Source organism: Pan troglodytes, chromosome 1 (genome assembly GCF_028858775.2).
Source record: "Pan troglodytes isolate AG18354 chromosome 1, NHGRI_mPanTro3-v2.0_pri, whole genome shotgun sequence".
In the NCBI taxonomy this organism is placed as follows: Eukaryota; Metazoa; Chordata; class Mammalia; order Primates; family Hominidae; genus Pan; species Pan troglodytes.
In genome coordinates, this window is record NC_072398.2 from 47921818 (window position 1) to 48203759 (window position 281942).

At 50.9% G+C, this 281942-nt stretch overlaps 6 protein-coding genes, 1 long non-coding RNA gene and 1 other non-coding gene across 30 annotated transcripts; 5 read left to right on the forward strand and 3 right to left on the reverse strand.

Moving 5' to 3' along the window:
- Positions 1 to 978: 978 nt before the first annotated feature.
- Positions 979 to 37776, forward strand: TMEM9 (transmembrane protein 9). 9 transcript variants are annotated; one of them, XM_054657423.1, is made up of 7 exons: positions 979 to 1054; positions 1980 to 2092; positions 18598 to 18699; positions 20709 to 20800; positions 25712 to 25820; positions 28618 to 28749; positions 36730 to 37776. In XM_054657423.1, exons 3-7 carry the CDS (start codon positions 18634 to 18636, stop codon positions 36880 to 36882), a joined length of 552 nt encoding a protein of 183 aa, XP_054513398.1. In that variant the 5' UTR covers positions 979 to 1054; positions 1980 to 2092; positions 18598 to 18633; the 3' UTR covers positions 36883 to 37776. The 9 variants fall into 9 exon arrangements, with proteins under 9 accessions (XP_054513398.1, XP_016791000.1, XP_054513400.1 ...); XM_054657425.2 differs by lacking the exon at positions 979 to 1054 and adding an exon at positions 1099 to 1192; XM_016935511.3 differs by lacking the exon at positions 1980 to 2092 and having other exon boundaries at positions 985 to 1054.
- An 18830-nt stretch (positions 37777 to 56606) lies between these two features.
- On the forward strand, positions 56607 to 58540 carry ASCL5 (achaete-scute family bHLH transcription factor 5). The gene has a single exon (XM_016935481.4). It carries the CDS (start codon positions 57112 to 57114, stop codon positions 57730 to 57732), a length of 621 nt encoding a protein of 206 aa, XP_016790970.2. The 5' UTR covers positions 56607 to 57111; the 3' UTR covers positions 57733 to 58540.
- Positions 58541 to 59986: 1446 nt separating this feature from the next.
- CACNA1S (calcium voltage-gated channel subunit alpha1 S) lies at positions 59987 to 133062 on the forward strand. Its single transcript, XM_016935467.4, has 44 exons — positions 59987 to 60282; positions 62298 to 62403; positions 78560 to 78699; positions 80488 to 80630; positions 80810 to 80962; positions 83138 to 83343; positions 84671 to 84774; positions 87023 to 87168; positions 87573 to 87654; positions 89290 to 89450; positions 94503 to 94728; positions 95480 to 95687; positions 96992 to 97112; positions 97985 to 98099; positions 98963 to 99056; positions 99778 to 99847; positions 102198 to 102330; positions 103000 to 103129; positions 103405 to 103464; positions 105600 to 105706; positions 106277 to 106364; positions 106648 to 106755; positions 110096 to 110148; positions 110520 to 110666; positions 111142 to 111343; positions 111794 to 111952; positions 113311 to 113421; positions 114119 to 114202; positions 118051 to 118107; positions 119025 to 119153; positions 119343 to 119408; positions 119969 to 120060; positions 121475 to 121634; positions 122101 to 122228; positions 123517 to 123613; positions 123932 to 124034; positions 124989 to 125090; positions 125376 to 125500; positions 128119 to 128247; positions 129044 to 129294; positions 130985 to 131070; positions 131861 to 131952; positions 132200 to 132343; positions 132492 to 133062. Exons 1-44 carry the CDS (start codon positions 60131 to 60133, stop codon positions 132741 to 132743), a joined length of 5622 nt encoding a protein of 1873 aa, XP_016790956.2. The 5' UTR covers positions 59987 to 60130; the 3' UTR covers positions 132744 to 133062.
- LOC100612864 (uncharacterized) lies at positions 129454 to 148834 on the reverse strand. Of its 7 annotated transcripts, none has more exons than XR_010151296.1 (7): positions 148482 to 148834; positions 146557 to 147134; positions 141204 to 141972; positions 137431 to 137502; positions 136102 to 136283; positions 130641 to 130719; positions 129454 to 129720 (listed from the first exon to the last, which is right to left on the reverse strand). It is a non-coding gene; the product is annotated as an uncharacterized LOC100612864 (long non-coding RNA). The 7 variants fall into 7 exon arrangements; XR_010151295.1 differs by having other exon boundaries at positions 141185 to 141972; XR_001711666.3 differs by lacking the exons at positions 129454 to 129720; positions 130641 to 130719 and having other exon boundaries at positions 135895 to 136283.
- Positions 148835 to 148842: 8 nt separating this feature from the next.
- KIF21B (kinesin family member 21B) lies at positions 148843 to 203070 on the forward strand. Of its 4 annotated transcripts, none has more exons than XM_016935407.3 (35): positions 148843 to 149215; positions 163082 to 163304; positions 163624 to 163806; positions 166859 to 167008; positions 167111 to 167245; positions 167620 to 167787; positions 168098 to 168213; positions 168772 to 168967; positions 170202 to 170391; positions 171768 to 171831; positions 171940 to 172158; positions 172584 to 172665; positions 173082 to 173199; positions 173975 to 174166; positions 176154 to 176353; positions 180089 to 180196; positions 180753 to 180821; positions 181330 to 181562; positions 181756 to 181903; positions 182147 to 182341; positions 182436 to 182537; positions 183548 to 183713; positions 183935 to 183986; positions 184126 to 184183; positions 185285 to 185490; positions 185568 to 185642; positions 187518 to 187631; positions 189394 to 189432; positions 191376 to 191512; positions 192757 to 192937; positions 195096 to 195260; positions 195579 to 195696; positions 196803 to 196973; positions 197559 to 197758; positions 198885 to 203070. In XM_016935407.3, the coding sequence occupies exons 1-35, from the start codon at positions 149175 to 149177 to the stop codon at positions 198940 to 198942; spliced, it is 4872 nt and encodes a 1623-aa protein (XP_016790896.1). In that variant the 5' UTR covers positions 148843 to 149174; the 3' UTR covers positions 198943 to 203070. The 4 variants fall into 4 exon arrangements, with proteins under 4 accessions (XP_016790896.1, XP_016790883.1, XP_016790899.1 ...); XM_016935394.4 differs by lacking the exon at positions 198885 to 203070 and adding an exon at positions 198274 to 198878; XM_016935410.3 differs by lacking the exon at positions 189394 to 189432.
- Positions 203071 to 214311: 11241 nt separating this feature from the next.
- On the reverse strand, positions 214312 to 256082 carry LOC469634 (uncharacterized). Of its 2 annotated transcripts, XM_016935431.4 has the most exons (13): positions 249177 to 256082; positions 243528 to 243635; positions 242885 to 243020; positions 241971 to 242059; positions 239530 to 239679; positions 234614 to 234765; positions 224225 to 224369; positions 223589 to 223764; positions 222799 to 222936; positions 222587 to 222701; positions 214985 to 215125; positions 214596 to 214715; positions 214312 to 214399 (listed from the first exon to the last, which is right to left on the reverse strand). In XM_016935431.4, exons 1-13 carry the CDS (start codon positions 249411 to 249413, stop codon positions 214385 to 214387), a joined length of 1722 nt encoding a protein of 573 aa, XP_016790920.2. In that variant the 5' UTR covers positions 249414 to 256082; the 3' UTR covers positions 214312 to 214384. The 2 variants fall into 2 exon arrangements, with proteins under 2 accessions (XP_016790920.2, XP_016790908.2); XM_016935419.4 differs by having other exon boundaries at positions 214326 to 214715.
- On the forward strand, positions 238500 to 238602 carry LOC112206997 (U6 spliceosomal RNA). The gene has a single exon (XR_002941476.1). It is a non-coding gene; the product is annotated as a U6 spliceosomal RNA (small nuclear RNA).
- An 87-nt stretch (positions 256083 to 256169) lies between the features above and the next one.
- INAVA (innate immunity activator) lies at positions 256170 to 280820 on the reverse strand. 5 transcript variants are annotated; one of them, XR_001711651.3, is made up of 11 exons: positions 280142 to 280340; positions 273384 to 273532; positions 272242 to 272366; positions 271619 to 271735; positions 270680 to 270902; positions 263929 to 263982; positions 262884 to 263094; positions 262427 to 262600; positions 259716 to 260400; positions 257720 to 258316; positions 256170 to 256832 (listed from the first exon to the last, which is right to left on the reverse strand). XR_001711651.3 is itself a non-coding variant. In XM_016935377.4 (10 exons), the coding sequence occupies exons 2-10, from the start codon at positions 273436 to 273438 to the stop codon at positions 258224 to 258226; spliced, it is 1737 nt and encodes a 578-aa protein (XP_016790866.3). In that variant the 5' UTR covers positions 273439 to 273447; positions 280347 to 280820; the 3' UTR covers positions 256170 to 258223. The 5 variants fall into 5 exon arrangements, 4 of the variants coding, with proteins under 4 accessions (XP_016790866.3, XP_016790848.3, XP_016790859.3 ...); XM_016935377.4 differs by lacking the exon at positions 280142 to 280340 and adding an exon at positions 280347 to 280820 and having other exon boundaries at positions 256170 to 258316; positions 273384 to 273447; XM_016935359.3 differs by having other exon boundaries at positions 256170 to 258316.
- Positions 280821 to 281942: the final 1122 nt, after the last annotated feature.

Here is a 281942-nt window from a genome sequence, read left to right on the forward strand (position 1 = left end):
GTTGGCTGTGATTAATGGCCTCTATTAAGAGCAAGTTGTAAACTGATAAAGTACACAGTGCCCATGAAAATCTCCCCTCTGCTAAATTCCACACCAGTGAGTACTCATTCCTTAACCCCCGAAACCTCCTGCCTTGCCTCGTTTGAGAGACATAGTGACAGAGAGTACCTTTAACCAGAGGAATTCAAAATGCCTTGGAAGCAGGAAACAACTCCATGAATTCTTTGGGGGAAAAGCCCAAATCCTAAAACCTGGTTTCACATGGAGTGGAGCCTAGGCGAGATGAAATTAAAGTCCAGGTCAAGGAAGGTAGTTTCAATCAGCCTCAAAGAAATCCCAGAGCCAACTGGCCAACAGCTGCGTGCCCTTGGGTAAGTCACTTTCTCCTATCTGGGCCTCGGTTTCATTATTTGTTAAATGAGAGGTTTGGTTCAAAATGATTCCTAGTCTCCTACTCTACTCGCTAGACTTAAGAGCGGTTCTGAATACAGGAATCTTTACAAAAAAAAAGAAAAAAAAAAAAGAAAAAAAAAATCACACTCCAGGCCTTAGTTCCATTCCTTCTTTCCCTGAGAGAATCTTTGCAAAGCAGCAGCCCTCTTCCACCTGGTCATCCCCTGCCTCTCTACACTCATCCAGCCAAGTAATTAGCTTGGTTTCCTTCAAGTCAATTATCACCATTAAAAAAACAAAAAACAATGAAATTGGCATTCCTTGGTGAGCAAACGTCCAGGCCAGACAGGGATGTGAGATCCACAATTCAAAGAAACCCTTGCACACTCCTGACGTGTTCTTTCCGAACACTCTTCGGAGTCTCAGTTTTATCCTTAAAAGGCAGAGATGCGCAGGTTTTAGCTTAACCCACTGCGCAGGTGAGAAAACTGAGGTCCAGGGAGACGCCATGATCTAGGGCGAGCGGCAGGTGGGAGATTAGAACCCGAGAGGCTGCCGCGACCTCTGCTCCCTCCCTGCTAGGCTCTGTCCCACAATGCACCCGAGAGCAGGAGCTGAAAGCCTCTAACACCCACAGATCCCTCTATGACTGCAATGTGAGGTACGTAATCTCTCTCGTGTGAAGTGTTTATGTGTAAAAACAGCGGATTAGTGTCTCCGTGCGGCTATGTCTTCTGGGATCAGAAGGACCCAGCCTCCTGCCCCGCCCTGGGACGCGGAGCGGTGACCTCCAGGCGCGGTAAATCGCCGCGGCGCCTGGGACCCAGCGGCCAGTGCACCCCCGCGGTGGGTCCCCGCGGGCTTTCCACGACCTTCGCCTCACGCTTTTAGCCCGCCGTCCGGCAGGGGGCCTGGGAAGTCCTCCCAGCCAGGATCCATTTCAAACTCTCCCACCTCCACCCGCCGCACCGCCCCCCGCAATCCTTCCAGGCTCGGCTCCCGGGTGGGGAAGGACGGAGCGAGCGGGCGGCTGGCTGGAGGCCCGAGTCTCGGGGATTGGTTACATTTTTCCCCGGGTTAATTACCACGGGGAGGGAATCTGAGCTGTGCCTGTCTCGGGCACAACAAGCCTTGTCGCCTGGTGAGAGAATCTCAATCTTACTCAGGTAACACCTGCTGGCCCGGGACAGAAATATTCTCATTCTGCGGGACGCCACCTCCCACAGAGGACTGCAAACGCCCCAGGCGGCCTGGACCCGGAGTGGAGCCTCCCGGGGTGGAGACTGGACGGGGTGGTGACGGGATTGGACGGCTGGAGTGTGCGGTCACTAGGGGGTGGGGCTAGGGCGGGCCACGTTTGGGCTGCGAGGCCCGGGCCTGAAAGGAATCCCTCCTTGGCAGGCGCCACCCTGTTTAACCCTGATGCAATACACTTGCCCTTTGCGTTTACCTGGGGCAAATATTTAACCTTTCCATTTTTTGCACTGACTTAATGAGCCTCGGTGTCTACCACAGGGCTTGACACATAGCAGACATCCGATATCTGTTTGTGAATGCTCAAGCCCATCAGCGTGTCTGTCTCCTAGGGGAATCGTGTTCTCAGACTTGTCAGCATTTCAGCACCCAGTTATGACATGTCATGTGGGCTACTACTGGTAAAAATTGAGCATCCAGATGAGTGCATTTTTCACTTTTAAAGGTAAGTTGAAATAGATTGAAGATTATTTCCATTATGCTGCTGCTCACTGTCTTGAGTCTGATATGCTGTCATAAATGGAAGAGAAAAGGGTGGAGGTTGTAGGGGACATGTTATTTGGATCTTGTTCTAGTAATAGCTTTTGATTTCATCTTGGGGGATGACATTGGGCTGATAATCAAGGTGTCCTGACCTTCCTGCCAAGGAGCAGGCTTGAGGCCAACTTAGGTCCAAGGGACTGACTCTGTCATCTGGACTTTGAATGCTGAATAGTGACCTGAGAATAAGGGAAAAATCCATCACAGCCAGTGCACCCCCATGGCATGCCAGGGGAGGAAGCTCTAGTTTCTGCCTTCTTCAAGTCTTGTTCTTCAGTCGTTTCATAGATTATATGAATTTCCCACTTCTTTCCAACAAACTCTTTTTTTTCCTTAAACGGTCAGTTTCTGTTGCTTAAGACCAAAGCACCTTAACTGCAGGAGTCACAGCTGAAGATTGGGAATATGTAGCACCACCTAGCTTCTCTGGGAAGCAATTCAGTAGATTGTGTTCAGCACTAAAGAATCCTTAGTCTACCTATTATTTTAAAGATGAAGAACTAAGGTTCCAAGAAGTTCAGTGACCAAGTCAAGGTCACATAGCCAGATTCACAGGATCTCAGAGTTAAAAGAGAACTCAGAGTCATTCATCAAACTTTTCATCTGATATTTAATCTCCCTCTGAAATAGCTTCAGCAAGTGCTCATCCAAAAAAATATGTGTGAACACCCTCACTGATAGCAAGAAATTTCTCTGGGCAACTCATTTCTCTTCCACATGACATCCCCTCAGAGAGCCAAAGACTGCTATCACCACCAAGATTTTTCTTTTCCAGGACAATGTTCCATTTCCTACAGCTGTTCCTCATGTGGCAGGGTTTGAGGCCTTCACCATACTGGCCACTGTCCTCTAAATGCATTCTGGTCTGTGTTCCTTGGAGCATGTGTCCCTAACATGGAACAGAGCACCCAGCTGTAGGCTACTAGTGCAGAGTGGGTGGATCACCACTACCCCTATTCCAGAGAAAATGAGTTCTTAGGTCTTAAGTTCCTCTAATTCAGCCTGAGGTCAAATTAGCTTGTTTGTTCTTGTCAGTCACGTTACACTTGTACTATTCACTAAGCTATCCTCAGTTACTTTTACCTGTCCCTCTCATATTTGTGTAAGTGGGAAACTTAGATTCAGCCTTCATTTCAACCTTACAGTATCTTTTTGCATCCTGATATTCCCTGCTCCTGTACCCTCCTCCCCAACCCACTTCTATACCTACACACAGCTTTGCAGTTTCCGCAATTTTCTAAGCATGTGCTCTCTCCTCATCTAAGTTCTTTACACAAATGTGTGCATTCTAAAACCCTCCCTCTAATCGCTTTAGCCCAGGAGTTCAGACCAGCCCAGGCAACGTAGTGAGACCCCATCTCTACAAAAAAAAAAAAAAAAGTAATATAATTAGCTGGGCATTATGGCACAAGCTTGGAGTCCCAGCTACTTGGGAGACTAAGGTGGGAGGATCACTTGAGCCCAAGAGGTCAAGGCTGCAGTGAGCCATGATAGCACCTCTGTACTCCAGCCTGGGTGACACAGTGAAACCTTGTCTAGAAAATAAATAAGTAAATAAAAATAAAAATAATGCCCCCTGCCCCAGGATTGTTTACCAGGACACTAAAACCCTTTTATTTTATTTTATTTTATTTTATTTTTTGAGACAGAATCTCACTTTGCTGCCCAGACTAAAGTACAGTGGTGCAATATCAACTGACTGCAAACTCTGCCTCCTAGGTTCAAGCGAGTCTCCTGCCTCAGCCTCCCGAGTAGCTGGGATTACAGGCATGCGCCACCACACCCAGCTAATTTTTGCATTTTTGGTAGAAACGGGGTTTCACCATGTTGGCCAGGCTGATCTTGAACTCCTGACCTCAAGTGATCCACCTGTATCAGCCTCCCAAAGTGCTGAGATTATAGGCGTGAGCCACCATGCCTGGCCTAAAAACCTTTTAAAATTAGAAAATCCCTGTAAGAATCTGGAAAAGTTTAAGATCATCTTTATTCCCCTCCCGTAAAATACACCTGTGTATATTCATACAAGATTCATACAAGATTGTGTATGATGATAACACTGAGTATCCTATTTCTCAGCAATTCTACTCCTAGGTATATACCCCAGAGAGATGAATGCACATGTCCACCAAAAGACATTTACAATAGTAGTAGCTTTGTTCACAATAGCCAAAGAAAACAACGCAAATGTCCAGCTGCAATAGAATGGATAAGTGAATTGTGGTATATTCATACAATGGAATATTATTTAGCAATGCAAATGAATGAACTGCTACATAGAACAATATGGATAATTTTCACAAACATAATGATGACCCAGAAGAGCAAGGCACAGATGAAGAGTGGTTACTGTATGATTTAATTACAGGAAGTTCAAAACAGGCAAAAACCAATCTATGTTGAAAAAACTCAGAATACTAGTTACCTTCACAGTGAAGGTAGTAACTAGGGCACAAAGAGCTTTCTGGGGGAACTGGGAATGATTTATATCTATATTTACACAAGTTTATGCAAAGGTAATCCCATACTTGCAAAAATTATATCAGTAAGAAACTTATGGCAGTAGGGGAGATCTGATCTAGCTAAACTTCATCTTGCCTTTGGCCTTCAAGCTGCCCTTAATTTTTCCTAGGCTTAGGCCAAACTAACTTTGGGAGACATTTAGTTTATAGTTTAAAGGATAATAGCCTATTCCCCAAACTCAACCACCTTTGCAAAGCTAATGAGAGACCACCAGGCTAGCAGGATAGAGAAGCCTGAATTCAGCTAAGGTGTAGACATAAATGATCGCCAGTCATTATTCTGGAAGTCACAAGATATGCAACTTCCCCAGTGACTCCTGCAGATAACGTCACTGTTGTAGAACCCAAGAACAGCTTTTTCAGGTTTTTTCCATGTCTACCACCATGCTCCACCTGGACTCGCCGGCCGCCCCTGTGGCCCCATGGAGAAGCAACTCAGCCCAAGAGGACAGCTTTGACTCCCTATAATTTTATCTCCGACCCAACCAATCAGCATTCCCCATGCCCTAGCCCCCTGCCCACCAAACTACCTTTGAAGAACTTCTAACCTCTGAGCCTTCAGAGAGACTGATTTGAGTAATAACTCTGTCACCCGCGTGGCGTGGCTGGCCCCGCATCAATTAAACTCTTTGTGTACTGCAGTGCCACGGTCTTCAGGAATTTTGTTTGTACAGCTGGAAGGAAAAACCCATCAGGCGGTTATAGTAACAATTCATTGAACCCTTCAATTAAGATTTGTATACTTTATCCTATACAAATTGTAACTCAATATGAAGGTTTAAAAAATAAAAAAAATACATCTCTATCAAAATAAAATCTCCCCCAAATACACTTAGAATCAACCTGCATACACATAGCACACTTTGTAAAATAATGGTCTTGTTTAGTGCTCTCACTTTACAGTTAGGGAAACAAATTCAGGAGGAAAGAGCTGCCCTGCTCAGAATCACACAGAGATTTAACAGCAGAGCTGCAGCAGAACCAGGGTTCCTGGCTCCTAGACCTGAGTTTTCCAATGTAAAAATTCATGCAGCTGTACACTGGGGCTTATATACTTTATGGTAGATCTGTTATACCTCCATTTTAAAAAATTAAAAAACAAAACATATGACGGGACTAGGGTTCATTTTCTCCCTTTTGACCACTGGTAGAAGAGTCTTTAATAAAACTATAAAAAGTCAGGCTGGGCATGGTGGCTCACACCTATAATCCCAGCACTTTGAGAGACTAACGCAGGCGGGTCACTTGAGGCCAGGAGTTCAAGACCAGCCTGGGCAACATGACAAAACCCCGTCTCTACTAAAAACACAAAAATTAGCCGGGCATGGTGGCAGGTGCCTGCAGTTTCAGCTACTTGGGAGGCTGAGGCACAAGAATTGCTTGAACCCAGGAGGCAGAGGGTGCAGTGAGCTGAGATCATGCCACTGCATTTCTAGCCTGGGTGACAGAGTGAGACTCTGTATCAAAAAAAAAAAAAAAAATCATAGTCTTTTTTTTTTCTAAGTCCAATACTAGATGGACTTGGAAAAAGATTGTGAAGCTCATACACAGTATCGTGGGTAGTGACTAACTAACTGGGGCCAGTGGTGTGGGTGGTAAAAGGAATATACCAAGACAGTCATAAGAAAGAAAGGCGGATTTATTAGAGAAAGTAGAAAAACACATTGCAAGAAAGCAACGGACAAATTAGCAAGAGAGGAGCTGACTGCAAGGAGACAAAGGTTTGCTGGGGATTTTATAGGATGGCGCCTGGGCTGTGTGCTGGAGGGGGCTACATGCAGTACTGATAATGTCAAGGTTGCAGTGAGCTAACTTGCATTTTTCTATCAGCTGAGGGTCTGGTGATAAGTCGGTCACAGAAAGATTGTGAGATATTTGCACGGGAGGGCTCTATGTCCTGGACCACGAAGAAAGGCAGACTTATAGCGTATCTGCTTTTTCTTTTTGCTTTCCCCTGCTCCTGACAGTCTAACTTCTTTTCCCTAATTAGGACTCCATGCATAAGTGATCAGGGGACATGAGTGGAGAACAATTGCTTACAATCAAGGCCTCCATTTCAGTCTGCCATTTGGCTAAGCAAGGTCCCACCCTTTAAAATTAAAAGACAATTAATTGGCCAGGTGTGGTGGCTCACGCCTATAATCCCAGCACTTTGGGAGGCTGAGGTGGGAGGATCACAAGGTCAGGAGTTCAAGACCAGCCTGGCCAACATGGTGAAACCCCATCTCTACTAAAAATACAAAAATTAGCTGGGTGTGGTGGCGCACACCTGTAATCCTAGCTACTCAGGAGGCTGAGGCAGGAGGATCCCTTGAACCAGGGAGTCAGAGGTTGTAGCGAGTCAAGATCGCGCCATTGCACTCCAGCCCGGCGACAGAGCAAGACTCTGTCTCAAAAAAAAAAAAAGAAAGAAAAAGAAAATTAAAAGACAATTCTCTTCAGCAGAAACCATAGACATAAAACATTATCTGCATTTCTGTTCTCTTTTTTCTGTATTCACCATAAGCATTACAACCTTGGCTCCAGGTAGCAAACCTATACCTTCTTCTATCTCTAAGTTACTAATATAACTTTATAAAAGAGCCCTTTCTGAGTATTCTTAGAATTTTTGGCAGACTTCAGCTCATCGTGAACTTTTATCACTCCTAAATATTACCCTCATGATAATGAATATATATATATATATATATATAATTTTCTCTTAAAAAGTGATAAAATGTGATGCGTCCTCATTAAAGAAAAATTTTACTGGAAAAGTAAAATAAAAAACAAGTTACCCATTGTCCTTTCCTTATCCATTCCTGTGAAAAACAAGCAAACAATCTGTTTTTTCCCTGCTTAGCATCCAATTGGGCCTGACATGAGTTAATTACGGTATCTCACCCTCCCTAGGGAGACTGCCAATCAGAGTTATTCATCAACCTGGCCACAATAATCGGTTAATGGATCAACTTGTGACGCAAGCAAAGACAATTAGAGTCTTCCCTGAGACTGGCCACATGGACGCTATGATAAAGAGGGTCACTTTTTCTTTGATGTTCATAAGCCACAACAATGCGGGGCTGAGGTCATTGGCAGCATCTTTCCAACTATGTGAAATGATCCTGTCTGAGAATAAAGCAAGTTCCCAGAGGAAAGCCGAGCCAAGAAATGGAGACAGTGATAGAGCCCTCAGGATACCATTTCTCTATTGGATCCCACTGTGCCTGAAGCTGGTTCTACACATTAATTTCCCAGTTATGTGTGCTAATGCATTACTATTTATTATTTTTATTAGGTTGAACCATATGAAACCACCATTTTTGTAAGTCAAAAGCAGTCAAATACTGGCAATTTTATATGACTCAGCTTAATAATCAAAGCAAAATTGAGTTAGATTGCAAGTTAGCATCTTGACTAATTCAGGTAGGCTTTTACTTTTGAGACAGTCGTAGATTTGCAGGAAGTTATAAGAAATAATATACAAAGATCACTTATAACATCTTATTAAATGATAGTACAGTATTAAAACCAGGTTATTAACGTTTCCATAATCAAGATACAAAACATTTCCATCACTACAAGGATCCCTTACTTTGCCTTTTATAGTCATATCCACCTCCACCCCCTCATTAACACCTGCTAATGTGTTTTCCATTTCTACAATTTTGCCATTTCAAGAATTTATATAAATGGAATCATACAGTATGCAAACTTTTGGGATTGGTATTTTTACTCAACATAATTCTCTGGAGATTCATCAAAGTTGTTGCATATATCAATAGTTGATTCCTTTTTTGTTTGTTTTTGGCTGAGTTCTATTTCACGGTACAGACGTACTGAAGTTTGTTTAACTGTTCACCCATCATAGGACATCTGAGTTGTTTCCAGTTTCGGGCTATTTTAAATAAAGTTGCTACAAGCATTCATGCACACGTTTTTGTGCGAACATAAGTCTTCTTTTTTCTAGGCTAAATGCCCAGGAGTGCAATTGCCTAGAGTCGTGTGGTAGTTCCAGGTTTAGTTCTAAAGAAACTGCCAAACTGTTTTCCAAAGAGGCTGTGCCGTTTTCTATCCCCACCAGCAATGTATGAGTGAGCCAATCCCTTCACATCCTCACCAGCATTTGGAATTGTCACTATTTTTTTTTATTTTAGCCATTCTGGTAGATACATAGTTAGCCATTCTGATAGATATGTAGTGGTAGCTCATTATTTTTATTTCTAAAATATTTTTTATTTGTTATTTATTTACTTCTATTTTTTGAGACGTAATCTCACTCTGTCACCCAGGTTGGAGTGCAGTGGCGTGATCTTGGCTCACTGCACCCTCTGCCTCCTGGGTTCAAGCAATTCTCATGTCTCAGCCTCTCAAGTAGCTGGGACTACAGGCACACGCCACCATGCCCTGCTAATTTTTGTATCTTTAGTAGAGACGGGGTTTTGCCATGTTGACCAGGCTGGTTTCAAACTCCTGACCTCAGGTGATCTGCCCGCCTCAGCCTCCCAAAGTGTTGGGATTATAGGTGTGAGCCACCGTGCCCGGCCTTGTTTTTTATTTTTTTATTTGACATAGGGTCTCACTGTGTCGCCCAGGCTGGAGTACAGTGGCATGACCATGGTTCACTGCAGCTTCAACTTCCCAGGCTCAGGTGATCGTCCCACCTCAGCCTCCTGAGTAGCTGGTACTACAGGCGTGCACCATCACACCCAGCTGATTCTTTGTATTTCTGGTAGAGACAGGGTTTCGCCATATTGCTCAGGCTGGTCTCTAGCTCCTGGGCTCAAGCAATCTGCCTGCCTCAGCCTCCCAAAGTGCTAAGATTACAGGCATGAGCCACCACACTCTGCCTTCATTATTTTAATTTGCATTTCCCTAATGGCTGTGACGTTGAATATCTTTTCATGTACTTATTTGCCATATGTATATCCTCTTTAGTGAAATGTCTCTGTCTTTTGCTTACTTTCTAATTGTATTTTTTTTTTACTGTTGAGTTGTAAAAGTTCTTCATATATATTACATACCAGTCCTTCATTAGATATGTCATGTGCAAATATTTTCTTTCTCGTCTCTTAACAGGGTCTTTCACAGAGCAAAAGTTTTTAATTTTAATGAAGTCCAATTAACCATTTTTTTCTTTTGTGGATTGTGCTTTTGGTGTTAAGAACTCTTTGCCTAGCCCTAGATTCCAATAATTTTCTCTTATGATTTTTTTCTAAGTATTTTTAAAGTTTTCAGTTTTACATTTAAGTCTATGATTCTTTTTGAGTTATATTTTTTACAAGGTATGAGACTTCAGTCAGGGTTGTTTTTTTTTTTTTCCCTATGTATGTCCAGTTGTTCCAGCACCATTCATTGAAAGGCTATCTTTCCTCCGCTTCGTTGCTTATACACTTTTGTCAAAAATCAATGGGGCATAAGGCGAGGCACAGTGGTTCATGCCTGGAATCCCAGCACTTTGGGAGGCCGAGGTGGGAGGATTGCTTGAACCCAGGAGTTCAAGATCAACCTGGGCAATAGAGCAAGACTCTGTCTCCACAAAAAATAAAAATAAAAAAATTAGCCTGGCATGGTAGCACATGCTTATAGTCCCAGCTACTCAAGAGCCTGGAGGTCAAGGCTGCAGTGAGCCATGATTGTGCCTGGGTCACAGAGACCCTGTCTCAGGAAAAAAAAAAAAATCAATTGGGCATATTTGTTTAGATCTTTGCCTGGGTTCTCTGTTCTATATGTCTATACCTCCACTAATACCACACACTCTTGATCACTCATATGTATTAAAAGGTTCCTGGCATGTAGTAGATGCTCCATACATGGAATTATTATTCAATCACCCTATAAATATATACTACTATTCACATAGTTACTAATATTCTTTAATTTTCAGCAAAAATGCCCCTTATCTATTTAAGTAACTTGAAATTCTCTTAGCCTTAGAAATGGCTATCATAAAGTCTCTGCATTAAAAGAACCAAAAAGTGCATAAGTAGAATTTTATTTAGAGGAAAATTGCTTCCAAATGATAGAACCTGATCTGTTAATACTCAGGGAAAGGATCTAGAAGTCACTGGAGCAGCACTTCCCAAAGTGTGTTCCTTGGTACTCTAGCCTTGAAGGCTGCTCTTCGAAAAAGAGTTTGTGGTCAAAACTGTGGGGAAACACTACACACAATAATGTATTGTAAGGGATTCACAACATGTTTTATCACATCAAAGCATCTGAAAAGTCCTGAAGTAAAATGTGCCTATTTCATTTACTTTAAGGCTCCCCGAACTAATTTATTCATAGAAACCACATTTTCCCCACATACAGTTTGCATCCCACATACAATAACATCCTATGATACTGTTCCTGGGAGCATATTCCCTGAAGCGTATTTTGAAAAATGCTACCATAGAGTATTATCAGAAACACTTCAGAGTATCAGATCTGGTAGGAAACTTAGGGCCTTCTAAACCAGCCATTTTTGAAGTATGGTCTGAGGACTCTGTGGGTCTCCAAGGCTCTTTTAGGGAAACAAGTTCTAACTATTTTCCTAGAAATACTAAGATGTTATTTGCTTTTTTCACTCATTCTCCTACAAGCATATAGTGGGGTTTTCGGAAGGTTAGATGACGTGTGATATTGCAACTGACTGAAGGCAGAACCAGATGTGAAAATGCACCTGTTTTCTATTCAACCAGATGGTAAGGGGATTTACAAAAAAAAAATTAATGCCACTCTTCGTGCTAAATTTTATCTTTTGGAAAATATAGGGGTTTTTTTGACCAAAAGATGCTTATGCATACAATGAATTTATTGTTATTTCAAAACAAATAAATATGTTTAAATTTTCTGTTTTAGTTTTAATACTGCAAATATTGATAGGACCCAGATAAACAAAATTCTTTAGGGTCCTCAATATATTTTTTTTTTTTTTGGAGACAGAGTCTCACTCTGTCCCCCAGGCTGGAGTGCAGTGGCATGATCTCGGCTCACTGCAAGCTCCGCCTCCCGGGTTCACGCCATTCTCCTGCCTCAGCCTCCGCAGTAGCTGGGACTACAGGCACCTGCGACCACGCCCGGCTCATTTTTTGTATTTTTAGTAGAGATGGGGTTTCACCGTGTTAGCCAGGATGTTCTCGATCTCCTGACTTCGTGATCTGCTCACCTCAGCCTCCCAAAGTGCTGGGATTACAGGCCTGAGCCACTGCGCCCGGCCCTAGGGTCCTTGATTTAAAAAAAAAAAAAAATTTCCCCAGTATAACCTCAATATTTTTTTTTTGAGACAGATTTTCACTCTTGTTGCCTAGGCTGAAGTGCAATGGCGCGATCTCGGCTCACCGCAACCTCTGCCTCCTGGGTTCAAGCGATTCTCTTGCCTCAGCCTCCTGAGTACCTGGGATTACAGGCATGTGCCACCATGCCTGGCTAATTTTGTATTTTTAGTAGAGACAGGGTTTCTCCATATTGGTCAGGCTGGTCTTGAACTCCCGACCTCAGGTGATCCGCCTGCCTCAGCCTCCCAAAGTGCTGGGATTACAGGCGTGAGCCACCATGCCTGGCCTAATCTCAATAATTTTTAAGAATGTAAAAGGACACAAGACCTGAAAGTTTAAAAACTGCTCTTCTAAACAAATCTTTTCAGGGGGAAACTGAGGCCCAATGGACTAGTGCTTTGACAGGAGTAAGTTCAAACTAGAAGCCAGAACTTATGATTTCTGGCCCCAGGGCCTTACCATAACCCTACCCTGCCTCCTACTCACTACTGCGAGCTGAAAAACAAAAACCCAAGATATTTGATGAAGTTAAGAACACTGAAACCAAAAAGTTAGCTGTTATCCTCTATTTATGCAGTGCCATGAGGTCTACACCCAAAAGAGCACATGCAGCGGTGGGAGCTGAACCAGGAAAAATACAACAGAGGGAGCAGAACATGTAGCACCCAGGACTGTACACATCAGGGTACCTAATGGGCAACTGCTGGTAGAATGCCTGACATAAACTGGGTCTAGTATATCAATTTAAATATGTGTGTGCATATTACATCTGTGTGTGCATTTATATAGAAAAAAATAGTAAACCAGGTAGAGTTTGTCATTTATTAAGCTTTAGGTAGAATAATGCTTTTATTCTAAGTTTTGTTCAATTAAAATGTAATTCAGACAGGCGTACAGGCTTATGCCTATAATCCCAACACTGGGAGGTCAAAGCAGAAGGATCGCTTGAGGTCAAGAGTGTGAGACCAGCTTGGGCAACACAGCAAAACCCTCATCTCTTTAAAAAAAAAAAAAAAAAAAAAGGTGTAATTGCCATTTGCTTAAGTGTTGCTTTAGTCAAGTGGTGTTGAGAGAGCTCTGTGTGTGTGTGTGTGTGTGTGTGTGTGTGTGTGTGTGTATAAAAAGGCAAATGTGGGGACCCCAGCCAAAAACAGCATGCTTGTCCAGGGCCTTGCCAAGCTAGAAAAGGGTACGACACGGCAGGGCGCTCTCTGCCCTTAGCTTAGTGCCCCCATTTCCCTGATGCCTGAGAAATCCTGCTGTGGCCAGACAGGTAAGAGGTACTCAGGTATCTGAGGATGGTGCCCATACTATTTTAAGGACATCATCAGGCACCTGACCTGCCATCTGTGGCTAGAGGGCAATGTCCTATAAGAGGTGGGTCAAGCGCTCCTTTGTACCCCCACATTACTGCCCCTTTGAGAGTGTTAACACATATCTGTATTCTATCACTTGAGCTTTGTTCTCTGTTTAGGTTGGATGATCTTTTAGTGTGTCTAAGACATGGTTGCTAATGCAAAAATTAGGAAGTCAATCATCTCATAGGAGCTTGAGGTTATGAGACACTGGACAGATAAGCTTCAGTGGGGATTAGAGGAAAAGCAGGGGCATATAGTTGATGCCAAGGAGAGTGGACACCATTTGGGAGTGATGACAGCGCTCATCCCCTATCCAGGAGCACCAATGGTAGGGACAGGGAGTAAGGAAGAACCCAGACCCACAGCTGTGGCACGGATGCCAAGACCTCGCGTCATAAAGTCAAACTGATTTTAGGGTTGTTGGATAAAAGCAGGTATGAACTAGAGGGTATGGGTTTTGGCCTGAGTTCTAGAGCTCCAAACTTGGAGGCAGGATGAAGGCTAAGTCCTGAGAGGAAGCAGTAGAAGGCTCCAGAGCTTCCTTAGGCCTCCTCTGCTGGGGAGAGTGCATTGCTGATGTTACCTGGTCTCCACCCTCTCACTGAGCCCCGAGCCAGGGGCTCCCTGCTCCCTCCTGGCTCACATTCTGACTCTGATGTCACTGAGCTCCCTGCCTTCCTTTCCCATTCTCTTGTCCTGGGATCAAGACAAACTGAACTGTTGACTCTTTCTCTACATGTCTCTCCCTGAACTTCCCCAGTCCCATCTCTTTGCTCTCCCTACACTGCCCCTGCCCCCGCCCCCACCCCCCACCCCCCACCAGAATGCCCTCCTCACCATCACCCTGCTCTTGAATTGTGCCTCAAATTTTGCCCACCCTTCCTGGCAGTATTTGTTTCCCACGGCTGCTGTCACAAATTACCATAAACCTGGTGGCTTCAAACAGCACAAATGTATTATCTGACAGCTCTGTAGGCCATAAGTCTGACAGAGGTGTTCTCTTGAACTAAAATCAGGGTGTCTACAGGGCTGCATTCCTTCTAGAAGCTCTAGGGAAGAATGCATTGGCTGGCCTTGACCAGCTTCTGCAGCACCCACAGTCCTTGCCTGGTGGCCCCCTGCCTGCATCTTCGAAGCCAGCAGCATAGCATCTCTCTGACCCTACTTCCATGTCCATCTCCTTCTCTAACCACAGCCAGAAAAGGTTCCTCTGTTAAGGAGCCATCTAATTAGATTGGGCCCACCTGAATAATCCAAGCCACTCTCCCCAACCAAGGGCCTTAATTTAATTATATTTGCAAAGTGCCTTTTACTGTGTAAGACAGTATTCACAAGTTCCAGGGATTAGGATGTGGACATTTGGGGGTGCGACATTGTTCTGCCCACCACTCTGGCCCAGCCCAAGTAGCCCTCACTGCCCTCAAAGCCCCCTCTCCACCATTCTGGGCTCCTCTGGCCCTTGGTCTAGGTTTCCCAAGTGCCTCTGCAGCCTTCCCCCAGCACAGCTCTTACCACCCTGAATTGTCATTGCTTGTTGATTTGTGGTTTTTTTGCAATAAACTTCAAGTTCTGTGGGAACAGGGACAGGGTTTGTCTTGTTTACTGAGATATCCCCAGCACCTAGCACAGTGCTCAAAAAATTTTTGAAGGGAAAAAGCATTTCTGATACAGGAGATAGAAATTATTTAGGCAGATAGCAAGGACAAAAAAGTCCTTGGCAGAACTTCCCTTCTAATAAGAAGCAGCCCTAGAAATCATTTCTTTTCTAACACAGAGCAGCCTGAAAGATTGGGCTGCAAACATATATAAGGAAGCTGGAAGCTTGCACGGGGGAATGCTGGCAGCTGCACTCATAGAAAAGGGCTACCGGGGGGCCAGGCATGTTCACCATGGGACTCCACCTTCCCTTTTTTGCTAGCACATGTACAGTAAGAAAGAACTGGGCAACATGGAGAAGCTCAGGCAGAGAAACCACCTGCATAATAAAGATTGGGCTGGGAGCTGCCAGAGATTTGTGCCCTATGCAGATGGCACACCTGGTGCTAACTTTTTTTGAGATGCCCTGTATAGATGAGATACTGCCTCCCCACTAGCTCATCTATAAAACCCCCTGCATTTCACCTCAAATCGGCAACTCATTTTTCCAGGACCCCTCTCTGTAGCAGAGAGCTATTCTCTTTCTTTCACCTATTAAATTTCCACTCTTAACCTCACTCTTTGTGTGTCTACCTCCTTGATCTTCATGGCCAGGAGACAACAAACCTCGAGTGTCACCACAGACAACAAGGCTGCTTCACTTCTACAACACATCACTTTCTATGTTACATTCTGACCATGTGATTGGTCTGCTATTAGGTTGTGCATTACTTGAAAGCAGAGTTGCATGTGATTTGTCTGTTGTATCCCTGGGGTACCTAGCATCTGTGAGCCCTGGAGTTTGGCTCACAGATAGTGCTTGGCACATGTTTATGGAATTAAATTTAATGAATAGGTTCAGACTCACTTCACTGGCATGGCTCATAAACACAGGGCACATGGAGGATGTATGGGAATGTGGTGCCCTGGGTCAGGTAGGACTATTTGGGAAAAGCTTCTGCAAGGCAAACGCTTGGGCAAAGATTTGAATAAGATGAAAGATAACAACTGGCAGTGCTGGGGGTGATAATGTCCTATGGAGGACTGCAATGAGCCAAGTCAAATGTAGGGACAGCCGGTTGGGGGAGTAACCAGTGATGAGATGGGGTGGGGAAGTGCAGAAATGGTAACCACTTGGCTTGGTTGCCAAGTGGAGGGGTCTGAATTGGATGCAACAGGGTGCTTGCTACCAGGGATTGAGCAATGAGCGATGTGCTGAAAACAGAATTGGAGGAAGACAGGATGGACCTAGGAGCACACAGGAAGGGAGTGCATTTCAGGGAGCAGAATGCTAGCCGAGGAAAGATACAGGCAGGGCGATGATAGCTACCTCCTGGGGACACCTGGATAGACAAGATGTGGAAATATGAGAGGGGAGTCAAAGATAGTTTGATGCCACAATCTAGGACCTGCAGAAATGCGGAATGACAGTGGAAGGCCTCCCTTCTGTTTGATGAGGAAAATGGTGAGCTCAGCATTGGGTATCTTTAGTGTTGTGTGTCAGAGGGTCATCCATTGGAGGTGACAGACTCAGCCCCATGCTTTTGTCCCCATGAAAGTCCCACCTTCATATGGAATGTATATGGGGGGAAGAAGTGTCTTTTTCCAGTACTTGAACTATCCCTTCTGCCCCCACGAGGTAGGCATTCTGTCTCTGCCTGAGCTTGCTCACCAAAGCAGCCATTCTGACCTCCACAATGAGCTAACATTGCCATTTATAGAGCCTCCCTCTTTGTGTCAGATGCTGTTCTAGGTGCTTTGCATATGTAAACTCATTATATCCCGACAACCACCTTGAAAATTTGGTAATATTAATCCCATTTTATGGGCATGGAAACCGAGACTTCTGAAAGGATTCCAAAGACTTCCAAAGATCCAAAGGCGGTGTCCTAAAGGAAACCACCCAAATTCACACAACTAGGAAGGGAGGAACCAGGATTCCTGCCCTGGTCACTCTAGCTCCAAAGCCCCTGACCTTTGCATCACACTGCAGGCCTCCTGCCCCTGCCCCCTGGCAACTAGATTTAATTTAATTCTGTAGAATTCAGTTTAGCAAACACTTCCTGAGCACATACCAAGCACAGGTCACTCTGCCAGGTGGCAAGGATATAAAGAGGAATAAGACATAAGCATAGGAGAGAGGAACACAAACTCAGTGGCCTCCAGGTAAGTGCCCACCTCAGTTCACAGGGCCTGCGAGGGGCTTGATTCCACCTGGACCCAGCCCCTATACTAATCCAGCCACCAACCTCAAGTTTGGGCCATATTGATACCCCTCCCACCCACCCCTAAGGAATCCCAACATATCAAAGCTGAAGGGGATCTTAGAATCCAACCAAGTCATTTTACAGATAAGGGAAGTAAGGGAAGCTGAGGCCCAGAGAAGGGAGGTATCTTTTCCAGGCTAACACAGCTGCTTAGGGGGAGCGCCAGGGCCAAAGCCCCGGTGTCCTCACTCCGGGTCTGGTGCCCTGAATTCATATGACTCCCCTTTCCTTCACAGCTGGCAAGAAGTTCACATCTGCCACATAGCAGCCAGGGACCCCCACCCCTGCATCCTGGCCATGCACACTTTGCCCCATTTTGCCAGGCCTAGCACCAGCATGGGGTAGGGGGATCAGGCTGAGGACGCTGTTGTGCACACTCTTCACAGGCCCAGCCCACACCACCCATCGCCAACCCTAGATTTCTCCTTCTCAGAGGTGTGTGTAGGGGTAGAGACGTTGCCGCGCAGAAAGTCTTCTGCAGCAAAGACGTGGATCCCTAAATAACATTTCCAGATTTGGAATGAGGACAAAGCCCTTCAATCTCGTATCGTTTTTGTTGACGTTACTAGCTTACAGTGTATAAAGCGCTTTCTTTCTAAAACAGCAAGATGAAACAAGCTGAGTTTTATAATACAAGGAAGGGAGAAGCACTGCAGTGGGAGTTCTCAGGCCACACAAAGGCAAGACCCTTCCCCAGGAGTTTGGAAGGCTGACGTTCCCTTTTCTGGTTTGGTCGGGTTTGAGAAATGCCCGCCTCTCCCTTGCGCAAGAGTCTCCCCGCCCAAGTGAAGGCGGGTCTTGTTGCCATGGCGACAGCGCGGTTGGGTTAAGGGGCTGCTCTGGCAACCAATAGAAGCTAGGAGAGGGCGGGGACAACTGGGTCTTTTGCGGCTGCGGCGGGCTTGTAGGTTCGTGGACGCGGCATTGGGGGAGGGGACGGGGGTCGCGGGGCTATTGGGGGTCCCAGTCCGGCTTGAGACCTCTGGGCGTGGTGGGCACCGGCCTTCGCCGTCGGAGCAGGGGTCCCAGACTCGCACCCAAAAGTTCCCGTCGGGCCCGAGCGGGGAGGAGCTGCGGGGCGGGCAGAGGCGGAGATGGCGGAGGGCGGTGGGACGTGATGCGCGGGTCAGAGCCGGGCCTTGAGAAGGAACTGGAGGCCCCTGGCAGCGGTGTCCCCTCGAGGACCCCTCTGCCGGGCCCACCAGGTGGCCGGCGGAGAGCCGGAGAGTTGGGCGGGAGGGAAGCAGGGTTTGGCGACCAGGTTTAGCAGGCCTTGGAATCCTGGAGCCCAGCCCCCAACCCCATTCCCACTTGGCCGGATGGTTAAGGGCCTAGCGTGCTGGCTGCGGTATGGCCACCTTCCCCTTCTCCGACTCCGTATCTCTTTTTCCAGGTGTCTGGCTTTGCTGGCCCAGCAAGCCTGATAAGCATGAAGCTCTTATCTTTGGTGGCTGTGGTCGGGTGTTTGCTGGTGCCCCCAGCTGAAGCCAACAAGGTGAGGGAGGTGAGCCTGCAGCACCTGGTCACGACCACCGTGCACGGCCACCCTGTCTACAGGGCTGACTCAGAGGTAGCTAGCTGCTCCTTAAGCCTGCCTCTCACTCACCTATGGGCCGTACTTCTTTTAGTGGTCTTCCTTCAGGTTCAAGGCTGCTGGCCTCCCTAAGGATAGTGCGGGGGAGGAGTGAGGAAGGGTGGGGCATAGAGCACTGGCTCACTCTGATCAGACAGATCAGTGGTGGACTTCCAGCAAGGAAGTTTGGAGAAGTTATCTAAGTTCTCCATACCTTCCTTTGCTTTGGACCAGAAGTATGTTTTGTTTCAGATATTTTTGGATTTGGGAGTATTTGCACATACAAAATGAGCTATCTTGGGGAGGGGACCTAAGTCTAAACCTGAAGTTCGTTTATGTTTCATATATGCTGTATATACATAGCGTGAAGGTAATTTTATACAATATTTTCAATAATTGTGTGCATGAAACAAAGTTTATCTACACTGAACCATCAGAAAGCAAAGGCGTCACTATCTCAGGCACCCATGTGGATAGTCTGGTTGGTTGGCATCACCACCATTCCTGACAGTGAATTTATATGCTACCGATAAATATTTTCTTACGTTACACATAAGTTCTTAACGGTAAAAAAATATGATGTACTATTAACACAGGGAAAATAAATGATGTGTTCAGGGTAACTAAGCACAGTAGCATCACCAGAATACCTGTATCAGCTGTTAGACACAGCAACATAAGGCTTTCTGTCTCCTGCTGTGATGCTGTGTTTTGATTAAAGGTTACTGTGCACAGTATTTTTTTAGGTGAGAAGTAGTATCTGAAGCAGTAGAGGGACCAGAAAGTGGGTCCTCTAGAGATGAGGAGGCATTCTGCCAGATGGCTTTTAAAAATGTTTTTGCCAGTCACCTGATTCATTAACAAGCTTTTGTCTTAGAAGTCTCTTTGATTTTATAGACTGACACGATTTCTTGTCCTGTTATGAATGCGCTCTGCTCTCGTCTTTCAAGAAGCCCGTCACTCATTTTTACCATGTCTGTAGGTGCTTTTCTGCGGTGTTAACATCATCTTTGTGGTCATGTCTGTGCTTAACAAGTTTTAGATTGGGAGCATTTCGAATTTTTGTTTTAGGGATGCTAGTACTACCACCTGTAGTAGCAGTTGTATCTATTACTCTGCTTAGGGAGAATCAAATTACATAACAATGTAAAAATGCCCTGTAAGTGTAAAGTCCTATACAGTTTGAAGTTTCCATTATTAAGGGTGACCCACCTAAGTTCTGGGACTCCTGAGATAACTTCCATTCTTTATTGCTACATTCCTATGGAGCTGTTTGGGTAGATCTATGGAACTAAAGATCATCCAGACTTGGAAGTAAGGTTAAGGCTGAGAGTTTGCTTCCATTCTCTCCTCAGAAATCCTAATTAGTAAAGACATTTATGGTGGTATCTCTTACTCATTCCAGAAGGGAAGAACTTTCAAAGGGGTTGCTTGAGTATTCCCACAGAAATGATCCACTTTTTCTTATTCACCCTCGCCCTTTATGTTTCCCCAGTCCTACCTAAGAAGTTGGAGAAGGAATGTGGGGAAGAGGGTGGCTGCCAAGTCCACTGGACAGAGGTGCACACACAAGTGTGGGGTCTGGGGTAGAGGACACACACACACACACACACACACCCATTTCCCCTCATCCCTCTCCCCGCATTCCTCTCCCCGCATTCCTCTAAGTACCTGCTTTGGGACTGGCAGGCCTAGACAACTTTCTGTGAGTCTCATTTGCCATCTGGACATTTTTCTATCTTTAGGACCCGGTGCTGCAGCTTGCTTCCTACAGTGGCAGTCCTTGCTGGATTTGAACTTGGGGATGGAGAAAGCTCAAGAGCATAGATATGGTTCACCTAACAGGATGGGGAACAGAAAGTTGACAACCTTGCTAGAGCCTGAACCCCAGGCAGGGTCTCTGCATACTTGACATGTGCTTTCTTTTCCAGAGTTCTGAAGATATCCGGTGCAAATGCATCTGTCCACCTTATAGAAACATCAGTGGGCACATTTACAACCAGAATGTATCCCAGAAGGACTGGTAAGGCATTACACGCAGGCCCCTGGCTGCTATACCCAGTTGAAGTTATGGGTGTTTACTAGAGTTCTTGGACCCTGGAGGATAAGCATGCTCTCCCATTCCTATGGAGAGCCTTTCAAAGGAGTAATTATTCATGTCACAGAACCAATTTCATAGTTGTCAACTGTCTGTGGAAACAGGATCCAGGTGTCTGAATTCCAGCTGAGTAGTCCCTGGCTAGAGGAGTGGATTTTGTTGTTTTGCTTTGAATATTGGTCTTTAGTGATGCATACAGAATAGTAGTAGAGAAGTTGGCAAAGGTAGGTATTCTGACCACATACTGTAGGATACCTAATGCTTTTGCAAAGCTGTGTTACATGTGTTATTCTGTGCCAGTCTTATAGCATCCTTGTAAAGTAGGTGGGATGGATTTTGCTCCCATTTTATGATAGCAGAGACAGAGGCCCAAAGAAATAATTTAGAATTCATTTCTGGGTACCTCACTTTTAAAAAGAGAAGAATAACCCAGAATTCATTCAGAGAAAGGAGACTAGTGCGGTGAAGGGAAGTTTCAGCACATTGTCCTGGAAGGAATGGTTTAAGGAAGCAGGGAAAGCCTAAAGAGGAGAGGACTTGGGGACACACGATGATTGATTGAAAGCTGGCATGTTATGGGAGGTGGGACATGTGGGAGCAGGTACTGGTGTGGATCAGTTATGTTCAGTGGGGTTTCTTGGTGTAGAGTTGGGGCCAAGGATAAAAGCTTCAGGGAAACCGACTTAAGCATGAGTTGAGGGAGCATTTCTAATCTAGGCAGTTTTGGGAGCCAGGAAGCTCCGTCCTTGGAGGTCCCCGAGCACAGATGGGCTGAGGTCACTGTAGAAGAGATCAACATCAGATGAGAGGTCCGGGTCAGTGCTGCCTCTCCTGCTTTCTCAAAGCAGATGAGCTTTGAGAAAATACACATTTCCAGTACCACCACCACTGCTCGATTTTGATTCTTCAAATACGGAGTGAGGGTGAGGGGAGGCAGTAACCTTTCTTTCCTTTGGTGCTTAGGATGCAGTTGATCCAGAGCAACACTCGAGAATTTTGAAACTAGTTGAATTTCCAACTCTGAGACTGTCGGTGATTTTCTGAGAGGCAGTCTAGTTAGATAGACAGACTCTGTGTTCCACCTTCCTGACTTCAAATTTAGCTTAGCTGCTTGTTAATTGTGTGACAAATTACTTAATCTCCACTGCACTTTGATTTCCTTATCTATAAATAGTGGCAGTATTTTCTGTGTTAAGTATGTACGTGTTTGTGTGTGTGTTGTGCGTGTGTGTGCACAGGTCAGTAACTATAGCACTTAGAACAATACCTGGCACACAGTAAATGCTTATATAAATGTTAGCTGATATTAATGTATATTATCATGCCTTACTGGTGGCCACATAGATAGTCATGGTCAAACTTACACCACAGACTGAGAAAATGGGCTCCTCCTGAAGCACTAACCTTCTACTTAGGAGAATTCCAAGTAACCCCCTTGTATCTTGTGGTTATAGTTCAAATAGCATCAGTAAAAACTTTGATGGGCTGTCTTAGCCCTTCACCAGATAACAAGGCTATATCCCAAACTCCTTATGCAGGCGGACACTTGCAAATTTAGGAACACTCTCTCTGTCCTGGAGCTATAGATGGCCTGAAAACCCAAGGTTGGATGCCTGCAGAGGACGGAGTCCTGTCTAGACCTCTCAGGCTGTAGTTTATCTCCTTCTTCCCCTCAGAAGTCAGAATTAAGGGGCTGCTTGATGAATAGCCTTACATCAGGAACCTCAGGGCAGCTCCATTAAGGGTGGTGGGTGTAAACTGAGGCTGGAGGAAAGACTCCAGGATTCTAGGACCCAGTGACACTGACCTTGACTGGGAGTCATCCTGTGCTTGCCTGGAGCCCCTTAAGGGTAGGGTGGGGCCTTGACATTGATCTGAGTACCTCAGTGCTAGGGTTAGAGGAGGCCAGTTTGAGTGGGTCTTCTGGTCTCTGCCACACTTTCACTTTGCTGTCACGTTGGTCCATGCTAAAGAACACTTGCACCCTTCTCCTTGGTTGTGCAGAGTAAAGCCAGAATCATCTGACATGCGGTCCTCAGGTTTAATAGCCAAGCCATGTATGTTCCTGTGTTTACAGGTATCCTGCCACCTAGTGTTGAGAGTTTATAACCATATGTGCATAAAAAGGCAAAAACCCCAGCTTTGCCCCATTGGTGGGTCTGGCATGGAGATGTGTTATTAGAGACACTCCCAGAGCAGAAAGCACTGAATAAGTTGGTTAGTTCCTTGCCTTTCAAACTTGTTAAAATAGAACTTCTCTGCAAACAAAATCCGTTTTGGAAACAAAATCTATAAAACATAAAGTCGGAATTGCTCTGCCTGAGAGGGAACTGTCCCTCAGCCCCTCCCTGACTACCACCCCACCGTACAGTGGTTCCTGTGGGTCCCAAAAGAGTACAGTTTGAAAGACACTAACCAAGTTCAGTCTCCATTTATAAATGAGGGAACCGAGGCCTGGAGAAGTTAAATAAATTGCCCCCAATCACAGGAGAGTTGGAGACAGCAGAACTATTTCAGCTCCTTATTGCTGTTCCCCTGGGTAGCAAGATCCCACATTGAAGAACTCAGGTCGCCCTTCCAAACTGCCCCTGACACCTTGGCCTTGTGAGAAATCCATAGATTCCACTGCAATGCTGGTATGACCTTCTAGACCCAGGACCCAGTGTAGCTCAGGTAAGGGAGGAATCTGGAGGCTTGTAGAGACTTCCTGGAGAAGGGAAGATGGCATTGCCTCTGGACAGGAATGGTAACCAAGTGCCCTGGGTGACCCTGGCCTTGCCCCTTAACCCCTCCCTCCCAGAGGAAGCAGCGTGCAAGGCCTGAAAGCAGTACTTTCAGTTACAACAGGGGAGACCTGCTCAGAGCAGGGAATAACATGTTGGACACAGAGGTGGAACTGGATCATGAAAGGTTTAGATAAACTCATGTATGCCACATATGGCTTTTTGGGAGAACAGAGTCTTTTAGAGCACATCCCATTCTTATTCCAACACATGATCTTTATATCACACACCCTTGATGCTTCTGCCAGAAACCCAGCCCTGTAGCTCAGAAGGGAGCTGTGCTTGACTCTTGCAGGACTCCTGTCGGAGCTGGAAGGGCCTTTTAAAGATTATCTGGTGCAACCGCTTTATCTCAAAGAGAAGAGAACGGGCCCAGGCTATAGACACTTGGTGGCAGAGCCAGGACAGAGCCCAGGTGCATTGCAGCATGACACCTGCTTCACCTCTGCACACCTCCAAGGGGTTTGGATTTTTCCATTGGTAGTAATGAAGGTGTATTCTGTAGAGTTTTTGCTTTGTCAGTGTGGTCCCTGAACCAAACGGGTTGGAACCATGCTGATCTGAGGAAGGCTGGGAATGAGAGGCCTGAGACAAGCCAGGTACCAGCCCAGGCCCCACTGAGGCTGAGTCAGAAGTAAAGACCTGTGGCTGAGGGTCTAGATTTGGGTTCTGGCCTCACTACCACTATGGAGATGCCACTTTGCCTCCTAAGCCTCTTTCCCTGTTTTTAGATGTGGAACCTATGATCTTTATCCCACCTTACGCAAGAATGCTGTTAGATGAAAGTGGGTCTACTCTTCCTTTGGGAATCATGTAGTTACTAAGCCTGCTCTGGCCAGCACCCAGCTAGGTACTGGGAATATGGAGATGTATAAGACATAACCCTGTGTTCAAGGAACGTACATCTCCTGGGGAGACAGCACGAATAAAGATTGGATTACAATGCAGTGCATTGGCGGGGGGTTGGGGGGAGCTGGCTATTGGGCACAGGCGGCTAAGCTGAGAGTTAAAAGATGAGGTGGCAAAGCCATGCCCTCCTGGTGAGAGTGTGGGTGTGGCTCCTTCGGAGAGCAGCCTGGCAGATCCATGTGGCTGGAGGTTGGGAAAGTGGGTGAGGGAGGCGTAGCAAGAGATGGAACTGGAGTGAGGTGGGTTGGGACCCCTGGCAGAGCAATTGAGTTAGCATTGGCCCTAGGGGCTCTGTGGAGGCACTGACCGGGCCTAAGCTGGGGAATGACATGACCAGAGTTGCATTCTGGAAAACCACTTGGCTGCCGTGGGAAGGTAGTATGTGTTAGAAAGGCCAAACCAGAGGCAGGAGGGCAGCGCGGAGGCTGGTGCGGTTGTCCGAGGAAGACAGGATGAGGGCCTCAGCTAAGACACAGCAGTGGGAGAGAATAAAGGAGATGGATTCTAGGAATTTTTAGGGAAGTAAAATCACTGGCCTTTGGTGATTTTACTTAGATGAGAGGAAGGTAGTGTCAAAGATGATTTCCAGGGTTTGACCCGGACAGTGAAGTGGACGGTAGAGGTGTTCTCTCTGCCATTGCAAATGGGGAGCCAGTTTGCAGGAGTAGGGAGTTGAGGGCAAAGGGTGTGCAGGGGCGGGTGTAGAGTTCATGGTCTCTATGGGACATGCAAATAGTGACTCCTGTAGCTCATAGAGGAGAGCGGCCCTGGCTGGAGATTCTGATATAAGATCCGTCAGCTTCTGAGTTGAACCTTTGGGACAAATGAGCACATGCAGGGAGAACATAGCGTGAGATGAGGAAGGCGGCTGGGGGTAGAACTCTGGGAACGTTGATGGTTTTGGAGCCAGCACTGTAGGCAGTTTGGAGAGCTGGTTTTGATGTGTAAGGGCATGGGCTGTGAGGCTGTGGGTTAGGAAGGGGTTCTGCCAGCCTAATCCTTTATAAGCCCTTGGCCCTCTCTGGGAGCACCCTTCACCTTTGCCTAGCCCCTACCTCTCAGCTCCCCTGGCTACCTTCTTCTCTGGTCTTGAGGCTCTAAGACCTGGTGGCCCTGCCTCAACAGCCCTGTCTCTCTGTTGTAGCAACTGCCTGCACGTGGTGGAGCCCATGCCAGTGCCTGGCCATGATGTGGAGGCCTACTGCCTGCTGTGCGAGTGCAGGTACGAGGAGCGCAGCACCACCACCATCAAGGTAACGCCAGGGTCTCAGGAAGCCGGTGGGATTCCCACACGCCATTCTCCAATCGCAGACTGGCCTACACCCACAGTTTTTCACTTTATTCTGGAATGTTCCAATGGCTGTGAGACTGGCTTCTAGGCTGGCCTAGTGCAGACACTGGGACCCACATCCCACACCTTCCTGGAGCCAGCTCCCTTCTCTGCTCTCTTTCCAGTAGTTACCATTACAGTGAGAGGGGAGAGCCCTGGGAGAGCTGCTGGAGACTCCTTTTTCCCTGCATTCTTTACAGTTTATTTTGTTCCTCTCCCTTCTTGTATTCATCCAGTAAATCTCTTTTCGGTGCCTGCTATATTCTGGGCAAGATGCTGCCAATGGGGAGGTTGGGCTGCCCTCCTGGAGCTTAGTCTAATTAAGCTTCCAAAGTGACAAAGCTCCTCTAAAAAGCATCAGAGCTGTGGACTAGGGCTGGGTGTTGGGTGCTGGGAGAACTTCAGATTGGTTCTTTTGTGTTTTCCTGAACCTTCTTCTCATTGATCATTTGGGTGAATTCAGGAAAGAGATGATAGACACAGTCATCACCATAGACGTCACGAGGTGTCTGTTCATTCCTGCACCAGGCAGAACTTCCCGTGTCTTCTAGAGGCTGTGAAGCCGCCCTAGCAGAGACCCTCATGACCCCCAGCCTCCCAGTGCGGCTTCCTAGTCCAGGTTCTAACAATCCTGGGCCAGGCACCTGGCACACACAGTACTCACTGATTACATAGCCATTTCTTTTTTTGTTTGTTTTTTAGAGACTGGGTCTGACTCTGTTGCCTATGCTGTAGTCCAGTGGCACGATCACAGCTCACTGCAGCTCTGACCTCCCAGGCCCATGCAACCCTCCCACCTCAGCCTCCTGGTTAGCTAGGACCACAGGTGCACATCACCACACCCAGCTAATTTTTAAAATTTTTGGTAGAGACAGGGTCTCACTGTCTTGCCCAGGCTGGTCTCGAACTCCTGGCCTCAAGCAGTGCTCCAGCCTTGGCTTCCCGAAGTGCTGGGGTTGTAGGTGTGAGCTCCATGCCTGGCCTAATGTAGCCCTTTCTGTTCCAGTTTGTAGCATTCTTCTGCTTGTCCTTTGAAGAGTCTATAAATAGCATTGGAAAATAATTCTCATATTTAAAGGCACTGCTGGGTCCTCCATCAGGTTTCTCCTTTCGAGGCACATTTAGGGGGCGGTGGTCTTCACTGCTGTCCTTCCTGCCTATTCCAGGGAGCCCTGTGCTGTAGCTCCTCTGTGTTCTCACCACTCAGGGAAAAAGCAGCTGTCTGTCCTCCACCACTCCCAGCCAGTGCCCTGTGCAGACCCAACTCCTTTCATCCTCCCACCTGAGGCAGCCCCTCCTGCAACTGTCTTTCTCCTTCTCTGAACTTGCTCCAGTGGGCCTCACCCTCCAGGGACCAGATGCCTGAGACCTGAAATTCAGAGCCACATGTCACCGCTGCTCCCTGTTTGGCCGGGAGGGAACTTCCTGGCACGGGGACCTCATCAGATACAACTTCCTAATCCCTCCCATTTCCCCCAGTCCTCCTACCTAGGAGGCTCCCCTCAACTTCAGCCTATTGAAGACCCAGCCTCTGTTCTCCTTCCGCCTTCCTGGGGTACAGGTGAGGTCTGATTATTTGCCCTGTTTAAACAGGCGTGAACACGGTGCCCCAATCAGGTGGGACATTGGTCCAGTGGAACTTGGCTATTGGCTGAGCTGGGCACCCAGCTTGAAAGTCCTGAGGTTCTTTTTTTCACTCTTCTTCACAGTCTAGGTAGGGCAGGGCTGAGATCAGAAGCCGGCAATGGCCAGGCATTGTGGAATTAGGAAAAGCATTTGAGAGGGAGTCAGCAAGTCTGGGTTTGAGTCACACCTCCACCATCTGGTAGCCTTGGGATCACAGGTGATCTAGCCCAGCAGTTCTCAATCAGATGATTACAGCCCCCCCAGGGGGCATTTAGAGGTGGGTGAAGGTGCTTTTGTGGTCCCAATAACAGGTGTATTACCAACACCGTTACAGGGACCATGGATGCTAAATGTCCCACCCAAAATCCCAGAGCACCCACATTGAGAAACATTGAATTTGCCTCATTAAATCTGTCTTTTCTGTAAAAACAAAATGACTCCAGCTTGTGAAGCACTGTGTATGTAAGAGACTCGTGGAGTTGTTGTTCTACCCTTGGCTTTCCCCTCCCTGCAGAGGGGCTGATGGGAGGGCAGGCGTGACCTTCACCCCCAGCACACACCTTCTTACCAGCCCTAGCCACTCTGCTCAGGGGCATGCTATGAGTGGGCCAGCGCGCCCCATCCGTCCTGCTCTCCACAGGAGCAATGAGCCCACCAGCCCAGGTTTACTTTTCCTGGCCCCAGCTTTCCAGCCTCTCCACAGCCTGTTCTTCCTTACTGTTAGTTTCTGATTGCTTTCCACCCTTCATCATGAACTCTTCTACAGCCAGGGAGGCCCTTGTGTTCCCATCTCTGCCCCGGGAGCCTCTCAGGGCATCAGGCTCCAGACTTCTTCCTCTGTCATCTGCCTGCTCTCCTGATGCCTGCTGTGCAGACTCCCTCAAGTTAGGACAGAGTGCTTCCTCTGTGGAGTAGGACCCTCCCTTTCCTTTCTGGGCATGCTTTTCCTCTGAGCCCACGTTGCCTCCAAGTCCTTTCTTAGTGCACCACTGGAGGAGTCACTGCCAGCCAGACACAGATGGCCCAAGACTAGCAACGGATTTCTAGCCCTGGCCCCAGATAATGGTTCATAGGCACGCTGGTCTCTTCCTCAGGTCATCATTGTCATCTACCTGTCCGTGGTGGGTGCCCTGTTGCTCTACATGGCCTTCCTGATGCTGGTGGACCCTCTGATCCGAAAGCCGGATGCATACACTGAGCAATTGCACAATGAGGAGGAGAATGAGGTAAGAGGGCTTTGAGTGCCCAGGCCCTGGGTCCCTGCATGTGCATCCGTCCCCAGGGCAAAACCCAGAGGAGCGTCACCTAGGTCCAGGTCCCACCTCCCCAAAATGCTTCAAGTTGCTCTTCTGGTCAGTGTCGTACACATCACCCAGACTCAGCAGGGACCTGCCCTTTGCCCTTCCAGATGAAGCAGGACACCAGGCATCAAGCAGTCTCCATGTACAAGCCGGGGGAGCCATGTCATCCTGCTGCACTGTGCTTCCAGGCAGAGGGGGCGCAGCCAGCCAGAGCCAGTCACACATGGATACACATGATATCCCCCGCGTGCTCAGACATTGGTGACAAGCTGCTGGTGGACTGGACGGCAGCAGGTTAATTTGTTTGTCCAGTGATTCCACAAACATCTGTTGAACACTTGCTCAATGCAAACCAGAGCTCCAGGGTCTGGGGAGAAATGTAGGATTTCAAGAGCGGAAGAGGAATGAGACAGTGGTGCCGGGCAGGGGACATTGCCAAGTATGTGTGAGGAATTTTGAGCGTTGCAAGGATAGGGTAGGGATGTTTGAATAGTGGCAAAGAGAGCTGGCCAGTAGATTTAGGTCACATTATTAAAAGTCCCAAATGTCAAGCTAAGGGAGTTTGGCTTTATCTGACAAGGAAAGTGGGGAACCACTGACCCCAGACAGCCTGCAAGGCCTCCAGGAGTTCATGCAATGGTGGGGAGCTGGCAGGGCTTGGACCAGGCCCAGCGCAGTTAACAAGCGCTGTCACCGTCTTCCCATTCATCCTCATACTAAAAAGTTGTGGACACCATGGCGAGGAAACCCGGGGGGACAGGAGGGCTCAGGTGAAGGGCTCTTCGTGGGAGTGAGATGTGGTGTACCTCCATGCTGAGCAGAGTTGTGATGAGCCCTGCACTCCCCAGGTGGTCTAGGGGAATCTTGCCTGAGTGAGGACTGCACAGCCCCGTGTGCCTCGGGCTCCCCCTTTATGCGCTCATGTACCAGCTAGCTGGGTGCACGAGACAGCAGAGCTGGCTGCTTAGAGGTGTGGAGCCAAGGCAGGCGGGGTTGGCTGCTGCTTCCACTCTGAGCTCTGTCCCCAGGGCCTTGCTGCTGGAAGATACTCCTGTTTATTGACTGATGGAGGGATGCCCTGAGTGAACTCATGCGTATGCATAAGGAATATCTAGTGGGGAAGCGCCTCAGCTAGGCCTCAGAGAGTTAGTTGAAGAAACTGAGAGTCATTTAGCTTAAAGGAAAAGAAAAACAACTAAAGGAGACGCATGATAGCTGCCTTCAGAAGTTTGTAGGAGACAGCTTGGCTTCATCCAGGGACAGAGAGATTTAACACAATATGAGGAGGAGGCTGGGAGTCTTCCTGTAGACAGCGTGGTCTAACTGTGGGGTAGGTGGGCTGGGCTCCCTTGCAAGACCATGAGCCAGTTCCTCACCAAAAAGAGGACCCAGGGGCTCAAGTCTAAGTGTGAAGCTGCCTGGGTGATGTGGGTCTGGGCCAGCATGAACAGCGAAGAGAAGGGCAGGTCAGGGAGGGAGCCTGGCTGCTCTCGAGGGCTGTGTTGCCCCACCCTGCGCACATGCCTGGACTGCTCCCAGTTTGCCCCCAGCCTCCTGCTGACATGAGTTTGGCCGAAGGTGGAGCAGAGGGGATGAGCCTCGCCCCATTGAAGCTGGGGCCTGGGAGGTGGTGGCACTGGCAGTTGGGTGGTCTGTGTTCAAGAGGAAACCTCGTGTGCCTACCTGGTTATTAATGTAGAGTAATAGCAGCTCTGATAGGGGAGGAGCATCGCTAATAAACACTCAGCGATTAGGGGTAATGTGGTAATTGCAGTCCTGGCTGGGGTAGTAATTGAGAGATGCAGCCCAATGATTTCCGTGGAATGCATGGCTCTGGGGCATGGCCTTGTTATGTCTCCTGCCATCCTAGCCAGGGAGCCAGAGGGAGGGCAGCTTGGGGAGAGCAGCTTGCTGTCCCTGGGTATGAACCCAGGTCTCTCTTACCCCCAGGAGACCTGGAGTGCTCCTCATTTGAAGCCTGTTTGTATGAGGGGGCCTTGGGAGGAAGAAGGGCTAGATTTGGTAACCTGTGGCAGGACTGCCTGGGAGGACAGTAGGCTGTGATAGGCTGCAGCACATAGAAGCTGGCGAGCCATGCTCCCTCCTGTAGGGGAAGTTGCGGCCCTGGGATGGACAGGATGACACGCCCTCACCTCTCACCTGAGGTTCTAAAAGCTCATAAAAAGTTGTGTTTAATCTCTTTGATACCCTGACCTAGGGTGCAGCCAACTCTCGCTGGTTGTGGCCTGGGGCAGGTAGATCTCATTGGGTGCCCTTGGCTGGGTAAGGAAGTGCCCCCAGTCCCGTTCTTTGGCATCATCTCTCTATCCCCTCACCTTCTGTGATTCTGTGTGGTCTCCAGGTCACAGATGTCTGTGGTTCAGCAACTCTGCTTTTCTCAGTGTATTCAGAAAACCTGCAGGTGGCACAGTGTTGAGATTTGCACAGACCTTATGTCTGCCCTCGGGGGTTTAAGCCCCAAGACGGCCAAAAGCAGGTGAACCAGCAGGAAACGTAAAGGCTGGCAGTAAGATCTGGCTTCATAAGACGGGTGGTCAGCTGAAAAGTCAGGTGCCTTGGGAGGCCCCTCTTTACTAGACAAGGGGTCGGAAAGTTACCCTTCTCTTTGTGTTAGTCTGGGAAGGAAGGCTTCCTGGCAGAGGGGGATTTTCAGTGCCCGCTCAGGGTGGTTGGGAGAGTGACCGCTGAACTGCAGGGAGGATGAACAGGGCATTGGGGCTGGACAGAACCCAAGGAGCTTGTCTTTACAGAGACTGGGGGCCCTAGTCCTGGACGACGAGGGATAATCTACTGCCCCTCTCAGTGCACAGAGGAAAGGGATGTGGGGAAACATGGGGCTGGGGGGCAGGCACTCAGCTGAGCGGCAGCAGCACCTAGGCTGTAGCCATGTCTCTGGGTTTCACCCCAAGAGGAACAAAGTCAGGACATGGCCTCTTGGGTTCCTTGAAAGTTTGCCTAGGCCTGTACAACTCGATGACTTTAGAAGGAAAATTCTGTCTAGGCTCCAGGAGCTTTCAGGCCCTATGCCCCAGGAGTCTGGGACCCAGTTAGGGGTGAGATCTGGAGGTCAGGGCATTTTTTCAGGGTTAGGGACCCCTTGGTTCCTTCTCCCCAATTCCTGTGACCAGGAGCTCTCCTGCCCAGGGGGTAAAGAACTGGAAGAGGAAGAGGAGGCCTCCCCCTCAGCCTCAGCCCCGTTCATGGAGGGAGATGAAAGCTTGTCATGTTCCCTTTGAAAGCGCTGGCAGAGCCTCAGTAGGCCCTGATTGCTGGGCGCTGCCTCCCCTGGGATTCCAGCAGCATTAGGCGTAATCCCTGGGCTCAGACGTCCTTTGAAAGGAGGAAGCAAGCATGTTTGCTGGGGCAGAAACGGCAAACAGAGCTGTTTTAGATGTGCAGGTTGGGCCCTCTTTGAAGAGAGACACATGGTTTCTCTGAGGCTGGGGATGTCGCTGCTCACAGCATGGGCCCAAGCTCTGAAGAGGTCTTCAAAGTGCTCACCCTGCTGGGGCAGTGGGTAGCGTTCTGGGCCCCCTTTGGGAGAGAGTATACAGGGAAATCAAGGAAAGGTGATGATGATGATGGGAACTGGAACATGCAGGCCCTGGGGAGAAGACTCGGGCCACTGAGGAGCAGTCTCCCCTCCTGTCTGCACATGGGTGGCAGCTGTGTTCTGAGGACCCCAGCCCTGGGAAGCTGACAGTGAAACACAGAACAGACACACTGATGAGGGCAATCCAGTCGGCCTCCTCCCCTGAGGGCAGAATAGAAAGATGTGCGGTTCAACAGACGCTTCTAGAGCCTCCAGTGGGGCAGCACAGCATTGTGGTTAATCACAGTCCTGGGAGGGGCCGAGCCCTGCCATTTACTATCCTTGGTGCTAACCTCCTGGTTTAGTTTTCTAAGTCTGGAATACACATAATCATTTTTACCTCAGCATAACTGTTGTGATCGTGTGTATGGAAGCTTTACAAGTGTTTGCTCGTCCTTAAGAATGCGCTATTTCAATCAGGTGTTAATACTTAAGTAGCATCATGATTGCTGGAGGGAAGCCTGAGGGGCAGCGTGCACAAGGGCCTGAGTGAGGATCACCGCAGGTAGACAGAGGACGCATGGACCAGTGTGGCCAGAGGCTGGGCTGGGGGGTCAGGGGGGAGGTGAGGCTGGGAGTGCCCTTGAATGTCAGGCCCAGGAGGGTTTTATTTGTGAGCAGGTGTGTCCCAGCTGGGGTTTTTGGGCAGGGAAACAGCATGAGTTGGTGTGTCATAGGAAGGTGGCCCTAGCCGCAGCGTTCAGGGGTCAGGGAGAGCCTCGCAGCAGAGGTGCAGTGGGACTCAGCAACAGCAGCAAGGATTTGGGGCAAACATGGAAAACTCAGAGAGGCTGTATAGTCCTCTTGCTAAAGGGCTTTGCACTAGGACCATGCTTTGCTGAGTGGCTGGTAAGTGACGAGACCGCCTGGTCATGCTCCTGTGCCTGGAATTGGGGAGGAGGGAGGAGGAGCAGCCAGAGAGAGGAGAGCCGCCTGAGGTGGGGTTCTCACTCTCCCTGTCTCCTTGTCATCAGGCTTTGGCCAAGTCCAGTGCCAGCTCAGAACCAGTGCTTCTGGGCAGACTGAAGAGGGTTTCATCTGGGACGGCCTGAAGGGCTCAGGGCTAGTTTGATCAGCTGGGGCTTATCCACACAGTTACTTGGGTCCTCCCAGTGCTGGAGAGGAGGGCCTCGCTTGATGTCCTGAGCATTGGTTCCTTTAGAGGTGCTTTGTTCTTGCTCTAGCTGTGGGGAAATATACCAGCCTGTCTCTTTGGTTGTCCATGCTGGCTCCCTCTTAGGAGAAACCAGCCAAAGAAGGATCCAGCTGGGTCCTAGGATAAGAGATATACGTACATGGGTTCAAATTCCGACTTGGCCACTAAACAGCCATGCAGCCTTGGGCAGCAAGATGATTCATCTTTCAGAGCCTCAGTTTCTGCAGCTACAATAGGGGATGGTTTTACCCATTTGCCAGTGTTGTAAGCCTGGGAATAATCTGTGTAAAGTGCCTAGCAGAGCGCCTGGCACATAGTGGCACTTGTCATAGTCACACTGGTCTGGTCCCCCCGGGGACCTCCTGGGAATCCATCCATGTCCAAGCTCTTTTTCTGATTGGGAGGGGCTCCACCCGCCTCCCCTCCTAACTGCCCTTCTGCTCCCGAGTTAACCGGAGGCCCAGCCTCAGAGGGAGAGGGGAGGAACTGGTGGCATTTCTCCCACTTCCACCCACCATACTTGCTGCAGAGCAAGCAAGGATGAGGCCCCACTCTGGGCTGTCTCTGAAACAGATGTGGAGTCTTTAATACCTTTTAATCAGACTATTAGCGATGGAAACTCAGCCTCTCAGTGGCAGCTTTCCCCCACTTAGGAGCTGTTTGTTAAGACTTTACATGAAGGGAAAACAAATGATACTGTGGTAATGTGGTGAATTTCAGCATGTTCCCTTAATGCTCTGCTCTGGGCTCTCCCTGGCTTCCCCTTCTCAAGACGCTCCCCTGAGATGCAGAGCAGTGGAAGGAGGGCAGGGCTAAAGCTGCCCCACCCTTCCAAGCCTAGCACCCCACTCCACACACACACGAGCCCTGTCATGAGAAAGACGGTCCCAGAAGGGATGAGATTGGGAATGGAAAGAAGAAGAGAAGGCAATCCAGCCCCCAGAGCCAAGTCCCGGTGGGCCAATAGCTTCCCAGATGGGTCTTTAGTGCCCACCTCATGTAGATGGCCACACTGAGGCAGGACTGGGTGGAGGCTTGGTCTTAGCACTGTGGCCAGCTCAGTCAGCACAGTGAACAGGGAAGGCATGGAACTGGAAGGAGGGGCAGCAGCCATGGCAGTTTTCACAGGCTTTCTCCTGGCAGCCGGCCGCCAGCCTTACTGCCTAGTGGCTTCCAGAGCTAGGCTCTGATATTAGTCATCGCTCCTAGGGAAGAAAGAAACCAAACATTTCTTGAGCCCTAGCTCTGTGACAGCCAGGATAGTAAGTGCTTTATATGTGTGTTATTTAACTTTGCCATACCCATCTACTAATCTTAAACCAGTGTATTTCAAGCAAGCCATTAGGTCATGAAATGAATTTTGTGAGTCATGACCAGGATTTTTAAAAAAATGGAATGGAACAGAGCAAAGAATATCAGAATGCATTACACTAAGTATTGTTTTATGAAACTTCTTTTCACTCTGTGTGTGTGTGTGTGTGTGTTAGATAATTTGGTAACTAATTCCTAATGACCGTATAGCAGAAAAAAGTCTCAATGACTACATTTACTACATTAAATTGAAGCTTGGAGAAATAAAGTAACTTGTTCAGGGACACAGCCTCAGAAGTGACTGAGGCCATGTCTCCTTCCCAGACCCCGCTGTGGATCTGTAGTTCCACCTGGGACGCGAGCCTAGGGGAGTCTGAGGCTGGAAGGGGCAGGTGGTCCCCAGCCCAGGAACAGAACCCAGGGGTCCTAATTCCAAGCTCAGTATGCCCCCTGCCTGACACGGCCACACCTGCCTTTCAGGCGTTGCCTGAGCCTCACCTAGCCTGGCACAGGAAGCCTTCCTCAGGACCTGGGCGGGAGGCTCCCAGAAGGCAGTGTCCATCTCTAACGCAGCTTAGAGAGGAGCACTCACAAGATGAAGTCCTCAGAGCTCTGAGAGGACGATGATGAACCCTCTCCCAGCCTCCTCACTGCCAGCTTGTTCTCTGTCCACCCTACCCTCACCTCACCACCCCCCTTCGCCCCAGCGTAGCAGCTGCATGGTGACAGAAGCCGTGCCAGCTTGGGGCATTAGAAGCAAAGTTGCATTTACTGGGCGGCTCTGGGCTTAGAGAAGTGCACTAATCCCTTAAGAGATGTGTGGCAGGAGATGAGAGGCAGGGAAAGCTAGGGAGGAAATCCCCACGGGGGTGTGGGCCTGGCCCTCAGCTCTAATTCTCTCCAAAGATCAGGTTCAGGTCCTGCAGGAAATGCAGAGGCTCCGGAGCTTCAGAGGCAGAGAAGTGGTAATTAGGGGAGGATGCTTTTGACGGCAGCAACAGTTCTGAAAGCAAAGGGGAAGGGGATCAGCAGAGTCAGATAGGGAGGAAGCTGAGCTGTCCTCAGCTATCAAAGGAGGGAATGGGCCAGAGAGGGCTCTGCAAAGGGAATGCTGGGGCGGCTCTGAATTTCCATCCCTGTCAGACTCCCTGAGTGATGTCACATCCCTCTTTCCCAGGGAAACTAAGATCCCATGGATCTGGATCTATGCAGACTCCTCAGTAGGCCCCCTCTCATCTGGAGCAGATGTGCTGCCATCTCAGGGTAGCCAGACCCTAGCCCCTGGGCCTTCTTCCCGTCCCCTGGGCAATGGCGTGGAGGGCAGGGGAGTTCTCTAGCCTAGTACTAGCCCTGGGGGCACCTCGGTGCATTGCTGAAACAACAGATGTCATCAAGTCCTCTGCCTAAGTGAGGTCTTGAAGCCTATACTTAGCATCCTTCTTGAGAGTTAGAAATAGTGGAATGGGGCATGGTGAGGGGTGGGTTCAGGCTGGGAACCTCACTTGAGCTAGCTGTGTGGCAGTAACTGGAGCCCCAGCAGAACCTACTCTTCCTGGAGTGCTTCCTTTCCCAGGCCCCAGGGAGGGGCAGGGGCCCCATCCTGCAGATGCTACAGACACTAAGGCCTCCAGCAGACCTGGCACACTGTGTTCAGCTCTGCAGATGACAAGGCAAGGTCCTCAGCCCGCAGCACTTGGGGAGGCCCAGCCTCCCAGTCTGGGGAAGGTAAGGCTTTGGGGTTCGTTCTTTCCATGTCAGACTTTCAGGATCCAAGACCCTTCTGGCTTACCGTGCCGGATCTTCTCTTTTTTTCTTCCCACTACAGGATGCTCGCTCTATGGCAGCAGCTGCTGCATCCCTCGGGGGACCCCGAGCAAACACAGTCCTGGAGCGTGTGGAAGGTGCCCAGCAGCGGTGGAAGCTGCAGGTGCAGGAGCAGCGGAAGACAGTCTTCGATCGGCACAAGATGCTCAGCTAGATGGGCTGGTGTGGTTGGGTCAAGGCCCCAACACCATGGCTGCCAGCTTCCAGGCTGGAGAAAGCAGGGGGCTACTTCTCCCTTCCCTCGGTTCCAGTCTTCCCTTTAAAAGCCTGTGGCATTTTTCCTCCTTCTCCCTAACTTTAGAAATGTTGTACTTGGCTATTTTGATTAGGGAAGAGGGATGCGGTCTCTGATCTCTGTTGTCTTCTTGGGTCTTTGGGGTTGAAGGGAGGGGGAAGGCAGGCCAGAAGGGAATGGAGACATTCGAGGCAGCCTCAGGAGTGGATGCGACCTGTCTCTCCTGGCTCCACTCTTGCTGCCTTCCAGCTCTGAGTCTTAGGAATGTTGTTACCCTTGGAAGATAAAGCTGGGTCTTCAGGAACTCAGTGTCTGGGAGGAAAGCATGGCCCAGCATTCAGCATGTGTTCCTTTCTGCAGTGGTTCTTATCACCACCTCCCTCCCAGCCCCAGCGCCTCAGCCCCAGCCCCAGCTCCAGCCCTGAGGACAGCTCTGATGGGAGAGCTGGGCCCCCTGAGCCCACTGGGTCTTCAGGGTGCACTGGAAGCTGGTGTTCGCTGTCCCCTGTGCACTTCTCGCACTGGGGCATGGAGTGCCCATGCATACTCTGCTGCCAGTCCCCTCACCTGCACTTGAGGGGTCTGGGCAGTCCCTCCTCTCCCCAGGGTCCACAGTCACTGAGCCAGACGGTTGGTTGGAACGTGAGACTCGAGGCTGAGCGTGGATCTGAACACCACAGCCCCTGTACTTGGGTTGCCTCTTGTCCCTGAACTTCGTTGTACCAATGCATGGAGAGAAAATTTTGTCCTTCTCTTGTCTTAGAGTTGTGTGTAAATCAAGGAAGCCATCATTAAATTGTTTTATTCCTCTCACTTTCTGGTTTTTAAGAGATTTAGGGAACTAGGAATTTTTCACAAGTGACCTGGTAAATGTAGTATCCCAGAGGGGACAGAGAGCATTGCGTTTTGCTAGGTCCAGACAGGCAGAGCCTTGGGAAGTCCAGGTGGCCGTGGCAGAGCCAGCCACAGTGCAATCAGGCCAAGGCCACGGCTTGCTGGAAGTCCTCTTCACCTGATTAGGAAAGAGGTGGGTAGGCTGGGGCAAGGAGCACAGGGTGAACTGGCCCTTGGGAGTTATCCTGAGATTTTACTTCATGTTTATGGGCAGTTCCTCTGAAACGGAACAGTGCGTGATTCATCCTAATATCCTACAGACACAGTAAATAGCGCTCCCTGCAAAACCTGTAAGTATCCCCAAATGAAAACCAACAGGTATTAGGAGAGGGGTGGGTGGGGGCAGCTAGAAAACGAGCTGCCCCATATGGAAGGAAGTGCCAGCAGCTTCAACAGGGACATCCAGGGGAGCCCGGCACTGCGTCAGCTCCAGTATGGATGTGCGGTGCAGGGCATGTCCAAGACCCAGGCAGAGGCAAGGCATCTAGAGGGACCGAGCTGATCTGGTGTCTTCAGGGTTGTCCAAATAAACATGGATTAAGAACCTTTGTGGGCTGGGCGCGGTGGCTCAAGCCTGTAATCCCAGCACATTGGGAGGCCAAGGCGGGCGGATCACGAGGTCAGGAGATCAAGACCATCCTGGCTAACACGGTGAAACCCCATCTCTACTAAAAAAAATACAAAAAATTTGCTGGGCATGGTGGCGAGCACCTGTAGTCCCAGCTACTCGGGAGGCTGAGGCAGGAGAATGGCGTGAACCCGGCAAGCGGAGCTTGCAGTGAGCCGAGATCGCGCCACTGCACTCCAGCCTGGGGGACAAAGCAAGACTCCGTCTCAAAAAAAAAAAAAAACCTTTGTGTGGGCCCCCATGCTGGGTTCTTGGAGAGGTGTGGGAGGCAAGAGAACGACGTGAGATGGGGGGTCAGTTTGCAACAGTTTGCCAAAGTTCCGAGACAGAAGCGTAAAGGGGATGGGACTGGGGTGACCTGCAGATGGGGCTCCCAGGAGGAGCAGAGACTCTGGTTGGCATTGGAAACAAGGGACACAGCTGAGGGGACCAAGTGGGTTGTGGGGTCCTGAGCAAGTGCACTTAGGAAGTTTGTGGTAGGGCTAGCAAGCGATAGATGTGCCCCCAGATGCAAGGCTGGGACAGAGGAGTTGGTACTGACAACATTTCTACTGGGTCATTTACTAGACAGCTGCTCAGTGCCTACCAGGGTCAAGTACTGCTGTGGAAGCTACAGTTGGCTATTTTATTCTTTCAGGATGGGGATGCTCTTATTTCAAGAGGCACACAAAAGCAGCACTTTCCAAAGGTGGGCAGGTGGGTGTATTAACTTAGCAAGAATAACCAGGCCAGAAATTGGTGCCTAACATTGCCAGGTCTCCCCTGTAAAACCACATGCCCTGGGGGAAACATTGAGTGCTATATTTCTCTGAGGCTTGGGTAAGTCCTGCAGATGATCCAAACTGGCTTTGGTGGTTTTCGGGACAACTGTTGTTAACTATAAATAAGCCAAACTATAAGTCCAGTATATGAACATTTATAAAAGATTAGGAGTGACTGTTCACTTTACTAAGGATTCAACTAGTAACCAAACGTCTCAATGTGTCCCAACTTCACACACACAAAACCCGATTTTCAGACGATGGCAGAGTACACTTCATCTTTCTGCGAATATGAAGGGGCGGAGATCCCCAGCAAAGGGGTGAGCGCACTGCTTGGCTGGTATCTGGAACAGAGATGAAGACCCCTGCAGCCAATGACGGAAAAGATCAGAAATGACATTCTTCACCCTGTCTCGTATGATGTAAAAGGAACAGAACTTGACTGGGCGTGGTGGCTCACACCTGTAATCCCAGCACTTTGGGAGGCCAAGGCGGGCGGCATCACGAGGTCAAGAGATCGAGACCATCCTGGCTAACATGGTGAAACCCTGTCTACAAAAAATACAGAAATTAGCTGGGTGTGGTGGTGCCTGCCTGTAATCCCAGCTACTCGGGAGGCTGGGGCAGGAGGCTCGCTTGAACCAGGGAGGTGGAGCTTGCAGTGAGCTGAGATCGTGCCACTGTGCTCCAGCCTGGCAACAGAGCAAGACTCTGTCTCCAAAAAAAAAAAGGAACAGAACTTGGTGCTGTTGTGTTCAGAATCCTGTCTTCCCTCAAACCCACCACCCATGCTGTTCTGTAATAGATTGGTCCCACCTGGAAAAACAACTGGTTGGGGTTGGCCCTGGGAACCTGAGCCTTAAGAATTGGTCTCCACGGTTAGAGACCAGCACTTATCCCTCGTGTGGCTCACAGGGAGGCCGATGGAGAGGCCAGCCTGCTTCCTCGTGGCCTTTCCTTCATTTCTCACCTAGCCCGACTTGGTCCTCCTCCTCCTCTCATTTCCTGGCATCCATTGTTACGCATCTGCCAGCAAAACCCCAATCCCACCCAGTCTGACTTCCCTGCTCCTCCCTGGGCAGCCCAGTGCTGCCACAGAGGCTGAGGGTGCCCTGGCAGGTGCATGGCCTCCACCCCCTCCCTTCCCCCATGAGGGCCAATAATCCTCCCGTGAGGCTCACTCTTGAGGCCACTAGACAACCTTCCTGTCTCCCCATCTCCCTTCCCTAGAAAATCTTGCTTATGACTTCAAGAAAATGGAGTGATTTCTTAACTCAGCCCCATTGTTAAATCATTCTTCATTCATACTCATCCTGACTGCCTTTGCTACAGTCTTGGGGATAGTGTGTTCCTGTTCAAAGCCAACCGCCCACCCCATACTGCATGGTATTTCCATCATTTCTCCAACCCCCAATACTGTCTGGGACCTCCATTTCTCCAATCCCCCTTGCCCAATACTGCCTGGGACCACCATCATTTCTCCAACCTTACCCTATTTACTGGCACTTCTCCTGAGCCTGGTAACATGCTCAAGTCTTTGTCCTGAGAACCTTCCAGGGGCTCCAGGTCCACCCCTGGCTACAGTGGAGTCTCCTCCCTGTCTCTGTGCACTCGGTCATTCACCCCCTGCCAACTGACCTTGCCCTCCACGCTCCTCTGAAACTGCGCTCAGCAAGGTCACAGCTGGCTCTGGGAGCGCCAGGCCCAGAGGGTGTCTTTGGTTCTTGTCCTTCTGGCCCTCTCTGCTATATTTGGTGGTGTTGATCCTCCCTCCATAACACTCTTCACTTGGCTTCTGGGACCTGACCTCTTGGGCCTTTCTGACTGTCCCTTCCTGTCCCCATGAATGTTGGTTTCCCAGGCTTCCATGCTCAGCCTACTTGGCTCGATCTAAAATTTAATTTCTAAGTACTCTCTTTGGAAGTTTATTCTGTTTTGCAGTTTCATGGTGTTTATTCATCTCTATCTCTAGCCCGGCCCTAACCAGCCCCTGAGCTGAGCCCTAACCAGCCCCCAAGCTGCATAGTTGGACTGTGCCCCTGAGCACCCCAAGACCAAGATTAAACTCATCTTTGTCCTGAAATTGGCTTATTTTATATATAATATATATTTATATATTGTATCTATACATAATATAGATATGTATATAGATACAATATATAAATTATAATTTTATTATATATAGTACATATAATGTTTAATATATATTTAATATATAAAATATGTAATTATATGTAAATATATAATATATGTGTACATGACATATTTATATATAATATTTAATATATACATGTGTAATATATATTTATATATAAAATAAGCCAATTATATATTATAAAATAATATAGATGTTATATATAATATTTATAATATACATTATATATAATATAAAATAATATATATTATATATATATTTTTTGAGACAGAGTCTGGCTGTGTTGCCCAGGCTGGAGTGCAATGACACGATCTTGGTTCATTGCAACCTCCACCTCCCAGGTTCAAGTGATTCCCTGCCTTAGCCTCCGGAGTAACTGGGACTACAGGCACGTGCCACCACACCTGGCTAATTTTTGTATTTTTAGTAGAGACAGGGTCTCACCATGTTGGCCAGGCTGGTCTTAAACTCCTGATCTCAAGTGATCCGCCTGCCTCAGCCTCCCAAAGTGCCGGGATTACAGCTGTGAGCCACCACGCCTGGTGGCTTCTTTTATATTCTTAACTGGTGGTACCACCACCCACCAAGTTGTTCAGGCCAGAAACCTGAAGGTCATCAATTCTTGATTCTTCTCTTGTACGATCACTCACAACGTCCCACCAACTTTACCTCCAAATAGTCCTCAAATCTGTCCCCTCCCCTCAGCCCCTGTTACCACTGTCCCAGTCCTCCCCATTTCTCACCAGATACTGCGGTTCTTGTCAGGAGTGCCAGAGAGTATGCTTTTAATCAGACCAGGTCACTTCCCTCCTTCAGAGCCATCAGGGGCTCCCCATTTCCTAAGGCGTGAGTTCTTTATTGAGACCTGTAGGGCCTCGAGGCCGTGTCTGCTCCTCTGGCCTTTAGCCTCAGAACCAATTGGCAGGAGTCTTGGAAGTGAGGGAGTTGGAAAGACCCTCCAGATGTGTGCACACCTAGGTGGGTGCGGGGTCTTGAGTACCAGGCAGGTAGTGAATCCCAGGCTGCCCCATGAGGCTCTGTGTCCTTGGTAGGAGCTGCCTCATCTCCCCACCGGCTCCCACAGCTCAGGCCCTGCCCTAGGGGATAAGGCGGGAGCTGAGCTTGAAGAAGTGATGGAAGCGGTAAAGGGGGGATGCCCCAAGCCTACATTTACTGTCTAACACTGGAGCATGTGTTTCCTACTGCACAGGCAGTACCTGTGTGGCTGCAGGGAGTCAGTAGGTGCCGTGGACAGAGTGTGGTCCGAAAGCCGGAAGCCACCTGGGTTCTCAACCCAGCTCTGCCCCTTGGCAATGCCTGAACCCCTTTTGAGCCAGTTTCCTCATCTCTAATAATACCAGGCCTCAGGGCCTAGCCTGTAGTAAATCCTCAACAAATGAGGTGCTGGGGCCTAAAGCTCCCTAAATGACCAATCTTCCACCGAGTAGAGTAAGTGGCGTAGCTAAGAGCACGAACACTGAGCCCAGTACCCTGGGCATAAATCCTAACTGCCACTTACTAGCTAGGCAGCTTAGAGTAAATATTCAAAGTCTTTATGCCTCTGTTTCCTCACTGCAAAATGAGGCTACAACTACTGACTGTGTTGGGTTGTCGGAGGGAGTGCATTGTGAATGTGTATAAAGCACTTAGAAGAGTTCTGCAGTGTAAGCGCTCAGCAAGTGTCGGCTGTTCTTGGTCACGTCACTATTATTACTATCACCACATAACCTCCAGCCATCAAGTCAAGGTTCTGCAGATTCAACAGGGACTTCCTACTCAGTGTTACCAGGGGCCCTTTAGGCTCCAGAAAACCCTGACCCCTCAGCTAGATCCCACCCTTGTTGAGGTCCAACTCCACACTTCCAGGTGGGGCGACTTCTCCTCCAGCTCCCCTGCCCCGAGGCGTGGAACTGAGCATGGAGCCAAGGCTGCAGGCAGTGCTGGCTCTGAGGGCGCCTGAGCTCTTGAAGGTTTGGGGGCTCCTCTGATTCCTGCCTCCAGGTGGACACGGAGGCCAAAGCTCCAGGCTGGGAGTCGGGACCCCTGACCCTGGCTCCGCTGCTATTCGCTGTGTGACCTTGGGCAGGGCAGGCCTCCTCTCTGAGCCTCAGCCTCTCCAGATATCCTCTCCGGATAGAGCACATTAAACTAGCCCGTGGTCTCGCAAAGCACGGTGTACACACGCGAGGCGATTTTAGGTGGTACCCAGAAGTACACTTTTTACTGTAGTAGTTATGTAATTACGTTAATGTGTATTAGAAAAAAACATAATTGGCACATACACCTCACAATTTTGTGGATATTAATGCTAAGGACAAGTAAGGGGCCGGGGAGTGAGCATATATAAAGAAAATCATTAGGAAAACAGCGAGTACAAATGATGCTATAAATGGCAGAAACCATGGAAGCAGCTGTGTGCTGACGATGCCAGTTTGGGCGCCCTGAACCAATCGCTCTCTAAGGGACCTTCAGATCTTGCATCTGTACACTACAGAATCTCTAGATGTCACTCTGCGTGTTGACCAACTGGGGCTGAAAAGCGTGAAGAGAGGGTTTGCCCAAGGCTCTGCTGCTGCAGTGGTGAGAGGGCAGCTCAGACCAGGTCCTGAATGGATCCACAACGGGAAAGACACTGTGGTGCAGCGGCCGGGAGTGTCGGCCGGGAGGCTAGACCGCAAGGGTTCATTCCCAGCCCTGACTTTTCCTAACTGTGTGACCTTGAGCAAATCAATCTGTCTCCATTTCCCCAACTAAAACATGAGAATAGTAACTTCTCTCATGGGGTGTGACGAGGGATAAGTGTGTGTGTGAGTGTGTAGGGAGCAGGGCCTGGCATGTAGTGAGTGCTGAGTGGCTGTGGTTTTCTGTCATTCCTAATACGTGACTGTGTGGCGGAAAGGAGGGCCTCCCCACAGCTACCGAGAGAGGTCCCTGTTGGCACCTCAGCCTAGTCCCTAGGCTTTTTCTGTCTGCAGAGAAACAATGTGAGGGTGGGAGGGTGGGGAAGCAGAAGCTAGAACGCAGGTCTCCCAGCTCCCAGCACAGGCCTCCTCCCTAGAGCCGCAGGCCTCACCACACAGAGCTGGGCCTTCGCCTTGCCAGAGGCTCATCTAGTGGGCCACGTATCCCTGGGCACACCTCTTTCCTCTCTGGGTGCCACTTTCCTCAGCTGGCCACTGGGGAGGATGGCCTTGGTGACCACCACGGGCCCCTCCAGCTCTGGCTTCAGGCAGCTTTGTGCATGTGCGGTGCAGCTCCCCTGCAGTCCCTGGCAGAGGCTGGCTGCGCGAGTGCCCCCCAGCCCTGCACTGTGTCCCTGGAGAGCCACTGCAGCCCTCCTAGTCCCCGGTTCAACCCCTGGAGTGCCCAGTGATCACCTGACAGTCCCCACCCCCAAACTGGTATCATGAAAGCCACTCCAGAGAGAGTGTTGTCTTCTGACCATAAGGACCTCCCCCATAAAAAGAGACTCCCTGCGTGTTCCTGGTCTCTCGCCCTTCACGCTCACGACGCATTTCCTACGCGCTAATTCAAGTCCCTCCTGCTGTATGGACTTCCATCCAGAGGCTATCTGAGGCTCCCTGCCAGCTGGGCCAGATGTGTCCCCCTCCCTTGGCTCTCAGCAGGGCAGCGCCCTAGAGGACAGCATCCCCACTCCTCCTAGGCTCCAGCCCAGAGCTGCATGTCGCTTGCCCAGACTCAGGGCAGCCAATCACAGGAGGCCAGGAGTGGCCCTCTCTCCTCCTTGGGAGCTGATCCCAGATCAGAGGAGCCCCCACCCCCTGCCGCCCCTCCTCCCTCCCCTTCTGGGTGTGTTGCCGTTTGAAGCTGAATCAGGTAAAGTGTACCTGGCTCCCGGTGCTGTGGCAGGAAAGCCCGGCCAGAGGCTGCTGAAGGTGCTGCTGGGCAGGCGGGCAGCCCCGGAGATTCCGCAGTCCCCCCAGGAGGTTCAAGAGCCACTGATCAGGATAAGCGCTGCCGGAGGAACAAACCCAGAGAGGTAACCGTGTGAAGGTGGTGGCTGAGGGATGTGCCCGAGTTTGATCCTGAAATAGTGATGGCCCCACCCGGCCTGGAGGAGGGAGGCCAGGAACACTGTTTACTCAGGGCTTAGTCACCCCTGATGGCTTTCCTACCCAAAGGAAAGGAAAACAGAGCCAAGCCACCTGCTGGCTGGGGTTACGGCACCCACCAGTGCTGGGAGAAGGCGAGATCAGCTGTGCTGCCAAGGACATTGCCACTGAGCGGGCATTTTCCCATGGACTTGCTCGACGTGAAGGGTCTAGGCAGGAGGAGAGCTGGGCCTGGGTCTGAACTTGGGAGCAGGCTCAGGAGGTGCAGAGCAGTGGTGAGGGGCCTGGCCACGGGAGAGATGGCCCGGACTCACACCCTAGCTCCATTACTTAATTGTTATGGGACCACAGGCCATTTGCATATCTAGGTCTCTGTCCCTTCACTTGTTAAGTGGGTTAATAATAGTATATGGCTCACAGCACTGTGTGAGAATCAAATGGGTAAAGTGCTTAGACTAGTACTTGGCATAGAATAAATGTTAGATAAATATTTTTGTTGTTTTTAATCGTGCTATTTACTAAAAATATGATCCCCCTTAAACTCACTTAAGCTTGCTGAGCCTCAGTTTCCCCATCTGTAAAATGGGAATAGAAAGTGATTTAAGGGAGGGCGGGACACAGTGGCTCATGCCTGTAATCTCAGCCACTCAGCAGGCTGAGGCGGGAGGATCACTTGAAGCCAGAAGTTCGAGATTCTGTCTCTACAAAAAAATTTTTAACAACCCAGCATGGTGGTGTGTAGCTATAATCAGGAGGCTGAGGCAGGAGGATTACTTGAACCCAGGAGTTCAAGTTTACAGTGAGCTATGATCGTCCCACTGCTCTCCAGCCCGCATGACAAGGTGAGATCCTGTTACTTAAAAAAAAAAAAAAATTAACTTTAAAAGAGCTAAGGGAACTTGAAGAGATTAAATAAGTAAATTGCTAGCACATGGTAAGGTGCCTAGTAAATAACAGTCTCCTTCCCTACAGTGTGAGCCAAGATTCTGTCCCCGTTAGAACACAGCATTTCCTCCCACTCAGTGCCTGTGCTTTTTATCCTGCTCCCAGAGGAGGCAGTTTGGATGGATAAGTTTTGTATTTTCAGGCTCAGACCTCTGCATCGCTGCTCTACCACAGACATTAAAGGAAGGTGACACGGCTCGTGAGACCACCTGCTTTGCTATAACAGTCATGGACTGGTGACACTCACCTGTGCCCATTCAATTGCCATTCATCCAGCAGCAATTCAATTACCCCTCCACATCAGGCTACTTCTTGGACACCTCCTATGTGTCAGGGGCAGGGCTGGGCCCGCAGGATACAGAGGGAGCATGAGGTTCCTGCCCTTCAAGGAACTCCTGCTCCTTGAAAGAGCAAGACACAAATGCACAGCAAGGTGAACAGCAAGGCGAGGGCACGCCAATGAACTATGACCACTGAGAGCAACGCACCAAGGCTTTAGGATTCAGGGAGAAGGAGAAAGAGCAGAAACAGGAGAGGGTAGTAAAGCTCTGTGGACAAAGAAAGACCCAAACAGCTTCCAGAAGTAGGAGTTGGATGAGTGGAAAGGCAAGGGGCTAATTCTCCCGGAAAGGAGCAACTCTGTGAACATGGGCTAGAGGGGAGAACGCAGAGGCTGCTTGAGAGAAGAGAGTTATGTTCACGCTGAAGCTGAGGGCTGATTTGGGGACATGGGGGAGAAGAAGGTTGGAGAGAAGGATGGCAGACTGCTGGGAACCTAGATGCCAGGCCTGGGAGTGTGAACAGCTGTTGATTACTGAGCACTTCCCAGCCACGAAGCATGCCAGCGTGTTTTCATGCACGATCTCCTTGAACTTCACAGAAACCTTAGGAAGTGAGTGCTGTTACTCTCCCCAGCCTACAGAAGAGGAAATGGAATAGGCCTGCTCAAAGTCATATAGCTGGGAAGTGGCAAAGCCAGGATTCTCAGACGCATCTGGCTGGCTCCAGAGTCCCTGGTCATAAGCCAACGTATGACAAGTTCAGAGAGCCCCAGTTCCCTCTAAAATACAGGTAACCGCATGCATGAGACAGGTTGGAGAATCCCAGTGACAGCCTGCACACAGAGGGAGCTGCGAGGGCCTCAGCCACCAGGAGGGGAAACTGGGGTGGGGGCAGTGGAGAACCAGGGCCATGGTCTACCCTGGCCACAGGTCCAGGCTCTCCTGGCCTCGGTCCCTCCTGTGGAGTGGGGGCTGCGGACACCCACTTCACAAGGACACCCTGAGGCTCGAATGAGATCCAGAGTGTGAAGCATCACAAGCGCTGAACAATGTTGGTTCATGAATCTCCTTCCCTCATTACGGGCACCGTCTCCCCTCCAGCCCTGCAGCTGCAGTCACTTCCCACCTACAAATTCTCTGGATCTATTAATATGATCTGCAGAGGCCACCAGACCCATCTTCCTTGGGAACCCTCAAACTTTTGTTCTGTGGCCCCTAAGGGCTTTTTTCCCCCATGAAATAGCCGTCACCTACAAGGGATACTCCTTTTTGTAGAGAAGGGAGTGAGAATCCTTTTTCCTCTGTTCCCCTGAGTTGGCAATAATATGGGCCCCAGGGCATGACTCTGCTTGAGCTTGGCACTGGAGCCTAGGGCAGTAGGGCCAGGGAGGAGACAACAGTGACGATGGGTGTGCGGCTCAGAGGGCAGAGGCTGGCAGGCAGCACCCTTGGGGGCAGCTTCCATGGTACCCACCCCTCAACCCCAGCCTCCCTGGCTTCCTAGCCTGTGAACCCAGCTCTGAGGCTGACTGTTCCTCATCAAGGGAGGCTCAGGCACAGCTTGAATTTCCGGGGTTCAAACTGATTTCATCTGCAGAACCGCCTGGTTCATTCTGACCATGACTTCACTGTGTCTATAGGATGATTTTCCTTCCTCTTTGTCTTCTTTGAAATTAACATTGATTAATCATAAGCATTCAGAAACACTCTTGAGCACCTATGTGTGTAACCAATGATGAGAACAGGAATTGAAGTAACTTGCATTTGCACAGCAGTGTGAGTCACTTCAGCCAGAGAGAGCAAGTTAAATACTGGGTTCCCAGTCACAATTTTAGCCAGGGTCTCACCTTTCCCTTCTGCAACCCCAAAACCCACCCCCAATGAGGTTGTTGGACTCCTCAGAAGGTATTTCTACTCCCCGAAAGGCAAAGTACGGAGCAGTTTTATCTGATGGTAAGATTTGTGAAGAGTCACATTAGCACTTATTGGTGGCTTTGGGACAAGAGTCCAGGTGTCGGGCTCCTGAGCCATAGACTCTTCCTCCTCCCCTTGGGTGGGGTGGGGTAGTAGGAGTAATGTAGGGAATGGACTTTCTTCTGAATCTGAGTCTTATTCTTCTGGGCTAAGAAAGACTCATTCCTGGACAAGATGATGATGCCCCAGTCCCAGAGTGTAGAAAGGATCCCTTGAATCCCAGGTCAACATTTATCAGCTGTGTGACCTGTGGCAATTTGCTTAACCACTCTGTGCCTTGTTCTTCTCATCTGTAAGTTGGGGATACCATCAGTCCTGACATCATAAGTTTGTAATGAGAGTTTTGTAGCACACTTAGAACAGCGGCTGGCATATAGGTAAGTGCTAGGTATGTGTGGGCACTAAGATGCAGTCCTTTTCTCTTCTACTAAACTGAGGGCAGCAGTTGAGGTTGTCCTCTGCTGGGTCCTCAGCCCACAGAAGGATTCCTTGAAGGAGTTCAGGAGATGTTATTTGGTAGGTGGATTGACAGGCGATAGAACACATGGTTGAATAAATTCAATTTATTAGAATTATTTGAATTCAGTTACCCTTTTCATTCAAAGATTTGAGGGGAAAAATCGGACATTTAATGCATAGAATTTTCCTTTTAGACTCAGGACAGATGTGACTGTGGGAAGCTACTGGGTGTAAGCATTGGTGGAACAATATTGGTGGGGCACCTGCCGTCCTGGGCTTCTCTTAGCCACATCCAAGGGTCCTAGAGCTTCTGGGAGCTTTTCTGAAGGTCACCCGTCCCTTAACGGCAATAAGAGCTACCATTAATTCAATTGCTTTTAGGTGCCACGTGGCTCACATACATTACCTTTGTCTTTACAGTAACCTCTAAGGTAGGTATTATTACCTTCACTTTTCAGATGAGGAAACAGGCTTATAGAAGTCAGTAACTGGCCTAAAGCTACTTAGCCAGTAAGAGCAGCGCCAGGATTCATCTCGGCCAGTTTAATCTAAAGCCCGTGCTCAGAGTTTAGGAGTGGGGTGGTTGCCTCTGGGAACATCTTCCCATGACTCCACGCATTGCAAATGCCTGGTTATATTCAGGGAACTGGGAAGGACTAAATTCCTCACCCAGCTCCACCCCCAGGAGATCCTGTAACAATCATTACTCATAAAAAAGGTGGGGACCCCTTCCCGGCCAAGAAAGTCCTCATATCAACCCCATGAGACCCTGGTAAATTCAATCGGCTGTGTGACCCTGAGCAGCTCTCTTAGCCTCTCTGAGCCTGTTTCCTCTTTTGTAAACAGGAACAGTAATACCTTCTCTCAGGTGTGAGGATAGCATGGGATAAGGAAAGCAGAGCACGCCGCAAAGCACCAAGCATCAGAGGGCACCTAATCCACGCGAGCCCGTCCTTCTCCACCGTTTCTCTTCTTTAAGACTCTCAGCAAAGTGATGCCACATTGAGGACTTGGCTTGGTCAGCCCATGTCAAAGCTCTGTGAGCTTTTCTCTTTGTGAAACTGGATGCAGCCAGGTTGCTGGGGAGCAACAGAGGTTTCCAAACCTGAGGCAGGGAGGATGGCGTGGAGGGCAGCGTGAGGGGCTAAGCAGGCTCTGGGGCCCATGGACAGTACTTCCTCATTCAGTGCAGGCTAAGGGGGCAAGTGGGGCTGGAATCCCGCCTGCACAACACCCACCCAGAGCATGAAGCATCATTTTCTAACCCAGCAAGGTGCCATGTGGGCTCATGGTCACAGGGCCTGGCTGCCCCTTCTCCCATCAATGTTGAAACTATACCCGTCAAGATTCTGAAAGGATTGCTTATGTTGAATATGTGGTCTGGAGTGTTCACTATGTATACGGTGGGGGTGGTGAGGTTATCCTTCTAGAAATATTTACAGGTTATGTGACAGACCCCCCAAGGGAGATTGTAAGATTTCCTATTTGGTCTTTTGTTGTTGTTTTGGGGTTTTTTTTTGAGACAGGGTCTGAGTCTGTCACCCAGCTGGGTGCAGTGCCGCAATCACAGCTCACTGCAGCCTCCACCTCCTGAGCTCAACTGATCCTCCCACCTCAGCCTCCTGAGTAGCCGGGACTACAGGCATTCATCACCATATCCAGTTAATCGTTTTTATTTTTAGTAGAGATAGGGTCTCTACTAAAGTATGCAGAACCTAATGAAAGATGAATACGATATTTAATGAGAGATTTTTTTCAAGTTAGTGATAAAAAGATGGCCTGCTTAATGAATGCTAAATAAATCGACACTGCTAATTATTGGTCTACAAAATTAAAACAGAACCCTATTGGAAACCATACACAAAACTGAATTCCTAAAGGAAAAGGTAGCGGTGAGTAAGACTTAAACAAGACTAGAAGCACAAAGTTCCCAAGCTGGTCACAAATTCCTGGGCTCAAGCGATCCTCCCACCTCGGCCTCCGAAAGTGCTGGGATTACAGGTGTGAGCCACACACCAACCCCTATTTGTTTCTTAAAAAAATATATTTATCCTGGAGATTTAAAGGCAGAATTTCCTGAAGTGTATTCTATTTGATGTTAGTGGGCTTAAGACCATTTTTTAAGTGTTCTGTGGTTCCATTGGGAATTTGCGGGTTAAATACAAACAGGTTTCTTTACCTGCAGGGCTTCCCAGGGCCTCTGATGCTAACGTGCCCTCCAAGGGCTGATGCTAATGTGGGTATCCAAGGAGGGAAATGCGGGGAGCTGCATTTCTCAAATTATGGAGCCCTTAGGGGAAAGGTTTTAGCAACCACCTTGCCTGGAGGCAGGGGAATGAGTGAGGATTCCACAAAGCTAATGAGTTCTGTCATTCTGAGTCCTTGGGGCTTCCTTACAAATGTTCCCAGTTTTTGGCGGCAGTGGGTAGAGGGGAGGCTATGGAAGCAGTCTCCCTGTTGCTGCCCAAAAGCAGCATTATGGACTGGTCAACTCTCAGAAATCTCTCAGAGTGGTAGGAGAAGAAGAAGACTATGGAATCACTTTCCCCAATACTTCCTTCAGAGCCATGGGTTCCCTGTTGAAAGAGACATGTTCAGCCAATTCCTGACCTCAGACCCCCAACTCTGGTTCCAGTCCTGCTAAAGACAATGAGGAAAGCCTGAAAGGTAGAATTATGTTGTCTGCTTCTTCAAAGTTCACATCTGCCTTTGCCTCCCCAGGGCTTCCCACCAGTGTCAATCAACAAACACTTAACTGAGCATGTACTGTGTGTCTCAAAGAAGGATAAGACCAGAGTTCTTGGGCTCAGAGTTTACAGCCTGGGTTGGGGGCAGTGACAGGAAGAGCCCTGGGGAGAGGGCCCTCAGGTTGCCTGTTGCCCATGCAGAGTATAAGGCTGAGGAGGGTGGGGAGACAGGGCCCTGGTGAACATTGAGCACCAGGGAGAGGCCTGGGAGAGATGGGCAGGGGATGAGTATGAAACCATTAACAGCAAGTTATGATAATGTGCCATCCCCAGGGGTGTGGACAGTGAGATCCTCTGGCAATAGGGACAACAAGGGGCTAATATTGGTGGGGCAAACACTAATGCTACACAATTAGAATCGGCAAGGTATTGCAAACGAGGCCCGAGAGACCCCCGCTGGCAATGCGCCCTCTCTGGTGCAAGTCAGATTTGAGGATTAGAAAGTTCTTTGCACAACAATTGATGATAGCTGGCCCTAAACAAACTAACTGTACATGGTACATCTGAGCGCAGACTGCAGGCATAACAGCTCAGTGTAGCTTGCACCACGAAGAAAGCTCTGGGGAGGAACAGCAGTTACTTCCTGCCAAGCACATCTGCTCGGCTGCTTCCCAGGGCAAAGTAAACTAGAGTACAGCTGGTAATGAATGGGGTTGCTGAGGGCAAGGAGTGGCTCTGGTCCCAGAGAGGAACCAGGGCCCCTTAAAAAGGTGGACAGCATTGCCTGCAACTAATAGTCTGTGCCTACTCAATGCAATCAATGGGTTCACTCAACTAGCTCTTTCAGCAGTCACCATGGGGGCTAAGAGTAGAGGAAAAGCTCTTCCACTGTTTCAGAGCCACATTTTTATCTAGTAAGTTGCCTAATGCTGATACAACTGCTATTTTTAATTCAAAACAACAAAATACATCTAATTGTATTAATACATATTTTATGTATGTGTACATAGTGAAAGTTTAAGTGATACGAATTGCTTCACAAACACAGGGAGAAAATTAGTAGATGTTGACAGAAAACTCAGGAGCTTTTCCTAAGGGGTCTTCTCTTACCCTGAATTTTCCAGGAGACCTAGGGACCCACAGTCCCCAAAGGGAGCTGTCACAGGAAGTGATGACTTCGACACCCGTGGGGTCGGGATGCGAATTTCATCAACCTGTTGCCGCCATTGCGTCTCACCACCACACCGTGGCGCTATTGATAGCTGGTTCTGCCCAGTCCCATGAACTTAGCCGATGAGTAGGTTCCCTGCTACTGATAGATCCTCCTGGGGCCTTTGCTCAGGTTTTCTAAGCTCAGGCAAGGGGGCTCCTGCTGCTTGACTCAGTCTGATGATACTCCAGTCTGTATCTTCCCAGCAGCAGAACTCCATGGGCCACCCTCCAAACACATCTTCAAGGGGGTGCTACCCTCCCAAAAGATGACCGGGGTGACCTTTAGTTCTTCTCTTAGCAGAAGCTAAATAACAGCATTATAATTGGAATCTTCAGCGGGACATCCCCTCCAGGAATTATCATTATAATTGTAATTCCTCTCCAGCAGGAATAATTTACTAAGATCCTTTTGTTAGGTCAGTGTAAACCTCTCTGTTCCTTTGATCAGATGAGAAGTCACTAGTAGAAATACTGAGGGAAGAGGTGGGAAACTGAGGTGGTGGATTAACCTTTATTAGTTCATGAATTCCTAACAGTGGGCCTTTAAAAAGTGACTTACCCTTCATGTGCCTCAAGTTTCTCACCCGTGAAACCAGACAATATTAGCACCTACCTCTCAAGGATGGCGTGAGAATTAAATGAGATGATTCACATCAGGCTCTTAGCACGGCGTCTTGCACATCATGAATAATAAGTGTAGCTATGATTATCATTATTATTATTATTTCACTACAATGTTTGTTTGCTGTTCTATCCTAGTACCTAGAGCAGTCCCAGGATATCCAGGACCCTCTGTACATATTTACTGAATGAAAATCATGCCGCTTAATGGTCATATGCTACACTGTGTTCCTCAGCTTCTGGTATTCAGTGATAGATGCAGAACACAATTCCTTTGCAGCTGTGTACCCCCTTATGCTATCTTGCAGATAGGTTATGAGTTCTCTCTTTTTTTTTTTTTTTTTGAGACAGAGTCTTGCTCTGTTGCCCAGGCTGGAGTGCAGTGGTGCAGCCTCAGCTCACTGCAACATCTGCCTCCTGGGCTTAAGCCATCCTCCCCTACTCAGCCTCCCCCTGAGTAGCTGAGACCACAGGCACATGCCACCAAACCCTGCTAATTTTTTAAATTTTTTGTAGAGACAGGGTTTTGCCATGTTGCTCAGGCTGGTCTCAAACTCCTGGGCTCAAGTGATCCTCCCTCCTTGGCCTCACAAAGTGCCGGGATTACAGGCATGAGCCACCTCGCCTGGCCTATCAGTTCTTTTCTAACAGTAAAGACAGAATTGGCTTAAGAAATACATAGTCCAGCTGTGAAGTTTCTTGTTTGAATCACCTTTCTGAATTGTTGTATGAAAAAAGGTAAATAGTATATGAGGAAAATAAATAAGTTATGAATATTAAATCAACATGAACAAATAGTAAGTTGTACTTGTTAAAATTGTCATAAACTTCTGACCCCTATCAAATTAAATTTAAATAATTAAGTCAAATATGAATAGACAGGGATCATATGGGAGAGTGTAGTCTGGATCCCAAATTTGTACAATAAAAGAGAACCGCTAGAAAATCATTTTGAGCAAGGGACTGATAGGTGTTACCTGAGAAATAAAAGCCCTAGCCCCTGCCTTCCGACTGCTTACATTCTGGTTGAAGACATAGAATGCACAACCTTAAAAAGAATGTGCCATCTTAGAATGCACAACCCATGTTGGAAGCCGGAGAGCTCAGGCAGTCAGGATGGGCAGGAGCTGGAATCAAGGATGGCAGGACTCTGGGTAAAGCAGAGAGATGTAGAGAGGGCCCCCAGGACCGGAGCCAGCACAAGCCAAGTGTGAGATCCGGAGAGCAAAGAGTTCCAGAGAAGACTGACCCGAGAGATCTGAGGGTCTGTTTAGGAGACATTTTCTAGAACCTTCTCTTGAAAGCAATGGGGAGGCTTTGAAGGCCATTGAGAAGGGGAGGGATATGTGAATTTGTCCTGAATTCTCAGACATTTGGTTTCACTCTTTTTTTTTTTTTTAATGGAGTCTTGCTCTGTCGTCCAGGCTGGAATGCAGTGGCATGATCTTGGTTCACTGCAACCTCCACCTCCCAGGTTCAGGCGATTCTTCTGTCTCAGCCTCCCAATTAGCTGGGATTACAGGCACCCACCATCCCACCCAGCTAGTTTTTGTATTTTTAGTAGAGACAGGGTTTCATCATGTTGGCCAGGCTGGTCTCGAACTCCTGTCCTCAAGTGATCTGCCCACCTCAGCCTCCCAAAGTGCTGGGACTACAGGCGTGAGCCACCATGCCCGGCCTGGTTTCACTTTTGAGAGCATATCTAAGTCTCCATGACGCTTAGAATCATTGTTGATTTTTCTTGGTCCTCATTTAGTGTGGAGGACAAAGCTAGCTGGAAACAGACTCAGGGCCTGCAAAAAGGACAGAGGTGAGAGGGTGCAGAAGGAGACATTCTCAGGAATCTGAGTTTGCCACCACCTCCTCCTGTCAGGGAGAGAGCTAGCTCCTTTCTGTCTCTTGGAGAGGCCGTGCCCAGTGGCCAAGGTGTCATGCTGCCCATCACTCACTCACTTGCTAAGTCCTGATCATCTTTTATGAAGAGGGAAAAAATAATAGAGTAGTGTGATAAGTGCTAAGATGGCGCTTATGGAACACTGTAGACACACACAAGAGGGCGGAGTGCGATCAGAGAGTTTTCCTAGACAAAATGGCACCTAACTTGGATCTGATAACCACATGCAATGAAACTTGGTGGCACCTAAACTCAACACACACCAATTATTTCTGAAATAACAACTTCCTAAAGCCTATGAAAGGCTACGTGTAATCAGTCCCACCCTGACAAACCCAGCTTTCTGCCTAATCCTCTCTCTGTTATTCCACATGTATTTGTGGAGCATCTAATACTCAACAGGGGCTGGGCTAGGCTCAGGGCATACAGGTGAAAGATAGACACCTCCATTAGGTGCCATGGAGAAACCCAGGGTGGGGTGAGAGGGTGTATCCCAGACCATAGGGACTGGGGCAGGGAAGGCTTTGATGACTGTCTCTGCCAGACAGAGGGCTTTGAATGGACCAGCAACACCTACCTTGTTATCAAAGAGGCATTCCTTTCCATAAAGAGTTGGCTTCCCTCATTGGCTGATGGCTGCTGCTGCTAATCCAATAAGCAGTCTCAGACCCTCTTCTAGATGTAAGACCCCGGAAGGGATCAGTGATGAGACTTAATCCTCACTCTCAAGGGACATGACAAAACTGGGCATTTTTATAAGCTATGCCCTTTAGGAGGTGTTTTTTGCATATATTTTTTCACATTTGATTCTCATATCTTATTAATTTCCTGTCAAGGATGTTTCCCTTGCCCTTCCGTTATGGAAACCACGACTCAAAGTGGTCACCCGACTATTAAGGAGTGGGCACAAGATTTTAACCCAGATCTGTGCCCCTTCAGTAGCCAACCGCCTCTCCTCATGAGGCTTACAATCCCGTTTGCGGGTGGGGATGATACAAAGAAGCCCATAATACAGGTCTTTCCTAACTGATATGTTCACTCTCCTCTCCTCTTCTTTAGAAATGTTCCCGGGGACTCCCTCCACTGAGCTGGCGCACTCCTAACAGCAGCCATCAGTTTGGGGACCCCGGACAGCCCGGGGATCCCGAAGGCCGTGAGGACCAAGGACCAGGCGCTGGGGTGGGTGTGGAGGACATGGAGCCCGTGGTTTAGGCCTGAGGTGCCCATGTTGGGTGGCAGCAAGAGGCAGGGCGCGCGGGTCTGTGGCCATGCCCATGGGTGCTGCAGAACGGGGTGCGGGCCCTCAGAGTTCCGCGGCGCCATGGGCTGGCTCTGAGAAGGCGTGCACCGACCTCCTGAGAGGGGCCACACTTGTCTAGGGCGATGGCCCTTGTTAGGGAGTCATTGGAAGCCACCCTAAAGGGCGAAAAGAGGCCCTAGCAAGTCCTGGTACCCAAGAGCTGCTGCTAGCGATGTGACTTGCCCCACTGGTGGAGACGGTGCAGACCCCAAGCCGGGGCCATTCGGTGGAGGCCTCGCTCTGGGTCCAGCTCCACGCGGCACCATGAACAATAACTTCTGCCGGGCTCTGGTGGACCGGAGGCCTCTGGGGCCCCCCAGCTGCATGCAGCTGGGCGTCGTGCCCCCTCCCCGGCAGGCGCCCCTGCCCCCCGCCGAGCCCCTGGGCAACGTGCCCTTCCTGCTGTACCCGGGCCCAGCAGAGCCGCCCTACTACGACGCCTATGCGGGGGTGTTCCCCTACGTGCCCTTCCCCAGCGCCTTCGGGGTCTACGAATACCCCTTCGAGCCAGCCTTCATCCAGAAGCGCAACGAGCGCGAGAGGCAGCGAGTCAAGTGCGTCAACGAGGGCTACGCGCGCCTCCGCGGCCACCTCCCCGGCGCCCTGGCTGAGAAGCGACTCAGCAAGGTGGAGACGCTGCGCGCCGCCATCCGCTACATAAAGTACCTGCAAGAGCTGCTGAGCTCGGCCCCCGACGGCTCGACGCCCCCCGCTTCCCGCGGCCTCCCGGGCACCGGGCCCTGCCCCGCGCCGCCCGCCGCCCCCCGTCCCGACCGCCCTGGCGACGGCGAGGCCCGGGCGCCCTCCTCCCTGGTGCCGGAGTCATCCGAGTCCTCCTGCTTCTCCCGGTCGCCTTTCTTGGAGTCGGAGGAATCCTGCCATTGATCGGGCCTGTGGCCGCCCCCGGCTTGGAGGATGATCCGCCGGCCCCGTCCCACTTTCGGGAGCAGCGGGAGGCTGTTGGGTCACCCGCGATGCGCCGCAGGACGGTGACCGTAGGAGGTCCGCGGCGCTCCCGTGTCTGCGACACCCTCCCTCCTCCACCAGCTTGGGGCGGAAGTGCAGGGCAGCGGGTACGATGGGCACGATAGAGACCTAGGAGCTCCGTGGGTGAAGCGAGGGACAGGGCCTGGGACTGCTTCGGGCGTCCTGCGTCCCCTCCGGGGTGCAGAGGGGCTCCCCAGGACGGTCATCCCTGGGTCTGGCTCCCGCTCGGCCTCAGGTGGCTCTGCTCCGTCCTTCCTTGCCGCAGGCGCAGCCCAGTCTCTGCGAGTCCCCGGGATGCGAGCCCGACTTTGAGCCCTCGGTTACCATGCTACTGCTCTCCACCAGATGGCCTCAAATACTAGCGACTTCTTTGGGAGCACGCTTACTCCTCGAGAAAGGAACCCAGAGGAAGGGATGGGAGGCCAGATTGCTGCCGGCGCTCAGCCCAGACCGAACCTACAGACTCAGCAGAGGCGACCTGTGTGCCCTGGTGGCGTTCTCTGGCTTCCTGGCTTGGGAGGAGGGGTTACTCCCTCCCCGCATCCCCCCCATGAGGTCGTCTAGTTTTGTCCCAGGTTGGGTGGGGACTGTGGTTTTTTTCCCTCAGACTGTAAGCCTTGGGGGAGGGGGTGTGCATATAGGTACATAGGCACTGTGTTGGCACCAAAGAGCTAAATAAAAGGATTATTGAATTTTCTCATTCCTAGATCATTGTCTACCCTCACCCTTCCTGGTGCCCCTTTCTTATTCCCACTCCCAGCCCAGAGTACTTGCTGGGAGGGTATGTGGGGTTCGCTGTTAGCTCAGCACATTTAAGATTCAGTGTTGTTAGCTCAGGCGTTCAATGAATTTTTTTTTTTTTTTTTTTTTTGAGACAGGTTTTGCTCTGTTGCCCAGACTGGAGTGCAGTGATTCAATCCCTGCTCACTGCAACCTCCTTCTCCTGGGTTTGAGCAATTCTCCTGCCTCAGCCTCCAGAGTAGCTGGGATTATAGGTGCACACCACCACGCCCGCTAATCTTTGGTATTTTTAGTAGAATGCAGGTTTCACCATGTTGGCCATGCTGGTCTCGAATTCCTCACCTCAAGTTATCTACCTACCTTGGTTTCCCAAAGTGCTGGGATTACCGTGGCTATCCTCAATGAACTTTTCTTTTTGAGACAAGGTCTCACTCTGTCATCCAGGCTGGAGTGCAGTGGCCAGATCTTGGCTCATTGCAGCCTCAACCTCCCAGGTTCAACTGATCCTCCCACCTTGGCCCCCCTAGTAGCTGGGACTACAAACACACACCACCATACCCTGCTAATTTTTGTATTTTTTGTAGAGACAGAGTTTCACCACGTTGCCCCGACTGGTCTTGAAGTCCTGAGCTCAAGCCATTCTCCCACCTCAGCCTCCCAAAGTGTTGGGATTACAGGCGTGAGCCACCATGCTTGGCCTCAGTGAACATTTACAGGGAGCATAGTACATAGGGGGACTGTGCAGAGAAGGGGCCAGAGTCCCAGAGATAATGCACACAACCTTTGCACCTGTAGGGATGGGAGGAGGTGGGGAAGAAAGATACACAGCAGATGCTCCACAGTGAGGCAGGTGCTATGCCAGAGGTGTGCACACTCAGGGTTGTTCTGGGAGCCTTCTAGCCCACTGGAGAGGGGTTTACTGTTTCTCTGACATAGGATTGCTTGTGGGGGTGGGTTGAGGGTATGCTTGGGGAGTTTTGGCTGATGGTGCAGATACTGAGATGGGTAGGGGCTGCTGTGGAGCTGTCCTGACTTAGGCTGCCCAGTGCCTTCTCCAGACAATGTCATGGGGCTGAGGAGGGGTAAGCCTAATTTTGGCATGAGGGGGCCACTCTGCAGTTTGAGGTTCCATATCCAAGGCTACCTATTCCTGACCTCTGTTGCCCCAGGCTTGAAACCTTCCATCCTGTCTCCCTCTCCCACTGCCCCTGCTCCAACCCAGGCCTGTGTGTAAGTTCTTCCCCCCACCCACCCCACCCTCCTCAGGGGACAGATTGGGAAGTCACTGGCTGGGCTGGGTGGAATGACAGCTGCCTGGCCTCAGGAGCTCAGGCCCGGCAGCGGGGAGCCGAGTGGAGGCTAATTTTACTTGCTGGGAGCGAGGAGAGTAATCCTCCTGCCCCCACTCCTGCCCCCGCCCCCTGGCTGGCTCAGCAGGGCAGGCTCAGCCGACAGCCTCAGCCAGCCTAGTCCCCAAGGCGGGGGCATTGGGGACACAGGGAAGGGAAACCACTGGGGTGGGGGAGCAGGAGAAAGCCAGATTCCCAGGGAAGCCATGGAGCCATCCTCACCCCAGGATGAAGGCCTGAGGAAGAAACAGCCCAAGAAGCCGGTTCCTGAGATTCTGCCAAGGCCACCCCGGGCCTTGTTCTGCCTGACCCTGGAGAACCCCCTGAGGAAGGCCTGCATCAGCATCGTAGAATGGAAGTATCCTTCAGGGCCCAGGCCGTGGGGGGAGTGTGCGTCATGAGGGAGGGATTCAGGGGTGATCACAGAGCACAAACTTCCTACAGGAGGGCCAGGGAGGCCTGGCACTTAGACATGGGGTGAACTCACAGAATTGAGTGAGGAGCTGGGGGAAGGAGCCCTCAGCTAAGCAGGAGAGGAGGAGGAGGAAGAGGAAGAAGAGGAGGAGGGTGGGGGAGGCGGAGGAAGAGGAGGAAGAGGAGGAGGGTGGGGGAGGAGGAGGAAGAGGAGGAAGAGGAGGAGGGTGGGGGAGGAGGAGGAAGAGGAGGAGGGTGGGGGAGGAGGAGGAAGAGGAGGAGGGTGGGGGAGGAGGAGGAAGAGAAGGAGGACTTGGTGGGGCTTCCTGGGCCTGAGTGGGCCACCCAAGTCCTGGATGACAACCAGAGATGCCTACTGACCACCTATGGGTGGGGCCTGTTTCATGGGGACTGTTCCCATGTGTGCCCAAATCCACATTATCATGGGGTGCCACTAGGTTTTTGAAGCACCAGCCTCATTTTAGAATAGGATAGGGACCAAAAAAAGATGCGATGGCCTCTTTGAGAAAACTCTCCCTTGTTTGGGTTGGGTGGGGGGTGACAGTGGACAGAGGTGAGCTGAAGGAAGGCTTCCTCTGGGGGCAGGTCCCAGCTGAGGACAGAGCCAAGGGGAGAAATGGATCTGAAAGACACCTGGTCTCAGTGGCTCCAAGACACAGGCCAAACAAGCCTGGTTGTTCTAGCTCAGACGTGCCACCCTGGGGACAGGGACTTTGAAACTCATGCTATGTTTGCATTTGCTCTAGCGGGGAGAATGATGAAAATATCTGGGTTATTTGGGGAAGGGAGGAAGGAGTGACAGAGAGAAGGGGAGGGCTGTGTCAAGTGGGTTCTGAGAGCGAGGGTGGGGCATATTTGAAATATTTCTGAAGAGTTCTGGAAGGCTGGGCTCCTACCAGCTGTTCCCTAGAAGGAAGGAGAATGAGGGATAACTGGAAGGACAAGAGAAACGTGGGGCAAGTAGAGATAGTTTGGGGTCAGGGTCAGCCCTGTTCCCCTGACCCGCTCTCGGCCAGGCGGTGGATCGCCCACATCAAACCCTCCTAGGCCCTCCCTCCTTGCCTCTCTTCTGCAATCAGGTTTACTCTGTGGGTTCTCCCTCTCCTCCATCCTCTGCTCCTCTGCGCCTTCCCCTCTCGTAGCCCCCTGCCCCTGTGGCCCTCCTCTTTTCTCAAATACTGGAGGTTACTGGGAAGAGAATGGGATTTTTCTGTCAAGCCCAACTACATAATATGCCTTCCCATCCACCCCAAAAACTCCCTCGCTTCCTCCCTTGCTTTCTCTAGCTCTTTCCAGACTTGCTGCCTAATGGGCCAGAAAGTCAAGAAAGCCATGGGCCTGGGGTACCCTCTGGAAATGGCTGTGGCGGGATGGGTGTGTCTGGGAGGGGTGAGGTGTGACGGGTGTGAGCACGTGCACACCAGCATGCGCACATGGCTCTGGAAATTCAGCATTCATCTCTCCATCTCTCGTTCCCAGTCCTACTCAGTGAGTTCTCAACCTTACCCTGCATCAACCCTTACCCTCCCATGCCATTTATCTGGGTAAGCCTCTGTGGATTGGCCAGAATCTGCCAAAGTCATGGCTCCTTGGGAGCAGGCAAGGGCATGGACAGGCACTGAGAGTGGAGCGGTGTGAAGACCCCCTAGGCCTTAAAGCTGAGGAGCCCTCGGCCAGGGACCAGACCTTTGCCATTCCAAGGAGTCTACATGAAAGTGACTTGTTCCTGAGGAGAGGGAGCCAGATGTCAAGGCAGGAACCTGGTCCTCACTGTACCCTGCAGGGGCTCAGGGAAGGAGCAGCGTGGGCGAGCGTCCATGAGCCTGTCCAGCAGCCTGGCATCAGAGTCACAGTCCAGACTGACCCTCAGCGCCCTCTTCCCCTTAACCCTGTAAGTCCTTTGCCTCACTCGAGGGCTCTCCTTAACCCTGGCTCCAGGCCCTTCGAGACGATCATCTTGCTCACCATCTTTGCCAATTGTGTGGCCCTGGCCGTGTACCTGCCCATGCCAGAAGATGACAACAACTCTCTGAACCTCGGCCTGGTAAGATTGGCCCTTCCATCTCCCTTCCTGCGAGCCTGCAGCCCCAGGCTTGGGGAGGCCCCCTTGGTGGACTCTGTTCTGGGGGATGGTGCTGGTGGTTCAACTCCCTGACGATGCAGGCCCTGCATCCCCAGCCACCTGCAGGGCTGGCTGAGTGGCTCAATGGGTTTCCAGGGTCAACCTGCTTATTCCAGATTCTGTGATATTGTCAGCCAGCACTGAGCACGCACTCATTGGTCCCAGGCACTGTGCTAATACCTGATGAGAGTAAACTCATTTAATCCTCACAACCAACTCATAAAGTGGTTCCATTTGACAGATGTGGAAACTGAGGCTTAGTAAGGTCAGCTAGTGAGCCACAGAGGTTGAATGCTAATTTCTCTTCCCCAGATGTAATTCATAAGAAACTTGTGTCCACTAAGTTTGCCTTCATGGGAGAGTTTTATCCAGGAATCTGAAGCAAGGACATGTTTTAGAGTTCTATAATACCACTATCTCTTCACCCCTTCATCAGTAACACATACCTGGAACCATAAAATGCCAGGGCTGGAAGGGATATTCAAAAATTAAGCTGTCCTACCTCCTCCCCACCTCATTCTGTTTTATGGATGAGAAAACTGAGACCTAGAGAGGTTCAGGGACTTACTTACTCAATAGCTAATTAATAATAAAAATGGCTAGCATTTAGTAAGTGCTTATTAAATGCCAGGATTTGTGCTAAATATTTTACATTATTGTATTATTTAATCCCTATAACTACTCCTGTGGGGTAAGTAACATTATTAGACCCATTTAAAAGACAAAGGAGACTGATATTCAGAGAGTTTAGGTACATTACCCAGGGTCACCCACATCTAAATCTTATGGTAGGGCCTCCAGCTTGGTCTCTCTGATTTTAGAACCTCTTTTTTTTTTTTTTCTTGAGACAGAGTCTCACTCTGTTGCCCAGGCTGTGTGATCTCAGCTCTCGGCTCACTGCAACCTCCACCTCCTGGGTTCAAGTGATGCTCCTGCCTCAGCCTCCCAAGTAGCTGGGATTACAGGCTCCCGCCACCATGCCCAGATAATTTTCATATTTTTAGTTGAGATGGGGTTTCGCCATGTTGGCCAGGCTGGCCTCGAACTCCTGACCTCAGGTGATCCACCAGTCTCAGCCTTCCAAAGTGCTGTGATTATAGGTGTGAGCCACCACACCTAGCCAGCACCTGCTCTTGTACAGGCTGTGTTGCCAAGGTGATGGGTGACGGCAGAAAGACTTCTAGGGGAAGCCCTCTTAGAAACAGTGGTCTCAGGCTCCCTAGGGGACAGTACAATGGAACCACCTTTTCAACAGGGCTTTTTTCCTGCACTGAACCTGCAGGGCCCGGGAGGGAGGAGGCATATTTGCATGTGTCCAGGGCCTGACACGTCTCTGCCTTTCCTTTATGCTGGTTTCCATGGGAATCTATCTTGAGCTGATGGGAAGCTGGGATTCTAAATGTGTGCTTGCTATGAGGGGAAAACACTCTGAGCTCCCGAGTGTGGAAGGAGAGTGGGATTAAATGTTGGCAGGGCCAATGCCACCTTTGCCGGCAAGGAAGGCATTTCTTAAAGTCTGGGCATTCTACACCATAGGGTTAGTCTCCACGTCCCTGAATGCAGGGAGAGCTCTGGGTCTACCCCACCCTTCAGGATTTCATATTTTTGAGCCTCAGTTCCTTGTGACATTGACTACTTTTGCAAAAAACTCTGCCCCACCTTGGAGGATATTAAATTATACCTCTGCTGGATGCAGTGACTCATGCCTGTAATCCCAGCACTTTGAGAGGCTGAGACGTGAAGATCACTTGCATCCAAGAGTTCAAGACCAGCCTGGGCAACATAGAGAGACTCCCGTCTCTACAAAAATTGAATTAGTGGGGCCTGGTGGTGCATGCCTCTCGTTCCATCTACTTGGGAGGCTGAAGTGGGAGGATTGCTTGAGCCTGGGAGGTCGAGGCTGCAGTGAGCCAAGATCATGCCACTGCACTCCAGCCCGAGTGACACAGTGAGACCCTGTCTCAAAAAAAAAAAAAAATTACATCCTAATGGTTATGTCATCTTCCATCCTGAAACAAAATTGGCTCCCTTAACTGTTTCACGTGGTCCTGTGTATGTTTTTCTTTAGTTTGTGGGCTGGAGTTACAAAACCTTGGGTTAGGCCTAGAGTTCATAAAGACAGTATTATGAGTTCCCTGCAAGTCGGAAACCTAATCAGAAATGTTTCCAAAGCAGCAAATGCCACCTGGCATGTCAGAGCTCTATGGGAAATGAATGCTCAGTGAGGACTCCTAACCTGACCCCTTAATTGTGAAGCCCAGAGAAAGTCGGTGATACCCAAGGTTGCTCAGCCAGCTTCAAGCTCAGGGGTCCTCACTGTTCATGTCCACAAAACCCAGCAAGAGGGAGATGAGAGGAGTCAGAGTAGAAAGGGGCAGTAGGCACTCTCTCTCTTGCCCTATTGGCTGCTTTGTAGGTAGCAGAGAAGGGTTGGGGTCTTTCCAGTCATCCAGAATAACCCATAGCTTTCAAGAAAGGAGGCCTAAGGTTTAATTATTCATGACCTTTCTCATTCATTTAACGAATGCATCTTTAGTGTCTATCACATCCCTGGCACATACTGGGGATATCACTGTGAACCAAATAGACACAGTTCCCATCTTCACAGAGCTTCATTACATGGATTAAACAAGTAAATATAATAAAACCAATTAAACAGGTAGTTAAAATGAAATGGGAAAGGTTCAAGATTTGGGGACATTATGGTAGCATATTGACAGAGAACCTAAGCTAGTCTTGAGATCAGGAAGGCTTCCCCAAGGATGAGATGTTTAACCTGAGACCTAAAGGTTGAGGACAGGGACAGCTCACACAAGTGCCACCTATGCAGTCCCAGAGGACTCCCACTCAGAAGGGCCCCACATTTGGGGTTGAATGCTCTGTGGTCAAAGTATTGAGATTTTAATTAATTTTATCTTTGAATTTATGATTTGTAAGTGAAGTCCATTGGGACAATGGCACATGCACCTCAAGCTTGGAACCTTGGCTCACAAAAGGTCCTGACTTCTGCCATCTCCCTGCCTCTAAGGAGGGGCTCTCAGCTTGATGTTTTGCCCTCTGGGGTCCTGGGCCACTTGGCAGAGGCCTGAGTGGGAGAATGGGAAGGGCCGTGTCTCAGGGAAGGACATGGCTCTTGTTGTCTCTACCCTGGGCTGACATTGCTGCAGTCCATTCAGTAAATGACCTATGAGGTTGAGCCTCCAAGGCCCTCCCTGATTCTGGGTACTTATTGTTTCCCAGGAAGCAGAGATTGCAACACCCTTGGGTGCCGGATGTCCACTATGGGTTGAGGTGGTGGGTCTGAGTGAAGGGGAGATGCCTGGCTCCACACCTCCACCTCTGGCCAGGGCACAGGATGTCGGGCTGTGGGATGGTGAGGGTGGAGGGGGAAGATTAGGAGGAGGTGCTTGTGGCGGTCTGCACTTGCCCTGCACAACACTGAGCAGCAATCAAAAGACACCACAGTAGGCTGAGAAAGGGGCTGAAAGAAAGGGAAAAGCTTTATATTTAGTACCTTCATCAGCACTCATTTCCTACTGTTTGAACATGGGGGCCCACATTTTCACTTGTACTGGGCCCCCCATTATGTAGCCTGGCTGTGAAGGAGCGCATTGTAGAAGGCCAAGCGGGAGAAGGGATTCTGGGCAGAGGAAGCCACGTGGGCAAAGGGCTGGAGGCAAGAGACAGAGAGGTCAGGGGGGGATTTAGAAAAATCTCTCAGGCCCCATGTGGAGCATGGATTGGGGTGACGTGGGGTGGGATGGGAAGCAGGGAAGGGGGCAGGGAGCCCAGGGAAGTCATCCAGGCAGGAAACAGGGGAGGCTGGGCCAAGGCACTGGCGATGGTAAAGATGGCTGTGAGGTGGCCTTAAGAAAGACCTGCCAGGTGGAATCCATGGTGAGGACTGGAGGTGGGGATGGAGGTGTGGGGGAGGGGGAGGATGACACTTGGGGGTCAGAAGTGGACAGAGCAGATGGCAGTATCACTTACCAAGACTGCAGGTGGGGGTACGGAGGAGGAAGGTGGTGAGTTCAACTTCAGATGTGTGGAGATACAGGTGCCTGTGTCCACTGATGGGTAATTGGATTTGCAGGTCCAAGCATTTTATGACAGAGGTTTCCTCACTTTGGCACATGCCAAACTGGCTGGGTGGGGCAGGGGCGGGGATGGTTGTGGGCAAGAAGGGCTTCCCTCAGTTGCCGTGTGTGCGAGCAGGGTCGGGGATGTGACTGCTGTCTGTGGGAATAGGCTCCCTTGGCAGTGTCCCTCTATATCCCTTCTGCCAGCGTTGGCTGAGGGTAATAGACTTGGGGCCCGGGTTTCCTGGGGCTAGAGGTACACCTCTGACTCTGCCTGCTCTGTGTCAGTGGGAAATCCCAGGATCTTCCCTGAATAGAAGAGGAAACTGAGGCCCAGAGAGAGCAAGGAGTCCTGGGAATGAATATGCAGCAGATCAGAGGGTGGCAAGAGGAGGATCCAGGATGCTGACATCCTGGCCAACTGTGGGATGTCACAGTGGCACGGGCCTCTGAAATCAGCCCATTATGGCATGGTGGTTATAAAAATAGGTTCTGGAGCTAGAATCTGCTTTTGAGCCCAGGCCCACTCACCTACTAGCTGTGTGATCTTAGACAAGTTATGTAACCTTTCTGTTCCCTCAGTTTCCTCCTTTATAAAATGGGGATGATATTGTATACTTGAGAGAGGTAACTGGATGAGTGAAGACCTTCTAAGTTGTAGTGCTTTATCTATCAACAGAAGGAACTTTGATCATGCAGGCCCCACAGAGCAGGCTCACCAGCCAAAATGCCTATAGTCACAGAGACCCCCAGGTTGTTCTAGATTCAAAGGGTCTAACCCCCAACAGTTATGCCAAAGGATTATTTCAGGTAAAGAATTCCTCTTCACCCTGCCCATCGTTTGTCCCTGATTTCTCTTTAACTCTGTGTCTTCTCTCCTTGAAACCCCTAACTTTTCTTAATGGCTTTCCTGATCACCCCTCCCCAGTCCTCCAGCAAATCAGCAGCAGCAGCAGCAACAATGACATTCAATATTTATCGATTACTTGCATATTGTCAGTCACTGTTCTAATGCCTTATATGTGTTATCACACTGAATGCCCATGAGGCAGGTACTTTTATTTTTCTCATTTGTACAGAGGAGTAAACCACAGCGCAGAGAGGTTAGATCACTGCACATGCCCAGGTGGCTCTGTGGGCAGGCCTACATCCTTTATTGGGCAGGGTTACCATTCCAGCCTAGGCCAGGCTGAGGTGACCAATGTGGAAAAGCAAAAACAATTATCAGACTTCCTAATTGTTGGGCAGACATGATAAACTGATTGCTTTTGCTACATTATCTCATTTCACCCTCAAAGCAATCCTATGTCAAAGTATGATGTTCAAAAAGTGAAAACACAACTGTAAGTAAAATATCCAAGGAACACATATCAAAGATTAGTTCAACTCAAAAGAGAACAAGCAGGCGTGTGAAGCTGAGTTAAAGGGAATTAGAGGAGCAGAAGTTATGACACCGGAGAGAGAATGATGGAATAGGATTGCTAGGTTAGATACCAAGCTGGTTAATGTCCTACAGGGCAATAAAACTCTAACCATTGGGGTTATCTTCCTATCAGGCAGAATTCATTTGCATCTCTAGAGGACAGAATAGTGAGAGCTAAACAAAGTTACATTCCCTCCTAGGTCAGTGGTTTTCAAGGGACTGGGGAGGGGAAGTAGTTCTGCCCCAGAGGACATTTGGCAACAACTGGAATTGTGAGGGGGAGGGGCAGGGGCGGAGATGTGTCCTACTAGCATCTAGTGGAGTAGAGGCAGGGGCCCTGCAATGCACAGGACAGGCCCCCTCCCACCAACAAAGAAGTATCCAGACCAAAATATCATTAGGGCTGAGGTTGAGAAACCCTGACCTGGATAATTAGATAATCCTTGGCCAGGCCTGTTATAAAATGCTCCAACATGATATTACAAAGATATGGCATCCTTTCTTTGCTTTATTTCCAAGTTCTGAATAATTTAGATTTTTCTTAAGTAGATGGTGCCTGCTCTCCTCGAGGGCAGGGCAGGGCAGGGCCTGACAAGCTCTGCAAGATGGCTGCCCATTTGGCCCCTCCTGGGCTGCAGGGTGGCTTCCCACCCCTCAGGCATCAGCAGGCTCCACCAGGCCCCTGTCGCATTCCTGGGGTTCAAGTTGCTGCAGCGTCCTCCACGAGGCTGGAGCCTAAGCCTCTGGCAGCCAGGGTGTTTGTCTTTTTATAGGGTCTGGAATGCGCTCGCCAACTCTTGTGGCCAGCAGCCCATTCCCCTCGCCATCTGGGGAGGCTGGGGCCTCAGAAGGACTGCAGCTCTGGCCTCACCCCTTAGAGATCCAGGACCTGCAGAGCACAGGGTGGTTTGAGCCTGGGCCACTGTACAGAGAAGTGATGGTGCTCCAAAAGGGTCTGTGGAAATGAATGAAAGCCTGGATTTTAGACCCACCTGGGAGCCTGCCCTCCCACCACTGCAAGAACTCAGGTCCCCTTTCAGGGCACTTAGCTTCTCCCCCACCCATCCCAACCCATGCCCCTTCACACCAGGCACAGGGGCTGCAGACACTGTAATAGCTGAACAACAGAAGCCTTGGAGGAAAGCCTTGGAGGAAAGCCTTTGCCCAAGCTGTGCTAGCTCCCCGGGGAGTCGCAGGAAAGGACGGGCTCTCAAGTCAAACCAAGCTGCCTCCAATCTAGACTCTGGTTGGCAGCTTCCTAAACTCTCTGAACCTCCATCACCTCATCTGTGAACAGAGGACCAAAATATCTTTCTTTCTTTTTTTTTTTTTTTTGAGACCAAGTCTCACTCTGTCGCCCAGACTGGAGTGCAGTGGCACGACTTCACCTCACTACAACCTCCACTTCCCAGGTTCAAGCAATTCTCCTATCTCAGCCTCCCGCATAGCTGGAACTACAGGCACACGTCACCACACCTGGCTAATTTTTTTTGTTTTTAGTAGAGACGGGGTTTCACCATGTTGGTCAGGCTGGTCCACAATATCTTTCTTTTCAAGACTGTTATATCCATGAGTGCAACAACCTCGTGTCTGACTTGGCACACAAGAGTTGCTCAATAAATGTTCATTCCCTTCCTTCTCTGACCTCCCAGCACTAACAGCCCACAGCTGAAGTCACACTGAACCCAAGCCTCGGGGGGCAAAGACAGACCTGGGGTGGATTGAGGGCGGGATCTGACAAATGTACCCAGGTGTCCCAGGCATACTGTATCTTTCTCTCCCCTCTGCCTGGCATAGTGGTTGAGACCATGGAGTCTGGAATCAAACTGTCTATACATATCATGGCTCTGCCTCTTGGTAGCTATGTGATCCTGGAGAAATTAATCCCTCTGTGCTTTGGCTTCCTCATCTGTAAAACGGGATAAGAGTACCTACCTTAGTCGGCTGTCGTCCGAAGCTAGGGAGGATGATGATGGACCGCCCCGCACAGACTGGGATGCGTGTTGGGTATGGGTATGACTGTATGTCCACTCTCAGTGGGAGCTGGGCAACACGGAGGAGTTGGTGGTCCTGTTGCTTGCTGATGGAAATATGTTGGGCCTTCCTTTTCAACTGGTTCCTCTATTGAGCCCAAGGGTTGGGAGTAGGAGACAGTATCCCAGGCTGACGAGGGCCTGCCTCTTACCTTGGCACCTCGTTGTTTCCGGCCTGTACCCTTCCCTACCTTTTCCCTCCCAGTGGTTGTATGTGGGAAGCCCGTCTCAGTTCCTGTGACCTATTCACCTTGAACCAAGGAAGAGTGTCTGGCCTCTGCTGTGACACTGGGATCCGAGGCCTTTCCCTGCCCAGTCTGGAGCCTGCCCCACACTTCACCAGGCACTGGACTCCAGGACCCCCTCCTCCCCCTTTCTTGTCTTCAGGTCACGCCACCCTGTGCTGTATCCAGCACCACAGAAACCTCAGTGTTCGTCCTCCACTGGGCTCGGAGGCACAAGGAAGCCTTGGGGTGTGGTGAAAGACTGTTCTTATCTAGAGTTTACTCCCAGGCCAGGGGACTACCGTCTTCTTCACACACATCCTTGAAAGAGAAAGCCCCTTTGGGGCAGAGAGATGAGGGCTTCATCTCAACATAGGCTGGTGGAGGAGGGGGGATGCTTTTTCTTTTCTTCTTGTACTTTTTTTTTTTTTGGACTTGTTAGGAGTTAATGTTGCAAAGAGAAGTTTACATCTTCACTTTCTGAAGACACTTGAATTGAGGACCAATGTAGCTGTCATGGCAAGGGCCATCGGGGCTGGCCACCTCACACCCACCATCCTCCCATGGGGCTCCAAGACCTGAGACACAAGGCAGCAGCCTGCCCAGATCCCCCTGTTCATCCTGCATGCTCCCAAGGTTGGTCCATGCCAGCACAAACTTTGGGCATCAGACACCAGAAGGTGTGTGTGCCTCAGCCCTGAAAGGTGCGAGTCTCTCTCACCCTCTCCTGCACCTGGGAGCAGATGCATTGCCAGTAGAGGAGGGCCACCCGGCCCTGCCCCAGCCAGGACCCCTGCAGCTCAGGTAGAGGTGCCGAGCCCGTGTGTCAAAGTTGCTAAACGTTTTACTTTTGTTCCATCCTAGCTCTTTTTTCCTCTTCCCTGATTGTTGATTTTATGAAAGATACATCTCAGAAGGCCCTGGAAGTGAGAAGGAGGGGCAAGGAAGATGACTAGTTATGGAGGGTGAGGGTTGTTTTTTGTCAAAAGCCTGAGTAGAGTGATCTGGGTTATGTGACACCCTCCGGGATGGAACCCCAGAGAACCTCCTGTGTGGAAAGGTCCCTGGATTTTCCCCAGCCTGCAGCCTCTCCACCTTCAGCCATGTTCATTCATGGCAGAGAAGATAAGAATTTTTAAGAACTTATTATAGCCCATTTCTCACTAGAGAGGAAAACTTATCTGGCTTTGTGGAGAAATTTCTATCTTACACTCATAGTACATGATCTTTACTACATGCTAGGACATCACATTTAAAAGGACATTAAAAAAAAGAAATGTAAAACGCTTGGATGAGCTTGTATTATGACATTAATACTATTGAGAGTATCCGCTTTCTAGGCTAAAGAGATTCATTCATTCTTCTATTACTGCGTTAGCCCTTTGTAATCTGTGATGATTATTTTTCTTTTTAATACAAAAATGTATACAAATAAAAACTTGAAAAGGCAAAAAAAAAAAAAAAAGTACTTACTTTATAAAGTTTCAGTGAGGATTAAATGTATGCATGTGGCCAGAATAGGGCCGGGCTCATAAGCGGGTGCTTACTAAAGCTTAGCTATTATTATCCTCATTACCCAAGACAGCACTGGTCTCCCTTTCTCTCCCAGCCCCCTTCACCCTGAGCATGCAGAGCCCTACTGGGACCCTCAGCCCCATTGTCCCTCTGCCTAGTCAGCCCTGGTGTGTCTGGCCCACCCAGACCTGAGGGAGCTTGGTTCCCTGGTAAGGGAAGTGCTGTACAGGGAGGGGAAGAGGGAACTGGAAGAGGGAAATGAGACCCCTGAGACAGAGGTAGGATGGCAAGGGATACCCATTCCAGTTACGTCTATTTGGGTGAGTGTTCGTTGGGCTAAACATAGCCACTTCCCTCACTCCTCAGCAGGTCATCTTCCAAACCTGGAGGCTGAGGTGTTTGTGGAGACGCCAGGGCCCTGGACACCCAGTGTGCGGCTTGGCCATAGAGGCCAGCACATCAGGCCGGCCTACCAGAAACGCTGTTGCTTCAGTCACAGCAGGCAACGCCTCCTTGCCTTTAGCAGACACCTCATTCCCCTCTAAGTCTCACTTCCAACCTCTGTGAAACAGGAAAAACAGCACAGCTGGAGCAAACCTCCGTCCACAACTGAGGTGTGCAAGAAATGACTTATTTTTTCCTGTGAACCAACTTTCCATGGATCCTGAGCACATATCCCTCTGGGATGGAGAGGGATCACTGCAGCTATTCTGGTGCTTTCAGTTATCCCGCCTGCCTGGGGAATGTGCCCAGGCCTTGGGTCTCAGGCAGTGTGCAGGTGACAGGGTTATAGGTCCTCTGCACCCTTCTTAAGGCAGGAATCGAGGCTGGGTCCTGCTTTCTTGGGGGTCCCAGGGCCTCCTCCCAGATCCTGCCACACCTTCAAACTGTGAGCTCTACCCCTGAGACTTCCCAAAGCTGCAGTGATTCTCAGGCTTTGAAAAACAAAAGCCTGGGGCCCTGCCACAAACCCATCCTGAGGCAAGGGGGCCCAGTCCGGCTGTCAGCTTAAGGGAACAAGAAAGTGAGGGAATCCGGGAGGAAAGCAATCAGGAATATTGTAAAACTGTCTTCTAATAGTAGCACCTGCCAAGCCTGTGTGGAGAGCTTCCTGTAAGGTTCCTAAGAGGGAGGGGACATTTGAGGACGTCTGTCCTCCACCCCAGCCTGAGCTCCCTGCAAGCACCCTGGGCTTCCTCCTCCTCAGCCAAATCCACCTTGCCTCCATGCAGCACACGTGCCTTAAAGAGTTAACAACGAATATGAGTCCAGTGCCTCCCTGTCCCAGTGAGATTTATGCCTGAGCAGGTCACCATGCCTTGAACCTAAAGAAGGAGATTTTCAGGCCCAGGTGACAGGCAGTCATGTGGTGGCAGTGCACATTCCCAGGGAGCCCTTCAACTGCAGCCACTTTGCTGCCTCTGCCAGCCCCTTCCCAGGCCAGCCCAGTAAGGTCCTTTCAGTGAGCTCTGTAGATCCCAGAACCCTCCAGCGGGGCACATGGGGAGCCTGGGAGCCTGGAGTCCTGACCAGGCCACTGTGCTAGGGGTAGGATTGCAGGGGAAGAAGGTGTGGTAGCTGCTGCCTCTGTGGTCCCAGATAGGGAGACTAGAGGTGGGCAGATCCCTTTGGAGGAAAGCCCAACCAGCTCTCACCATCTTCCCACAAAGCCCCATGCGGGCCAGGGGAGGAGAAGTATTCAGGACTGGCTGACCCTTGGAGATAGCAGACTCAGCCTGAAAATAGAGGCAGTGGGAGGGTGAGGGGATGTGCGGTCCCAGCCCTGCTTTTTTCAACCCAAGACTCTGGAAGTACCTGGCTTCAATGCCCCAGGGAGCAGGTGCAAGGCCGGTGCATCAGGGGTCACACACCACGCCAACCTCCAGCTAAGTGTGGCCCCAGGGAGCACCAGTTAGAGGAAGGATGAGAATTTCCTTGAAGGGGACATTTAATAATAAAGGCCCTTGTTGGGGGCTGAGGTAAGGGAGCTCTCACCTCACAAAGTTGGACGGGCTCACTGTCCTCCCCTGAGCTCAGAGATCAGGGGGTCAGGGACAGCCACTGCCCTCCTGCTCTGGGGTCAGGGCCTGAGGTCCAGTGTCTCTTCTTAGGAATGCAGATCCCAAGGCTGCACCTGGTTCGAAGGTGAGCAGAAATTGTGACTTTCCATTGTTCATTTATTCAACAAACATAGCCTGAGAGCCTCCTGTGTGCTGGGCAGGATGACGCATTCTATAGCAGAGCTTCTCAGATGATCTGTAGGGAAAGACCACAGTTCGTCGTTTTTAATTTCTACTCCATCATGGCCTGATACATGGTCCTACTGCATGGGTGTACTGCATTGATGACACTGTTCTCTTCGTGTGTGTGTGCCAGCTGGGATTCGCCATGTGACTTTGACAAACCCAGAATGGTCTATAGTCCACCCACATGCATGGAAGTGGCTGCAGATTGCCATAGAATTTTCCAAATGCTTACTCAATGCCTACACTGACCTCATCCCAGAGTGATAGCGACGGTGTGCAGCCGCACCTGCCCACAGCCTGCACCTCTAGCAGCAGTGCCCCGGGACACTGGTTCATTTATTCCATCACAGACTTTCAGGCACTGTTCTAGATGCAGTTGACACAGCAGTGAACAGAGCTAAGTCCCTGCTCTCAATGATGTTATATTCAGGTCAGGAGAGATGGGTCAAATAAATTAACAAATATATAGCGAGTCAAGTTTTGACAACAGCTAAAAACAAAAACAAATCAGGCTAAGAAGATAGACAGTTGGGGGGTGAGAGCCAGGAAGGTCTCAGTGATAAAGTGACCTTCAAGTTGGGCCCTGAAAGAAAGAAAAAAGTGAGTCATGAGGATATCTGGGGAAGAACATTGCAGGCAGAGAGAACAGCAAGGGCAGAAGCCCTGAGCCCAAAATATTTTCATCTGTGTCGGGGGACCATATGCCACTGAGGGAAGGGCATCAGAATCACCAGTTGGCGGTGCCTTCTCAAGCCATAAAACCTCCCCTCACCCACCACCAGCAGCAACTCCGAGAGGGCTTCTTTGGAGAGTGACCCTGGCCCCCAAGCCCAAATGCTATTACTGATGAGGGAATGTCACCTGTTCTTGGGGCAGAGAAACCATGGAGAATCCCCACAGTTAGAAACACATGTGAGGATGATGTGGCCTCAAGGAAGCTGCGGTCTGTCAGGAGGCAGCAAAGAGAAGCACAGGGTTATAGGGGACAGTGAGGACACAGAGCTGGTGCTCCCTGTGGGGGGTCAGAGGGTTGTAAGAGGCAAGAGGTCTACTTGGACAGTGGGCCTCAGGGACACTCTGGGCAGAGGGGCCGGGATGAGCAAAGGTGGAGGCTGGGGCAGCTAGAGAGCTAGGGGACCTGAAAGTCATTCCACATGATTGACGGGGTGGCCAGCAGGCTGGTGACGAGGCCAGAGGGATCAGCAAGGGTCTTGTTATGGAGGATCTTGCATGCCACGGAAGCGCATTTGGATTTTTCTGGTAGGTGTTGTGGAGCCATGGCAGACTTGCAAGCAAGGCAGTAGCCGGGTCTGTATGGAGAAGGGCTCAGGGGAGGAGACGTGGGTGGCGGTGGACCACTGCAGGCAGGGGAGAGCAATCAATGGCAGGGGCAGTCGAAGAGGAGGAGCTGGATGCAGGAGACGGTAGGGGTGGAATGGCCCGGACCTGCTGGACACTGGGACCCGGGGAGAGCAAGAGGGAGGAGGAGTCCAGAAAGACCCTGGAGGTTTCTGGCTTGGGCCACTGAGTGCCTTTGGCTGAGACAGGGACACATGAGAAAGAGCAGGTTTATCAGGAGAAGGAGTTCCGTTTCAAACATATTGAGTGTGAGGTGGGTCGAAGCCAAGCCCTGGTGACCACCCACAGACATTACATCAAACAACAGCTCTGTGAAAACCAATAGAACATAATGGAAACCAATAGAACACAGTGTAGGCAGAAAACAGACCTTCACCAAGGGCCCAGGTGTCTCATAAGAATAGCTGTGATGTATTCAGCATTTGGTGCATGCCAGGCAGGGGTAGACACTTACTCACAAGGTGCCATTTAATCCTCACCATGACTCTTCAAGGTAGCTCTCATTATTTCAGATTTACAAATGAGGAAACTGAGGTTCACAGAAGCTTAGGAACTTGCCCAAAGCAGCAGAGCTGGTGAGAACCATCACACCATACATCTTCTGCCTCCCACCTGCCCACGATGGATGCTTGGGGGTGTCACAGGAAATTAGGATGTTTTAGGAAGGTTGATGACTTTGATCTTGGGGAGACAGCCAGGTCTTACCCAGGGCATCCAGTCCAGAGCTTAATAAATATCTGTGGAATGACTATCCCTCATTTTTCCATGGAAGACTGAGCCCAGGCTGCAGAGGCTGTCAGCCAACCCAGTGTGACATTGATGACACTGTTCCTATGATGCAAGAGTGGACACATCCCTTTTCCCTCTCCTCCGGAACGAGGGCTCACGCTGTGTGCACACACAGGGATTGTATGGTACTGAGTTTTAATTCCAGGCACTCCAGGGTTGGGCTGGAGGGAGTATGGTGGAAAGAGGCAGGCCTTGGAGCTAACAGGCTGAGGAAACTGAGTGACCTCATCTGAAGCCCACAGCCCCTGACAAGCTCTCTCTGAGCCAGGCTGCAGCCAGACAGGCAGTGGCAGGTGCAGGCAGTTCTCCGGTGTTCATGGCTGGTCGCCCAGCCTGTGAGCACTGAAACTATTTCAGGTCCTGTTTTTCCTTGCCTCAACCCCACTTCTGTCTATCCCCCTGGGGTTGCAGCAACCTGAAATTGTAAATGCTGCCTTGACTTCACTCTCCTCCCTTACACTTTTTCCTTAATGGTGTACCTGACTCCCAGGAAACCTGTCCTACAGAGGAGGGGAGACCACTCACCCAATTCCAGGGAGATCCCTCCATAGTTGCTCCAGCCCACTCCTCTTGCCAGGGAGGGTGCCAAGACCTCCCTTTGCAGCTCTCCTCCTTGGAGCGGCTGCCCCACGATTCCCCAAGAGTGCCAAGCACAGTCTCCATCAACAGGCCCTTTCACAGAATGGCATGGCTTTGCATTTTAATCATCATATTACCATTTTCTGGAAGAAGGGGAAAGCTTTGGGATCACAAATTAATAGAAGGAACAAAGGGCAAAATTAAGAAAAGCAAGTCTAGTCCTTGTATGTTGCAGTTTTCCCTTCTATCTGGAAGGGGAAAATCATGCTTTCAGGAAAATTCTCTGAATGACAAGTTTGGAGGTTTCTGGAGCCATATCCACAATAGTGAGCCATTTGGGGACCTCTTCCCTTGCCTCCCATACCTACTCACTTGGAAGTAAAAATAAATTATCTTCCATATCATTAATGGAGTGCCCAGTTCCCCAGTCTGGCTCCGCAGCTAAGGAACTGTGAATATGAATGACGCCTCCGCAGTGTGCTGATGGGGTGGGCCCCTGGTCCCAGGAGATGCTTCCATGGGTGTGAGTATTGCAGACTAATGGTGATGGGGCTGGGTTGTGGGGGTACAGAACCCCTTGTGTAACTCCAGAGAGCACCAATCAGGATAGATCTGTATGTGTGTGTATATATATACACACATACATATATATGTGTATATATATACACACATACATATGTATGTGTGTATATATATATATGTATATATATGTATACACACACACACACACACACACACACACACACCTCCTGGAGCTGTGCCGTGCTGCAGGCTGGCCTAGACTGCAGGCTGGGTCAGCACCCCCTCGGGAGGCTGTGCTTATCTGGGAAGGCCTGGAGGCCAGAGCTCTTAGAAGCTGCCAAGCCAGGGTTCAGATGGCTGCAAGGAGAGCAGTTTCAGCCTGGAGTCCTGACAAGAGAGACTTGCTTCCTCAGTTAGAAATAGCTCTCACCTGGGCCCAGAAGAGGGGGAAAGGTGATGGGGCCAAGGATAGGGTAACCCAGAGGATCAGGCTACGGGGACAGGGCCTGGAGTGTCGGCCGGGCCTTCTGCAGGGTGGGGCTGAGCTGAAACCTCAGCCTCTTACCTGTGTTCCCCACACACAGTGTACCCCACACTCCACTCACCCTGCGTAATAGTGTCACGGCCTTTAAGGGGCTGCCTAAAGGAAGCCAATGTGAGGGCAGGTGGGACGGGCAGGGGACCCTAAAGGAAAATGAATTAAAGAGCAACACTGCCCAGCAAGGGAAGGCATCTGGAGTTCTGAGTAATCCACCCCCATCTCCTACCATCCATCCCCTGCATGGTGAGAGAATAAAGGTGCCAAAGCCAGAAACCACCTGGGGACTTTCATTTTGGGTACCTCAGATCCCATTCTAATATCTGGAAGTCGAGTAATGAAAAAAAAATGGACAAAAATCCCCATGCTTCATGGAGTTTATATTCTAGTGGAGAAGATAGATAATGAACAAGATTTTGTATGTATAATATATATATAGATATGGTATTTAAGCTAAGGATAAGTGCTAAGAAGACCAAATTAAGCAGAGGAGAGGAACATGAAATGCTGGAGATGGCTCGCATTACACTTAGTGGCCAGAAAAGGCCTCAGTGAAGGAATTTGGAGTAAAGACCTGTGGAAAGTGAGGGAGTGGCAGTGTGGGGGCATGTAGATGTGGAGTGGGGGGGTGGGCATTCCATCAGCAAGTGCAAACGTCCTGAGGTGGGCGTACCTGAGCAACAGCAGGGAACCCAGCACGGCTGCAGGGAAGAGAGCAAGGGTGCACTCAGAGAGCACAGAGGCATGCTGTGACCACGTTTGCTCCCACAGGAGAAGCTGGAGTATTTCTTCCTCATTGTCTTCTCGATTGAAGCCGCCATGAAGATCATTGCCTACGGCTTCTTATTCCACCAGGACGCTTACCTGCGCAGTGGCTGGAATGTGCTGGACTTCACCATTGTCTTCCTGGGGTGAGAGCTGGGTGTGGGGAGACTGAAGGTCAGACCCTCACTGAGGACTGTGTGCCCACTGCCACCACCATCAGCATCTTAGAGGTGGGGTGGGATTCCAGCATTGTGCTAACCACTGCATGGAGCAGCCTCTGTTAGAGGCCGGCCCAGCAAGGGAGCTGTCCATGTTGGTGGAGAGTGGATCATTGCCCCCGACCCTGCCCGCAGGTCAAATCTCCTTCCCCTGCTAGATGCTATAAATTCCATTATCCTCCTCACATCACACAAATTTGGAAATGATATGGATGTTTCCACTGGCCAGCAGTTTCTGGATGTTCATAAGTTTCTCAGCCTCTGTCATGTATTAGTTTATTCCACAGACCTGTATTGAGTACCTGTTATTTGGGTTCACAAAAACGGACATTTATTAACCTGTATTAGTTTGCTAGGGCTGCCATAATAACATTCCACAGATTGGGAAGCTGAAACAATAGGAATCTATTTCTCACAGTTCTGGAGTCTGGAAATTCAAGGTCAAGATGCTGGCAGGTTTGGGTTCACACAGTCTCTCCTCTGTGCCTGTGCATCCTTGGTGTCTCTTTGTGTGTCCAGAGTTCCTCTTCTTATAAGGACACCAGTCAAATTGGATGAGGGCCCACCCTAACAACTTCGTTTCATCTTAACCACCTCTTTAAAGACCCTGTCTCCAAATACAACCACATTCTGAGGTGCTAGGGGTTAGGGCTTCAGCATATGAATTTAGAAGGAACATATCTCTACCCATAGCATTACCATGAGTAACTACCACATAATGATAACAATAGCATTTATCAAGCACTTAATATGTGCTTACATGTACCCTCTCATTTAATTCTTGCCACAATCCTGTTTTCCCTCATTTTATAAATAAGTAAGCTAAAGAACAGAAAAGTCAAGCAACTTGCCCAAGGTCACACAGCTAGCTGGTGGCAGTGCTGGGATTCAAGCCAAAGCAGTCTCGGCTCCAGAGGCTGCATGCTCAACCAGTATGCTGTCCTTCAGTTCCATAAGGATGGTGTTGGTTACCTGCTAACCATCCAGTGCTACTTTTGGCTCAGTAGAGAAAATAGAAGAATTCTGTGAATCTGCCTCTGCCTTTTACAAACTGCCCTGGTTGGAAGCCAAGACAAATGCGTACAGAATAATAGAGTGCAGAAAGCAGTACCTCACAGCGCGTTGTTGTTTCATACGCAATGTGTCCCAGGGAGTTCTGCCGTTAGAAGTATTTGGAGGCGAAGGAATTTGAGGTAGACTTCAAAGGATAATGGAAATTTGAGTAAATTAAGAGAGGAAGAGGAGGCCAGTAGGAAAAGGCCTCCTACTTTTTGATAATGAAAATAAAGGGCATTATCAAAAAGTGCAGCCAGGAGGAAAAGCACTGAGGGAGAACTTGCTGTGGAGTTTCTTCTCTGGGTCACCACTGACTATGTACAGGTAACCTCCAGCCCGTGTTGGGGGTACTCAGCCCCAGGGCCAGGGACTGTCCCTGTGGCACACATACCTCACCCCCGTTCAGCACCCAAAGTAGACCTCACAAGTGGAGCACCATACTCTTTTCACTGAGTATGAACTTGATGTCAGAATCCTTTTAAGTGAAATTCCCCAGATAAGCATGATCAGATCATTTGTTAGTTGATGAACCGTATTTGCCGTCTCTCCCCTAGGCCTTTCCACAGGTGCTCAAGCATGGACAGGACACAGGGCCTCAGACCACTGGGGCAGTGGCTTTTCCAACCCCTGGACCCCCTCTCTCCCTCTTCTCCATTCTAGGGTCTTCACCGTGATTCTGGAACAGATTAACGTCATCCAAAGCCACACAGCCCCAATGAGCAGCAAAGGAGCCGGCTTGGATGTCAAGGCCCTCAGAGCCTTCCGAGTGCTCAGACCCCTCCGGCTGGTGTCGGGGGTGCCTAGTGGGTGGCAGTGTCCCTGCAGACCCCTTTCTCCTCTCCCTTCCTGTTCCCTTGTCCCCCAGTTCTGGGTCTCCTTCCTACCTTGACATCTCAGGGGCTTCCCAGGATTTATAGGGAGGGAGGGCCATGAGACCAAACAGAGGTGACTCCTCTTTTCCCTTCCCTGCCTGCCTCTGCAGGCCTGCAGGTGGTCCTGAACTCCATCTTCAAGGCCATGCTCCCCCTCTTCCACATCGCCCTGCTTGTCCTCTTTATGGTCATCATCTATGCCATCATCGGGCTGGAGCTCTTCAAGGGCAAGATGCACAAGACCTGCTACTTCACTGGCACAGGTGAGCTCCCAGGGAAAGTGGGGCTGTGGGGCAGGGCCTAGGATGGCTCAGAAGGGGGAGCCACCCTACCTGGTGAAGGAGCCCGGAGCTCAGCCATTGCCGCCCACATCTGTTGACCTTGAGAATGGGTTTCCCCTGGATAAGGGGGACTTGGAGGAAGGACAGCTCTACTGGGGTCAGTGAGCCAAGAAAGTGAGCAGGGGCCTGGGCCAGGGCTGGTTCTGAAACACCGTCACCCCCTACCCCACATACAATGTGGTATGTTCCAGGCTCTCTGGACCTGTGGCAGATGGAGACACAGGCATGGGATAAGCCTGAATTTCTATGTGTACATTTCCTGTCGCATAGTTTTAGCTTTAGTCTGAGCTGATCCTCAGAGCAGGCACCCAGAATAGGGTCTGAATGGGACCTCAGAAAAAACACCCAAGAGCCAAATGGAGTCATTTGTTGAGTTTCCAGAAATAACCTACATTGAAGCCCAGATATATTTGAGCTGAAGCAGCAGTTCTCAAACTTTTTGGCCTCAGGACCCCTTTTCTCTCATATAAATTACTGAGGACCTCAGAGAGCTTTTGTTTATATAGGTTTTGATCTGTTGATATTCATGGTATGAGAAATGAAAACCGAGGAACATGTCACAATATTAATTTATTAATTCACTTTTAAAGAACAGTAAGAAACCCATGACATGAGAACATAAATAGTATATTTCTAATAAAAAATAACTAGATTTTTCCAAAACCAGTAATATTTGGTGAGAAGAGTGGTGACGCTATTTTACACTTTTTGTAAATCTCTTCACTGCCTGGCTTGATAGAGGCTGCTGGACTCTCACATCAACTTCTGTGTGTGTGTGCTGCCAAATCACAACTCATGTAGCCTCTGGAAAATTCCAGTCTACATTGTTGAGAGAATGAGAGACAGATGGGCAACTAACGTCTTAGCAGTATTGTGAAAATCATTTTGGTCAGGCCAACACCCTGAAAGAATCTCGGGTCCCACTCTGAGACTGGCTGCTCTACCCTGCCAGCAGCTCACTGGGACTTAGCCTCCTCCATAAGCCCTGGCATTGAACTCACCAGAATAACTGTTCTAGGCCTTCAGTGTCTCAGAAGACTCTACTCACCTCCTCATGACCACTGACAACAAAGGGACAGTCAACACCAGTCCTAAACCCAACTCACAAGAGTAAACTCTGGTCCAGCTTTCAGGGATTATATTCCTAGACCCCTCCCATTTCAGCCTCCTCCCATCACCACCACAATCTACATCCTATCATAAGCATTATCAGGATGGATAGGAGGTGACCTTTGATCACACCTTCAACCCAAATTTGGAGGTCTCACTGGTGTTCTCATGAGATCTTGAGGAATGCTGAGCAGCAGTGCTCAAAAGCCCCTCTCGGATTGGGGCTTCTGACTTCATGGGGTCAGGGCCCCCACAGACCCATCAATGTCCTCTCCTTTCCATCTTCAGAGCATTGAGCCTACACCGTAAATAGATAAATATGGGTAAGGCAGGGTGTTCCAGTTCTGGTGAGCCAATCTAATCTCTGAACACAAAAGGAGACTGTAAAACATCCTAAGATAAAAGGAGATGCAGGATGTCATCAGAAGTACAGGATTTTAGAGACAAGAAAGCATCATCCAGGGGAACAAAGGAGAGTGCAGGCTCGGGCCTGGCGGGAACTTCCCCTAAGTGCAGACCCCTGCCCCGTCAGCTGGGTATCTTGTAAAGCTTTGCCCAGTGCTTTTGGAGCTTCTCCAATTTCACCTCCCAGACAGAACTCTCAAGTCAGAACATGTGAGCCCTCCACCTCCAGCCCTGCTCCAGCCAGGCAGCTGCCTTCTTTTTTAAAGTTCTGTAGGGACAAATGACACTCAGATTACTCCTCTTTCACGGGTTGCACTGCTTAGGACAATTAATCCTAGAAGCCGACCCTGCCATGAGGCCCAGGGGCCCAAGACATAGTTCCCGCTGCCTGTAGCCATCCTCAGCCCAAGGCATTCCTCTTCACTGTCACCGTCTGCTCCATGTGAAGCTGTCTTTTGCATTTTCGGCAGAGTGTCTTTAGACTTACTGCTCAATTCTCTTAAACTGCTCTTATACACCTTTCCTCCTGTCGTTGTCCACCTACTACTGTTGTCTGATGTTCCCTTTGCCTTCTGCCTCCAGATATCGTGGCCACGGTGGAGAATGAAGAGCCATCGCCCTGCGCCAGGACGGGCTCAGGGCGCCGGTGCACCATCAATGGCAGTGAGTGCCGGGGCGGCTGGCCAGGGCCCAACCACGGCATCACCCACTTTGACAACTTCGGCTTCTCCATGCTCACCGTGTACCAGTGCATTACCATGGAGGGATGGACTGACGTCCTTTACTGGGTGGGTCTGGGCCCGTGCCTGCAGAACCATCTCCCTTCATCCACAGGCTTGCAAGGGAGTGGGGAGAGAGGGCTTGCCAGTCCACACAGGAGGCCAGTCTGTGACTTGAGTGACCACAGCTCCCTCTTGCTCCTCCCTGGGGAATCTATACAGGATGTGTGTCCCTTTCTGGTTCCCAGGTATGTGCCCCAGCATCCTATGGGGAAATCCCCATGATACAATATGTCTGTGCAGGATCCAAGGGGCGGGTGAAGAATGGAAACCAGGAAAAACCTGGCTGTGAGTGACTCAATTCTGATGGCTTAGAATTTCAGACTTTTTGAGGAACGAAGGGCCCTTTGAGTCTTTTTCCTTGCCTCTGCAAGACTGCTTTCCCATATAACTATTATTAGATATTAGTTTCCTCACCTATAAAATAAGGATAATAATACTGTCTATATCAGAGTTAGTGGGAGAATTACAACAGTGCTCGGCACACAGTCAACACTCCATAAGAGTTTCTTTGTTGGAGTATATTATTTATTTGGTGTTTGTTAAGAGCTAGATTTCTTATTTCATCCTTCAATGATGGAAGGCATTGCTCCCATTTTACAGATAAAGAAACTGAGGCTCAGAGAGATTAAAGTAACTTGCCCATGGTTAAGAACTTAGTGAACAACAGAGCCAAGAATCGAACTCTGATCCCCCTGGCTCCAATCCAGAATTAACCACAATATGACTCCGCCTATTGTGGGGGTGGGGGGATTGTAAAACTGTCAAATGCTTTGCAAATACAAAGGATTAGTACAAATATTTATTGTAAGTGTGCATTAGGAGAGCAAATTATTTAAAATGTCAAAGGACTGTCACATGTATGATTTCACCTCTGTATCAAGCCTGTGAGGAGAGATAGCCCATGTCATTATCGCCATTAGATGGTTGGGAATAATGCTCAGAGATGTTAGGTGACTTGTCCGGGGTCACAGACGTTGTTCATTTGAAAAATCTTGGCTTTAAATAAATCAACTGGAGATAGAGTCTATGAGGGAGATCAAGTGAGGGAGGCAGATAGGAGACACTCTTGGTTGGAGGGAAATTAGGTCAGTCTTGCCCGGGCCAGGTAGGCAGTCAGCAAGGTCTCCCTAGGGAGATCCTTCCAGACCAGCTCCTAGTCCTCAGGCTGGAAAAGTCCTTCCAGACTAGTCCTCAGGTTAGGAAAAATGTCCCCTCAATATCCCAGGGTGGCTTCTCTCCTTGTCCCCCAGGGTTGGGTGGAGTCTTAATGAGCAGACTTGGGGAAGAGGAACCAAGCCCTCAACTCAGAGGATCACACTTCTGTCCTGACCAGGTCAATGATGCCATCGGGAATGAGTGGCCCTGGATCTATTTTGTCACCCTCATTCTGCTGGGATCCTTCTTCATCCTCAACCTGGTGCTGGGTGTCCTGAGTGGGTAAGAAATTCAAAGGTAGCCAGGGGAGAAAAGAGAAAGAGGAGGAGGGGAGAAGGAGGAGGAAGGAAAAGGAACGGAGGGAAAAGAAACAGGAGGGGTGGGGGGCGGGTGGAGAGGAGGAGGAGAGAAGGGAGGAGGAGGAAGGAGTGGAGCAGGGCAGGGGGCTGTGAGTCAGGCCCTCGGCTCATCCCTGGGTTCCCTGTCATCTCAGTTGGGCCAAGAGCGCTTCCTTCCTGGTGAGCAGGAAGAGAGGAGAGGCACACAGGAGCCCTTCAATTTTTAATTTGCCTTTTTCCTCCTCCTCAAGTCTTCCCCCATTCTCACCCCTCCCGTCCCTCTGTTTTGACACTCCTCAGTGAAGCCCCTGAAACTCCAGCCTCCTGGCCCCGGGGGTGCCTAAGTGGAGCCTCAGCACTAAGAGGCGGTGGGGCTTTCGGTTAAGCACACAGACTCTGGAGCTAGAATGCCCACATTTAAATCCCTGCACTACTGCTTGGTGGCTGCGTGACCTTTACCTAATTACCTAACTTCTCTGTGCCTTAATTTCCACATCTGCCACCTAAGAATTATTTCAGTATCTATCTCATAGGGTTGTTGTCAGGATTAAATAAGTTAATACATATAAAGTACTTAGAACAGAGTCCAGCACAAAATAAGCACTAAATACTAATGGTCATTATTAATGAGAGCTGTTCTCTTTGAGACAGTCCCGCTGTCATCCCTCCACCCACCCAAGCACAGCAGAGAGGCTAGAAGTCACCATCAGCCTTCTTCCCCATTGGTATCATCCCATTCCAGAAGCTTCCTTCCAGGCAGTCTATAGATAGAATTCTGGGAGTCTGTAAACTTGCATGGGAAACATTTATCTTTATTTTTCACAACTGTAACTGAAATTTAGTGTTTCCTTTAGTAATGAACATAGGCAACAAACCACAGTGCTATTAGCAGGGCCTACGACTTGTCCTAATAGAAATCATGTCACATTACAGTTGTTGCAAATAGTATTTACACTAACTACTCCATACTTTGAAATTATGGTAGATATCAAACCTGCAGCTAGATCTTGCTAATGAGTTAATGAAAAAGCAAATGTATTACTTGATCACAATTTTTTTGCATTTTGATAACTATATTTTAACATACAGTCATGTGCTGCATGATGACATTTCAGTCAATGACGGGCTGCATCCACAACAGTGGTGGGCTAAGATTGTATCTTTACTGTACCTTTTCTATGTTTAGCTATGTTTAGATCCACAGATACAATCACCTACAGTATGCAGTATGGTAACATGCTGTCCAGGTTTGTAGGCTAGGAGCAATAGGCTATGCCATGTAGCCTAGATGTGTAGTCGGCTCTCCCATCTAGGTTTGTGCAAGTATGCTCTTGATGTCTGCACAGAGATGAAGTCACCTAACAATGCCTTTCTCAGAACGCATCCCAGTCATTAAGTGAAGCCTAACTGTAACTGGCTTCTTTGTCATGCTACGGTTTTATTTTGTGCATTTCACATTATTCTGAAGAGAGATCCATAGGCTTCACTGGACTTTCAAAGGGTCCATGGCACAAAATGGTCAAGAGCCCCTCCCTGGACCCCACCTGACCAGGGCAACTCGACCTGCCCTGTGGGCCAACCCCTCCTGGCTGCCAGGCGCAGCTCCTCAGAGCCTACGCCTGTGCTGTCTTCTTCCTCCTGCCCCACAGGGCAGGTGGCCATAGCCCAGGGCTGCCCTCTGCTGGCCTGAAGATCCCTCACGGAGCCTTGGGTCCTTTTCTTCCAGCCATGCCAACTGGTTCCTTGGAGTCCAAGGAGAATTTTCCCCAGGCCTTTGGTCTGTACAAAACTAAATTTCTAAGGTAGTTTGAAGGGTTGGGGCAGTATGGCCAATTTGAGGCTCCGTGGCTGATTCAGTTAGGCAATGGACTGCCTCGTCATTAACCTCTAATGTGCAAGGGGAACCCCAAAACAAGGCAGGAGACAATGAGATGGATGAGAAGAAAGAAATGAGGAAGGGGTAAGGAGTGCTCCAGGATGTTCCTGGAGGGTGGGGACGGGTGAGCGGGAAGTGAGAGGGGCTGTCTCTCAGCCACCTTGAGGGGCACCTGGACACCAGGCAACACCCTGGGGCCAGAAAAAGGAGCGCTCCAGTCACAGAAGTCCAGGCTTGTCTGTCCTCAGGAAGCTCAGTCTTTCCTTGACACTGTTCCCTCTTCTCCTGCTCTCCTGGTTCCCCCATCTCATTTCAGGGAATTCACCAAGGAGCGGGAGAAGGCCAAGTCCAGGGGAACCTTCCAGAAGCTCCGGGAGAAGCAGCAACTAGATGAGGACCTTCGGGGCTACATGAGCTGGATCACGCAGGGCGAGGTCATGGACGTTGAGGACTTCAGAGAAGGTTTGGGCCCAAAGGCTGTGGTCAGCACTCACCCCACTCTCTCACTCCCACCTCTGAGTCATACCTTGCAATCAGGCCCACTGAGCAAGTCCAACATTAGTCCTTTGAGGGTGAGTGACTTGCCTAAAGCAAAATGGCTCAAAATGGTAGGATCCAGGTGTGACCAGAGCTCTTCCCAAAGGTACTTGCTGCCCATCCTCACAGCCCCTCCCCTGCAGATAAAGTGGGCTCTTTAGCTCTTGGAACTCTCAGTCTCTGGAAAGCACGAAGCAATCCAGGCCTACCTAGGACCCATTGTCGCAGATATCTCTGGTCAATGGGCCCTTGTCTTGGGTGCCCAGCCTAGGTGTGTCCAGCCCAGAGGGTCCCCGAAGGTTGGCTGACTCTTTCTCTCCTGTCTCCAGGAAAACTGTCTTTGGATGAAGGTGGCTCTGACACAGAGAGCCTGTATGAAATTGCAGGCTTGAACAAAATCATCCAGTTCATGTGAGTATCTGCCCACCGCCCCAGGAACCCCCAACCCCCAGCTCCCTGAGACATGAGGGTAGAGTCCAGTTACTTCCCCTCAGTGGTTTCAGAGTCACTTGTCTAATCCTTTAGAAAGGCCGCCTTTTTAAGAAAATAGGGCCAGTTCCTGCTCTGAGGGACTCCGCAGGGACCAGACCTTCGGGGAATGTGCAATCAGAGGGGTCCTGAGCAGATGACCTATTTATATAGCACATAAGAAGGACACTGGGAGCCTCCGGGAGCAGTGAGCATGCTTGCTGCTGCTTCACCCTGATCAGGGCAGAGCTCGGTGAGGTCATTCGTGTTGGAAACCTCTGTGAGGGAAGAGGGAAAGTGTACACAGCAGAGGCTGCACAAACCGGGAGCCCCTCAGGAAGGAGGCTGGAGGCAAGAGCACACTCCATGCTCTCTCGCCATTGTCTTAAGAGGAGGGTTTGTTTATTTGGTTGGCTGTTTCCTTTTACAAATTCATACTTAATTATGATTTTGAAAGATCAAACAATAGAGCTATACATCAAAGAAAAGATGAAGGTCTCCAGTGCCCTTCAAAGAGGTAACCATGGTAACAGATGTGCAGCCTCTAAGATCTTTTCTGTGCTTTCATCCGTCTTGCACACACACACACACACACACGTGCCAGGATTTTTTTGTTTTTGTTTTGATTTTTTACATAATGGGGTTGTTTATGTTAACTACTGTCACCACAGGGACTAGAAGAGTGCCTAGCACATATGAGGTGTTGCCAAATATTTGTCAAATAAATGAATATAATACACACTAAAGGATAATCCAATAAAGGATTATCTAGTTACTTACCTTTTTTTACTTAAAATTATCTATTGAGAGCAATTTTCAGAGCAGATTCACTTTCCCTCTTGTATCTTTGGATGTAAAACATTCCACAGGATGAATATGCCATAATGTAGTTAATTTTTCCCCTCTTTGGCGATACAAACAGTGCTGCAGGGAACAGTTGTGGATGAGTATGACCACTTCTGCCAAAGGAACTCTAGAAATAGACTTGCTGGGTCAAAGGGTATAGCTACTCCCAGCTCCTCGGAAGTCTGAGGTGGGAGGGTCACTTGAGCACAAGAGTTCAAGTCCAGTCTGGGCAACCTAGCAAGACCTGTCTAAATAAATAAATAATAAAACATTAATAAACAGAGCATATAGACTTTAAATTTTGGTAAGTGCTGCCAATTCATCCCAAAAAGATTGTACTGTCAAAGCTCATTTCCCCTCACCCTCCCCAGATATTATTAATTTGTTGAAGAGTGGCCTTTGATAAGGGGCAAAACGTGGCATCTCAGAGTTGCTTTAATTAAAATTAAACCACACGGAGCGTGTGCTCCTTGCCAGGCACTTGTGCTAAGCATTTTGCGTGCATCCTCTCATTCCATTGCCTTGGAGGTTTACGTCATTATCACTCTTCGGTGAAAGATGGAGGATTTTACTCAGTCTGGCTCCCCAGCTCATGCCCTGAGCTTCTCTCATGTGGCTGGAGGAAGTGGGGTGGTCAGGCTACGCATGGCTGGAGTTTGTCTGAAGGTAGCTTGGACAGGTGGGGCGTAGAACAGCACAGCACTGTAGGCCATCCTCTGTCCCCTCCCTCAGCCGACACTGGAGGCAGTGGAACCGCATCTTTCGCTGGAAGTGCCATGACATCGTGAAGTCCAAGGTCTTCTATTGGCTGGTGATTCTCATCGTTGCCCTCAACACCCTGTCTATCGCCTCAGAGCACCACAACCAGCCTCTCTGGCTGACCCGTTTGCAAGGTGAGGTGGAACGGAGTGAAGCCGGGAGGAGGGCACATGTGGCTGTGGCTTGATGTCAAAATCAGCCAATGGCACCACAGGTTGTGCAGAAGAGGTCAATTAGATATTGACATCATTTTCTAAAAATTATGGACCATAAGTGCTGGATTATATGACCTAATCAGCTCCTTTCACGGGGGTAAAACGGAGACCTCAAGTGGCAAAGCCACATACCCAATTTTCCTCTTCATGGCTTTGTTACTTACCAAGGTCAGTAAAAGCAATAGGCTGGGACAGGTGCTTGCCCAGGTGTCCGGGCAGATTATTCCAATCACAGATCACTGGACATAAAATTGCTAGTAATTTGGAACTCTAAGCACCCAAGTTCAAATTCTACAAAAACAACAATCTTTCACCAACTATGTATTGAGTGCATCCTACATGTAAGGCACAGGAAAAGAACTCAGGATACAGAGAACACTAATACACCACTCCTGGCTTCAAGGAGCTTACTTAGCCAGAGGGGAAGACTGATCTTAATAAATAATTCCAAGTCAATAGAAGGAGGGCAATGATAGAGGTAAATACAAGGTAGCAGCAAGAGGAGAATCACAGAAGAGATGCTGAAACTCTGTGGATCTTAAAGGATAGGTAAACAAGCCCTAGGAAGTCAAAGGGAGGAGGGGATCCTGCAGAAGGAACAGTGTGTGCAAAGATATGAAGACGTAAAACAGTTTAGTAAATTCAGGAAGCCGTAAGAACTTTGCATGTGACTAAGAGAGTGGCAACACATGTGTTTGCTCATGGGGGCCTTGTGTTAGGCCATTCTTGTGTTGCTATAAAAAAATACCTGAGGCCGGGCACGGTGGCTCACGCCTGTAATCCCAGCACTTTGGGAGGCTGAGGTGGGTGGATCACAAGGTCAAGAGATCGAGACCATCCTGGCCAACATGGTGAAACCCCATCTCTACTAAAAATACAAAAATTAGCTGGGCGTGGTGGCATGCACCCATAGTCCCAGCTACTCAGGAGGCTGAGGCAGGAGAATCGCTTGAACCTGGAAGGTGGAGATTGCAGTGAGCCGAGATTGCACCACTGCACTCCAGCCTGGTGACAGAGCGAGACTCTGTCTCAAAAAAAAAAAAAAAAATGCACCTGAGACTGGGTAATTTATAAAGAAAAGAGGTTTGGTTGGCTCACAGTTCTGCAGCCTTTACAGAAAACATGGGCTGGCATCTGCTCAGCTTCTGAGGAGGTCTTGGAAAGCCTACAATCATGATGGAAGGCAAAGGGAGGGCAGGCATGTCACATGGCGAAAGCAGGAGCAAGAGAGAGAAAGAGTGGGAGGGGAGGTGCCACACACTTTTAAATGACAGGTTTTGTGGTGAACTCAGAGTGAGCTGACTTAACACCAAAGAAATGGCCCAAGCCATTCATGAGGAATCTGTCCCCACAATCCAAACACCCCCCACCAGGCCCCAGCTCCAGCATTGGGAATTACATTTCCACATGAGATTTGGGCAGGGCTGTCTATCCAAACGATATCAGGCCTTATATGTGAATAAAGTGTTGGACTTTACACTTTAGGCAATGGAAAGCCAGTGAGAAGTTAAAAGCAGGAATATAATGTGATCAGACTTGAGTCTTGGAAAGATCAGTCTTGGTGGAAGGTCAGTGAGTCGGCCTCGTCCACATGGTAGATGTTCACCTGGGTGTGAAGCTCTGGACCGTGAGATGAGTAGGATACGAGAAAAGACTGACCAGTTCCAACAACACGGTGGACAAACTCAGTGCCCTTCCCACTACAAACAAGTAACACTGCTGCATAAGGCATAAGAATGATGTTTCCTGGAATGAAAAGGAAGTCTTTTAGTGGCAGAAACAAAGAAGTGACCCAAAGCCAGAGCAGCGAGCTTGTGAGCTGACTTCCAAGGACATTTTAGACCTAGGCCTAAACCCTAATGGGTAGCAGCTGGGTTCCTAAGGCCTGTGCAGGGCTGGAGACAGGGCCCTGGGCCTGCATGAGGTGGGAACTGGCACTGTCATACCTACATAGAGCCAGGGCCCTGGAAAGGCTGCCCCCATGGAAGGGAAGCCAAAATCTCACTGGGCCAGGAAATGAGCTTGGAAGTTTATTCCTGCTAGAGGCCCTGGGAGAAAGGAAAAATGTCTCAAGTGAAAAATCAAAATCCTATCAGTGCCTTATATAGGTATGGGGTCCAATATACACTACCTCTCATGGTCCAAGGATTCTAAACTAAGATAGTAACATAAAAATCAAGTTGCAAACAAGTAAAATCCCTGGGGTACTCAACAGAAGCAAACATAAACCATTCTTTAAGGATGCTTCTTAATCTAAGGCATAAAGAATTTCTGAAGGGAAAAGTGTTTCCTGAAGATGAGATCACAATTAAAAAAACAAACAAACAAACAACAACAACAAAAAACTGCAAACCAAATAAGGAACAGAGCCACCCTGAGAAAGAGTCATCAGGTACAATCAATGGAAGCTGGCAGCCCCAAAAACCTGAGATGATAGAACAGTACAAAGGAGACTGTTTAAAATGATGAAAGAGGTAAAAGAAGGAAAATAAATAGAAAACAAGATTATCTTTTTCTATGGGAATGAAATAGGAAACAAAGCTAGTTTTAAATTACTAGCTACAGGTCAGATGAATTCATTCATTCATTCATCTCAACCAATCTTCTCGAGAGCACCGTCAATGTGCCAGTCATTGTCAAAACACTGTCAATGACCAAATGTGGAGATGATGTGAACAGTGCCCACCAAGAGGAGTCAGGGGTGATTTTGAGGTTTGTGGCCTATGCAGATAAATGGCTAGTAGTGCCACCTACTGAGAAAATGGTTAATGACCAAGTATTTGGGGTAGTGGGGGAGGATGAGCAGTATCCCTGAGCTTTGTCTTGGGCATGGTGAGTTTGATGTGCCTTTGAGACATCCCAATGGATATGTCAAGGAAGCAGACGGAAAAATAGGTCTGGAACTCAGCAGAGCAGTCTCAGCTGAAGAACTAAATCTGGGACGCATTGGAGGGGATGGTCTGAAGCTGTGGTCTTAGATAACACCAGATCTCCAGGGGAGAGTGTATACTCAAGGGTATCACTCAAATCAAGCATTCAATGACTCGCTGTTTCATCCTGCTGAACCTTCAGCTGGAATTGCCCCAAAAGCTGTGGTAGGGGAATTCTCACAAAGGACTACCCCAAACAGTCTTGAGATAGGGTTGGTTGCGATTCCAAAGAAAGAAGCACTAAATGCCAGGGATCAGTCCAAAGCTTTTGTTGGGGAAACTTACTATACAGAATGTTGCAGCAATTCTCATGATGGACAGCAAGAGAAAAGGGGTGTTCTACCCAGACTTATCCACAGCAATGGGGTCAGGGCATGGACTTTAGATAAGGGTTTAAGGATTCTGGCTCAGGGCTGTGGCCAGTTCCTTTCAATGTTTGGGGCAACACCTATTACCTTTATTAGTGCCTAGGAATGTTCAAGGCCCCAGTTTGAGGTCAAGCCTGCTGAGGAAAACCTGTAGCTGCGGGTCCCAGAGCAGTCAAAGTGCTCTGCGATTTTCAGTCAGGACACAGAAAGAAAGTGGCAGGGTGGGGGTGGGGAGAACTGGAAGACCCTATACTTGCTGATGTAAAGAATACATCTGCAGAGGAGGCTTAGGAAAATACAGAGAAGTAGAGGAAACCCAGAAGGATGTGGCACCACAGAAACCAAGGACAGAATGCTTGAAAAAGCAAGAGAATGGTCAACAGTGCCCAGTGCTGCTGGGAGGTCAGGAGCAGGAGGGTTAGATTAGCATTGGATGTGGCAGATCGATGCCCCTGGAGAGAGTAGTGTTGGTGAAGTAGTGAGGGTGCATCCAGGTAGGGATGAGGTGAAGAGCAAATGTGGCAGGGCAGGGGGTGAAGAAGTGAAGAGAGCAATATAGACAACTTTCGGGAGTTTGACGGTGACAGGGAGGAGAGAGCTAGGACAGAAGATAGAGGCAAAATGGGAGAGTCTTGGGTTTTTTGGTTTTGTTTTTTTTTTTTTTTGAGATGGAGTCTCACTCTGTCACCAGGCCAGAGTGCAGTGGCTTGATCTCGGCTCACTGCAACCTCCGCCTCCCAGGTTCAAGCGATTCTCTTGCCTCAGCCTCCCGAGTAGCTGGGACTACAGGCGCATGCCACCACACCCAGCTACTTTTTGTATTTTTAGTAGAGACGGGGTTTTACCATGTTGGTCAGGCTGGTCTCGATCTCTTGACCTTGTGATCCACCTGCCTCGACCTCCCAAAGTGCTGGGATTACAGGTGTGAGTCACTGCGCTCGGCCTAGACTTTGGCTTTAAGAATGGCAAAGGGAGGGTCCATTTGAAAGAAAGAAGTTAAATATATAGGAAAGAAAAAGAATCACGGACAGGGAGCTTCCCGAAAAGGGGGAGGGGGCAAAGCGTGGGAGGATGGATTGGCTTCAGGTAGGTGGCAGGACCCTTCTCTACCAGGAGGGAGGTGTATAGGAATGAGAGAGTAGCAGACTTAATGAACTTCAGTAGAATTAAGAGTAATAAAATCCTCTTCCTGTTAAATATGATATGAGTTAGCTTGCAAGAAATCAATGGGCAAAATTTACCGGGGGTTTTTTTTTTTTTGAAGCTAATTTAAAAATTCGCTGGGCATAGTGGCTCACACCTGTAATCCCAGCATTTTGGGAGGCTGAGGCCAGTGGATTGCTTGAGCCCAGGAGTTCAAGACCAGCCTGGGCAACATGACGAAACCCTGTCTCTATTAAAAATACAAAAAACTAGCTGGATGTGGTGGTGCATGCCGGTAGTGGGGAGGATCACTTGATCCTGGGAAGTCGAGGCTGCAGTGTGCCATAATTGTGCCACTTCACTCCAGTCTGGGCAGAGTGAGGCCCTGCCCCCTGCACCCCCAAAAAACATCCATGGTGCCTTGGAAACAAGGGAAGGGGCGTCCTGGGTTGAGGCCCAGCCACGGCCAAGGCTGGGAGTCAGGAGAAGGGAAGGAGAGTGATGCCGGGGCTGTGCCACCAACCCTACAGACATTGCCAACCGGGTGCTGCTGTCCCTCTTCACCGTTGAGATGCTGATGAAGATGTACGGGCTGGGCCTGCGCCAGTACTTCATGTCTATCTTCAACCGCTTCGACTGCTTCGTGGTGTGCAGCGGTATCCTGGAGATCCTGCTGGTGGAGTCGGGCGCCATGACACCCCTGGGCATCTCCGTGCTCCGCTGCATCCGCCTCCTGAGGATCTTCAAGATCACCAAGTGAGTGCCGGGGTCGGCTGGCACTCCCAGGTCCCCGGCCGGCACCACGGGCTAGTCTGGTCTACACCCATCTCATTTCCTGGGGTCTGGGATCTGTGCAGGTTCACCACTGGCCCCTTGCCCAGACTTCCCTCCCTCCTTGAAATAACCTCCTTCTGTGAAAAAAGAATCACTTCCCCACTTTGAACTCATTTCTCTGTTTTTTTTCTTACCATAGTCTATGGCAGGGCAGGGAGTGGGGGTGGTGGAAAAGAGAAAGGAAGAAAAGAAAAGGAAAGATGGGAAGAGGGAAGGAGGACAGGAAGAGCTGTAGGGAAAGGGGTGGAAATAAGAAAGAAGGAGGAACACAGACAATCAGGGTCTTTGTGAGGTGGTGAGGGAAGTGGAGAGGGGTTCATCTGCTGGCACTATTTATCCGTCACTTGCATGAGCTGGGTACTGTGCTAAGCACAGGGCGTCGAGGGTGCACAGGAGAAAAGCTGTCCTTATTCTCACGGGGTTTCTTGTCCAGTGATGGGACCTAAAGTTAATCAATAGTCATATTAACCAGTGTGAAATTACAAACAGACAAGTGCTCTGCAGGAAGGAGAGAGTGGGCATGCAGCCATGAATCCAGGGCCTTCCAGCCCTGAAGCAGCCCCCTCCCTCTGTGTCACATCAGTCCTGAGTCTTTCCCCCAAGCCTGTCCACACCTCGTGGGCCCCAGTGAGAGGGTCTGTCTCCTCCCACCTTGTGCCTCCTCCTCCTTCAGATATTGGACGTCGCTGAGCAACCTGGTGGCATCCCTGCTCAATTCCATCCGCTCCATCGCCTCCCTGCTGCTGCTGCTCTTCCTCTTCATCGTCATCTTCGCCCTCCTGGGCATGCAGCTCTTTGGGGGGAGGTATGACTTTGAAGACACAGAAGTACGGCGCAGCAACTTCGACAACTTTCCCCAAGCCCTCATCAGCGTCTTCCAGGTAGGCTCTCCCTCTGCGTGTCCCTCCTTCTGCACGGTTGCTGAATCCTGCTTCTTGTCCTTCAAGATCAAGGTGGGCATCACCTTCTCCAGGAAGCCTTGTCTGATCTGCTGGTTGAGTGCAATGTCCTTCTCTGGGCTCCCCTATCACCTGTGCTTCTCTCCATTGTAACACTTGCTTATGGGTCTCCTTCACTGCAGCTGCACCTACTTTGTCTGATTAGTCTTTGTTTCTGGTGCCCAGCACAGTGCTGGCCTACTGCAGGATAATATGACTGGGTTAGGGATGGCCTGGGAGTCCGGATGCATGCTTTCATGTGCCACTCGGGTCTCAGGGCAAAGTCAGATAAGGGGAGCTTTTTCTCCCGAAGGCTGAGAAAGCCCCAGAGAAATGGAAACCATTTCTCACTCTGCAGGGGCGGCACAGCCGATTCACTATCAGCCACCCAAGGGAGCATGGCTGTGGCCCAGTGAGAAGCTTTCAGGGTCCCTGGCCTCCTGGAGGAGTTTTCTTAGTGTAGACGTGGAAACATTCCTCTCTGGAGTGGCCCATATTTCATGAGTGACACCTCCGTTTTGTACCAGTGAGAAAGGCAGTGTGTGATCGTCCGTCGATCCTCTCTTTCTTCCATTAGCCCCACTGGCTGTTCAGGCCTCTGGCCTTTCAAGAGACTCGACATTTCACAGGACTTCTAAGGCCAGAATAACAGGAGGCCTGGGTGGGTGAAGCACAGTGAAGCCCGGGGGTTAGGAAGAGAACAGGGAAATGGTGAGCCCACAGTCCAATTTCTTGTCCATAGAGAGCAGCAATAAGCTTCTAGAACATTGGAATAGGGGTTTTGTTTTGTTTTTTGAGATGGAGTCTCGCTCTGTCACCCAGACTGGAATGCAGTGGCACAATCTCAGCTCACTGCAACCTCCACCTCCTGGGTTCAAGCAATTCTCCTACCTCAGCCTCCCAAATAGCTGGGATTACAGGTGCCCACCACCATGCCTGGCTAATTTTTGCATTTTTAGTAGTGATGGGGTCTCACCATGTTGGCCAAGCTGGTCTCGAATTCCTGACCTCGAATGATCCACCCATCTCGGCCTCCCAAAGTGATAAGTAACAGGCGTGAGCCACTATGCCCCAGCTGGAATAGGGGTTTTGGGGACAGCAGGGGCTGGCCACCCAGACTGTGGAATGAAAAGAGGGAAGGTCTGAGAGAACCACAGAGTTGGAGGAGAACTTCGGTCAATGCGGTCCCAACAGAAGACTCTCAGGCCCCTCTGTGTTCCCGAGCCCTCTATCCTCCCTCCACACAGGTCCTGACAGGTGAAGACTGGACCTCAATGATGTACAATGGGATCATGGCCTACGGCGGGCCGTCCTACCCTGGCATGCTTGTGTGCATTTACTTCATCATCCTTTTCGTCTGTGGCAACTGTATCCTCTCGGGAGCAGGGTGCAGAAAAGAGCTTAGGGAGGGGGTGGGGGAAAGGGCTTAAAATGGGGGTCAAGGGTGTCCAGTTTCTAGGTAGCCAGGCCCTCTGGCTGGAGGGGAGCTCCCAGGCCCATGCAGTAGGGGGTAGGACATAGCAAATGCAGGTATAGCTGTAGGATAATTCTTTCTGCCAAAAAGATTAGAGACTCACAGGGGTGTTTGGCTACAGCTGGGAGGAATTAAAAGCCCAGTAAGGTCAGTGAGCCTAGAGCAGTGGGGAGGAAGGACAGAGCTTTGCTGAAGAGCATGAAGATGGTGGGACAGCCTTCTCCAAAGGTTCAGAGGCAGGCAGGGAGCCACCAGGACCCTGTGGCCGGGATGATCAGTCTGAGCGCTGGGACCAGAAGGACGGAGCCAGAACAGGCTGAGAGATTAGAGGAGCAGATATGAGGGTAAGGTGGATGGGGCCGGAGAGTTACTGGCAGTGCCTGAGCCATCCTGGTGCCTGCACCTTGGAATGTGATACTGTGGGGAGTGGGGAGGAAGGGCACCGTTGTTCCCCAACTCATGTGTGCCTCGCATGGATCTCACTTGTTTTGCCTCACTGGCTCTCCACGCAGCTCAGTGTGGGAGCTGGGACCAGTCTGGACAGGAAACGGATGGGATTCAAGGCCACAGGATTCAGGCTCCTTCCTGGGTACTCTCAGCAGGCAGGCTTCCCTGAGGGCCTTCCACTATGTCCCTGGATCCACACCTTCCCATGGGTAGCTCTGGGAGTGGGGTTAGGTCCTGCCCACATGCAGGCAGACAGAACTCCTGCCCTGCAGGCTCCCTTCCACCTACAACCAAAGGCTCCTTAGCTAAACCCGCTCAGACATCCTGCTCAATGTCTTCCTGGCCATTGCCGTGGACAACCTGGCCGAGGCGGAGAGCCTGACTTCTGCCCAGAAGGCCAAGGCTGAGGAGAAAAAACGCAGGAAGATGTCCAAGTGAGTGCTTCCTTAGCAGGAAGGGACCTGGAATGCTCAGTCGTGGCCATGGCCTTCCGGCTCTGGACAGGGCCTCCCTGTAACCCAATGATCAGGGTCCCTGACATGGTGACACCCACCTCAGTGGGCAAACTTCTGTAACCTGCACATGGGGGTGGCTGAGATCCTTCCCTGGGGGCAAGAACAGAGACAAGTTGGCCTTCTGGACAGACAGGCCTCAGGATGTAGAATGCCAGAGCCTCAGAGCCTGGCCAGTTGGGCAGGGCTCCCCTGCGGAGGGATCCTGGGAATTCCCCTCCCAACCCTGTCACTGAGTCGCTATGCCTCTGGGCGGGGTTGGAGTTCTACATCGAACAGGCTCCCTGATGGTGCCCATGCTGCTGGTTGGAGGATTATGCTTCAAGTACCTAGGTTCTAGACAGAGTTCTGCTTCTTCCAATGCCCATGCCTACAGGAATGGGACACCCGTTCCTGTGGAGGCAAGATGGAACAAGAGGGACCAGCAATGGAGTTCAGACATTTCTAAAGAGTTGGAGCCATCTTGGGCAAACCATGCTTCCACTCTATGAATCTTGTATAAACCCAGTACAAAGCCACACTCCACCCATTCACTATCAACCAACATTAAACATGGCTGACCAGTGAGCCACCGGTAGCCATGGGCCCATGCTGTGTGTCGGGCCCTCTCACCACAGAGAAGGGACTTGCCTGAGCCCACTGCCCTTCCCATTTGGGGGCTGATGCCACTCCTCCTACAGATCCCCTGGAGCCCTTGGTGTGGGATCCTCCTGAAGGTGTTGTCAGGTTCAGCAGATCCCTGAGAACTTTCTGGTTTGGCTTCCACTTTGGGTTTTCTAACTCAGGGGTCTCCCAGACAAGTCAGAAGAGGAGAAGTCAACGATGGCCAAGAAGCTGGAGCAGAAACCCAAGGGTGAGGGCATCCCCACCACTGCCAAGGTGAGCACCTCAGGTGGGGATGTTAGAGGCAGGCTGGGGGCTCTTCCAATCCATGGTTCCCTTCATACCACAGGGTACAGGTGGGGTAGGGTGGGGAGGTAGGAGAGTTATCAGCCAGGTGAGGGCATCTCCCTGCGTACGACTGGAGGGAGAGCCAGCGAATCCATCTCCAGGGACTCCTGCACTGAGAGGCACAGACCTCCCAATCTGGGAACCAGACTTCTCCAGCGTAGCAGCTTCCCACTCCAGACCAAGGAGGTATTTCCTCTCCCTGACACCCGCTGTTCCACTGAGAGGCCCAGATCGGCTTCCACCATTGCTAGCCCTGCCCTGCTCATTCCCATCTGGCTCTGCTCACCATTCCTGAAAACTGAGGAAGTGGAATTAAAAAAGTCAGGGAACTGGGCACAGAGGGGCTCGAGGTCCTGGCCTGGGGAAGCTCAACTCCCTTCTGGAGAACCAAGCAGTGGGTGTGTGAAGATAGAGTCAGACAGGCTAGGGCGGGCTCAGGCCTTGCCCCGTGGAAGCTTTTGCAAGTTGTCTGGCCTTGCTGGGCCTGGCCTCTCATTTGTAAAATGGGGATGATCATAATATTCCCTGTTCCTTAGGCTGTAGGGATGATTAAGTGAGCTGAACGCTAACAGGCTCTCCAGTATATGCTCATTGAGGGGAAATTGCAACTTCTTTTTCATTGTTATAGTCATTGTGTTCCTTCCTACAGCTGAAAATCGATGAGTTTGAATCTAATGTCAATGAGGTGAAGGATCCCTACCCCTCAGCCGACTTCCCAGGTGAGGATGCTGGAGACTGGACTGGAGCAGGGTGCTGGGGTGAAGTAGGGGTGTGCCAGTCCTGAATTCTCCCCATGGGCGGTCTCTTGTGTGTCCCTACCTGTACCCCTCCATGTGGAGATCAGAACACCGGAGACATCCCTTCTGTGCAAATAAGCCATCTGCCAGCTTGTCTCTCTCAACAATGCACACAACAGAAAAACCCATACATTTTACTTTCATGTAACTCAGCAAGTATTTGTTGAGTGCCAGCTATGTGCCTCACTGCCAAGGACTCAGTTTTCAAGAAGCACAGGGACACGTGGGTATACAAGTCTTCCCTGCCAGTCATGCAGAATGGATCATAAATGAGGACACGCCCATATATGTCGTGATGAGGCAGATTACTCACTATCCAGGGTCCGGTAGGGCTGGGGGCCGGAAGGATACAGGGATGGATAGAACCATGGCAGGCAATGTGGGAAAGTCCAAGAGGAGGAAACAATGGTGGGGTAGGGGGAGCATGGATAAGAAACAACCGTGGATAAACCACAAACATCTCATAAATGCAAATAGCCAGTGACTGCTGCAGAAATCCCATTTATCTGGACCAAGAAGAGGACAAGCAGAACCAGGCTGAATTAATCTTACCAGGCCACCTGGCAGAGCCCTGGGGCCCAAGAACTCTCTGAGTCCTGGGTCCTTCGGAGCACCGGGTCAGTGGGGCAATTTTAGATCTCCTTGTCCCATCAGCTGATCAGCTACTTGTATGTCTACTTATGGAATCAGCTGATTAGCATCTGTTTGCCCCAGTGACTCTAAGCTCCAGGGGGACTTTTGTGTTCCACACAGCACAGTGTTTGGCTCAGAGGAGGCACTCAATAAATTGAATGAATGAATGCATGAAAGAATTTTGCAAAGTGAAGTATGGGGAGAATGGAGCTGGTACAAATAAGAATAATGAAATTTCTTCAAATATCTACCAGCAATGAATATTTGTGTTTTAGAATAACTCATTTTGAGTTGTTTCATCTAACAGTTATCACCTCTTAGATGGCAGTGACTTGTGTGCAGGTGAGATGGTGGCTGACAGGAAATCTGAGGTCAGGGACAAGGAAGGGGCTGGAAAGAAGTAAGGAGAGGAGGGGTAGAGGGGGTGTGGGCTGGACAGCAGGAAGAGAGTCTTACCAAGGGGACTGAATATGTTTATATCCTGCTTCTTTCTAAAAATAGTTTGAAATGGCTTACAGCAAAAGATATGTGCAACGAAATTAACAAACTGGGCATAGGTGAAGGAAGTAAGAAGGCGGGGGAAAGATGCAAATATGCTAACTCGAAGAATTAATGGTCTCTGCGATTAAGCGTGAAATGTGTCTCTGGGGTCTGTGGCAGGCTGGGCAAGACAGAAAGTGTCACGTTAGGACACTCATTCCAAGGAATAAGAGTTCTAGCTTCTCGGGGGAACAGAAAAATTGGAATGTGACTTGGTGGATTTGAGAACCCCTACAGGTGGCCATGATGGAGACAGTAGAATCCAGTAGCTCTTGGCTTCCCTCAAGGCCTCTGCCAGGGGCCAGGAGGGTTAGGGAGGAGGTAGCTGTCAGGGGAGGGAACCAAGAGAAACCCCAGCTTTGAATAGTGCCCCCACCGTCTGATCACGGGATTCTCCCACGCTGGGAGCTGAGGATTTTGGGTACTCAGCTTCCTCTTGAGGTCATGAGACCCAGTGAATGTGCTTGGAATGTCTGTCTCTTCATCCCCTATCCCCTGCCTGCATCCTGGGGACTGGGTGAAGCTCAAGAAATTCTGATTGCTTTTTTCCATGCTGGAAGAAGCTTCTCTGTGAAGTTACTATTTTTAAAATCCTAGCCCAGGAGAGGATCACAGAGCCCTTTTATTTCAACAACCCTCCTGCCCCTTGTCGGTTTCACAAATTGGAAACTGACGCTAAGGAAGGGCACAGACCTTCCCAGCACTGCACAGCAAGTTAGACGCAGACCTGGGACTAGGACCCAGGTCTCCTCTTCTGAAGCAGGGTTTCCCACTCCATCCCCCAGCCTATGGATATTTGAGGCTGTGTGGATTGAGCCTTGAGACACAACATGCAGCCACAAAGTTACTTGGGCTTGCTCCTTGCCCCACTTCTGGAAGGTTGTGGGCTTCCCTTACCTACCCTTGACGCTCAAATCTGCTCACTGTGAAGAGAAGGAGATGCCCGGGCTGGACTCTGCCAAAGCCCTAGGGTCCCAAGTCAGCCTGGTACCACCTTGCTTACTGGCTGCAGGGGCTCCTAGAAGGGCTCTGAGCACAGAAGCCACGGGCATAGCAAAGCATGGGAAGACACCCCTAATTCCTCCCTCTCTCCCCACAGGGGATGACGAGGAAGATGAGCCTGAGATCCCGCTGAGCCCCCGACCACGTCCCCTGGCTGAGCTGCAGCTGAAAGAGAAGGCCGTGCCCATTCCAGAAGCCAGCTCCTTCTTCATCTTCAGCCCCACCAATAAGTGGGTGCCCCTTGGCTGCTGTGGGGGTGATTGATGTGGCTCTCATCTGCTTCCCTGCCCTAGAAAAAACCCTGTCTGACTCTCCATGCCTACAATTATACTATGAGAAACTCAGTGTTTTAGCTTAAGATCTTGTGCCCTGTTTAAAATGCTAGTATATCTGGGAAAAGTAATGCTTTAAACCCAATCAGTTATTTACACCTAAGAGGGACCTGTTTATTGATTCCTTTCTGAGAGAAGAGCTTTAGACAGGTCAAGGGGGAGAGAGCAAGGGAAGCTATAGTTTTTATCAGGTTCATAATTTTACACCTTTAAACTATACACAGGCCATAGTCTCTGTGGAGTTTCATCTGTCTGCCTCATGGATAGAGACCAGCCTGTCCCATTTTCATTTGATGGGAAACCTCAGGGTGGTGCCATAATTGCAGGAAGGGGCAGGTGGTGGGAGGGGCTTGGCTGGGAGGAGGAACTAAGGCTTTAGAAACAGAGTGAGAGGTCAGGGCGCCCTGTGTGTCCAGCCAGAGGACCCTACAGGTGCAGGGCTGCACTTCTCTGCTGGCCAGGGAGGAGCAGGAGGTGTATTCCATGTTCGTCCGCAGGATGGAGCTGATGAGGCCTGAGCCTCCAGCAGCTCACAGCTCCCCTGCCCTCCCTACCTCGCCCCACCAGGATCCGTGTCCTGTGTCACCGCATCGTCAATGCCACCTGGTTCACCAACTTCATCCTGCTCTTCATCCTGCTCAGCAGCGCTGCACTGGCTGCGGAAGACCCCATCCGGGCTGATTCCATGAGAAATCAGGTGACGGGCCTCACCCTCTCTGCCACTCAGCACCCTTGCCCCCTCCAGCCTCAGTCTGGTGCCCAGGGTTCAGCTGTATCCTCTATGTGGCTACAAGCATCAGAGTTTCTTAGAATTCAGTTCCTCAGGGATAGGACTGCCCACTCCACTCCTTCTGAACGGCACAGGCTGGGGCACAGAATGGCTCTGACTGCCTGCTTTATGCTGCTGCTGCTGCTGATACTGTTGCCCCCTCCTCCTCTCACTGGCTGCTCCCGCCCCTGCCCTGTCCCCAGATCCTTAAACACTTTGACATCGGGTTCACCTCTGTCTTCACTGTGGAGATTGTCCTCAAGGTGAGTGAAGGCTGTGGGGCAGCCCTGGGGAGGGAGTTTACCTGATGTGGCTCCAGCTTACACACACTGAACTCAGGGGCTGGAGAGAAGCAGAAAAGAGGTGGAGACTGGCAGGAAAGACTCATGGGACCCAGCACACCGGCAGGCCCACAAGTGTCTGGATGGAGGGCTGGAAAGTAAAGCCCAGCCAGCCTGTGGCTCCCCCATCCACAGAGTACAGCCCATGTCTTGAAGCCTCAGGCATTTTTCTTTTTATTTTTTCTTTTTAGATGTCGTCTCACTCTGTCACCAGGCTGGAGTGCAGTGGCACTGTCTCAGCTCACTGCAACCTCCACCTCCCAGGTTCAAGCGATTCTCCTGCCTCAGCCTCTCAAGTAGCTGGGATTACAGGCGCCTGCCACCACACCCAGCTAATTTTTTGTATTTTTAACAGAGACGGGGTTTCACCATGTTGGCTGGGATGGTCTTGATATCCTGACCTTGTGATCCGCCCACCTCAGCCTCCCAAAGTGCTGGGATTACAGGCATGAGCCACCTCGCCCAGCGAACTCTGGCATTTTTCTTCCATACAGTTAGCTTAAGAGCAGACCTGGTGGCCGGGCGCAGTGGCTCACGCCTGTAATCCCGGCACTTTGGGAGGCCGAGGCGGGCGGATCACCTGAGGTCAAGAGTTTCAGACCAGCCTGGCCAACATGGCGAAACCCCGTCTCTACTAAAAGTACAAAAATTAGCCAGGCATGGTGGCAGGCACCTGTAATCCCAACTACTCGGGAGGCTGAGACAGGAGAATTGCTTGAACCTGGGAGGCAGAGGTTGCAGTGAGCTGAGATCATGCCACTGCACTCCAGCCTGGGTGACAAGAGAGAGACTCCATCTCAAAAAAAAAAAAAAAAAAAAGAGCAGAGCCGGGGAGCTGTGTGATTTGTCGTCCCTAGACCTCTCTTAACAGCGACTGGAAAGGCCTTTTCCTCCAAGAGTCCCCAGAGAAGTGACTGCTGCCCTGAGCTGGGTTCCTGGCAGCTCTGCCCTATCACACCTTTTCCACACCTTATCCACAGCACGTCACTGCTCACCCATTCCCAACACAGATGCACGGGGTTCCAGCCATCCTGGGGGTGGTGGGCTCTGGGGGCAGAGGGAGGACCCATCTATAACTGAAACCCAGTAGCCCCAGTGTGCACATTCACGAACTAAGAGAGGAGAAGCTAGCCAAGCCCCAGGAACAGGCTCAGAGCAGGCTGTGGTGTGAAATCAGGACAGTACCTTATTTCGGGGCCTCAACTATTGAAGGAATTGAGTAGAGGGAGATGGTGGCTTCCTCGAAGTCAAGAAGTTTGTGGAGTTTGGGGCATGAGAGCCAGAACTTGAAGTTGGACAGGCCTTCACTGGGTAGAGATAGCTAGGGCGGCCTAGGACAGACAGTAGCAAGTGCATTATAAGGAGATCTGGGGACATTGTCAGAGAGGCTAAAGTGGCCCCTTTGGGCTGGGATATATTGCACATACAGGAGGCCTGGGTGCCGAGTCTGGGAAGGCAAATTAAGACAAAATCATATAGGTCCCTGAATGCTGGGAAAGGTTTCAACCCTGTTCGATTTTAAGGGCAAAATGCATTTGTGCAAAGGCATAGGAGATTATTAGAGAATATATCAAAGAAGCTGAGAGGGGAGCAAGAAGGCAGGTGATGGGAAGGAGGTGGAGAGGGAGGAGAGAGGGCCTAGGACCCCTAGAGTCCTGGAGGGCTTGTTCAGCCTGACTTAGCAAGCCACAAGGCAGAGGGGATTGCCCAAGAAGCTTTCCAGGAAGGAGAAGTTTTATGTCCCACAGGAGACAATAGGGCCAGGGCTCCCCCACTCTGTGGCCCCATGGGAAAGGAGACCCAGGGTTCCCTATGGCATGTAAAGAAAGAGACTTCTGGCCCAGCTGCCCGTGAGAAGTCCTCACATTTCAACAACTGTGAGCAGATATAGGAAATGCATTTAGGCCACTGCAAGGAGTTGAGTGAAATATAGAGATTTCTGGAAGGCTATTGCCTCAGTAAGTGCTCTCCTGAGCAGAGGCGAGAAGCCCTTGTCTGTGGGAGACAGGCCTGTTCTCCAAGCTCCTCCATCCAGGCTGCTGCCTCTTTCTCCCCAGATGACGACCTACGGAGCCTTCCTGCACAAGGGTTCCTTCTGCCGCAATTACTTCAACATGCTGGACCTGCTGGTGGTGGCCGTGTCCCTCATCTCCATGGGACTTGAGTGAGCAGCGGCAAGGGCCAGCCCTGGGCACAGACCACCCTCTGCTCTGTGCCAGGGCTTTGTAGTGGGAGTCCCACCCATGTTGGTGGGCCCCTGCCACAAGAGGAGTGTCTCTTGGGGCCTCCGATGGAGGCAGGGGGTCCTGTGGGTTGTCACCAGCTGGAATGTGGGTTGCCACCAGTGAAGTGGGCAGCGCTCTGTTCTAGAGACTGGCAGGAGATGCAGAGAGGAGGAAGTGGTCCCTCCCTCCCCGACCCTGTGGGGAGCACAGCCCCTGCCTTTGGGGTGCTCACCGTCTGACGGGAGGGACGGAGCCTCTAGCCACCCACAGGGGAAGGCTGTCTTCTGCTTCATGACACACCCATGAGAGCATGGTCCAGATAGCAGGGGTGGCTGTGCCCTGGAGTAGGGCACACTCTCACAGCTGGAGGAAAGGGAAGGGGAAGGTGGGAGTGTTTTCAGGCAGAAAGGCAGCTGGTGTGGAGGGCAGGATATGGCTGGAGGCTCCACCGCAGACTGGGCTGGCTGGAGCAGGCTGCCCTCAGCCCCCTCACCATTGCCGCCCCCCAGGTCCAGTACCATCTCCGTAGTGAAGATCCTGAGGGTGCTGAGGGTGCTCCGACCACTCAGAGCCATCAACAGAGCCAAGGGGTTGAAGGTGAGAGAGGGCCCGGGCAGGAGCCCCAGAGAGGAATGGGAGGGGTTACAGGGGCCTCCTCACTCCAGAAACCTCAGCCCAGCCATGGCTGGGACCCCTGTCCCATCTCCCTGGGCAGATAGGGGTAAGGATGAGGCTAGGGTAGCTATGCTTCCCCACCAGCCTTTCCCCACCTCCAACTCATCAGGAGGCAGCAAGTCTTGCACTCCTGGGGTTTCCTCAACTGGGCTAGCAGGGTTACTGTGGGTGCACCCCCAGCCCCCATTGGCCCCTCTGTCCCCAGCACGTGGTGCAGTGCATGTTCGTGGCCATCAGCACCATCGGGAACATCGTGCTGGTCACTACCCTCCTACAGTTCATGTTTGCCTGCATCGGCGTCCAGCTCTTCAAGGTGAGCCCCAGCCTGCGTGAGCAGCTCCCCCTCCCGCTCCCAGCCCTGGTGCCCACTCTTAAGCACAAGGAGCCCCACATTGTGAAAACAGATGTCTTTGAATGCACAGATTTCCATATGAGTATATTTTATTTTGAAAAATAGGTCTTCACCACACCAAACACATAAGTTTGCAGAAAGCCAGTAAGACATCGTTACATTTAAATAGCACCTTGAGTTCCACAAAAGCAGCCCAATGATAATCTCAGAAACAGTCAATGGGCTTCTAACACTACTGAAATGGTAGCAGAGGGTCATGTGTCTACTGAGTTGAAATTAAAATACAATTCAAGCCCCATCTCTTAAAGCTATTGTCATGCACTTAGAATTCTATCAAACAAAACAAGAAAACGGTTAGTTTGATGTCCATCTTTTAAATATGACTATGAAACTTCAATCTATAAATACAACTCTCCTAAATCAAACTTTTAAGAGACAGCCATCTTTCAATCATGGTTAATAGCTTTAAGAGATCTAAGAAGCTAAAATGAAAACCTGACAGCAACTATCTTAAGCTCTTTTAAAAATTAAATACACAAGCAACACAACACATTATTGAGACTCAAAGTTAATTTGCTTCAACTGAATGCACAGAGTTTTAAGGCTAATATATGGCAAGTCCAGATCCAGTTTCCTCAGTGACATCCATCCCGGGCCTCTTGGTTGACTGCTGACCACTGTTGCCATTGTATCTGCTCTCTCCCTACCCCACGTGGCTTTTCCTTGGGGAGGGAGGCCCCTCCTCCCAGGGCCCTACAGCCATTCTTCTCCCTTCCCACCCTTGCCCGCTTCCTCCCATCCTGCCAGGCCTGTGCCAAGCATACGCCCTATCCCAGCCCCACACTCCGCCTCCGTCAGTGCAGCTGGGCTGCGGCAGCCCATCTTCCTGGCTGGTATGTCTGGCATCATCCACATCTACCAGGAGCCTCTAAGGCTGGGAGTTCATCATCTCACATCCGGAGCCAACCTTATACTTTTCTCATTTTCCTAGGAGAACACAGCTATTCAGTTCCTCTCTAGGAATTAGCCCTACAAAGATGTCCCTCCCACAAACCCTGATTTCCAGATGTCTCTGGCTCTCAGATCATTTGCAGGACAGAGAAATTGATTCCTAAGTATACACCAACACCCTTGATACTTCCTGCATGACCCAGCTGCTCCTCCTATCACCAAAGCACGATCTTTCAAAGTCATAATTACATAACCTCAGTCAGTCTTAGACATGAAATGTCATCATCTTACAATCATTCATTCATTCAACAAACATGTATGGAGCATGTTTTCCATACTTGAGCCAGGGCCTCTGCTAGAGCTGAGGGCCTTACAAGCCAAATCCTCCCTGAGGGCAGGGAACAGGCTCTGAGAGAAGCAGCAGCGTGGAGCCCCTAGAGAATCTTCGCAGGGAATAGGTCTTGTTGGTCCCTGTCCTGGAGGGATGGGAGGGATGGGAGTGTTTATTGTGTCTGGCCACTCTGCCAGCTGCGTGCAGCCTTCTCCCCCTGGCCCAACTGAGGGCTGTCCACCTCCTGCTCCCCAGCCCCCTCCTCTGCCAAGCTTGGGTCCCCAGAATCCCCTGAGGGCAGTGTCTGTGTCTGCCTCATCCCTTTGCCTGGCCCCCTGCCCAGGGCCTGGTGCAGAGGAGGCCCACCAGACACGCTCCCTGAAGGAATGAATGAGCCGCTGCCCTCCCTTTGGCTTCCACGTCCCTTCCAGACAAGCAAGAGCAATTGCTTGTCAACACCCAACTCTCGCCATGCTTTTGTCTCTCATTAAAAGACCCCCAGCTCCTGCCTTCCAGGAGGTTCTAGAAACATAACAGTTCCAGTTGGCATTTGATGTCGCATTTGACTCTGTGGAAACACCACGTGCATTCCACATTATAGCAGAGTCAAGCTTTGCTTTCCATAGTAAATTGGGCATTTGGTGTTAAGTGCCCAGACCCTGCCCAGTGGCAGCTCTATCCACTCTCTGCTTACCCCCAGTACCACCCGCCTCACCTTCACCTTCTGCTCCAGCAACCATAAAAAGGGCATGTGATAGGAACAGCACAGACCTGTGTGGCAGGGGCAGTGGGGGGAAAGGGCCAGCTGTGTCTTCAACTAGTGCTGTGTCCTTGGCTGAGGCAGTTTCCCTATCTGGGTCTTTGAAGGAACTGCACCAGAATCCGTGGATCTCAAGCCTGATTTAGCCTCCTTAAGACCTAGCCATCCTGCTGGACGCGGTGGCTCATGCCTGTAATCCCGGCAATTTGGGAAGCCGAGGCGGGCGGATCACTTGAGGTTGGGAGTTCAAAACCAGCCTGACCAACATGGTGAAACCCTTTCTCACTAAAAATACAAAAATTAGCTGGGCATGATGGCACATACCTGTAATCCCAGGTACTCAGGAGGCTGAGGCCAGAGAGTTGCTTGAACCGGGGAGGCGGAGATTGCAGTGAGCCGAGATCACACCACTGTACTCTTGCCTAAGCGACAGAGTGAGCAAACAAACAAAAAAAAAAAAAAAAAAAAAAAGACCTAGCCATCCACTACTTTCCTTCAAACATGTTGCTCAGGGCCCCAATCTGAGACACAGATAAAAGGAGTAACTGCCACAATGTGCACATGTACCCTAAAACTTAAAGTATAATTAAAAAAAAAATTCTATAATAAATAATCTGCAAAGCCTTGAAAAAAAAAAAAAAAGGAGTAACTGCTCTGGCCAAAGTCAGTGCAGAGGAGCACAGAGACCCCCTACCTGGGCCTTGGGCTGGGACATGGGACCCCGCTTGACTCTGAGACAAGTTGAGTCATCAGAGCCCAGCTGGGCTCCAACTCTGCTGCTCCCGCCCCACTGGCAGGAGGATGGAGGTGGGAGGTGGGCAGCCCCTCCTCCTTGTTCCATAATGGGAGACCACAGAAGGCCTCCTGCAGCAGTGGGGGAGGTAAGGGGCTCAGAGGCTCAGCTCCCCGAGGGAGGGGCAGGGGCCAAGCTGCACTCATGTCCATCCCCTCAGCCCATCAGGGGGCACTCAGTAAATGCCTCTCTGAGGCACTGCCTTCTCGGTCTTGGCAGCATCTAGGCTGGGTGGGGAAGCCCTGGGGGAGCTGTGGGAATGAACGATGGTGAAGAAAGGAGGCTGCTCTGGGGCCCTGCCCCAAGGGCGAGTTCACGCCTCTGAGAGGAAGAGATGGGCTTGGGCTCCTTTTTTCAGATGCCTGCCTTCCCTCCCCCCTTCCACTGTTCACTCCCAGAGCCCACTTTTCTATCCTGTTTCCATGACAACATGCCTCCCTCCCTCCCTCCCTCTTCCTGGCTGCAGGGGAAGTTCTTCAGGTGCACCGACTTGTCCAAGATGACAGAGGAGGAGTGCAGGTACATGGGGCAGGGAGCACAGTGGGACGGTCACAGGGCAGGGAGCTTGGTGGGACAGTCACGGGGCAGGGAGCACTGTGGGAGGGTTACGGTGACGGGGCAGGGAGTGTGGCAGGACGATCACAGGACAGGGGACTGTGTGTTGGTGGATGACGGCCCTTCAAGCTGGAAACTGAGGAAGCTCAGCCTTTAGGCTTAGGAGGGACACTCACAGAGGCCCCTTTCCTCGGACTCGCCCAGCGGTGTCCCCTTGGGTCCCAGATCTGGAACTTCATTTCTCCTGCACACTCCCCACCCAGGGCCCAGAGGATGTGGGTGGGGCAAGGCAGCCCAGCCATGCCCTGTGGAGTGACTGGGCCTCCCTGCCACAGGGGCTACTACTACGTGTACAAGGACGGGGACCCCATGCAGATAGAGCTGCGTCACCGCGAGTGGGTACACAGCGACTTCCACTTCGACAATGTGCTCTCAGCCATGATGTCCCTCTTCACGGTCTCCACCTTCGAGGGATGGCCTCAGTGAGTGATGGCTGGGGCCTAGGTCCCTCATGGACATGGTCAGGTAGGACCAGGCAGCCAGCCTGCCCTTCTGCAGCCCCCACGGTGCTACTGCTACCTGTGGCAGGCGTCCAACAAACCCACCAACTCTCTGATGGTTTGATGGTATGTTGACTGGTCACTCCAAAGTAGGCCTGACCAGGGGGCTCTGACAAAATGCACGCAGTCCCCCATGGGTGTATGCCTCTCTGCCCACAGGGCAGATTGTTAATACTGATTGATTAGGGATAGATGGGGCAACCTCTTGAAAGGCAGGGCCATTCTAGGATTGGGTCTGGTCTTTCCTGGCGCCGACCTAACTCCTGTCCCGTAACTTGATTGTTGAGAAGGCTCTCTTGGCTCTCCACAGCCAGTGGGATAAAGCCCACCCTTCCCAGCCTGACTCTCTGCCTTGTCACCCCACCCAGTCTGTCCTCTCTTCTCTGCCCACCCCCAGGCTGCTGTACAAGGCCATAGACTCCAATGAGGAGGATGTGGGTCCCATCTACAACAACCGTGTGGAGATGGCCATCTTCTTCATCATCTACATCATCCTCATTGCCTTCTTCATGATGAACATCTTTGTGGGCTTCGTCATTGTCACCTTCCAGGAGCAGGGAGAGACTGAGTACAAGAACTGTGAGCTGGACAAGAACCAGGTGCCTGGGCTGCCTGCCAGAGGTGGAGGGCAGAGTTCCAGCAGGCCTCTTGCTGGCCCAAGCCCTAGGTTCAGCCAGGGAAGAGAGGCCTAAGGGTGACCCCAGAACCTGCATTTGATGCCAAGCCCTAGCCTCCATGCACCCTACCCTATCTCCAAACTGAAGCAATACAAGTTGGTAGAGTGGGTCTTCTTGTGGAACCTCATGATGCCCAGAGAAAGGAAGCCCTTCAGACCCACAGTCTAGTCTATAGCACCCATGGGAATGGGCTGTGATAACTCAAGGGGAACCCAAAGCCCAACAGGATTCTTTCCCTAAACAGTTCACAGTCCTCAGCCACAGCCCCTGGCCACAGCTGCTCCTGACTTGCCCGTCAATCCCATGGATGTGGGTGTGGAGAGGGAGGGAGGGGCCTCTTGGTGCTGACCTGTCCTGTTGTATGTGTCACAGCGCCAATGTGTACAGTATGCCCTGAAGGCCCGCCCACTGAGGTGCTACATTCCCAAAAACCCATACCAGTATCAGGTGTGGTACATTGTCACCTCCTCCTACTTTGAATACCTGATGTTTGCCCTCATCATGCTCAACACCATCTGCCTTGGCATGCAGGTAAGGGCTCCCCAGGAGAAAAATGTCTGATCAGACTGGGACCTGGGCCTTGGGTAGGGCAGGGTGAGTAGGGCAGGATAGCCAGGATTCCCCCCAGTAGACATTTCTTGTGCACTGTGTGCTGAGGTGCTACATGGAATACAGAAGTGAACTGCGCACAGGCCTTGTCACCAGGCGCTTATGGTTTATTAAGGAGGTAATTCAAGCATAAAAATAGTACGGTAATTCTGCAAACAGGAGATAGCTACCACAGAAGGAGGAGAAAGTGTGGGAAGCAGAAAGTGCTTTCTCTGTTTTTCTTCTGCTGTTGCAAATCTGGATGGTTGAGTTGGCTGGAATCTTGGCTCTGGTCCCAAGAAAAATGGGTTTAGTATTTGCAAAACAGATGTCTCTCTTGGGAGTTGAGCACCCTTTATAGACAATATCATAATTAGCAGCATCGTTATCAAGCCTTGATTAAGCATCTGATTCCTTAAGCCCTGTATAAATAGGATGGTGCAACTAGGCTCACTGCTCCTAGAAGCCCAAGACACACCCAATGATAAGAACACACACTGCTAGGTCATGGTGATATGGAAAGACAATCACTGAGCCAGGAGGCCCAGGTCGCAGAGGATCATCAACACTGGCTTGTGTTTGGGGCTGAGTCAGGCAGCAGAATTGAGCAGTCCTGCCAAGGCAGGGCAGGGTGGAGGCAGCCATCAGATCCTGCCAAACTACCTGGAAGGTTTTGTGGAAGAGGTAGAATTTCATCCACTTTCTAATAAAAGGGTAAGAGATCCCTGGGAAAACTTACAAGGAAGTAGATTTAAGGAGGGTCATAGTGGTAGGTGACAGGGGCCTCACCATCATGCCTCATCATCACTGGGGGTGGTGTGCAGACACAGTAAGCTTGGTGAGCTCTCAGTTTCCCACTAGTAGCCAGTGATAACATGGACTATGGAATCCAGGGGTCTTCTTTCCCAGTCCTGTACCCAAATAACTAAACAGAACTTGTCACAGAGCCCTGCCTGGATGACCTGCCATCCTGGTCCTCCCAAAGCAGATATGTAAACGAGCTTTGGCCTTGCAGCCCTGCATGTAAATGAATGCACTCAGCAGGACTTGGAATTGGAGCCCCTCCCCTCCTGTGTTACCTCTTTAGTGGTGGTGGGGTAGGGGAAGGGTGTTCATAAAATTTGGTGGAATTCAGGGGATTGCTAAAGCAGCTTCTAGTTTTCTGAGCTAAAACAAAGTGAGCAGGGGGCCCAAGAAAGGGTTGGGGGCTGCCCAGGAAGAGGCAGGGGCTCTGGGAATGCAATCTACAGGGTGGGCAAACCCGGCGCCCCTGATCCACTGCTCCTGTGTCCCCTCCACAGCACTACAACCAGTCAGAGCAGATGAACCACATCTCAGACATCCTCAATGTGGCCTTCACTATCATCTTCACCCTGGAGATGATTCTCAAGCTCATGGCCTTCAAGGCCAGGGTGAGTGTGGGGGCTGCAGGTCCAGAAGAGAAGCTGGGGCTGGTGGGTGGGGCCTTCCAGTGGAACATCCACCCCCATCCCTCATCCTATCAGGGCTCCTTTGCCCAGCACTTCTGCTCCCAACTTGCTCACCCCTTTGCCCACTTCCACCTTCAGACACAGGGCAGGCAGATCTTCATGCGGCCAGAATTGACAATGACAGAAAGTCTCTGGGCGCCTCTTCCTTGGAGCCTCTCTTACATTCTCGCCTGCCCTGAAGTTTCTGAAGAACAGGCCCAGGGCTGGGGGAAAATCTTGCCTTGTCTCTTTGGTTCTCAAGTCCATTCCCATGGTCCCCAGCACAGCCCTGTCAGTTCCGCACTGTCAAGCCCCAGATAGGATGTTCAGTGGGGTTCAGGGGATGAAAGAGATCTCTATCTGGACCAGGACCCCAAATCCTGAGTTCCCAACAATTCTCCCCTCCCCCAAACCACTACTTTCTGCTCTGGAGGAAGGGAACTAAAGAGCAAAGGGGAGAGGAGTGCTGGAGTTGGGGGAGCCCACTGGAGCACCAGTGGGAGGTGGAGTCATGGGCACCCCACCTTGGCCTAACCCGCAGCTCCGCATTAGCTCGGGTGGGACACTGTCCTCTGCCAGCAGCCAGAGCTCCTTCCTCCCAAAGCTCACCCCCTCGCTTTCCCATCCTTTTCCTTCCCAGGGCTACTTTGGAGACCCCTGGAATGTGTTTGACTTCCTGATTGTCATTGGCAGCATCATTGATGTCATCCTCAGCGAGATCGACGTGAGTATCAGGCAGGCAGAGCCATCACTAGGGTGGGCCCAAGAGCATGTGTTCAATCCACAGATATTTGTGGGGTGCCCACTGTGTGTACAACATGGAACCCCAGGGGTTAAAAAGATGGAATGACGAGTCGCGGCTTCTGCCCTCAAGGAACTATCATCCTGCTGGGCAGAGAGGTAACTCAGATACCAGGGGGACACAATGGGTGTACCTACTACGCTATCAAAGGCAAGAGCTGTAATGGAAAGGAAAGTCGTCTCTGGGTGGGGTGGTCAGAGAAGGCTTCATGGAGGTGGTGCCATCTGCCTGAAGGAAAGGGAGGTGGTGAAGGAAAGGGTGGTGGAGAGGAGAGCAAGCACCTCAGGCAGGGCTACTGTAGGAGAGGCACAGCGCAGGAAATGCAAAGAAGGTTCAGGGCATGCTGAGTGGTCCAGTTTATTGGAAGCATAAGAACATGCAGAGAAGAGAACAGAGAGGGCAAGGCTGGAGAGCTAAGCGGTGAGAGTGGTCTTCAGCTTTATGGAGTAGGCAGTGGGAAGTCACTAAAGGTTTTTAAACAGGGCAGTGGGAGGATTAGAGTCCTACTTCTTTTTTAAAAATATGTTTTTGAAATATAGAGATGGGGTCTCCTCGTGTTGCCCAGGCTGGTCTCCAAGTCCTGGGCTCAAGTGATCCACCTGCCTCAGCCTCCCAAAGTGCTGGGATTACAGGTGTGAGCCACCGTGCTGAGCCCTTAGAGCCCTGCTTCTAAAAAGCTAACCTGGAGATGAGCAACAGGAAGTGAGAATGACTAAAATTAAGAGACCCAGTTAGAAGACTCACTCATTTATTTCTCAAATATGTACTGAGTACCTCCCATGTGCCAGGCATGGTTCTTGCTGCCTGAGATACAGCAGTGAACAAAATTGTGGAACAAACTGGCAATAAATAAATCAATCTCTAATATGACAGGTATGACAAGTACATAGTATTATACAGAAACATAAAGGGAGTTAGAGGCTTAGAGTGGAAGAGAATGGGAGGGTGGTGTCCGTATGACACTGGAGCAGAGGCCTGAAGAAAGCAAGGGCATGAGCCATGCCAGAACGGGGGCCAGAGTGTTGGCAGAACAGGACAGCAGTGCAAAGGCCCTGCAGCAGGATGGTGCTTGCTGAGTTTGAGGAAGAGCAGAAGGCCCTAGTAGCTGGAGGAGAGAGTGGTGGAGATGAGGTAAGAGAGAGAAGGCAGGGGCCAGATCATCTAGGCCCTTGAAGGCCATGGTTATGATCTTGGATTTTATTCTGAGGGAGATGAGAACCCTTTGGAGGGTTTAAGTGTGAACAGACTTTAGTTCTAAAACAATCACTGTGGCTGCTGTGTTGCGAACAAACTAAACTGTAGGGGACAAGAGGGCTGACCCAGCGAGAGCAGTCAGGGGGTTCCCACAGTGATCCAGGTGAGAGGCGATGGGGGCTGGGGCTGGCTGTGGAGGCTGTGAGAAGGGGTCAGTGTCTGGATCTATTTTGAAGGTTGAGCTGACAGGAAGGCTCCCAGGATCTGGACCAAGGGGATGAGGGCTTGGAGGTGGAATGAGAAACAGCAGCAGGACCTGCCTTATGAGGGGGATGAAAGGAGAAGGGAGGCAGTTCCAGCTAGAGAGGTCCACATTCAAGACCTTAGAAGCCGAGCCCTCCAGAGGCTGCCTTGCCGGGGGTCTGTAGCTGAAGGTTGCTGCAACGAAGGAGGGTGGAGAAGATCCGAGAGTCGGAGGCCAAAATCAAAAAGCAGTTGCCCAAGTGGCATCCTGGGAGGGACACAGTGGAAGAGAGAGAAAGATGAGCATTTTTCTTTCTGAGCCATGGTGGGATGTCACCCAAGGGCTGGCTGATCTGGCCACGAGGGATCCCAGCAGGGGACTGGTCCCAAAGCTAGGGGCTCACCCATGCATAGGGCTTTCTTCTGAACTGCCCACTGCTCAACAGAAAGCCCTTAGGCTGTGCCAGCCTGTGGGGTGAACCTTAGGGTGAGTTGGGGATAGGGGTGGAAGGATCAGCACTGGAGATGCCTGAGGTGGGGTGTGGGTGAGAGGAATGGCTGAGGAAAAGTCTGGAGTCTCTGAGGAAGGAGCCCTCAGCTGAGGCTGAGCTCTGGCAGGGAGTAGGGACTTGGCTGTCACATCGTCTGTCTGATGTGCTAGGGGAGGGCCAGGGTGGGAACCCTGTTCACCCTCCATGCACAGAACAGACAGTGACAGACAACCCCATCTGCTCAGATCCCCTGGGGGCGCTGAGCTAGCGAGGGGCAGGGTGGACTCTAAGCAAAACCAGTGTGTGTGTGTGTGTGTGTGTGTGTGTGTCTGTCTGTCTGTCTGTCTGTCTGTGTGTGTGTGTTGTGTATTTCCATCCACACTCAGTTTTTGCTGGGAAATAGTATCCCAAAAGCCTCCATGGTTTGACAGCAGCACTTCTCACCAGCACAGCCAGAACAGAGAAATCTAAACAGCCAAAATAAACAGCCCAAACTAAAAATAGTTACTTCTTAAAATTTGAGGTCTGTGTAGCGGAAGCCTGGATATATCAAAACAGTGTCTTTGGTGGTGGAGGCCAGGAGGGTGTCACTGGTTTTTATTTGATTTTTAGCAGATGTCCCTTACCAGTAGTGTTTGCTTAAAGTCACGTGAAGATTGATTTACATACCTGATGTACAAACCAGGGAAAGGACTAGGGGAGCACATTGGTTAGAACTTTCTGCAAGGACAGAAATGGTCTGCCCTGTCCAATAGAGTAGCCACTAGCCACACATGTCTACTTGTCACTGGAAAGGTGGCTAGAGGAACTGAGGAACCAAATTTCTGGTTTTATTCAATTTTCATTGTAATTCAAATAGTCACATGTGGCTAATGGCTACCATATTGGATAGCACAGGTATAGAACACTGGTCGTCATCCTTGCTTGCATATGAGAATCACCTGGGGTGCATTTAAACTTCTGAAGCCAGGCCCCATCCCCTAGAAGCTGACTTAATTGACCTAAGTGCAGACCCAGCAAAGGTATATGTGTTTTTCGAGTTCTTCAGGTGATTCTGACATACAGCCAGGGTGGAGAACCAGTGGTCCAGGGAAAATCTGCCCCAGGGAAAATCTGTTGTTTAATGAGAAGACCAGTATGCCAGGGAGCAGTCTACCTGTGGATAATTGGAAGATAAAACAATGACTTCTTTTGACCCGGGGCTGCAGAACAAGGGCTTCTCATGAAGTGTGGCCCAAGGGAGTGAACAGGAAGAAATTGCTCCCACACACCTACCCACCTGCTCTTTAAGAGCCCGAATACTGAGATAGAAGCCTTGGTCCCAGGTCCAGTCCTGGGCAGAGAAACATCTGCTGTGGGGATCTCAGACTCCCCCAGAGGAGCTGTGCCCCTGGGAGATGGGACTTCCACAGGGGCCCAGACCCTGGCCTCAGGGCACTATGGATGTGAATCCGTTTACAATGAGCAGGCATTTTCCAATGCGCCTTCATTAGGGACGTCCCCAGCATCACATAACCCAAACACATAAGAAAAACCCAAACCCTTGCCACCGGTAGCTGCATCTCCAAAATGAGAAGGGACCTGTCTGTGTCCAGCCTTCCCTCCCCTTCTTATTTCCTTGTCCCCCGCCTCTTGCCTCACAGTTCCCACAGAGCTTCAGTCCTCACTCCCACCCACCCCGCCCCTGATTGACAGCCATGTGGGGTCTTTAGCCCCTGCCTCTTTTTCTCTTTAACTCTTCTGTGTGTCTGTCCTTTCTGACACGTCTCTTCACCTCCCTCCCACATGTCCCTCCTCCTCTCTCTCCTCTCCTTCCCCTCCCTTCGTCTCTTTTCTCCACAGACTTTCCTGGCCTCCAGCGGGGGACTGTATTGCCTGGGTGGAGGCTGCGGGAACGTTGTAATTTCAGGCTGCACGAGCCTGCCTGGCACGCTCACCAGCTCCTGCCCTGCCACTTGCATGCATGGGCCTGGCTGCGTGGATTGCATGGGGTGGATCAGCACTCAGGGCTCCCTCCCCAGGGCAGGCCCTGCTGAGGACCCAGGCTAGGCTCGGGTGGGGGCAGAGGCTCTGCAGTCAAGTGTGCATGGATACAGCGGCTTCCTCAGAGCCCTGGGAGATGGAGTGCGGGTTCTCTCTGGCACCCTCTATGCAGACGGAAACACAGTCCAGAGAGAACTGTGATCGCTGGCAAAGGACCTTAGTGACAGTTCATTGGGCACAAGGCCTTTGAGGACACAGGAAGCAGAGCAGGGGCAGCTCTCCCCTTCCAGAGTATTTCGTGTATCTAAGGCTGGCACAAGATTAGAGGCTTGCCTGGCTTAGAACAGCCGCGTGCAGGGTGGGAGTGATGGGGAGTAGCCACATTGAGTTTGTGGCAATAGAGCAGCCAAGCTTTGGGAAATCTTTGCACTGGGAGGACGCCAGGGGAGGGGCCCTAGGAGGGCCACCAGGGTCCTCGACTCAGTGGCAGCTTGAGGAGATTGTGAGATGTGCAGCAGGTCCCAGAGGGCAGGCAGTGGGCCTGGGTGCAGCCACACCCCAGGGCAAATCCCTGCCACTGCTCCCAAGTGTGGGCTTCACCACGCTGCCTGGTGCCCCACGTCCTCTTCCCTGCCTCCCAGCTGAACAGCCCCAGAGCCCTGTGCCCAAGGATGGTCCCGAACTAGTGGACAGCAGGAGCCAGAGGCGGGGCTGGAGTTCCTCCATGCCACAAACATCTCCCCAAAACACACAGTGCACCTCCCTCCCCGCCCTGCTCCTTACCCCTCTGAGGTGCTGCCCCCAGACTGACCTCTGGGGCTGCTGCCCCGCAGGACCCAGATGAGAGTGCCCGCATCTCCAGCGCCTTCTTCCGCCTGTTCCGTGTCATGAGGCTGATCAAGCTGCTGAGCCGGGCAGAGGGAGTGCGAACCCTCCTGTGGACGTTCATCAAGTCCTTCCAGGTGCAACAGGGACCCTGGAAACTGCACGTACCTGGGGAGGCCACTAGGGACATCTGCCTCAGCCCAGGGTGGGCCCCAGGGGAGCCCGGGGCAAGGCAGAGCCCTGGGGAGCTAACAGAGGGCAGGGCAGGGCTGCAGACACACAGTGGAGCCCTAAGACACTGACTGGCGCTCCCGCCCGCCCTGCAGGCCCTACCCTACGTGGCTCTGCTCATCGTCATGCTCTTCTTCATCTACGCTGTCATCGGCATGCAGGTGAGAGGCAGGCGGGCCCAGGCCAAAGCGTGGATCTTGGCCAAGTTAGAGGGGGCATCAGTGGACCCTGAGGAGCCTGAGCAGCACATGGGCTGGACCCTCTGCCCTCCCTGCCTTGCTCATGAGAAAGAAGGAGGGACAACCTCCCTGATTGTGGATGGCTGGAGTGTCAGATGCTTGGATGCCAGCCAGGAGAAACCTGGGCATGTGGGTGGACAGCAGGGGCCAGGCTGTGTCTCTAAGGCCTGACTGGAGCCCTGGGTGGCCTCTGTCTACCCTCCCCTGAGAGCACTTCCCCCACACATTGACTTACCGGGTCTGCTTGCTGCTGGGAAAACGGGTCTACCCTCCCTCTTTTCTTTGGCTTGCTAGGAAGGACTTTACCTGATCTAGAAAATAATCCCGTTTTTTTTGGCTTCAGGTCTGATGTGGCCTGCAATGAAGGGAATTTTGGGGAAGTAGGGGCGAAGGTAGGGGTCAGGCAGGAGAAGGCAGTGGGGGATAAGCTGAGGGGACACTTTAATCTAGGTTCCACAGTCAGGGCCCTTTGTGACTTGCAGATGTTTGGGAAGATCGCCTTGGTGGATGGGACCCAAATAAACCGGAACAACAACTTCCAGACCTTCCCACAAGCTGTGCTACTGCTCTTCAGGCACGAGTCTCCCGCCACCCCCACCCCCACCCCACTGACCAGTCCAGCCTTTGCTCTGTTCTAATCTGCACTGGAGCCAGGGCTGGCTTCATGAGTGTGTGACCTGTGCAGCCACACGGGGTCCTACACTCAGAAGGGTCCCCTGCTTGGTTGCATGCTCTGCCGTCACTGCCTTGAAGATATTCATCATTTTTGAACAAGTGGCCCCACAGCTTTATTTTGCACTGGGCTCCTCCACAGAGTGAAGTGCTGCATTTTCCTCCCATCTCATCCCCATGAAGCGAGAGACAGAGGTCAGATATCTTCTCCCGGACATTTGCCCTCGTCGCTCCCAGAGCATGAGCAGGAATGCAGGGAAAGGCAGAGCGAAGCTCCAGATGGGGTGGGGGGCGCTGCCACAGGTAGGGCGCAGGGGCCTATGCTTGGCCAGGGCACAGGAGCTAGAGCTTGGATTGCAACCGAGGATCCTGGGCTGCAGGCCTGCTGGGCGTGCAGGAGCCAGGTGGGAGAGGTGAGCTTCCTGGCCCACAGTGGAATGCTCTACTGAGACCAGACAAGGCCTAGGGACACCCACACCCAGGGCCCCTTCTTGGCACAGTGTGTCAAAGGCTCCATGAGGTCACAGCAGCCTGCAGCCCTTATGGCCTGTGAAAAGGAGACCGGCACCTCACCACGTGCAGGCAGAGATTCCCACCTTGCCCCGGCTCTGCACCTCAACTCCAAACCCGAGGCCACCCTGCACTGCCTGCTCTAGGAAGGAAGGGAGCTAGCTGAAATGAGACAGTTATTAGACACAAAGGAGTGGGAAGTTATGTAGTCTGTCTGAATGTGACTAGGGGAGGCACTTCTTCCCAGCTGGAGAGGTGGAGGGAGGTTATCTACAGAGCAGGTGGTAGCAGTTACTGGAAAAATGCAAACATGTCATGCGTATGCACCTCGGATGCATTGAGATTCTTCACTCGACAGCGACACATCCACAAGGTGTGAAATCTAAGGGCTGCTTTTGTGACTCAGCCAGAGTGGGTGGCAGTTGAATTCAGCCAGTTGGGTTCAACTGTGGGGTAACCTCAGGGAGTGGAGTCAGTTAATCTCTTTGAGGCCTCTGTGACATCTGACCCTGCCTTGCTTTGGTCAGAACAGTGCATCCCTCTAGTAACTTGAATCAGATTGATCTTGCCCTCTTCTCTAAAGTTTAGCTCCTGCTTGTAACACCCCATGAGGGCTGCAGCACAGAGGGGAAACTGAGGCCCAGCTCACACTGAGCTACACAGTGAACATGAAGATCTGACCTCCTTACCTCTGGACAACAGCCCCAGTTTGCTCATCTGTCCACACCCTGCTGCCACCTGACTGCCAGCCTTCTGAGGGGCCAGGCAGGAGCAGATAGGTGACAGGAGCCTCTTCTGTCCTCTAGGTGTGCAACAGGTGAGGCCTGGCAGGAGATCCTACTGGCCTGCAGCTATGGGAAGCTGTGTGACCCAGAGTCGGACTATGCCCCAGGGGAGGAGTACACATGTGGCACCAACTTTGCATACTACTACTTCATCAGCTTCTACATGCTCTGCGCCTTCCTGGTGAGACGCTGAGGGCCTGCGGGGCAGGGAGAGGGCTTTGATAAGCTGAGGCATGGGGGAGCCTGCCTGCCCCTTCCTGGCCAGTTTCCACCTCTCCTGGGATTCATCTCGGGGACACAGGAGGCTCTAGTTAGGTTGTGCCCCATTCTGGTCATCCTGAGTGTGGCTTTGTTTCCTGGGTGCTTTTTCATACTCCAGAGAGGTTGCCAAAAGTTCTTACTTTTTTTTTTGTTTTGGTTAGCACTCATCAAAAGGAATTTAGCAAGGCCAGAGAGCACTGTCTGTGCAAGAGCACAGAGACATGACAGAGCATTGCTGTGTGTGTGATGTGGGTGGTTCAGAAGGGCTAGAACCAAGGGCACAGGAAGCGAGAAGTTGTGGTCCAGTGGACACCTCCCAGCTCCCCCACCCTAACCCTGTACCACCTGCCTTTCTGTGTTGGGACCCCTTGGTTCTTCTCTTGCAGGTCATCAACCTCTTTGTGGCTGTCATCATGGACAATTTTGACTACCTCACCCGGGACTGGTCCATCCTGGGCCCTCATCACCTGGATGAGTTCAAGGCCATCTGGGCAGAGTATGACCCAGAGGCTAAGTGAGTCCAATCTGTAGGTTCTGTGCTGGGCCCTCCATTCTAGACCCTTCCTACCGTCTCACAGGGAGTCACTCTCCAGTTTATTCAGTATGAGTGGGCTTCTCCTTCCCCCTTCATTCATCTGAGGTCTCAGATCAGAGAATCAGAGTCTCTCCAGGTTGGAGGGAATCCTACAGCTTTCCGGGGTGGAAACACCCTTGACTTTATTGAGAAATTGTCATCCAGCTCCTGCTTGAACACTCTAGGAGTAGGAAGCTATATACCTCACTGGACACTCTAGACCCCAAATCAAAGTGCGGTCCTCTGACCAGCAGAATCTGAGCTTGATTAAAATGCAGAATCCCAGGCCCCTCCCAGACTGACTGAATCTAACTCTTGCATTGCTCTGAACCTGAGCCTTGGGACATTCGTATGCATTTAAAGCTTGGAGAGCACGGCTCTCTTACTTTCCTTCCCAGTAGGAAATAGACATCTCCCGATGTTCTCAGTCTCAGATGAGGAAACTGAGGTTCAGAGAGGTTAAATAAGTTGCCCCAGGCCATGCAACTGGTAAGAGATGGTGCCAAGATACAGTGCAGGTCTGTTTGGTGCCTATAGCAACCGTGCTTTAAAGTGCCTCCATCAGCAGGAGCCAAACCTACTTGCCTCTACCAGCCACCCACAAGTCCTCATTCAGCCCTCTGGAGACAGGCGGGGAATGTTTCATCTCTTTTTCACAGCCTGCCCATCAAAGAAAAGAGGAAGCCAGTAGGACTTTCCAAAATGATTTTTCTCAGGCAACACTCACAAGCTGCTCTTGCCATGCTTGTCTTTTGATCTGACCTCCCTGGTTGTTCTGTTTTATGTCTATTCTGGGAGTCACAGTGCCAATGAAAATGTGGTTTCCAGCTCTGGACCAGCCTCTGGAAGTGGGCTTCCACCTCCTTTGATCTACACCCACTACTTCTATTAATATAGCCCAAGGGCCCCTATTAACTTGACCAAAACCTAAGAAAGATCCTGATAGGGAAAATGAGGTCTGGATTCCAGACCTGGTGATCCCATATCTGAGGGAATGCCCCAAAGGAGAGAGCCTATTTTGGGGTACCCATTTTGTAGACAACAGTTAATCCTAACATTGTCTCTTCTTTTAAAAGGGAGCTGGGCTCCCACTTCCTAAACACAGTTGGAAAATAAGGAAATGCTCCCCTGTTTCCTGCCTTTCTTTCCCATTGCCCATCCTCTGAGCAGAAAGGTTCTGGCAGCGGAGGAGGGTAGCAGGTACCCAAGTCTGTGTGTCCTCCCGCAGGGGGAGAATCAAACACCTGGACGTGGTGACCCTGCTGAGAAGGATTCAGCCCCCTCTGGGCTTTGGGAAGTTCTGCCCACATCGGGTAGCTTGTAAGGTAACCAGAGCTGCCAGGGATGGGTGGCCCCAGGGAGGGGAAGAGTCACTGAGGCAGAGGGAAACTGGTGAGGACCTGATGGAGTGAAGCATTTTAGAGCCGGGATCTCTTGGGTCCCCAGGTTCCTCCCAAAGGACCTGAAGTCTCAGCAATGTCACCCAACTCATCATTCTGTCCCCTCACAAAGGATGTCCTGGTCAGCTGACACCCCCAGCCCTCATGTCCCATCCCCTCCCGGTCCACAGACCGGGTGAGGATGACTTGCCAAGCTTGGCCTGGTCCCAGCTCAGCAGCAAGCCACTGCCTCTCCCTGCACAGCGGCTGGTGGGCATGAACATGCCCCTGAACAGCGACGGCACAGTCACCTTCAATGCCACACTCTTCGCCCTGGTCCGCACGGCACTCAAGATCAAGACGGAAGGTGAGAGTGCCTTCCAATGTGAGCCCCCTCCTTTCTCCCAGAGGCTGTATCTGGCACAGATTCTGCCAGATTCTCAGAGCTCAAGATTGCTCTTAAGAACTGTGGGAAGAAGTAGAGGGAGGACCCCAGGCCATGGGCACAAAGTCCTCATGCCCCTCAGGGCTCAGAGGGAGCCTGAGGGTTTTCTGCAGGGCAAAGATCATCAAGGGTCTGTTCCCACACTCCTCAGCTGTGTCTGGGAGCCAGAGAAGGGCCAGTGCTGGCACAGGTGTCAGGGGTGCCCTGCAGTTTGGCTGTAAGCAGGAGCAGAGGAGGTTCTCAGGCAGCACTGGGCAGGCTGACGGGAGTCCACATTCGACTCCACTAAATCTGCAGGTCCTCACCTACTGGGAAGACAAGCATGGTGGGAGCAGGGGAAGGAGTCAGGGTGGGGTCTCAGTATTGTCTCTGAGCCCTTGCTCAGGGCTCCCACTGTATCAAGCTCAAGTCTCCAGCTGTATCAGGTCCATCCCCACACGGGGACCACTCCAGGAGTCTGAGACAACCTCAGGGTGAGCTTCATTAGGAGGGCAAGATGAGGAAGGCCAGAAGTCAGGAAGGAGCAGGTTAGAGCTACAGCAAGTCGGCCTGGGGGTTTTGAGACAGACCACAGTGCCTGGGGAATTGAAAGATTTTGGAAGAAGAGCAGGAGATGACAGCCTATAAAACCAACCACTCTGGGCACTGGAAGCCAAGGCCTGTGGGGAGAAAGTACATGACCCAAGAGTTGGGCTGCCTCAGGGGGACAGTGATGCCCTCCCACCATTGCCAGTACCCAGCAAGGCAGCTGCCACAAAACTCAGCCAATGTTTCTTAGTAAATGACTGGCTGTCTGAAAGGTTCAGAAAGAACTGGGTGGCCTTGTCAAGTGCAGTTGGTGTGATCTGGGTAACTTTTGCCTTTATCCTGCTCCAGGTAACTTTGAGCAGGCCAACGAGGAGCTGAGGGCCATCATCAAGAAGATCTGGAAGAGAACCAGCATGAAGCTCTTGGACCAGGTCATTCCTCCAATAGGAGGTAGGTGCTACTTTGGGGGACCAGAGTCCAGAAGCAGCCAAGGAATGGGAGTGGGGAGCTTCTCCAAGGAGCCCCATGGGAATCTGAAAATGGACCAGATCCTCCATAAATGCCTTAGGTAGATCCCACGGGCATCCAACCTCAGGATGGAAAGTGCCCAGGGACCAAGTCAGCAAGACAAAGGATTGCTTCCATGCCCGGGCCTGGCTACAGCTGGCTCCCATTCTGAATCCAGTGTCAGATTCCCACTAGCCTTCAGGGCATCTCTTGTTGACTCCTCTGCAGATGATGAGGTGACAGTGGGGAAGTTCTACGCCACATTCCTCATCCAGGAGCACTTCCGGAAGTTCATGAAACGCCAAGAGGAGTATTATGGCTATCGGCCCAAGAAGGACATTGTACAGATCCAGGTAAGCCCAATCCAGGTACGTTCCAAGGGGCTCCCCCACTGAGCCAGGTCTCCAGACTCTAGTTATCCTTCCATGTCCTTGAGGAGCCAATGATGGAGACATAGAGGGAAAAAGGAAGCCCAGAAGAGTGAAAAAATGCAAGACAGTTCTGGGTAGTCCATGATTTAAGATGTTTCAACCTCAAAAAAAGAACCGGGGCGCTTCATCTCTGGATGATAGGACCAAAGAAAATAGGATTTGTTCGAGGGAGAGACAAGTTAGATAAGAACAGTGGTCTCTAGGCCAGGCGCAGTGGCTCACACCTATAATCCCAGCACTTTGGGAGGCCAAGGTGAGCAGGTTACTTGAGGTCGGGAGTTAAAGACCAGCCTGACCAACACGGTGAAACCCCATCTCTACCAAAAATACAAAAATTAGTCAGATGTGGTGGCATGTGCCCAGCTACTCAGGAGGCTGAGGCGTGAGAATCACTTGACCCTGGAAGCGGAGGTTGCAGTGAACCGAGATTGAGACACTGAACCTCAGCCTGGGTGACAGAGTGAGACTGTGTCTCAAAAGGAAAAAAAAAAGAACAGTTCTCTCTAAAGAAAGGCGATCCATGAAGGGCTCTTAAAATGTTCCACTGGGTATGGGTCCAGGTGCGGCGGCTCACACCTGTAATCCCAGTGCTTTGGGAGGCCAAGAAGGGCGGATCACTTGAGGTCAGGAGTTTGAGACCAGCCTGGGCAAGATGGTAGAACCCCATCTCTACTAAAAATACAAAATTAGCTGGGCATGGTGGCATACGCTTGTAATCCCAGCTATTTGGGAGGTTGAGGCGGGAGGATCACTGGAACCTGGGAGGCAGAAGTTGCAGTGAGGTGAGATTGCACCACTGCACTCTAGCAAGGGTGACAGAGTAAGACTCCATCTCAAAAGATAAATAAATAAATAAATAAATATGTCCCATTGGGTGTGAAAAGAAAACTTTAGAACTTTTTGTTTTATCTTATTTGGTTTTATTTCTATTTTTGTGTTCACTGTAATGCACATAATTTATAAAACCCCCAAATACACATGAATTTGAGCTGTGCTCAAAAATTTATTTCAATGGCTATACTTTTAAAAAGTTGCAAGTATAATATAAAACCTTTTTTTGAACCATTTGAGAGTAACTCCAACATGATGTTCCATCATCCAAAAACACTTTAATGCATATTTCAAGGCATTATGTGTATTCAAGGCAAAATGTGTATTACAAGGGCGTTATCCTGCATAATTCTTCTATGTAATCACAACATAACCACCAAAATCAGGAAATTAACACTGATGCCTTTTTTTTTTTTTTTTTTTTTTTTTTGGAGACAGAGTCTCGCTGTCGCCCAGGCTGGAGTGCAGAGGCATGATCTTGGCTCACTGCAACCTCTGCCTCCTGAGTTCAAGCCATGCTCATGCCTCAGCTTCCTGAGTTGCTGGGATCACAGGCACACACCACCATGCCAGGCTACTTTTTGTATTTTTAGTAGAGATGGGGTTTCGCTATGCTGGCCAGGCTGGTCTCAAACTCCTGACCTCAAGTGATCTACCTGCCTCAGCTTCTCAAAGTGCTGGGATTACAGACGTGAGTCACCATGCCAGGCTAATACATTACTACATTCTAATCCTCAGACCCCATTCAAATTTCATTTGCTGTCCCAATAAATGTCCTTTATAGCAAAAGGATCCAGTCCAGAATCAGACAGTGCATTGAGTTGCCTTATCTCTTTCATCTCTTCCATCTGGAAGAGTTCATCAGTCTTTCCTTGACACGATCTTGACACTTGAAGACTGCAGGTCAGTATGTCCCTCAGTTGGGGTTTGTCTGATTACTAGGATATGCATCTTGGATAAGAATGCCACAGAAATGATTCTGTGTTCTCATTACAAGCTATTAGGTGACACCAGTCTTGACTTGTCCCATTACTGGTGATATTAACTTCGCTCAACTATATATATATGACATATCCAATCAATAAAGATCACCAATCTAGAAGACTGTACTGAGTAAGAACACTTCTCAACCTGGAAGCCTGGGAAGGGCATGAAATTTCCACCCATGGGGTCAAGAGATGACTCAATTGGAACAATTAAGGTGTGGGCTATCCCAGAGGCCAGAGCAGGACCTGGTGGCCTCTCAGGTACCTGAGACATTCAATAACCCAAGAGGGAGAGTGGGGCCTAGGCTGGGGCTTTGGGAGAGCCCTGGGTACAGTGATAAGAAACAGGTAAGCCATAGGAAGCGGTTCTAGCCAGGCACGGTGGCTCATGCCTGTAATCCCAGCACTTTGGGAGGCCAAGTGGGTGAATCACAAGGTCAGGAGTTTGAGACCAGCCTAGCCAACATGGTGAAACCCCATCTCTACTAAAAATACAAGCATTAGCAGGGCGTGGTGGCACATGCCTGTAATCCCAGCTACTCAGGAGGCTGAGGCAGGAGAATCACTTGAACCCGGGAGGCAGAGGTTACAGTGAGCTCAGATTGTGCCACTGCACTCCAGCCTGGGCAACAGAGTGAGACTCTGTCTCAAAAAAAAAAAAAAAGTGTTTCTGGTCTCCTCTCCTGGGCTGGAGAGATAACTGAGTCCCTTCGTCATCCCCAGGCAGGGCTGCGGACCATTGAGGAAGAGGCAGCCCCCGAGATCCGTCGCACAGTCTCAGGAGACCTGGCTGCTGAGGAGGAGCTGGAGAGAGCCATGGTGGAGGCTGCGATGGAGGAGGGAATATTCCGGGTGAGGGAGAGCCAGGAGCACCCCTAGCGGTCTAGACACCATGAGTGGCAGTGTCTCACAGAGAGGAGGGTCGGGAGCCCAGCCACACGAGAGGGGGACATGGGAGCTGAAGATACCCCTCTCCGTCTCTCCACTTCACCACCCACCTCTCCTGGGACTCAGAATCAATGACCTGATCTACTAGAGGTGTCAAATGCAACACACTCTTTCCCACCTTTCCCTAACAAATCTCACCCCTTCCCTTTCCTCCCCACAAACCCTAGGCAACGACCCATCTCCCAGAGGCCCTCCAGGATCAAATGCCCTGCCTGCCTCCACTGAGGCCAGTCCTCCATCCTTAGCTCTGTCTCATGTTTCTTATAACACTTTATTGCTGGAAGGTCTTTAATGACACCTAGTTAGGTCTTTTTGGGTTATTCATGAGGAAATAGTGGCCCACAGAGATCATGTGAGATGTCCAGTATCACCTAGTAAATCAGTTTCAGAGCAGGGACTAGAACCCAGTGCTGCAGACTCCCGATTCAGCCCTCTCTCCCCTACACCACACTTCTTTTCTGTGTGCCTGTGTTCCCTATATACCTCCTTAGGTGTGTGCTGTCTACCCCATCAAACAAAGAACTTTCTAAGGGTGGGAATTCTCTTCTTTTGATCTCACCACTCAGTCCATCCTCCTTTGGCCTTATAAGATTTGTTTCCCAATACTATTGCTTGTTCCCAATACCACTGTCCCAGAGTGACAGCCCCCCATGCCCTCCTTGCCCTCACCCCCAGTCACTGCTCTTCTCCTTGCCCTTAGAGGACTGGAGGCCTGTTTGGCCAGGTGGACAACTTCCTGGAAAGGACCAACTCCCTGCCCCCCGTCATGGCCAATCAGAGACCCCTCCAGGTTGCTGAGATAGAGATGGAAGAGATGGAGTCACCTGTCTTCTTGGAGGACTTCCCACAAGATCCACGCACCAACCCCCTGGCTCGTGCCAATACCAACAATGCCAACGCCAATGTCACCTATGGCAACAGCAACCATAGCAACAGCCATGTGTTTTCCAGGTAGTGGCGGCCACTGCCATCCCTGGGTGTAGAGGTACTGGGAGGACAATGTCAGCAGGTTCCAGGTTGGATTGGAAGAGGATACCCCAAATTTGTAAGGTGTCTTTTGCTTGCCTTTGTGCCCCAATCCATCCTGAACCTTAATGTAAGATGCCGACCTCGATGGCAGAGGCTTCTTTGGCCAGCAGGGGGAAGCCTCACGTCATGTCAGTATTGGCCCCAGTGATGAGAGGTTCTTTTATTCCGTCGGCTTCAGCAAGTCTAGGAGCTGAGACGTATTGAACACATGATAGGTTAGGAGAGGATCTTCGGTGGTAGCACATACCACAAAAGACTGTGGACAATAAGATCCCATCACTGGATTTAGGTTCCAAGGAGATCCCGCTGTGCTGGGTGGTTCCCATCTCACCAACCTTGGGCTGTAGACTAAATATAATCTGTGATTACGTAAGTGTCATAAAAAACAGCAGGATGAGGGGGAGAACTTCTCAGCATCATAACTTAGGGGCTAGGCTCAGGCAAAGCTTCTATTCTAGACAGGAGGTCAGCTGATTGGAGGCCTCTTCGGCCTGGAAAGGCTTAGTCCCAGGCCTCAGGAATAAGCAGGACAGGGCAGCAGCCAGCCCCTTTTCATGGCCAGGGCTGCCTGCACCCCTTCCAGTCACAGAGACCCCTTAAATTCAGCCCACAAGCCTTGAAGGGTGCATGTACCTTTTTGGGTCACCATGGTGCAAGGTAACGTGGAAATACAGAAGCATCAGCCCTGGGCCCTGCCCTGAAGGGGGTTGTAGTCTTGTTGGGTCGTATGTTATGTGATATGATTGGGACCAAATAATCACAGAGGCCAGGAGTGGTGGCTCATGCCTGTAATCCCAGCACTTTGGGAGGCCTAGGCAGGTGGATCACTTGAGGTCAGGAGTTCGAGACCTGCCTGGCCAACATGGAGAAACCCTGTCTCTACTAAAAACACACAAAAAATTAGTCAGGTGTGGTGGCGCATGCCTGAAATCTCAGCTACTCGGGAGGCTGAGGCAGAAGAATCTCTTGAACTCAAGAAGTGGAGGTTGCAGTGAGCTGATTGTGCCACTGCACTCCAGCCTGGGTGAGAGAACAAGACTCCGTCTCAAAAAAACAAAACAAAACAAAACAAATAAACAAAAAACACCAAATAATAACAGATATTTAGTATCCTGAGAGTGCAGAGGGGGTATGGATCACCATGGGCTGGAAAGACCTAGAATGGTTCTCAGCCTTGGCTGTACATTAGATAATCCAGGGAGCTTCTGCAAATCCCAATGCCTGGGCCTCACCACAGATGCTGGGTGTGGGACTCAGCCACCACTCACCTTTGAGCTCCTCAGGTGATCCTATGTGTGGCCAAGATGGAGAAGCAGGGTTCCAAAGGCTGGGAGGCTGCAGCTCGGCCTTGGAAGATGAACAGAATGTAGAAAGGGTAGAGGGAGCAACTGAGCAAAGGAGGGGAGTCAGGAATGCTCTGGACTCCTTCCTCCTAGAGAGTCAGGGCTGGCTGGGGCACAGTGGTGGGAACGTCAGCCCTAGAGTCACGGCTGCTACACTAGGTTGGCCTTGTATAGGCTCTGAGGGAAAACGATGTTTGGGGCCAGAGAGGCAGGGATGCCGAGAGAGCTAGCAGCCTTCTCTGGTTCACCCAGCCTTGCTTCCATTTCAGTGTCCACTATGAAAGGGAGTTCCCAGAAGAGACAGAGACGCCTGCTACCAGACGACGAGCCCTTGGCCAACCCTGCAGGGTCCTGGGTCAGTCCCTTCTGTGCATCTAAGAAGCTTGAGTCTTCTCCCAGAGGACTCTGGGAAGCACCACTCTTTTCTTAGAGTCTGGGAACTTGGCTGGGAGGGCTGGCTTGGGAGCCTGTTACAATGGCAATCATCTGGGCCCTGGAATGGGGAAGCCATCAGGACCAACTACTTGTCCAGGGGGGAAGCAGGGCACCATCTAGGTGGCTGAGCGAGGTGGAAGGGGGAAAGCCCATTCATGCTAAAGGGCCCTCTGCAGGCCTCCCAGGAAACTCACACAGCCCCCTACACCATCCCCAGCACAGGAGTCCCCACACTGCCCCAGGTCCCTGGAAGGGCAGCCCCTGGACACACTGACGTCTTGACTCTGGGGCCCTTCTGCAAATGATCTTGTAGTCTAGTATGTCCTAGACTGCTGTGTGACAGTAGGAGCCCCAAGGATGCTGGGGGCTAGTGGCAATAAGGATACTGCTGTGTTCCCCAACACACTTTCACTTTAATGTGCACACACCCAGGGACCACAGAGGACCAGCTTGGCCAGAGACTCTGGCCCTTATCCCCTCTCCCAAACCTTCAAGAACAGCGACCAGGGCCAGTAAAGTTGGGGCAGCCCTGCCTGGCCTGGAGTTGATTGGGCCTCATCATGTGTCCACCCTCTAAGACACCTTCTGCAGCCCTGAGAATCTCAGAGCTCTCACAGAGTGTGGCTAGCCAGCCAAGCGGGCCTCTGTTGACTCGGGGCTCCTGGCAGGAGTCAGCAGCCCCTCTTATCCTTGCCCCTTCTTGCATACAGGACCCCACAGCAAACCCTGTGTGGAGATGCTGAAGGGACTGCTGACCCAGAGGGCAATGCCCAGAGGCCAGGCACCTCCTGCCCCCTGCCAGGTAACAGTGGCAGAGGCCTGGGAGCAAACTCCATACAGAGACCCTGCCTGGCCTGATACTTGGAATGGGATCATGGCAGGGGAAGGCTGTGGCAGCAATGTGTCCAACAGTACAGAAGGGACGGGATCCCTCCATCCTCCCCTTTCTGTGGATCTTGGTTGAGTTGCCCTCAGATGATCTGGAATTTTGCTCATTGGTGGGCTCCAGCACCCCTGTGGGGGTCTTTGCTTTTGTACCTTTGGAACAGTGCCCCAGGGTGGAGTCCCCCATGCCTGAGGACAGAAAGAGCTCCACACCAGGGTCTCTTCATGAGGAGACACCCCACAGCAGGAGCACTGGGGAGAATACTTCCAGGTGCTCAGCGCCAGCTACAGCCCTGCTGATCCAAGAGGTGAGCCAGGGGCTGGGTCACAGCAGTGGCTGCATTGAGTGGTGGCCCTGTGATGGCCTGGCGTGGAGAGAGGGTAGGGCCAACAGAGGCAGGTCCCCAAAGGTGGCTCCCCAGGAAGACCCCACTCAGCCTACTCTCCTCCCTGCAGGCTCTGGTTCGAGGGGGCCTGGGCACCTTGGCGGCTGATGCAAACTTCATCATGGCAACAGGCCAGGCCCTGGCAGATGCCTGCCAAATGGAACCAGAGGAAGTGGAGATCATGGCAACAGAGCTACTGAAAGGACGAGAGGCCCCAGAGGGCATGGCCAGCTCCCTGGGATGCCTGAACCCCAGGTCCTCCCTGGCCAGCCTCGACCAACACCAGGGCTCCCAGGAGACCCTTATTCCTCCAAGGCTGTGATGCCCACACAGCATCAGCATGGGCTTAGAGCTGGCATGACCAATGGGGGTGGGGAAGTTGCTGGGGTGGAGAAGGGCTAGCCCACCGCAGCAGCCTCCCTCCCTCTCAGCAGCTAGATGCATGGCCTGAGGCAGGGTGGTCAGGAACCACCTCAAAAAGTGCAGAGGAAGTAGCTGGACAGGCCCTGCCCCTCACCAGCAAGAGGCATGATTGGATGGAGCTTCTAATGTCATTCAAAAAGGCCTGGTCAGTGCCTGTCTGGCCTAGGGCCACTCCCACCTGCAGGACATTAAAATCTCCAGGCCTGTGACACTGGCAACTAGCCTCTGCTTGTCCAGTTTTTTGGACTCTTCTACACCCGTGTTTCCCCCTCCCCCAGTCCCTTCCCCAGGAACCCTGCCCATGGGCTTGGGAGACTGGGCTGTGGAGAAACACAGAGGGGCCATCTGGATTATTTTTCTGCATGAGGCAGAGAGGGACCTGTTGTGGGTTCTCCTGAAGTCCACAGCCAAGTCCACTGACTGGGACCAAGCAGCCCCAGAAAGGACTGGTGGTCTCAGAAGCAGCTGCACACCCCAGGTCATACCATGGCCAAACATCTTCGAAGCTACGACCATGTTGCATTGGCCAGAGTCCACTGCCAACACAGGCTCTCAGAGCCCTCAACTGCCCCCTGTTTATTGCCTTGAATATCAAAGATCTACATTCTCCACGGCTCCTCTTAGCCACACCAAGTAACTATGAGTAACAGTAGCTACTATTTACCAAGTGCCTCCTGCGTGCCACCTACACACCTGCTCTCATGCCAGGGGCTGCAATACGTTGTTTACAAAGCACCTTCATGTACAATATTCATTTTATTGCCACCACAACCGTGAAAAGTACATGTGAATTCCACGTTAAAAATGAAGGAATGGAGGCATGCAGAGGTGATGGGACAGCCCTGGGGTGCACAGCCAGAGGCAAGGTCAGGACTCTGCACCGGGCCCTCCATGTCCCCACAGCATCCTTCCCCCTTCACTGGACTCTTTGCTCTTCTCGCCATTCCATCATTAAGCCTGTGCCAAGTGCCTGCTCTGTGGCTGTTGCTGTGGAAACCACGCTGGCCTCCCCATGCAGCCTCCTAGCGAACCCCCAGTCGGCTTCTGGGCTTCTCAGCTGGGCCTAGGGTATCAGTCATGCAGGGCAGGGACGCTCGCATTCTTAATGCACTATACGTCCCTGCCCCCAGTCTCAACAGGGCCCCAATGCTTCCTAGTCCCTGTCAGTGCAGCAATCTCAACGCCCTTCTCTCCTCAAACCCCAACACCAGCAGCTAGCTTTGCTCCCTTCTCCACACACACAAAAAAATATATAGAAGCTACCAGAAGGTTCCTCCCTCAGCTCCTGTCCCCACACTGATGAACCCACCTGTTTCTGCTGTCTCATTCTCCTCCTTCCCTTCTGACCCAGTGGAAGCCAGTTCTCTCCTGCCAGCTGCTCGGATTCTACCCCAGCCCTTATCCCCTCTCTCTGCCTCTCCACAGGCCCCTTCTAGCTGCATGGAACACATTCCAGGTGCCTCCCTCCTAGCAGCCTGACCCTGCAGCCATCCTATTTCCCTATTTCTGTCTCCCTCTCTGTTTTTCCATTCATCCATCCACCCATCCATCCATCATCCATCCATCCATCATCTATGATCTATCTTTTTTTTTTTTTTTTTTTTTTTAGACAGAGTCTCACTCTGGTACCCAGGCTAGAGTGCAGCTCACTGCAACCTTCATCTCCTGGGTTCGAGTGATTCTCCTCCCTCAGCCTCCCGAGTAGCTGGGACTACAGGTGTGTGCCACCATGCCCAGCTAATTTTTGTATTTTTAGTAGAAACTGTGTTTTGCCATGTTGGCCAGGCTAGTCTTGAACTCCTGACCTCAAGTGATCCACCCACCTCAGCCTCCCAAAGTGCTGGGATTACAGGCGTGAGCCACCACTGCTGACTGAGGACCAAACTTCTTACCTGGGTGGTCTCCTTGTCCACATTTCTATTTCTCCTTCCATTCTCATTTCTCCTCTCTAGGCAATCCTCCTCTGCCCCACCGCTTCTCTGGAAACACGCTCACCAATGTCACTAACTATCTGGTTGCTAACCCAGTGGACTCTCACATCTTTACATTACTTGACTTCTAGGTAGCATGAGATACAATTTAGCCCGCTCCCTGCCTGAAAATCCCCCGAGTGTCAGATCTCCTGAATTTCCTCTTACCCCTCGAGTGTTCCAACTTGAAGCTTCCTTGGGAGTTCCCCCTTGGCCTGCCTACCTCTCAGGTAGACTCTGTCTCCTTGACCATTTCTTCTCATGTAGTACACATTCATATCTTAGTTGCATGTATGTGCCAGTAATTCCAAAATCCATATTTCTAGTCAAAATCTCCCCTGAACTCCAGGACTCTGTATCCTGTTCCTCCCAGACAACTCTGCATAGACGTCTCACTTGTGCCTAATGCTCACCTTGTCCAGTGGTGGCCTCTTATCCTTTCCCCAAAGCCTGCTACTCCTCTGGTATTGCTGGTCTCGGGGAAGCCCAATCCTTATTCAAACCAGAAGTCTGGGTGTTGTCCTGGATGCCTACCTCCCCCTCCCACCATGCCCCGCACATTTGCCCTCCTAAGTATCTCTCACATCTGTCTCCCTTCCCTTCATCCTCACGGTCACTTTCTTGATTCGTTCAACCATCATCTCATGCTTTATCTATTGTGACAGCCTTTGAACGGGCCTCCAGCCTCCTCTTTTCTCTTCCTTCCCATCTGTCTTTGATATTTCTAAAAGGAAGAACCACTCATCTTGTCTCCTTGCTGAAAACTTTTAAAGGCACCCCGAAAGCCCTCTGAATAGTGAGCAAAACCCTTGCCTGGGTTCACAAGCCTCTCCCAGATCAGACCCTGCCCAAGTCTCCTACTCACCCCACCCAGAGGGAGCTCTCACCTCTGAGCTCACATGTACTGTTCTCTCTGGAAATGTTCTGAGCCCTCTACCTGACTGAGCTCTAGTCACCCTTCAAACCTCAGCTTTGCTATTGCTTCCTGCAAAAGGCTTTCCCTGAACACCCCCAAACTCTCTGTAGCCTGGCCCAGAAATTTGGCCGCCGTCTCTCCTCCGTTACAGTAGGGATCGTAACTGTGTTGTAACTGCTTGTTTATTTTTACCCCAGCCAGACACCAAGCTCCACAAAGCAGGAGCTGTGTCCACGTTGTTCACAGTTCTCTCTCCAGGGCTGAGCACTTTTCAGCAGAGATTGCTGGCTCAATGTCGCTTGTTAAATAAATGCAGTAAAGAGCTGTGGGGTGTGGACCCTGCCCGCAGCAGGGTCGCTGCCCAGTATCACCTGCTCAGCTCTGCAGCCTCCGCTGCCATGGCTGTCCATCTAGACCAAGAGGAGGCAGGGAGGAGGGGCTCTGCCTCTGGAGGGTGACAAGCTAGACTCCACGGTGCAGCTCCCACAGGCAGGAGGGAGTACTCGACACCCCCACAGCTGCTTACATTGTCTCCTGCTCAATTGGCTCATCTCTAGGGAAGACAAGATAAAATGGAACATAAGTCTATGCTGTAAAGTTTTATAAAAGGACACTCTTATTTATGAGGGATCTGAACATCTTATAGTAATGCCTACCACATACAGAGTGCCAACTAGGGCTGGACGCAGTGACTCACACCTGTAATCCCAGCACTTTGGGAGGCCAAGGTGGGAGGATTGCTTGAGGCCAGGAGTTCGAGACCAGCCTGGGAAATGTAGCAAGATCCGTGACTTCACACACACACAAACACACACACACACACACACACACAATTAAAAATTAGCCATACATGGTAGCACGATCTGATAGCCCTAGATACTTGGGAGGCTGAGGTGAGAGAGCTGCTTGAGCCCAAGTGTTCAAGGTGAGCTATGATTGCACCACTGTACCCCAGCCTGAGTGACAAAATGAGACCCCGTCTCTAAAAAAAAAAAAAAAAAGCTAACTATATGGCAGGCCCTCTTCCAAAGGTTTTGCATATATTAATTTATTTAATCCTCTTAACAATTAAGAAAGGTATCATCATCCTCACTTTGCAAAAATGACACAGAGAGGGCCGGGTGCAGTGGCTCACGTCTGTAATCGAAGCACTTTGGGAGGCTGAGGTGAGTGGATCACATGAGGTCAGGAGTTCAAGACCAGCCTGGCCAACATGGTGAAACCCCGTCTCTACTAAAAATACAAAAAATTAACCTAGCATGGTGGTGTACACCTGTAATCCCAGCTACTTGGAAGGCTGAGGTAGGAGAATTGCTTGAACCCAGGAGGCAGAAGTTGCATTGAGCTGAGATCACACCACTGCACTCCAGCCTGGGCGACAACTGTGAAACTCCTTCTTAAAAAAAAAAAGAAAAAAAAAAAGACACAGAGAGAACAAATGTAACTTGCCTAACCACACAACTTGTAAGAGAGCCAAGGTGGGAATCAAACCCAGGCAGTTTAGCATCCAATTCCACGTCCTTAACTGTACACCATTTGTCAAATCCATGCCGTCCCTCCCTGCCTAACTAACAGATAACATGTATAAACACAGGCTCTGAGAAACTTTCCTATTAGGTCTTCACCCTATGGAAAAGTTCAGGCATTTTCCTTTGCAACATATAAGATGTTGTAATTTATCAGATTATGCAAAATCCTACCTCTGCATCAGCTTTGCTTGAAGTAATAGGTGGGTTTCCCCTTATAGGACTGCCAGGCTCCTCAAATAAAGCCTAAAAGGAACAAATTATGGCAGGATGAGGGCTGAAGTGGGAGGGAGGGGAAGTGGGCAAATACAGAGAAGACAGACGCCCCTCAGCAGGACCCCCTGACAGAGACAGGGTACCCGTAGGAGCAGGTGGGCTCCCTTCTGTTACCTGGGGGCACTGGCCAGGGACAGTGTGTGCCAGACCCCTGTCTTCTCCCTGACAGTTCCCTGCAGACATGGGACCCAGCTGCTGGGTGGGAGGATCTGCCAGAAGGGGCGGGGTGTGGCTGGCAGGAGGGATAGTCACAAAGCTGCATGCTGGGGCTGTGGGGGCTGAGGGAGCCCTCCATCTGGGGGGTTTGGAGCTCAGCTGGAGGGTCTCTGGAAAGGTGGAAGACGGTGGGCCCCAGTTCCCGTATGTCTTCAGAATGGGGAGGAGCTCCCTGGCCCTGAGGGCCTCCTGCCAAGTTGCCTCTCCTGGGCTCTTAAGGCAGGGAGGTGGCTGTTGTCTGCAAGGTGTTTCCGTGCAGAGCCTTGGAAGCCCGAATCCCCTTCCCCTGTGTCCATGTTGAGTGATGGTCAGGCAGTTCATAAAACCCTTTGAAGTCTCTGCTCCTCACTCTATCTAATGGGAAAGTCATTCCTACTCCCAGGGTGGTTGTGAGATACGAATGTCACAGGGGAAGGGCCTGGCACAGGTAGGGAAGGAAGCTGTTGTTTTGATTCTGTCTGATGCTGGCTAATGATGGGGTCAGACCTGTAAGACAGGAGGAAGCCAACCTTGGGGGTTCCCGGGCACTTTAGGGGACACGGGGCAGCAGCAACGGGCAGCCCACACACCTCAGCACCAAGCCTCGTCCTCCTAGAGGCCCTGCCAGCTCTCACCAACTGGCGTGGATGTAGAGGCCGGCTCCTGCCCCAGACTGCTAGAGAAGACACTGCCAACACAAGGCTGACCTTAACCCCAACTCCTATTTCACAAGGTCTTGCCCCCATTCTTCTGGCATCTGATCCCTAGTACCATGTCACCCCAGCCTTGGGGCTGACAGTTCACAGTGCCAACCCCACCACAGGTCATCCTCCTGTCATTTTCCTGATGAGGCCACTGACAGGCAAGGTCCTATAACTGGTAAGTGGCAGATCTGGGATGTGCCCTCCAGCCTTCTAATTCCATGGCTACTTTCCCCTGTGGTCCATAACTGTGTGTCTCAATGGAACTTAAAGTCCAGTTGAGGAAACCAAAGCAGAGAAACATTTTTAAAATAAACTGGCCACAAATACAAGGGGCAAGTGATGATTCTGGTATTGAGTGTCAGCTGAAAACGTGATGGTGTCACATACCTTGGTGAGACAGACACTGGGGTTTGAAAGGTTCCGAGGAGGCTGGGTGCGGTGGCCCATGCCTGTAATCCTAGCACTCTGGGAGGCCGAGGTGGGTGGATCACCTGAGGTCAGGAGTTCAAGACCAGCCTAGCCAACATGGTGAAACCTCATCTCTACTAAAAATACAAAAATTAGCCAGGCGTGGTGGTGCACACCTGTAATCCCAGCTACTCGGGAGGCTTAGGCAGGAGAATTGCTCCAACCCAGGAGGCAGAGGTTGCAGTGAGCCAGATCACACCACTGCGCTCCAGCCTGGGTGACAAAGTGAGTCTCTGTCTCAAAAACAAAACAAAACAAAACAAAAAAGAAAAGAAAAAGAAAGAAAGAAACAAAGAAAATTAGCCAGGCATGGTGGTGTGTGCCTGTCATCTCAGCTACCTGGGAGGCTGAGGTGCGAGGATCCCTTGAGCCTGGGAGGTCGAGGCTGCAGTCAGCCATGGTTGCACCATCACACTCCTGCCTGGCCAACAGAGTTAGACCCCATCTCAACAAATAAATAAAAATAAAGTCAAATGAAGAAAGAGGAGACTCCATGGTGGGAAAAGGTAAATGAAGACCTGGGGAAGGAAAGAACTCCATGTACCTCACATCACTAAGTTCATGAGAAGAGCCAGGAAAAGACCCCAGGCTCCCTCAACCAAGCTTCAGAAAGGCTGTCCTGAAACGTGCAGGGTGCAGCAGAGTGAGGCCCTGGACTTGGAGAACACAAATTCCCATTCCCACTTGTATGTTCTCCTAAAAATGTTTCTGCCCTTTGGTTTCCTCATCTGTAGAACAATAATGGCTATAACATACATTAAGCCTGATTCATTAAGCATTTTGCCTTTCATATCATGTAATCATTGCAACACCTATAAAATAGGTGTTACTATTAATCTCATTTTATGATGAGAAGACGGAGGTTCAGAAAGGAGGAGTGAATTAGTTGCAGTCACTTGGCCCTGAAATGGTGAAGCCAGGTGTCTAGCAGGAGCTTGGCCACTATTCTTAAGCCTCTTACTTCTTGTATTCTTGTGAGGCTCACATGACAATCCACCCCTACCCTCCAATCCCCACTCAACCTCCACTAATCTGGCCTGAAACCCTTTGCACAACCTGCCAAGCACCAGCCCAACCACACGCAACTCAACAACTCCCTCTTGCACAGGTCACACACTCTCAGGCTTCTACTGACAGTGTCTCTGAACCCAACAAACTCCTCCTTGGGTCTCAGCCTGACAGTGTCTCCCGCAAGTCTTTTCTGATCACCCAAGTAAACTTAGTTGCTGCTTCCTTAGTGCTCTTAGAGCACCTGATAACTCTCTTCTGGCATTTATTACACTATATCCTAATTAGGGGTTTGTATTTTGTTTTTTCCAAGCATACTGTGAGTTTCTCAAGGGCGGGCATTGAATCTTTATCAACTTTGTATTCCTAGCAAGGAAAAAATGGAAGGAAGGGAAAAAGGAAAGCAGGAAGGGAGGGAGAGAGGGAGGAAAGGTGGGCAAATGCAAGAGACTGCTACATAGAACATATTAGATGGGATCATTTGAAATTGCCAATATTCTATGCCTTCTTGTCTACAAAATGGTAACTTTATATTTCACCTGGTATAATGAGGTTGTTTCCCCACTAGCCAGACCCACCCAAGTACCTCCACTCACCCTCTGGTAGTCTCCGCTCTCTGTCTTTTGTTTTGGGACAGTTTACATGTTTCTTGACCACACAAAAGGGTTAGGATGGGGGCTCACCAAGGAGGGTGGTTCTTAGGCAGTATACAGACCGAAATTGATGGGGGCTTTCTGTACCTCTTCTCATTGAGACCACCTTGAGAGGTCCCCCTCTGAGTCCCCTCTGAGCGGGGAGGCGAAGGCTGACTCAGTGATAATGTGGAGTGGTCTGCAGGTGGGGGCCCAGCCACTCTAGCACCAGCCACTGTCAGAACTTGACTGTCTCTCCAGGAAGACCTCCCTCGCCTCTTACAGCACCCCAAATCTGATCCTCTTGTCTTAGGGTTTGACTTCCTTCAAGGCCTAGCCCCCCATCTCCTCCTTCCCCTTTTCCAGGCCAAGGGACCCTCATCACTAGAGGGTAGGAGAAAAGGGCCTCTTCCTCTACGTTCTTTTTAATTTTGGTTATGACTTAAAGTCTTTGCTCCACCCAGTCCTGGCCTGCTATTTGGATCCTCCGAGTTTAGAAGTTAAAGAGAAAAAAGGGCCTTTTCCTACTTCTCCACATCCTCACTAGATCCTAATTCCCAAATTCTCCTTAAGGCAAAGGGTCTCCTCTGTCTACTGATACAAGTGTCAGGAAATACAAGGGTTGCAGGGAGGACACAGACTAACTTTTTAAGAGTTGTTTCACCTCAGGCCAACGTGAATATCTTGGTCAAAAAGGCCTCTGAAGTGCTCCTAAAACCGCCCTGAGATTCAGCACACACACTGCCTGGAGTGCTCCATTCACTACCATCCCTGCAAACCTTCAGTCCGGCTGCATTTCTGGAGAGCTGGCACTTTAGAGGTTGACCTCTCCCCACATGCTGCCTCCAAGCCCTCTCTTCTTCCCCTCGATTTTTAAAGTGTTCAATGAACATTTGCTGGCAATTTGCTCTGCAGGGTCTGGCCGAGGCAATTGTCTATTAAAATCCAAGAAAATGATGCATCCTGGAGACTGAACGTCAACAGCAACCAGGCCAGGGCAGGGTGGTGGTGGTGATTTGTTAACTTCATCGCGGGCAGGGGCGTACACAGGTGGCATCTGTCAAAGGAAGGGAATGGCTTCTCTGGGGCCTGGCTAGGACTCCTCAGAGCCTCCTCCTCATCACCAGGTCTGGGAAGGGGTTCCATCTCCTGTCTCTCATCTTCCCTTGTCCCCAGGCCTGTGGCTTCATCTCTGTTTTCCTCTTCTCTGACGTCCCCAGCCTGGCCTCTTGCCGGCTCCTCTCCAGTGTCCCCCTCTTTGGTTTTATGCCACCTTTCCGTCTCTCTGTTTCTCAACTTCCCTGCCACTAGCCCCTTCTTGGGAGGTGGGACCTTCCGTGAAGCCATAGGATATGTGGGCTCAGGGAGAGGTAGCCAGGACTTTAACTGACTGTCCTCATGGCCCAGGAGAAGTCACCAACCACTCTGCACCTCTGTTTGAACAAAGAAGAAGTTGGGACAAGTTACTTTTCAACAGCTTTATTGAGGTATTTAATATGATTAATGTATAATAATCTGCACATATTCAAAGTGTGTAATTTGATTAGTCTGACAAATGTATTAGCATACACCCATGGAAGCATCACCACCATCAAGACAATAAATATGCCAGGCACAATGGCTCACGCCTGTAATCCCAGCACTTTGGGAGGCTGAGGCTGACAGATTGCTTGAGCCAAGAAGTTCAAGACCAGCCTGGGCAACATGGTGAAACCGTCTCTACAAACATACAAAAATGAGTCAGGCATGGTGGTGCAGTGCACACCTGTGGTCCCAGCTACTCAGGAGGCCAAGATGGGAGGATCCCTTGAGCCCAGGGAGCTCAAGGCTGCAGTGAACCATGATCGCACCACTGTACTCCAGCCTAGGTGACAGAGCAAGACCTCGTCTCAAAAAAAAAAAAAAAAAAGAATAAATATACCCACCACCTCAAAACGTTCCTCATGCTCTCATGCCCTCCTACCCCTCCCAGTTCCCTCCCCTTGCCAGGCAACCAATGATCTGCTTTCTGACACTATAGTTTACATTTTTTAGAATTTGTATATCAGTGGAATTGTACAGCATGTGCTCTTTTTGGTCTGGCTTCTTTCACTGAGCATAATTAATTTGGGGATTCATCCATATTGTATCATGTATCAATAGTTCATTCCTTTTTATTGCTAAATAGTATCCCACCATATGATATACCACAGATTCTTAATCCATTCCCCTGTCGATGGACATTTGTTGTGTTTCCAGTTTGGGCCTATGACAAAGCTGCTGGGGTCTTTCATGGGCAAGTCTTTATGTAGACACGTGAAGCACATAATTCCTTAGGGGGCTGTGCTCACTTTCTTGGCAGCTCAGCAGCTGCCAAGACAAGATTCATCCTTTTCCCTCCCTGTAATTCAGCAGAGGATGAAACTGGCAGGCAGCATGCTTGAGTTTGAACCCTGCCCACCACTTGCAGTGTGACCTTGTGCCCCTCTTGGTGTCCTGGTTTTCTTTATGTTCCTACCTCCATGGGTTGTGTGAGCATTCCATGACTGTATGGATCTGAAGCATTTAGTGCAACGCCCAGCACAATGTTCAGAAATAGTAGCTGTTCTTATTTTGCAGGCACCTCTGAGAAGATCTATACAATCCGAAATGGGCTTCCTCTAGAATCTCCGAGCAGTTACCCTAACCCTTTGAAGTGGCTCCATTTCACAGAGGAGTTACTGAGTCCCAAAGCAAAGAGTGACTTGACAGGGTCGATCTTTGATTTGGGAGTGAATGCAGGCGTGTCCTGATACCCAACTATTTCCTAGTTGGGTGATGGGCAGAGAGGAAGTCGGAATTTTCCAATTACTTCTCAGAGTGTCTCCTGGAGAGTCCTGATAAGTAGCTCAGCACAGCCAACCAGAAGACTATGAGCCCCTAAGGGTTCATACAAAACCACACTCATTTAGTCAGTCCCCCCGGCTCAGCAACCTGGAAACCCCACAAAATCACAGTCAAATCAGGGGGGAAAGAGATAAGGGTAGGGAGGCTGCCTACCCTCCTCCCCTGCCCCACAGGGCTCTAAGTAGCCCAAAAAGGGGCTCCTGTGTGTCTTAGGCAAGCAGGTCAATCTCTGGAAGGTACTTACGCCATCTGGCATCTTTACAGACCAGGCCTCCGAACTCTGGCTCTGCCCCTTCCTAACTGTGTCAGGGTAGGCCAGGCTTGCCATGGCAACACACAACTTGTAAGTTCAGTGGTTTAACAATAAAAGTTTATTTCTCATTTACACTCTATGAACAACATAGGTGTGAGGGTGCCAGAGTCTTAATGCTTCCACTAGAGCTGACGCACATCAGTTCCGCCACGTTTTATTGGTTAAAGTTGGTCACATGTCCACAGCTAGCATCAAAGAGTGAGAACATGCAGTCCTACCTTGTGCCAGAAGGCAGAGAGCCGGAAATATTTGGAGACAGCACTAATGACTATACACTAGCCAAGTGACCTTTGAGCTCATTTCCTCTTCTGCAAAATGGGGACGAGAACAGTATTTGCCTCATAGATTGTTGTGAGGATTAAAAGAGAAATGTTATGTAACACCCTTGGCACAGTGTGGCACATGGGTGAGGTTGAGGCCCTGGGTATTTGTGTACAATGAGGACCCAGCATGCCCAGCCTCCCTCCTCCCCTGTAAACACTGACCCTGAACCCCGAGGCCCGTCACTGAGTGGTTAGCAGAGGAAGGATAATTTTCTGCAAATCTGACTTCTCCCACCCTCTGGATCTGACACTGACCACTTGTGCCATGCAAACTTCATTGCCATAAACTACGCCCCCACCCCCAGCCTCATTCACACTCATCTGAGACTTCTTATCCCTCACGTGACTGCTTTATGACAAATCTGCCCTTCTGTCCAGTTAGAGGATAAGAATCCATTGAAGAAGGGGTAGAGAATCCGAGGGCAATGTGAAGGAAATTAACATCTATATTTTGCCGAGCACTGTGCTGGATGCTTGACCCACGTTACCTCATTTAAACCTCATAATAGTCCTGTAATGAAGTGAGTGTGATTATTCTCATTTTGAGATGTGGGAGCTGATGCTTGGAGTAGTTACACACAGGCCCAGGGTTACATAGCTAGTCAGTTGCAGAGCTGGGATGTGAACCCAAAACTCTGTGACTCAGAAGACCACACTTCAGCTTCTGGGCTGTCTTTTGCTATTTCATTCAGAATTTTTTTTTTTTTTTTTTTTTTTTTTTTTTTGAGACAGAGTCTTGCTTTTCCCCCAGGTTGAAGTGCAGTGGTGCGATCTCGGCTCACTGAAATCTCCACCTCCCGGGTTCAACCGATTCTCGTGCCTCAGCCTCCTGAGTAGCTGGGATTACAGGCATGTGCCGTCACATCTGGCTAATTTTTGTATTTTTTAGTAGAGATGAGGTTTTGCCATGTTGGCCAGGTTGGTCTCAAACTCCTGGCCTCAAGTGATTCACCTGCCTCAGCCTCCCAAAGTGCTGGGATTACAGGCGTGAGCCTCCACACCTGGCTTAGACCTGACTTTTATCCAGGCTACAAACTCACCAACTGCCCAACCACAGATGTTTAGCCTTTGGGTTCTATTGTGCTGCTGTGGAAACTGTCCTGCTTCTGGAGTACAGGGACTAGGCTTTTAGTCACTGCTCAGTCCCTACCTTACTATGCAACTTTGGACAAGTCCTTTTACCTCTCTGGGCCTGAGTTTCTTCACTGAAAATGAAAGGGCTGGACTAAATTTCTCAGGTTCTTTCCATATCTAGGATTTGGTAACATTGAGAATTGCCCACATCTCTTCCTGCCTTTGGCCCTAATACTGTATTAGAAAGCATCACAAAGTAGAAAGGCAGATAAAGATCCCACATTTGAAGTTATACAGAGCATTAATTAGACTCTCGTTATTATTTGAAACTAAAAATAGTTTGTTTTAAGATTGATGGCGTGTTTGTAATCCATAGCAGTTTTCTCCCTTCCTTGCTATTTATAACAACTCTGGTTTCCTCTGTAACTAAGTCTGTCTCCTCCTATAAAAGAGGAAGTCAGGCTAAGTCTGCTCCTGAGCTAAGATCTCCTGAGTCTGCACCCCAGGAGAGGCTCTCTGGAGCTCTGAGCTCCTGTTGCTGGGCAGAACTGGGCTCAGTCTCCAGGTGGGCATTGGAAGATATGGCTGGACTATATGCCAGCAGGATGGGCTATGCCTGCTCTCCCATGGAACCATGCATAGCTGCTGGGGTGTGGCTGGGTATTAGGACTGGAGGTCCAGAATGCTGTATCTTCCACTCCTACAAGTTTTGCTTAATGCTTAGAGAGTTTTTGCAAATGCCAATGCCCAGTGCTAACCTGAAGAAGATAAAAGGAAACAGGGCTCAAGTTCAGGCCACTTTTGGGAGACATTTCCAGGGCCTATAAGTATCTCTTAGGTTTTTGATTTGTTCCTATAGGGTTGTTGTTGAGAGCTGGGTGTCCTGGAAGATCTGGGCATCCCAGATGGCTGCCCCAAGTTGCTGCCGGAGTATTTTAACTACAGTAGCGTGGGAGCTTCCTGCCTCAGAGAGGGCTCCCCACACCTCCCCCAGGTTCCCATCTGCCTAGACGCCCACAGCTCCTGTCAAGAGAAATGATGGAAGCCCCAAGATACCTGGGGGAAGGGCCTCAGCTCAGGACAAGAGCTGGGGCTCCAACCCCAGTCCAGTCAGAGAACTCTCAGGGCCAGCTCATGGTTGTATGCATGTGTGTGTGTTTTGCCTGTTTCTGTGAGACAGTGAGGAAAGCATGGGGGTGGGGGAGATAGGCACACGGGCAGCTAATCCTGAGAAACTCTGGGGTTTGGAAAGGAGGGAAGGAAAGGAAAGCTGGAAGGGGATAGAGGTGGTGGGAGAGAGGGGGATGGGTAAAAACCAAAGAGAGGAAGCAGTGGCTGTGCTGAAGCTGGACAGAAACTGAAAAGGGCAAGGCTTGTCCTAAACTTCCTCTGACCCATCTAACCTAAATCTCCCCACGCTGTGGTTTAAGCCTTTTTCCCACCTTGGTTCTCCATCTAGCCTCTGAGCAGCAGAGCCCAGGGGGGATGTCTGGATGCTGGCTGCCCTGCTGCTCCCTGGTGGCCCAGGAGGGAGCTACTTCTGAGTAGCCGAAGTCCTGAGGCTCTGACATTTAGGAGGCCTGAGTTTCCTGCCCGTGTGTATCCCTGCTTCCCCTGATTCGACACCCAGTGACCTGGAGGGATGCAGAGGGGGTGGGCAGCAGCTCTGGAGGCATTTCCCAGCAGTAGAACTGTGAGTCAGAAGGGTCATCTACCGTCGGAAGTCAGAGGGGACCTCCTGCAGGCAGGAAACCAGAGTTGGGCCCCAGAGAAGTCCAGAGATGAGTTGGCGGGAAAGTAGCTCTTCAGAATGCAATATTACCATCCGGGAAGGCTGAACCTGGAGTCCGCTGTGCCTAGAGGAAAAGCCTGGGCCGGCCTAGCTCCCTTCTGCCTGGACATCATCATCCCTTCCACCTTGGTGGTCATCTGGGAAGTCTGGAACAAGATATACATGTCCAAATCTGGAGTCTGTTGCTTATATGCTGGAATTCATACATGTGAGGCTCAGTTTCCCCATCTGCAAAATTTAAAAAGAATAAAAAGCCTAGCTTACAAGGTTACAGGGAAAAAATGAGAATATGTGCATAAAATACCTTGTGTAGGTGGTCCATATGTGTTAGTCTCCTCCCCACGAATTATTTTGGTTGGAAGATGGGGAGGAATGTTGCAGGATATGACTGCAACATTCTGCTAACCTCCTGGTCCAGGAGAGGTGATCCCCTGGCCCCAGGGAGAGCTTCCTCTAGATTCAAATGCTAATAAAAGGTCCAGGATACCACCAAGACCTCTTCTCCAGCCCCCATCATGGGGGCACTGCTGGCGGTGCTCCTCCTGTTTGCCATGGGGATGAAAAGGATGTGTTGATTGGCCCTTGAAATTTGCCCTTGAAATTATCTTTGGTTTTGATTTGACCTTAATAGGTCAAGCCAAACAGGGATCTGAGCTACTGCATGAAGCAGTTATTGGGGGGGAGGGGGGTGTGAGTGGAGGAGGGAAGGGGAGGAAGATGGTACCAACAGATGCATCCTCAGACCCCAGTCCACACCCTTGCCAAAATCTCTGACATGGTTTCATCATCTGAGGGTAATGTAAGAGGCCTGGAGTCAGACTACCCTTCCTCCCCTCCCCCAGAGATCCCCATCCACATCTGGAGCTGCAGCTGGGTCCTCCTCTTGGGCCCTTTCCAGGGGAGGGAGCTGGGTGAAGTGAGGGCAGCTGGTGAGGGGCCCTGTGAATGGCCCCAATGTTGGGAGGCAGGGGGCAGGGAAGAGGCGTCTGGGCTCAGAGGGAGGGAGATGGACTGGGAAGGGAATTGTGACTTTGCAGCACTGGTCTCCTCCTCCATCCAGGCCCAGCGTTAAAGTCTCCATGGTCCTCCTTGTCCTTTATACCCATTCCTGCAGGCAGCTGCCCTCCTTCTTCCCTTCCCCACCCACTTCACCGCCCAGCCTCTCTACCCAGGTGCTCGGAACTGAGGGCCCCCTTTGTTCCCTCCTTTCCCCCAGGGCAGCTCAGGCCTCCCACACTGACCCTCTGGCCCCACAGCCACAACAAGCAGAGTGTGAGCCAGGCCCAGTGGGGTCATCTGTGGGTCATAAAGGTCAATGGGACAGTCGTCTAGCAGTAGGGAGGGGCTAGTCTTGGGCTAGGAGCCTGGCCAGGAATCAACTAAAACATGAGCTTTAAAATGCTGCAGGGTGGAGGTGGGGGAAATTTTAGTTAGGGGCTAGCAAGAACTCCCTTCGAGAAGGGTTGGCGAATTTACTGGAATAAATGCAGAAGGGAAGCTTTCCTGGCTCTTTTGAACTATAAACCGTCAATCGCTGTGGGATCCCCGGGAGACCAGGGTTCTTACCATGCTTACCCACGAACTCGCTCTGTAACCTTCGGTAGTTCCCCTCTTTGAATCTCAGTTTCTTCATTTATGAAATGAGTGTCCCATTGAAGCCGAGGTTCTGCTACTCCAGGAGCCGAGGTTCTAACGTGGTCTGCGTCCAGCGCCCCCACCCCTACTCCCACCCCTACCCCCACCCCCACCCTCCAATCCCGCCCCCTACCCCCAGCCACCCCGTGGCCGCGAGCCAAGAGGTCCCTTTAAAGGCGCGAGTCCCGCCCCCACTGCTCATTAGGGCTTTCGATTGGCGGCTCCTGGGCGGGGCGGGGCCCGGCGTGGGCTCGGGGCTGGCTCGGGGCGGGCTCGGGGCCGGATCGGCCCCCGCCCCCTTTGTTCGCGCTGCGGCGGGAGGTGGCTGCCGGGTGGGAGGTGCGTGCGCGTGTGCCGCGCCGTAGGGAGCGGCGGGTCGCGCAGCCGGCTGTCAGCTAGCTCCGCGCCGCCGCCCGATGGCGCGAGGAGGCGCGCGGGCCCAGCCCCGGGGGTCCGGCCGCGGGTGAGCCCCTCGGCCTGCCGCCCGCGAGCATGTCACCTCCAGCCGCCGCCGCCGCAGCCTCCGCCAGCCGCGCCCGCGCCCCCGCCTCCCGCAGCCGCAGCCGCTGCCTCGGGCATTGGCCCCCAGACCCCCGCCTCTGATCCACGCCCAGACCCTAGCGCCAGAGGGCCATGGCCGGCCAGGGGGACTGCTGCGTCAAGGTGGCCGTCAGGTAGGGACCCGGGGCGGGGAAGGGGGCGCGCGGAGAAGGCTCGGGCTTTGTCTCGCGTGGGCTTTGGGCGGGGGGCGCGAGCACCGCTTGGGCTGGAGCCTGCACTCCCGGAGGAGGGGCCGGCGTGGGACGGGATGGAGGGCGCCGCGCGCTGGCCAGTCTGCCGCAGGGGGAGCGGCGACCCCGCGGACTACTGGAAGGTGGCTTTGTTTGGGTGGTAATTTTGGGCCCCTCTTGGGAGCCCTTAATGATCAGAAAATCGAATAAACAAGGAAATCCGGTATTTCACACCCAGCTCTGGCCCAGGCCGGAGCGTCTGTGCGTTTCCTCTTCGCCTCCCCACGAGGCTGCTGTCTCATACGGGGATACCAGAGAGGGAAATTTCCCCTCATCCATGGGAGTCAGCTAGTTATGTGCTCTTGGTCCAGCTAGCAAAGGCAGCACACCCACCCTGGGAGCCAGATCTGCAGACAAAGATCGGGTGCGGGGACCAACGGAAAAGCTGGGATGATGCCTTGGCCTTCTGTGGGAAGTCAGTGGCTTTGGGGGAGAATCCTACCAGTCCTGTCCCAAGAGGAGATGGGCCTAGGAAGGGAGGAAGAGGTGTATCTGAGGTGCTTCTCTCTGAGAGGGCAGGAGGGTGTGATGCAGATGCCCCATCCTCAGGCACTCAGATAAAATTGAGCAGGGGAGGGTTGCCTAGACTTATCTGGGGTTACATTCTCAACAGCTCCGGGACTTGAGCCGGCAGAAATGAGACAGGGAGAGGACATGGCTGGGTGGGTTCTATTGGGAGGGGTACACAAAGGTGCAGGAGCAGGAAATGCTGTGAAATTGAGCCATCTGTGTTCTTTGTGCTGGGTGGAGACGCTTCACACCTCACCACTTCTCCCAGTTTTTGCTTTGGGTTTTTCTCTTTGAGAGGGGTGTCTTGGCAGCAGAGTGCCAATCTGGAGCTGCTCACCAAGGTAGGGATGTGGCAAGAACATCTATCTCTGCCCCAGCCCTGTATGATGGAGGGGGCGGGGGATTGTCCAGGTCTAGGGTAGGTCTCTCAGTTCTCTAGATCCCTTGGGTCATATGTGACCCAGATTCCAGGGGTCCTAGGAGGTTGCTCCTAGACAGAGTCAGAGATGGCAATGAAAAAGCTTTCTTCTTCCTGCCCCAGGGCAGATGCCCCTTGCCACGGCCACCTGGCCAGGCCTCTGCAGCCCAAAGAGGAGCTGACACTGATCAGTGCTTGGGTGGAGGGAAGGAGACTGAGGCACCCCCACCCATGCACCCTAGGCAGCACTCAAGAATCACTTGAGCACAGCTTTCCTGGCCCTGAGCAGCCAGAGACAAAGAGGAGCCCTGCAGGTGCCTGGTGGGCTGACTGGGGCGGGGCCAGGCTGCTGCTGGGGCTGACATTGCAGCAGGATCTTGTGGAGGTCGAGGGAGGGGTGCATGGCTGGGGGGTGGGAGTGAGAAATGTAAATATGGCATCTGCAGCAGATTGGGAGAGTCCGAGAACACCATAAAAGGGAAATGAAGCTCTGGCCCCCACCCATTGTGAATGAGGGCTGGGAAGGAAGGGGCTTGGGGGTGCCCTTTCCACAGGGGGTTTCCTTTAGATTCCATCTTGCTGGAGAGAGCTAAACAAAGGCCCCCTACCTCTGTTCAGGTCTCCAGGCTGGACTGGGGCTGAAAAGATGTGGGTCTCCCACCCGGGGAGCCTCATGGGATTGGCACAGTGAGGAGAAGCTGATGTTCTCTTCCCACTGCCACCTCTAGAAGCTTCCCGGGACCCTTTCTGCAGAGAAGGGATCATGCCTGCCCTCTGCACCCAGTTCAGGACCATGTGTGTCATCTCTGGTTCCCAGTCAGATTGCCCTAAGTGGGGTCTGGGTGCCCCCACGCCTTGCCTTTCAGTTGCTGATCTGGATTGGGGGTGGGGCATTTGAGCATCAGAAGTCAGGCTTTCAGGGTCTCCGGGAAGGTAAGGGCCCTGCCCACTCCTCCCCTCCCACCCCAGCATGAGCGCCCAGCCCCGGCACACGCCAGACCTCAATGGGCAGCCGGCCGTGGAAGGCAGACAATGCCTGGACAGAACCCAGTTTCTAATCAGAGAGCTTAGGACTGAGCTGGGGCTGGGCTGGGCTGGGAAGGAGAGCAGATGGTGCCAGTGATGGGCTGTAGGGGGAGTTTTCCTTGTTTTTAGATCCTCTTCTACCCATCCTCCCCCGCAGCACCCCCAGAAATCACTTCTCTCACCTGAAAGACTGGGTGGTGGGCTGCACTACAGTAGACCATTTATGGGAAGGGCAAGTCTTGCCCAGGGCCTAGTCCAGCCCCAGGGCTCACTACCTCCTGCCAGGTTCAGCTGTCTTTCTGACTTTCTGGAAGTCCTTTCTTGTGTCCAACTGAAGTGCTTTCTGAATTTCCATGAGAATAACATAGCGAGCCTGGAGTCCAGCTCTTCAGACAGGGAAGGCCAGGAATGAGACAGGTGTGGTCTGATTGTGTGTGTGTGTGTGTGTGTGTGTGTGTGTAGAGGAGAGAGGCCCCAGGGCTATTAGACTAGGTGAGAAGTGCCAGGCCTAAGGCTCTTGGCCCTGCAATCTGTTTGGGATGAAGAGATCGAAGCTGGCTGGCTGTGAAACGCTTCAGTGAAGGCCTGGGCTCCTGGAGAGCCGGAGGAGGAAACTTTCAGGACCTGGGGCTCAGGGTAAGGGAAGAAAGTTCAGGGGTGAGCAGACCCCAAAAGCCCCACCTTGTGGCCTCCCCAGCTAGATGGAATCTGGCCCATCTGTCCCTGAACCCAGGCTAGTCGGCTTTGCACCAAGGGATTCCCAGGCTGGCCTCTCCAGCCTGCCCTGTGATCCCTTTATCCATTAATCCCCTTGTACTGTAAAGATTCTCAGCTTCCTGGGCTGGACTAGAACTGGCAGTCACCTGGGGGAGGAGGTGTGTAGCAAGGCTAGAGAGAGGTGGGGCGGAGCTGTGACCTGCCCCAGGCTGCAGAGATATAGGCCTGACAAATGGGGGGAGAAAGGGGTAGCTGTTAAGAAATGCAAGTTGGCAAAGTTGAAATTGGGGAAGGAAGCTAAGTCACATGGCAAATTTGTTTAAGACCCTTTCAAGTCCCCAGCTCTGAGCCCCCACCATGAGGGGAGACCTCAGTGTTGCCTAGCCCCCTCCCCTCTTATCTCTGCCTGGCTTCCCTAAGCTTCCTTCCTTTAGTCTGCTTGGCGGTGCTTGGCCAGCCCAGCATCCATCTGTTGATACTACAGGGTTAAGTAGGGGATAGGTAGGGGTTTGGGGGGGATCCAAGGGACCCAAGGGACAATGTTAGATTGCACCCCAGCCCTCTCCCATTTGGGTTCTCTAGCTGCAGTTATTTCCCTAGTTCTAGGCTACTCTGAAATCTTGGTCAATGACTGTCTGAATTTTGAACCAAGAGCAGTGGTGGCTTGGGAGAGAAAGACTGAAGAAGACAGAAGAAACTGTGGGGGAATGGGTATTTGGGGTGCCTTCCGAGTCCCAAAGCCAGTCAATGCCAGTCAATGCCACCTGTGTCCAGTTTACAGATCTCAGAAACTGAGGCCCATACAGGGCCTCATGTGGGCTGTGTGGAGACCTGAGAATCTTGGTGGTGGCCTCCTGCTGCAGAAATAGGGTTTATGTCATCATAAGGAAGTGGAGTGTAGTAACCACAGGCCCCGGAAACCTCCCCCTGCACCACCCAGCCTGCCTGCCTGATTGGATCTCAGCTTTTGAAAACCTCCAAGTGGAGGTGAGGCGGGGCCCAGGCCTGGGCCAGGGAGGTGGCAGAGGTGATATGTGCCTGGCATGCTTATTTTTGCAACCCTGGGGGCAAAGGGCAGGGCAGGAACTGATGCAGTTCATCCACTGGCTTCGTCATGGGGCACCTTCCCTGTTTGTCTTTTGTGGGCCTCAGTTTTACCCACTGGAAAATGGGAACTGCTATGTTCTGGTTTGTTCATTTGTGAAGAGCAGTGGCTTGGAGGAAGACGGACATAAAATCTTTGGAGGGAACAAAATGCAGAGTAGATTCCTGAGGAATTGAATATAAATAAAATGTTTTTTTAAAAAAATAGGTCCTAGGCCAGGCGCAGTGGCTCATGACTGTGATCCCAGCACTTTGGGAGGCTGAGGCAGGTGGATCACAAGGTCAGGAGTTCAAGACCAGCCTGACCAATATGGTGAAACTCCATCTCTACTAAAAATACAAAAATTAGACGGACATGGTGGCGCATGCCTGTAGTCCCAGCTACTCAGGAGGCTGAGACAGGAGAATCACTTGAACCTGGGAGGCGGAGGTTGCAGTGAGCTGAGATCGCGCCACTGCACTCCAGCCTGGGTGACTAAGCAAGAATCTTTCTCAAAAATAAAATAAAATAAAATAGGCCCTAATGTAAGTGTACCTAAGAGATGTCTCTGTAATTTAAGCTTTAGTGAACTATTTAGTAAATTGAATTCACCTCCAGTCCTTTGATTAATATATTAATTTAGAGCAGAATGCATGGTGTGGTGGAGAGGAGTATGAACCAGGAGGTGGCTAAGCACTATAATGTATTGAACACTTACTCTGTGCCTACAGCATCCCATTCAGCTGCCTAGGTGATTGATGTTATTCCCATCATATAGATGCGCAAACACAGGTGGTAAATGGAGGAGGCTGGATTTGAACCCAGGGTATTCTCAGTTGTGAACACATGCTCTTCATGCAACTCTAAGCTGCCTCCTAATTGAGGTGCTAATTAGCTGTGTTCTTGAAGTCTCTATGCCTCAGTTTCTTCAAATGCTTTACTACACACAGTGGCCGTGAACATGAATGTGGGAAAGTGAAAATGGAAAGGCACATGGTGCTGTGCAGATGTGTGGCAGGGCTGAGGCTGTCCAGATTCTCCTGTATGGGATTGCTTAGCAGCATGGGGCTGCCTGGCACCACCATGGTCCTAGCTCCTAAATCCGTGCTGTCATCGTTTGTGTTTGGGGAGCTTCTCCCGCCACATGCTCCCTTTCTTAGATCACTGCAGCCATCCCTGGCATGTGTCTTCCTGCCTGAATTCCACCTTGGCACTCTCTCAGGAAGGATATTCTGGGGGCAGCCAAGTCTTTTGCTGGCCCCCCACCTCACACACACCAAAGGGCGGAACCCCATGTGTGCTAGGTCTCCTAGCCTTTCATTTTACCCTCTAGAAAGTATTGAGAACATTGAGGAGGAAAGCAATGTCTTCTGTGCCCCTCCCTCTTAGAACAGCCAGAGGGGCACTGAGAGGGCGCTGGGCTGGGTGGGGGTCAGAGGTTGCTTCCCTGCCATGAGGGAAGCTGGACTGGAACGGCTCTTCCTTGGCCCCAGAGATCCACCCACCTCAATCCCTATGTGAAGCTCCAGGGCAGGCGGCAGCAGTGTTGGCTGCAGTACCCTGTTTCTGGAGGACTTTCTCTTTCACCTCCAGCTGCTCTGGGGTGTGGAAAGGAGGTCATGCTGCCATCCCATCCCCAAATGCCTGAGTGTCTATCCCTCTGCTTTCCTGAGGTGAAGCCCCCTGTCCTTTATGAAGGCTGGGCTGGTCCCACCTGAGGCTGACTTAAGGTGCACCCTGGAGAGCTGTCCTGCATGCAGTGTGGGCAGGGGGCCAGGGCCGGTGTGGTGGGGAGAGGCTTGCTGCCCTCCACAGCCAGCCTTCTGTTGCTCTGCATTCCTCAGCAGGGGAGCATCCCCAGGGCCCAGTCCCCACTGGCCATTCCCCACCAGATGCAGATGCCAATACCGTCACAGCTCTGGGCTCTGGGCGAAGCCTGACTCTGCAGCGTCTCCTGTCTCTGGGGAGGTCATGGGAAACCCCTGCCAGATGCCCCGAGATGGGGGTGGGACAGGGAGAGTGGCGCTGCAGCACAGCTGAGCAGTACTTCCCTGGGCTGGGTTTACCCTCTTCCCAGGCCCCAGAGATGGAGGAGTCCGACCCTGGCCCAGGAAGTTCCTGGCTCCTGCTCACAGCCAGGCTTGTGTGGCCAATGGCAGGCTGGGGATATATCCAACTCAGGACAGGGACTGGCCCCTTCTCTCAGCTCCTCCTGCACATCCCTGCTCCCTGGCATTTCACCCTACTCTCCTTGCTGGCCCGATTCCTCTGCACGGCTGAGATCCTGATGCCCTGGAGGGCCATAGACAACAGGACTCTCAAGGTGCCTCATGGCAGGCACCCCCTCCCCTGTTAGCCTGCCTGATCCTTAGCGTTACTCAGAAGCCAGTGGCCAAGACCCTAGGAAGAACTGCAAGAGTAAGGTCAAGGACACTCGAGGGGGTGGGGTCAGAGTCCTGAACCCCAAGCATCCCAAGCTGACACCCCAAGGCCTCCTGTAGGTTTTCCTGGAGTATCACACCCAGGACAGGAAAGTGATTAGGGGCAAAAATCAGGCAGAGAGAGTTGACAGACTGCTTGCAGCATGCCGGCCAAGGCCTCCTAAACCCATGCTCTTTGGCTCCATAATACAAAGCCTTCTTGTTTGGGGGTTCAGAGTCCTGAGGGCAGTCTCAGGAGGGCTGGCCTGGGGAAGGGTCTGAGAGGCCAGGAGAGGGACAAATGGGAGGGCAACAAGACCCTCTGGCTGTCACAGAGCTCTGATGGCACTGCCCCCAATAATACTGGGCTCTCCCCACACCTTACCCCTGCAGCTAAAAGGGCAAGCACCCCAAATTGGATCTTGCCACCCTGTTTTATAGAAGACTGGTCTCTATGGGAAGATGCTTTGTCTGGGCTGTCAGCTAAAAGCCCCCGGGTGTCTGGGAGCCAGACTCCCCTGAGAGCAGGGATTTTGCTTCCAGCCGCCTTCCCCAGAGCTGGCAGGCTGCCATGGGGAGGAGGAGAGGAGGCTCATTAAAGTGGGGGTGTAGACGTCCTCTTTCTGCCACAGAGGAAAGCCGCCTTCCTCTGACAGGGAATCAGCCTCCTGGGTTCCCGACTCCATACTTCTCCCTGCTCCAGGCTTCAGCTTTCTTAAGCATGAGACAGGGAAAATGTTTTCCCAGCAGACAGCTTGTGGCACTGCTGGCAGCTGTCGGTAGGATCAGTCCGGGAGATTCTCTGAAGGGATCGGTTTTCTCCAAGCCAACCTATTTCCCACCCTGGTGCAGAGCTGCTTGGTGAATGCTTCAGGATTGGGCACAGGCAGGTTTGGTTTGAATTTCATCTCCACCATTACAAATTGTGTGACTTTGAGCTTGTTAAATTTCACCTGCTGAGCCTTAGTAACATGGGGCACATATCCCCGGCTTCACAGGGTTGTCTTAACACATTTCATGTGTTCGTGTACATAAAGGAGCTTGGCACATAGGCTCTTAAAAAGTACTAGGTAGTATGTGTCCTCATCAGACAAGTCCTAGGTGGTGAAGAACACATAGAACAAGGCAAGAGGGATATCAATGACGAATGATTTCTGAGGAAGAAGTCTGCACAGACCCCTCCAGCCTCTCCTCTCCCAGGCTTAATCATCTTTGCAGGCAGGAAGTTCTTTTTGCTAGCTTATCTAAATCCCTCCTGCTACAGCTGAGTTCCCTTTTGATCTTGCCCTCTCACTGATGAGGAAGAGCTGGTGCCTGGTAAGTCACCACATGTCTAAGTGACCCCTGTGTGCCAGGCAGACTAGCCATCACCGGGCTTATCTCTGTGTCCCCTCCATACACTCACTCATCCGCCACAGAGGATACAGCAGCTTGGCTCTGCTCTGCCCCGCTGCCCAGGCTGAGCCAGGCATGCCAATTGGAGGCTGGGCACAAGCAGAGATCATGGAATCAGGGCAGACATTGCTTTTCCCCTTAGGCTTGCTGACTTTGCAGTCCCTCCCTAGGCTGTCTCACCAGCTTCTAAGAGCTCCTTTTCAAGATTCCAGAAAGGCATCAGGGGTCTTATAGCAGAAAAGAGCAGATATGCTTTTAGCCCCCCTGGGGCTTTTTCTGAAGGGACTAACATTTTGGCCATCTGAAAGGTGATTCTAGTCCAGCTGTCTGGTTCTTCTCAAAGCCTTTGAGGTAGGGAAGAGGGTGTCTGCCAGCCTAAAATCCCTAAAGTGCAAATTACACACAAGTGGGCAGCTGCGAGCATGCCAGTTCTCCCCAGATTTCCCCTGGATTGAATCTTCAGGGCTGATGGCTAATAAAGGTGAAAACCTTTTTGCATATTAGCTATGTGGCCTTGAGCCGAGTTATCGGTTTCTCTCTGAGCTCTCATTTGTAAATTAAGGGCAAAAACACCCACCTTAGAACTAAATGATATAATGTAATGACCTAACATGTGCAAAGCACCCTAGATAGTGTCTGTGAGAGGCAGTCTTGGCTCTATAAATGTGTTGGTGGTGACTAATTGAGGAAGTTTAGTAAGCCAAGTGTGATGGTGTTACCATTACTAGCAAGGAAAAGGCATCAGGAATCACAGATCATGCACCATACTTGTAAGAAATTCTTGGATTCTGGTTAGCTGTTTTAATACCATAGCCTGTGACCTCTCGTCAGTGAGAAGACAGACCCTTCAAGTGGAAAGAGCCTGGGACTGCACCAATGGGGACCTCAGTGTAAAGATTTGGAGGCAGCTTAGTTAGGAACCAAGGGAGGGACCCTAGCCAGCTGATTGGGTGGGACTGACTTCACCTAAAGCTGAGCCAACGCCTAGGAGTCCAAGGTCACTGGGCAGAGCTCCTGGGAGGGCTGATTGGTGGGCTTTGTGTGATGTCATTAAGGACCAGGTTAGGGATGAGGCCCGGCTAGGGCCATCCTCCCCCTCCTAAGCCCGCGGGATAGGGTGCGGGCTCCCAGCACGTGCCCAGATGTGCCCAGTCGGTACCCTTTGCAGTTTTCTCTCCTTGGCAGTCTCTCAGCATACCCCTGGGCTGCCTCCTCCCTGTCTCCTCTGTCCTCCCCTTCCGCCCCGTCCTCCTGGCTCCCCTAAGAGCCGAGGATCCGCTGAGCTCAGCTCTTCCTGCAGCTCTGTGCTCCAGGCTCGCAGCCTTTGTCCCGCTGCCACCGCAGGCACCCAGCGGGTCAGGGGCAGGGGGTGGGGTCAGCCTGGGAGGATGGGGGCTCCCCAGCTGCCCGCATGTCCCTGGCCTCCGCGTGCGCGTTTCTCCGGGGGTGGAGGACGGCTTCCCACATCACACCCGCTCCTGCTCAATTGTGAACAGAGGAAGCTCAGCAACTTCGCTGCCTGTGCCAGATCCTGACTCTGAAAAGCTCCGGGCCCTTTCTCCTCACTCTCGCGCCCGCTCTACCCGCTGCTCAGCCTCCGGGTTGCCAAGTGGCAAATAGGCCCGGCTCTGTTCTGGGAGATTCCGGGGGCCTTTCTGAGTGGGGCTGTCCAGCCGGCCCTCCCTCCTGGCAGAACCTTGAGAAGGGATGGACGGAAGATTGGAGGGGTGGGGCCTGGAGTGAGATGACCTCCAGGTACCCTGGACAGAAATGACACTAGATGTTTGGGCCGCAAAACTTTACTGACAGAAACAGGCAGCTGGCCCGTGGGCCACAATTTGCTAATTTGACTTTTAAAATATTGCACTAAGTTGTAATTTATCTTGATTACTGAGGTTTTTCCTTGCCTCCTTAAATTTTGTACTGAGGGTGAATGCCTCACCCTAGTCCTGGCTCTGGTCCACAGCCTCTAGGACCTGTATTTTAGTTGGAAGACCCTAGAGGCCACATGCAGTGGCTCGTGCCTGTAATCCCAGCACTTTGTGAGGCCAAGGCAGGAGGATCACTTAAGCCCAGGAGTTTGAGACAAGCCTGGGCAACATAGTGAGACCCTGTCTCTGCAAAAACGTTTTAAAAAGGAAGACCTTAGAGATCCTTGACCCCCCTCCCATGCCCCCAGGGAGGAAAAGGACTGTTAGATGGTGCCCATCCTCGCCACACTGCTTCTTCCTTCTGCTTATCTGGGGCCAAGTAGGCCACTGTCACTTTCAGGGCAGCCCACAGAAGTGACCTCACCAAGGGTGGGGCCGGGAGAAGAGGCTGCTGGAGGGATGGGCAATGGAGTTCTTAGAAAGTTGAAAGCAGGAACAGACCTTCTAGGTAACCTAGAAGGAAGCAGTGGCTCGTAAACCATAAGAGAGCCAGGGCAGAGGCTTGGCAAGGACCCTGGTCTCATGTCTCCCAGCCCTCTTGTCTCCTACCTGTGGGGCGTCAGTTTGAATTTGCCACTAGGCAGGGTGTGGTAAAGAGTGAGCCCAGGATGACTGAGACAGTGTCTGCCACCGCCAAACTGTGAGCCCTCAAAGGCAGGGCAAGCCTGATGCCCAGCCCTGAGCATATGTGAACAGACATGCAGGACTCCTTCTAGAGAGCCCCCATGGCTCTGATGGAGGTGGTGTGGGATGAATTTTATTTAGTGATTTTAGGATTAAGAGTTTTCAGCTGGGCATGGTAGCTCACACCTATAATCCCATTTTGGGAGGCCGAGGTGGGAGAATCGCTTGAGCTCAGGAGTTCGAGACAGGCCTGGGCAACATGGCAAAACGTTGTCTCTACAAAAAATATAAAAATTAGATGGGCATGGTGGTGCGTGCCTGTTGTCCCAGCTACTTGGGAGGCTGAGGTGGGAGGATCACCTGAGTCCAGGAGGCTGAGGCTGCATTGAGCCATGATTGCGCCACTGGATTCCACCCTGGGGCAGCAAGGTGAGACTTTGTCTCAAAAACATACATACATACATACATACATACATACATAGAGTTTTCTGACAGAAAGCAGCTTGAGGAATGGAAGGGCATTCAGTCAGCCAGATCAGGAGTTGATGCCCGACTTCACTGTATTTACTGTGTGTGTGGCTTAACCACTTCAAGCCTCAACCTTCCTTGCTGAAGAATGGGGATTTAAATCCCTAGGTCATAGCATCACTTAAGCAAGGTAACCTGTGGAGGTGCCTGAGCCAGCGCTAGCACATGGAGAGCATCCCTGACATCTTAGCTTTCCTTTGCTTCCATTTCCATTTATTCATTCAGTCAGTCCAGCAGTCTCTCCCTCTTCCAGGTAAGTTGCTTGGGGAATTGGTGACTCAACCAGGGTCCATGCCCCCCTGTCTCCCAGCCAGTATCAGTTTCTCTGGGTGACACTGCTCAGGCATGCTCACCTGCACCCTGGCAAAGCAGTCTGGTGCTAAGAGTGGACCAGCATTGGGCTGGACGTCTCTTTCTGAACACAAAGACCCTCATCTCAGGATGTGTTGGGCCAAAAAAGGGCCCCAGGTTGAACGCCCAACTGACCACGCAACTCCTGGACCCTAAAACCCTGGGGTCTCCTCCTCTATATCCTCTCCCCCAGACTGTTCTGCCCACTATCTTGATCCTGGAAGGCAGGCTCCCCAGGTGGTCCGGGGGCTGATTGCTGAAGCAGAAGCTGCCCCTCTCATTGAAGGGCTCTGACAAGCAGGGCTGTTGCTCCCCCTCCCCTGCTCCACTGTCTCCAGGGATGATGATTCGATTTTCTCCAATCACCAGCATTGCCATCTGCCTACAGTAATTAAATGGTATTTGAACTGAATCCAGAAATCCCACTTCAGGCAGCCACGTGGTAGGGAAGCTGTCTTCAGGAACTGGTGCTAGCCAGCAGAGCTGGAGGGTCCTCAGAGGCTGCCCAGGCCAGGCACTTGGTTTACCTAGGAATACCTGGATGCTCTGAGAGGAAGTGCTTAGCCTTGGGTCCCAAGAGCCCAGGGGCAGAGCCAGGTCTAAGAGACAGTTTCCTGTTTAGTACCTGTGTGCAATGCCACGCTCCTCCTTCTAAGGTTGCTCCTGCTGTCTCTCCCTGCATATATGAGATGTTCTTTCCCCCTGGCACTCTGAACCCTGGTCTTTAGAGACGGTGTAGCATAAGACCATTGAAAGGGTAGTGCATGCAGACTGCATAGGTTCAAGCCCTGGCTCTGCTCCTGACTGTCTGTGACCTGTGACTCTGGCTGTGTGCCATCTCAGCTTCTTCATCCATACACGAGGGTCATAATCGTCACCTCCCAGTGTTGTGAGGACCAAGAGTTAATCCATGGTAGTGTTTAGATGCTGCCTGGCATAGAGTGAGTGCTCAGTGCATGTCCGCTGCCCTTATTAGCAGTAGAGGTAGAAGTAGAGGTAGGAGCCTTGCTGACCCTGAGCTCTTACTGGAGACTCAAGTTTCTGGTCTGGAGGTCCGGAAGGATGAGCAAGAATCAGCCATTCTCTTCCCAGGCAGAAGCCAATTCAGTTGGGAGACGAAGAAGCTGGGCTGCCATTCCAATTTGGGCGAGACAGCTGGATAAATGTGGTGACCTCCTTTGGGCTTCCATCCCTTTTAGGGGAGAACCACTGACCTATAAGAACCTGTTCACACCCCGGAATCACTTCTGAAGAAGGCCCAGACTCCCATCTGTGGGTAGGAACTGAGCCTGGTGTTGCTTACCCCCAACCCCTCCCCGCTGGGCTTTCCCCACCTCCCCAGTCCCCTTTAACTCCCCTTTAACTCCCTTGCCGTGGAAGTGCTGGAAACAGGCTCAGGTGAGCACCTTTCCCAGCCTACAGCTCTGAGTGGGCCTTGGGGGCTGGGGCAGCTGGAGACAGAGACAGGATGGCGACTTGGAGGCCCTAGACTCTGTGACCAGGCGCCTCTGGGCCCAGGATGGGTGCTGGCCTGGCCCCTGGCATTGTTTCTTCTCTTGGTGAGTGTTGGCTTAGGGAGAGGAGGCCTGACAAGCAGCTCATTGTAAGTGCCTGCTGATGGGCTGGCTTGTGTGAGCCCATGGGCATGAGAGCCTAACCCCCAGCCCCTTTTACTTTAGGGAGTTGGGGTGGGGGTGGTGCTTTCCGCCAATCCCTGTACACGCATGCTTGCTGACTCCTGCTTGGTTGCCATGGGAACCATGTCGTGGTGATGGCTGCTTGGGAGAGAAAGGAAGGGGTGGCTGGATGGAGATAGTTGTGTCCATGGCTGGCTTCTCAGTCCTGATGCTGCTTTTCTTCCTCTTTACAGGGAAGCCTGCCAGAATCTGGGTTGGGAGCGCACCCCAGGCTGGCCTGGCGTCCTTTCTAGAGGTCCCTGCCCTTCACAAGGGAACTTGGGACTTGACCTGGTCAGGCCCAGCTATGCAGGTCTGCCCTCCCCCGCCCAACTCCTGGAAAGGAAGCAGAGCTCCAGCCTGAGAATGTCTACCAGGCTCTGGCATCTGGGAAGGGGGCTCCTGGTCTGGTGTCAGGGAGGGGAGCTCCCGGCCTCCTGCTTGCAGCCCCCATGGGCATTGGCAGAGGCTCTGGCCTCCTCTAGAACTTAGTCCTGGCTCTGGGAATGTGGCCCAGAGCTGTGGGAGCATCCAGTTCCTTCTCTTCCCCGCCCTGGCCCTGTGCTTTGCCTCCCCAGCAGTGGACAAGCCGCCTTCTCTCCCCTGACGAGATGCTGATTTCTAGGGCTTCTGGTCCAATCAGGAGTATGTGCTTTTATGTCAGACAGACCTGGATATGGCGCCATCACTTTCCATTATACACCCTTGGGCAGGGTCATTTAAACTCTCTCAGCTTCAGTTTTCTCATCTGTAAAATTAGGCAAATAATAGGTACCTCACAAGTTTAGAGTGAAGAATGCATGAATTAATTTAAGGAAAGTACTCTGAACACAGATCTGATATATACTGAATGCTCAATAAATGTTAACAACTGCTGTTTTGATGATGTTGATATTGTTATTACTATTGTATTACAAAAGTTGCCCATGTCCTCTGGGGGCACCTAAGCTTCCTTCCTTTTCCTCTGGCTCATGGGGGAAGTGGCAGCTTGGCAAGCAGTGTGAGGGAGGGGCCTGTGGCAGCCCCCTTCCAGCTGGGCCTGACCCAGGGCTCTCTCCATCATGGGCAGGATCCGGCCCCAGCTGTCGAAGGAGAAGATTGAGGGCTGTCACATCTGTACCTCTGTTACCCCGGGAGAGCCCCAGGTCCTGCTGGGGAAGGACAAGGCCTTCACCTATGACTTTGTCTTCGACCTGGACACCTGGCAAGAACAGATCTATTCCACCTGTGTGAGCAAGCTCATCGAGGGCTGCTTCGAGGGCTATAATGCCACGGTGCTGGCCTATGGGCAGGTAAGCCATCTTCACGCCCACCTATGGCGGGCTCCAGCCTTGGTCTCCCTGCATCCAATGGAGAGAAAGCTCCACCTTCAGAGCAGCTGAAACACAGCCTCAGGGTTTTGTCTATTGTCTAAGGAGGCCGTTGCACCGCTGGTTAGCAGAGGGAGGGCTGTCAGTCAGTGATTTCCCCAGAGTGTGGCTTCAGGACCAAGAAAGCAGCAGGGGAACCGGGCTGGGAGGTAGATGAGCTAAGGGGATTTGGCCCAGGTACAGGGCTTGCTGGTGCCCCCAAAGGGTGCAGGGTTACACCCTCCTATCTTTGCCAATGCAGACGGGGGCCGGGAAGACGTACACCATGGGCACTGGCTTTGACATGGCAACGTCGGAGGAGGAGCAGGGCATCATCCCGAGGGCCATCGCACACCTCTTTGGGGGCATTGCCGAGCGCAAGCGCCGGGCACGGGAGCAGGGCGTGGCTGGACCTGAGTTCAAAGTCAGCGCCCAGTTTCTGGAGGTACTGTGGCCCCATGGGGTGGGCAGGTGGGAGGCTTGGTGGACAACAGGACCATGGAAGCCGGGCCTTCCTCCAGTGCAGTGGAATGAGCCCTGGGAACCATGGGGGCATCTCCAGGTGATGAGTTCCCTGCTATTGAAAGAATCCAAGCAAGGGCTGGAGGACTACTTGGTGGGACACTCAAAAGGGGTTCCTGCATCAGATGGAGCTTGAGTTGATGACTGTATGATCCCTTCACACCCTGACGTGTTCTAGCTCTGACACTGATTAGCCTTGTGACCTTGGGCTAGTCATTTACCACACTGAGCCTCATCTGCAAAATGGGGTGGTACCTGTTTCCTTAGGGTTTTGTGAGAACCCTGGCTCTCTCCCTTCCTTCTGGCCTTCTCTGGGTTCCCCCTCAGCCTCAGGGCATCCTATCCTGCCCCTTTCTGGCTCAGATGCTTCCTGGCCCCCTGAGTCTTCTCTGACCCCAGGGCAGAAAGGTCCTCTAGGAAAGGTCTTTCTGTGCACCTGGCCCTTCCTGTCTCTGGGAGAATATCAGGCCCAGACTGTGGCAGCCAGGGAGGGGCTTTTAGTGGGGAGCAGGGGGTCTCTGTGCTCTTGACCATTGGGCCTATGCTGAGCTCCCACTCAGTAAGGGCACTTATCCCATAAACCCTGCTGCTCTGATTGTGTCCAGGTTGCCTTCTGAGGGAAGCATGTGGCTTTGGCCCTCTCCAGGCCTTCCCCAACCCCAGCCCCTGCCTACCACAACACAGCTACTCCCTCCTGGGCACACAGGTGGTGGCTTGCCCTCTAGGGTATCCTGCATTTTAGAATTTGGAGGTTTTCTTTGCCCCTTTGGACTTTTGCTTCTGATAAATGGACTGCCTATGTGTGTATGACTGTGTGTTTGTATCTGTGTGTGTGTGTCATCTGTCTGTATGTCTGTGTGTGTCTCTGTGTCTTGTGTGTCTATGTGTGTGTCTATGTGTCTGTGTGCGCATCTTTGTGTGTGTGTCTGTGTGTGTGCATCTGTGTATGTGTGTGTGTGTATGTGTGTCTATGTGTCTGTGTGCGCATCTGTCTGTGTGTGTCTGTGCGTGTGTCTATGTGTCTCTATGTGTGCGCGTCTGTGTGTGTGTGTGTGTGTGCCTGTCTGTGTGTGTGTATCTCTGTGTGTGTCTCTGTGTCTACGTGTGTGTCTGTGTGTGTGTCTCTGTGTTTGTGTGTGGGTGTCTGTGTGTGTGTGTCTGTGTGTCTCTGTGTGTGTATGTCTGTGTGTGTCTGTCTCTGTGTGTGTGTGTCTATGTGTCTCTGTGTCTGTGTGTGTGTATGTTTGTGTGTCTCTGTGTCCGTGTCTGTGTATCTCTGTGTCTGTGTGTGGGTGTCTGCGTGTGTGTGTCTGTGTGTCTCTGTGTGTGTGTGTCTGTGTGTGTCTGTCTCTGTGTGTGTGTGTCTATGTGTCTCTGTGTCTGTGTGTGTGTCTGTGTGTCTCTGTGTCCGTGTCTGTGTATCTCTGTGTCTGTGTGTGGGTGTCTGCGTGTGTGTGTCTGTGTGTGTCTGTCTCTGTGTGTGTGTGTCTATGTGTCTCTGTGTCTGTGTGTGTGTCTGTGTGTCTCTGTGTCCGTGTCTGTGTATCTCTGTGTCTGTGTGTGGGTGTCTGCGTGTGTGTGTCTGTGTGTGTCTGTCTCTGTGTGTGTGTGTCTGTGTGTGTGTGTGTCTATGTGTCTCTGTGTCTGTGTGTGTGTGTCTCTGTGTCTGTGTGTGTGTGTCTGTGTGTGTCTGTCTTTGTGTGTGTGTGTGTCTATGTGTCTCTGTGTCTGTGTGTGTGTGTGTCTGTGTGTCTCTGTGTCCGTGTCTGTGTATCTCTGTGTCTGTGTGTGGGTGTCTGCGTGTGTGTGTCTGTGTGTCTCTGTGTCCGTGTCTGTGTATCTCTGTGTCTTTATGTGGGTGTCTCTGTGTGTGTGTCTGTGTTCGTGTCTGTGTCTGTGTCCTGCTGCTTGTGATCTCAATAAGCTTCTCTCTCACATCTCTTTGTTTTTGTCCCTTCCCTATCCTGTTGCCATGGAGAAGCCCGGAAGAGCAGGTTCCTAGAAAATCAGTTCCATAGGGTGAACCACAAGAGGTCAAATAATAGTGTGTGTCTACCCCAACACAGACAGACAGACAGATATTGTAGGCCCCCATCTGCACCATCCTTTCCATCTCCTCTTCCCCATTCATGTGGGGTATTTCTGTCCCTTTAGGGCTGTCAAAGCCCCAGATGTCAGAGGGCTGCAGTCTCCCCCTTAGTCCCACAGCATTTTCTTGGCTGCTGCCCTAGCTGCCCCCATCCCTTATTCCACTCCCCAGCCCTAGCTCCCTGCCTGTTGAACATCCCAGATCTTCAGCAGGTGACACTTTCCATGCCAGCAGTTCCAAACACAGGAATCTCCTTGGCTGAGACCACCTGAAATGGGGTGACTGCTCCTGGCCAGGCCCCCTCCCCACGATGGTCTCACCAGGCCCTCTCCAGGACACTAGGCCACAGTGGCGTGCTCTCCATGCCCACCCGCTGCCAAGCATAGGGCAAGGCACACAGGCGTGTTCCTCCCCTTCGAGAGCTTGTCGTCACCTCAGAGACAGTCAGGGCTAGGGCACAGCTCCCCTGGTCTCCACTGAGCTCTGTCTCTGCCCTGCCTCATCTGGAATCACGTCCCCATCTACTCTTTCCAAGTCCAGGAATACGACAGGATCTTCTCAAATTGTGGCCACATCTTCCTTATCTCCTACATCTGGGACCCGTGTCCCTTTGTCCTCTTTTGGTCCTCAGCCCATGCTGGGACCGAGCTGCTGGCTGCTGGTTCCTTGGGGAATGAGGAACAGTGTGCAGCCTCCAGCTAGTTCTGCCCAGGGCCCAGCTGCCTCCTGCCCCTGTCCTGCAGAAAGGTCATGGGATTCAAAACCCAGAGGGGACCCACAGCCTCAGTTTCCACATCTGTAAAACAGATATGGTTTATAGGCATGTGGCAGCCACCTGGGGCCCCAGTGAATGCCCTATGAATTCAGCTGTTTCCTTCCTGCACAGCTCTACAACGAGGAGATCCTTGACCTGTTTGACAGCACCCGTGACCCTGACACCCGCCACCGCAGGTCCAACATCAAGATCCACGAGGACGCAAACGGTGGCATCTACACCACTGGCGTCACTTCTCGCCTCATCCACTCCCAGGAGGAGGTGAGCCTCTGCTGGAGGTCTGGAGCAGGTCCAGGGCATCCTGAAAGGGCAGGGGCTGGCACCACAGTAGTCCCAAGCCCTCACTTCTGCTTCTGTTTCCAGCTGATCCAGTGCCTGAAGCAGGGGGCCCTGTCCCGCACCACAGCCAGCACCCAGATGAACGTGCAGAGCTCACGCTCCCACGCCATCTTCACCATCCACCTGTGCCAGATGCGCATGTGCACCCAGCCCGACCTGGTGAGGAGCCTGCAGGGGGCCCAGGAGCCAGCTTGCTGCAGGGGTATCCCGGGAAGGGCAAGATGAGGAGCCACAGATTCAGAAATAGCAAACCAGATTGAGGCTGGCCTCTGCCATTTGTTGATTTTTATATTTTTCTTGAGCCTTGTTGCCCAATTTGTAAAATGGCTTAATGATCTCTGTATCGTGGTGTTGTGAGGATTAAATGGAAATCAGGCTTGTGCAAATACTGTGCACATTGTCAGATGCTCTGCATGTGCGAAGGGCAAGGCGCTTGGCCGTCCACCGTGCCTCTCCCGGATGGCAGTACTGTGATCAGGGGAGCCAGTGAGGTGGGCGAGGGCTGGGTGAGTCAGAGCTGACTTCTGCTGCAGGTGAATGAGGCGGTGACTGGGCTTCCTGATGGTACACCTCCCTCGAGTGAGTATGAGACACTCACTGCTAAGTTTCACTTTGTGGACCTGGCCGGCTCAGAGCGGCTGAAGCGGACAGGGGCTACTGGCGAGCGGGCCAAGGAGGGCATCTCCATCAACTGTGGCCTGGTAGGCACATGGTGGGTCATCAGCCCCAGCACCCGCACAGCTCAGTCTCAGACCCCTCCAAGGCCCTGCAGTCCTACACCTGCTGAGTCCTCCTTGGACATCTTGCCAATTAGCCCTTCACTCTCAGGCCTCACCCCTGTCCCCAGCTTCCCCATTTCACCAACTTATCCATGTGCCTATAAACCCACCCAAGGAGCAAGAGGGCTGCTGGGGCCAAAGAGGCAGGTACAGATGAGTTGGGAATTTTCTTGTCCCTCCCTACCCTTCGCTCCCTGAGTGACTCCTGAGTGCCAGGGTCTGTCTCCCACAGCTGGCCTTGGGCAATGTGATCAGCGCCTTAGGCGACCAGAGCAAGAAGGTGGTGCACGTTCCCTACAGGGACTCCAAGCTCACTCGGCTCCTCCAGGATTCGCTGGGGGGCAACAGGTATCTGGTGACCAACACCCAGGGAAGGGACAGGGGAGGCAGGGAGGTTCCTGGAAAATAGTGCTGTGTGGGTGTGGCGCAAGCCTGCCCCAGGAGGAGGAGGCCTTCCCATCCTAGGCTGCAGGTTTAGGAGGCAGGAACCTTGAGGTGCTTTATGACCTTCAGGCAGCTATGGCCAGACTCAGTTTCCTTATCAGTAAAACAGAGAGAGACATTCTAAGGGAAGTCATATGACCCAGACGAGATGATAGATGGGAAATGCTAGAAAATGCAGGGCTGTGACTCATCCTCATCACCAAGCAAAGGACTCTGGCAATTAGGCATCACCACCTCCCCAGCCTTGGTAGCTGCCTTTACTATGGTTACCTGCTGTTGCAGTGAAAACTCCTGGCCAGATGGTCCAGCTCCCCACATCCCAGGTTCTGTCCTGAATGCCCACGTGCTTTGGGCATTAAGGTAGTAGGGGAATGGGATGGGAGCAGGACCTCTGCCCTGAGGCAATGCTTCTGGGGGCTGGCTGTGTCCCTCACCCTCACAACAGCCTTTCTGCACCCCCAGTCAGACCATCATGATCGCCTGTGTGAGCCCCTCAGACCGAGATTTCATGGAGACCCTCAACACACTCAAATATGCCAATCGGGCCCGCAACATCAAGAACAAGGTGGTAGTGAACCAGGACAAGACCAGCCAGCAAATCAGTGCACTGCGGGCTGAGATTGCTCGGCTGCAGATGGAGCTGATGGAGTATAAGGCGGTGAGCATGCTCCTGGGCATTGCCCAGCACTCCCCTTGGAGGTAGTGCTCCATATGCACCCTCTGCCCTGCAGCCTCACCCTAACTTCCTCAGCATCCCTCCCACCTCCCTATTACCATCATCCACTTTGGACATGACTCTTGAGCATCAGTTGTGTGCCAGGCATGCTGCTTACTATTAGGGACTCACCCATGTGAATCAAGCATAGTCTGAGCCCTCAAGATTTTAGAATACTAAGTCCAAGAAAGAAGGGCTCCCCGGCTTTTGTTGCATAGATCTTGTGCACAGGGCAGACACTCTCCAGGGTGTTTTCATGTCTGCTGAATGTGTTGTGTTGGAACAGATAAGACTGCTAGACTGGCACAGAATCGTTGATAGAGGGGCCCACAGGAGTATCCAGTGTGCTGCAGAGGGGCAGAGGAGAGAGTTGGCCTTACTTGCATGGATGGTCAGAGAGGGCCTCATGGAAAAAGGGGCCTTTTATATGGATTTTGAAGAATGAATGAGGTAACAGCAAAATGAGATGGGACAGCCATTCTAGGTAAAGAACAAGCCATGCACAAAGGAACAGAGTGGGAAAAAATGGGTCCTTTGGGGTAAATGTCTAATTCTATGTGACTAAGACAGAAGTCACCAATTGGTAGCCCATGGCCCAAATCTGGCACATAGATGAGTTTAGGTTTGGCTTGCACTTGTTTTAAAAGAATACAACTTAGTTGTCAACCTTTCTGAAAATCAGGGAGTTTCAGTTTTGCTAGAAAATTTTAAAGATCTAACAACTCATGGTACCAAGTTGGCTGGAGAGGCATAGGGGCTGCCCCTTCTAGACTGAGTCTGGGACTCTCTTAGTTCCAGTCTCTACCACTCCCTATTGCCTTACAACCAGCCTGACTCATTTATGCCAACTGCCTGGCAGAGAGGGTTTTGACCCTTGGACTAGACTTTATGGAGATATGAAAATACACAGTGGAAAGTTAGGTCAAGTAAGATTGTGAGAGGCCTTCAGTGGCTGGTTACAAAATTTGGACTTTTTATTGTCAAGGAGAACTGTGTAAGGTTTTTGATCACTGGGGGCCAGTAGCTGTGTTTTAGGAAACCTGGGGCAGGGGAGACTGGTGATGCGCCATATCCAGGGGAAGGCCAGGGCGCTGGCAGAGGGAGGGGCATCATCAGCCCCTTACCCCCCCACCGCGAGCTCTGCTGCCTGACTGCTCCCCTTTGCCCCTGCTCCCAGGGCAAGCGAGTGATAGGAGAGGATGGCGCTGAGGGCTATAGTGATCTGTTCCGAGAGAATGCCATGCTACAGAAGGAGAATGGGGCCCTGCGGCTGCGGGTGAAAGCCATGCAGGAGGCCATCGACGCCATCAACAACCGCGTCACCCAGCTCATGAGCCAGGAGGCCAACCTGTTGCTAGCCAAGGCCGGTGAGTTGGGCTGTGCCAGGCCAGGTCAGAGCACCAACGGGCTAGGACTCCCTCCCCCGACATCCACCCCAGAGTATCAGGTGGACTAAGCCAGCCAGTCAATTCATAGTTCAACTCATTTATGCATTTTTTTTCACTTGATTTTAAAACATTTTTGTATGGCACAAGTAATACATGAACACATCCTTCTTGTTCAACATGCAAACAATACATCACTATATGAAGTGAAAGATTAAAATCGCCTCTCCCTGAACCCTCCACCCCAAGCCCTCTCTACTTCTCAGAAGGAACCTCTATGAGCAGCTTGGTGTGTATTTTCCCACACCTTTCTCAGTATTTGTTTCAAGTATGAATATGTATTCATATACATTCTTAAATGTGTGTATGATATAGACTACTTTTTCTATGTATGAGATTATATATATTGCTCTAAGACTTCCCTTTTTCATTTAGCATTATGTTTTATAAATCTTTCCATATTAAACCTACTTCTGGTTCACGCCTGTAATCCCAGCACTTTGGGAGGCCACGGCAGGAGAATCACTTGAACCCAGGAGTTTGAGACCAGCCTGGGCAACATAGGGACGCCTAGTCTCTACAAAAAATACAAAAATTAGCCAGATGTGGTGGCACATGCCTGTAGTTCATGTTACTTGGGAGGCTGAGATGGAAGGATTGCCTGAGCCCGGGAGGCTGAGGCTGCAGTCAGCTGTGACTCTAGCCTGGGCGACAGAGCAAGACCTTGGCTCTAACCAAAAAATAAAAATTTTAAAAAACCTACTTCTCTTAATCTTCTGCCATGGTGTCCCATATGTGACAATGATGAATAAATTTATTATAGTAGCCTTCTAGTGATGGGCATTTAGGTTGTTTCCAGTTTCTTGCTATTGCCAACAGTGCTTGTATACCTCTGTGCAAAGTATTTTTTCTATCGATTTCTTTTTGGAAAAGGCCTATATGAGCTGCCCTATTAGAGGCACAGATATAAGAGCAGTAGTATCAGTGGTGGTGAAGACCCTTGCTGCTATTTATCTTTTTTTTTTTTTTCTGAGACGGAGTTTCGCTCTTGTTGCCCAGGCTAGAGTGCAATGGTGTGATCTTGGCTCACCGCAACCTCCACCTCCCAGGTTCAAGCGATTCTCCTGCCTCAGCGTCCCGAGTAGCTGGGATTAGAGGCATGCGCCACCACGCCCGGCTAATTTTGTATTTTTAGTAGAGACGGGGTTTCTCCAAGTTGGTCAGGCTAGTCTCGAACTCCCAGCCTCAGGTGATCCGCCCGCCTTGGCCTCCCAAAGTGCTGGGATCATAGGTCTGAGCCACCGCGCTGGCCTATTTATCTTCTTTATCGCACCCTTCTTCCCGCCGTCCCACTCCAGGCGATGGCAATGAGGCCATTGGTGCGCTGATCCAGAACTACATCCGGGAGATCGAGGAGCTACGGTGAGTGAGTGAGCTCCGGCAGGTGTGCGCGGGCTGGGGGCCTCGGCCAGGTGACGCCAAGGGCTGTGGCAGCTCACTCGGCCCCGTCCACTCGTTCTTCCTGTGCAGGACTAAGCTTCTAGAGAGTGAAGCCATGAACGAGTCCCTGCGCCGCAGCCTCTCACGGGCCTCGGCTAGGAGCCCCTACTCCCTGGGTGCTTCTCCAGCCGCCCCGGCCTTCGGGGGCAGCCCTGCCAGCTCCATGGAGGATGCCTCGGAGGTGATCCGCAGGGCCAAGCAGGACCTGGAGCGGCTAAAGAAGAAGGAGGTCAGGCAGCGGAGGAAGAGGTGAGTGGAGTGTCGTCTCCGCCCCTGAGAGCCCTCAGACCGCCCCAGTGGACCCTGCCCGTCCCCAAGGAGGACTGCTGCCCACCAGTGTTTAGGAGGGAACCTCCACGCCCCCAGCCCCAGGGGCTGCCTCGGTATTGCTTGGGAATTCATGGCGCAGATTTGCTCAGCCTTTTGGGCAACCTCCCTCCCCCACGTTCTCCCATGCCATCTGCTTTTCCCCAAGGAGAGGAAGGACTGAGCTGAGCCAAGGTCAGCTCTGGGTGGCCCTAGGGAAGAGCAGTGGGGTTCTCTGCAGAGTAGGAGCCAGTGCTCTCCCCGGCCTCTGGTGAGAGCCTTCCTTTTCTGCCGCTGCCGCCGTCCTGCCCATGTGCTCAAGGCAGGGGCAGCCTTCCTAATCCAGCCTCCCTGTCCTCCCTGAGCAGCCCCGAGAAGGAAGCCTTCAAAAAGAGGGCAAAACTCCAACAGGAGAACAGTGAGGAGACGGATGAGAACGAGGCGGAGGAGGTGAGGAGCACGGGCCGCCCCACCTCACCACATGCATGCCTTGTGTCCCTGCTGGGGTTGGGGGGAGCCCCATCCGCATCCTTGTATGGAGTGAAGGAGGCGGTTGGGTCTGCATCCAGTTGATCCTTGTACTTCCTTATATCTCTGACTGGTTACCATGGTGATCTCCATCCCCTAGGACCCCACCTCATCCCAAACGGATGATGCAGGTGGGGAGGCCCTCCTAGAGGGGTTCTGCGGTGGTGTTGGGGGAGGCGGCACTCTTCCAGGAGTAGGGGGTGGGCAGGGGGGCTCAGCTGTGGCCTGCCGCAATCCCCACCCTCCTGACACACCTGAGGCATTGTGTCGGGATGCACCTCTGCTTCTGGGCTCCCCTCTCTGAGGCCAGGCCCACCCCAATGGTGCCTGGTGCCCAGGAGGAGGAAGAGCGAGACGAGAGTGGCTGTGAGGAGGAGGAAGGGCGCGAGGATGAAGATGAGGACTCGGGCAGTGAAGAGAGCCTGGTGGACTCAGACTCAGACCCCGAGGAGAAGGGTGCGTGGGCCTGAGCTGTGGGCTGTGGGGGATGCAATGCCTGGCTGCCAGTGCCCAAGTGTGGGGTCGGGCCCTGCTCAAAGATAATGGTGTCCAGGCCCCAGCACTCCCAGACGTGAAACCAATGACAACAGGCAGTCATGATGAGAATGATGGCAAACACTTCCTGGTCGTTCATTAGGTGCCAGGCACTGTGCTTACCTTAACCCTTTGAGCGGCTAGGTTCTTTCAGTCTTCACTGCAACTGTATGCATAGGGGTGGTGAGCTTCCCTATATCACCCGAGAGGAACAAGCTCACAGGGGTTTAGTGACCTTCCCCAGTGTGGTCCATGCAGAGCAAACATGAATGTAGGCCTGACTGGTGCCAAAGCCCTCTCCTCTAAATGGAGATGCCTGCCCCTTCAGCCCTGCCTGCTGCCAGCCCTGGCCCTAGCCCTGTAAGTTGCTGTCAGCCGTCTCACCCTCCTCCACTGAAGCTGGTCCCATGTCATCTGGAACAGGTGGATGCTGGCCTCAGGAATGGCTGGGAAGGACGTGTAGATCCCCCCTGCCAGCTCCTGAGCCCTACCTTGCCTTTCTGGAACTGCTCTTTAAATGTGTTCCTCCTTCTGGCCACATTCTACCTGCATTAGGATTTATCATTTTGCCCAGTCTCTGGTCACTGATTGGTCATGGCTGACCAAAGGAGGGTCCCAGCTCCCCAGCACTGGCACATCTGCTCCCCAATTTGCCCCTCGCCCTAACGCTGGGCTGAGCCTGACTGTGCCCCCGTAGAGGTGAACTTCCAGGCGGACCTGGCCGACCTGACTTGTGAGATCGAAATCAAGCAGAAGCTGATCGACGAGCTGGAGAACAGCCAGCGGCGGTTGCAGACGCTCAAGCACCAGTATGAGGAAAAGCTGATTCTGCTGCAGAACAAGATCCGAGACACACAGCTGGAGCGCGACCGTGTGCTGCAGAACCTCAGTGAGGCCACCGCCATGCCCCCCCACCCCATCTGGACCCTCCCTTTTCCCTGAGCCCCTCCTCTGTCAAAAGCAGCTGGTGTGTTGGGGTTATCCTGGCCTTCTAGGCAAGGGACTTCCCAACCTTTGACTGTGGTCCTTTGACCCACAGTTAAAGGTTCTTACGTCTAACCCTAGTTCCTATGAAACATTGTAAATTGATTTTTTTTCTTTGCTATCACGTCATGTATTAGAATTCTTTATATACCTAGGCACGCGAACATGACACTCCCAGCCTTTCCTCCTTCACTCAGTTCCTTGGGTCTTTTCTTTGGACCTGTTTGTAACCGTTCTTACATTCTATCTTCATTATGCTGCTCTTCAGCCCATTCATTCCATTTTTTATTCATTCATTGATTTACTTATTCAGCAAACACATGTTGAATATGTCTTACAGAGCAGACATTGTTCTAGTGCTAGAGATATTGGAGTGGACAGAATCCCTGCTCTCGTGCAGCATACATTCTAGTGGGGAAAGACAAACATAAACGAAAGAGCAGAATCTATAGTGTGTCAAATGGTGATAAGTATAGCCAGGAAGGGGAACAGGAACTACTGAAGAGTGAGTTGGAGTTTTGTTTTGTTTTGTTTTGAGACAAAACAAATCAAAAATCTCTCCCTGTTGCCCAGGCTGGAGTGCAGTGGCGTGATCTCGGCTAACTGCAACCTCTGCCTCCCGGTTCAATCGACTCTCCTGCCTCAGCCTCCTGAGTAGCTGGGACTACAAGCGCCCGCCACCACGCCCGGCTAATTTTTGTATTTTTAGTAGAAACAGGGTTTCACTATATTGGCCAGGCTGGTCTTGAACTCCTGACCTTGTGATCCGCCTTCCTTGGCCTCCCAAAGTGCTGGGATTATAGGCGTGAGCCACCGTGCCTGGCCGAATTGGAGTTTTTTAAAGGATGGTCGTGAAGACTTCACTGAGCAAAGACTTGAAGGAGTTGATAGTGCTAGAGCAGCACCAACCAGGGGAAGAGCGTCCCAGACAGAGGGAACAGGAGATGCCAAGGCCATAAGGCTGCCATGTGCCTGGCATTTTGGCAGAACGATAAGGGGACCAGGATGGTTAGAGCACAGTGAGAGGGGACAGGTCGGAGAAAAAATGTCATTGTAAGGACATTGCCTTATACTCTGAGGGAGACGGGATGTGTGGAGTTTCAAGAGAGCTACGTGATACCAAATTTAAAAGCATTTTTAAAAGACTACTCTGGCTGCTGCATGGGGGAGTGAAAGTGGAAGCTGGAGACCACTTAGGAAACTGTTCTAAAGATCCCAGGAGAGGTGGCTTAGGAGGTGGTGAGAAGTCAGATTCTGGATATGTTTTTCAGGTTGAGCCAGAAGGCTTTGTTGATTGCTTGCTGGGAGGTAGATGTGAGGGAGAGGGGAGCCAAGGATGCCTCAGGGTGTGAGCTTCTGGAAGGAGCGTGATGCTGTGTACTGAGATGGGAGAGGGGTAGAAATGAGGAGTTGGGTTTTGTACCTGTTAAGTTGGAGATGTCTGTTGGTAGTTCTGGTAGGAGAGGCCAAGAGTGGAGAATCAGCTTATTCCTTCTGCCCTGGCCCACACCATTCTGTCTTCTCTTGCAAACTCTTCCCCTTCCCACGGGCCCCAGCTCTTTCCTCCAACACTGGATCATGGGTCAGAACCCAGCCAGCATGAGTGAGTTACAGGACCCTCGTGGGAAGTTGGGGACCAGGGGTTCAGAGATCTTAAGATGAAAACACCCCTGCCCATTTCAATAGGATGTCAGAGCAGGAAGGGGCCTTGGGCATCAACTAGTCTGACCCCCTCATTCAAATGATGAAACAGGCTCAGAGAGGGGTGTGACTTGCCCAAGGTCATACAATGAGACTGGAACAGAGGGTTCCTGCGTTCCCCCTTGATGACCCTGTATTTAGTGGGAGCCCTTAGGGACCCAGCACCGACAGCTGTGTCTCCTTGCTCTCAGGCACCATGGAGTGCTATACTGAGGAGAAGGCCAACAAGATCAAGGCAGACTATGAGAAGAGGCTGCGGGAGATGAACCGGGACCTGCAGAAGCTGCAGGCCGCCCAGAAAGAGCACGCCCGGCTGCTTAAGAACCAGTCGCGCTATGAGAGGGAGCTGAAGAAGCTACAGGCCGAGGTGGCTGAGATGAAGAAGGCCAAGGTAGGGGCCGAGGGTGTGAGGAGTGGGGCCTGGAGTGCCTGTGACATCTTCTTAGAATCCACTCACCATGGTAAAAATAATCATTGCTGTCAAGTGTGGATTCTCTTCTCAACACACAGCATTACCTAGTTTGACCCTGTCTTGGCCCTTGACACGGTCCTCTTAGCTGAGTGCATCGTCCAAGGTGAAACAACCTGCCCAGTAGTGGGGCCAGTGTGCGGGGATGCTGGGGTGCACAGGGGTTGTGTTCAGGGCAGGTGAGGATTTTAGGGGACCCCACTTGGTGCTGCTTCCTGTTGGGGAGGCTGCAGCACACTCGCTTCAGGTCTGCGCAAAGCGCACGTGAGGCCTCTCATTTGGTGCAACCTGGCCCTGAGTGATAATAGTAACAGTTACCATCACTTGAACATTTACTATGGCCAGGCTCCAGGCTAGTCATCTCACACGCATGATCACATTCAGTCCTTAGAAGAACCTCTTGAAAGAAGTCTATTATTATTCTTTTATGTATGAGAAAGTGAGGCTCAGAGAAGTTAATTCCAGCTTCCAAGAGGTAGCACTGGGATTTGAACTCAGTTCTCTGGCTCCCAAGCCACTGTGTGTTCCGGGTGGCACAATGCCTCCCTTTTCTACTTTGCCACCACTCAGAGTGCTCTAGTCTCTGGGGCCTGGGGCCTGCCCCTGTGCTTCTGACTTCAGGGCTCAAGTCTTGTGTTTCCAGTGTCTGGTGTGTTCTGGCTCCTGCCTGGGGCTCAGCAGATCCATGCTCCCTTTCAGTCCTCCCTCCCCTTGGACCTTCCAAGTCCTACATTCCTGCCTGCTCTGATCCTCAGCCCTCAGTGGAGCCCAGATCCCCACAGCCCTGGGCTAGGCCCTGGGCACTGGTGGCAGCCCCAGCAAGCTGTGAAGGGCTGGCCTTGGGGACAGAGACATAGGAAAGGGGAGCTCCCCAGTGCTTGGGGCTGATGGGGCATCTAGCAGCCATCGGTAGCTACACGCTCACAGCCGACTCAGTGTGCAGAGGAGAGAGGAAATGCAGTGGTGGCTGATGTAGATTCTGAGAAGAGGTGGTGGACCCATAGCTGTCATTGAGGCCCAGCCACCTCACCTGGGCAGGCTCTGTGCCCAAGCCTGGGCTGCAGGTCCGGAGGCTTCATCAACCTGACTAGAGTGGAGAAGTCCCTGCCTTGCTGTGCTCAGACCTGTTTGGCCTGGGCTGGCCCCAAGGAGCCCTGTTTGCACCATCTCCTTCGGTGCGTTCACCCTGTGGGGTGTTGAAACTCAAGTGTGGACTCAAGTACCCAGATCACCCAAGGGCCCCTGCACCCGCTGATGGTTTAGAGGGAGGGGCTGGTGGGCCTTCATTATCTCTGGGGTGGAGCAGCACTCCCAACAGGGGCCTGCACATGCTGTTGCAGCTTCTGGGGTACGCTTATGTGCGTCCCCACTCTGTCTCCCTGGGAGTTCCCAGCTGATGCCATTGCAGGGTACCCCATCGTGTCCTGGCCAGCTCACATCTCAGCTGCGGAGGCCCTGGAGAGCCTCATGAGGGAAGATCCTTGTATGGCTCTGAAGCCTGGCAAAGAATGTAACGCCAAGATGCATCTGACAGAAGGCTCATGTGTAGACCTGTGTTTCAGTCTCCGGATTGCTGAGCTCCTTCAGCCACGTGCCCGGCTCTGTCCACATTGACAGTGTTCTTATGAACCCAGAGCTAGAAGCAGAGAGGAACACCCTTGGGTCATCCCAGGAGGGGCCTAGGTTTTCTGTTGGAGGGACAGAAGGTGCAGCAGCCGAGGATTCAAATCAGACACTGTGAGAGCCAGTGCCTCAGAATCCTCCCATGGCTGTTCAGCTACAGGGCCCCAGCGATTCACAGAATGGAACTGGGGTGGGGCCTGCAGCCACAGGGTCTCCCAGGGAGAGGCCACAATGCCTTCTACCTTAAACCTGCGAAGTGATGCTGGTCTCGGGTACCATGGCATGTTTCCGCTTGTCATGTGCCTGGAATGTGCTCACCTGTTCTGAGACCTTTGCCTCTGTGGTAGCCACCATGGTGCTTGGCTACACATGCAAAGTCGGGTGGATGAGTCTTTGACCAGGAAGACATAGCACCTCCCCAGGAAGCCTTAAGCCCCTGACCCCAGAAGACACCTGACACCTTGGGTTTGCACACAGCTCCTGGGATGCTGGAGTTTTCAGGTCCACTTTTAGCCAAGGGTCTGACTTGTTCTTCCAGTCCTTTGGGAGAACACTCATTCTGGACCCCAAAGCCCCAGCAGCAAGCAATCCCTCCTCTTCTCTGCAGATTCACCCCAACAGAGCCTGCCTGCCCTCCCACCCTCCCAGAAAGAAGCTGACCCTGCTGGCCATTAGCCCACTCCCTCATGCCATTTCCTTTTTCTTTCTCTCTTTTTTTTGTTTTGTTTTGTTTTGTTTTAAAGGCAGAGTCTTGCTCTGTTGCCCTGGCTGGAGTGCAGTGGCGCTAACACAGCTCATTGCAGCCTCAACCTCCTGGGCTTAAGTAATCCTCCTACCTCAGCCTCCTGAGTAGGTGGGACTATGGGCACACACCACCAAACCGGGCTAGTTTTTGTATTACTTTTGTTGGAGACAGAGTCTCACTATGTTGCCCAGGCTGATCTTGAACTCCTAGAATCAAGCATTCCTTCCACCTTAGCCTCCAAAGTGCCAGTGCTGGGATTACAGGTGTGAGCCACTGCGCTCGGCCTGTTTCCTTTCTTGACTGTTTTGAGGGCAGGGCAGATTGATGACATTCCTGGTGATGTTCGAGGCTTCAGTGGCAGAGGAAGGATCAACTGTCATGTGTTCCTTATGCCCCTGTCACTTGGAAGGTGTCCAAAGCCCTGTGTACATTACACTTCTATGTTCTGGGCACCAGGAATAGGGAGGCAGATGCCGCAAGGCCCCAGGTCAGTGGCTTCCCAGCACATTGGGTCGCCTCCGGCCGCACTAATGGTGCTTTCTGTGCCTTTGGCTACATTTCCAACAACTCTGGGGTCCAGGTTCTCTGTGCTTGGTCCTTAGCTTTGCTGACCTACCATGGAGCCATCCCTGGGGCTGCAGGAAGAGCTGACTGGGAGGCGATGATTTGTTTTCGGAATATGGCCATCCATTACTAGTTTTATGACTTTAAGTCCTTTTGTCTCTCTGAGGCTCATTTCCTTGTTTGTAAAACAGGAACGATAATGCCTCTCTCATGATTGTCATGAGGAGGGTGCCTGGCATACAGCTGGATCTCAGTAAATAATGGTGGTTTTTATTGCTGTCACTGTGAGCCTGGCCATGAGGGCCCTGATCTTCACCTCAGCCCTGTCTGCAGCTCAGCCTTCAGCAGGGGAGAGGATTAGCTGCCTCCAGCAACCCAGACTGTTTCTGGAATGGCCAGACACAGGACAGTGGCTGTGGGTGAGGGCCACCAGGGTCTGTGGCATTCCAAGCAGCAAGGGCCACAGTTGGGCCCTGCAGAGTGGGGCACCTGCACTGCTGGGCTGGCTGTGAGGCCACTCCTTTTGGCAGCTTGCCCAGGTGGCTTAAGCTCCTATGGAGGAGTGGGAGGTAGAACCCCTCACTTCAGACCCCCAGGCCCTGAGCCAGTGTTGCCTGGCTAGCCACTATCCCTGCCCCATGCCCTCAGAGCTGGCCCCTCCCTGGAGAGTGTGGGCCACCTGCCTCCCAGCCCTGTCTCACCACCATCATCTCTGCCCATCCCAGGTGGCCCTGATGAAGCAGATGCGTGAGGAGCAACAGCGGCGGCGGCTAGTGGAGACCAAGAGGAACCGGGAGATCGCACAGCTCAAGAAGGAGCAGCGGCGACAGGAGGTGAGGGGTGGCCCTTGAGCCTCCCAGGAGCCTTTGGCCCTAGCACTCCCAGCCTCCTGGTGCACCTGGCTGCCCCTCCTGACCAAGCGGGCCTCAGTCTCCACTGTCCTAAGTGGTAATGGTCATGCTTGGAGGACAGTACAGCCTGTCAGAGCAAGATGAGACCCTGTGGCTTCTGGTCCAGCCCCCACATGTTAAGAGGAGGGACTTGAGCCCTGGAGAGGGGAAGGAACTTGCCCAAGGTGACCAGCAAGCTGGAAATGTGCAGCTTCAGGCCCTGCAGAGAAGCCCCAGTAGGGCTGAGCCCTCCGCTCCAGGATTCCTCCTCACTGGAGGGAAGAAGAGGCTAAGGAAATTGCCCTTGTGGAGAAAGCAGTTTTCACTGCAACCTCTGGGGAGGGGAGCTCAACTCTGGGTCCCACTTTATCAAGAGTTTGGCTGCATGAGAATCACCCTGAAGCCCAGGCTTTCAACTACAGGGCTAGCCAGCCTGTGCACAGACAGAGAGGGCTAAGGTGCCTGAGTGTGGAGCCCAGCCCTCTTCTGTCTCCCACAGTTTCAGATCCGAGCTCTGGAGTCCCAGAAGCGGCAGCAGGAGATGGTCCTGAGGAGGAAGACCCAGGAGGTGAGCTCACTCGAGGGGCTGGCGAGGCCCTGGCCCTGCTGCACATGTGTGCGTGCATGTGTGCATTGCTTGCCTTCTCTTTTGGGCCTCCAACTTCCTGGCGGTGGAATAAAGGCGGTATTTCCCAGTTCTGCCAGAGCCGGCAGGGAGGGGAAGCAAGCCCTGCCTGTGGCCCTGGCTCTCCCTCCTTCCATTCAGCAAGCATAGTTGGTGTCCAAATTGTGTCCAACCTATTAGAAGGGCCTTTCTCAACAAGAGCTCAGGCTGCAGGGCAGACTGCAGGCCAGTTCCCAAATGCCTGAGCTGTGCATTAAAAAAAAGAAGGTGGCAGCCTCTTTTGTGTGCATGTTACATCAAACAGAGACCCCTTGGCCCTTTTGCAGCCCAAGCCCAGGCCAGCACAGAGCAGCCTCTGTGTTCCTGCTGCCCAGCACCCCAACCTGGGCCCTTCTGTGTGGCTCCAGGCCACCCTGCTCACCGGCTCCCTCTTTTCTCCCTGCTGCCCCAGGTTTCTGCACTGAGGCGCCTGGCCAAGCCCATGTCTGAGCGGGTGGCAGGGCGTGCAGGACTAAAGCCACCCATGCTGGACTCTGGGGCTGAGGTGTCGGCCAGCACTACCTCATCTGAGGCTGAATCAGGGGCCCGCTCTGTCTCCAGCATCGTGCGCCAGTGGAACCGCAAAATCAACCACTTCTTGGGGGACCATCCTGCGCCCACTGTCAATGGCACCCGTCCTGCCCGGTAAGGTGGACTGGCAGTCCCCTGGCCTGTGCAGGCAGAGGGGGTAGGAATATGGGGCAGGGCCAGGGTGAGGAAGAGGGAAGCTCTGGGGAGTGCTCCGGGTCCCCGTGGCTGTCAGCTCCAGATGGGGGCTCAGTGGAGCTGCAGAGGTTAAAAGGAGTCCCATCCAATCCCCTTTGCCTATGTCTCCCAGAAAGAAGTTCCAGAAGAAGGGGGCCAGCCAGAGCTTCAGTAAGGCGGCAAGGCTCAAGTGGCAGTCCCTGGAGCGACGGATCATTGACATCGTCATGCAGAGAATGACCATTGTCAACCTGGAGGCTGACATGGAGCGGCTCATCAAGGTGAGCCCTGCCTCCCCCTTCTCTTCCATCCCACCCCTCTGCCTGTCCTCTGACACCTCCAACTTCTCTGGCTCTTCAGACCTTTCCCTGCCCCACCTCCCTCTGCTCCTTTTGCCTGCTCTGGAATCCAGAGGTGCTGGGGGGACCTCACAGGCCAGCCTGTGGTGGAAGCTATGGGCAGGGCTGGGCAGCTACCTGAGGCCTCTCCTTCATCACAATCACCACCCTCCCCTCTAACCCAAGAAAAGGGAGGAGCTGTTCCTCCTGCAGGAGGCACTGCGGAGGAAGCGGGAGCGGCTGCAGGCTGAGAGCCCCGAGGAAGAGAAGGGGCTGCAGGAGCTGGCCGAGGAGATCGAGGTGCTGGCAGCCAACATTGACTACATCAATGACAGCATCACCGACTGCCAGGCCACCATCGTGCAGCTGGAGGAGACCAAGGTATCCGCAGGGCTGGGCCTGCTGGGGCGGAGGCGGGAGAGATGGGTGGCAGGGGTAGCCCCAGGTGACGGGGCTCTCTGCCTCCCGGTCCTAGGAGGAGCTGGACTCCACAGACACATCCGTGGTCATCAGCTCCTGCTCCCTGGCTGAAGCCCGCCTCCTGCTAGACAACTTCCTCAAGGCATCCATTGACAAGGTAAGCTGGGAGCGTACCTGGGCAGGAGGCTCTATGGGCACAGATGCCTCTGTGATATACCCTAGTGTGAAGCCCAGGGGCCTGGCGCCTCCTCACCTGCGTCACTCACAGGCTAGGACAAGCCGCCTAACCTCTGCACCTCCCATGCCACAGCTGTAAAGCTGAGAGGACGACCATACCAAGCTTGTAGCTTGTTGCGTGGCTTTAACGAGATGCTGTGTGTAAGGGATGTGGCCTGGCACCTGGCACACAACAGGGCCTCTGTTAAAGTTGACTCTGGGTGTCTGGCCCAAGCCTATCCAAAGCAGTGCTAGGCTTGAGTCTGTTGGAGGTGGAGGGAGAAGTGTGTGTATGTGGGGGTAGGGGAACTACAGACAGACCACATTCCACCCAGGAGGGTTTACACCAGAACATCAGGTGTCCCTCGACATTTCTTGGGCTCCTCTTCTCTCTCCTTGACAGAGAGCTAAGCAGAGGATGTGCCTCCTTCCCTCCTGGGGCCTGTGGTCTCTGAGGACAGACCCTACATGGTGTGCATCTGTGTAACTCTGGAAGGAGGCAGGAGACTCTGCTGCCTGACCCCTCCTCTGGGCCCCACTGAGCTCCTCTCAGCTCCGCTTTGTGTCTGGGGACTTTATGAGTTTGCTAGGGCTGCCATAACCAAGTACCAGTCTGGGAGCCTCAAACAAGAGAGGGCAGGAAGTCCAAGGTCAAGGTGTTGGCAGGGCTGGTTTCTTCTGGGGCCTCTCTCCTTGGCTGTAGATGAATATGAGTTTTGGGGGGACATAACCTAGCCCATAATAGGGTATGTCCTAAGGTGACCTTCACTTAATGTGTGTATGTGGGAGCTAAGGGGGCTGGCAGTGCTCTCAGGTCTGTGCCAGGTACAAGGGTGATGTTGGGAGCTGGAAGAGAGCACTCCAAGGTGTCTTGAGGGGTGCAGGTTGTGTGATATGGGGGACTCCCAACCCCCAGGAGGGGTAACTCCAGGCTTTGTTCCCTGCCCCCAGGGGCTGCAAGTGGCACAAAAGGAAGCCCAGATCCGGCTGTTGGAGGGCCGACTGAGGCAGACGGATATGGCAGGCTCCTCCCAGAACCATCTGCTCCTGGACGCCCTGCGTGAGAAGGCTGAAGCTCACCCCGAGCTGCAGGCCCTCATCTACAATGTGCAGCAGGGTACGGGTAGGGGCGGTTGGAAGCTGCCAGCTCCTTGGCATTCCAGTGCTCTTGGGCTCAGACCCCCACAAGGCCCTCACTTCCCCAGAACCACCCCTAACCCCCACCAGGAGCCCTGGTCTGATTCCAGTGGGTGAGATATAGGAGGGAGACCATCATCCCTCCCCCAACACTTGGACAGGGCTTCTCAACCCCTTTCCCTCCCTCCCGCCCTCCCACAGAGAATGGCTACGCCAGCACAGATGAGGAGATCTCAGAGTTCTCTGAGGGCAGGTGAGTTTGCAAGCTGGGAGTGAGAGGCTGGCTCACAGCATGTACCTGGGGCTGGTGGGAGGAGTTGCCATAGGTCCCAGGGCTGAGCCTGAATTTGGGGGCTCCTCAGGATCCTGAACTCTCTCTGCTTCTTCCTCAGCTTCTCCCAGTCATTCACCATGAAAGGCTCCACCAGCCATGACGATTTCAAGTTCAAGGTGAGCCCCGCCGGAAGTCAGGCAGTGGGTGCAGCAGGGCCAGCCTCCACACAGCCTGTTCACCGCTTACTGTGGCTCTGCTCCACCCTCAGCCACAACACAATGTTGTCCCCAGCTGGGAGGGAGGTGCCAAGAAAATTTAGTCTGGAATTGGGGGTTGTCCAGATATGTAACCTGTTACAGCCCATTCCTTCTGAGGTGGGTGGAAGGTGGGAGAAGTGGCTGGAGCCACCGCTAGCCTCTGTTGCCACCCTGCTAGCAACAGCACCATAACCAGGGGCCCTGCTTTCAAAAATATCCCCTTTCCCCCACCCATGATTCTGCCTCACACTCTAAGTCAAAACCTACCTCTAAATGTCTGGTTATCTTACGTGCACACAGTCAATTCAACCATATGGGAGTCAAAAATAAGGAAGTTTACCTAATAATGAGGGATCAGTTTCATTAGACTGAAGCAAGATGCAGGGTTTATTAAGGAGACAAGGAGGGAAAAAGCTTCAGACTGGGAATAGCAAATTATGCATAGTTTTGAGGTAAACTGATTAGCTGGTGACCAGCAAAGAAGTCAGGCTGGGCATTCTGTGTTTACATAGTCCAACTAAGGGCCGTGAAACCATTTCAGTTGCTCTGGATTCTCCAGAAACCCGGGAGTTTAGCTGTGGAGCACAGGTGATGTCTGTCTGGGTCCTTCCATCAGGTCCTCTACCTTAGGCCAAGACGGCATCATTTCTCTTGTTAGAATTTCCGGGCGGGCTGGGTGTGGTGGCTCATGCCTGTAATCCCAGCACTTTGGGAGTCTGAGGCAAGAGGATTTTGTGAGCCCAGGAGTTCAAGACCAGCCTGGACAACATGGCGAGACCCTATCTCTACAGAAAAAAAAATTTTTAATGATCCGGCTATGGTGGCATGTGCCTGTAGTCTCAGCTGCTCGAGGAGGCCGAGGTGAGGGGATCGCATGAGCCTAGGAAGTTGAGGCTGCAGTGAGCCATGTTTGCACCACTGTCTCAAAAAAAAAAAAAAAAAAAATAGAATTTCCCCTGGCTCCCCTTTATGTGCCATGCAATTTGGGCAAGTTGATCCACCCTGTTCTTCTTTTCCCAGAGCGAGCCCAAACTGTCTGCCCAAATGAAAGCTGTGTCGGCCGAGTGCCTGGGCCCCCCACTGGATATCTCCACCAAGAACATCACCAAGTCCCTGGCCTCCCTCGTTGAGATCAAAGAGGACGGAGTGGGCTTCTCTGTCCGAGACCCCTATTACCGGGACAGGGTCTCGCGCACCGTCAGTCTGCCTACCCGGGGCAGCACTTTGTAAGGATGGGAGCAGGAATGTGGGTTGGGGTGGAGGTGGAGTTGGGTCTGGGCCTCACTGGACTCTTCTGTTGTAGCCCTAGGCAATCTCGAGCCACAGAGACGTCCCCGCTGACGAGAAGGAAGTCCTACGACCGAGGGCAGCCCATTAGGTGAGATCATGTTCTAGAATCTGCTCCAGAGTCACCACCAGTCTAGTTCTTGGTTACATGAGTGGCTATGATGTTCTGCTCTGTTGATCATCTTGTACACAGTGTAACCTGGGCCGGCTTGACTGAGCCATTCAGGTTCACCCAATGGTCCCTTCCCCACCCTGTCAGGTGTGGACTGAAGAAATGGGCCAGGCGTGATGGCTCACACCTGTAATCCCAGCACTTTGGGAGGCTGAGATGGCCAGATCACTTGAGCCCAGGAGTTTGAGACCAGCCTGGCCAATATGGTGAAACATCATCTCTACTAAAAATATAAAAATTAGCCAGGCATAGTGGCACATGCCTGTATTCCCAGCTACTCGGGAGGCTGAGGCATTAGAATGGTTCGAACCTGGGAGGCAGAGATTGCAGTGAGCTGAGATCATGCCACTACGCTGCAGCCTGGGTAACAGAGAGAGACTCTGTCTCAAAAAAAAAAAAAAAAGAAAAAAAAAAAGAAATGTAATTTCTGTAACGCACCTTAAACTGCATAGCCGAGCCAGATGCTGGAAACTGTTTGCTGATGTGCACCCAACACAAGTGGCTTTGTAGTGGCTTGGATTAGTCATTGCACTGATGTGCTTCAGCCCCTTTTCATGACCATAGGTTCTGGGGAGCTTTCAGGTCTTTTTAAGGCCTTATGGTGTGAGAGAAGATTAGAAATTTAAAGGAAAGGCCGGGCGCCAGTAATCCTAGCACTTTGGGAGGCTGAGGCAGGTGGATTGTCTGAGCTCAGGAGTTCAAGACCAGCCTGGGCAATACAGTGAAACCCAGTCTCTACTGAAATACAAAAAAATTGGCTGGGCGTGGTGGTGTGCACCTGTAATCCCAGTTACTTGGGAGGCTGAGGCAGGAGAATTGCATGAACCTGGGAGGTGGAGATTGCGGTGGGCCGAGATCATGCCATTGCAGTCCAGCCTGGGTGACAGTGTGAGACTCACTGTCTCAGAAAGAAAAGAAAAGGAAAAAAAAAAAAAAGGGAAGGGAAGGGAAGGGAAAGGAAGGGAGGGGAGGGGAGGGGGAAGGGGAGGGGAGTGGGGGAGGGAAAAGGAAGGAAGGAAGGAAAAGAAAGAAGAAAGAAATTCAAAGGAAAAAAGAGATCAATGCAGAATGGCAGGGAAGTCCCCAGCTGGTCACCCACATGTGGGCCAGGCCCACAGAGCTTCTGTAGATCGAAGGATGACTTTCAGGGTTTTCTGGTCCATGCACTTAATTAAGAGGTTTGGTGGCACACAGCTAAATAGTGGGAAAGCAGGGGCTCAAGATGGCCTCTTGCCACCTGCCTTGGTGGGAGGCAGGAGGATTTTTTTCTTTTTAGAGATAGGGTCTTACTCCATCACCCAGGCTGGAGTATAGTGGCACAATCAGGGTTCACTGCAATCTCCACCTCCCAGGCTCAAGCGATCCTCCCACCTTAGACTCTCAAGTAGCTGGGACTACAGGCATGCACCACCATGCCCGCCTAATTTTTTTACTTTTTGTAGAGTTGAGGCCTCACCACGTTGCCCAGGCTGGTCTCAAACTCCTAAGTTCAAGCAATCCTCCCACCTCGGCCTTTCAATTTACTGAGATTACAGACGTGAGCCACTGCACCTGGCCACAAATACATTTTAATAAATAGGTGAATTCCCAAATATGGAATCTGTGAATGATGAGGATTGATGTTTAAAGACAGCATCCAGGAGTTTCACTGGGTGTTGAGCTCTGAGAATACTGCACAGCAGACCCTGTCCTGCGGGCCTCACAGCCAAGGCAGAAGGTGGAAGCCCAGCACCAAGTAGGGGCCTGTGGGCAGGGGTGGTCACTAACAGGCTGCCCTCTGTCCCGACTCACCAGGTCCACAGATGTGGGATTCACACCCCCATCATCCCCTCCCACTCGGCCCCGCAATGACCGCAATGTCTTCTCTCGTCTCACCAGTAATCAGAGCCAGGGGTCAGCGCTGGACAAGTAAGCGGGGCTGGAGGGCAAGTCGGGGAGGGCACTGAGGTGGCAATGGGGAGCCTGTGAATGGTCCTTACTGGAGGAGGGCTCAGGTGGCCAAGCCAACCCCAGCCTGAAGTTCCAGCCCCTCCAAGAGCTGAGGCCCTGATGCCCTCTCCTGGCATTTCTCTCCTTCCTGTACTAACCATGGGCCCTTCTCCTCCCCTGAGAATGCCAGGACCTCAGGAGAGGGCAAGAAGGAGGCCACAGGGATTGGGGCCGGGCAGTCAGGTGGGCTGGTCGCATGGGGCCGGTGCCTGAGGGCTCTCCAGAGCTGCCCTTTAATCCACCTCTGCTGCTGCTTTGAGTCTGTTCTGAAGCCCCTTCCTTCAGCTTCAACCACTCCACTCTCTGTGCATTCTCCCAGCAGAAAGAGACCAGACCCCTAAATTGCCTTCCTCAGGCAGGTTCAGGTCCACCTATATTCACAGCTCCTGATGCAAGACTCTACTGCCTAACGGTGTGGTTTATGTTCACAGCCTCCCCTGCATTCAGGCTTTCTCCCTGTGCTTTACAACCTGCTTTCATATATGTGATTTCATTAGGCTATGAAACAACCACGAGAATTGTCTTCCCTATTTCACATAAGAGGAAATGAGGCTCAAAGAGGGAGCCAGGGATGTTCACCTAGAAAGTGGCAGAATTGCACCCAGAGCCTGGGACTTCCAGCCCCTGCCTGCTGTGCCTCAGGAAAGGGGAGGACCCTATCCTCCATGTGCTGCTCTGGGCTCCCCAGCATTGCTGGGCCCACCCTGGTCCTGTTTTGCTCTCTGCAGCCCTCAAGAGGGCTCCTCTCTTAGCTCCCTGAAGGCTTCCCTGCCCCAGGGGTGACAGTGCTGTGGCCTTCAGGGGAGTCTCACACTAGAAAATACTTGTCCTTGTACCTAGTGCCTGATGTCCACCCTCCCCACCTCTCCACAGAAATGCCCCTTCCTGGGTCAAAATACTACTTGATGAATGCTGAGCCCAGGAGTCAGAGCCCTGCAGACCTGGCACTCCAGACACCTCCTTCCCCAAACCTATCTTGGCTCAGGCTGCTGTGGGGGGAGCCATGGATCACTCCTAGCCCATCTCCATGTTGTTACAATCAACAGGTCCCCTTTTTGGAAGGATTGGGGCAGGACTGTGCCCATCCCAGCCTGATGGTCTTCTGGAGGCCTTGGTCTTGTCCAATGGTCCAGGTCTTGGAGCCTGCATGGTGCACAGCCAACTTCTAGACACTGTCCCAGTGGGCCCCCTAGGGATAGTGGGCTTTGTAAATAAGTGAGCCCCTGAGGAATTGCTGGAAGAAGCCAGCTCCCAGGGAGGGGTAGGATCAGGCATGGCTTCCTTCAGCCTTGGGCAGGTATGAGCATTGCTGGGGTGGGGCAGGTGCCCCCAGCTTGTGCGATGGGGCAGCCAGAGAGCTTGGAACCAGCAAACAGCCCCGGAAACGTCTCCCCATGTGTGGGGCTGGTGCTCCCACGTCTCCCCGTGGCCCCCTCCTCGCTCCTCCCCTGCCAGCCGAGAGACCCTGGCAGCCCACTCCTGGGGGAGAGTCCCAGCTCCCAGACCAGCCCACCCACCTCCTCCCCTGCTCTCCCGAGGCCCTCATTCCTCTGCCTGTCTCTGCTCCCCTGGAAGAGAATAACCTGCCCTCTGACCACCCCACACACTGCTGCCGCTTCTGCGTCCCTCTGTGTGTGTCTCCTCTCACCCCCTAATCCAGCTAATTTTCTGCCCTCCCCAGGTCTGATGACAGCGACTCCTCTTTGTCGGAGGTCCTGAGGTACACACAGAATGTCTCTCGTGTTTGGTTCCCCACTCTCACTCTCGGCACCCTCTCTTCTCTGTCTCTCGCTGCATCCCTCCCGCCTGACACCCGTGTCCTCAGCATGCGGCCCCTCCACTCCCCTTCCTGCTGCCCCCTTCTCCAGACCTGTTCCTGCCCCCATGGTTCCTCTCTCTCAGGGTGGCCACAAGGCCTTGGACTGCGCCGGCTAGAGCTGGGGGCTTGGGGAGGGTGCACAGTTGCTTGTCGCAGGCCCTGTTCTCTTCTCCCTCCTCACCTGGGCAGGGAGGGGCGCAGCATGGAGGCCTAGGGGATGCTGGGCTGGGGCTGAGTTCTCCACGACTGGAAGGCAGGGGAAATGCTGAAGGCTGCTCCTTTTGGGGGTGCCGGTGGTGTGCTCTGGGTCCTTTGATTCCCTCAGCTTGTGCTGGGGGTGAGCTTTTCAGACGTTGGCTCTGGGAGGGGCACCATGGGGGCAGCGCCCCTTGCCCACACCTGTTAGCACACAGATGTGTGGGTACCTCCCCTTCCCGCAGCCTGTGGGATGGCTGGAGGCTGGTTCTCCCAGCCAGCCGAGCATGACACCGCACAACGAGGAGCAAGACTCAGGACCTGGGGTCCCAAGCCCCTGACAAGCCAAGGGACCCTCATGGGCTGAGAGCTTCCTCGGCTCTCCTGGTGGGCTGTCTCAGCTCCTTGAGCCTCCAGCCCTGAGTGTCGACATCTGGTTTACTGCGAATCATGAGGCTTTGCCACCACAAGATGTTAGCCAGCTGGCCAGGCTGTCATCGGGGGGAGCGTGATCCCTTTGACATAGTTCTGTGGCCATGCAGTGAAGCCAAACCATTGTCAGAAGCAGGGTGCTGGAGCAGCTTGGGGAGCTATTTGTGCATGTGTGGCACCTGGCTGGCAGCTGGACGTATCCGACCACCATCCTCAAGGGTGGGCCTGGCAGAGTCTGGGGGCAGCTGTGCCAGAAGCGCCACAGGCAAAACCTTGATCATTTCAGTAGACCCTTGGCCAGAGTCACTGTCAGGAGCAGCTTTCTCTTGGGAAAAGAAACAAAGCTAGGATATATTTTCAGACATGACTCAGCCAGGGTCTCATCCCAGAAGACCCCTCACCGAGAAAAAAATCATCTTCAGAACCTCAGGAAGCTGGATGTGGCAAAATCCTCACGCTCACTTGGGCCAGCCTCCTTCTCGCTCCCCTAGCATCATGGGAGCGAGGAGGTGTTGTTCCAGGTCCATACAGCCCCATTCCAGAGAGCCCCAAACCTCCTACCCAAAGCCAAGCCAGCCCCAAAGGGATTTAGCCCTTCGTAAATGCCAGTCACAAGTTTGACCCCGCTGGTCCAAAAGGAGTGTGTATGTGTACACATGGCTCTCTGCTTGGAAGATGCTAGCCTCAGAGGCAGTCACCAGCAGAAGGGTTTACTGGGATCAGGGTGCATGGGGGTGACGGCCTGAGCAACCCTCCCTCTCAGCACCCCTCCCTCACACTCGGTTAACTGAAGCAGCATGCAGCTTCTGGTGGAAGCTACAGGGCCCAGTTCCAGCCCCTGGGCCTCTGCCCTGCCCAGCTGGACCCGGGCGCATTCACATCTCAGGATCTGGGTCAGACATTGTCAGATAGGAACTCTCTGTGGACAGAGCCCACACCTCCTGCACCTTCTAGCTGTGCCTAACATGGGGTTTGCTTCCCCAGAAGTGCTCAGGATGGCAACTGATGATTGCTGATTAAGACAGGCTATCTCCACTCTGTGTAGCCCGTTCCCGGCTCTCAGACCTTGGTGGAATTTGGCTGGAGTCCTTAAAGTCTCTGTTATTTGGTCCTCATCCCCTCCCTGCCCTGTCCCCATCCCACACACGTGCCTTGATCAGCCTGGCCACAGTCTCCCTGGCTGACGAGCATGCCTTCTCTCCCTCTCTCCCGGGAAGGGGCATCATCTCCCCGGTTGGAGGAGCCAAGGGTGCACGGACGGCCCCACTGCAGTGTGTCTCCATGGCCGAAGGCCACACCAAGCCCATCCTCTGCCTGGATGCCACAGATGAGTTGCTATTCACAGGGTCCAAAGGTATGTGGAACGCCAACTAGCCAGGTAGGGTTGGGGTCTCCTATTCACCCCTGCTTCCTTTGTCAGAGTGGTCTGTGAAGGAGAAAAGAACATAGAGCCCCCAGGAGTTGAGGATATGGGGTCTATTTGCTTACTACCCTTGTTTCTTACCTTGGCTCAAGGCCCCCATCCCATGCATCCTTGGCCAAGCCTTCCCTCATACCTGACCTGGTGGCTCCATCCAGCACTTCCTTCCAGACCTTCCAGGGAAACTTCAGGAAGCTTCTTGGGTGCCCCACCTGTACTTGCACTGCCCAACATCACCCCAGCTCATACATCTAGGCACTCCCTATGATCTCAGCAGCAGCACTTTACAAAGTCACGCTCACCTGATTACAGCAACAAAGTCAAACATTTTACCAGCAGATAGGCTGGGCACAGTGGCTCATACCTGTAATTGCAGCACTTTGGAAGCATGAGGCAAGAGAATTGCTTAAGCCCAGGAGTTTGAGACTACCTGCGTGGGCAAATAGTGAGATCCTGTCTCTACAAAAAATAAAAAATTAGTCACAATGACATGTGCCTGTAGCCCCAGCTACTCAGGAGGCTGAGGTGGGAGGATCGTTTGAGTCCGGGAGGTCAAGGCTGCAGTGAGCTGTGTTTGTGCAATTACACTCCAGCCTGGGCAACAGAGCAAGACCCTATCTCAATAAGCAAATACAAAATTCTTTATTTACTCATTCATTCATTCATTTTACCGACAGAAAGAACTAGTCTGTAATAGACATGCATACTATAACACAAGCATAAATATAGCTCTCCACGGCAGTAGGGGGATAGCTGTCAATCTAGGTGTGATTGATTGATTCCAAGTTTTCCCATAACATTTGCTTGCACTGGTTCATTTGCTTTGTCAGCAATTAGTGTTTGGAGGAACAGGCACCATAAAAGCTTAAGAATTTTATTTTAGCCCTGGACACCTTAGCAGTATGGCTCACAAAACTCTGGTGTTAGTGGAAAGTTTGTTTGAGGAACCCTGGTCTGAAGTTCTGCGGGAATTCTCTCTTCCCTGAGTTTTTTACTAGCACACACATGCCAGTGAGCACATGTGTATGTGTTTTTTACCTCTTCAGACCTGGAGCTCCGTCCTCTGGAGCTCTGTGGATCCCTTTCCCCTATCCTGGGCAGCCCCTGCAGAGGTGGAGCTGCGCCCCCTAGTGGCTGACATCCCTCCCCTCCCTGTGGCTTCCTCCCATCTCTCGCAGACCGAAGCTGCAAGATGTGGAACTTGGTTACCGGCCAGGAGATCGCAGCTCTAAAGGGCCACCCCAACAACGTGGTCTCCATCAAGTACTGCAGCCACTCGGGGCTTGTGTTCTCTGTGTCCACCTCCTACATCAAGGTGTGGGACATCCGGGACTCAGCCAAGTGCATTCGGACTCTCACGTGAGTACCCCCCACCTGCCTCACAGTGGTCGGCTGCAGCAGGCTGTGTTGGGTACAGATGCTCCCAGCCCAAGTGACCCACTCAGCACAGCACAGCCCGGCTACATGGGCACAGAGACCATTACCAGCCTATGAACTTGGCTTGACCCTGGGGTACAAGGTGAGATCTCTTGGTTTGGGAGACAGTGTCTGGGGCAGCACCACTAGAGGAATTTTTGGCCTGCCTGGCCTCCACCCACAGCCCAGTCCCCCAAGCCCTGCCCCTTGAGGTGTGTTAGATATCATCCTATGAGTCTGAAAGAGGAGCTAGGAAACAGGGCGAGCCTCCAAAGCCATGCTGGCCACTGCCTGTGTAGGCGACCACCCAGTCATGGCCCTGAGCCCTGCCCCGACAGTCTCAGACACACAGGCATAGGGCAGGGGAGGCAGAACTGAGACCAAGAGCCTTGCAAAATAAAGTGGTTTTTTTTTAGCAGAAGTCATGCTACATCCTTACATTAACACTGTAAGCTACAGTCTATTAATTTGATCCTTAAGAAGTAAACAGGCTGGGCACAGTGGCTCATGCCTATAATCCCAGGTATTTTGGAGGCTGAAGCAGGAGGATCACTTGAGACCAGGAGTTCAAGACCAGCCTGGGCAACACAGGGAGACCCTGTCTCTACAAAAAAATAATTTTTAGTTAGCTGAGCATGGTGGTGCATGCCTGTAGTCCCAGCTACTCAGGAGGCTGAGGTGGGAGGGTTGCTTGAGCCCAGGAGGTCGAGACTGTAGTGAGCCATGTTTGTGCCACTGCACTCCAATCTGGGTGACAGAGCAAGACCCTGTTTCAAAAAATAATAATAATGAATAAAGTAAACAGAGGGTTTTTAGGGCAGTAAAATTATTCTGTATGATGCTGTAATGGTAGATGCATGCCATCATACATTTGTTCAAACCCTTAGAATGTGCAACACCAAGAGTGAACTCTAACATAAACTATGGACTTGGGCAATAACAATATGTCAACATGGGTTCATAATCGAAACACAGGCAGCTTTCTGGTGGGGGGTGTTGATAATGGGGGAGACTGTGCCTGTGTGGGAGCAGGGGCATGTGAGAAATCTCTATCTTGTGCTTAGTTTTCTTGTGAGCCTAAAACTGGCCTAAAAAAAAAAAATAAAGTCTTAAAAAAAAAAAGTAAACAAGGCTGGGCGCAGTGGCTCACACCTGTAATCCCAGCACTTTGTGAGGCCGAGGCAGGCAGATCACCTGAGGTCGGTAGTTCAAGACCAGCCTAACCAACATGGTGAAACCCCGTCTCTACTAAAAATACAAAATTAGCCAGGCATGGTGGCGCATGCCTGTAATCCCAGCTACTCAGGAGGCTGAGGCAGGAGAATTGCTTGAACCTGGGAGGCAGAGATTGCAGTGAGCCGAGATCACACCATTGCACTCCAGCCTGGGCAACAAGAGTGAAACTCCATCTCAAACAAACAGACAAACATAAATAAATGTAAACAGGCTGGGTGCAGTGGCTCACGCCTGTAATCCCAGCACTTTGGGAGGCTGAGGCAGGCAAATCACCTGAGGTCGGGAGTTCGAGACCAGCCCGACCAATATGAAGAAACCCCGTCTCTACTAAAAATACAAAATCAGCTTGGCATGGTGGCGCATGCCTATAATCCCAGCTACTCGGGAGGGTGAGGCAGGAGAATCGCTTGAACCCGGGAGGCAGAGGTTGCAGTGAGCCGAGATCACGCCATTGCGCTCCAGCCTGGGCAACAAGAGCGAAACTCCGTTCAGAAAAAAAAAAAAAATAGTAAACAGAATGGATATAATCACCTCTTTTAACAGATGAGGAACCCGAGACTCAGAGAGGTTGATTTCCGGAAGATCCATGTTCACACCCAGTCTCATGACTGAGCCTTACCATCTTTCCAAGCCAGTGACCAGGCACATGGGCAGGCCACATGGGGAGTTGACTCATAGGGAACTAGAGTGGAGCTCTCCCCTGGGTCTCACTTATGGGAGAAGCTATTGCTGTTCTCTGTCAGTCATGGGAGACTTCCTGGAAGAAGTGGGTTATTTGGGCTGGTCTTAGTGACGTTTTATTGGTTTCCTGCACTGTGCACATGGATTGTTTTGACCTCTGGCCTTGCCTTTCTCCGATGGGCAGGTCCTCGGGCCAGGTGATCTCAGGGGATGCCTGTGCCGCCACATCCACCCGTGCCATCACCAGTGCTCAGGGCGAGCATCAGATCAACCAGATCGCCCTCAGCCCTTCGGGCACCATGCTGTACGCCGCCTCGGGCAATGCCGTCCGCATCTGGGAGCTTAGCAGGTCAGCGTGATACCTGGGGAGGGAGGAGGGTTTGGCATTCCCAGGCAAGGTCCCCAGGTCTTGGTTCAGGGGGACCCACCCCAGGGTGGGTAGGACCTCAGCAACACCTTTATTCCCCCCATGCTGCTGGGCCTATGCCCTCTCCAGTGAGACTGCTGGGATGCAGGGTAGCTCATGTCTAGATTCTTGATCTTGCCTTGAGCGAGAGGGGAGGGTGAGTACCCTGACCAGGCCTATTTGTTTTGGGGCAGACACCCCACCCCAACCCAGGGTCCCCTCTAATTCACCTACCCCTGGCTGGGCCTCTTCCCACTGCAGGTTCCAGCCTGTCGGCAAGCTGACTGGCCACATCGGCCCTGTGATGTGCCTGACGGTCACCCAGACGGCCAGCCAGCACGACCTCGTGGTGACTGGCTCCAAGGACCACTACGTTAAGGTACCTCAGCTATGAGGCCTGGGTCGGGGCTGGTCTTCCACTCTCCCCAATCTTTGCCCTCTGTTGCCTTGGGAGTACCCATGAAAAATTATAAGACTTCTGGGGATGTCTGCTGAAGAAATCACCCCAAAGAAGGCAAGAATTTATGTGTAGAAAGTTATAGATTGTAGCATTATTTTGTAACTGGTGAAAAATTCATAATAACTTAAATGTTGAAGGGTAGAATAACAATCAAATTATGGAAAATCCACTAAATGGGATGCATTGCAGCTATTAAAATGATAAATAGCAAACCAAACATGATGTATACAAACACTAATTTGTTTGCTCTCTGATTATGCCATTGAAAACTGTCCATACACAGTCAGAAACTGAAAGGAAGCAGGCCAGGCGTGGTGGCTGACATCTGTAATCCTAGCACTTTGGGAGGCTGAGATGGGAGGATCACTTGAGGTCAGGAGTTTGAGACCAGCCTGGCCAACATGGTGAAACTCTGTCTCTACTAAAAATACAAAACATTAACCAGGCATGGTGTCGGGCGCCTGTAGTCCCAGCTACTTGGGAGGTTGAGGGAGGAGAATCGCTTGAACCCGGGAGGCAGAGGTTGCAGTGAGCCGAGTTTGCACCACTGCACTCCAGCCTGGGCAACAGAGTGAGACTCAGTCTCCAACAAAAAAGAAACTGGAAAGAAGTAGGGTTTTCAGGGGTGGTGGGATTATGGTGAATATTTAGTAAAAATCAAAAGAATTCTAGAGGGAGGCTCACACCCTAAACCCACCTTTCTCCTTAGCAGCTGCCTGTTGAGCTGTGGGGTCTCGGCGTGATGAGCTGATTCACCCCTGCATTACTTGAGTTGGTCTCCTTCCACCCCTGCCCCAGTATCCACAGGAAGGGTCAAGATCTGAACCTTCCGTGTTCCCAGTCCCTTAGAAGGAGCAGCCCCACCTCCAGGAACCCTCGCCTGCTGGGAAGCTCCTCTCCCCAGAGGGCAGTGGCTGTCACCCTAGCCAGACTCCTGGGTCTTCAGGCCTCTGGGTCCACAGTGCTGTAGGCCCTGCCTTCCCTCCTCCCACTTGGCCTCTCCCTACTGGCCCCTCCTCCCACAGATGTTCGAGCTAGGCGAGTGTGTGACGGGCACCATCGGCCCCACTCACAACTTCGAGCCCCCGCACTACGATGGCATCGAGTGTCTCGCCATCCAGGGAGACATCCTGTTCAGTGGCTCCCGAGATAACGGCATCAAGAAGTGGGACCTAGACCAGCAGGAGCTCATCCAGGTGGGGTCAGGAGGAAAGGGAGAGGGTAGACTCGGGTAGGGCGGTTTCCATAGCCCACGCAGGGCCTTGGAGACCCTGGGGCCTGGACTCGCGGGCCCCAGGCCAGACGGTTTTCACAGCTCCCCAAGCCCTCCCGTTCTCCCTCTTCCTCCTCTGTCTCCATCCTCCCTTCTTCCCTACCCGCGGCCTCTCCTGATGCCACATCTCCCTCTTAGGCAACCCGCTCTCAGCAAAGCCTTTGCTCTCAGCTCTTGGGTTTGCATGTGAAGCTCAGTTACCCAATTCCTTTCCTGGGAGCATTTGTGTTTTAGCCTGACCCGTGTGAGGGCTGAAGGGTTCTCTGCCAGGGCAGGATCTTAGGCTTGAACCTGGGAAGAAGAGCAGAGGGACCCATCTCTGGTCCCCTAAAGCCCACAGCACAGGCCACCCCAGCATGGCTCCTAGAACCAGTGTCACCCGCCCGTGTGGCAGGTCTAGAGGCCAGGGGAGCCTGGAAGTAGCTCCATTACTAGCAAGAGGGGCCCTGGGGCAGGTTCTCTCCCTCATCACCTCCCCCAGCCCTCACCAGCCCTGATCCTCTCACAGCAAATCCCCAATGCGCACAAGGACTGGGTGTGCGCCCTGGCCTTCATCCCGGGCCGCCCCATGCTGCTCAGCGCCTGCCGTGCGGGTGTCATCAAGGTCTGGAACGTGGACAACTTCACACCCATCGGTGAGATCAAGGGCCACGACAGTCCCATCAATGCCATCTGCACCAATGCCAAGCATATCTTCACAGCCTCCAGGTGGGTGCTGGTCAGAGAGGTCTGCCTCTGCTCCCTCATCTCCTGGTGTGGGCAGGGGAGGCTGGGAGGCTCAGGGCCCTGCAGTTGTCCCCGCAGGCTCGGTTCACAGAGCAGATTCCATGGTGGCCTCCTTTGCATACCTAGCCTGTGCCAGCCTTCAGTGAGTGCCCACCATGTGCTGGGCACTGCGCTAGGCAGGGGAGGAGGAAGGTACTGGGCCCTGGGCCAAGCCTTGCCCGCTTGTCTCCAAGCCCTTCCTACCCTCCCCTGCCCTGGCTGTCTTCCCCCGTGCAGGTATCTCTCAGAGCACAGAGCAGCCCTGCCAGCCCCAGACCACGCCTCTTACACCCCACCCACCCGCTCTGGCCCCCTGTGTGGGGAGCAGCCAGGCCCTCTGTCCCATGGGGTGCGACTCAGATGGCTTTCTTTCTTGTTCCGACTTTGTCCCTTCTCTCCCCTCCCCTTCCCGTCTCCTCCCACCTCTCCTCTCTGTCCTCGCCTCTCTCCCCCCACAGTGACTGCCGGGTAAAGTTGTGGAATTACGTCCCTGGACTCACCCCCTGCCTTCCTCGCCGAGTCCTGGCCATAAAGGGCCGCGCCACCACCCTGCCCTGACCCTCCCCATCTCTCCCTGTCTCCTCTTTCATTCTTCCCCTCTTTCCTTTTCCCTCTCTTTCCCCACTTCGATCTGAGCTGCTTCTTAACGGTATGAGATTATTTTACTCCTTCTTCCTCTCCCTTCCTGTCCTGCCTGGCCCAGAGAGGTGCCCTGCCTGTCCCTCCTGCACCCACCGTCCTTTTCCAAGCATGAACAGTGGGACAGGCCCCAGGAGATGGGTGCCAGGGAGCAGAAGGGGGAGCCTTCAGGCCTGGACAAAACGAAACACCCCCCCAAAAAAAGAAAACCCATGACAAAGCTCCCCCGGGGGCCTCAGTGCACAGGCCTCTCCATCTGCCCAGCACCCCACCACCTGCAGTCCACCTCCCCGTAAGCCATGCTTGCCTCCCAGCCCCAACCACATTTGGGGAGTTTGGAGAATCCAGTTCATCCTCTACTTTTGGGGGCAGCCAGCCAAGCCCACTGCAAGAGCTGACCGGCACCCCTCCACTTTGTCCTCCACCCCAGTGACCTGACGGTGAAGTTCTGGAGTGTCCGGCGGTTACCCCACAGCGGCCCACCCTAGGAGTGAGGTCAGAGGGATGCCCCCGGACCCTCGACCCCAGCAGCCTGGACACCATGGAAGGGAAGCTGTGACCCGGCCGATGGGGCCAGCTGCTCTGGGGACAGAGGGCATGGCCCCCTCTCCTGCCCTCCTCCCTCTCCCTTGGCCTTCCCACAGGACACTGTTCCCTCATCCCTCCCCTGCCTCTCAGGAGCCTCTGGGTGAGAGAGAGGCTGGGGAGGAAATTAAGCTGTGAAGCCAAAGGGCATTATCCCTTCTTGTTCCCCTCCTGGCAGTCGTGGCCACATTGTCTCCTGCTGAACCGGCTCTGCCCCTTTCTCAGGCCTTTGGCCCAGTAGTGGGGCCCTGTCAGGAGGTGCAGCAGCCTGGCCCCATCCCACCCTTCCGAGGAGCTGGCCTCCCCGCTTCTCCCAGCCCAGCCTCTAGAGCCACTGCACCTGCCTCTGAGCCCAAAAAGATAGTCCTCAGGTAGCTAAGGAAACCAGGTGTGGGCGGCTGGGCCTTGCAGCTAACCCTTAACCCTCTGGCAACCCACAGATAGCCCCAACTGGCCCCAACAGTTCCCTGGGGTCCCTTTTGGATGGGGCCAAGGTGGAGCTGCTAGAAAGATTCCTTTGGGGAGACGGTCAGAAATACTTCAGTTATTTATTATTTTGTTATTTTTATTTTTTGCTGTTGCCTCCTGGAAACGGACTTGAAGTTTCTTCCCCTATATTCTTTCCCTCAGCTCTTGGGGGCCAGAAATCCCAAAGGGAGTCCGCTGCCCCGGCCCTCCAGGGCCGCCTCCTCTGTTTGCTTTGCGGAGGAGGGAACTGCTCCTTCGACTGTGCAGCTCAGGCCTGTCCCCGACACAGCCCCCAGGGAGTCTTCTAGCTACCCCTGGCCTCTAGGCCGCCTGACGCTCAGTGCCTTCCTCCGTTCCGGGGCCTGGCACCCGTGCCGGGCAGCCTTACACCAGCCATGCCCGCGGCACCACATGTGTCTTCTCACTCGCGAGGTCTCGTGCCCAGCGCCCCCGGGAAGGCGGGGGCGCTCACCCCACAGCCCAGGCCCCGGGGTTCTGCCCCAGAGTCCTGCGTGGGCCACGTAGGAAGCAGCGTGGGGGCTGTGTCTGCTGGGAGGTGGCTTGGATGGGGAGGACAGCCCGGCACCCTGACCCCCGCCCCTCCACAGCCCTGCAGTCCCCCACTGGGCCGGGGAGTCTCTCCAGCTTCTCTCTCTCTGGTTATTCAGGAGACACATTTTCGGCCTTATAACTGGCATGGAGCGCAGGCCCTCCCTTGCAGAAAATTATCAAGGAAGAGTTGGCAGAGTTTCTCTGCCCCGGGGCTGGGGACGCGGAGCTCCGGGGAAATTGTTAAATCAGTGTTCTGGCGCCCCCTGTTGGGGAAACTCTGGAATTACAGGAGTGGGCCTTGGGGGGGGACTGAGCTCCATCCCTCTCCCCCGCCCCACCCCCACCCAAAGTTGCCCACCCTGTTTTTCCGTTGCATCGCTGGTCTTGTGCTTCCCGCTTCAGTCTGGGAGCCAAGAGCCAGCCCCACCTCCCTTCAGAGGACGCAGTGACTTTTGGACTTTCCAGAGGTGGTTCTGTGTTTCTGCCCTTGGCTCCTCTCCGTCTTGGGCCGGGGCACTTGGAGCCCTCTCCATGTGGCGCCCAGTGTTGGGGGGAGGCAGGCTCCAGTGGAGGCTGAGTGAGGCCTGGTCCCTTCCCCGTGCCCTCCTCGGAGCTGCCACAGAGGCTAAGACGGCTGTCCTGCTGGTGCTGGCCCTGCTGGATGTGGTATTGAAGTCTGGGGCAGCTGATAGCAGGAAGGAGACCCCCTTGGATGCTGGTCTCCTGGGGCCTGAACAGTCTGTCAGCAATGGCTGGAAATCCTTCTTCCTCTGGCCACCCCGGGGGTGCTGGGCAACCCCCTTAGCTCTAAGATGTGGCCACAAATCTCTTCCCACTCCTCCCCCCCAACCTGAACAGAAAGTTTTGACCTTGCAACCTGTAAGAAAGAATCCGTCCGCATGACTGTTTACAAGCGATAGAAACACGTAAGACTCTGTCCCCTGAGCTCCCACCCCCGGGCCGGGGATGCCCCACCTGGGGTGACTGCACTGTAGCTGCAAGGCGTGTTCTTGCACGAAGTGTGATCTTATGGCCCTGCGAGAGGTGCTCATCATCATTGCCCATTTTCTGCTGTTTCTGATGGGTCAGCTACCTCACGGCGGGGCCAGCTCTGCTGTCCTGGCAAGTGTCATTGACTCTCTAAACTTGAAGTCCTTCAGGAGCCCTGAGCCCAACATCCATGAGACACCCCGAGTTGTGCTTCATGAGAGTTGGATTCTCTGCCCACTCTTTCAGGGATGTCCAAGGTCCATGTTAGGGGGCAGGCCCCCAGCTCCACTCACTGCACAAGCACCCTAAATGTTGGAAGCACAAAATGGTTGTGATTTGAGCACAATGGCAGGGTCTCGCAGGCAGACTTGACAGACCCGGGCCCGGGAGGTTCCTCCCACGTTGGCTCTGTCCAAAGTGAGATTGGGGGTGCCTGTGTCTGGGACAGGGGGCTGCCCTTGCTCAGACCAGGCCTTGGCTCATGGCTTGTCCTAATTCTGGGACTCGTCATCTTACTTCTTGCCCTTCTGTGCCCATCTTAAGACTGGAGGCTGAGCCTTGTCAGGCCCAGCCACATCTTTACGCCATGGGACCAGGAGTAAAGCGCTCTCTAAACCCCGCACCCCAAATCTCTAAACGCCTGAGTTCAGGCTGAGTCCTAGCCCTAGTGAGCCTGAAGAGCTTGGACTGATTCCCAGTCTCCTGGGTCAAGCCCCACTTTGTGCTTTCGAAGCTTATGAGCGGGTTCCCTGGATAGGAGTCTTCCATCCCCACTGCCCTTGGGCCTCTTCAGCATAGTCCTGTGCCAGGGCCCTGTCCTCACTATCAGTCAGTTCAGTATTTGCTTTCACGTGAGTGGCGGACTCCTCTGAAGCAGCCAGAACTCTCAAAGGCAGCGCGTGGAGTTGCCTTGCGAGATTTCCAAGGAAGGTGGAAAGATTAACAGGCGGAGCCTGGCACACCCAAGCCTTTGAGGTGGTCAGAGTGCCACCTTCAGCCCCTTGGGAAGGGACAGCGGTGGATCTGGGAGTGGCCTCACCCTGGATTCAGCCTAGGAATCTCTTCACCCTCAGCTGCCCAGCCCTGCTGCCTGTCTGGGGATGTGTGGCCTGGGCAGAGGGCAGTTTAAAGCACAAAACCACATGGGGAAAACACAAGGTCGCGGGGACTTTCTCATGTGCCTGATGTGGTGGAGGGAGACACCAGCAGGTGGCTGCAGTGACGTTAGGGAACATAACACTTCTTTGCCCTGCTAGCTCTGAGCTCTGGGGGGCATCCCCCGATGTGGTCTGGGCTGGGAGCAGGCATATCCCCTGGTTGTTGCCTGTGCCTGGTCTGTTCACCATCGTGTTTGTGTGGGCAGAGCCTGCCCTGCAGGAGCAGTGACTTTCTTCCCACTGTGTGTCCCGGACCTGTGGTATTTGTCCCTTTGCCATCCCAAACAGGCAACTGCTTGCTGCTCTCCTTGCTTGGCATAGCCTCCTGGTCAGTGGCCAATGCCCCACAGGCCTTCCTGGGCCTGGCCCTCCTCTCCTGACTCCCAGATCCTTCCCTGCCCTCTTATGTGCAAGGACAGATTTTGCAGGGAAAGTTCTGTTTCTTCTTTGATACCTTTGTTCTGTCCCCTGCCCCATCCCCAGCACTCATGATCTTGAAGCCCCTATCACACCCTAGTTCAGTCCTGTGAACCATGTCCTGAGGGCCTTGCAGGGAAGTAGGAAATAGAAACTCCTCCACAAAGAGCCGAGGATCAGAGAAGACCCCTGAGATGAATCAGGGCCCTGCCCTGCCCACCAACTCTTTTCTAGCAATCATGCCCTGCCCAGGCTGCAGGCTTCATTAGGCTCCTGCTGTCCTCCATGATGTGACTAGCACAAGGTGTATATATGTTTTGTACCTCTGCCGATGGCTGTACATAGTGTATGAAAGTTATTTAAGCCTCATGTTGTACATTTCTGTTCCTAGATTGGATGTGTGTGTTCTAAGAAGTTGTCATAAATAAAACCTGAATGACCAATGTCTGTGGAGGTGTCCCCTGTCCCCTTCCAGGGGGCTGCTGACTTTTGGCTGGGGCCTTTGGAGAGGGAGTTGGTGGTGGTGGTGGGTGGGTGGGTGAATGGGTGCAGTAGGCCTCTGGGGCTGGGCCCAGCCTGATGAGAACTTCCTGAGCTGTGAGTTTGGGGCTTCACCAGTTAGAAAGCAGAGAGCTTTGAGAGCGTCACATTCTCCTCCAGACTCCATATGTTGTCTCCGGAGGCAGGTGCAGTTGCTGGAAGAGTGGGCAGCAGCATTTGTGGACCAACTGCTATATCCTAGGCACTGTTCAGAGCATTTTTCATTGTGTCTTCACTGCCCTGTGTGACAGGTGACATTCTCATTTTATGAAATGAGAAAGGTCTCGGGATGGATGTGACTTTCCCAGGATCACAGCTAGTAAGGACAGAGCCAGGATCTGCATCTAGACCTCCCCAACCACAGCAGCCTTTGCCTTTTGCTAACGTAACATGTACCTCTCTAGGGCCTGGACTACGCTGTGCGTGGTGCACGCCAAACGCATCTCGGTCCCTTGCCACTTATGGAAAGAAGGCAAGACTATAAAAAGATCATACAAGAAAAGAGCTCTACAAAGGTCTTTTCTTTTCTTTTTAAATAGAGATGGGATCTCACTATGTTTCCCAGGCTGGTCTCGAACTCCTGGGCTTAAGCCTTACCTCCCATCTCAGTCTCCCAAAGTGCTGGGATTACAAGCGTGAGTCACTGTGCCTCACCATGATTTTTGTCCTAGATCAGTGCTTTTCAGTCTTTAAGAACCCATATTCCCTTTTGATAACCATGAATTGTTTCACCAACTCCTGGAGATTCCGGCCCATCCCCTGGGCAGAGAGGCCCCTCGGGGAGAATCTACATCTTCATCACCAGCCACAACTGATTAAAAAGCTTAACTTCCTGATATTTGTATCAGGAATATAATAGGGTTTCTCTTTGCTTTGTTTCCCAAATATAAAACCAAATTGCTTCCTCAGCCTGCACCGGTCCCCTGCTGTTTGTCCAGACTTATGGATGTGACAGGTGCTCTGGCCAGGGAATTCCTGGAGTCTGTAGGAGGCAGAAGTCACCGTGGGTGGGAGGGCGAAGCTTCCTGGGGAAGGTTTCCCCTAGAGAGGCTTCTGTTCCTCAAACAGAAAGGCCTTGGTGTGTGAGAGAGGGACCCTGAGCCATGGAGGGAGACACAAGTGGGCAGAGTTGCCCTGACTTGCCAGCCCCGCTGGCAGGCACAGAGCCTCCTGCCCCAGGAGCAGGTGGCTTCTTGTGGACAGTTGTTTTTGGCTGGCTGACCCGGCATCACCCATGCCACTCCCCGCCCCACCCTCGCTCCCCACAGGTCCATATTTTGCATAGGATCCTGCCTGACAGTGGGACAGAAGAGCCCACTGTGAACTGCAGGAAGTGACACCTGGGCATGGCCAGCTGCAGACTGGGCAGGGTGTGTGGGCAAGACCCAGAGACCGGCCACTGGGGAACTGGTCACGGGCCAGACCTGGAGTGGACTCCAGCCATCTGGTTCCTTCTTGCCACTGCGCTCCTCCCTGCACCATCCAGAAAGTTTGCAGCACAAGGTAATTTTTCCAACTGTAGTTCACCCTGTCTCTCGAGGATGCCAAGGCTCCTGCAGGGTGCGGTGGGGGACAGGAACACTGGGTTAAGAGACTCTTTTCTTCTTTTAATGTGGGGTGTTGTTTTGTTTCCAGATTACATGAATAATATCTGCTTACTTTAGAAAATTTGGAAAGCAAGAGTGTCAAGAAAAATCCCGTTTAGCATATAAGCTATGGGGCAGCTTTCCCAGGCACAAGGGAATGGCACCTCTCAGAATTTGGTAAGAGCCATTCAGTTGTCAGAACTAGGTGGCATCTTAAAGGTATCTTTTCCTCAGCCTCTGAAGTTGAGTTTTAAAAACAAAGATAATGTTTTCCAACTCTCTGTTTATAAATTTACATTCTACAGAATTGAGGCCCAGAGAAGCCAACAGAGTTGGCCAAAATCATCCTGGGACAGAGATGGCCCTAGAATCCATTACTTTCCATGCATTCATTATGCATTACTTTCCTTGTATTCATTATTTTATGCTTGACCAAAGTGAGGGGGTGACTTGTGGGGGTGTCAGAACAGTCTTTAAAGTGGGTCTCATCCCAATGCACTTGACCGGTTAATAGATTTTTAATAAGATCTATCTTTTATCATTGCTTGTAACAAAGCAAAACTGCCCTGGCAGAGGCAGGGCACTGCAGGGCAAGTATCCAGGCCTGAGTGTTGATGCTTGGGGTGTGGTTTGGGCTGTGCCAAGGGCCAGCCATGGTGGTGTTTCTATAGAGCAGTGCTGTCCCTGGCTCTGTGGTACCCAAACTCTCTGATCTTCTGGGATGTTTTTCACAAACAATCCTTTAATAAATCACTTTCCTTCTTAAGCCAACTGGAGTGGACTCTGTTGCTTACAACTGCATTCTAGAACACCTCATGTGTGCCAACATCACTTCCCCCTCGGCTCATAGTTGAAGTTGGTTCAAAAGAAATGGCTGGCTCTGGCCTCAGACCCATGGCTGAATGGGAGAAGGGAACAGAGGGGCAGAGCAGGGAGAGGTCAGCCTAACCCAGATGTGCATAGGCAAGAAGGCGGCTTACAAGTGGCTCTACCCCAGAAGGCCAAGAATTGACTGGAAAGACAACATAATAGCTATTTTCACAAAGGTGCATACTTTTTCCTTTTATTACAAAGATTGTGCAGGGATACACCTTCCATTTCTAGTGCAGGACCCAGGAATCTGGCCCCATTGTCACAGGGTCTAATGGCCAGGCCTACATCTGAGACACAAGGATGCAGGCTCAGAAGTAGTGCCTTTGGGGCCTCCTCCTGCAGAAGCAGGAGGTTGGGGGGCTTGGCCAGTAGCCGCTTCTTCTTGGCTTCCAGGATATGGAAAGTCTGCGTGGTGAGGCAGCTGACCGTGGGGTCGGAGTCTCTCTGCATGTGCCGTAGGGCTGAAACACAGAGAAAGGCTAGTGGGCTGGGTAGGAGGGCCTAGGCCCTGTGGTGCAGAGATGTACCGGGCAATGGGGTCCGGACTGGTGGATTTTAAACTATGAGCAAGAGTTTCTTCTAGGAGTCCACAATGCTCCATTACAAGCAAGACCACATAGCTGCCATGAGCACAGGGAGATGCGAGGCCCACCTGCTCCTGACCCTACACCCATTACCAACCCACTCACTCCTCTCCACTGCCCCTCCCTGGCCCTGCGTCCTCTCTTTCCCATAGAATAGCTGTGTGTGAAGTTCTCTGACTTCAAAAAGAGCTGCAGCCAGGGACTCGACCACACATGGGAGCCCAAAACTGTCTCTCCTACAAGAAACCCAAGGGACCCTCCTGGCTGATGAATGGGCTCCGTGGTGGTGAGGGTGTGAGTGAACATGGGGCAGGAGGGCTCTGACCAGCACCTCAAAACCTAAGCACCTTGGGGATGAGCCTGCCTTTTCACACGTCTGGATGATCATTTTTGTGAGTCCATCCGCTCACTTTTCCTAACTTCTGAGCATTCCCCACCAACACCGGTGCCACTAAAAGATGCAAGGAGGGGGCGACTGGGCTGCCACTCACCTGTGTATGCCTCCTCAATTTCATCGATCTCTTCCAAGTCTAGGGTTTGGATAATCTGACCTACAGGAGCACACAAAAACACCTCAGAGGCCCCACAAGGAATCAATGGGGCCCTGGCTGCAAGTACTCTTGGCCCCCTTCCCAGACACTCACTATTCCCTCCTTTTTCCTGTCTTTCCCTCCCCTGGCCACCAGCCTCAGGTTTGGACTTTTCCCATAAAGTCAAACTTGTGTCCCTTGCTTCTCTGAAGGATTCTAAGCAAATAGGGCTGGGTGAAGGAGTGGATCTTCCTCTGCCCTGAAGAGCTCTTCCCTGGGGTGATCTGAGGCAGTCCCCCACCTATCTCTGAACTTCCCCCACTGAGCAGCTCCCAGACCCCGGATGCCCCACCCTTTGTCTCTCTGCTGGCTCATAGGACTTGGCACATTCTGCTGTAGGAAGATTACCACCCAACCCGACCAGGAGCTTCCTGCAGGGGAGGGAGCAGGTAGGCACAGGTAGGCACTCCCACCTCCAGTCCCACCACCCAACATAATTCCCATGGGTTCTGTATGTCCTCATGTCCTGGGTGCCCAGTCTGTTTAAGGGACCCTACAACAAGGACACAGTGGCTCCAAGAAGACAAAAGGCCATACCTGCAAACCACACAGCTGCCCAGCGGATGGGAACCTGTGGGCTCTTGAAGAGAGCCACACGCTGCTTCAGAAACCAGAGGGCTTTGTTTGTCTCCTGATCCAGCTGTAAGAAAAGGTGTCAGATTATGGCAGGGACCCTCAGACAGTTTTGAGATTACACTGGAGCCATCCCCTGAGGGCAAAAATCTGTCAAAACCGTCTCCTTCTCCATCCCCTCCTACCCCGGCTCCTGAAATCTTCTTTCTTTCATGAAGCCTTCCTGGACTGAACATGCCACAGAGATCATACTCCCTGGCCTTGACCCAGTTTGAGCATGAAACTCATAAGAGGTTGGCCCCACTGTTTGGCTCATACATTTTTTTCTCCTACTCCCAACAATAGAGTGAACCCTGTTGCTTAAATCCTGTTTATTTATATCTTAGTTTAAATCTTCAATCTCAAAGTCATATGCTTTAGGTTGCAAAAGATCATGCCTACAGCATTCTGTTTAAGCAGAGCCTTAGTCACATCAACACAAAGATGGGAACAATAAACACTGAGAATCCCAAAAAAGAGGAGGAAGGGAACGGGGCGAGTTGAAAAACTACCTATGGCCTATGTTCACTCCTTGGGGATGGGAACATTAGAAGCACAAACCTCAGCATCACACAATATACCAATGTAACAAGCCAGCACCCACACCCCCGAATCTAAAATTCTTAAAATAGGCCGGGTACAGTGACTCACACCTGTAATCCCAGCATTTTTGGAGGGCCAAGACAGGCAGCTCGCCTGAACTCAGGAGTTCAACACCAGCCTGGGCAACATGGTGAAACCCATGTCTACTAAAATACAAAAAATTAGATGGGTGTGGTGGTGTGTGCCTGTAGACCCAGCTACTCAGGAGGCTGAGGAAGGAGAATCACTTGAACCCAGGAGGCGGAGGTTGCAGTGAGCCGAGATCGCACCACTGCACTCCAGCCTGGGTGACAAAGCCAGACTGTCTCCAAAAAATAAATAAATAAATAAATACAATAAAATATTTAAAATAAATAAATAAAAATAACAGAGCCTAGCAGTGCTGCATGTAATTACGTGTTTTCATATCCTCCATCGCCTGCCTAGGAATGCAGCCCCTTCTGCATTCATCAGACTTCCATCCTTGAAGGTTCAAAGGATGATGTGTCCTTCCCTTTGCAACAACCACTAACCCAAACCCCATCTCCTGCATCTGCTTCCTAGCTCTGATCCTAACTCTCCTCTTTCACTCTGCAGTCTAAGTTCTTAAAACAGAAGGCTACATCCATGGTTTTTCCCAACTTCTTTTGACAGGATCTTTTCTTCAAAAAGAAATCTTAACTGGAAACCCAATATCCCAAACTAACAGAAGGGGTGGGGGGCGGGTGTGGTGGCCCACGCCTGTAATCCCAGCACTTTGGAAAGCCAAGGCAGGAGGATCACTTGAGCTCAGGAGTTGGAGACCAGCCTGGGCAACATGGCAAGACCCTGTCTCTACAAAAAAAAGAAGGAGAAGGAGAAAGAGAAGGAGAAGTGGGGCTGCTTGGGTTGAAGGAGGTGGGGAGGCTGAGCCTAGCCTGCCTGCTCATCTCTCCCATCTTTTGAAGTTACCCGAGAAACCCTTGGGTTTTTGTACCCTTGACTGCTTCCTGAAACTGGTCATGGTCCTTCCTAGGTGATCATGACTCTCCTCTCTTGTTGTCCTCCTTTGACTTTCTGCCTGGTTTCCTTTTCTAGTCTCCTCTGTGGGATCCTTGGAACTGATGTCTCCTGGAATCTCAGTGTTGACTCACATACTCCTCCCACCACACAATTTCCTTAGGAGAGCATGTCTGGGCTTAGGGTTGCAATCTCCATCTACCACCCAATGGTATGCTCAGCGTTCACCAAACACAGCCCTGTTCTCCAAGCTTCAGTGATACATATCTAACTTCCAATGGAATAGATGTACTAGCATTCTCACAGATTTTACAAGCTCAACATGCACAAAATCAAGCCACCACTTTCCCCTCCACACCTGTTCCTCCCTCTGTATTTCTGACCTCAGTCCAGGACACCAGCATTCACCCATGTCAGAAGCCAAGAGGCAACTTTACTTTCACAGTTCACATCAAATCAATCTCCACAACTAGTTAATCCCGCCCATGCCTTTGTCTTCTTGACTTCATCATTTCTCCCCAGACACTCTCCAGCACAGGCTCCAATTCCGTCCCTTGGGAATGTTTCTCTGATCTGTAGCTTGGGTGATTTGTGTGAAATGCACAGCTCTGTAACCATGCTACCCACTTGCTTAAAACGCTTCAACAACTCCCCTTGCCTACAGCCTCAAGTCCTGCTCCTCACTGGGCCCAAACCTCCACAGCACAGTGTGGCCCATCCTCCTGCTTCCTGCTTGGTGCCTCCTGCGCAGACCGGACTGCACACTGACAGTCCATGAGCAAAGCCAGCCTGAAGATATTTTTTTTTGTTTGATCTACGCAGCATTTTACATTTTAAATTATTTGCCAACATTAATGGGGGAAATTTCACCCCAATCAGGATTTCCTGCTTTCTTTTTTAATTTTTTTTTTTTTTTGAGACAGAGTCTTGCTCTATCACCCAGGCTGTAGTGCAGTGGCGCGATCTCAGCTCACTGCAACCTCTGCCTCCTGGGTTCAAGCGATTCTCCCGCCTCAGCCTCCCGAGTAACTGGGATTACAGGCGTCCACCACCTCGCCTGGATAATTTTTGTATTTTTAGTAGAGTCAGGGTTTCCCCATGTTGGCCAGGCTGTTTCAAACTCCTGTTCCCAGGTGATCCAGCCACCCTGGCCTCTCAAAGTGCTGGGATCACAGACGTGAGCCACCGCACCTGGCATCGATTTCCTGCTTCTCTTAACAATCCTGAGCCACTTTCCTAGAAACAATTGGTGGGTTCTCAACTGGGGACTGTACTGTGTGGAGGGAATTATGGAACTGGGGGATGTTTATGGTTTTCAAAATGATGAGTGGGGGTACACCTATTTCTAATATCCCATTACACATTTATGTCTATCAAAAACCTACTTATAATAATCCATGCCTAGAAATTGGCTTTTTTAGATAACAGAGAACTTTTTCACAGTTCAACTACATACTGGATTTTCTAGGAATGCATCTGCAATAGACATCAAAGACTATACTTCATCTTGTTCAGAAAGTCATCAGACTTTCTGGTCTAATCAGACTTTCCTGGTGTGGGGGGAGCTATTAATATAATCGTTTTGGAAGTCCCATCACCAACGGTGACCCTTCTTGTGGTATGAGTCTCCAACTCCTATAACATTCTGCATTTGTAGCAGATCCATTCACATTGATTCTATGGAGAGGGGCAAGGATTCATGCACATCATTTTCTTCTAAAGTAACTGGGCCCTGGCAGGGTGTAGTGGCTCATACCTATAATCCCAGCCCTTTGGGAGGCTGAGGTGGGCGGGTCACCTGAGGTCAGGAGTTTGAGACCAGCCTGGTCAACATGATGAAACCCCGTCTCAAAAATAAAAAGAAACCCCGTCTCTACTAAAAATACAAAAATTAGCCGGGCCTGGTGGCAAGCACCTGTAATCCCAGCTACTCGGGAGCCTGAGACAGGAGAATCGCTTGAACCCGGGAGGTGGAGGTTGCAGTGATCTGAGATCGTGCCACTGCACTCCAACCTGGGCTTCAGAGCGAGACTCTGTCTCAAATAAATAAATAAATAAATAAATAAATAAAAAGTAACTTGGCCCAAGCATTTACATATAGTATTTATTTTCTATTATTATATTGTGTTATGCTATATTGTGTTCCATATATTCATACAGATTATTTTGTTGTAGATTACTTTCACTTCTCCTTTGGCGTTAGGGCATTATATTACTTATTTTGGAAATATGCAAAGGTAGAGGATATTATTTACGAATTTCACTTTAGGAGAGTAAAGGTGGTTTCACTAAATGTGTGCTGTGACAACGGTGTGTGGTTTCTGGCCATGCTGAGGAGGCTGCCTGTGCTGGGCCTTGGGGCCTACATCTCTCCTCCGGGCCCACCCAGTCTGACCTCTGGTTAGTGTTTCCTGCATAGCCTTGTAAGCATTTGCCTTTTCTGCCCCTGCTCTAATGATTCCAAGGCACTTATATTAATAGCTCCCCACACACCAGGCCCTTCTGCCCTTATTTCTCAGGATGGTTGTGAGGATCAAATCATACCAGATAATGTGTGCAAAGTCCCTGGAACAGAGTGAGTGCTTTGCTCCACACCCCTGTGTACAGCATCACCTTGGCCTGCACTCTTGATTCCGTCCCTTTGCCTGTTACCCTGCCTTCTATTTCTCCTTCTGAAGATGACACCTCCTCCAGGAAGCCTTCCTTCAACTCCCAGACTGTGCTGGGTACCCCTCCTTTGCCTTTCCCAAAGTATTCTGGGATTGTCTACTTGTGTGCCTAGCTCCCCAATTCAGACAGGAAACAAGGGGAGGGCAGGAACCATATCTAGGTGCTGAGCATAAAGTAGGTGCTTAATGAGTATCTCATCGTTGAACTGTTGCTGCTGCCCGCTGCCACTACTGCTGCAAACCCCAGAGCTGCAGGAAAAGGACCTAGACCGCTGGGGATGCCACCCTTCCTCGCATAGGGGCAGACAGTGAGCAAGCTGCTGGCTTACCAGGGCTCCAAGAATGTTCCACACATCTTTCTCTGCAAATACTGCTTTCAGCTTTGACCAGCCCAGCACGGCAGCTGTGTGGCAGAGGGCAGACCGGCAGATCTGGGAGACAAGGAGGCTCAGCATGAGGAGCTGGGGATGGCACTGGGCAGGGACACGGAGGGGTGCAAAAAACGGAGACAAGCAGCATCACATTCAGCCTCGATGGGATGGAAATCTCACTGGTGAATCGACAAGGATCCAGGGCTTAGGAAAAAGGCAGAGGTCCAGGCAGCTTGGCTCTACTTACAACCCCCTTTTCCCACTAATAAGAAGTTTAAAAATTACAGTTCTAACAATTTTCCCAATTGTTGTGTTGTGACACTGCAACCCAGAGCACTGGAACTATCCAGCTCAGAGCCTTATTCACCAGAGACATGGCTTCCCACGCCGCCGCCCCCCCATCCTCCCTGCCCCACAAAACAGTCTCTCTGAAAACAAATTTCCCCAAAGTCTTAATCCCCCAACTGGGTGGTCACTGTTCTAAATCAGGGCTGGCTCTGTCAGGAATACCACGGCTGAGTTCACCGGTGGGACACCCCCGCGCAAAGATAATATCCCCATTCAATCACTTGCCCAGCCGGCCTCAGATGCGCCTAAGAGGCCTCAGTGACGGCAGAGTAGCCTGCTCTGTGGAAACAAGGTGTCCTGTCACAGAGTAAGTCAGCCAGTCTTCAAGTGTTCAAGCTGCAGTTCACGTTCCTGGGTCTCCTGGGCTCAAAGCTGGACTCATTCATTCCGAAATGAAGGCCAGTTCCAGGCCGTCTCTATTCTGCCCACCACACTGCCTCCCACGGGGTCTTCCCGACCCAGGGAACTCTGTCTCTATTCACAGGCAGAGAGTATGCAGACAGCAGCATGGAGAGGGGGCCCCTGGAGCCACAGGCAGGGAGGCAGAGAGAGGGACTGCTGCTCGTCGATGAGACTTTCCTCCCAGGAGAAACACCCACAGTATTCCACTGGGAGTCAGTGGCCAACCAGATGGAGCCAGAAGCTGGAGAAAACTTTAGTGCAAGCCATGGACACAGGAAGGGGAACATCACACACCGGGGCCTGTTGTGGGGTGGGGGGAGGGGGGAGGGATAGCATTAGGAGATATACCTAATGTTAAACGACGAGTTAATGGGTGCAGCACACCAACATGGCACATGTATACATATGTAACAAACCTGCACGTTGTGCACATGTACCCTAAAACTTAAAGTATAAAAAAAAAAAAAAAAAACTTTAGTGCAAGCGTCTGTTCATCTCTAGTCTCTCACTAAAACTCTGCAAGATCAGAGACTAGTTGACTCCTTCAGCACCATCCAGTACTGCCACAGCCCTGCCTAAGCACTCAACATGTTTAGCATTTACCTCCCATGAAAACGGGGACTGAAGACCAGGCTCCAAGGCCTGGCCTCTCACCAGAGCCACATCGGTATTCACGTCCCTCAGGTGGAGCACCAGGGGGACTAGCAAGTTGAGGATCTGGTGTTTCAAGGGGAAGACAAGGCCCCTCTTCTTGACCTTGGTCAAGAGACTCCCATAGATCTCAAAGGCTGCCAACCGCAGATGCTCTGACACCTGGGAGAGAAGACACGCATGCGTGGGGAAGCAGAAGCCATCACGTACCTGAGCTCCACCCCCGCCAACCCCACACTCCTGTGTCCATTCGCTCCCTCAAATGACCTGCTCTGACCCCCGCCTGCTGTGCTCTGTTCTCTTGCTCCATCTCACCCCTTCAGAAAGATACAAGGAGGGCAGGAGCAATCAAGTCCCTACAGAACAGTATCGTATTCAAGGTGAACGACCTTGAATCATTCTGCCAACTCTGTGAGGGGTTTTGTTTTTTGTTTTGTTTGAGACAGGATCTCGCTCTGTCGCCCAGGCTGGAGTGCATGGCACGATCACAGCTCACTGCAGCCTTGACCTCCTGGGCTCAAGCAATCCTCCTGCCTCAGCCTCCCAAATAGCTGGGGCCACAAGCGCATACCACCGGACTCAGCTAATTTGTTGTTGTTGTTGTTGTTGTTGTTGTTGTTAGAACGAGGCCTCACTATGTTGCCCAGGCTGATCTTGAACTCCTGGCCTCATGTGATCCACTGCCTCGGCCTCCCAATGTGCTGGGATTACAGGTGTGAGCCACCACACGCGGCCAACTCCCTTATTTTACAGATGCCTAGAGAAAGAAAATGACCCCAGAGAGGCCTTCACCTCCTCAAAGAAGGGCACCAGCGTGAAGGTGAGCTGGGTCAGGAAGGAGAAGGAGTGCTGCCAGGTGAGGTGGCTCAGGAGATTCTTCAGCACCAGCAAAGTCTCCAGTACGATGTTGCTGTTCGAGGAGTAGCAGCAGTTCAGCACATAGGGCTGGAGGATTCAGAGCCGCCTCACCTGCGGGAGACAGTGGCTCAGGGAATGGGGAGCTGGGGAAATAACTCCTGCCAAGCCAAGGAATTCTCATTTCAAGTCAATTCAGCCCCACAATTGAGAGCCACACTCTACTGCTTTTTCATTCCAGAGCTGGGACTGGCCCAGCATCTGGGTGGCCATCGGAGTGAGCTGCCCAGGAGGGCATTTGGGGAGGTACCTTGTGTCCATCATGAGGAAAGGGGAGAAAACAGAGGAGGCCCCCTCCTCCCACTACACTGTAAGTTTCCATCGCCACTGCGCTTCTCATCCCTGATGATGACAGCAATCTCCAAGGGACCTGGATGACATGTGTGAGATCCTGGGGTTAGCTTGGTCTATTCTCTGAAATGACCCATGAAAAAACTTCCTCAGGAGACCTTTCCTGGGAGGGAGAAATCATGAATGGCTCAAGCCCCAACTCCTGTCTGTGGTGTACTGGCCTCATGAGGATTTGCTCTCTTTTATCCCAAGAGTGTGTCCCACCCTATCTATAACTGGACACACCAGATGTTCCTTCTCCTGGTTACATCTCCTGAGCGCACACCCTTAGCCCCTGCCCCATTTTACCATGTTTTCATGCTTCGCAAAGACCTCTAGCATCTGCAGCAATGGCTTCACTGTGGCTGGCTCCTCACTCTTGAACCAGTTTGCCAGAATGCAGGTGGTGAAGTCATCCACTAAGGCTGCCACATCTGGGCACTGAAGCAGCTGGGGAAGGGAGACCAAGAAAGACAGGTGGGCAAGGAGAAAGAAAAATCCTCAATGACTTTGGACTAGGTTCCTACTCACTAGTAGGGAAATGTTCTTAAGGGTTTAGAATTGGTAGAGAGGCCAAAGCTTTAAGGGTGAATTTGCACCTGTCATCCCAGACGTCATTTATTCATTCTCCAAGTTTTCCTTAAGCATTTTCTTTTTTTGAGATGGAGTCTTGCTCTGTCGCCCAGGCCGGAGTGCAGTGGTATGATCTCGGCTCACTGCAACCTCCACCTCCCGGGTTCAAGCAATTCTCCTGCCTCAGCCTCCTGAGTAGCTGGGACTACAGGCATGTGCCACCACGCCCACCTAATTTTTGTATTTTTTAGTTGAGATGGGGTTTCAGAATGTTGACCAGTCTGATCTTGAACTCCTGACCTCAGGTGATCCACCCGCCTTAGCCTCCCAAAGTGCTGGGATTACAGGCATGAGCCACCACAAACCTGGCCCCTTAAACATTTTTTTTTTTTTCCAGATGGAGTCTCACTCTGTCGCCCAGGCTGGAGTGCAGTGGCACGATCTCGGCTCACTGCAACCTCCACCTCCCGGGTTCAAGCGATTCTCCTGCCTCAGCCTCCCGAGCAGCTGGGACCACAGGCATGTGGTATTTTTTGTAGAGAGGTGGGGTGTCACCATGTTGGCCAGGCTGGTCTCGAACTCCTGACCTCAGGTGATTCACCCGCCTAACCTCCCAAAGTGCTGGGATTACAGGTGTGAGCCACCACATCCAGCCCCATTAAGCATTTTTGATAAGGGAAACTGCAGGAGATAAAAGTAAGAAATGCACTCTGCCCTCAAAGATCCTAGCAATTCAGCTGGAGAGTCAAGACTTAGGTACATGAACGACCTAGTGAACATTTCAAGGCAATAACAATACTACACGAATTAAAAGCAAGTAAAAAATTATTATAAACAGGTGTTGATTCATCTAGGAAAAGATTGTGAAAGAGGTAGAACTTGGCCAGGTGTGGTGGCTCATGCCTGTAATCCCAGCACTTTGGGAGGCCGAGGTGGGCGGATCACCTGAGGTCAGGAGTTCGAGACCAGCATGGCCAATATGGTGAAACCCCGTCTCTACTAAAAATAAAAAAATTAGCTGGGCATGGTGGCAGGCGCCTGTAATCCCAACTACTTGGGAAGTTGAGGCAGGAGAATCGCTTGAACCCGGGAGGCGGAGGTTGCAGTGAGCCAAGATCATGCCATTGTACTCCAACCTGGGGGACAAGAGCGAAACTTTGTCTCCAAAAAAAATTAAAAAAAAAAAAAACAGAAAGAAAGAGGTAAAACTTGAACTGAACTTGAATAAAGAGAACTTCAATGAGCAAATGGGAGGGGAACGTAAACATGTGTGTGTTTAACGGGAAAAGGTGGGTATAGCAAAACAAGGGCGAAATGTAGGGATAAGCTAAGCGTAATGTAGTTGAGGGAAGGGCAACTGGGTGCTGGCCCGACTCCAGAGGAGGATCCCATTGGCAAGAAATGTTGGGCGTGGGAAATGTGTTGGGTTGACAGAAGGTCCTAGGAGGAGAGAGATCAGCATGTTATCTTTTGGAGTTGCTCTAGTCAACTGTGGCGGCTCACACCTGTAATCCCAACTACTCTGGAGGTTGAGGCAGGACAATCATTTAAAGCCAGGAGTTGGGGACCAGCCTGGGCAACATAGTGAGACTCCCTGTCTCTAAAAAAAGTTAAAATAATTGCTTCAAGCACAGGTAATAAGGGTCTGGACTAGGCCAGGGTAGTGGGAATGGAGAAAGGATGACCCTGAAGAACACTGCAAAGCACGTATTAGTCAGATTTACTGACGTGCTGAAAAAGCAAAAGAGAAAAGTCAAAGACAGTCCCCTAGAATAATAACTTTTTTAAAGGGAGGGGGAAAAAGGAGAATTATTAAGAAATCATTGTCGGCCAGGCGCAGTAGCTCACGCCTGTAATCCTAGCACTTTGGGAGGCCGAGGCAGACGGATCACCTGAGGTCGGGAGTTTGAGACCAGCCTGACCACCATAGAGAAACCCCATCTCTACTAAAAATACAAAATTAGCCGGGTGTGGTGGCACATGCCTGTAATCCCAGCTACTCAGGAGGCTGAGGCAGGAGGATCGCTTGAACCCAGGAGGTGGAGGTTGCAGTGAGCTGAGATCTTGTCATTGCACTCCAGCCTGGGCAACAAGAGCGAAACTCTGCCTCAACAAAAAACAAAAAACAAAAGAAAGAAAGAAAAAAGAAAAAGAAAGAAACCCTTGTAATGATCATTCAACAGCACTGGGGACTCCAGGCTCTGCTGGGTGATATCGAAAAGCGATGCTGACTCCAAGGCAGTCAGCCTTGGCTGCATGTTAGTGTCACTTGCAAAGCTATTAAAAATGCTGATTCTTGGACCCCACATCACCCCCAAGATTCTGAGTTAATTGTACTGAGTTGGCACCCAAGTATTAGTGTAAGTTCTCCTGGAGATATGAATATGCATCCAGGGTTGAGAACTCCTGCTCTAAGTGCACATGCTTTGGAATGAACATGCCAGATGGACACCTTGAGTCTGCACAGGTAGGCTGGCTCAGACTTACACATATCAGTACATTCACCTGGATAAACCAGCCTGGCATGCACTCTGTTTAAAAATAGACTAGCATGCACGTGATGGAAAACATTGCAATGGAAAAACATGTGTAGTCATGCAAATGGAAAATCAGAAATTAAATTAGTCTTGTAGACAAGAAAAAGCCAAACAATTCAATAGGACAATGGGCAAAGGACATGGGAAGGAATTCACAGAAAGGCGAATCCAAATCACAAAATTATACGCAGAATGTTCAAAATCAGTAGAAGCCAGGGATATGCAAACCAGAGCAGCAATGAGATACTGCTTTACACCAAGTCTGTCCAACGCACGGCCCACAGGCCCCACGCAGCCCTGGACAGCTTTGAATGTGGCCCAACACAAATTTGTAAACTTTCTTAAAACATTATGAGGTTTTTGCGATTTTTTTTTTTTTTAGCTCATCACCTACCATTAGTGTTAGTGTATTTTATGTGTGGCCCAAGACAATTCTTCCAATATGGCCCAGGGAAGCCAAAAGATTGGACACCCCTGCTTTATACCTGCCAGGAGGACAAACATCTAAAAAGAGTTAAGCTTTGTTGTTGGAAGAGATAGAGACACCGTTCTCTCACACTTCCCTGAGATAAATGTGAATTGTTAGTGCTTCTTTGGAAAACCATCTGTCAACATCTATTATGTGTGTGTGATTATTTGAGCATGCAGAAGGATACATACTTGGTTGCTTGCATCTGAGATACTGGGGAGATGAAGAGGTGGAGGTATAGACATAATGTGGTAGGAGGGGAGAAGGCAAAAGTAGAAGAGAAAAAAAAGACTGCACTTAAGAAATCAGTTTGTGGACCACTTGAGGTCAGAAGTTGAGGCCAGCCCGGTCAACATGGCAAAACCCTGTCTCTACTAAAAATACAAAAATTAGCCAGGCGTGCTGGCAGGCATCTGGAATCCCAGCTGCTCAGGAGGCTGAGAAAGGAGAATCACTTGAACCCGGAAGGTGGAAGTTGTAGTGAGCCAAGATCATGCCACTGCACTCCAGCCTGGGCAACAGAGCAATACTCCTTCTCAAAAATAAATAAATAAATAAATAGGCTGGGCCTAGTGGCTCACACCTGTAATCCCAACACTTTGGGAGGCTGAGGCGGGTGGATCACCTGAGGTCAGGAGTTTGAGACCAGCCTGGCCAACAGTGAAACCCCGTCTTTACTAAAAATACAAAAAATTAGCTGGGTGTGGTGGCAGGCGCCTGCAATCCCAGCTACTCAGGAGGCTGTGGCAGGAGAATTGCTTGAACCCGGGAGGTGGAGGTTGCAGTGAGCTGAGGTTGCGCCATTACACTCCAACTTGGGCAACAAGAGCAAAACTCCATCTCAAAAAATAAAATAAAATAAAAAAATAAACAGTTTGCATGGTTTACTTATTCGTATTATATGTGTATATAGATTATTTTAAATAACATTTATTGCTTGATGACTTGTGATATAGAAAATATCTTTTAAATAATAAAATAACATTTAAAAAGCCAAAATTCAATCAGATACATTTAAAATATATGTACTTGCTTTAGTGTGCATGTATGCATGCACATATGAATGTACATTTACATGTTAATAAAATGGCAAAGAAGTCTTCATTAACATCTCAGCAGTTTTCATCTGTCTTTGATTGGCAGTCAGGCAGATCCACCACCCTAATTTACCCTCTAGTTGAGTAAGTAACTTCTTAAATTCTCTGAGCCTCACTTTCGTTCTCTACAAAATAGAGGTAAATAACACCCTTTTCACAGAATTAGAGAGAATTAAAATAACAGAGCTCTGCTGTTTCTTGAGTACACTGAAGAAAAGCATACGACCTTTTCTGTTTTAAACGTTTCTACTTGTGATCATCTCAAGGAAATGAATAAAGATAATGAAGCAACAAACAGGGAGTGACAAAGGCTGTGAAATATTAGAAAGCTTTCTTAGCCATGGTCTCTCACTTAACAGATCTTGAATTACTTACTTACCTGGTACCTAAAACCCCATTGGCTTTCCACTTTAGAATCTACTGCTTCTCTCTCTGATTGCTAAGAATGGGGTTCACCCATCTCGCTACTGGGGTGCTCCTTCCAGCCTCTTCCCAAGCATGCTGACCTCCCCTCCCCGTTATCAGCCCGAAACCCCAATCAGAGTGGCAGATGAGCAAACGCTCTATCGTGTGTCCCCTTGTTTCAGCTGGGTATCAGACACTTGGGGGAACTTCTAGAGTGATTCTCAATCCTAGCTGTATTTTAGAGCATCCCTTTAAACCTGGGAGCTTCTAAAACGAACTGATGCCTAGACCCCATCCCAGATCGATTCAAATAGAAAAATTTGACAGAGAGTGAGGGACGGGGTGGGGGCTTGGCATTAGCATTTTTGAAACCTCCAGGGAGGATACTGATACGCAGCCAGGGTTCCCAATTACTGCTCTAAAGAGAGTGGCAGCTATCTCATGGTGGCCTCCTGTCCACCCGGGTTTGTGCCTTGTACTGTTTCCCAAAGCTGGGTCCAAGAATTTCCTGTGGCACAGCAACCACTGGAGTACTTTTAGAAAATTAAGACTTCGTCTGGATGTGGTGGCTCACGTCTGTAATCCCAGCACTTTGGGAGGCCAAGGTAGGCGGATCACCTGAGGTCAGGAGTTCGAGACCAGCCTGGCCAACATGGTGAAACCCTGTCTCTATTAAAAGTACAAAAATTAGTCGGGCCTGGTGGCACACGCCTGTAGTCCCAGCTTCTCGGGAGGCTGAGGCAGGAGAGTCACTTGAACCCAGGAGATGAAGGCTGCAGTGAGCCAAGTTCGTGCCATTGTACTCCAGCCTGGGCAACAGAACAAGACTCTGCCTCAAAAAAAAAAAAAAGAAAAGAGAAAAAGAAAATGAAGACTTCTGGAGGGTGGGCACAATGGCTTGTGCCTGTAATCCTAGCACTTTGGGAGGGGAGGCCAAGGCAGGCGGATCCCTTGAGACCAGGAGTTCGAGACCAGCCTGGCCAACATAGTGAAACTCCCTCTCTACTAAAAATACAAAAATTAGCTGGGCGTAATGGTGCGTGCCTGTAGTCCCAGCTACTCAGGAGTCTGAGGCAGGAGAATTGCTTAACCTGGGAAGCAAAAGTTGCAGTGAGCCGAGATCATGCCACTGCACTCCAGCCTGGGTGACAGAGAGACTCCATCTCAAAAAAAAAAAAAAAAACCACGACCAGCAAAAAAGGCTTCTTGGCCTTACCCCAGACTTCCTGAATCCAAGTCTCTGGGGACAGGGCCCAGGAATCTGCATTTTAAACAGCTTCCCTGAGATATGAAGTTCATAAATTATCGAGATCCACTGGACTGAGCCATCCCCTTCCAGTCAGGGTTCTGAATCCTACATGTCTCATTCCCATACCCTGAGCAAAAGTTCTGCCAACATGACATATATCCTTGAATGTGTATCTCAGCACCCCATACCAACATGTACAGATCAGCCTCTAGCAGTGGACACCTTCCAACAAGACACCAATGTCCTGTAATCCACATAAGGGCACACGATGACACACTGGGATAACATCAGTTTACATCCTAGTATTAGTAATGCATTATCTTCTATCTCTGTGGTTATGTTCAAAAGTAGTCCAGCCTCTGTTAAAAAAAAAAAAAAATCAGGTGGCTTGAATTTTAAAAGGATCCCATTTAAAGCTGTAGTGGGTCAGAAACTCTGAAATTCTCCCAAACACTGTTGGTGGAAGTCTAAATTGGTACAGCTCTACTGGAAAGCAATTTGGCATTATTGTTAAAAGTTATAGAAGACATTCATATTTTTTGAACCAATAGTTCCACTTATTATATTCAATAGTTAAGGAAATAATCTGTAATATGGGCAAAAACTTTCGCAGAGATGTTCATTAAAGTGTTATTTATAATTGTGTAAAATTGGAAACAGAATGTCGAATAAATTACAGATCATCTTTGTGATGAAACATTATATCACCATTAACATTTATGTTTATAGGCCAGGCATGGTGGCTCACAACTGTAATCCCAGCACTTTGGGAGGCCGAGATGGGAGGATCACTTGAGCCCAGGAGTTCAAGACCAGCCTGGGAAGTATAGTGAGACCACTTCTCCATATTAAAAAAAAAATTTTTTTTTAATTAGCCAAGCGTGGTGCTACATGCCTGTAGATCTCGCTACTCAGAAGGCTGAGGTGGGAGAATCACTTGAGAACAGGAGATGGAGGCTGCAGTGAGCCATGATCACACCACTGCACTCCAGCTTGGCCAAGAGAGTGAGACCCTGTCTCAAAAAATAAAATAAAACAAAATTTAAAAATGTATGTTACAAAGAACATGTAATGACATATACAGATATTTGAATAGAGCAGGATACAGAATATTAGTAGAAAATGATTTCAACTATCACACACGCACACAACCTGTATACAGGCAAAAACCTGAATGAATATGGTTTCCTCTGGGGATTATGCTTAGTGATGGTTTTATAATTTTTGATATACTTTTCCATATTTTCTAAATTTCCTATTTTTTTTCTGTCAGGTGGCTGAATTATATTGAGTCAATCAGGAATGCTAAGCAAGGATTAATTTTAAAAGGCTGCTCAAGGCTGAGGTGGTTGAAGGAGAGAGCTGTGTTCTTCTGTAAAGTCAGGGCAGAGTCAAACTGTCATGAGATTCAAGGAGGCACCAAAGCCCCCGGCTCAAGGTAACCAAATCAAGTGCCATTAGCCATGTCCCCCAACCCTTCCTAGCAGTGAATCAGTGGCCTTCCCAGGAGGTGTCTGTTGGACGTGGCTGTCTCACAGAGGGATCACCCTCACCTGCCCCCTCCCGCCAAGAGCCAGTCACCTCTGTCAGGAACACAAGGGCCGTTAAGTGATTCTTGCAGTCTGGGTCCTGGAGGAACCTGATGATGGAGCTGAAGAGGGGGCGGTTGTGCCAACAGTTATTGATGACCAGGGACCTATCAACAAGAGCACAGTGTTCAGGTGAGGCCTGGGCCGCAGGAGAGGGCCAAGTGAATGGACAGCCCTCCAGCCATGGACCCAGGTGCAGCTCACCTGGCCAGCAGAGTGACTCTGTCATAGTGTCTTTCAGGATTGACGAGCAGCCCCCAGACCCCATGTCTCTGAATAGAAGACACACAGTCCCCATATCCAGAACTTTGAATCAAGGTCTTCAGGGCCTCCATGGTAGAACTGGAGAAAGGGCCAAAAACAGATACTAAGTCATTCACCATCTGCGCTCCTCTCCCTCACTGACCACCTGCCCGACTCCCAAAGCTTTCTCAGGATCATGAACTGCTGGTGGTGGGACAGCCCCCAGAGATCCAGGCTAATATTTTACAAGTGAAGCAACTGAGGCCAAGAGAGATGTGGCATCTGCAAGGTGACACAGCGAGCCAGCAGAAGGGTAGGAATGCAATCCAGGTCTGTGGACCCAGATGTGTGTTTTATCCACAGTATTGATCTCATTTTGGTGCAGAATCTCTGCATCAGCCTAGTAGGCCAGGTTTAAAGAAGGAGTCTTTTCTAAAAAGTCCAGACAGCTGGACTCGCACCAGTAATCCCAGCAACACAGCAGGCTGAGAGAAGAGGATGGCTTGAGGCCAGGAGTTCAAGACCAGCTTGGGCAAAATAGCAAGACCCTGTCTCTAAAAAAATAAAATAATAAAATATAATTTTTTTAAGCCCAGGGACACTTCTTGAAATGATGCATGGAGAACATGTTAAATGCCCTGGCAGGAGGGTGTACAGAGGGTATTCAGGCTCAGTAGGCTGACACCAAGTCAGGCAAAGGTGCTAAGCTGATGGTCCCTGGAGCATAATCACTAGCAAACACCAAAGGTACCTTATGGGGTCCATCCATTCAGCTATGTGTTGCTGATCCTGGCTTATTTCAGCGTCCCCTTCAACCACCAAAAAGGAGATCTGGAACAGCAGGGCCATGAACAAGGAGGAGAAGAAGGACCGCACCTCCATCTGCCAACTGGGTTCCAGCAGGAGCTCATGGATGGCCCTGGTGGCCTTGGAGGGAGGAGGAGAGTGAAGCATTATCATATCTTCAACTCATAGGTCCTGTCACCAGGAAATCTCTTTCCACAACCCATCACCATGACAGACTTGCCCAGTAAAACCCATGCTGCTAGAGCAAGTGAACACTAAATTAGTGTGAGCCAGAAAAATAAAGGGCAATTTCTAGAATGTCATTGTTTTAAAGCGCTCTTCTAATCATGGTGGTTGTTTTAGTCTCTTACCATCTTTGAGAGTTAAAGAGCAGCTGGGAAATCCAGTTCTTCTATCTCCCTGACAAAGCAAAGTTAACTGGAAAACCCTCCCTGCAACCCAACTCCAAGACTGCCATTATACTGTTCTACCAAACACCGATACCTAAAAGGTCAAGGCCAAAGAGCCCAAGGCAGCCGAGAACAGGACAGCAGGGAGTCCCCTTCCCCACCCCGGCCCCCCTCTGCTGGCCTTCCCATACAATCAATGGTGAGATCTCTGTTCTGTGGCTGGGCTCCTGGTCCTTTGGTGTCCAGTGTGGAGTCAGCCTCTGGAGCAGGTAGTCCACGATCATTTCGTAGCCTTTGGGGAAGGATGCCAGGATTTCCCAGGGTTTGCAAACCCCCCTGCAGAGTCAGAAACCCACGGACACAGTTACCCACTCCAGGTAACCCACTCTCCACAGGCCCCACAGTGCTTCCAGGGGAGGCGACTCTAGGCTCCTTTGCCCAGGCCCCTAGCTCCCCTGGTTTCTTCCTCCTTTCTTGTCTCTCTCTTCATTATCCCCTCTCTCTTTTTCCTTCTATTCCTTTCATCTTGCCATCACCTCCAGACCTCCCTGTTCTCTGTCATCTCACACAAATCTGGAAATGTTCACTTGGTCTATGAACCTGGTTTGAGAAAATATCTGAGGCCAAAGCTTGTTGTCCACACTTGAATGTGTCAGATCAGTGAGAAGAGCCTCCCTGTGGGTCCCTTATCTCTGGCCTGTCCAAGCTTTCACTACCCACCCACCCTCAGACCACTGCATCTGTCTTCCAGGCTTTCCCCTGTCATCCTTAATACCCAGCATGACCACACCCCTCTTCAGGCCAGGTCTGATCACCAGCCCCGCACAGCACCCCCAGCCTCACCCCATACACAAGCTCTCTCTCCTCTATCATTGGGCACATGCCTTTCCCTTTGCCTACCATGTCTCCCCTCTCATTTTTACCTGGCAAAATCACACTCAGAAGAAAAGTACATATCTGAAAAGCATTTGCTACAAATAACATAAAATTTTAAGAAAATGTGCTTAATGTCCTCAAGAAGTCATGGCCTTTTTGAAACAGGAGGGGAAAGCATTGAGGAAATGAAGGTGAGATAAAAGGTGAAGACAGACTTTCACAGCTGGCAAACAATACACGCATGCTCTGGGGACAAAAACAAGAGAGAAAAAATGAGTCGTCAGTGAAAGAATGGCAATGAGACTGACAGCCAACTTCTCCACAGAAACAGTGGAGAGCAGAAGACAGTGGGATAAACCTTCCAAGTGTGGAACAAAAATAAACATCAACCCACAAGTTCCCAGCAAATCTATCATTTAATGCAGATTTGCTTTATTTGTAGATAAACAAAAATAGATGGTTTGATCAATAGAGCCTCGCTAGAGGATAAACTCCTAAATAATACCTTTAGAGGTATTGTTTTCTCTTTCCCATTTAGGGAAAAGAAAAATAATTTCCTAAGGAAAGTTTGAGGTGCAAGGGATGGTGAGCAAATAAAATGGTAAATATGCCTATAAATCTAAACACAATATTAGAGTAAGAATGAGCATAACAGCACTGTTAATAATAGCAAGAAGCTGGAAACAACAAATAGTCATTAAAAAAATGGGTAAAATAAGTTTGTAGTTATCGTACAATGAGATATTATAAAACAATTAAATAAGCTTGGTCTGGCTGAGTGAGGTGGCTCACACCTGCAATCCCAGCACTTTGGGAGGCCGAGGAGGGAGGATTGCTTGAGCCCAGGAGCTCAAGACCAGCCTGGGTGACATGGTGAGACCCATCTGTACTTGAAAAATATACAAAAAAGGAAAATAAATAAATAAACAAGCCTGGTCTAATAGATGACTTTGCATGCAGTAGAGAATATAAATTTATTTCAAATAGCCATTAAACATATAGTAAAATTGATAACATTAATCTTCCTGGTCTATACACACAAAAGAACCCCTCAACACATTCTCAAAAGGAGAAGACATTTAGATCATATTTTCCAGTTATCATCCAATAAAACTAGAAAAAGGTGATCAAAATATCTAACCACTTGGAAATTAAAAGGTTAAAGAAAGAAACCTGTATACATTTGTATAAATATGTCATTAGATGTTGTAATGGCATTTGGTATTTCAAAGCCTATTTTTTATTTTTCAAAAAACTCAGCAGATTTTACCATTTCTTTGTGTTGAAAGCATTCAAAAGCCTCTCCTCTGGCTGTTTTGTAATATATGATACCTTACTGTTGACCACAGTCACTCTACTATGCCAGAACTTTTTCTTCCTATCAGATTATAACTTTGTCCAGCCGGGTGCAGTGGCTCACCCTGTAATCCCAGCACTTCAGGAGGCCAAGGCAGGCAGATCACCTGAGGTCAGGAGTTTGAGACCGGCCTGGCCAACATGATGAAATCTCATCTCTACTGAAAATTCAAAAATTAGCTGTGCATGGTGGTACAGGCTTGTAATCCCAACTCCTCGGGAGGCAGGCAAATCGCTTGAACCCAGGAGACAGAGGTTGCAGTGAACCAAGATTGCACCACTGCACTCCAGCCTGGGCTACAGAGCGAGACTCTGTCTCAAACCACCCCCGACCCAAAAGAAAACACTCTAATTATATGATATCAACCTTTTATTAAACAATTCCACATGAGTGGAAAAAAAATACTCAGCAGATATAGACTAGAAAGACACTTCCTTCTCATGATAAAGGAAATTAACAACAAGCAATCCTAATTTCCCTAGTAAGAGAGTCTACACAATCTGCTAGGACAGAGCAAGTCCACTCCAGCCCAGCTCTCGCACCAGTTAAAACTAAAAACACTGGACAAATACAAAAAGCAACTACCTCCCAACGCTGGAAAAACAACATTTGAGTGAGTTTCCCAGAATTCTTTTTTCTCTATTATCTTCCAGCTTTGACCCGAAGGTGACCCGAGTGCTGAACTATGCAGCAGGCACAGGCAACAAAATCTCTTAGTAAAACTCTGTCTCTCCGGCCAGAGGACTGGGAAAATGGGTCCTTGTGAGTTGGAGAAGTATGGGTGGAATCTTTGTTTCTTTCTTTCTTTGTCTCTTTCCTCTCCCAAGCTCTGTCCTGAGAGTGAGTCCAGATGCAGAGCTGCACAGCAGAAGCAGTTGGGGCAGCAACAAAAGCACCTAACACAAGGCACTGTGGCCCGCTGAGTGTAGGGGTGGGGGAAGTGCTATTTTTTTTTCTCTCTCTCTTTTTTCTCATTTCATCACCCTGAAGCCAGATCCAGTTGTGCAGCTGTAGCAGCACAGGCAGCTAAAACTCTGAGAGATGGCCGGGTGCATTGGCTCACACCCATAATCCCAACACTTTGGAAGGCCAAGGCAGAAGGACCCCTTGAGGCCAGGAGTTCAAGACCAGCCTGAGCAACATAGTGAGATCCATTCTCTAAAAAATGAATTTAAAAAATAGCGGGCATGGTGGCACATGCCTGTAGTCCTAGCTACTTGAGGGCTGAGGCAGGAGGATCACTTGAGCCCAGGAGTTCTAGGTTGCAGTGAGCTATGATCACGTCACTGCACTCTAGCCCGAGTAACAGAGCACGACCCTGTCTAAAAATAATAATAATAATACTTCAAGTAGACATTTTAATCATGCTGCATGAGGTAAAGATGTACATAACTGAAATAAATGGAAAGGTCTGGAGTGGTAGATCACACTTGTAATCCCAGCACTTTGCGAGGCTGAGGCAGGAGATCACTTCAGCCCAGGAGTTCAAGACTAGCCTGGGCAACATAGAGAGACCCTGTCTCTACAAAAAGTTTAAAAAATTAGCTGGGTATGGTGCCATATCCCTGTGATCCCAGCTACTCAGGAGGCTGAGATGGGAGGATAGCTTTAACCTGGGAGGTTGAGTCTGCAGTAAGCTATGATCATGCCACTGCACCCTACCTGGGGCAACAGAGCAAGACTCTGTCTCAAAAAAGAACTAAAGAAAGAGAGAGAGAGAAGCAAAGAAACAAAGAAAGAAGTGGAAAGACGGATTTTCTCATGTTCTTAGCTGAGGAATAAGCTATTTTTTTAAAAAACCAAATGGAAATTTTAGAACTGAAAAACACAATATCTGAAACAAAAATTCACTGGATGAGATCAAGAGGAAAATGGAGATTGCAGAGAGAAGGGTTCATGAACTTGCAGATGAATCAATAAAAATTATACCAATCTGAAGAAGTAAGAAATTAGAAAAAAATTAACAGAGCTTCAGGGACTTATAGGACACCATTAAAAAGTCGAATATTCATGTCTTTGAAATCTTATAAAAAGAAAAAGAGACTTGTACAGAAAAAAATATCTGAAGAAATAATGACCTAAAACTTCCCAAATTTGGTGAGAGACATACATTTACAGATTCAAGAAGTGCAGTGAAGTTCGAACAAGATACATCAATCACAAGACACATTGTGATTACATTAAGAGCCCACTTGAGTAATTCACAATAATCTCCCTTTCTCAAGATTCTTAGCTGAAAAAGCCCCTTTGCCATTGTCTCAGTTTGTATTGTGCTGCTATCACAAAATCTCATAGACTGGATAATTTATAATAAACAGAAATTTATTGGCTGGGCACAGTGGCTCACGCCTGTAATCCCAGCACTTTGGGAGGCCAAGGCAGGCAGATCACTTGAGGCCCAGAGTTCGAGACCAGCCAGGCCAACATGGCAAAACCCCGTCTCTACTAAAAATACAAAAAAATTAGCTGGGTATGGTGGTGGGCTGCTGTAATCCCAGCTACTCGGGAGGCTGAGACAGGAGAATCACTTGAACCCAGGAGGCAGAGGTTGGAGTGAGCAGAGATCACACCATTGCACTCCAGCCTGGGTGCCAAGAGCTGGTGACAAGAGCGAAACTCTGCCTCAAAAAAAAAAAAAAAAAAAAAAGAAGGTAAAATTGAAACATTCTCATATGGAAGAAAACTAAGAATTTATCGCTCAAAGACATGCTCTAAATTAAATGCTAATGAAGTTCTTCAAGCAGAAAAGAAATTGTATCGGAGTGAAAGTTGAAATTTTAACAATGAAGATAAAGCAACAGGAATGGCAAATATATGAGTAAATGTAACAGACCGTTCTTCTCCTCTTAAGTTTAAAAATATGTATGACTATTGAAAGCAAAAATTAGGCTGGGCAAGGTGGCTTGCACCTGTAATCCCAGCACTTTGGGAGGCTGAGGCGGGCGGATCACTTGAGGTTCAAGGAGTTCAAGACCAGCATGGCCAACATAGTGAAACCCCATCTCTACTAAAAATAGAAAAATTAGCTGGGTATGGTGACGTGCGCCTGTAATCCCAGCTACTTGGGAGGCTGAGGCAGGAGAATCGCTTGAACCCAGGAGGCGGAAGTTGCAGTGACCGAGATTGTGCCACTGTGCTCCAGCCTACAAGACTCTGTCTCAAAAAAAAGTAAGTAAGGTAAAAGAAGCTGTATAGTGAAAGCTTCTACATTTTCTCAAAATTGTGAAATACTAACTCTAAGCAGACTATGGAAATTTAGGTATGTAAGTAGACTATAAAACTTTAGGTATATAAATGCCCAGGAATCTACTAAAAATTGGTACAAAGAATCAAAATCTAATAGATAAGTTAAAATAGAATGCTTAAAAAAATTCAAACAATTTGAAAGAATGCAGGAAAGGGGAACACAGGAATAAAAAACAAAGGGGAAAAACAAAATAAATCATAAAATGGTAGACTTAAATCCAAACATATTATTAATTACTTTAATTATAAATGATTTAAATACACAAACTAAAAGGTAGAGATTGTTAGGTTAGATAAAAACACAAGTCCAACCATATGCTATATTAAAAAAACATTTTAAATATAAATATACATATTAGTTAAAAGAATGGAAAAAGATATACCACACAAATACAAACTGTTTGAAAAGCAAAAATGGCCATACTAACATCAGACAAAGGGAACTTCAGAACAAAGAGTATTACCAGGGACAAAGAGGGACATTAATTAATGATAGAACAGTCAGTTCATCAAGAAGATGTAGCAATCTTAAATGTATATACACCTAATGAAATACATGAAGCAAAAAATGATAAAACCGAAGGAACAAATAGATAAATCCATAAGCATATTGGGAGACTTCAACACTCCTCTCTCAGTAATTGACAGAATATGTAGACAGAAATTCAGCAAGGTTATAAAAGTCCTGAACAACACTGTGTTGTTCTATAACCTAACTTACAGAACACTCCAGGCAACAACAGCAGAATACACATTCTTTTTTTTTTTTTTTTTTGAGACAGGCTCTCACTTTGTCACCAGGCTGGAGTGCAGTGGTGGGATCTCAGCTCACTGCAACCTCCACCCGCTAGGTTCAAGTGATTCTCCTGCCTCAACCCCCTGAGTAGCTGGGTATACAGGTGCGCACCACCGTCCCTCGTTAATTTTTGTATATTTAGTAGAGACAGGTTATCACCATGTTGGCCAGGCTGGTCTTGAACTTCTGGACTCAGGTGATGCAGCCACCTTGACCTCCCAAAGTTCTGGGATTACAGCCATGAGCCACTGCGCCTGGCCAGAATACACATGCTTTGTAGGTGCACATGAGCATTCCCCATAATATACCACATTCTGGGCTACAAAACAAATCTGAGCAAATTTTATAGAATAGGAATCCCATAAAGTATGTTATCTGGCCTTAATAAATTTAAACTAGAAATCAGTAACAGAAATATACCTGGACAATCCACAAATATTTGGAAATTAACAATACCTCTAAGTAATTCGTGGGTGAGAGAAAAAGACTCAAGGAAAATTAGAAAAAATTTTTGAACTAAATGAAAATGAAAATACAATATATCAAAATTTGTTAGATGCAGGTAAAACTATGCTTAGGGGAACATTCATAGCATAAAAATGCTTATTTTAAAAAAGAAGAAAGTTCTCAAATTAGTAATTTACATTTCCACCTTAAGTGACTAGAAGAAGATGAGCAAATTAATAGATAATCTGAATGACCCTAACTACTAAATAAATTCAATCCATAGTTTTAAAACTTCCAACAAATACAACTCTAGATCCAGTTGGTTTCAGTATTGAATTCTACTAAATGTTTAGAAAAAAAGTAATACCAATTTTACACAATTTCCTCCAAAAAATAGAAAATAAGAAAATAGGCTGGACACGGTGGCTCACTCCATTAATCCCAGCACTTTGGGAGGCCAAGGTAGACGGATCATGATGTCAGGAGTTTGATGACAGCCTGGCCAATATGGTGAAACCCTTGTCTACTAAAAAATACAAAAATTAGCTGGGTGTGGTGGCACATGCCTGTAGTCCCAGCTACTCAGGAGGCTAAGGCAGGAGAATCACTGGAACCTGGGAGGTGGAGGTTGCAGTGAGCCAAGATCGTCCCACTGCACTCCTGCCTGGGTGACAGAGCAAGACTGTCTCTCAAGAAAAAACAAAAAAAAAGAAAAAGAAAAAGAAAATACTCCCAAAACAATCTTTTGAGTTCAGCATTATCTTGGCACAAAAACCCAAGACAGTACAAGAAAAAAGAGAAAGAATAAATGAGTGAAAGAAAAAACTACAGACCAAATATCTCCCATGAAAAAATCCTCAACCAAATAGACACAAAAGTCCTCAACAAAATATTAGCAAATCGAATCCAGCAATATGTTAAAAAGATAATACATCACAACCAAATGGGGTTTATCCTGGGAATGCAAGACTGCCTCCACGGTCAAAAATGCAATTTATTATATTAACAGAATACAAAAGAAAAACCACACAATTATCTCAATAGATGTAGTAAAAACATTTGTGATAATCTCCATTAGTGGTAAACACTCGCAACAAACTAGAAATAGAAGGAAACTTTCTTAACTTGATAAACGACATCTAACATCAACAACAACAAAACCCTACCATCTAGCACCATACTTAATGGTGAAAGACTGAAAGTTTTTCCTCTAAGATTGGGAATAAAGCAAAGATGTCCACTGTCATCACCCATACTCAGCATTATGCTAGGAGTCCCAGCCAGTGTAATAAAGCAAGAAAAAGAAACACAAATTTGGAAGAAAAAGAAACACTATAAACTGCTTCTATTTACAGATGATATGATGGTTTATGCAGAAAACTCCAGTGAATCTATTAAAAAGCTCCAAGAACTAATAAGTGAAACCTCACTTATTGCAGGATATAAAGTCAATGAAAGTCAATATACAAAAATTGATGTTATTTCTATGTAGCAGTAGTAAACAATTAAAAAAATTTAAAAAAATTATGTACCATTTACAATTGCACAAAAATACTTAGGTATAAAACTAACAAAATATTCGCAAGATCTGTGTGTTGAAAAATACAAAAGACTGATGAAAGAAATTAAAGACCTAAATAAATGACAAGATACGCTATGTTCATGGACCAGAAACTCAATATTGTGAAGTTGTCAATTCTCCTTATACTTATCTATAGATGCGACATAATCCCAATAAAAATATCACCAGCATATTTTTAAATAAATAAATATTCTATTTAAATTATAAAATTTATACGGAAAAGTGGGCCAGGCGTGGCGGCTCATGCCTGTAATCCCAGCACTTTGGGAGGCCGAGGCAGGCAAATCATGAGATCAGGAGTTTGAGACCAGCCTGGCCAACATAGTGAAACCCCATCTTCACTAAAAACACAAAAATTAGCCGGGTGTGGTGGCACGCACCTGTAGTCCCAGCTACTTGGGAGGCTGAGGTGAGAGAATCACTTGAACCTGGGATGTGCAGTTTGCAGTGAGCCAAGACCATGCCATTGCACTCCAGCCTGGGTGACAGAGTGAGACTCTGTCTCAAAAAAAAAAAATTATATGGAAAAGCAAAATAAAATAGCCAAAACAATTTTGAGAAAGAGTTATAGGCCAGGTGCAACTGCTCACACCCTGTAATCCCAGCACTTGGGCTGAGGCGGGAGAATCATTTGAGCTCAGGAGTTTTGAGACCAGCCATGCAACATGGCGAGACCCCGTTTCTACCAAAAAAAAAAAAAAAAAAGGCTGGGTGAGGTGGCATGTGCCTGTGGTTCCAGCTACTCAGGAAGTGGAAGTGGGAGGATTGCTTCAGCCCAAAAGTTCAACGCTGCAGTGAGCTATGATTGCACCACTGCACTCCAGCCTGGGTGACAGTCAGACTCTATCTCCTCAAAAAAAAAAAAAAAAAAGTAATAAAATTGAAGAACTCATCCTACCTGATTTAATACTTAAAATAAAACTACACTATTAGAGACAGTACGGTATTGATGAAAGAACTGACATATAGCTTAATGGATCAGAAGACAGCCCATAATTAGAGGCACACAAATACTGGCAACTGATTTTTTTTTTTTTTTTTTTTTTTTTTTAGGCAGGGTCTCACTCTGTCACCCTGGCTGGAGTGCAGTGGTGTGATCTTGGCTCACTGCAACCTCCACCTCCCCAGTTCAAGTGATTCTCATGCCTTAGCCTCCCAAGTAGCTGGGATAACAGGTGCAAGCAACCATCCCCGACTAATTTTTGTATTTTTAGTAGAGATGGGGTTTTGCCATGTTGGCCAGACTGGTCTCGAACTCCTGACCTCAAGTGATCCGCCCACCTTGGCTTCCAAAAGTGCTAGGATTACAGGCGTGAGCCACCACGCCCAGCCATCAATTGATTTTTGATAAATGTGCAAAGACAATTCAGTGGAGAAATGATAATCTCTGCAACAAATGGTGCTGGAACAATTAGACTTCTATATGCAACAAACTGAACCTAGTCCCATTCCTCACGCTTTCTAAAAAGTTAAGTAAAAGTGAAATATAAATATAAAACACAAAAGTTAAAACTTCTAGAAGAAATCATGGAAAGAAATACCTATGACTCTAAATATGATCCATAAGAAACAAAACACTGGATTTCATCAAATTACAAACTTTTGAACTCTTAAGAGAATGAAAAGACAATCCACAAAATGGGAGATATACATGAAAATTGTATATCTGACAAAAGACTTGTATACAGAATATATAAAGAACTCTCAAAACTCACCAATAAGAAAACAAACGACCCAACAATGAAATGGGTAAAAGACTTGGATACTTGACTAAAGAAGATATATGAATGGCAAAGAAAGACATGAAACGATGCCCATCATCATTAGTTGCAATTGAATTAGGGAAATGCAAATTAAAACCACAATGAGAGGCCACCACACACTTGTTAGAACAGCTATCTATCTATCTATATATATATATATTAGACAGCATCTCACTCTATCTCCCAGGCGGGAGTGCAGTGGCACGATCTCGGCTCACTGCAACCTCTGCCTCCCAAGTTCAAGCAGTTCTCCTGACTCAGCCTCCTGAATAGCTGGGATTACAGGCACCCACCACCACGCCTGGCTAATTTTTTGTATTTTTAGTAGAGGCAGGGTTTCACTATGTCAGCCAGGCTAGTCTCAAACTCCTGACTCCCAGGTGATCTGTCCACCTGGGCCTCCCAAAGTGCTGGGATTACAGAAGTGAGCCCCTGCTCAGGTCCTGAATATGTTTTAAGAAGAAGCAAATAGACTATTGGGGGCAGGTACCTGTGGGATCGAAAGTCACCTACTTTTGTGACTGATCTGCTATCTTCAATAGTGTCAGGATAACTTCAGTGTAGTACTGGGACAGCAGATACAGGATCTTCTTAATGGTCTTTTGGGCTGTGGTTTCTGTAATGCTGTTCATGTGGTAGTGAATGTACTGGATGATTTCCGGCACCTGAAATGAGGGAAAAGGAGGTTCTTTCCAGACACTCAACACCAGCTCACCAGCATCCACATAACTAGGCACCCACTTCACCTGTAGAGCTGCACATGATGCACACATAGCATGCCCAGACCAAAAAAGTCACCGTCCCACTGCACTCTGCTCTGGTCAGGCCATACCCTCAGGACTGTGGACTGTCTTGGACCCTATGGGGCCTGAAGCAACCCCATGTTGGATGCTAATCCACCATATTGACTTTTTTGTTGTTTTTTTTTTTTTGACACAGAGTCTCGCTGTGTCGCCCATGCAACTGGAGTGCAGTGGTGAGATCTCAGCTCACTGCAATCTCCACCTCCTGGGTTTTATCGTGCCTCAGCCTCCCGAGTAGCTGGGATTACAGGTGCACATCACCTCTCCCGGCTGATTTTTTTGTGTTTTTATTGGAGACAGGATTTTACCATGTTGCCCACGCTGGTCTCGAACTCCTGGGCTCAGGCAGTCTGCCCACCTCGGCCTCCCAAAGTGCTAGGGTCACAGGCATGAGCCACAGTGCCTGGCCTACAATATTGATTCTTTTTTTTCTTTTTGTTTAATTTTTTCCTTTTCTTTTCGTTTTGGTCACCATATTGACTTCTGATTAATCTCGGTTCCCAGAATACCTCTAAGATTTCTACTTGATCTATTTTTTTTTTTTTTTTTTAGACAGAGTCTTGCTCTATCGCCAGGCTGGAGTGCAGTAGCACCATCTCAGCTCACTGCAACCTCCACCTTCTGAGTTCAAGAGATTCTCCTGCTTCAGTCTCCCGAATTGCTGGGACTATAGGCACTCACCACCACGCCCAGCTAATTTTTGTATTTTTAGTAGAGACAGGGTTTCACTATGTTGGCCAGGATGGTCTCGATCTCCTGACCTCCTGATCCACTCGCCTCGGCCTCCCAAAGTGCTGGGATTACAGGCGTGAGCCACCGTGCCCGGACTTACTTTATCTATTGTTGCTGTAAATCCTGTCCTTAGGTCGAAACAACCCTTACCATAAATCCTGCCCTTAGGGCAGATTTGCGTAGCATTCTTGCTTTTTCCTGAGGGGTTGATTTTAATTGCCCAACACATTCCTTCTCTAAGGTATATTTGTTAGTTTCTTAGAGACAGGGTAGTGGCATGCTCATAGCTCACTGCAGCCTTGATGTCCTGGGCTCCAGTGATTCTCCCACCTCAGCCTCCCAGTAGCTGGGACTAGAGGCACACCCACCATGTCCGACTTCTATTGTATAGAAGCCCTGGGCCATGGTGGGTGATGGCTGGGGGGTCCACCATCTCATCTCGCAGCCTCCTGGGACATGGCTTCTGTTTTGTTTTTTGTTTTGTTTCAGACGGAGTCTGGCTCGGTCGCCCAGGCTGGAATGCAGTGGCGCAATCTCAGCTTACTGCAACCTCCACCCCCCGGTTTCAGGTGATCCTCCTACCTCAGCCTCCCAAGTAGCTGGGACTACAGGCACACGCCACCACGCCCGGCTAATTTTTGTATCTTTAGTAGAGATGTGGTTTTGCCATGTTGGTCAGGCTGATCTCAAACTCCTGACCTCAGGTGATCCACCTCCCTCAGCCCCCCAAAGTGCTGGGATAACAGGCGTGAGCCACCACGCCGGGTCTTTTTTTTTTTTTTTGAGACGGAGTTTCCTTCTGCCTCCCAGGCTGGAGTGCGGTGGCGCAATCTGGGCTCACTGCAACCTCCGCCTCCTGGGTTCAAGCAATTCTCCTGCCTCTGCCTCCGGAGTAGTTTCTTTCTCAGAAACTGGATTCATCAACCTCTTTCTTTGACCTCTCAGCTTCCTTGGATTTTAAGGGTAGCTTTATACAGACCTGCCCACCACGGAACAGACCCCATATTTTAAGAGGGACAAAATAGAGAGCAGCCAGGGGAGACCAGAACCATGTCTGGAAACCATGTCATGAAGAATGAAGGAAGAATCTAAGGATGAGTAACTTAGAGAGAGGAAGCCAGAGGGCATAGGATTGCTGCCTCCGAATGGTCTCAAGACTATTATGGAGGGAGAGAAGAGTCAGTCCTTGCTGTTTACTGGCCATGTGGGGTGGAGGCAACAGGTGGTGGTCCGCATGAACTCTAAAGTCATACTACCTGGATGTGAATTTCACCTCCCCACTTACCAACTGTGTGAGCTTGGGAAAGCTTTTCATCCTCTGCGCTCTATTTCCTCACGCAAAATATGAGGACGATTTTACCCAAATCAACAGTTCTGAGTTAATGCATCTGAATTGGTTGGAACAGTGTCTGTTACCTAGTAACTGCTGACGAAACTTCAGTAATTAAGGCTCATGGCGTCTTTGAGCCTTTTCTCATTTTGTTTTTCTTTTGAGACAGGGTCTAGCTCTGGTGTTCCAGCTGGGGTGCAGTGGCGCAGTTATAGCTCCCTGCAGCCTCCATCCCGTGAGTTCAAGCTATCCTCTCATCTCAACCTCCCTAGTAGTTGGGACTACAAGTGTGTGCCACCATGCGCAACTAATGCTTTTGATTTTTAGTAGAAATGAGGTCTCACTATATTGCCCAGGCTGGTCTTGAACTCCCAAACTCAAGCGATCCTCCTTCCTGGGCCTCCCAAAGTGCTGGGATTACAGGTGTGAGCCACTGCACCTGGCCTTCTCGTTTCTAAAGAGAAAATAATTCTTACAACAGATATGTTGTAAGAATTCAATACAAGAATATGTAAAAGAAACTAGCACAGTATATAGCACCTAGCATTAGTAACACTTGAATATTAATTGAATTCTGCATAACCCAAGAAGGTAAACTTGGGCCAGGGACTAGAAACTATGGGGATGCAGACTTCAGTGTGCTGTAAGTTAGAACTTTTAGATAAGGAAAGTGGTTCACCCTTATACACTGTTGGTAGAATGTAAATTAGCACAACCATTATGGAAAATTCCAACATTATGGAGGTTATTCAAAAAACTAAAAGTAAAACTACCAATACCACTTATGGGTATATAGCCAAAGAAAATGAAGCCAGTGTCTGGAAGAGATATCTGCACTCCCCTGTTCATTGCAGCGTTTTTTTGTAATAGCCATGATAGGGAAAGAACCTAAGCTTCCAACAACAGATAAATGGATAAAGAAAATGTGGCATATACACAATGGAATGCTATTCACCCTTAAAAATGAAGGAAACCCTGTCATTTAACAGTATACATGAACCTGTTTTGTTTTGAAAAACAAAACAAGCCAGGTATAGAAAAACAAATACTGGGTGATCTCACTTAGATGTGGAATCTAAAAAAGTCAAACTCATAGAAGCAGAGAGTACAATGGTGGTTACCAGGGGCTGGAGGTGAGGAGGATTGGGGAGATATTGGTCAAAGGATACAAAATTTCACTTAAACAGGAGAAATAAGTTCAGATCTATTGTACAACGTGGTGACTATTCTATACTTGAAATTTGCTAAGACAGTAGATTTTCAATGTTCTCACTACAAAAAAAAAGTATGTGAGTTAATCGATATGTTAATTAGCTTGGTTTAGCCATTCCACAATGTATACATATTTCAAAATATCATGTTGTATGCCATAAATATATATCCTTTTTGTAAATTAAAAATTATTTTTTTTAAAAAAGAAAGTCATTTACAAATACAAATGAGCTATGGTTTAAGGTAGCGAGGGCCTCAAGATTGCTTTCAGCACCGTCTGGGTGTCCAGTGGTCTGGGGTGCTCTCGAAGAGATTACGAGCATTGTGCTCGCTTCACAGATACTAAAATTGGAATAACACAGAGAAGATTAGCATGGCCCCTGCACAAGGATGACCTGTAAATTCGTGAAGCATTCCATACAAAATAGATTTAAAACCTTAAAAAGAGATTACAAGCATCAAGTGGGGAGTTAGAGTAGTTGACCTTTGGGGCCCCCTTCAACTTATCAGTGGTCTGCTCTGAGGCATTCAATCAAAAGGCAATCCAGGCCAGAGAAGTGGAAAATGTAAGATCCTGGAACTGCTCATAGGACCTATAGTGGAGAGGTCATAAGTGAGTTAGAGAAGTGGGTTAGGCCATTAAAAGAAGAGGGACTCCATCAGTCCATCAGGTATTTTAAAATACTATAATAAAAAGGACAGCTAAACTGTGCGGTCTTAATTTTTTTATTAATGTTTTTAAGAGATGGGGTCTTGCTACATTGCCCAGGCTGGTTTCAAACTCCTAGGCTCAAGTGATCCCCCCCATCTCAGCCTCCCAAAGTGCTAGGATTACAGGTGTAAGCCACTACGCCCAGCCCTACGCTGTCTTAATTTTACTGAGAACCAGTCCCAGCTCTCATAAAGGAGTCTCTGTATTTCATCTCTATTTATGTTAGTGTGTCACAAGTTTATGGATATATATTATATTTATATTTATATACACACACACCCCTGAATTATCCCTCCTGAATAAACAAGAAGGCACCTATAGATCTAACATATCAAATACTGTCTGGAAGCAGGAAGAATGACTGTGGTCTTTCCTGGTCCTAGCAGGCCCTAGCAGTCTGCTATAGCTTTGACTCAATTCTTCTTCCCATCCTGGTGGAGATGGAAGCCAGATGGTCAACCCTTCCCAAAGAAGAGTCTTTTCCACAATCACAACTCCTCATTTAGCCTTTTCTCCTCTGGGTTGAAGCATGTGATTCTTTAAACTCAAACTGGTAGGAGATAGAACAAGACCCAAAACAGAACAGAAAGGAAGAATCCTTAAATTGACCTTGAACCATTAGGTCCCCCAGAGCTGCTACCTTCCCGATCTCTGGAATCGTGTACTTCAGGATCATCTTTAACATCTTGGAAGCTGCAGAGATGTCACGCCTGCTGGTGTTGGTCATGGCCTCCATGCTCACCGTGATCATATCTGCTCTCTCCTCAGGGGTCAGGTATTTCTTGAAGAACTGAAGAAAGAAGAACAGCTGTCTCCACAATGTCAGCATCCCAACTTGGGTCTGCCCCAAAGCCTCTGGCTTCCAAAGAGACTAATCAACCAGGGGCCAGTGGAGGCAGCCCCTGGTCAGCATCTGGCTATTCTGTGGTGTGAGCCAAGCCTCAGAGTGCCACCAGCTCTGAAGTCTCCAGAAAGGAGCAATGGTCCTGACAACTTGATACAGAGGACAATGCAAAAGGCTTTTCTACTTCCATTTGGAATGCAAGCAAGTGAGTCCATTGGAAATTAGTTCTGATGTTTACTGAGCTTGCAGCATTCCAAAGCAAGTAGGAGTGCTATTATGTACAGCAGACATGCCTCATGCCTCTGAGCCTGCACCTGCATATCCACGTGAAGCTCATTCACTCAAACAATATTGAGGCCCAGCTCTGTGCCTGGTTCTATTGCTGGGAGCTCAGGACAACTGCGACTAAGACATACAATGCCTTTACCCTCAAGGAATTTACCATCAAGTCAGGGCAAGTAAACAGGCAGTTATGGTGCAATGTCAGTGATACAGTTTGGCTGTATTCCCACCCAAATCTCATCTTGAATTGTAGTTCCCATAATCCCCATGTGTCAAGGTGGTTACCCTCATGCTGTTCTTGTGATAGTGAGTGAGCTCTCACAAGATCTGATGGTTTTATAAGGGATGTTTTCTCCTTTGCTCAGCACTTCTCCTTCCTACTGCCATGTGAAGAGGGATGTGTTTGGTTCCCCTACCGCCATGATTCAGACCCAAGGAAAAAGAAGGACAGAGTTCCAGGCAGAGGGAACAGAATATGCAAAGGCCTGGAGTGGAAGGAAGTTCAGCCTAACTACTGTGTCCTGCAAGGGAGACCTGGGCCAGGTGGAAAAAGGAGACTAAGACAAGATGAGGCAGGACAGTTACAGCAGGGACCAGATCATGAAGGGTCTTGTGGGTCAAGTGAACAAGTTTGGACTTTAGAATGAGGACAGTGGGGATTCAATGCAGTCTGAAAGGGAATACTACATCTCAGCATTTGCATTTTAGAAATGCAGTTCTCTGACTGTAGCATAGAAAGTGATGTGACAAGAAGCACAGTTGGAAACAGGATGATCAGTAAGGGGCTGCTGGAGTGACCCAGGCAAGAGATGCTGGGGGCCCCACAGTGGGGCTGGAGCAGAGTGGACAAATTCAAGAGCTATCCAGGAGGCAGAATGAACAAACCTGGTGTTGAATTGGATGTGAAGAGTGAGGGAGAGGAAAGAGCAAGGGATGACTCCTGGATTTCTGACTGTAGTGATTTGAGTTGATTGAGCCTGGAGACACCATATCTAAGACAACCAATATATCTTTTTGTGTTTTTTGAGATGGAGTCTCGCTCTGTCGCCCAGGCTGGAGTGCAGTGACTCGATCTCGGCTGACTGCAAGCTCCGTCTCCCAGGTTCACGCCATTCCCCTGCCTCAGCCTCCCAAGTAGCTGGGACTACAGGCGCCCGCCACCATGCCCGGCTAATTTTTTTTTTTGTATTTTTAGTGGAGATGGGGTTTCACCATGTTAGCCAGGATGGTCTCGATCTCCTGACCTCGTGATCCACCTGCCTCGGCCTCCCAAAGTGCTGGGATTACAGGCATGAGCCACCACACCCAGCTAAGACAACCAATACATCTTTACTGAATAAAAAAAATTAAGGCTAGGCTACAAATAAGGTACAAGGGCACAATCTGTAGGAGGAGAATAGGGTTGACTATACTTCTTTTAAAGAACTCTCTTGGCCAGGTGCAGTGGCTCATGCCTGTAATCCTAGCACTTTGGGAGGCCAGCGCGGGTGGATCACCTGAAGTCAGGAGTCTGAGACCAGCCTGGCCAACATGGTGAAACCCCATCTCTACTAAAAAATACAAAAATTAGCTGGGCGTGGTGGCACGCACCTGTAATCCCAGCTACTCGGGAGGCTGAAGCTACAGAATCATTTGAACCCAGGAGTCAGAGGTTGCAGTAAGCTGAGATCATGCCACTCCAGCCTGGGCGACAGAGAAAGACTCTATTTCAAAAAAAAAAGAACTCTCTCAGTGACCTCAAGCCTCAGTCAACTCAAGTGCAGCTAGGGAATGAATCTTACCCCTCCAGCCTGCTCTCCATGAGACCTTGAGCTTTGGAGACACTCCCCTGGGTGAAGGAGTACTCCTCTGTGGCCCCACCCAGGCCCTCTACAATCTCCCCACCCCAGCTCTCTTTCTTCCCTGTCATGGCTCCCCATCTGGGCATTTCATGCACTGTGGAGAGTGAGGGTTACCAGTGTTAGATCCTGCAGGCTGGCAAGCCATGCTCCACGGAAATGCTTCTGCAAATCCTTCAGGATAGTCTCTGTCTTTTGTTTCACACCTTCAATCCAAAAACAACAATTAAGGGGCAGGGCCTTAACAGGGAAATAGGAACACACCCTTCTTTATTTCCCCTCCAAACCTCAGAGAAGATCAACAGAGTGAAATGGGTGAAATAACATTTGCTCAACAGAATGGGAAGAGTTCCCCAGCACCAGGCCAATGGGTGGAGGGAGAATGTGGCTGGGGACTCAGTGTGGTCCTTGCAGCTGTTCCTGTGCTGTGCCAGAATGTGGACTGTTCTACCCGTGGGTGCTGAGCAAATGCCCTTATAAGAAGTATGCCCTGTTGAACCATGAGAAGTCAGAGTTTCTGAAACTCCTTTTAGGGATATTTGCAAATCCTCCTGGCACCTCTGTAAGCGTGTGTGACTGTTTGTATTTTTTGTTTTCCTTGAGCAAAGAGGGTCTCAATCTGGGACTCCCAAATTTGTTCCCTAAGAAAAGATGTTCATTTTCCCAGTCTTAGGCCTAGCAGTAAGGCTGAGACCACTGGGAAATATTGAGTATCCAAGTTGATTCCACAGGCGGCTGCAAGCCTAGCTCCCCTTTTCCCCGAGAATCTCTTAGAATCTCTTACAAGAGGGCATTGCATCAGCAATGGGGTTGGAGCTCATCCAGATAAAGTTTCCAGATCTACTTGTAACGGGGATCCCTCATCTTGGGGCATCATAGCATATTTACTCCATTGCCCTCATGAGAAGGAACTGCCCTTCATCGTGTGCCTGACACAATGTGGGCATTCAATGAACGGTGCTTATATGCTCTTGTTATTCATGGGTCCCCATGGCTGTAGCCCGGTGGCCACTCAGGCTCATGTTGCTTACTTCTCTGAAACACAAGGATTTTGAACAGGTAATGCAACGCCTCTGATGCCTCTATGCTGATCTCGTGGTTGCAGCCCATGACGAACAGGCCGAAGATGCTCATCAGTTTCCCACTCATTGAGAATTCCTCCATGTGCTGCCCAGAAGAGGAAACTGGTTAACTCCCCATCACCCCAAAAGGAAATTCCCCATACTGTGGCCACCATCCCTCTCCAACTCCCCACCCCTCTACACCACTAAATCATTTGCCTGCATGTATCCCCTCACCACACCAGCTCCACACTCTTTCCCTGCCCAAGAAAAACCTTTCAAAGCAGCACCCAGGGAAATGGGGCAGCCAGATCCCTAAAATATGTTAGCCAGTGGGAAGCTGTGGACCCAACCCAGCTGTTTAGGCCAAGGTCCCCCAACAAGGCTGAGATGTGTCCAGCCAATTGAAACTCACTTGGCCAAGGGCAAACCAAGCAAACAAGTTAAGCCTCTTCCCCCATAGGAACAGAAAAGGCACTAATGCAAAAAAAGAGGGACACTCTGACCGCCCACCCCCCAGTAACCCCCTGCAGAACCACAGGTTCTCAGGTACCCCATGTGCAGAGAAGCAGGGCCCACTGGGTCAGCCTTTCCCCCCACTCCAAGCACTCACTGACAGTTCGGGGAAATTGCAAATAAACCTCAGCAGCCAGGAAATAGTGCCCAAGGCCCGCATCTGTTCGTGCACTTTGTCTGACAGTAATGACCAAGGTAAGATGATCTGGAAAAGGAGTAAAGAGACCTTGTGAACACCTTCTGTGGGAGTGCTGCTCCCTTCCTTCTCAATTCCACATCTCTGACTGCTAAAAAGACAAAAAGGAGGGAGTTGTGCCAGGCAGCAGAGCACACGGCCCCATGAACTTGGCAAAGCAAAGGTGTGTTTAGGAGTCTCCGGGGCTATACAAAAAATTAGCTGGGTGTGGTGGTACATGCCTGTGGTCCCAGCTACTCGGGAGACTGAGGCAGCAGAATGGCTTGAACCTGGGAGGCGGAGGTTGCGGTGAGCTGAGATCGCACTACTGCGCTCCAGCCTGGGCAACAGAGTGAGATTCTGTCTCAAAAAAAAAAAGTCTCCGGGGCTTCACCTGCTACCTTCTGGGTCTCTTCTGACAGGAATGTTTAAAGACAGTGCTGTGCCTTAGATGTAGAATTACAAAGCAGTGGGTAAGCAGGAATGGGATAAGATGGGGAGACAGGGCTCTCTTGGTGGCATATCCATGCAAACCCCTACCTGCTAGGCCAGGGGAAGGGGTAAAGTGGTCTCTGAAGGATGAGATTCAGAGCCATTCATTTCTGGAGGTTAATAATAATAGTGACACAGGTAAGTATTCTGAATAGAATAATGCACTCTATCCTCCCATAACAACACTTCCCTGTAAGTGTTATTATTACCACACTAGGTTGAGATCCCACCAGGGAAGACAGGCCTGTGTCCTGCTTGCTACAAACTTTTGGGAAAGTGTGTCCCGTATCATAGCTGCTGGACAGGTGTCCTTCAGGGTAGCCTTTCTCCCAGAGCATTGAACCCCATCATGGACATTCATGTGCCAAAAAAAGAAAAATGAACTACAACGTGTACCTGACCATCCAATACAAAAGTTAATTCAGAATTGACCACAGACTTAAAATCTAGAATGATAAGATTCTAGAAGAAAATGAGAAAATACTTAAGGGAGGCAAAAATTCCTAAATAATACAAAGAAAGTATAACCATAAAAAAAAAATAATGATTTGGACTTCATCAAAATGAATAACTACCTGCTCTTCAAAAGATACTGTTAAGAGTGGCCAGGGCTGGGTGCAGTGGCTCACGCCTGTAATCCCAACACTTTGGGCGGCTGAGGTGGGTGCGTCACCTGAGGTTAGGAGTTCAACACGATGTGGGCATTCAATGAATGCCCAGCCAATATGGTGAAATCCTGTCTCTGCTAAAAATACAAAAATTAGCTGGGTGTGGTGGCACATGCCTGTAATCCCTGTTATTCAGGAGGCTGAGGCAGGAGAATTGCTTGAACCGGGGAGGCAGAGGTTTAGTGAGCTGAGATCATGCCACTGCACTCCAGCCTGGGCGACAGAGTGAGACTCCGTCTCAAAAAAAAAAAAAAAAAAAAGACACTGTATAAAATCAGGCCACAAAATGGGAGAAAATGTCTGCAAATCACATATCTGACAAAATATTTATATCCAGAATATACAAAGAGCTCTCAAGGCTGGGCGTGGTGGCTCACACACTTGTAATACCAGCACTTTGGGAGGCCAAGACAGGAGGATTGCTTGCACCCTGGAGCTCGAGACCAGTATGGGCAACATAGGGAGACCATAGCTCTACATAAATTTTTTCTTTTTTTTTTTTTTTTGAGACGGATTCTCGCTCTGTCGCCCAGGCTGGAGTGCAGTGGCATGATCTTGGCTCACCGCAACCTTCTCCCCCCAGGTTCAAGAGATTATCCTGCCTCAGCCACCTCAGTAGCTGGGATTACAGGCATATGCCACCACACCTGGCTAAGTTTTGTATTTTTAGTAGAGATGGGGTTCTGCCACGTTGGCCAGGCTGATCTTGAACTCCTGACCTCAAGTGATCCACCCGCCTCAGCCTCTCAAAGTGCTGGGACTGCAGGCATGAGCCACTGTGCCTGGCCCATAACATTCAAAAATTAGTGGAGCATGGTGGTGCACACCTATGGTCCTAGCTACTCAGGATCCTGAGGTGGGAAGGTCTCTCGGGGAGGTTCGAGGCTGCAGTGAGTAGTGATGGTGTCACTGCTCTCCAGCCTGGGCAACAGAGTGAGATTCTATCTCAAATAAAATAAAATAAAATAAAATAAAATAAAATAAAATAACCCTCAAACCCCCAAATAAGAAAACAACCCAATAAAAAAATGGGCAAAAGATTTAAATAGATGCTTCATCAAAGCAGATATGTAGATGGCAAATAAGACTATGAAAACGTGCCCAACATTAGTCACTAGGAAACGCAAGTTAAAACCACAAAGAGATACCACTACACATCTATAAGAATGCCTAAAAGGAAACACTAACAATACCACATGCTGGCAGGGATGCAGAGCAACTGGGACTCTTACACATTGCTAGTGGAAGTGGAAAATGGCCACGTGGGAAAACACTTTGGAAGTATCCCCCCCACCTTTTTCTTTTTTGAGAGGGAGTTTTGCTCTTGTTGCCCAGGCTGAGGTGCAATGGCGCAATCTCGGCTCACAGCAATCTCCACCTCCTAGGTTCCAGCGATTCTCCTGCCTCAGCCTCCCAAATAGCTGGGATTACAGGCATGTGCCACCACGCCCGGCTAATTTTGTATTTTCAGTAGAGGTGGGGTTTCTTCATGTTGGTCAGGCTGGTCTCAAACTCCCAACCTCAGGTGATCCACCCTCCTTGGCCTCCCCAAGGGCTGGGATTACAGGCGTGAGCCACCACGCTGGACTGGGAAGTATCTTATAAAGTGAAACATCCACATGCCATAAAACACAGCAGTCCCACCCCAAGAAATTTACTCAAGTGAAATAAAAACCTGTGTTCATACAAAAGCCTGCACACAAAGATTTATAGCAGCTTCATTTGTAATCATCCCAGTCTGGAAACAACCCCAAAGTTCCTCAACTGGAAAATTAATGCACAAACTGTGATCCATCTACTCAATTAAAAAATAAAAAGAAACGAAGTACTGATACACATAACAACATGAATAAATCTCAAATGCATTATGCTAAATGAAAGAAGACAGACTCCAGAGACTGTCTACTGGATAATTCTACTTAGATGTCTTTTTTTTTTTTTTTTTTTTTTTGAGACAAAGTCTCCCTGTATATTGCCCAGGCTGGAGTGCAGTGGCACTGTCACAGCTCACTGCAGCCTCGACCTCCTGGGCTCAGGTGATCTTCCCACCTCAGCCTCCCAAGTAGCTGGGACCACAGGTACATACCACCACGCCTGGATAATTTTTTTATTATTTGTAGAGATGGGGGTCTCACTGTTGCCCAGGCTGGTCTTGATCTCCTGGGCTCAAGTGATCCTCCCAGAGTGCTGGAATTACAGGCATGAGCCACTGTACTCAGCCTTAGATAACATTTTAATTATTTTATTTATTTATTTTTGAGATAGGGTCTCGCTTTGTTCCCCAGGCTGGAGTACTCAGCCTTAGATAACATTTTAATTATCTTAATTAATTAATTATTTTCGAGACAGGGTCTAGCTTTGTTGCCCAGTCTGGAGTGCGGTAGCATGATCACAGCGCACTGCAGCCTCAACCTCTAGGCTTCAGGCGATCCCCTCACCACAGCCTCCCAAGTAGCTGAGACAACAGGCACACACCACATGCCCAGCTAATATATTTCTTTTATTTTTAGTAGAGACGGGGTCTCATATGTTGCCCAGGCTGGTCTCAAACTCCTCGGCTTAGGTGATCCCCCTACCTCGCCCTCCCGAAGTGCTGGGACTACAGGCATGAACCACTGCACCTAGATGACATTTTAGAAAAGGCAAAACTATAGGGACAGGAAACAAATCAGCCATTGCCAGGGATGGGGAATGGGGAAGGGGTTGACCATAGAGTCATGGGGGAATTGGGGGGGTGATAGAACTGTTCTATAGCTTAATTGTGGCTGTAGTTACAGGACTGCATGCATTTGTCAAAACCCACAGATCTACACACTAAAAGCTGAATTATACTATATGTAAATTATACTTTAATTTAAAAACGGAAAAAAAGAAGACAAAAGAAAAAGGAGGGCCCTTAAGAAAACTATATAGCCCTCAAATTCGACCTTTCTGATCCAGCTCTGCAAAGTCAAATGTGAAATAAATGATGTTGTATTATGCTATCATGTCATTTTGTAGGAAAAATATGTCTAAAATATATACACACTTGACTGAGAATTACCTCAAAGTAGCAAAAATACATTTTGTTCGCATAAAAATAACTTATTTTTATACTTTTAATTTTATTTATCAAGATAAATTGATTCCTCCACTATTTTATACAAAATGTTGGAACCTGTTTCAGGTGGTAATTTTGCAGGGCATCATTTATCTTTGGATAATGAGAACCCCAGTAATGGATCTCTTGAAGACTGTACCCTGACCAGGACCAAAGTTTTGCATCTCTGTTCCCCACAGACTCCAAGAACAACAGGACATTTGTTCTTACATTTATAGCAAGGTTGTCTAAAAAGCACAAAAATCCTTCTCAACAAACATACCAGAGATGATACATTCCAAAAGAACTATGTCACTCATCCAAATGTGGACAAATTTCCCTCTAGCTAAAGCCCTTGTCAAGGTCTTTTTGGGTTTTTGGGGGGTTTTTTTTGAGACGGAGTTTCACTCTTGTTGCCCAGGCTGGAGTGCAATGGCGTGATCTCAGCTCACTGCAACCTCCGCTTCCCGGGTTCAAGAGATTCTCCTGCCTCAGCCTCCCGAGTAGCTGGGATTACAGGTGCCCACCACCACGCCCAGCTAATTTTTTTGTATTTTTAGTAGAGACGGGGTTTCACCATGTTGGCCAGGCTGGTCACAAACACCTGACCTCAAGTGATCCACCCGCCTCGGCCTCCCAAAGTGCTGGGATTACAGGCGTGAGCCACTGCACCTGGCCTTGTCAAGGTCTTTTTATAAGATGCCTGGGCAATCTTGTCTCCTTCTTTGTAGTCACACCTAATGCTTTATGCAAAATTTTATTACCGTAATTGATTACCATCGTGTTCATGAAAGTCGGTTTCAAGTGATTCTTGGCTGTTTCCCCAACTCAACTACCCTCAGGAGATAACAATTTGTCATAACTAAGAATATTTGAAACGCTCTGAAGCTCTAAAGACAGTTAAAGAAGTACAATGAGTCTCTGGTGGGGATTACATTAAGGGATATAAGAGTAGCCTGTGGTTAAGCACTGAGGTCTTCTTTATCACAGAGCAATGGCAGATGCTGCAAAAGGGGAAAATACTTTGAAGATTAAAGTCTGGCACAGATATAAATGTTATTACCATTGAAGCCCCAATATGTCCAAGTCCTGGGCAGAAATGGGTCCTCAGCTTAGTGGGCTATGTTTCCAAAACTGTGATCCTCAAAATGATATTTCGTGGGAGATACAGAAATTTGTCTTCAAGTGATGTTTATGCATGCTGAGGCTTGAGAACCGATGGTCTTTGGACTAGAATGACACCTAGGCTATCCTGATATTCTTTTCCTTTCCTCCCAAACATACTAGAATTAATATGGACTTTCAGTTTCCTTGATTTCCACAGCCACTTACCTCCAGGAAGTTTTGTAGTATGAGCATGTTAGGGTTCATCCTGTCCATCACAAGAGCCTGCAACATGTTGTCTAAGGCCTGGACCCTCTGACAAGTGAAGAGACAGGGAGTGTCCAGAACAGACTGCCACAGTGCCAGCTTGGCTCCCTGGGGGCACTCCATCTCCTTGTCCCCTACCTCTGGAGGAAGGAAGTGGGGCCAGCCTGGCTCTGCCACCCCCGGCAGTCTCTCTCTCATGGCCAGCCATACTCTGATCTTCCTTGGTGCTGACTTTTCTTGGCCTCAATGAAGACTGGACCAGGTCCAGCCCAAATTGTGAGCCCATTGGTGAAATGTAGTCATTGGGCCATTCTCCCCAAGAAAGCCAGACCCCGTGGGACTCTCCGCATTAGATTCATTCCGTTGGGTCCAGGACACATCTATTTTTAAAACTACAAAGGCTGAGGTGGGAAGATAGCTTGAGCCCCGGAGGTTGAGGCTGCAGTGAGCTATGATTGCACCACTATACTCCAGCCTGGGCAACAGAGTGAGACCCCGTCTCAAAATTTAAAAATTAAAAATGAAATAAAAAATTACAGGCCCCTGGGAAGATTTGGCAGTCTACTGGTCAGTTGCTCCACAGTATCTGTGGGTTTTATTATCAGACTGTCTCCTCCCATGACTGAGGCTGCTGTGAGCCTTAGTGAACAAGGACATGGATAGGGTGGGAGCATGGGCCAATCCCTGGAAAGACAGGTGAGGGTATGACAGCTGGAGTGCTTCTTAGCAGCCCCAGGAACAGGGGGCCAAGAGCTCTGCAGAGAGGTCAGAGCAGGAGAAAGGAGGGGGAGTTAAAGGGCAAGAGGTGACTCCAAAGACAAAACCTCCCCGTGGAGCTCTCCATGAAGAGGTGGGGATTACCTGGAGGTAGAGACTCGCATTGTCTCTTCGGTACAGGCTGGGCACGATAGGTGGCAGAGAGAACAGGCTGGAGATGCCCACATTTACCAGATCTAGTTTCTGGGACAAGTGGAATGGTGGATTCACCTGACTGCAGGGAGAGGCAGGGAATGACAAGTGGCTTTGGGGTCCCTGGGAGAGACTGGGAGCCTCTGGGAGAATGTGCTCTGCTGCTGTTTCTGAGATGCAGGAAACAGTGGGGATCTGAGCCCCCAAACACTTTCTAATGGCCTCTCCTCCAGGGAAGGAGGGCCTGGGCTGCTAGGGAAGCTTCCCTCACTGGACGTCCTAATAGGCTTCCAAAAGTACAATTGGAGAACACCCCCTCCACCCAAGGATGCAGGCAGATAAAGTGGCAGACACGGGGGCTATGCCACCCACAGGCCAAAATTTAAGTCCCCAAACCTTGCCCTTCCTCCCAACCCAAATGTTCTGAGCACCAGAGACCCAGGCGCTCTGAGGGGGTAAGAGCAGGAAAGGCACCTCAGCGCCACGATGCAGAGCATGGCTTGCTGACGCATGTTGCCCATCAAAATCTCAGTGGATTCTTCAAGAATTAGTATCTAGAAAGGCCAGGAAACAAACAAACAACAACAACAACAAAAAAACAAGAACCCCCCTCAGAGAGAGATGCCAGCCCTCAGGTCCGGGACTTGTCATCCTCATCCCTGAATGACCAACTCCCAGAAGAGCTTGGGTCTTTCTCACCTCAATTTTCTTGGCCAGGATGGCTTTGGGATAGTAATCGTCCATACTGCCATCTGCTTGGCCATGCACAGCACTACTCAAGGTTTCCACAGCTCTCAGGAACTTCAGCTTGGTGAACTCAGACTAGGACACAATACACAGATTGCTGCCCATAAGCTGGGCTTCAGCCCTTAGCTCTGCCCACAGGCAGCACCTGAGACCTACACCCCACCCCTGCTCCTCACACCCAGCCCAGATTCCCATCAACTAGGCCAAAGGATGGATTGCTCACTTGATTTTCTCAGTGCAATGTCCCTGTCCCCAGGACTGCTGCTCACCAATGTCTGGCCACCTGTGTAGGGCTCTGGAGGACAGTGGGGCTAAGGATCTCTGACAAAGATCCTTCCTACAGGAAGGGAACTGCAAGATCTGAGCCCTAGACACCCTGTCCAGTGGCCTAGCCACCAAAGATCTGCCCAGTCACGAGGCAACAATGGGCTGAGTATCTGGTGGCTTCCAAGCCAGGGCTGGTACTCAAAACCCAAGTAGGCATAAGCCCTCTTTTTTTTTTCTACTTTCCGCCTCAGTTCACACAAAGGTCCAGAGAACTTTCTTACCATATGTTCTTCTTCTAGAAATTCCACTATGAACTCATAGCCTTCTCTTTCTGATTGGCGCAATCCTGAAAAGGGATGTCGTTGGGGGAGTTTAGCTGATTCCACCAGATGGAACAGGAAGGCAGAGTCATCTTCCCCCTCCCTTCCTGTCCACCAAGAAGGCCCAGAAGCTACCAGGGTCCCCAGAACCAGCTTCTCTAGGCCAATGGAAGCCGAAGTGGAAAGGCCGTCATGTGGGGACTAGATAAGAGATTTTCAGCCGGGTGCAGTGGCTCATGCCTGTAATCCCAGCACTTTGGGAGGCCAAGGTGGGTGGATCACCCGAGGTCAGGAGTTCGAGACCAGCCTGGCCAACATGGTTAAACCCCATCTCTACTAAAAATAAAAAATTAGCCGAGTGTGGTGGCATGCACCTGTAGTCCTAGCTACTCAGGAGGCTGAGGCAGGAGAACAGGAGAATCGCTTGAACCCAGGAAGCAGAGGTTGCAGTGAGCCAAGATCGCACTACTGCACTCCAGCCTGGGCAACAGAGTGAGACTCCATCTCCAAAAAAAAAAGAAAGAAAGAAAGAAAGAAAAGAAAAAAAAGACTTTCTGCATCAGGTATGGCCCAATGGCCCGGGATGGAAAAACAATTGGGAGGAGACCTTTAAGTCACTCCCAGTGGCCACAAATTTCTAGGGCTGTCCTAGACTGACTTTGAAAGTTTTGATTGCGAATGGACTTGAAACCCCAAGTCAGCCTGGGAGGCTTCTTTGCCAACTGGACTGGCACAGCCTTCAGGGCATGCCTCCCTGAGCCTGAGGGTTGAGGCCAGGAATACAGCCTGTTTGCCCCAAGTGAAGTCGGGAGAAGGTAAAGCAAGAGGAAGGAGCTGGTGACACCACTGGGCTCCAAAGCAGCATGGGACACAGGCCCGAGTTCAAGTTGCTGCTGCCCTCTCACACTGCCCTGCAAGAAAAGCCTCTCAGAATAGGACTTGGACCCAAAGCACGGGAGCTACACACAATGACCCTGGCACCAAACTGCATGAGTTCCAAGTTCAGCTCCTCTGCTTCATCAGCTCTGTGATCTCCAGCAAATTAAACTCTGTCAACTTTACCTTCTCCATCTGTATGACAGGGAAGATGATACTATCTGTTATTATTTGAGGATTAAATGAACAATGAGTCTTAATACATGTAAGAAGTGATCTTGAGCAAACTAAAATCCCCCAAGCTTCAGTTCTGACATCTTAACCTGGGGATGATCATCACAGTATCTATTATTGTTGTGGATTTAAATAAATTAATATGTGAAAAAAAATTAGAATGCTTCCTGGCATATAGTAGGAAATCAAGGAGTGCATTCTTTAGCATACATTTATTGAGCACCTACTATGTAAAAGGACTCTCCTAGACACATCAGGGAACAAAAGAGACAATAATCTTTGCTGTCACAGAGCTTCTTACACACCAGGGAGTTCCTTCATAGGAACTACCCTTCTAAAAGAATTTTTATTTTGTATTTGCCCATTTGGGTTTGTATATACACAGAGGTCAAAGAAAATCTCATTGAATTTAAGTGGGCTTGAAGAACGTGAATGGCAAGCCATTTATATATCTGGTAAGAGAGCATTCTAAGCCAAGGCAATAGCAAGTGTGAAGGCCCAGAGGCAGGATCGTGCCTGGAAAGCTCAAGGAACAGCAAGGAAGCCTGGGTGCCTGGAATGGGAGGAGCAGGGAAGAGTGGTGGGAGGTGAAGGTAAAGCAGTAATGGGGCAGATCATGAGGGACTCGTAGCTTATTGTAAAGACAATTGGCTTTGGGGACAGGAGCCCTGGGCAGGTTTTGAATAAAAGTGGTCTGACTTTGATTAACAACAGCACTCTGGCTGTTCAGCTGAGAATAGATCAGGAGTAGAGGTGGAGAATGGCATGGGGTGTGGGCAGAAGCAAGAGACCAACTGGGAGGTTATGACAGTAATACAGAGGTGAGACGGTGGTTCACACCAAGGGAGGTGGTTAGATGCAAATGATCAGATTCTGTATCCATGTTGAGGGTAGAACCAATAGGAATAGTTGATGGCTAGATGTGAGTATGAGAGAGAGAAGTCAAGAATTTTGGCCTTGAGACACTGGAAAGATTGAGTTCCCATTAACTGATGTGGGGAACAGAACAAATTTGCAGTTGGGAATAAAGTTAAGAGTTCAGTTTGGAATATATTAATTTTGAGATGTCTACTAGGCATCAAAGTGGAGATATCAATAGGCAGTCGGATGTAAGAGCCTGGAATTCCAGAATTGCAGATCTGGACTGCAGATACCAATTTGGGAATTGTTGGCATGTAGATGTTATCTAAAGATTTCTCTGCCTGGGTGCAGTGGCTCATGCCTGTAATCCTAGCATTTTGGTAGGCCAAAGTAGGAGAATCACTTAAGCCCAGGAGTTCGAGAACAGCCTGGGCAACATAGTGAGACCTCATCTCTACAAATAACCAAAAATTAGCTGGACATGGTGGCACGCACCTGTACTCCCAGCTACTTGGGAGGCTGAGGTGGGAGGACTGCTTGAGCCCAGGTCATACCTCTGCAGAGAGGTATGATGGTGCCACTGCGTTCTAGCCTGGGTGACAGAATGAGACCATGTCTCAAAAGAAAAAAAAAATTATATATATATAGAGAGAGAGACAGAGAGAGAGAGAGAGCGCGCGTTCTGGCTCTCCTGAACAGCTGTCAGCTAAAGGAGGTGTCACTCAAAGTCTCAGGCAATGTCTTGTTCCTGGCTCAGCTCCAGGCTTCTCAGGGAGGCAGGCCTGAAAAATCACAGGCATGCAGAGACTAGAGCTGTGACAGGGGTAGCCAGAAGTGGGCAGATGTGTGCCCATTAGGTACACCTCAAGCGAGGGCTTGTGCAATCACCACCACTTCTGAGCACCCGCAGTTAGTTGAGAGACAGAACCAACTGCTCACCCGGTAAGTTGGACTTCCAAGAGATTTGTAATGTCGATGGTTCAAAGGTTACTCTGTTTGGTTTTCGCTTGTTAGAACTCGGATTCATCTGTACACTTGGGGCAGCAGCCTGCAGCTTGCGATGAGAACAGTGGGCAGGCCTGGTGTAAGATACTCCTTCCTGGGGATACAGCCTCTGCACTCACTCCAGGGGGAAGCTGCAGGAGGCAGACCCTGCCCATTTACCACAAAAGGAATTGGTTGAGTAGGGCCAGTGCCGGGTTCCAGGGTCAGCTTCCCATTTCTTCCCCATGGGAAGATTCGGGACCCTCTGAAGGGCCCTGGTCCCTCCTGATTTGCCTAGTAGTCTTCCATTCTGGGATCTTCCAGCATAGAGAATCTCAGACTCACAGGTGGGCTCCTAGGTCACAGTGGCCATCCCTCTGCCTCCAGGCCAAATTGCCTCTGGGAGTCTTCCTGCTAAAATCCCGAGGTCCCCTCTTCCCAGAGGCTTCTGTCCCCACCCCCTAATTCATAACCTTACTTCTGCCCTATGGTAGGGGAGCTAAGAGCCCCCACATGTCTGCCCCTCCCAGACATGGCCCAGGGAAGCCTGCTGGTGGACCAGGAAGAAACTGCTGCTCAACCTGGTTCTCTCACCGCCCTGCACTTCGGGTCCCCAAACGGGCGCGTCCCATCGCTCACTGCCTTAAAGGGCCTTGCTCTGCCCCTGTGTCCGTCTCTTTTGTATCCCCCCTCTTAGCTGGTCTCTGTCTGTCCTGTTGTTGGGAGCTGCCCCTCGGACAGGTCATCCCCTGGGAACTTGCTCACCCTGTTTTCCCCGGGCCTAACTCACCGTCGTCTAAAATACAGAATCCAGCGCCCCATTCCCCACAAATAATAGGTCGAAGCGCTCAGGTCTGAGATCAGGATACCCCACAACTTCTCCAGAGACCCTGGAGCCGTCTCCCCTCCCCTACCTTCCCCAAGAATGGAGTGCCCCAGACCCCTGAGGCCCACAGATCCCCGCGGCCCCCAGGGCCGCACCCAGGCAAGGCTGGAGGCGCCCCTTGGGCAGCGAGGGCCGGGGCCCTTCCCCGCCCCTTCCTTGGCTGTGGAGGGAACTGGCGGGAAGGGGGAACCCTTTACCTGACACGCCGGCGCCTCAGGTCCGGGCACAGCCTCTCCAGGGGGCGCTGTGCTCCGGGGCCCTGGAGCGGTCCCTGCAGGGCAGGCACGGAAGTGTCCAAGGTGGCGCTCCCCGCCCCTGGCCTCAGTGGGACCCCAGGCAGCGGATGGGCTGTGGGCACTCTTGCCGATGGGGGAGGGGCCTGCGGAGAGCCCCGCCTCCTCACCACCCCAAGGAGGGGTCCCAGTCTTCCAGGTATGGGGAAGGGGCTGTTTCTCATGAGCCTGGGCTCCGGGCAGTCAAAGGTCCAGGAATGGCTTGGAGGCGCTGAGCCACCCATCTCTACCCTCTGCCTGACCAGTGCCCTGTCCTTGGGGAAGTGACTCCCACAGGCCAGCTCCTCAAGCTGAAGAGGCTGTAAGGAGCTTTGACAGGGGTTGTGCTGGCTTCCACCCTGCCCCGGAAGCAGAGAATCTGAGAGCCTCCCTCTACCACCCAACCCATCACACCAGCTCCCCAGGGACCTGGCCAGACCAGCTGGAGGGGCTGGGCAACTTGGCCACCTTGGCGGGCAGCCCAGGGGGCCGGGCTCAGCCTCTGCTCAGGAAACCTGGCGCGCGCGTGCGCGCGCACACACACACACACACCAAAAAATAAAAATAAATAAAAATAAAAAAATCCCTCATCCCCAGCTCAGCCAATCACAAAAAACAGACTTTATTGAAGTATTTAGCACTAAACCCCACACAATTCCAGCTCTGTAGCTGAGGACATAGCCACTTGGCAATGGCACCAGGTGTTATACAAGACCAATAAGTTAATGTAAAGGACGCTTAGGTGTGGAGGGCCAGTGCTCAGCCGTCTCCTGGCTCAGACCAAGGCACTCTGGGCTCCAGTTAGGACACTGAGAGGCCAGGGAAACCAACATGCCCTGGAGAAAGGGGCTTAGAGACAAACCGGAAAAGCACAGCATCCAAGCAGGGTATTCACGCATGGGGTGCAGAGTAGGCCCAAAAGTTGGGGGTTGCTGATGCGGTAAGAGCACAGTGAGAGAAATGCCAGGTGCATCCCTTCAGCCTCCTGCATCCTCCCCCAGGTTCCTTTGATGGGCCATCCTGGGTCTTCCCTTGGCACCCTTGTGCAATCGGCTACATCGTTTTCTTTCCAGTAGAGAGAACTGTGCCTCTTCTAGGTCAGACACCAGAGTTCTTGGAACCTTCTGCTATATTCACAGTCTGTTCCAGTCCAGGTAACATGGGGGGCAGAGAGTTCTGCACAGGTGAAGTCAGAACTCAGCTCTCCCTACCTCTCCTAGCCTCAATTCAGTTGCTTTCTCATTGAAGCAGGTCCCCTGACCTGGAAGCAAAGAAGGCCCTAGGATGAGAACCCAGGGACAGCTGGGTGGTCTTAGCACAGGCAGCTTCCAGACTTGCTCCAGTCGCTGCAGCTGGGACAATTAATGAATGCCCCCAAAGAAAATTCAGCATCTCATCAGCCCTTGGGAGTGAGTATGTCCATGTTTGTATAAATAACCACCTTCTCAGAGCAGAAGCATAGCTGGTGGGGGTAGTAGGAACTGTGACTCCCTCTCCCAACCAGAACATGCCACAAAAGTGGTGCCTTTCCAAAACCACTTGTAAAGTATTGGTTTTTGGGACTATGATGAAAAAAACGTTAGAAGGGCCAGGTGCGGTGGCTCATGCCTGTAATCCCAACACTTTGAAAGGCCAAGGCAGGTGGATCACTTGAGGTCAGGAGTTCGAGACCAGCCTGGCCAACATGATGAAACCCCATCTCTACTAAAAATAAAAAATTAGCAGGCATGGTGGTGCTTGCCTGTAATCCCAGCTACTCGGAAGGCTGAGGCAGGAGATTCGCTTGAACCCGGGAGACGGGGGTTGCAGTGAGCCGAAATCTTGCTACTGCATTCCAGCCTGGGCGACAGAGCGAGACTCCATCTCAAAAACAAACAAAATGTTAGAAGGAGCAGTGGGGCTGCAAGTCCTTGAGATGCCCAGAGGTAGCTGTCAAAGGGTGGCTGCTGTCCACTAACCACAAGCATGGACCAGCCCCCAGCCGGACCCCCTGAGGCTACAAACTGTGATGCCACTGACTCAAAGCTCAGGGGTCTGGGAGCCCACAGGGCATAGACAGGGTATAGTGACTGGGTCCCTAAAGAGGATTTAGGGGGTCAGGAAAATAGCAGGGTCTAGCAAGACAATACACCACCGGGATATACTGACCTTTGACCTACCACTTGGTGTGTGCATCACAGAGCACATTAGAAAGGGGGAGAGTCATGTGCATGAGTATGTACCACGTCCAGCCTCCAGCAATAGTGGGACAGGAGGGCCAGGGGCAGTTCCCCAGGGAATTTCTTGGAACCAGAGCACAGAGCGTTGGAGAACTCCCAAGGTGGCCCACTCTGCTTCACTCGTCCCTTGCCACTTGTCTTATATAAGGAGATAGAGGCTGTCAGTCAGACAGGCAAGGCCTTAAGTCCAGTAGGCCAAACTCTGGGGGATAAAACATAATGATATCACAGGGGTATTGAGGACAATCCACATATATAAATCCTTAGGTCAGGGCTTCTGAAAAAAGTCGTGTAAAAAAAAAATAATAAAAGGTCTCAGCTCCAGGTCATCGGCCTGCGATGGGGATGGGGGAGCTGAAAGAGGCACTCAGGGGTGGGGGGGTCTCAGCCCAGCCCCTCTATGAAACAGTTTTTTCCAGCATGGGGCGCAGAGTTACACCTGGCTGATGATCTCTCCTTTTTCAGGTACAAAGACTTGCACAGGGGCCCCGTCAGGCGATCTCCGCAGCACACACACTGTGGGCACCTGCCAGGGTCAGGAAGAAAGGACAGGTGGGTAAATGAACCAGGCAGAAAAGCGGGGACAGCAGGCACAGTTACACCATCCTTATCCCTTAGGGACACTGACCAGCAGAAGCAGCAGCAGCAGCAGGCCCTGGCACTCAGCCCCTTCCTCCCAGGAGGCTCTCTGTTCTTCAGGGACCCCCTTTACACGTTTTCCTCCAGGTTCTTTTGGGGTGTGACAGGCGCCCTGACCTCCTCCTCCCCCACCTTTCCTGGGCTCACTTCTCATCACCCTCCCTGTCTGGCACGTTGGGATGGGCTGGGTCTATCCAGCCAAGGACAGGCCCAAGCGCGCAGAAAGGGAAAAGCACGTCAGCTGGAGGGCGCAGCCTCGGACCGGGGCCAGGGTGCTGCCAGGCCCAGGATGCCAGCTGCAGTCCAAAGAACCGTGGGTGGGGGAGGGACACGCAGCTGGGTCTGCTGGGAATCTGGGGTCTCAAAGAAGCAGCTTGTTGGTAACTTCTGGAGCACATCCCCTGCAGAGCCCTCCGTACCAGAGAGAAAGAATAAAGAAAGGATTCCTGTGTGTGGCTCCCCACTTCCAGAATGAAGACATAGGGGCCAAGGAAACCAAGGCTGCCACCCTACCCAGTGTCAGGGTGCTCTATCCTATATACTACCCTCCAGCCTGCTCCCTGGCCTCTGTGGCCCCAGATGATAATAATATCACATATCTAGCGCTTACCATGCATTGCTCTAATCATTTCAGCCTCTTGGCAGCCCTATGAGATAGGTACTCTACTACTCTCATTTCACAGGGGAGGAAACACTAGGTCCAAAGGGGTTAAGTAACTTGCCCAATCATACAGCTCGTAAGTGGCAGAACTGGGATTTGAACCTGGTGGTCTAGCTTGAGGGTGGGTGCTCTTAACTCTGATGCCACCCTTCTTCTCGGCTTGGTGGTGAGGAGGGGTGTCAGGGAGGATGCTGATGCCCAGAAAATCACAGGTTCTGGCTTCTGCAACTCATTTCCTACTCTCCCTTTGTCCTAGACCTTCAAATGGAAATCTGAGGGGCTGATTTGGACTGGACTTTTGATTATGAAGAGGCTTATCTGCTTTGTGCATCATCATTTAGGGAGGGAAAAAGTCTCAGCTATCTTCGGGGATCATCTCCACCAGTGTATATGCTCTTGAGCTAGACATGGCAGGCAAAATTAGGAGGTGCCCCAGGGAAGCCAAGAGTGCCTTCCAAAGCCAAGAGGAAATGATTTTTTGGCCTGTTCTTCCTAGACGGGGATTACCCGGCCACTAGGTTGCTGCTTTGATGCCTCTCTACCCTTGGACATACTAGAATTGCAGCCCCTCCCCAGCAAAACAGCCCTCCTGCCTGGCCCCGGGGTCCCTCCAGAGCAGCCGTACCTGTGCCCGGGGTCCCAGGGCTCGCCCGAAGCCCTCTCTCCCAAGGGGCAGGCTCCTGACCCGGAAAGCTCCTTGGCGGTCCAGTGAGTGGGGGCGGGTGCTCCGGAGGCGTGCACGCTCGTGCCACCACTTGAGCTCCTCGGACACGGCGGCCTTGCTGAGCCCCCGGCCTGCCGGGCTGTCCTTCAGGGAGGGCGTCCGCACGATGCGGCTGCGGGAGGGCACCAGACGCTGGTAGCGCAGGGGAGTGCCCTCCTCCTCGTAAGCAGGGCCCGGGGCTGCGCGGCACAGCTCCCACTCGCCAGGCGGCAGGGGGCTCTCAGCCACCACCACGTACCGCCCCGCCGGGAAATAGCCAGGCGGCAGCAGTAGCTTGGGGTGGTGGGCGACCAGCTCTCTGCTGCCGGCTGGGACCCAGGCCCCGCGGTGACGATGGGTCTTGGGAGGGGAGAGAGGCTGCAGAAAGGAGATGTCGGGGCTGCTGCTGCCCGGCGAAGTGGGGTGGGAGATGCTGGAGACGTCAGAGCCACTGTCTTCTGAGCAGGAGTGGCAGGCGGCGTGGGGCAGCGGGGGCTTGGTCGCGGGAAAGCAGGAATCTGGCACTGTCACCGTGTAGTGAGTGGGGCGGCGGCGGGGAAAGGCGCTGCGACCTCGGCCCTCAGGACCCGCCCGGAAGGAATCCACCCTGAAGAGGGAAAGAGAGGCATTCTGAGTGTGGGGGGCAGAAACTCCACACTGGGGTTGGGGCGGGAGGTGGAGTTAAAACAGGTGAGTCCTGCTCTACCTCAAGGCCCAAGCATGGCCCTCGTGCAAGGGTCTTAGGTCAAGTCTCCCAAAGCAAACCAACAAACCCTCTGCCGGGCTGCGTGGGTGCAACGCATTCCTTCGCTGTGTGCAAATGTGTTCCTGCTGCATTCACAAGCTTGTGATTCGTGTAAAGTGTGCTACATCAAGTAGCACATTAAGTACTTTTTTTAAAGTGCTACATTAAGTACTTTTTTAAAGTACTACATTAAGTACTTTTTTTAAAGTACTACATTAACTACTTTTTTTAAAGTACTACATTAACTACTTTTTTTAAAGTACTACATTAAGTACTTTCAGCTTAGGTACACCGTGTCCAGTGGCAGATCATCCACAGCATCTGTTCGGTAGGCACTGCCAGGTACCTCACTTGAACGTGTAAAAGCTGTCATGTGGTACCCAGAGCAGTTACCTGCAGCCCAAGACCAGCAGGGGCTGAAATCCAGCCTTCACTTCACTCTACTAATGCACCCAGGTATGGGGCTGTGTCTGCCTTTTCCTAATTTGCACAAAGGCATGGTTTGTAAAATGGCCCTCGTAGCATGTAAAATATAAAATCTATTGCTGTGTGGTGGCGGACGCCTGTAATCCTAGCTACTCAGGAGGCTGAGGCAGGAGAATCGCTTGAACCTGAGAGGCGGAGGTTGCAGTGAGCAAAGATTGCGCCACTATACTCCAGGCTGGACGACAGAGCAAGACTCTGCCTCAAAAAAAATTTAAAAATTAAACAAAATCCATTGCTTTACTTGAGAGCAGTTGTCCCAAGCTGCCCCCAGTTCAGTGCTGCCTGACCAGCCAATTTAAGCTGATGGAGAATTCAGCAGTGCTTTCATGGTGCCCCAGTCCCCATATGGTATGGCCAATACTGCCTGTCAACGCTTAGCCATTTAAACTATTACCAAGTAGCAGATGACTTAGAAAGTAACATACAGTCAATTCTCATTATTTGCAGATTCAGTATTTGTAATTTTCCTAGTTGCTAAACTTTATTTTTAATCCCCAAAGCAATATACACAGTGCTTTCATGGTCATTCTTGGACACTGCAGAAAAGTGACAAATTTGAGTCTCTTTAAGTTCTGAGGTTAAACGAGGCCATGTTCTGCCCTCATGTTTCAGTTCTCATGCTGTAAGCACAGTGTCCTTTTTGTGGCATATTTATGTACTGTGTGTGTTTTTGCTTTGATTGGTGATTCTGCTGTTTAAAATGCCCCCAAATACAGTGCCGAAGTGCTGTCTACTGTTCCTCCCTAAGGCATACTGGGAAAAGGCTGTGGTGTGCCTTATGGAGAAAATATGTGTGCTAGGTAAGCTTCATCTGGGTATGAGTTACAGTGCTGTTGGCCATGAGTTAATGAATCAACAACCCATATTAAGTAAGGTGTCCTTAAGCAGAAACTCACATAACACAAGGTTATATATTAATCAGTTGATGCAAAATGTCGTGACCAAAGGCTCACGGGAACCTAACCCTATATTTCCCCAGGGGCAAGGGTTCAGTATTTGCTAATTCAGGATTTGCGTCAATTTTACTTTATAGAACATAACTACCACAGATAATGAGAATCAACTGTGCATCAATTGAAAAAGTGAGTTGCCTATTGTCGGTGACCAATAATAATCTACCAGCACAAGGAAACATGGCAAGGGTAGAAAATTTGAATCAAGTTATGCAAAAAGACAAAACTAGAGTCTTTGGAACAAAACCACTTGCTTCATGGATGGCCTTTGGCTTAGTGGGGTGCAGTGCATTCTCTGTCAAGAGGCGCCCCAAGAAGAGATCCTAAGAGAAGTCAAGGCACTAGCCATGTGTCACCCAGGGTTGTCCCACCTGTGTCCTGGGAGCTCCCACCCTCCAACGATAAGCTCTAAGTGGGTCCCCCATCTCTCTGGGGAAGCTGTCTCTTACCTCAGAGACTGCGACTGGCCCCTCCTCCCCTGTATCTCAGGGGTGGCTGGGGCACTGGTGCGGCCCTGCCACTGGCCAGGAACACCACGGATGGGAACCACGTGGTAGGAGGCAGGCTCCAGAAGCCACAGGCTGGAGGCACTGGGCCCATCCTGTGGTGTGGTGGCTGGGCTGCTGCAAAAGGATTAGAGACAGGTCAGTGGCAGGAATGCCTCCATTCAGGGGCTCAAGAGGTGCAGAAGAATGGGGATGCAGTGGAAGGGGCTCCCAAAGTTAGTGGGGCAAACTGCCAGCACCCTTGGGGAACTACCAAGGCTCACACCTCCATCCCACGACTGCAGGAGCTCTCTCCTCCACCTTTCCACTTTTCCATCTGCCCAGCCTATAGCCATCCCCAGCATAGCTCCCACCGACTCCCTGCCCTGCCCTGCCCTTCTCCCTTCCCCCTGATCCTGACCTGGACTCGCTCCAGGGCTCAGAAGACTTCCTGGGCTTCTCATAGGGGTGGTCCAGGCTGGTTTCCTTCCAGGGGCTGTTCTGGACTGGAGCCCGTTCTGGGCCCCCAGCCTCAGGTCCTGTTGGCTGCAGACCCTCAAGGGTTTGGGGTGGGAGAGGCCGAGAAGGTGGGGCTGGGGACTCTGGAGGAGGTTTTGGCACTTGGGATTCCTCTGCAGGAGTAAAAGAAACCTGGTAAGGCCAGAGGCTGGGGGAACCGGCCCAACAAGAACCTCCACAAACCACAGCCCATGCCTCGCTCTCCCTCCCATGCTGGCTTGTGCAGCTGCTGCAGGCCATGGCTCCAGCCCTAGATGCTCAAACATGTTTTCTTCTCCTTTGGGACTTACTCCTTCCAACACAGCCCTATTTTATGCCTTCCTCCTTCAAGAAGCCTCCCAGATTGACTCTCTTGGGCTTACAGTGCTCCACTTTCTAACCTTTGTTCCTGGTACCATGTCTGCAGTTATCTTTTGTTTACCTATTTTTCTTGTTCCTGCCATGCCCATATGGCCTATTTCCTTATTGGCTTGGGCACTCCCCTGGGCAGGACTGTAACAGCTTCTCGATCCACCTTGACCCTGGCATCCTCATGGTTTGTACACAGGGTTCTTAATCTATAGACTTGTGTTTCCTTCCTGCTCCCTTCTTTTAAAAAACAGCAATGATTGTGGGCAGATTGCTCTTTGGCTCTGACTGGTGCATCTTGAAATCACACCCAAGGGTGAAGGAGGGACATCTGGGGTTGATCAGCTCCTTGGAGTTCACCTTTCCTTTCCCTGTAAAAATAATGAGCTTCCAGAATGGGAGATGATCGCACATTCCCCATCTTCAACTGAGCATGTGCAAGGACATGTGGAAATTGACATGAAGTCCAAGCGGAAACCCTAAGCCTGGCACCCTAGCCTTCACTCCCACTTAAATTCCACACCAGCAAACTGCCCAAACCCCATGGTCTTGCAGTAGGAGTCCAGCCTTGACAATAGTCCCCCAAATGTCCTTCTCACCTTCCTCCAGGAGGAGCCCATCTGACAGGGAGCTGTCATCAGAGGCACTGAGCTCTGCGAAAGACAAAGGGGAGAGAAGAGAAGGAAGTGAAGAAATGAACAAACAGATATGAGTAACCAGCAGTGCTGAGCAGCTCAGGCCTGATCACTCCCCCAGGACAGCATCAGTTATGAGGAAATACCCTCTGTGAGCTAAATACACATTGGGAGTGATTCTTTTTTTTTTTTTTTTTTTAAGAGACAGGGTCTTACCCTGTGGCCCAGGCTGGAGTGCAGTGGTGTGATCATGGCTCACTGCAGCCTTGACCTCCCAGGCTCAAGGGATCCTCCCACCTCAACCTCACAAGTAGCTGAGACCACAGGGGCATGCCAGCACACCCAGCTAAATTATTTTATTTTTTTTGTAGAGAAGAGGTCTTGCTGTCTTGCCCAGGCTGATCTTGAACTCCTAGGCTCAAGTGATCATCCCACCTTGGCCTCCCAAAGTGCTGGGATTATAGGCATGAGCCACTGTGCCTGGCCTGGCTGTAAACTTACTACATGGAAGTAGAAAAAAATAGAAGGCAGAGCTAGGAGACAGGAAACCTGATTTTAATCCTGACTCTGATACTAGCTATGCAACCTTGAATAAACCATTTCAATGCTCTATACCTCAGTTTCCCCACCTGTCAAAAAAAAAGAAAAAGGGTGTCCTCTGGCAGGGCTTCTTGGCAGTAGAAAGGAAAGACAAAGGGTCATTTTGGAAGGCCCTTAGGATAAAAAGAATTTCATGGCCAGGCGCGGTGGTTCATGCCTGTAATCCCAGCATTTTAGGAGGCCAAGGCAGCAGATGGCTTAAGCCCAGGAGTTCAAGACCCACCTGGGCAAGATGGTGAAATCTGGTCTCTACAAAAAATACGAAAATTAGCCAGGCAAGATGGTGCATGCCTGTAGTCCCAGCTACTTGGGAACCTGAGATGGGAAGATCACTTGAGCCTGGGAGGTCAAGGCTGCAGTGAGCCGTGATCACACCACCGCACTCCAGCCTGGGCAACAGAGTGAGACCCTGTCTCAAATATAAAAAAGGGAATTTCAGTCTAACTTTTGTATAATAATCTCACATCACAAACACAATTCAAAGATCCCAATGTGAGACCTCCTGTGTTACCAACAACAAGAGGAACGCAAGGTAGGAATTTGAATTTAAGATAAGGTCTGGCCAGCTGGCCCCAGGGAAGTTTCTTCAGTTGGTGATCTGGCAAGTCACCTGAAGGAAATTCAGTGTGACTTTACTTCATGGTATAGCAGCACTTTTTACCTAAGAAATCAGAGGGAACTCATTTGTGCTATTGCTTTTGAAGAAACTTAAGCCTTCAGATTTTTTTTTTTTTTTTTTTTTTTTTTGAGATGGAGTCTCATTCTCTTACCCAGGCTGGAGTGCAGTGGCGTGATCTCGACTCACTGCAACCTCCACCTCCCAGGTTCAAGCGATTCTCCTGCCTCAGCCTCCCGAGTAGCTGGGATTACAGGCACCCACCACTATGCCTGGCTAATTTTTGTATTTTTAGTAGAGACGGGGTTTTGCCAGGTTGGCCAGGCTGGTCTCGAACTCCTGACCTCAGGTGATCCACCCACCTCGGCTTCCCAAAGTGCTGGGATCACAGGCGTGAGCCACCACGCCCGGCCAGGCCTTCAGATCTTGAGAATAAGCCTAAAGTGACCTGGATGGAATTTACGAAACACTTTCAACTGTGTTTGAGAATGAAGATGAGGAAAAAGTAATAATTGCTAATGTTTCTACTGTGCCAATACATTTCTAAATACAGCACTTTATATATATTAATTCAGGTAATTCTCATAACAACCACGTAAGGTAGATATTATCATCTGCAAGTGACAGTTGAGGAAACCACGTCTCAGAGGAGTTGAGTAACGTGGTTTAGGTTGTACATTCAACAAAGGTGGTTGAGTCAGAATTCACACCCAGACAGTCTGACTGGAGTCTGCTCTTAACCACAACCCTTTATGGGCTCTCCCCTGTGAGCTTGCATCTCAAATGCACGGGCATTGCCCAGGAAGTTTCAAAAAAAGTAAAAAGTTCCAACCATCTTGAAATCCCTTACAACAGAGGTTAGCAAACTATGGCCCAGGGGTCAAATCCAGTTCAATAGCTGCTTTTATAAATAAATGTTTATTGGAACACGGCTATGAATTTGTTTATGTAATGTCTGGCTGTTTTAGCACTGAAGTAGCAGAGTTGAACAGTTGTGATAAAGACCAAACAGCCTACAAAGACTAAAATATGTACTGTCTGGCTCTTTATGGAAAAGTTTGTTAACCTTTGCTCCACAAAGGTTTAACCCATCTTTTTAAAGATGGGTTGTTACAATGTTGCCTAGGCTGGAGTGCAGTGGCCCGATCACAGCTCACTGCAGCCTTGACCTCCTGAGCTCAATCTCCCACCTCAGACTCCTGAGTAGCTGGGACTACAGGTGTCCACAACCATGCCTATCCAATTTTTTTTTATTTTAGTTATTTGTAGAGACAGGGTCTCCCTGTGTGGTCCAGGCAGGTCTCATACTCCTGGGCCCAAGAGATCCTCCTGCCTTGGCCTCCCAAAGTGCTGGGATTACAAGCTTGAGCCACCATGCTCAGCCTGCTCCGCAATTTAATGAAAAAATCTTTACCCAGAGCAGGCAGTAGATTTGTAGGACATACGGTGCCAGGAGCTGGGCTTGACTCCTGAGTAGCCAGCCAGCCCATGCTTTGCTTGGCTCACAAGTAGCCTTTGCTTTAGGGTTCAATTAAAGAGACCCCCTCTTACTGAATTCTGGTCTCCTGCCTTTGATCTTTTATAAAAACCTTAGGAATAAAGATTTTCATTGGGCCAGGCACACCTATAATCTTAGCTACTCCAGAGGCTGAGGCAGGAGGATTGCTTAAGACCAGGAGTTTGAGACCAGCCTGGGCAATATAGCAAGATCCCATCTCTAAAATAGTTTTTTTGTTTTGTTTTGTTTTAATTTGCTGGGTGTGGTGGCACATGACTGTAGTCCCAGCTACTAGAGGCTGAGGAAGGAAGATCACTTGAGCCCAGGAGTTCAAGGCTGCAGTGAGGTATGATCACACTACTGAACTCCAGCCTGAGCAACAGAACAAGACCCTGTCTCTAAAAAGATTGGAAAAAAAAAAAAAAAAGATTCAGGTTTCTGAGAGCTGCTCACTATCTCAGCAACTGTCCCAACCCTGCCCTAGCTCAGCGTTCCCCTGCCCTGCAGCAGCATCGCAGGACACCCCAGACAGAGGGGTAACGGTGGAGATTTTACTCAAAAATGCTGAGCTTCCCCCAAGGCTATGCTGTCCAACACAGTTGCCACTAGCCGCATGTGGCTATTTTCATTAAAACTAAATAAAGTCAGTTCCTCAGTCACACTAGGCACACAGTTCAAATGCTCCATAGCCACATGCAGCGAGTGGCTACTGTATTGGACAGCACAGATACAGAACACTTCCACCATCTCAGAAATGCTATGAGCGGCCAGGCGCAGTGGCTCACGCCTGTAATCCCACCACTTGGGAGGCCAAGGCGGGAGGATCCCTTGAGGTCAGGAGTTCGAGACTAGCTTGGACAATTTGGTGAAACCCCATCTCTACTAAAAATACAAAAATTAGCTGGGCGTGGCAGCACGCATCTGCAGTCCCAGCTACTCAGGAGGCTGAGGCAGGAGAATCGCTTAAACCCGGTAGGTGGAGGTTGCAGTGAGCTGAGATGGCTCCACTGCACTCCAGCCTGGATAAGAGAGCAAGACTCCGTCTCAAAAAAAAAAAAAAAATGTTATGAGGATGTGGCTAATGGCTGGTGGTGTTGATCAACAGATGCATCCAGAGTGCCTATTACATTGCACAGGTGGGTGCTGGGTGGCCCTCATGGGGTTCACTCTAGTAAATGAGCTCAACACCTGACTGCTCCCTGCCACTGCAAAGTATGGCTGATGACTCTCACCTAGCAGTTACTTTCCAAACTAAGTTACCCTTGTATGGAGCCCAAGGGGGCAGGGTGGTTTTTTATTTCGGTTTTTGGTTTGTTTGCTTTTTTCCCTTTTTTTTTTTTGAGACGGAGTTTCGCTCTTGTCACCAGGCTGGAGTGCAATGGTGCAATCTCGGCTCACCGCAACCTCCGCCTCCTGGGTTCAAGTGATTCTCCTGCCTCAGCCTCCCGAGTAGCTGGGATTACAGGCATGCGCCACCATGCCTGGCTAATTTTGTATTTTTAGTAGAGATGGGGTTTCTCCATGTTGGTCAGACTGGTCTTGAACTCCCGACCTCAAGTGATCCACCCGCCTTGGCCTCCCAAAGTGCTGGGATTACAGGTGTGAGCCACTGCACCTGGCCTCCTGTTTTTTTGTTTTGTTTTGTTTTTTGTTTTTGAGACAAAGTCTCACTCTGTCGCCAGGCTGGAGTGCAGTGGCACGATCTCGGCTCCCTTGATCCTGGGCTCCACCTCCCAGGTTCAAGGGATTCTCCTGGCTCAGCCTCCTGAGTAGCTGGGACTACAGACATGCACCACCATGTCTGGCTAATTTTTGTATTTTTAGTAGAGATGGGGTTTCACTATGTTGGCCAGGCTGGTCTTGAACTCCTAACCTCATGATCCGCCCATCTTGGCCTCCAAAAGTATTGGGATTACAGGCATGAGCCACAGTGTCCAGCCTTCCCTTTTTAATTCAAAACACCTCAGCTACTAATAATTCTGCTTTACTTCCTCCTTTCTAGGAGGGCTCGGCTGGGCAGAGGAGCCACAAAACAGAAATTACTTGTCTAGAACTGATCCCTTCTGTGCTCTCATGACCGGACTTTAGATCCCAGGGCCTGAAGTTGGCCAGTGGGGTCTTGATTCCTGATGTGGGAAAGTCAGCAGCTACACCAGTTGTCTCCTCTCCACAGATCTGTCTTCACCTGTACTGAGGGCTCCAAGGTTTCAGAACCTCATCCTCCTGCCTTCCACAGAGCCCCAGGCCAGTCCTGGCCTGCTCCTGACTCCCAACAAGAAGCATTATGGGTCACAATGGCAGCATCAGGGTGACACACTCCCCTGCCACCCATCATGGGCAGAAGCTCCCAGCAATGGCAGCCCCGGTGGGAGGTTCCCCAGGGAAGGCTGCTGAGCAGTGTGAGGCTGGACCGGGGAGCAGGAGGCGCTGCAACCAACGGGCATATCTCACCACCCTGACCTCTCCCTGCAGGCACAGAGCAAGTTGGCCCTTAGGGGCTTCCATGTCCAATTCAGCAGCTACCTTTCAAGGTTGCTGTCAAGTCCTGGGATCCCTGTTGAGAGTGGAGTAAGGTTGTAGAACTTGTCTTCCATTAGAGCCTCAGAGACTGGGAGTGTTGTTCTGCGGCCAAGCCAGAACCACTGGAACCAGACGGAGGTCTGGCCATTTTCCCTGGGTCAGCCCCACTGTCTTCTGAGTTTACTGAGTTAACTGTCACATGGAGGCACCTCCTCCTTTATCACCTACTCTTGGCTGCGGGAGGTGACCTGGGTGGTGTCTGGTCACGCACTTTCTACCCTAAATTAGAGGCCATGGATGGGAGCAGGGACTTCTGAGACCTGTGCTGAGATAACTCCCTGCCTGAGGCATAGGCCGCAGGGCACAGGGACTAGCAAGGGCTTTCCAGCTTCCCCATGACTGCTCCCAGGCTGAGGAGTAGTCTTGGCAAAAAGCCAACACGATATGCAGGGATGGGAGCCTGAGAATGTGAATGAAGGCCGAGACCTCTGAATCCAATTCTGTTGCAGGGCCACGGCCTCATTCCCTCCTGGTTCCCTCTGAGGCAGCCAGGGAGGTCTGGGTCCCATGTGAGAGACGGGGGGCAGAGCTGAGTCATGGGCCTGCTGCGGTGGGGTTTGGAATGGAGAGATGCAAGTCCTGACCTGATAGGCTGGCCTTGGGTCAGGACAAAGGAAAACAGTCACACCTAAGGGCTCAGAACCACCTGTTGGAAGCTAACCTGTGGTGGACACACTGATGTGATGTGGCAGCACCTGGGCATCAACAACTCACTAGGTGCCCCCACGGCCACTAGTCTCTGGGCCAAGGAGCTGAGGGATTGAACTACAGACACAAGGAGGGCAGAGAACAGACATGGAAGGATCCCACCCTTGACCAGGGTGGTTGTAGATACTTAAGGGGCTGTGGGGTGTGGCACCAGTCCTGCTGGATTTCAACCTGAACATCTCCTAAGTAGCTGTGGGCCCCTGAAACAATTCAGTGATCAATTCAGTGCTATGTGTTACTACACATAGCAATCGTCAAACCCTTTGCTGCCTAACTCAGGCCAGGAGACTACACATCAGCTCAGAGCCTTGGGCTCACGGGAGCCTCACACTATCCTGACCCAGGGACGCCATCACCCTGTGGGCCTGGAGGGCAGCGGGGCCAGCCTGGGCTACCCAGTTGAATACACCTTGGATTCAGCTCAGGGTCAGCTGAGAAATATCTCTGTGTAGGAAGTCTCTTGAAGGTAGTGTATTTGAGGAGGATACGGAAGGAGAAAGTAGGGTATTTTCTAAGGAGACGGAGAAGAAGACCTCACAGGATGGGGAAGCCTTGCTGGAGTTGGAGAGAATCAGGATGGGGTGGAGCTGAACCCAAGAATCAGCTTTACCCAGCTGGAGCCAAATGCAAAGGCAGTGGCACGGGGCTGTGCGCCCACCATCCCTCAAAAGCTCATTTAAGGAGCATGGCCCCCCTCAGGGCAGCCGGCTCACCTCGGCCCAGGGGGAGAGCAGCAGCCGGAGGTGGCTCGCTATTGCGCCGCCGCTCGACCAGGCAGCGCTGGAGCTCCTGCAGCTTCTTCTCCTCCTGCAGCATGGAGTGCTTCCGCTGCCGCCGAGCCTGCCTGCTGAGGTTCTCCTCCAGGCACAGCCGACGGGCTGCCTCTGTGATCTGCAGCTGCAGGGCCAGCTGGCGCTCCAGGCTGCTTAGGGGGTCCTGAGAGAGGGGGCAGGAGTGAGGCTAGAGAGAGGCAGGGAGATTGGGGGCCCAGAGGGTGGACAGCGGCCCTGACACAGTGCTCTAGGTCCCAGTCCTAAGCCCTGAGGACAGAAGAGAGGCAGACAGCAGCACCAATGGACGGACGTGGAGCAGAGGGTGAAGGAGTGGGAGGAGCCGAAAAGCAAACTTGTCAGCCTGAAAAGCTGGCATGGGCACCCACCCACCAGCCCGCCTGCTGAACCGGGCAGGGTGGGAACCCAAGTGGGACACTTTCCCTCCTGACCCCAAAGGGTGGGGCAGGCTGGCCCATGGGAAACTGCTGCCATTGACGCCACAGGGGAAGGGCACCCAGGGCCTGACTGCCCCCACCTCCTCCTGAGAAAGGAGGACAGCCCTAGGGGCCAGAGTAACCTGTCTGAGCAGGCTATTGCCCCCTGGGTTGGTGGCTGGTGCTCTTAACTGATCTTCTGCCCAATGGGGTCAAACCCAGTGTCCTCCCTTGAGCTCCCAGCTCTCGGTTCCTTAGTGGCGCCCCTTCTCCACAGCCATTTGGGCTACATATTCATGGTGTCCCTCACCAACAGGCAGCCAAGCACCCTCACTGGGTGTGAAAGGGTGGAAGGGAACCTGCCAGGGTACTGAGCTGAGGTGTGGCATCTCAGTGATCAGCTTTGGGGATCGAGGGGTACTGGCAGCTTCCTGAGGTTCCTCACCTCTCTGTGCAAGGCCCAGTCATCCAGTTTGTAAGCCGCTCCGATCCTGCGGCGAACCTTGGGGGCCTTTTCCCCTGGTTTGAGGGGATACTCCGCTGGCAAGGTGCCCGTCAGCTCCTGGGGAGGAAGCAGAGACCAGCCAGGTCCTCTCCACCTGCCCAGACTTGGCTCACTGGCCCCTGCACTGCATGTGCCTGCCTTCCACAGAAGCCCTGGTGGGACCACCCTCCACCCCACCTCATCCCATCCTCCACACTGTCTCTCCTGTCTTCAGACCCACTCTGCACTCCTCCCCTTTCCCTTCAGACCTCTTTCTGATCACTTCCTCCAGAGCTACACCGACCCGGGTTACAGCACTCATATGCACTTATGTCTATGCAGTCCCTCTGCAGCCCCTGATGAACTTTGTTCTCTGTGCCTGGGCCCCTGCCTGGGTCTGACTCTTCTCCATCCAGCACAAGGTCAAACACTGCATCATGGGGACTCTGGGCCCCAGCCCCCAGCCTGATGTCCAGAATTCCCTCAAGAATGGGGCTCCCTCTCCCCAGCTCCCGCATCCCCACACGTGGCTCCACAGCTCCTGAGATGAACCCGATGCTTGTGTGTGCTGGCTGGGGCCTCACCGCTTCCCGAAGGCAGAGTCTCCTCAGCTCCTCCAGGCAGGCCTCCAGCCTCGCTTCCAGGGCCCTCTGCTGCTTGTGCACTGCATGGGTCAGCTCCTTCATTGGGGAGACCGGGCTGTCGGGGCCTGCAAGGGTTGGGGGGCACATGCTCAGGGAGGCTGAAGATGGAAGCCTCCTCCGTTACTTGTTGACCACCCCTAGGGGAATGCACATGCACACACATGCACACACACACACACATCTCATGCCTGCCCACAAATTGCAGGCTGGCTGCTGTGGCCTGTGTCACAGCCACAAAACACCACATCTCTTGGCTGCACAAATGTTACAACTCAGAAGGGAGGGTCGTCCCACCAGGTGACCTACGGTGGGGGAGTGCAGAGGAGGGAGTTCTGCCGGTGCAGTCCTCCCCCCACTCCTCCTCCCTTCTTCTTCCTCTTTTCCTTCTCCTTCTTCTTCCTGTCTCTCTCTCTCCCTCTCCCCACTACCCCTCTCTCTTGCACACACACATAAGCCTCTTCTTTCTTGTCCTCTGTCAAGACTAGGCCAGACTAGGCCCACAGGTCTGGCCAAACAGAGAGGCAAGACCTTCACATTGGCCAGATGATATATTTTTTTTGAGACAGAGTCTTGCCCTGTCGCCCAGGCTGGAGTGCAATGCCGCGATCTCGGCTCACTGCAACCTCCGCCTCCCGGGTTCAAGCGATTCTCCTGCCTCAGCCTCCCACATAGCTGGGACTATGTGGTAGCCAGGATGGTCTCGATCTCCTGACCTTGTGATCCACCCACCTTGGCCTCCCAAAGTGCTGGGATTACAGGCATGAGCCACTGTGCCTGCCTGAGATTTTTCAACTTCTCAGCTGGGGCTAAAGTTGAACATTGCAGATCCCTCTTCCAGATAGAACCAAAACTCCAAGCCAGTTTTCTCCAGGGAGGAAAACTCCACATGTCCCTGAGGCTCCAGCCCTTCCAGAACCTCCCCCTCCTCCCAGCAGAGGCCTCTCCCTCCCCTTCCTCTCAGCCCTTGGGAGTCTCAGCCCAGCCAGCCCTAGTGCCTGGGGGCTCAGGACTCAGGAGTCAGGGCCAGGGACCAGGGACCAGGGACTAGGGACTAGGGCAGGGGGATTTCCCTGAACACTCACCAGACTGCAGGATGATGCCGCTGTCGGTGTCGCTGACCTCATCCTTACTCTCCATGGTGGATTTCTGGAAGGAGAGGGCACAGAGCAGGGAGGGGGGACACCGTGACCAGCCTGGGCCAGGTTGTGTAGGTAGCCTGGAGTTTCCCCAGCTTTAAAGAGAAAAGAGAACAATAACAAAAAAGCTAGATATGAACCATCTTGGTTACAAAAAGCTGAATAGATGCTTGAGAGCAGGGGAGTGGAAGGGAGGACTGTGCTTCAGGAACCATCTGGGGCAGGAGATTCTGGCACTGGGGGTGCTGACTGAGAGAAGGGGCTGTGGGCCTCACCAGCAAACCCTGTTCTCAGTGGGCTATCAGGGGTCCAGCCTAGCTCCCCTCTGGGCCAAAGTCCTCTAGGCTTAAGGGGGTCGACAGCTGTGGTAGCCACAAGAGCCGCTCGACTGGGGAGAAGGGCAAGAAGGAAAAGAGCAGAGACAGGATAAAAAGGAAGGGGACAAAAAATGGGATGGGATAACAAAGAAAGGAGGAAGGAAGCCCAGCATGGTGGCTCACGCCTGTAATCCCAGCATTTCTGGAGACCAAGGCAGAAGGATAGCTTGAGCCCAGGAGTTCAAGACCAGCCTGGACAACTTAGACCCCATCTCTCCAAAAATGAAACTTAGCCGGGCATAGTGGTGTGCACCTGTAGTCCCAGCTACTCAGGAGGCTGAGGCAGGAGGACTGCCTGAGCCTGGAGAAGTCAAGGCTGCAGTGAGCCATGTTCACGCCATTGCACTCCAGCCTGGACAACAGAGAGACCCCGTCTCCAAAAAAAAAAAAAGAAAGGAGGAAGGGGAAGACATCTTTATGGGACACAGCTATCCTCAACCCAAGAACCCAGGAGGTGTGAGGCATGTCCTACGCCCCAGTGGCTGAGGACACTTCAAGAAGTGGGCAGGCACACGGCCAAGGCCCTGGTCTGGGGCCTCCGAAGTCCAGGACGCCCACTCTCTGAATTGGCGCCCTGGACTCTGAACTTCACATCATCTGCAGATATGTGCAGCCACTGTATGCCAGAGAGCTGTCCCAAAGCCCTCAAACAACTTTCAAGCCATCAGTTACTCCTGGGAGACCATTGAAGAGGAATCAGCCTGGATCCCCTACACCCCACAGCCAGGGGAGACCCAGGGCTGTGTCTATCAGGGTTGCCAAGAGTTGACAGGAGAGGGGCAAGCAGTGACTAGAGCAGAAGCTGCGCAAGGACAGAAAGGAGATCACCTGCTCCTCTGCCTGCTTCGGGGTGGAGAACACTTGGGTGGTACAGGTGCCATCCCATTGTGTCGGCTCAGCTAGGGACCAGTCACCCAGATAACACCTGTGCCCACCCCCTCTCCCTCCTCACCAACCCACACCCCTGGTTGGGGTCCCAGCTGGCCAGGGCCCGGCAGCTGCTGGCTGCAGCAGGGGTGGGAGGGGTGGGCGGAGCCCATGCAGGCGGTCGGGTCTGGAAAGAGAGCCCAGCCACCTCCTCACTGAGTCAGCCCATTGAGCAAGAGTCCAAAAGTCCTTCCGAGTTTCTGTCTGGAGCCTATCCTGCCTCCTCAGAGCGCGGGGCCGCAGGGTGGGGGAGGTGAGCTCCACCCCTCCGCAGGCAGCCAACACGACAGAAAAGTCGGCCTTGGGAAAGCTGGTAACAAAGCAAGGCCAACAGGGAGAGGGGACTGCTGTCAGCCAGGTCCCCGGTGATACCTCTCCACCCATCAAGATGATAAGAGCAGGACGATCAAGAACTTTTATAGACCTACATAAACAACACAGCAATCACAGGCAGCAACAATCAAACACAAAGCCCTGAAAGCAACATGTACCTTGCACTTTGGAATTTCAATTATTCAAGGAAGTCTAGAGAATGCATGGGAGAATTTTTTTTTTTAACTTTATGGGAGGCCTTTGCAAACATGCCAAAGTTCTGAAAGATTGGCCATATATTCTGGAACCCCACCCCGCAGGATACTTAGGATGACTATTAGCTCTGCACTGTCCATCTGTCCCAAACTCTATCCCTCGTAGAGATAAGAACAGGACAGAGGAGCAGGCAGCTCACCCCCACCCCTTCCCACCCACCCTAGCCATCCCCCCACCCTCCCCAGAAGCCAAGAGCAGGGTGCAGCCAGAGGTAGGAAGCAAGGTGGTCTCAGCTAGCACGCTGAGTGTGTCTGCTTTGCACAGAGGAGGAAGTAATGTGGGAGGGGAAGCCATTAATTAGTCACGCTTGCTAATTAATTATTAACCACTAAGTAGTTGCCTTGGAAAGTTGGGCCAACTCAGCCCCTGCTTCTCAGGGGCTCTGAGACTGCTGCAGAGGAGTGAGGACTTACAGGGACAGAGGGGTACCTTAGCACGCCTCCTGTCTCCGCCAGCTTCCCCTTCTCCCAGCTCAGCCCAGTCTCTGACTGCCAGCATCAAAGGGGAGGCACTGATCTTCCCAGTGGTCCCAGCCTGATGCTGGGTCCTCTCTGGGATGACTTGCCGCCCCAAGTAGAGCAAAGAGAACAGCGTCAGATGCCCAGAGCCCCCGGCTGTGGGCTCAAGGCTTGGTTCTGCTGCGGTCTGTGCTACCTTGGGGAAGTCACCAGGCCTCCCGGGGCTTCCTTTCCTCCTGTGCACAATAAAGACTGCACAGTGTCTAAAGCCTTTCCAGGTCCCCGGTCTGAATCTCGACCTCTTGGTCAATGTCAGGCCAAGAAGGAAACCCGTACAGCCACATAGCGGACCCTCACATCTGCCTCTGCCGAGGCCGCCCTCCACAGCTGTAGGGAACCTGCCCCAGAGTCAACAGGTGAGAGCGAGGGCACCACCCCCACCCAGGAGGCTATGAGTCTTAAGTGTCTAAGGCATAGCTTTTAGATAAAGGCAGTTCAGGTAACATCCCCACCCCCTCCCCAACACAGGGATCCCTCCTGGACCTCTTCAAGCTCCAGTACTGGGCCCTAAAAAGCAGCCCACCCAGCTGAACAATGTCCCCAGAAAAAGGCAGAGGAGACCAGAAGGGGCACAGAGGGAGGGAGGGAAACTCCAGAGCGCCTTCCCTCAGGCCGGGCCATGGGGGATCCTCCTCTATCCCAAGTGTGTCCCCCAAAGCCAGGTCTCAGGCCTGCCTGTCCCAGCTCATCTCTGCTTGCTCTCCCTCTGGTGGAAACTAAGGCCTGGGCAACCACAAGAACAGGCTCCCGTCCAAGCCCACCAGCACCCCTCTGTCATCCCTACACCCCAGACATAGGCTGGCGGGGGTGGGGGTCGGAGGGGGGTGATGGCCACTGCTTGGGCTCCTCCACTCCCAGGCCAGCCTGCTCTCAGCCCCAAAGACCCATTCCACCTCCCCTGCCCTCACCTGCTTCTGGGCTTTAGTCCAGGAGTTGAAAAACAGCCCCTGCTTCCAGTCAGGGGGCTCAGGGCCCTCACATGTCGCCTCAGGGTCTCCCAAGCCACAGGCCTGTGCTCTCTCTCCGGCCGACGGAGCTGCTGGCCGTCCGTCCGTCTCGGCTCACCTGCCTACCTTGCCGTCCCTCCCAGGCTGCCGGGCCAGGGGAACCAGGTTACTTGTTATGACTTGAGTCAGAGGGGAGGAGCAGGTGAGCAAGTCCTTCCCTGAACTAATCCCGTGCAACTGGTGCCAGCAGGCAGCTCCTGGGCCTCTGCACTTCCGGGGGGCAGGAGGGTAGCAGGGAAAAAGGGGCTCCCATGGAGGAATCCCCAAAGAAGGCAACAACAAGAGTCATGTCTTCATGGCCTCAAGAGACCCTAGTACAACATTCTGAGCTGTGAGGTACCTGCGTGCCCTCCTGTCCTGACCCCGGCTCTCCCTGCCTTCCTTTGACCTCAGTTTCTCTTTCCAGAAATTGAGGCCTGTTAAGCACCCCGGAAGCAAGGTGGAATGTCCACTGTCCATGGAAAAAACAAGCAGAACATTTACAAACTGACAGGGATGGGTCACTGCTCTTCCCCACAGATGGAAATGGAGACCAAGGCCTGGGTTTTATCTCTCCCGAGTGAGGATTTTAAAACCTCAGGCAAGGCAGCTGGAATTCCAATATGCAGAAGTTCTAGAATCCTAGAGAGAGAGGATCAGGCTGTTCTTTTTATCCCAGACATTGTCCCCCAGGGGTATCGAGGCCATCACTTCTCTGTTGATTATTTACATCCATCCCCCAGCAACGCATGTTCATGGGGCACTGACAGGCACTGACCTGAGCCCAAGTCCTGTTTCCTACTCCGCAGGAGGTCCACTGTGACCCCAGACCCTAAGTCCACTCCCCAAATGCAAGGAGCCAGAGACCAAAATGGAACTTATTTCCTATAAAAAATAAGCCTCAAGGTCTCCCATCCCACCGACCCCCAAGCAAATGGGAAACTGGAATCTAGCCTATTTCAAGGCAGAAGCAGAGCTAATGCTGACTGTTGCCTGGCCTGTCCCCAGCAGGCTGCACCCCTCAAGTCTTCATCTTACCACCTCCCTTTCCCCCCACTCTCTGATCTTCCCACCATTCCCCCCACCCAGATTCCAGTGCCTCAATATATGTCTGGATTGCTTCCCCTCCCCCAGCCCCTAAAAAGTCCTGTCCCCACTCCCTACCCGCAAGTGCAGGGATGACAGAGGAAGTTTGCTTTCACCAGGCATCTCCTGTGGAGCGGAACTCATGGGGCTGGAGTCCCCCAGCATCCCCCACTGCTCCGGTACACACACCCAGCACACCTTCACATTCCTGCACACACCCTTTTTCCAAACAATGCTAGCCCCAGAGTGCTCCAGGCTGACCACCTCATTTTCTGCCCAGGCTGAGGCTGAGGGGCCCTAAGAGGGGACAGTTCCTCCTCCCCCCACCCCATTGGGAGCTTGTTCTCTGGGTCTCCCAAAGAGCCTGCAGCCCTGCCCTTCCCCAGTCCTCCGTGACACACCGTCCCTCCCCATAGAGGCTTGGCACTTTCTTACAAAGTCAAACAGAGAGGGGTTGACTCTGGGCATAAGCGGCCCTTCCTCCACCTTGCCCACCTCCAGCTCCAGGTGGGGGTTGGTGGAAGTTTCTACCAGCTGTGAATTGGCTCACAGTTCACATTTCTTGAGCATAAAATAAAATTAAGAAGATCACTAAAAAAATCAATTATATGAAATAAAGTTCTAAAAATATAAAAACATAGCAATATATATGCTTCTTTATTAACATTAAGCAGGGTCTAGCAGTGGGTAATTTCACACAAGGGCTGAGTGTAAACAATATTTCAAGACTGCTGTGACTGCAGTGTGATATGAAACTATGAATTCTATTAATGGCAAAGTCACAGGTACTGCCAATGCTACTGTGATTTGTTGTCTTCATAACTAAAGGTGATGTTAAAATCTGTTAAAGGTTGGTGAAAAACAATGATATCTTTTTTTGCCTCACCTAGTTTACACATCCTCTGAATTCTATCTACAGATGCCTAATGCCAATGAACCCAGTTAAGAATCCCTGCCCTCAGGTAATCCTCCATCTCTGACTTCAGGGGAGGTTAGTACAGATGCTCAATCTCACTGTTTGCATTGATCCTTTGGAATTCTCAAAAACACCTTGCTCCCCCAAATTCACGCTCAATATTTCCCAACCTTGCAGAATCTGAGGTTTGGAAGGGAGCTGGCAAACCAAACCTCCTGCCAAGAACCCCGGGGAGCCATCCTTGGAGCTCTCTGATGGCCATGTCATTCAATTCAAAATACCAATGGGGGAGGTGGGCACTCCAGAGGCCAGCTGGGAATCTGAAACAGCTCCCCACTCCAGCCAGGCCGGGGAGTCAGGGGACTGATGCCCCAGCCCCAAACCCCAGAGTGCCGTCCAGACCACCAGTTGGTGAGGAAGTGGTATTTCCTTGCAAAACATTATAGTACTTGGAATCTGATCTTTGCAGACAAGAGCCCTTCCCCAGGGAAGAGAAACTGGACCTCTTCAGTGTTTTCGTTTCCTGAGGAAAAGTCCCGAATCAGAAGACTCTTCCCCAGCGCTGTAGCCATCCACTCTCCATTTTTTTTTTTAAAAAGTTCCTTCTTTTAGGGTCTTCTGATAACACCAGATTGGAAGTTCTTTAAAGCAAGGGCCTCGTCCTACCATCTTCACATCCCCAACAGCCCCCAGCAAAGTAGTCTCAGGCACTGCTAAAATCTTACTTCAAGAATTAAGGAATCAATGGCCAGCGCTAGAGACAACAGTGAAAAAAGGAAGAAGTGAAATAGCCCGGGACCCTCCAGGCAAGAGGGGTAGGAGATGGTTCCTTCACTGTTTTCTTACTCGCATCTGCTCCCTGCTCACTAGGAAAGGTGTTCGCCTCCACTAAGCAAAGGTGGAGTGGGCTGGGACAGGGGAACTCCAAGCCAGCTTGGAATGCGCCCTGAAATGAGACCTCTAGGCTTTCTCTAAAAAGCCCCTTTGTCCTGTCCACCCTGCTCCCCTCCCCCACTGCGCCCTCCACATCCAGGCTGGCCCGAGACTTTGCTCCTTTTGTTTGGCTGCTTTCTGGCTTCCCGGAACCTGGCCAGGAAGATCCACAGGCACGAAGAAGGTCGAAGGAGAAAGGTTGAGGGACTGGAAATGTGCATTTTTGGTAGGAACTCAGAATTCCTGCCCCTTTGAAAAAATTACCCCATTCCCTGTAGGGCACCCTCCGCTAAGGCTGAAGACCGTGGGTTCAGGGGCCCGATCCCCCGCCCCAATTCACCCGCACTGGGTGCCCCGAAGTTTTCCCGCTTACCTGTCCCATGGAGCTCTGGCGCCGCCCGCCTGCCCCTGCGCCCTCCACTCCAGCCTCGCAGCTTCAGGACCTGTTTGTCCAGGCCATCTTCCCTCCCCCCGAGCCTCCCTGCGGCCTGCCCTCCCCGGAGGTATTTCATTTAACTTCGGCATTTGCAGCATCCCAAATGTTAAAGATCCCAAGACATCTGTCCCCTGGGGCATACCAAGGCCCAGAGGAAAGAGGGGAAGACGCAAGAAGGGACTGAAGAGTCCGATCCAAGAGTCGGGACGGGGCCGCACGCGGAGTGAGGAGGTACCCCCAGGGGTGAGCGAGCTGCGGGAGCAGCCGCTCGAGGGGCGAGGCTGTCCCCTTTGCCCCGCTTTCGGACGCCCGCGCGGTGGGACACCCCCCGCGCCGCCAGTTTCCGCAGCCCAGGCGGGACGAAGCTTCTCTCTTGGTCCCAGTGCCGCCTTTCATTCGCGCGCTCTGGCCTGGCTGGGGCCAGTTTTCATTCCTGGAGACCCCCAAGTGGAAGAATGAAAGGAGCCTGCGGAAGGGCGCTCCCCCGACCCTGTCCTCCCCGCAGGCGCCCTCTCCCTCGCTGTGCGGCGCTGCGGGCCGCGGAGCCCGGGCGTGCGGGTCGCGCGGGGATGGCCCCCCTCCCCGGCCCCGGCCCCGGCCCCGGCCCACTCCCACTCCTCCCCCCGGGCCCGCTGTCTGAACTCCGGCTGGCTGAAGGGAAGGAGCACCCTCCCGGCGAGCGCCTCCTGCTGCCCGCTGCGAGCTGCTATGTCCCCGTTCATCCATTCATTCACTTCCCGGTTTCCAGTTGTTCAATAAACATTTATTGAGCACCTACTAGTGCCCAGCACGATGGATCAAAGCTCAAGCCCCATTCACTGGAGGATTCTCCAATCTAGACGAGTGATGAAGCAGCACAGTACCTGAAGTAAGGGCTAGGACCCCGGGCAAGAAGAGGGAAGGCTGACCCAGGCTGAGCCTCGGCAAAACTTGGCCAGAGGAAGCAATACCAGAAAATAAGAGAGGGACTTGAAACAGCAGTGACAGGTGTACAAAAGCACAGCAGCAAGGCAGCACAGCAAGTTCCAGGAGCTGCAGGGAGGTTAGGGTTTGGGATGAGGAAGGAGTAAAGGGAAAGAACATGGAAGAGAGACGAGGCTAATTCCTCAGTCAGTGGCTCATCCAGAAGCAGGGCAGCCAGACGCAGAGGCTCACGCCTATAATCCCAGCACTTTGGGAGGCCCAGGCCAGAGGATCGACTGAGGTCAGGAGTTGGAGATCAGCCTGGGCAACATTGTGAAAACCTGTCTCTACCAAAAAATAAAGAAATTGGCCAGGAGTGGTGGCACGCACCTGTAGTCCCAGCTACCTGGGAGGCTGAGGTGGGAAGATCACTTGAGCAGGGAGGCGGAGGTTGCAGTGAGCCAATATCCCGAGACTGCACTCCGGCCTGGGAGACAGGGCAAGACCTTGTCTCAAAACAACAACAACAAAAAGAAACCCACAACGAATGGCCAGGCGCGGTGGCTCACGCTTGTAATCCCAGCACTTTCGGAGGCCAAGACGGACGGATCACCTGAGGTCAGGAGTTCAAGAATGGCCTGGGCAACATGGCAAAACCCCATCTCTACTTAAAATACAAAAAAAATTAGCGAGCATGGTGCTGGGAGCCTGTAGTCCCAGTTACTCAGGAGGCTGAGGCATGAGAATCACTTGAACCCATGCAGCAGAGGTTGCAGTGAGCCAAGATCACTCCATTGTACTCCAGCCTGGGTGACAGAGCGAGACTCTGTCTCAA

Coding starts and splice junctions, on each gene's coding strand:
- TMEM9 (XM_009441319.5), top strand. CDS start 18,634: ATGAAGCTCTTATCTTTGGTGGCTGTGGTCGGGTGTTTGCTGGTGCCC. Junction 20,801..25,711: donor AATGTATCCCAGAAGGACTG/GTAAGGCATTAC, acceptor TCTCTGTTGTAG/CAACTGCCTGCACGTGGTGG. Junction 28,750..36,729: donor ACAATGAGGAGGAGAATGAG/GTAAGAGGGCTT, acceptor TTCCCACTACAG/GATGCTCGCTCTATGGCAGC.
- ASCL5 (XM_016935481.4), top strand. CDS start 57,112: ATGAACAATAACTTCTGCCGGGCTCTGGTGGACCGGAGGCCTCTGGGG.
- CACNA1S (XM_016935467.4), top strand. CDS start 60,131: ATGGAGCCATCCTCACCCCAGGATGAAGGCCTGAGGAAGAAACAGCCC. Junction 97,113..97,984: donor CCTTTTCGTCTGTGGCAACT/GTATCCTCTCGG, acceptor AAACCCGCTCAG/ACATCCTGCTCAATGTCTTC. Junction 98,100..98,962: donor AAACGCAGGAAGATGTCCAA/GTGAGTGCTTCC, acceptor TTTCTAACTCAG/GGGTCTCCCAGACAAGTCAG.
- KIF21B (XM_016935394.4), top strand. CDS start 149,175: ATGGCCGGCCAGGGGGACTGCTGCGTCAAGGTGGCCGTCAG. Junction 168,214..168,771: donor GATTCGCTGGGGGGCAACAG/GTATCTGGTGAC, acceptor CTGCACCCCCAG/TCAGACCATCATGATCGCCT. Junction 172,159..172,583: donor GTCAGGCAGCGGAGGAAGAG/GTGAGTGGAGTG, acceptor CTCCCTGAGCAG/CCCCGAGAAGGAAGCCTTCA.
- LOC469634 (XM_016935419.4), bottom strand. CDS start 249,413: ATGAGAGAGAGACTGCCGGGGGTGGCAGAGCCAGGCTGGCCCCACTTC. Junction 242,060..242,884: donor AATCCTTGTGTTTCAGAGAA/GTAAGCAACATG, acceptor TTTGGATTGAAG/GTGTGAAACAAAAGACAGAG. Junction 215,126..222,586: donor CCCTTGTGTTCCTGACAGAG/GTGACTGGCTCT, acceptor TCCCTTCCCCAG/CTGCTTCAGTGCCCAGATGT.
- INAVA (XM_016935359.3), bottom strand. CDS start 280,302: ATGCTGCAAATGCCGAAGTTAAATGAAATACCTCCGGGGAGGGCAGGC. Junction 270,903..271,618: donor ACTGGGCCTTGCACAGAGAG/GTGAGGAACCTC, acceptor CCCCTCTCTCAG/GACCCCCTAAGCAGCCTGGA. Junction 262,601..262,883: donor GAGCCCTGGAGCGAGTCCAG/GTCAGGATCAGG, acceptor ATCCTTTTGCAG/CAGCCCAGCCACCACACCAC.